Source organism: Euleptes europaea, chromosome 14 (genome assembly GCF_029931775.1).
Source record: "Euleptes europaea isolate rEulEur1 chromosome 14, rEulEur1.hap1, whole genome shotgun sequence".
NCBI lineage: Eukaryota > Metazoa > Chordata > Lepidosauria > Squamata > Sphaerodactylidae > Euleptes > Euleptes europaea.
Window position 1 is genome coordinate 2,501,217 of NC_079325.1, and position 257,775 is coordinate 2,758,991.

The 257,775-nt window shown below is 47.9% G+C and overlaps 3 protein-coding genes across 3 annotated transcripts; 2 read left to right on the plus strand and 1 right to left on the minus strand.

Annotated features, from left to right (window-relative positions):
* The first annotated feature begins 10,693 nt into the window (after positions 1-10,693).
* On the plus strand, positions 10,694-30,585 carry LOC130487347 (basic proline-rich protein-like). Its single transcript, XM_056860839.1, has 4 exons — positions 10,694-10,698; positions 17,063-17,405; positions 28,202-28,632; positions 30,546-30,585. The coding sequence occupies exons 1-4, from the start codon at positions 10,694-10,696 to the stop codon at positions 30,583-30,585; spliced, it is 819 nt and encodes a 272-aa protein (XP_056716817.1).
* On the plus strand, positions 30,572-187,141 carry ZBTB16 (zinc finger and BTB domain containing 16). Its single transcript, XM_056860246.1, has 6 exons — positions 30,572-31,856; positions 97,241-97,338; positions 126,198-126,284; positions 178,261-178,431; positions 184,875-185,042; positions 186,860-187,141. The coding sequence occupies exons 1-6, from the start codon at positions 30,607-30,609 to the stop codon at positions 187,087-187,089; spliced, it is 2,004 nt and encodes a 667-aa protein (XP_056716224.1). The 5' UTR covers positions 30,572-30,606; the 3' UTR covers positions 187,090-187,141.
* Positions 187,142-205,907: 18,766 nt separating this feature from the next.
* Positions 205,908-223,699, minus strand: LOC130487349 (5-hydroxytryptamine receptor 3A-like). The gene is given in 11 exon segments (XM_056860840.1): positions 205,908-206,197; positions 207,371-207,604; positions 208,616-208,826; positions 209,872-210,038; positions 211,584-211,753; positions 213,692-213,801; positions 215,024-215,068; positions 216,002-216,168; positions 222,941-223,025; positions 223,027-223,110; positions 223,664-223,699. Coding segments are annotated over 11 exon segments (1,599 nt in total).
* Positions 223,700-257,775: the final 34,076 nt, after the last annotated feature.

The window sequence follows — 257,775 nt, forward strand, 5'->3', positions numbered from 1 at the left end:
TGGATTGCTAACCTCCAAGTAACAGCTGGAGATTTCCTGCTATTACAACTGATCTCCAGCCGACAGAGATCAGTTCACCTGGAGAAAATTGGCACCTTGGACATTGGGGAGGGGAGGGGACTTTGAGTGGGAAAAAGCCCCTTGCAATGCTCCCCTCCCCAAACCCTGCCCTCCTCAGGCTCCACCCCCAAAACCTCCCTCCCATGGCAAAGAGGGGCCTGGCAACCCTACCTGTTTGCCTTCTGCCCCTGGGGGAGGGGGAGGGGGAGGAGAGGTCACTAATGAAATTGCAATTAGTTCTGAAGCCCAGCCTGGAAATGCAAAGCTTTCACTCTCCACCTTCGGTCTGCTAAACTGTTCAGATTAGAAGGAACTATCAAATCCGTTAGGCCGGGAAGTAAATCAGCACAGACATTCGCTTTCTCACACATTGTAACATCTTTGTTCCTTCTGCGTGCAGCAGCTATGTTCTAGGTTAAGCGCAGAACCCTCTGCACAACAGCGGCAGCTGCCTTTCCACCTCTTTGGTTTTATTTGCAAGTTTCAGCGCTGGGCTTTGTGGCAACTTTACAGAAGTTTTCCAAGCTGTGGTTTAGCAAAAGACCCTGTTTGCGGGAGCAGTCCTTTGCTGCAACCATCTCAAGGCCTCACATGTGAGCCAGGCCCAAAGACAGGCTGAATTGTTTTTGCTGCTGGACTGCATCTGCTGGTTTGCTAGCTCTGGGAGGGGAAACACTTGGAAATACGGGGGTGGAGCATGGAGAGGGTACGGTTTAGGGAGTGGAGAGACCCCAGTAGGGCAAAATGCCATAAAGTCCCGCCTTCAAAGCAGCCATTTTTTTCCAGGGGAACTGATCTCTGTAGGGTTGCCAATTTCCAGATTGGGGGGCTGGTGATCTGCTGGAATTACAACTGATCTCCAGATGACAGAGATCAGTTCCTCTGGACAAAATAGCTACTGTTGGGCGGTGGGGGTGGGAATCTATGGCATTATACCGCACTGAGTTCCCTCCCCTTTCCCAAGTCCTGTTCACCACAGGCTCCATCCCCAGATCTCCAGGTATTTCCCAAGCAGGAGTTGGCAACCCTAGATCTCTGTAGTCTGGAGATGAGCTGTAATTTCAGGAGATCTCCAGGGCCCACCTGGAGGTTGGCAACCTTAGCACCAGATTGTTTTGCTCTGAAATTTACGCTTAGGTTGTGCCCTCACTAAACCTTGTAAACTTGCATAGATTGTTTTGTTGCAGCTTGTATAGATCGTTTCGTTAGATAACTTGAATCATTTGTTGTAAATCACGTTTTTGAAATCACATAAACCATTATATTCAGTGCATCAGTGGTACTTTATGTATATGTGTGTAACCTCCAGGTGGTGGCTGGAGATGTCCCGCAATTATGACTGATCTCCAGGTAGGGTTGCCAACCTCCAGGTACTAGCTGGAGATCTCCTGCTATTGTTGTGCCGGAGTAATGACATTCAGACCTACATGCATAAGCCACTGACTTGCAAAAGCCATTAGCTGGCAGAAGCCGCTTCTCAGTGGCCCCCCTTTCCTCCAGCACGCATGCACACACATTCCCATGTCTGGTGAGGAATGCTCCCTCCATTCCCCCTTCGCTTCACCCTGCAAGGGAACACTAGGCTCCATTCATGAATGTAGCATTGCTCACGCAGGCGCTGTAGAAACTAATGACGTTGCACTGACAAGCTAACATCAGATGTTAAGTAAATGTATTAATGTTGTATTGGAATGTCAAATGCCTATAAAACTTCTTGCATTGCCCCTCCCTTGGTGTGACAGGATTGCAGAGCTGTTCGTCTGTATCCTGACTCACCCGGTTATGACTCTGAAGCAGCAGATCCGTAAGAGTCAAAAATTAAGAAATATTATTAAAACTCCAAACTCAGAGGGCCTCTGGAGAAATATGTTTAGAAGTTAGAAACAGACAAGAATTCAAGAAAAGATAACTATACAATAGTACTTGTTCTTCCAAGGTTGACAAACAGAGTAAAGCAGACAAGATGTCTGGGAACTATTAGGGAGGAAAAGATTAATTGTAACTAGATAGAAATGCCAGGTGGTAGAACAATGACTGTATACACAACTTTCTTTAACCAATCATGAGTATTGCGGCTTTATGATTCACCAATCAAATGTCTGTATAATTAAAACCAATGAAAGTTATTCTAATTTGTATGGATCATCCCCTAGACCTCTGAAACCAATAAAAAGCTATGATGTAATGTGTATAGTTAAAATATTATAATGAGCTAATTAAAAGGTTATATAAGTTTGAACCCAGTTTTATCTGGTGCTCCAGCTCTATCTTGAAAAGCCTCTGAAGGGCAGAGTCTGGAGACTCAAATAGCTATTTGAAATAATAAATCTGATTTTTCCAAAGTTGGTTTTGAGTCTTTGTGTTTGAAAATCTAACTCCTAAAGTCTGCTATAACAACTCCTTGGCCAATAAAGCAAGCCGTAAGCTCACACCAGCCTCCTTGCCCTCATTGCTCATTGGACTCTACGATAATGGGGGGGCACATCACTATTACAACTGATCTCCAGCTGATAAGAGATCAGTTCACCTGGAGAAAATGGCCACTTTGGCCATCGGAATCCATGGCACTGAAGCCCCTCCCCAAACCCCGCCCTCTTCAGGCTCTGCCCCAAAAAACCTTCCACCGGTGGCAAAGAGGAACCTAATAACCCTAGCTCCAGGTGATAGAGATCAGTGCCCCTGTAGAAAATGGCTGCTTTGGCCATTGGACTCTATGACATTGAAGTCCCTCCCCTCTCCAAACCCCACCCTCCTCAGACTCTACCCCCAAAATCTCCTGGTATTTCCCAACCTGGAGCTGGCAACCCTAACAGGGAGAGGGTGTGGTTCTGGCTCAGTGGAAGAGCCTCTGGTTTCCTTGAAGAAGGTCCCAGAAGGCTTTGGCTCCCTTCCTGGAATTTCTCCCTAGACAACATGAAATTGTGATATGTTACTCAATTCCACAAATGCACCTTTTTTGAATTCAAAATCCCATTTCAGACGTGAATTTTCCTTGTTTGAGATGAAACTGTAGCTGCCTTTCCCCTTAACCTTGCTCACAAAATGCACCCGAAACATTATTTAAATTGACGCCAGTTTTTGTGTCGATCTATAAATGGCATAAGAAGTCTCATCAGGACACCAGCAATGAACGTGAGTGGAACGGAAAACAGTTCACAATGGCCACGTATGAAAATGCAAAAGAAAGGGGCATTTGTTGCGATGCGGTCACTGCAAACGAACTGGCGGCAGCCTGCTATCCAGAAGCTCTTCTTGCATGGGAAACAAGCCGCTCTTTACCTGGAAATATTTCCCAGCTGTTTTCACTAGATGGCACTAAAGCATCAGGATTGTTCAGAGGGATTCTGGTTTATTGAGTTGTGCTGGAATAGCAGGAGCTTGGAGAACAGCCCAACTTACAGGTGAGCAGGGACAGGTGGGCTGGCAGACTGTGATGATAAAGCAGCCAAGCAGTTACTGACACCCGTGACTACCCTACTTCCTACAAGGAGAGATAAGTTTGACCTGCATCACACCCAGTTTCCCTTTGGTCTTCACCTGCATCTAAACTGGGGAAACCTGGAAAGTTCCTAATGCTTGTTTAGGGGTCCAGGGAAGAAAATCTGGAATCAAGGACACAAGAGAGCCATTGTGACTGGAAAGGACTGGGGATTACAAGTCCTTCCAAGAAACGGCAAAACAGATGAAAAGACCTCTGTTGCGATCCCACGTCCTCCCGATCAGGGTAGGGTTGCCAGGTCCCTCTTCGCCACAGGTGGGAGGTTTTCGAGGTAGAGCCTGAGGAGGGGATGGTTCGGGGAGGGGAGGGACTTCAATGCCTTAGAGTTCAATTGCCAAAGGGGCCATTTTTTCCAGGTGAACTGATCTCTATTGGCTGGAGATTAGTTGTAATAGCAGGAGATCTCCAGCTATTACGTGGAGGTTGGCAACCCTACTCTTCACCTGTATCTAAATTGGGGCAACCTAGGAAGTTTCTAATGCTTGTTTAGGGGTCCAGGGAAGAAAATCTGGAGTTGAAGATGCGAGAGAGCCATTGTGTCTGGAAAAGACTGGTGATTGCAAGTTCTTCCAAGAAACGGAAAAACAGCTGAAAAGGCCTCTGTCGGGATCCCCCGTCCTCCCATTCAGGGAGGTCACTGGGGGTGTGGGGGAGGAGGTAGTTGTGAATTTCCTGCATTGTGCCGGGAGTTGGACTAGATGACCCTGGTGGTCCCTTCCAACTCTGTGATTCTAACAAATGTCTAGCAACTGTGCCAAAGGTAGGCCCTCCTTCTGAAAGCCTCCTGTGTTTTCTTTTGTTTTGTTTCCATACGGGAAAAGCACCGCAAAGCAAGCCACTACCATAATGCCAAAGAAAACTAGAGTCGGAAGTCACAGACAACAACTGTCTTTAGCATTACAACAAGAACAACAAGACTGAATGTGGTCGGGAGTTATTAATCCTTATAAGTGCAGCTAAAAGTTTCTTAAAAGCAAATATTCCCACTAACTCTGTCTCTAGGGATGCAGAAGAGTAACATTCCTGTAGCGGAGAATTCACACCGCCTTGTTAAGAAATACACTGAGACAGCAGAGCTTTTAAGGGCTAAAACCCACTTTATTATCTCATTCTTGAATTGGTCCTCTGGGATTCAGCAAAAGCTTGTAGGTATCTCATAATATGATCTATTGAAAAGCCACATTTCCTTTCCACTTGTGGTAGGATGCCAAAAGCATATTTGCACCAGGCCGGCCTAACAGACAAAGCTTTTTGGTGATGGTCATCCTGATGGTGTGGAGCTCATGTCCCCATGAGGTCCGTCTGTCCCATTTGCTCGAGTCTGGCTGGAGGAAGGCCAAAGCTGGGTTTTCCCACTAAGCTTTTACGATGTGATTCTTCTTCGCTGCTCATCTTTGGGCTTTTGATGCTCATACTAGTGCGTTACTACTCAGTCTGTTTTCATGATGATTTTTGCTTTTTCTCCAGTTCACCTGGAGAAAATGGCTGCTATGGCAATTGGACTCTATGGCATTGAAGACACTCCCCTCCCCAAACCCCACCCTCCTCAGGCACCGCCCCCAAAAATCTCCCGCTGGTGGCGAAGAGGGACCTGGCAATGCTATTTTAATACCTGCTGTAAACTGCAATGAAAGTTATATAGTGGTATGCAAGTTATCTGCATATGTGTGTAATTTGCATACTATTATACACACACACACACACTAAAATAATATTGTTATAGGTGCCGATGAAACAGCATTACCTTGTGTAATCTGTCTTGAGTCTTAGTAAGAAAGGTGGCCTGTAAATAATAAATAAATAAAATAATAAATAATGATAACAAATAGCCTGAAAATTGTGTGCCAAAACCAAATATTTGAAAGTATTCTACGTTCCCCAGATATTTCCAGTTTCAAACTGAAGTTTCAAACTGGAAACTGGACTTTTTAATAGTTTTTTTTTCCCTTTAAAATGTTTGAGTCCTTAGATGTCTCTTATTAGCCTTTGTGTTGGAAATAGTCAAATATGAAATCCAGCGTCTGGTCACATACGAAAGGCACTCCATGGTAGCTGTTCAAAACCAACCTCCCCTAAATGCTACTGCATGTCAGGCAGTCTGGAGACCAGCTGTAATTATGGAAGATCTTCAGGCCCCACCTGAAGGTTGGCAACCCCAAGCTGGGGCCTGGAGACATCCCAATAGTTATTGATTAATTTTAGATTTCTATTTGTTGCCTTTCTATAAAACTCTGCCCAAGGTTTCTTCCAGCATGCATAATAAACATACACCAAATAATAAATTAAAACAATAAAAAAATCACCAGCAGCCCAAGCAAAAACCACAACACCCATTAGGCTAAAGGGAAAAGATGCCGCACAGGAGGTGGCGTGCACCACTGCCCAGGTCTAAGCCTAGGATTGCCAACCTCCAGGTAGCACCAGGAGATCCCCCAGGATTACAGCTGATCTCCGGGCGACAGAAATCAGTTCCCCTGAAAAAAATCGCTAATTTGGAGGGTGGAATCTATGGCACAACACACCACTGGTGTCCCTCCTCTCCCCAAACCCCACATTCCCAAAGCCCCAAATTTTCAGGAATTTCAGAAGAAAAAGAAGAGTTGGTTTTTATATGCCAGTTTTCTTTACCTTTTAAGGAAAATCAAGCTGGCTTACAGGCTCCTACCCTTCCTCTTCGCACAACAGACACCTGGTGAGGTAGGTGAGTCTGAGAGAGCTCTAAGAGAGCTGTGACTGGCCCTAGGTCACCCAGCAGGCTTCATGTGGAGGAAGTGAGAACCAATCCAGTTCTCCAGATTAGAGTCCGCCGCTCATGTGGAGGAGTGAGGAATCAAACCTGGTTATCCAGATTAAAGTCCACCGCTCTCAACCACTACACCATGCTGGCTCCAAGCCTAGGGTTGCTAAACTCCAGGTAATAGCGGGATATCTCCCACTATTACAACTGATCTCCAGCTGATAGAGATCAGATCACCTGGAGAAAATGGCTGCTTTGGCAATTGGACTCTATGGCATTGAAGTCCCTCCCCTCCCCAAACCCCACCCTCCTCAGGCTCTGCCCCACAAACCTCCTGCCGATGGTGAAGAGGGACCTGGCAACCATATCTAAGCCAGAGTGGGCAACCATAGCCAAGCCACCTGGGGCATTGCCATCTGCAGCAGGAGCCCAGGATGGGATAGGTTTACCATGCTTGGGGGTGACAGCGTATCTTCAACCTGCAGAGTATATTTTGCATCCCTCCTCCTCTGTTTCTCCCTCAGAGGCGTTAAGAGGGTCCTACTCTGCTTTTGTTCCTCAGATTCATCTCCACCACAATGAGAAACCAGCAATTAACTCTTTGCAAGAGAGCAGAGAAGCCCCCTTTTTATCCACTTTGTTTAAAACGGTGATATCTTTTATTCCCAGCTTTCAGGAATATAAAACTTTACTGCGCTTGCTGCCAACCTTCATACTTTGCTTTGCCTTTTTACGGCTCCCTCCACAGATATTTCTTACACATAAATAAGGCTGAGCTTGCCTAAGAACCCGCTGCAACTCGGAGCAGTTTCATTAATGGGTCTTTGCCTATAAATCTTCCTGTCATTCATATCAAGATCTGAGATGGGCTTGGCTCTGCGGCATCCGCGAAACTCCCCAGCAGAAGCGGGGGTCACTCTTGGGGAGGGGCATGCAGCATAGCAGTGAAGAGAGTGAGCTATGATCCCAATCCATGAGGGCTTCGGTTCACTCCTCCTCTCTGCTACAAGATCTGGGGGTGGCCCTTTCTGTCAGCCTCAGGGTCATATCAACAGCACGAGGAAGGTTGCACTGTTGTAAGGATTATGACAGAATAATGCATGTGACAAGCACTTTGAGCCCTGGAAGCAACATATAAAATTATTCTTAATTTTAGGTGACAGCTGGGGTGGTCTGGACCAAACAGGGAGGGACCCTCCTAGGGTTGCCAACCTCCAGGTGGGACCTGAAGATCTCCCAAAATTACAACTGAACTCCACACTACAGAGATCTGTTCCCCTGGTAGGGTTGCCAGCCTCCAGCTGGTGGCTGGAGATCTCCCGCTGTTACAACTGATCTCCAGGCGACAGAGATCAGTTCCCCTGGAGAAAATGGCCGCTTTGGAGGGTGGAGTGTATGGCATTATGCCCTGACGAAGTCTCTCCCTGCCCGAAACCCCGCCCTCCTCAGGCTTCACCCCCAAAATCTCCAGGTATTTCCTGGAGAAAACGGCTGCTTTGGACGATGGATTCCATAGCATTATGTCCCACTGTAGTCCCTCCCCAGGCTCCACCCCCAAATCTCTAGGAATTTCCCAACCTGGAGTTGGCAACCCTACACACTCCACCTTCCATCACTACTGTGTCTGTTTCTCCATCTATGCTTTCTATTTCTACCACTTCATTCTGCTTCCTGGGTAGCCCAGGCCTAACCCACTAGCCTCTGCATCTTGAGCAGTTAGTTCTGCGAGCTCTTTTCTGTATCCTGAATCTGCTGTCCATTAACTTTATGTGATGAGTTCTAGTGTGATTAATGGGAGCAAAAAAAGTTCTCTCTCTCTCTTTCTCCACCCCATGCATAATTTTACAAACCTCTATAATGTCTACCATTGCTAATTTCTGCTCCTTTTCCTGATCTATAATGCCTTTCTGAGTAGGGGGCTGTCAAAACTGTATACAGTGGGCCAATGCAGCCATACTGTGCAGTTATAGGAAGGCACTGTACCATAAAAGCTCAAATTGCCTGACAGCGTCTCCCCCCTTTCTCCTATGACTCAAATGCTCCGAGAATCTCTTGGTGTTCAGGCCTTGTGCCAAGAAAGCCAATTCCTAGCGTTGCCAAATTCCAAGTGGTGGCTGGAGATCTCCTGGGATTAGAACTGAACTCCAGATGACAGAGATCAGTTCACCTGGTGAAAATGGGTGCTTTGGGAGGTGGACTGTATTATACCCCACTGAAATCCCTTCTCTCCCCAAACCCCGCCCTCCCCAGGCTCCACCCCAAAAATCTCCAGGTATTTCTCAACCCGGAGCTGGCAACCGTATAGGGTGCTGCATCAGCACATTGCTGTGTGCAGAGGTGTTTCTCCAGCCCTGCCAGGAGTTGGAACAAGTTGCGCACCTGCCCTTTTTTTACATAAGGCCTCGTGACCCAGCCCTGCCAAAGATGTTCCAACATGCTTTCGGCTTTGTTTACCGAGACGCAGCCTCACTTCTCTCTTGTTGGCGTGAGATCGCCGTTGGGATCCATAGGGCTGCCTGACTGCCGGAGAGAGCTGCGAGGCTCGGCACGGCAGGCTGCAGCCAGGAGTCTGGAGAGCTCTGAAGGGCAGGGGCACACGGAGGCCACTGTCAGGGGACAGGGAGAGGGGAAAGCCTGGCAGCGGCTTCCAGAAACATCCAAGCAGGTTCAGCCGGGCTTTGCGTTGTGGCTAAACCACATGTCTTTAGGGTCTGACCCTAGGCTTGCCAACCTCCTAATACTAGCTGGAGATCTCCTGCTATTACAACTGATCTCCAGCCGATAGACGTCCATTGGGGAGGGGCCATGGCTCAGTGGTAGAGCCTCTGCTTGGCATGCGAAAAGTCCCAGGTTCGATCCCCGGCATCTCCAGTTAAAGGAACCAGGCAAGTAGGTGATGTGAAAGACCTCTGCCTGAGACCCTGGAGAGCTGCTGCCAGTCTGAGTAGACTAGACAATACTGACTTTGATGGGCCAAGGGTCTGATTCAGCATAAGGCAGCTTCATGTGTTCATGTGTTCACCTGGGATCTTCTGCATGCCAAGCAGACGCTCTGCCGCTGAGCCACAGCCCCTCCCTAAAGGAAGTATCTGTGAAACGCGAGGGGCAATTTAAATATTAAATACTTTTCCCTTGCACCAATTGCTGTTTTTTGTCTTCATTTGGTTTGGTGCAGCCCTCTTTTCTTTTGTTACTATAATATGCTCCATGTGGTGTGATCTTGACAATCGGAGCTTCAGTTGGCACAAAATGCAGCCGCTTACCCCTTGACAGGTATTGGGCAGCATGCACAAATCCAGCTTGTCTGGAAGCAGGCCGTGCATACATTTAAAAATACAATAAATATATAGTAATGATGCGGGTGGGTGGAGAGGAAGAGGCCTGCTTTGTCTCGCCTAGTTCACTTAAGTTGAAAGTTCTTCATGCGGGCAACGTGTCAATTACGATGGCAGTCAGCTCCGATGGAACTCCAGACCTGGAGAGCAGGACCGCCTTGGCGATGCCGGGGGGGGGGGGGGAGAGGGGAGGCATCTTTGCAAAGGGCCTCGGTTCAGATCAGAAGCGAGTCGCAGAGCAGGCCTGTGAAATGAAACTTTCTCCGTGCAGGATGCCTGCCACCCGGCCAAATGATCCCACACAGATGGTGGAGAGATAAACGATGCCATCTTTTTACTGTAGCTCTTGGGCCGTAATTTGTACCAGACATTTATTAGATGCAGTCTTTCCTTTTTTTGTGGGCCTCGGAAGCTCCCGACAACTGCAGCAAGCGAGGCTGGAAGCGGAACCCGGCGTTAATAATGTGGCCGGCACTTCAGCCTCTCTCCATTTCTCTCCTCCAATTTTCTCCTGTGACAATTTATAGGTTAGTTTGATGCTTGAATGGCTGTGTCTCTCTAGTAATATGTATTCTCTGTAAGTATTCCCTGCTGTGGTGTATCCTAAGAGAACTCCATCAAATGATTATCTTCTCTTTTTTTATTCACAGCCTTTTCACTCGATCTGCATCACTATAAAATATTCCAATGGCTTTTTTCCTCTCTTAGCACACAGCCTTTCTGTGATTGTAAAGTGTATTTATGTACAATATTAAATCCACCCAATGCAGTTCTCTGTCTTGGCACTTTCCTCTTTTGACGCTCCAGCCAGCATGAGACCATCTCAGCCGCCTTCCGTCTTGGCAACAATACCCGGCATAATTAGCGAAGGGAGGAAATTGGCTCTGGCCACATCGAGATGGGTGGAAGCCACAGGCTTGGGTTTGTCTAAGGGCCTGATCCCATAGGCTACTCCTGTGCAAGGTGAAAAGTGGATAGATTCATAGGCCATGGTCTTTGCAGCAATGTCATAAACCCAGAACTTTGCACTGGTACAGTGACCCAACTGCACTGAGAGCCAGCATGGCGTAATGGTTAAGGGCGGTGGTCTCTGATCTGGAGAACTGGGGTTGATTCCCCACTCCTCCACATGCAGCCTGCTGGGTGACCTTGGGCCAGTCACAGTTCTCTCATAACTCTCTCAGCTCCACCTACCTCACAAGGTGACTGATGTGGAGAAAGGAAAGGAAGGCAATTGTAAGCTGGTTTGAGTCTCCTTAAACGGAGAGAAAATAGGGGTATAAAAAACAATTCTTCACCTCCTCCTCCTCCTCAGATCTGGTTCCGTCCAGATCATATTACACTTCGGTCGAACTCAAAATGGACTGGAGAGAAGGTTTTCTAAAACTCCTCAGTGGATCAGGGACATTCAGGAACAAACTCAAGCTCCTCTCGGACCCCTTCCAGTAACATGGGCTGGAAGGGGGCCTAGAGGGGGGAGGGGCAGTGGCTCAGTGGTAGAGCATCTGGTTGGCATGCAGAAGGTCCCAGGTTCAGTCCCTGGCATCTCCAGTTAAAGTGACTAGGCAAGTAGGTGATGTTTTCATGACCTGATCCTCTTAACTGGAGATGCCGGAGATTGAACCTGGGACCTTCTGCATGACCAAGCAGATCCTCTACCACTGAGCCACAGCCCCTCCCCTATAAACACGAACCTGCAATTCTAGGAATCCCATAAATCCAGGAGAAACATGGAGATGAGTGTGCAGTTTTATGGACCTGCCCAGCCACTGTGGTCATACTTTGGGTGCCCCCGCCTTTGGAGGTTAGGTGGGTGGCAACCTGGGAGAGGGCCGATTCGGTCAATGCACCAAAGCTGCGGAACTCTCTCCCCAGGGAGATCCGCCTGCCCCCCCCCTTCTGTGGCTGGAGTCTTCCGCCAGCAGGTGAAGCCTTTTTTGTTTGTTTGTTTGCTTCATTTGGCATTCTCTCAATGACACCTCCTTCCTAACCAATGTTTTTTTTATGTTATGTATGTATTTTAACACTGTTTTGTATGTTTTTTAACTCTGTTTTAAAAATTGTTTTAATGATGTGCGTTTGGGTGTGAGGTTGATTTTGATGGTTTTAAAATGCAGTTTCATCCTGTGTGTTTTAAATTGTTAGACACCTCGGTGGCCCTTGTAAGGGCAGAAAGGTGGGATACAAATATTGTCAATACAACTACTACCACCACCAATAATCTGTTTACTGATTGACCGAAAGCTTCTTGTTTTATCATACTTGCAATCTACTGCCTAGTGAGAAAGGCAGACTAGAAATGATTCATTGATTAGTGTAATAGTAAAATAATAATAGGGATGGCAGCAGACAAAATTTCCCCACAATGCAATGTGATATATCGGTGAACCGGCCCAGAGCACGCGAGCCCTCGAAACCTGGCATGGAGCACAACCCCGAACAGAAACAGATAGTGGGAGGATGAAAGGACAGTGTGGTAGGCTTCCTTTTGTGTAAGACCCAGACGTTTCTACTCATCACGTGCCCTCTTACTCCACGGATGCCTCTTGCTGCTGCTCCCAGTTGATTCTGATTTCTTAATTGCTGGGAAAGTCTTATCAATTGGAACTTGCTCGTATGTGCAGAAGAGGCTGCCTGCTAAGAAACCACCCCCAGAATCGGCAGCGACACACCCAGCCAGCCAATGCTCTCCGTGTTAGCCAGCTGTGCTGGACATCCCTGTGACCTAATTCCTACCGCTATTTATATAGTGCCATGGCACTAGATGGAGTTGCAATGAAGAGAGTGGTTCCTGCCCTGAGGAGTTTACAATATCCAGATCTTCAGGCCTTCTGAAGGCACCTCCCCCATAAATACAGATCACTTCAAGGTGTCCTCGCATAATACCCTTCACTGCTCCCACAATATTCAGGCTCCCTGGCATTTGGGCTCCAGCACCCAGGCTAAGGATTTCAGTGTTTCGTGGACTACTCTGTAAGGTAAGAAACCAGTCAAAGCAACACATCGCAGAATGGCTTCTACCTGGCCCAGCATCCCATCAGAGGGAGACCATCCTAAGAAAGCTAGATTCCAGTCCAGGGGCACTTTAGAGACCAACAACATTTTCAGGGTATGAGCTTTCGAGAGTCAACGCTTCCTTCATCAATATCCAATGAAGGGATGTTTGACTCTCAAATGCTCATACCCCAAAAATCATGTGGTTCTCGAAAGTGCTTTGGGACTGGAATCAAGCTCTTCTGCTGCGGACCAACATGGCTCTCCTCTGAAACATCCTAAGAGAAAATGTCTCAAGAACTTCAACTGGAGAGCATTGGGGAGACATTTAGGGTCAACATATTTGAACCCAGAAGACCTTGCTCATCTAATGGAAATTTACTGGTTTTACTGGGGAGGCTGTCTGGCCTCTGCATCCCATCCATATGTCTATTGGACTGCCTCAAAGGATACTGTGGCTCAGTGGTAAGGCATAACAGTGTTTACGATCGTTTATCTTGTGTGCTTTGGAGAGGGGCTGTGGTTTAGGTCTAGTGCATTCCCTTTGTATGCCGAAGGTCCCATGTTCAATCCCTGGCACCTCCAGTTAAAAGGACTAGATAGCAGGTAAAGTGAGACCCCAGAGAGTCACTGCCAATCAGAGCAGACAAGATTGACCTTGACAGATTGAGGGTCTGACAGTATATGGAAGCTCCGTGGGTTTGTATTCTTATATGTGTGGGTTCGTATGCTTCAAGAGATGAAGCAAGCCATTCTTAATCCTTCTCTTCCCATCAGGAAAAGAAAGACATGGCAAGCCTCCCGCCCACCTTTGGGAATGTTCCTAAACCTCTGCATGTTGTTTTGCTGTTTCCCATTCCAGGGCTTGGCCCTGCACCTAAGAGCCTCTTTCTATGAGCACCCTGAAGCTAGGTCAGAGTCACACCTCCGTATGTGCTGGAGCATGTTCCCAATACCAGGTGTGTCCACATGCAGCTTGCCAAGGAGGTCAGGAATTTGCTACACGTGAGAGACCTGTTGGCCTGGCGGAGCCTGCAGAGAGAGCCCTGCATCTGTTTGCTTGGCAGAGGGGCGGGATCCTAAGCTGTGCACAAATGCTACATGCTCCCATGCAGGGGAAGATGCAACCCCAAGGAGAGTCACTGCTCACCAGCCCATGAGTGCTGGAGCTCTTACCTTCAGTGGCAACTCAGCCCCAATCCAGCTGCCAGCCCCCAGGACATCACTTCTACTCTCCCCCCCCATTTGCCACAATGACACAATGACACTATTCTGGCAGTGGTCCCTGCCAAGCTCCCAGCGGCCTGGTTGGGGGCTCCATGCATCTGTGATTGTACCCCCTGGTCACCTGGTGTGAAGTCCCCCAGCTGTGCCAGCTGTCAATGAGACCGGGCCTTTGGTGGGTCTTGCCCAGGGATACCCTGGAATCTTGCTTTGCAGGAGAATGGAGGCACCAAAGGGCCATACCTGGGAGGGGAGGGAACTGGGGAAGGGCTCCCACCTGGTGCTTCTTTATTCCGCCTCTCCAAGGCTTGATTTGGAGTGGCTGAATCGCAGATCGCCCCGAGGAGAACGCCCTGGCAAGGGTTAACCGCGTGTATAAAATTGATTGCGATTTTTAGTAATTCCGTATAATCACAGTCTAGCAGCAGGTTGCTTTTCCAGCAGGAGGGTTTGGAATTATTTTCTGGAGTTTGCAATATAGAACTTAAATTAAGCCTCAGAAGTCAGGGGAGCTCCAACGCATCCCTAATGTGGTGCTAAATTCTCAGCAGCACAGGCTTGGTATTAAAGCCTTTGCTAGCAATTAGGTTCATTAACTATCACAATACCTTATTTATTACTCCGCGTGCCATATGGTTTCCCAGCTAAAGAATGGCACCCGCTCTAGCACAGACCATTTGGCATCATAAAAATGTTAACAAATAATGTTACGGCTCTCGGGGGCAAAAGGGCTGCCTGGGTTGGTGGGTCAGGAGTGGTGGGATAGAATAAGAAAACATTTTTCTTCTAGGGAGGAGGGAAAGAATTCCTCCAGACAAACGGGAGCCCCAGAAGGCCAAGCATGCAGAAGGATGCAGAAGAGAGCTTTCGCATACTCTTTGGGGTCTCTGTCCTGATTTGTGCTAGGCAATGCTCTCTGTCTTTGCCCCCTTCTCCTACTAACCCCCACATGCACATGATAGCATTCCTCCTGCTCTACAGCAAGCTGCACAAAATAAACAAAACCAGAGGATTTCCAGTGGAAGTAGCAGGAGGTGGAATGCAGAGATGCAATAGAGATCCACCGGAATTCAGACTCCTGCAAACATCTATGTTCCTCAGCTTCTCTCCAGCCTCTGACCATTTGGATCGGGCATTTTAGCTAGAAGAATAAAAAGAGTTGGATTTTATATGCTGACTTTCACTACCACTTAAGGAAGAATCAAACCAACTTACAATCACTTTCCCTTCCCCTCCCCACAACTGACACCCTGTGAGGTAGGTGCAGTTGAGAGAGTGTGATTAGACCAAATCACCCAGCTGGCTTCATGCATAGGAGTGGGGAAACCAACCTGGTTCACCAGATTAGCCTCCGCTGCTCATGTGGAGGAGTGGGGAATCAAACCCAGTTCTCCAGATTAGAGTCCACCACTCCTAACCACCACTCTTAACCACTACGCCACACTGGTTCTCTATCATTTCTAGGAAGCTCTTTGTCTTGTGGTTTTCATTAGGTGGAGCAGTCCACCTTGTGCTCTCCCACTGACAATCTCCTGGCTCAGCAGACCACTGAATTTGGTTCTGCCAGACTCAGACTCATTCAAGATCTTCTAACCTGCACCAGGCGGTTCAAGCCACACATGAACATGCATGAAGCTGCCTTCTACTGAATCATACCATTGGTCCACCAAGGTCAATATTGTTTACTCAGAATGGTGGTAGCTCTCCAGGGTCTCAGGCTGAGGTCCTTCACATCACCTACTGCCTGGTCCTTTTTAACTGGAGATGCTGGGGATTGAACAGGGGATTTTCTGCACGTTAAGCACTGAGCCACCAACCCTCCATTCTTGGCCCTGAAACTCCTTAGCTGACTCTGTGGACCGACAGCTGTTTCTCAACCTAGCCTACCACACAAGGTTTTTGTAGATCTCTGTGTGCGCACCAGCCTGAGTTCCTTGGTGAAAAGGGCAGGACACGGCGACAGAAACCCCTCCTGGCAGTAGTCACTGGAGAGCACAAGGAGAAAACTGAGTGGCTCTTCCTGTGCCAGTTCTGCAGAAGCTGAAATAGCCAACATTCTCCTGCAGCATCTCTGCACCCTGATAAAAGGTAAAGGGGAGCAACCACCCTCCTTCTAGTCAGATGGCTGACAGCCATTGGGTCCATTCCAGCTTGGAGGTTTGCCAACTCTGGGCTGGGAAATTCTGGAGATTTGGGGGGGCGGAACCTAAGGAGGGCAGGGAGGGATCTCGGAGGGGTACAATGCCCTAGAGTCCAAAGCAGTTTCTCCAGGTGAACTGATCTCTGTCGTCTGGACATCAGTTGTAATTCCAGGAAATCTCCAGGTCTGCCCTGGAGGCTGGCAGCCCTAATGTCCAAGGCATCCCACTAGAAGCAGGGCAGGGTTGCCAGCTCCGGGTTGGGCGATACCTGGCGATTTTGGGGGTGGAGCCTGAGGAGAGTGGGGTTTGGGGAGGGACTTCAATGGGGTGTCATGGCACAGAGCCCACCTTCCAAAGGGGCGGTTTTTCTCCAGGCGAACTGCTCGCCATCGGCCAGAGATCCGTTGTAATAGCAGGAGGTCGCCAGCCACCCCCTGGAGGTTGGCGACCCTCAAGCAGGGGCGGGGGCCAGGGCGAGGCTTGGGAAAGCGGCCGGAGCCGCTAGAGGTCAGCCGCCGCCAAGCGGGCGCGCACCGTCGCTGGGCGGCCAGGCAGCCCCCGCAGCCCTCGGAGCCCCGCTTGGCTGGGCGTCGGAGAACTGGTGGCCAAGAGCAAGCTGAGTTGGTTGCGCCACAGAGGGATGGATGCCAGCCTCTAGGTGGGGCCTGGGCAATGCCTGGAATCACAGCTTACCTCCAGACTGGGAAGATCAGCTCCCCTGGAGGAAATAGCTGATTTGGAGGGCAGACTCTGTGGCATTGTACCCCGTGGAGGTCCCTGTCCTCCTCAGGCTCGGCCCCCAAATCTCCAGGAGTTTCCCACTTCCTCTTGGGGCCACTTTGATATCCCCACCCACCTTGAAACACCAGCCCTGCCGCCAGCCAGAGGGCAGCGGGGGGTGTGTGTGTGCGCGCGCGCGGCGTTGCCTTGTTCTGGTGGGCTTCCAGGGTCTTTCTCAAGAAACAGCCCGTGCGCTGCGCTCCTTGGGGCGAAAACGCGCAGGAGGTTTTGCCTGGGATGTGCCGCTCTCTGGATGCGCGCACACGCACACGCCCCCCCTCTGAATCCTCAGACCCCTGCAGGGGGGCTCCTGGTTGAGCGCTGAGAATGTGGCTGGGGGGCATGTGCCTCGAGGGAGAGGCCAATCCCCGGGCAAACCGCCCCAGCAGGTGTGGGGCGACGGGCTCCGTCCCGCGGCAGGCAAAGCCCAGCGGGGCTCCCTCCGGCGGGCCCGTGGCGGGCTGGCGCGGCTCCCCCCCAGCGCAGGGGGAGCGCGACTCTGGGCCCCGGCCGAGGAGGAGGAGGAGGAGGAGCTGGCCTCTTTCTCTGGCCCCCCGCTCCGATCTGCTGCTTGCCAGCTGCAATGGGCGGCAGGAGTTGCCGCCGGCTTTCAGAGCTCCAAAACAGAAAAGGAAGTTTTTTGTTCTCACGAGGCGTAGTTCAGTTGTGGAACTCCCTGCCCCAGGATGTGATGGCTGCCCACTTGGAAGGCGTGAAGAGGGGAGTGGACATGTTCATGGAGCAGAGGGCTGACCATGGCTACTAGTCAAAATGGATATTAGTCATGATGCACACCTCTTCTCTCTAGTATCAGAGGAGCAGGCCTATTATTTTGGGTTCTTTGAAATACAGGCAGGATAAATGCTGCTGCGGTCGTCTTGTTTGTGGCTTCCTGGAGGCACCTGGTTGGCCACTGTGGGAACAGACTGCTGGACTTGATGGGCCTGGGTCTGATCCAGCAGGGCCGTTCTTATGTTCTTATGCTCAGGAAGGGAAACCAGGGGCTCAACAGCTGCAAAGCCTTTGCAGAGCGCTGGCGGCAGGGCTGGTGTTTCAAGGTGGGTGGGGATATCAAAGTGGCCCCAAGAGGAAGTGGGAAACTCCTGGAGATTTGGGGGCAGAGCCTGAGGAGGACAGGGACCTCCACGGGGTACAATGCCACAGAGTCTGCCCTCCAAATCAGCTATTTCCTCCAGGGGAGCTGATCTTCCCAGTCTGGAGGTAAGCTGTGATTCCAGGCATTCCCCAGGTCCCACCTAGAGGCTGGCATCCATCCTTCTGTGGTGCAACCAACTCGGCCACCAGAAGCCCCCCAGGACAGTGGGCCCCCAGCAACTCTCCTGGTAAGTTAAAGAGCCACTCTGCCCCTAGCCTGCCCCCCACCCCCAGGGTTTTGGGATGGCTCTTATGGAAGCCCCCCCCCACACACACACACACACACATACACATTTGCTGCAACAATTCAAGCAGCTTCTCACCTTGTGCAATTTGGGTTGCTATTTATTTATTTGTTCATTTATTGGCATAAATTATAATCTGCCTTTCTCAGTGAGGCTAGTCTTCCTGGAAATTCCAGTGCTGCTGGGGCTACTGATAATGTGAAAGCTGGCTGGGTGACCTTGGGCTAGTTACACTCTGTCAGCTTAACCAACCTCACAGGGTTGTTGTGGAGATAAAGTGGAGTAGAGCAGTGTAAGCTGTTTTGGGTTCCCATTGGGGAGAAAGGCGGGGTATAAGAGGAAGGAAAGAAGGAAATAATTCACAGAGAAGATGCACATTCGAATGCACTTCTCTTTCCAGTTGGGCCTACTTAAATACTTTCTTAAAGCCCAGCTGAAGTTGGTAAAGGCAAAAGAATTGGTCATCCAGCTTCTCAGAGAAGACCTGGGCCATAGCACTACTTGACTACAAAGCAAACGTTTCACAGTCCAAGAGGCCAGGAGCTTGATTGGGCTGAAAGGCTGCCATCATGAGGCAGCGACTTACTGGGCTTGGGGTGGGGTGAGTCAGAGATGTGATTAGTCATGTAAGTGGCCTTCCCCAAGGCTGCAGCCGAGCAACAGATTCACCTGAGCCCTAAAAAGGCAAATGAGGTGGTTTCAGTTCTAAAGCAGAGCAGCTCAGGCCCTGTCCAGACTCTGGAACCTGAACACAAGAACCACCCAGGTACACTTTCCGCACAGTCCGTTGTTCTCTTGAAAGCAACGGGAGATGTGTGAAGGGATTAAATTCCCCTCAGTTTCAAGGAGTCTCAAAGGGAGAGGGGCTGAAGGTCAGTGGTAGAGCCTCTGCTTGGCATGCAGAAGGTCCCAGGTTCACTCCGGCATCTCCAGTTAAAAAGTAACCAGTGATATGAAAGACCTCAGTCTGAGACCTGGGAGATCCTGCTGCCAGTCTGTGTAGACAATACTGACTTGGATGGACCGAGGCGAGGGTCTGACTCAGTAGAAGGCAGCTTCATGTGTTCAAAGTAGAAGAGCTTCCTGGGGGATGGCACCCTGTGCAGGCCTCTCCTCTTTCCTGGAGGGGCCATAATTCAGGAAAACCCAACATTTCTACCAGGTGGGTGAAGCCATGGAGAAAACTTTTACAATGCTTCTCTCAACCTGGAGGAGTTGTCCATAAATCTCTCTTTAAAAATAAAGTCTGGAGAATTTGCTCACCACCGTTATCAGTAGTCCCAGCAGCACTGGAATTTCCAGGAAGATAAGATACCGAGGGCTTGCTTGTATCTCCTGCAAATATGACAGAAATAAAATCAGTTAATAAATAACTTGGCAACCAGCCTGTACCTTCTGGGTGTGGTTTCTTAATCAGACTTACATTATCTCGGAGGGTCTTTGCTCTGCTTGTACCTCTCTGGGCAGAGGCTGGGGTCCTGTCCCCCGCTCATGTGAGATGACTTTATTTCAGCTGTGTGGAATGAGATCCTACGAAGGGATGGTGCGCATGTCCCTACCAGGAATGAATTTAAATTGAGTGAATTTGTTTCTTGAGGTCTGCTTAGCGGACCTCGATGGCCCAGGCTACCCCGATCTCATCAGATCTTGAAAGCTAAGCAGGGCCAGTCATGGTTTGTACTTTGATGGGAGACCACCAATGCAGAGGCAGGCAGTGGCAGACCACCACCCCTGAATGTCTCTTGCCTTGAAAACCCGACAGGGTCACCATAGGTCGGCTGCGACTTGACGGCATAGCTAGTGGTGACCCACAATTGGAACTTGAGTGGGAAGCTTCTTCCTATGCGGCTTCTGCTAGATCTCAGATCACTACTTGAATCCACCCACCCTCCTGAAAGTCATGAAGGTCTATATTTTTCTTGTATGCAAATAAACCTCTTCCAATCCGTCATGCAATTCTGCCCGTAAAATGGGACGTGTAGCTGGCTTTTTCCACTTGGGCAACCCAGTTTGCAGGATTTTATTTTTTTAGGGGCTGCAAACATGCCTCAAAGGGGTCTGTTGTCTAAGGAGATCTGGCTGATTTGTGTACTTTGTTGAATGTGTGTTTGAGGAGGTTTTGGTGATTAGGGGTGATCTGGACTGGGCTTTCTCTCTCTCTCTCTTTCAGAGCCATTTTTAATGTATCTATTATATTTTATCAATTTATAACATTTCTGTTTCCCAATTTCACATCAGAGGCATCTCCATTTTCAGAGGAGAGAAACGGTAGCCCCAAGAAATAACTATAAAGTGTAAAAATGGTTTGGCTCCCGTTCCTGCCCCATTTGTAAATTGCCGGGCATTATAGGCTGAAGAGATGAGAACAAAAATGTGGGAGGAGGCAGAAAAGAAATAATTATGCAGCAAAGGAAGCACCTTTCCGCCAACTATCTCTGTGTTTATTAAGACACTGAGAGTAGCGCTTGTTACTTCTGGCTTCGGTTCTCCAGAGTATAAAAGAGACTTTCTAAATATAGGCATCGTAGAGATGATTAGGTCATCGGCTGCTAGAGGAGACGTTTTAATGCAATTACAACCCAAACCGTGCATTGTCGGGGAGAGACACAAAAATAAACGTGACAGCTCAGAGCCCGGATGCCCGTTTCACAGGGCTGCGATGGCTGCCTGCCGTCTCTGAGTCACTTCGGATAACGTGCCCTTTTCCTTCTGAGCCGGAGGATCAGGCCTTGGCACGTGGGCTGCCTGGCCTTGGTTGTCAAACTGCTGCCTCACAGCAACTTATCCCTGGTCTTCGAGTGTTTGTGGGCTTAAGGCCATTGGCCACTAATGGCTCTGTTGTTGTTGTTGTGTATTCTTGTTCTTCTCCAGCGTGGTGTGGTGGTTAAGAGCAGTGGTTTGGAGCGGTGGACTCTAATCTGGAGAACCGGGTTTGATTCCCCACTCCTCCACATGAACGGCGGACTCTAATCTGGTGAACCAGGTTGGTTTCCCCACTCCTACACATGAAGCCAGCTGGGGGACCTTGGGCTAGTCTCAGTTCTCTCTGAATGCTCTCAGCCCCACCTACCTCTGTTGTGGGGAGGGGAAGGGAAGGTGACTGTAAGCTGGTTTGATTCTTCCCTAAGTGGTTGAGAAAGTCAGCATGTAAAAACCAACTCCTCTTCCTCCTCTTCCTCCTCTTCTTCCTCTTCTTCCTCTTCCTCCTCCTCCTCCTCTTCCTCCTCCTCCTCCTCCCCCCCCCCAACCCCTTGATTGGCTCGGTTCCCTTCTGTGATGATATGCTAAAATGAGACAAAATTAAAGAGTGTGACAGAGAGAAAGGATGGGCTGGGATGTACCTCGATGTCCCAGGAATTATGCATTCTACAAACATGCTGCTCTTTTTCTTAAAAAAACAAAAACAAAAAACCCAAACGCTATTCCCTAAGACATGGAGGATAACAAAAACAACCCTTTCAGGGTTCAAGGCTCAATCTTCATTTTTTTCCTTTTTTTGCTAGCTTTTCTCCTGTGTGTTTAAATGCAGAAATTCAGCATGTGAACCTTTTCCTGGCTGAGAGACAAAATACCGAGAGGAGCTCCATCCGCTGGATTTCTGCATGCCAAGGCCTGTGGCAGAAGCAGCCCTAAGCCCCCCTCCCCAAAATTCTCCTCACCTCATTGCCCCCCCAATCTGGTTGGGAGACTAGCTTGCAAGTAAATGGCAGAACATGAGAAAAAATGGCCTCAATCATTTGGAGTAATGGCATGTGCCACGTTCCTTGCACCTGGCCAGCTTGGCCTCATTTCCTGTGCCGGTTCATTCCTAATAAACATGTTACACTCCTAGGCAAGGATTAAGGTTTAAGAAAGCAAAGAAACAGCAGCAGTCAGGCTCCAAAACTGCTTTTATGAGGCATTACCGATAAAGGAGCCAGCAAGGTGTGGTGGTTAAGGTGTGGGACTATGACCAGGGAAACCCAGGTTCGAATCCCCACTCTTCCATGGAAACTTGCTGGGTGACCTTGGGCCGGTCACACACTCTCAGCTTTGTCCCTGGCAAGTAGTTGGATGGGAGACCTCCAAGGAATACCAGGGGTGTGACACGGAGGCAGGCAATGGCAAACCACCTCTGAACGTCTCTTGCCTTGAAAACCCTATGGGTTTGCCATAAGACAGCTGTGACTTGACAGAAAAAAGGGGGGGTCATCAAAACCAGTTTTTGCAAACAGAATTGACATCATGCCTACAGCTCATTGTTTCATTTGGGCATTCTCAGCCCCAAGCTGCATAGGAAGGAACAATGATCCCATAGTTCCAATAGTTTGCGTAGAACGAGCTGGTATGGAAGGGTGTTGTTTTGAAAAGGGCACTGTAGCCCAAGATGTCTGCTGGGAGACTGTGTAAGTAAATGCTGCTTGATCCCAGCTTCTGTTTCTTCAAGTTGGACTACTGCACAGTGGGGCTTACCCTTGGAGACAGCTTAGAAGCTTTAGCTGTGACAAACCAATGCTGCTAGACCAGCTCCTGATGGGAGCTTTGTAGTCATCTGGGCAAATAGAGTGGTTACATATTTGTCTCCAAGCACGATTCAGGCTTGTATTTATAATTTACTTCTGAATCTTGATTATTGCCTGATTTCTTGCTAGTCAGTTTGAACAATCAGGAAAGTGGCCTATGAATATTTTTAAAATCAAAGAAAGAGTTTTCCAACCCATCAGCCAGCTTCCTTTGTTACTTGCTCAAAAAGAAAGGAAACTAAACAACTATAGCGTTGTACTTTATGACAAAGGTTAAATGCACCAGCAAGTTAACTTTCCGCAGACTGCGCGGGGCTTTAGCGATGGGGTTTCCATTACTGCTAATGGGACTCACGCGGTTTAATTTCAAGCGTGCAGCCGTAAAAATGGCCCCCCTAGCACAAAATTTCAGCTCTGAGTTCCAGCCTTTTGAAAGTTAGAAGGTAAACAAAACTCCTCACCATGGTGTTACTTGCTTTCTTCAATAGACCGTCTTTTTCAAGTGATGGAATCTGCTGTCGGAGCTGCCAACGTGTCCAGGCCACTCTTACGCATGCTTACTTTGCAGTAAGTCCCCCTGAATTCAATGGGACTTGCTCCCAAGAAACATATACATAGGAGGCCAATTGTAGGCTAATGTTTAGCTTGCTATTATTTGTGAACCCTTTCTACTGGTTGAGTTTCTGTGATGTCATGGAAAGTTCACAAACATGCTAATGCTGCAAGAGAAAAAATAGCATCAACAGAATACTAACAAACAGTATCACTTCTGTAAGGCAAGTGAAAGGTTGACTTGGAGAATCTAAGGATGGGGGATACTGTTAGTAAGAAGAGTGTTGGGTAGTAACAGCCATACTGGACTTAATATTAACCATCAGGCAAGAACTGGTAGATGCAGTGAAGGTGGTAGGGACCCTAAGGTGAAGTGGCCAGTGTGGTGTAGTGGTTAAGAGCAGTGGTTAGGAGCGGTGGACTCTAATCTGGAGAACTGGGTTTGATTCCCCCCTCCTCCACATGAACGGCGGAGGATAATCTGGAGAACCGGGTTGGTTTCCCTACTCCTCGTGAAGTCTGCTGGGTGGCCTTGGGCTAGTCACAGCTCTTTTAGAGCTCTCTCAGCCCACCTACCTCACAGCGTGTCTGTTGTGGGGAGGGGAAGGGAAGGTGATTGTAAGCCGGTTTGATTCTTCCTTAAGTGGTAGAGAAAGTCTGCATATAAAAACCAACTCTTCTTTCTTTCTTTCTTTCTTTCTTTCTTTCTTTCTTTCTTTCTTTCTTTCTTTCTTTCTTTCTTTCTTTCTTTCTTTCTTTCTTTCTTTCTTTCTTTCTCTCTCTCTCTCTCTCTCTCTCTCTCTCTCTCTCTCTCTCTCTCTCTCTCTCTCACTCACTCACTCACTCACTCACTCACTCACTCACTCACACAGTGGGGAACCAAGGAATTTCATAGCCAGATGTGTATGTTAGATTTTAGTAGGGCAGACTTCAATGAGTTCAGAGGCAAGAATGCTGGAAGGGAAAGGAGGAAGTGAAGGGTGGGCTCTCCTAAAAGAAGAGCTCTTGCCAGCTCTTGGGGAACAGGTGGACTGTTAGCTGAATATGAGAGTGTGATGCAGCAGCAAAAAAAGGCTAATGCAGCTTTGGGGTGTATCAACAGGGGCATAACATCCCAATGGCAAAATGTCATAGTCCCACTATACACCACATTGGTCAGGCTGCACCTGGAGTGCAGTGTGCAGTTCTGGAGGCTATCTAGACAGCTAGCAGGTGCAAACATCCTGTGCTAAACTTCTGAGAGAGAGGCCAGGGCTCCCTGGAACCTGAACAGTCTTGTCAGTCAGCTTTGGGGCTGATAGTTTCTAGCAGCCCGATCCTTTGTGAGATTCCACTTGCTCTGTTAGGTTTCACTTCCAAGAAAGCATGTTGATGCTTTTGATTTTGCTTGAATTTGAAGTCAGCAGAGTTTACCTTCCTGCAAACAACAACTCACTTGGGATGCATTTATTTTATTTTTTATTTATCAATAGCTTGATAAAACACCCTTTGAAAGTGATCCCCAAAGCAGATTGCCTCATACATATACAATGACAATTACAATATAAAATGTGAGAAGACATGAAGCCGTCTTCTTCCCTGCCAGACTGGTGGTCTAACTCAGCAGAGCCAACGTGTTGTAGTGGTTAGAGTGTGGGATTAAGATCTGGGAAACCCAGGTTCGAATCTCCACTCTGCCAAGGAGGCTTGCTGGGTGACCTTGGGTCAGCCACACACTCTCAGTCTAATCTACTTCACAGGGTTGTTGTGAGGATAAAATGGAAGAGAGGAGAATGATGTAAGCCATTTTGGGTCCCCATTGAGGAGAAAGGTGGGGTATAAATTATATAAGATAAAATAGTATTGCCTGCTCTGGCTGGCAGGCAGTGCTATCTGTCTTTCATAGAATCATAAAGTTGGAAGGGACCACCAGGGTCATCTAGTCCAACCTCCTGCACATTGCAGGAAATTCACAACTGCCTCCCCCCACCACACACCCAGTGACCCCTACTCCATGCTCAGAAGATGGCAAAAAACCCCAAACCAGGTGCCTGAGACTTTTCAACAGAGGGCACCAGGGATTGAACCTGGGATCTTATGCCTGCAGAGGTGGTGTTCTACATGCCCATTCGGCTTATTTCTTATGGGAGAGAATTCCATAGTCGGGGCAGCTGCTGAGAAGGCCCTGCTAAGAGGGGTGACAAACCTCCCCTCTTAATGACCTCTGTAAAAAGGTCTCATTGATGAACTTGAAAGCCCGGTGAAGAAGATGCTCCCTGCAAGTACCCCAACTGGTACCATTTAGGACTTTGAAGGGTGACTCCAGCTTGGAAAATACCCGGTAAGCAGAAGAGCAGGAGGAAATGTGTTCTGTGCAGCTCATCCTGGCATCTGCTCAGCACTCGGATAGAGATCGCCCTCATCACCCGGCCCGCTGGCCGGAGGCCTTTAGCTCAAGCCGTTCTTGCTCCATGAGCATTATCATCATCTGCTCCCCGCATACATTAAATCCCATAATTATTGACACACTTTCTCTTCCTGTGCACATGGCATCAGCCGCACCATCAGGCTTGAGATGCCCTTAAGCCTGATGATGCGGCTGATGCCATGTGCACAGGAAGAGAAAGTGTGTCAATAATGCCATTCTTATTTTGCCATTTTAATGGTCATAATACCCGGTTATGGCCTATTTTGTAATTTGTAAAGAGAGGGAGAAAATGTGAGTGGTGTGAAATCAGGCAGTGCCGGCATGGTGTAGGGGTTAAGAGCAGCGGACTCTAATCTGGTGAACCGGGTTCGATTCCCCACTCCTCCACATGAAGCCTGTTGGGTGACCTTGGGCCAGTCACAGCTCTCTCTGAACTATCTCAGCCCCACCTGCCTCACAAGGTGCCTGTTGTGGGGAAGGTGACTGTAAGTTTCTTTGAGACTCCTTAAAAAAAAGTAGAGAAAGTCGGCATATACCAAACTTCTTCTTCTCTTTCATTTCTACGCATTCATTTCAGAATGCAAAAAAGAGGGCCACACCAATTTAAAATTAAGGCGTGTATATGGGGGGGGGAAGTGGTGTACTAGGAAAATAAAATTTATTTCACTGAAGGATCCCTTTTCCACTGCCCTGTGGTTTTTTCCTTCTCTGCTTTCTGTTTTCTGGCCATTGGTTTCTTTCTCTACCATGCCATGAACCTGCAATTCAAGGAAGTCCGTAAATCCAAGGGTGGAAAAACGTGGAGATCAGCGTGAAATCTGTTTACTGACGGACTGAAAAGGTTTTTTTTATCATCTTTGTTGGATTGACTCACCAACATCTTCTGAATCGGGGCCACCTTATGGGCTCTGAAGAAAGGCTGAAGCAGGCAAGGAGATTTGGGGGCTACCCCTACCCCCCACAGGAACACATGAAGCTGCCTTATACGGAATCAGAGCCATCAAAGTCAGTATTGTCTACGCAGACTGGCAGCCGCTCTCCAGGGTCTCAGGCAGATAAAGGTCTTTCTCATCACCTACTTGCCTAGTCCCTTTAACTGAAGATGCCGGGGATTAAACCTGGGACCTTCTGCATGCCAAGCAGATGCTCTACCTCTGAGCCACGGCCTTTCCCCATACCCTTCTTTCCCGTTCTAGCGTTTTCTCTCCCTCTGACTAATTGGAAATTAATTGCAGCGTCTCTTTTCCCGGGTTGGTGAGGCAGAATTGTTTCTGCACCAGGAGTGGAGGGGATCCAGCGAGGAAGCGCCGCAGGGGGGCGACAGAATCTCTGCACCCTCTGCCTCCTCTGGCTGCCTTTGCTGTTTTTCGCTTCTTACAACTTCTGGACAACGGGAAAAATTCTTTTCTCTCTCTCTCTCTCTCTTTTTAACATGCTTGCGGAGTCCAAGTGTGGCTGTGGCATGTTTTCTAGACTTCTGAAAGTCTGGGCGACCCCTCCCTTCCCCTGAGTGAAACCGGAGGCACCCTGTACTCTTACACCAGAGTAAGTAAGCACGCTGTACTCTTATACCAGTTTTGCTTTTAATATAGATCAGGGTAAAGAATGACTCAGCTTGTTAGGAAAACAGTCCCTGTGTCATGGTGCCACTTGCCGTTCGGAGCAGGAGTCATGACTGGAAGGAGTCCAGGCAGAGCAGGGACTCCTGCAGAGATGCAAGGGCAGCCTCCCCTGGAACACGGTCCCTTGAGCTTGCAGGAGCAATGGGTTTTGTTCGGGTTTTGTTTAAAGTATGAGCTTTAAACATCCAGTCTTGGGATGTCGGTTTTGACATTACAACGCACAGGGGATTTCTTTACTTTTCCTCTCCGGGGGGGGGGGTCCATTCATTACCTCCCCCCATGGCAAGAAGGAACAAGGAGAACAAGTAGACTTTATTCCCCCCCCCCCCCAGTTTTGTAGGGCATCAACTTTTCGGTCGCATTTTTGCACTTCGAAGCGCTGCCTGACCCGCCTCCAGGGAAGAGCGCAGGATGCGCGCTCGTGGGAAATCGGCGCAGACGCCGGAGACGAGGCGCAGGGCGGCGGCGGGGGGTCGAGCCCGGGGGTGTGTGTGTGTGTGCTTGCGTCCCGGGCCGTTCGTGCAGCAGGTGCCGAGAGGGGGCGGCGCGGCGGGGGGGGGGCGAGTGCCACCCCCTCCCTCCCTCCCTCCCTCCGCCAGCTGTCGCCGCCGCCTCCATGTTGGATGCGGGCAGAGGGAGCGCTGTCCAGCAGCGCCGGCAGCCCTGGGAGGCGCGCGCCTTGCGGGCTGCCCCCCCCCTCGGACCGGCTTCAGACCGGACACCGGAGAAAGGGGGGGGGGCGCAATCGTAGTCCGAAACCAGCTCCTTCTCCCCCCGCCCCCTCCCCCTGTCTACACTGGCAAATCTCTCTGACCCCCCCCCCACAAAGTGTGTATGTGGGTGTATATCTATATGGGGGGGGGTTACAAACGAAGTCCGGCGCGAAGGCTGAGCGGGGGGGGGGCTCTGCTATTTGCCTGTCCTTCTCGGGCCCCCCTCCCCCTGAAGCCCCCCTCCCCCCTTCCCCCCGGCTGGATCCGAATCCCCGGGGCGAGGCGGGCGCCGCTTCTCCCTCCCGCGGACGGGACCCCCTCCTCCTTCTCCTCCTCCTCCCCCGGGGGGGCGCGCGCTGCAAGGCGGGCGGGCGAGCGCGCCCCTGAGCACGTGCAGAGGGCCGGGCGCGTCGTGCCCTCGGTCGGCAGCCAGGGGTCAGGGCAGGCCCGCGGGGCGTGGGCGGCGGTGCCCGCAGTCAAGATGGAGGCGGGCCGGGGGCCGGCGGGGGGGGGGCGAGGGGGCGGCCCGCCGGCGCGACGTCAGGCGGCGGAGGGTGGTTTGCCCGCCCGCCCGCCCGTCCAGCCCCGCTCCGCCGCCGCCGCCAAGTGCCCGGCGGGCGATGCCGCTCCGACGCCGCCGCCGCCGCCCGGCCAGCAGCCCCCCCGGTGAGTGGAGGGGTCGCCACGCAGGGACGGGGCGGTGGGGGCTTGTTGGGGGGCGGCCGAGGCGAGCGGCGCTGGGGCGGCGTGGAGCGCGGGCACCCGCGCCCCCCGCGCCCCCCGCGCCCCCCGCCCGCCAACTCCAGCCCGACTTTGCAAAGCGCGCTCGGCCGGGCAGAGTTGGGGTCTGCCCCCCCGCCCCCCCCCCCCAGTTCTGGGCTCCGCTGCGGAGCGCCGTCGCTGCCCCGCCGAGTTCAGGCGCGCCCGCGGACTGCCGCGTAAGCGCGGGGGGCTTGCGCGGGCTGGAGGGAGCGTTGCGCGCGCGCGGGGGGGGTGCGTATTCCCTCCTCCCTCCCCTCCCCTCTTTTATTTGGGGGGAGGGCTTTGCTTCCCCTCCCCTCCCCTCCCCTCCCCTCCCCTCGGGGCCCCAGACGCGCGCTCGGCTCCGGCTCCGGCTCGCCCGCCTCCCGAGGCGCGCGATCCCCGCGCTCCGGCTCCTCCGCCCGGGCTCCGCGCCCCCCTCCCTCCCCGGCCGCCCCTCGCGCAACGAGCGCCCCCCGGCCCCGGCGCGACCCCCCCCCCGAAGAGCCGCCGCTTGCAGAAAGAGCCGAAACCCGGCCCGGGCGGGGGCGACGCCGAGAGAAGCCCCCCACCCCCTCTCCGGCCGGGGGGCTGCACGTGCTGGATCGGGACCTTCTCTTTCTCCAGGCAGGGCACGGGCCAGAGGGAAGGGGCCCTTTTCGCCATGCTTTGCTGGGGGGCGGGGGGCGGGGTGACAAGCGGGGAAACGCCAAGAGCCTGTTGGAGGGGTGGGGTGGGGTGTGGGGTTTGGGGAAAGATCCGAGGCAGCTTCAGATGGCCAGGAGAGCTCTGCAGATCGGGGCTTTGGTAGGAGAGTTTGGGGTGGGACGCGGACTCCTGTCCACAGCTGTTGCATCAGTGGCAAAAAGTGTGTGTGTGGGGTCCTTAAGAACTGGCAGGAAGGGATTGGGGACCGGAGGGGTGGGGGTCTAAGTCTTTGCCGTTTGCTAGCCTTCCTCCCTGGCCACCTTTTCCTGTCAGCCTTGCTGAAGCTGGGGGTGTGGGGGACCACTTTTATTTCCAGGAGTTGGGAAGAGCCAGTGCGCCCCTCCTGGAGCCAGGGGCAAGCTGCCCCCACATGGGGCCATTTGCCCGGTGGTGTTGTAGTCAGGGCATGCCAGGCAGGGAGGAGGTGGAGCCTGTTGATTTTGGAAGCTTGGGTGGCCAAATTGAGGCTATTTGGGTGTCTGAATCAGCTCTGCTCCTGCCCCCTCTCTGGCACACCAGATGTGTTCTGAGCGCCACTTGGCTGCACCCTTGGGAGGTGTGTGCAGGGAAAGGGAGACGATTGCAAGGCGTGAATCAGGACTGGGGCTCTTAGGAGGTGGTTCTTCTCAGGTGGATGTCCCGAGCCTCTCCCAGGGGGCAGTGGGAGGCTCTGGCTGCCCCTCCCCACCCCCTTCCCTCTTGAAAATTTCTCTGTCAAAGAGGGGTTTGTCGGGCAGAGGAGAAAGCCAAGCAAGAGCAGCCACGGATACCCCGCCTTTTTTGTTTTGGACACATGAAGCTGCCTTCTACTGAATCAGACTCTCAGTCCATCAAAGCCAGTATTGTCTACTCAGACCGGCAGCGGCTCTCCAGGGTCTCAGGCTGAGGTCTTTCACATCACCTACTTGCCTGGTCCCTTTAACTGGAGATGCTGGGGACTGAACCTGGGACCTTCTGCATGCCAAGCAGAGGCTCTACCAATGAGCCACGGCCCCTCCCCTTCTTTCTCTTTTAATTGTTGTGATTTTTTAATTTGGCTTTGGCTTTTTTAAAAAAACCTCTTTGCTCAGCTTTTCCCAAAGGTTAGATTTGTCTTTTGAGTTCTCTTTTCTCTTCTCCCTCTTGTGCAGATATTTGAGCCGCAAGGACCCCAGCGGCGAGACTCCCTGATGCCTAGATCCCGGGAGCATTATGGATTTGACTAAAATGGGTCTGATACAGCTCCAGAACCCCAGCCACGCCACGGGCCTCCTGCAGAAAGCCAACCAGATGCGCCTGGCGGGGACCTTGTGTGACGTGGTGATCCTGGTGGACAGCCAGGAGTTCCACGCTCACCGGACCGTGTTGGCTTGCACCAGCAAAATGTTTGAAATCCTGTTCCACCGCAACAGTCAGCATTACACCCTGGACTTTCTCTCGCCAAAGACTTTCCAGCAGATCCTGGAGTATGCCTACACGGCCACCTTGCAGGCAAAAGTGGAGGACTTGGACGACCTCCTGTACGCCGCCGAGATCCTCGAGATCGAGTACCTGGAGGAACAGTGCTTGAAAATCTTGGAGACCATCCAGGCTTCCGAAGACAACGACACCGAGGTCAACATGGCCGACGGAGGCGCTGAAGAGGAGGACGAACGGAAGTCGAAATTCGTGAAGAATATTCTCATCTCGAAGCATTCCAGTGAAGAGAGCGGCTACTCCAGTCTGGCCAGCCAGAGCTTGACAGGGACGCTGGTGGAGCAGAGCCCTTCTGTGTCCACCTCCTTCGGACTCTCCGCCATGAGTCCCACCAAGGCGGCGGTTGACAGCCTGATGTCCATTGGCCAGTCGCTGCTGCAGGGGGCTTTGCAGCAGCAGAACACCCCCGAGGGCTCACACGTGGCCAGCGGCCGCCGCCCCAGCCTGTCCGAAGTGAAAACCGAAGCCATGCAGGTGGAGGAGGCCTTGAGCCATGAGAGTCCCGGGTCGGCTGACTTGAGCGCTTCCGTCGGGGACAAGATAGATGACAAAGGCAAGCAGGGGCCCGGCACCCCCACGCGCAGCAGCGTGATCACCAGCGCCCGCGAACTGCATTACACCCGGGACGAAAATGCGGAGCAGCCCTCCGAGGGGGTCCTGGGCACGCCGGTCGGGCCAGAGCTGATGGTCTCTCACGGCGAGAAGCCGATGGGCCTCTACTCTGTGCTCCCGAACCACAAAAGTGACTCCATGCTGAGCATCCCTTCCTCCATGGCCCCTGCCTTGCACATGCAACCTGCCCTGGCTGTGTCCATGGACTTCAGTGCCTACGGGGGGCTTCTGCCCCAGGGCTTCATTCAGAGAGAGCTGTTCAGCAAGCTCGGGGAACTGGCCGTGGGTATAAAAACCGAGGCCCGGGCCCTGTCCGAGCAGTGCAGCGTCTGTGGGGCGGAGCTGCCGGACAACGAGACGGTGGAACAACACAGGTACGTGCGCGCTCCATTTGCTCGCAGCCCAACCTGATCTTTAATTTTTTTTTAACAGTGGTCCCACCCGTCTTTTGGAGGCTTTCTTCCTGGTCTGCTAGTCCTCAGTGGGCAAAAGCAGGTTTCCTTGTAATGGGCCTATTCATGCCTCAGATATTGGGTCAGGCTGTTAAATTGCGCTGCCTGTGTCTTGGGGAGCAGCTCTTTCGAGTGAAAGCAAAATAAAGACAGAGGCTAAAAGGATGAAGGCTGGGCTGGTGGCAGCAGAATTCCGGTTGGGTGGTGGCAGCAGAATTCCGGATTGAGTGGCATTGGATGCTCAAATTTGCCCTTGTGGCCTCCAATTGAGGCAGGGCAGCCAGATGAATTCTTCCCTGGGGTTCAGGACTCCGGTGCTGCCTAGAAAGCTGCTCCTTTTGGCCTCTTCCTTTTCTCTCAATCAGGCTGCAACTGTGCAGGGAGGGGGGGCTCTTTTGGGACCTGTCACAGTGTGCAGTGTGTGAGTGCCTGTTTCTTCTGTCCTGACGGCTTGCATGCAGGGATGTGGCTGCCGACCCAAGCCATGTTTGAGCCATGAATGTTGGCCAAGCAGACCCCTCTTATCTTCTTGATGGCTTTCTAATACACACCTCCCTATGAAAGCCTGGTTTCAGTGTGATGCAGGTCAGGCTCAAAAACTGGACCGTGGGGCTCTGCCCTCACATGGCGTCTCCCCAAGGCACGCCTAGCTGCGCTGTGTGGGCAGCAGCCCAGTTTCAGTCAAATGCCATCTGAGTACAGAGTCCCATGGGCAAGTTTGTCAGATGTTGAACACATGAAGCTGCCTTATATGGAATCAGTCCCTTGGTCCATCAAAGTCAGTACTGTCTACTCAGATCGGCAGTGGTTCTCCAGGGTCTCAGGCAGGGGTCTTTCCCATCACTTACTTGCCTGGTCTCTTTAACTGGAGAAGCCAGGGATTGAACCTGAGACCTTCTGCATGCCAACCAAATGCTCTACCACTTGGCCACAGCCCCTCCCCTATTGGTCTGGTATCTGTGATTCTTGCCCTCCCCCCCACACGTGTGCTTGCCCATTTCACAAGTTACAGTTACATTCAATCTCTGCGCAGTATACCCTTGAGGTCATTTTAAATAAGTGTGTTGAGTAATTCTCATAGTTAATCTGTAGCTAATCTGGAGTAGAACAGCTAGACTTGAGTCCTGTAGCACTTTAGAGATCAAGAAGATTTGGGGAGTATTTGGGGATCAAGAAGATTTGGGGAGAGCTCTGACTTTCAAAAGTTCATACCCTGAAAATATTGAGTAATATTGAGTACCGGACACAGACTGAGTAATTCCCATGTTACATTTGACGCCCGTATTACTGAGCAGCATTTATCTGGGCGCCAGTTCCCAGTTTCAGTGGTGAATTGCATGCGCATTGGCTCTTTCTGATAACAAGTGAACAGCGCTATTGTCTTGATAGGTTTCTCCCCGACATACAGGCATGTGTCATGTTTGGGCAGCTATTCTGTTTGGTATCGGGCTGTTCACGCTAACACGCTCTGTCTGCGGTGTCCTGGATACTCAGTTTGAATCTTCGTCTTTCAGACCTGTTGCTCTTAAGCTCACTCTGGAAAGTGATGCTACTATTCACTTGGGCAGTCTGCTGATATAGGGTCCTCCCCGCCCACTCCGATGAGTTAATTGAGATATTCAGTATTTCTGTAGTCAGGGGAGGGGTAGTGCATAGAATTCTGGTTATTTTCCCTGATGTGTCTGAGCGTCATTTTGAACTGTGCTGGTTTAATTGAGAGATGTATATAGATTTCTAAATTTTATTTTTTAACTGAAACGCAGTTGGCCATGGGCGCTTTTTAACGGAGGACGGCACTCTGAAATATTGAGATGAAAGGTCTCCACATCAGATTTCCAGGCCTGAATGAAACTGATCTCTTGTTTTTGTTTTTTGGGGTTTTTTTGAGCAAACGTCTGCTTGTACCTTTGGGGACAAACTTAGACTAATTCCAGAAAGGAATTGCGATAAATGTATCGTCTTTTTTAACGTGAGTGGTTGGTTTGGGCATCTGTTTCGGATGGCCTTGCTGGTCTGAGCTGGGAGGGGCTTGCCTTGTAAATGGATCTGGGGATCTTCAGTTTTATCTTGTAGGTGAAAAAGGCGTTTTTTCCGCCGCTCGGCTTGGGGCTCCCCATCCGGCTGCTTAGCTCTGCCTGCGAGAACAGAAAACCAAAACTACTTCTTGTGTCAGAGAGAGCGTCGGTTTATCCGTGTGCAAACATTTGCTTTGGATATATAGAGTTAAGAAATATTTCTTGTGTGTCTAACGCTGTGCAAACATATTATGAGGCAGGCTGCTCACAGGGATTCGAAGCGTCTGTGTCAGAGATGCTCTGAAGTGTTTTAATGAACCGACACGTTTAATTACGACGGTTCCATTGTGCATAATATATACAGGCAGCTTGCATGTGTGTGAGGGAGAATTGTATATTCTGTCAGAAGTCTCGTGGCCAGTTTTGACTGGCAGCTTCTAGAAACAATACGTGTGGCTGATGAACGATGTTCCTTCCGCCCGGATGTAGGCTGGTCCGTCTGACCACCCCCACCCCCGGTATTTTCTTTTTAAACACAATACCAATGTGTTACTCTGGTAGTTGGGTAAATTTTGCCACTGGTTTCAAAATGGAGAAGCTTGTTGGATTCTCTGGATTGTTCTGAATCTTGTTCGACAGAACAGCAAATGGGACGATGCGCCCTGATTCTGGCTCGAGCATCTTCAGACAAAGCAGCTGGAGCAGCTCACACAGTTGGATGTTCCTCTAGAATGAAAGCAGAAATCCCTGCTCATAGAAACCTAGCATGCCAGGGAGAAACGATCTGGCATAGCACTGTCCCTGACTCACTAGTTTTCTACATGCAAATGTCTAGTGGGCTTGGATAATGGAAAACAACGCTCCTGCTTCAGTTGAAAAAAGGCTTACTGCCTCTTTTGCTGTTTGTTAGAAAGAATGTGGCACACCGTCGTGGGAGGTGGGGGTCTCTGAATTGTTTTGGGGAAAGTTACCCAGTTTGCCTGGAAAGAGTTTAGGGAATATTGACCTCAATAAGTGCCACGAAAGATTTGCTGAACGCCAGCTGGGTGGCCGGGGTTGCGCCATCTAAAGAGGTGAGCTCACTCCTGAAATCTGCAAAGGCTGTAAGGATATACACAAGATCGTTCGGCCCTGCCTTGTGTTTGTGAATGTGGAAATTAATCTCACCGAGTGTGGTGTCATTTACTCCCCACTAAGTGTGCCTAGGTTGGTAGCTTTGAAAGAGCAACCCTACAGGTCTCTAGCCAGAATCCTACTCAAGTATATTCAGAGGGGCTTACTGTCAGAAAAGCGCTTTTAGGGTTGCACTTAAGTGAGATACTTTCAGAGTGTAGCCTTGTTGGTCTGCAGTAGGACACAGAGATTTTACATGGGCACCCATAAAAACGTGACCAAGGTCCCTGTTGCCTGGAGTGGTACGGCCCAATCTCTGACCGCATTGTTTTGTCCAAACAGCTAAACCTTTGATGCATTTTGCCCAATGTGATTAAGCCTCTCTCCCCAACACCACCACCACTGTGCTGTGTGCACATGCTCTTGACCCACAGATTACAATGGTCAGTGGACTCCTGGGTGAAACCAAAGGGTCTACATCCCAGATAGCAATTGTTTTAAAGATCGAAGCGTCCAAACGGTAGTTGCAGGACTGAATCCTCTGGCCATCTGATTTGAAAGAGTTCCTGGTAAGATGCCAAATGGTTAAGTATTTCTGTCATTGTAATCTGTATTCTAGTAAATGTTAGGAACTTGGCGAATGTTGACATTTACTGGTAATTCTCAGAAGCTAATGGAAAATAATTCTCATGACCGGATTTCATCTTCATTTGCCTGCAAATGTTGCCATTGACTAAAGAATATTGGTAAACATATCAAGCACATTGGGTGGATAAACGGTATGATGTTGCTTTTGTTTGAGGGCATTTTTGTGATGTTTATTAATAAATCTCAAGATTATCCCAATCCCTTCAATTAGTGGACCAGTGTTCTCCTCATTTCCATAACTTACTGGTAAATGTTGACCTTATTTCTCAAGGGCGGCTGAGAAATGCCAGGAATTGAGAAGAAATTAGGTGAAGACATGATGAGGATTTGATTTGCGCTTCAGCCAAAGGTGGATGATAGTTTTTGACACTTCACATTGGGCTCCAAAAATTACACTTAGAGGTATTGGCCAATGTCAGGACTAACTGGTATTTACTATACGCAAGGTGTGATTTCTAAGGCTGTGGTGGGCAAAGGAAAAGATTGGTGGGGTAAATTGAAGAGAGCGGGGGACTTGCTTTAGTTTCCAGAGCTGAAGGGAGAGATCCTCGGAGCAGAGGTCTTCGTCTTGTCAACCATTTTTGTCTTTTGAAACGAGAGCTGCTATTTTTGACCTTCCCCAAAGCAAAAAGCTCTCTATATTAATACAGGTTTAGCATTTCGTTTGAGCTGCTTTTTGATTAAGAATATCAAAACGTCTCAGGGAGTTCAGCTTTCCCCCCTCTTTTTAATTTTTAAAACGGTGCTTAAGTTTTTGACTAATTGAGCGTGCATTGAGTTTGCAACTGTACATTTGTTTAAAACAAAAGGTTTCCTTCGAGGTTCAGGAAAGTTCATACTTAATCTGATGTTGGTATTGATTTTAGCTTCTAATTGCACGTTGGGAGGAGGGTGGGAAGCCTTCAGTTCAAACACGCTTAAATACGGCAATATTAACAAGAGAGTTGCCCACCATCCAAGAAGTGAAGCACTTTTAATTCAGCATGTGCTTAGCTCTTCTGTTGAAATAAACGGTGCCTGATTCATGGCATCTCACTATTCGGGGAGTCAACAAACTAGGCACTTCTTTCTTTCTTTCTGCATGCATGCATGCAGGCTATCTTGCCATGTTGCCTGGATCTAGATTGTCATTCATTGCATGTGATGAGCATGTCTGTGGCCGACTTGTTGTTCTTTTGGTGGTGGTGGTTCCAGTAGATTTCTGGTTTCGGCTACTGCGTTAACCCTGCCGTGTTTTCTGTACCTTACAACCTGAAGTTCCCCATCTCTCTCTTCTTCCCCCCCCCCACTCCCCCCCCGATCTTGACAATGATTACTTCCAGAGCCGGTCGGCCAGCTCTCGGGTCTCTTGTTTCTTGCTGATGGACCTTATTAGTGGCACCTGGCATCATAACCCGTTAATGGAAACCAGGGTTCTCCCACTCCGCGATCACTGACAAGTCGCTCTGTCAGTCGGGCCTCGCCATGCGAGGAAGTTCTTATTAGCTTTATGGCCAAGAGGACTCGCCTCGTTCAGGAAATGAATGTTGCCGCTAAGGTCCCTCGCTCTGACCCCGATCATGTAACCTGGGAGCACCAGCAGAGACCCCTCCTCAGGAAGCTTGGCGGCCATGTGCGGGGGGGTTTCTCTGGTTCTTGTCACTGGGGAAAGAAGGAGTGCATTGTGGAGTGGAATGGCCCTGAACTCTTGATTTATCCTTAACGGTTACCATGCGTGGAATGTGGGGAGGGAGGGTGGGGATGCCTTGGGTCCCCTCCATCAGGCAACACTCCGGGGACATCGGTCCTGATTGAAGAGGTGCTTACTTCTGCTTGGTCTCTTTGCCACTTTCTTGAAATATCGCTTTTATCACCTCGGGGATTTCATCCCACTTCTTGTACCTGGAAGACTGACTGTGTGATCCACTATAGAGTTATTCCAGTCTGAGCCCACTGAAATCAGGGGGCATAGATTGGAGTAATTCTATTTAGAGTCGCGCTGTCAATCTACAGGTTTCTTATGCAACCTAAAACGATCTGAAAAAATTTGTACTGAACTCTGCCGGGTAATAAATTATATTTGAAGATTTCCCCCAAAGAGAAATCATAATCCTTCAGTGAGCTTGGTTGTCTGTGGATGTCACTGAGCAGGACTTCCATAAAAGTGGAGCCGCTATTGGAAAGGCCCTGCTCTCGCTGCTTCGGATTGAAACCACTTTCAAGGAATTGATTTGGATCAGGACCTTCCTATATGGAAGTCTCAAATGATGTTCAGATGATGCTGGAGGTCAGTTCAGGCTTTGTGGCCTTTAAGTTCAGCAATAGGGTTGCCAATCTCCAGGTATTAGCTGGCAATCTCCCGCTATTGCAACTGATCTCCAGCCGATAGAGATCAGTTCACCTGGAGAAAATGGCCGGTTTGGCAATTGGACTCTGGCATTGAGGTCCCTCCCCTCCCCAAACCCCGCCCTCCTCAGGCTCCACCCCCAAAACCTCCTGCCAGTTGCGAAGAGAGACCTGGCAACCCTACTGGAGGCACCTCTATAGGGTTGCCAACCTCCAGGTGGTGGCTGGAGATCTACTATTACAACTGATCTCCAGCCAATGGAGATCAGTTCACCTGGAGAAAATGGCCACCTTGGCAATTGGACTCTATGGCATTGAAGTCCCTCCCCTCCCCAAACTCTGCCCTCCTCAGGTTCCACCCCCAAAACTTCCCGCCAGTTGCAAAGCGAGATCTGGCAACCCTATTCAGCAAGGAACTGAGCAAATGTTAATACCAGCCCTCTTATTTCCCGAACAGTGATAGCTGAGTGGTTTTTATTTTGTCCTAATCCTACTGTCTTGTTCATTGAGAGCTTTGGATTCCGGATGGTTTGAGTTTCACCTCCCCTTCCTGAAGATGCTTTTAAAAAAATAATTCCAGCACTGACATTGTGAATGTGTCTGTTGAACTGAACTGAGAAAAATTAGAATGTGTGTTGCCATTTTAAAAAAGAAAACTCTCTTTGGACTTGAAGTTAACGTTCGGGAGCACGGGGCCCTCTTCTCAAACCACACTGAAATCAGGAGCCACATCTCAGGAATGGAGTTCATGTCATTTGTCCAAGCCATTTGAGGGGGGGGCGCATTTTAAAGTCCAGCCAGCGCTCAGTCACAAACATCCCACGAGTTTTGACAGAGCCTGCTTGGCAACGGAGAGCTACAGGGGACGGCCTTTGCAGCCCCCCCTCCCCAACAGGAAGACAGGCAACGATTGGCAAGAGGCCCTTTCTAAGAGTGCCTTCCCCACAGAACCTCACCGGATACAGAATTTAATTTTAGGTGCCAGGTGAGGATTTTTTAACCAGGTTTTGGATGTAGGGTTGCCAACCTCCAGGTAGTAGAGATCTCCTGCTATTACAACTGATGTCCAGCCGATAGAGTGATTTTGGGGGATCCCCGGGTCCCACCTGGAGACTGGCATCCCTAGATCTGGCTACCCTGCCCCATGTAGGGTTGCCAGCTGCCAGGTACTAGCTGGAGATCTCCTGCTATTACAACTGATCTCCAGCCGACAGAGATCAGTTCACCTGGAGAAAATGGCTGCCTTTGGCAATTGGACTCTATGGCATTGAAGCCCCTCCCCTCCCCAAACCCCACCCTCCTCAGGCTCCACCCCAAAAACCTCCCGCTGGTAGCGAAGAGGGACCTGGAAACCATATGTGGATGATCTGGTGGGTTGTCTCTCCCCCTTCTTTGCCCTTATCCCGTCTAGTTAGTATTTGATTCGATGGCCTTTCTGATTTAAAAGAAATTCTGGTTTTACTAAAATACTGAATTATAGTACAGTTACATTTGAGTCCCAGGAGCACCTTAGAGGCCGGCTACATTTTCGGCATACGAGCTTTCGAGAGTCCCTTGGAGTTTTGACTCTTGAAAGCTCGTACGCCGAAAATCGTGCCGGTCTCTGAGGTGCTCCTGGGACTTGAATCCAACTATTTTACTGGAGACCAACACGGCCACCCTCCTGAAACCATCTTTGTGGATTATAGTATGAATGAATGAATTTATTTTTACGACATTAGCCAGAACACAATTATAGTAGGTGGTTTAGATTAAATTTTAAGGTGCTATTGTTTGGGGGTGGGGCTTTTGCAAACCATCTCTGCAGCAATCTCCTCAGAGGCAGTTTGTGTGTGTGTGTGTGTACACACTTAAAAAAACCCTGTCCATTGCATTCATGTTCCCCATTTGATAGCTGCTGGTTTACTATGTACTGCTGTCTGTCCTGGCTTGGGGTGGGGAAATAAACCCAAGTCTGCTTGGGTGTAGGGAAATAAACAAATAAGCACAGGGCAGGCTGGGGAGGGGAGGGTTTAGACACCCTTTGACCATCCCTCTCGTGGCGGGGTGCCTGGGCTCTGTTCTCACCTTCTCTCCACAAATATGGCTTAACGATAAACGTGGCATGACCCTTTATTTTTTGCGGGCTCACCTGCCTCGCTAAGTCATTACGCACAAAGTGGGAGATGATGGCTGCAAGAGGGGAGAAATTGGTGCAGAGGTTTTTCCCCTTTGCGCCCAAAGATGCCGCAGAACAGCCTGTGATGCTGAACTTCTTAGAAGTCTGAGTAATCCTCCCCTCTCCTCTTCCTGTGAGCACCATAGGTTCATTTGTTCCTCCTCGGCAGCATGTGAGGGGCGGCTTTTCCTCACATCTGGCAAGACGAGCGACATTCTCTCTTTCATTCATGATCAGCGACCGTTTCACCCACCCTGACAGTTTCAAGGAATGACTTCTAAAAATGAGTAATTACTGAATATTTCCCATCAGTCAAACACGGGGGCTGTGGCGTGGCCTCTTGCCAAAGTGAAAAAAAAATATTTCTGTTTGCAGTTAATTTTAGTGGCAGGCCGATCATGTTAACTGGCTGTAATTGCTTCCAGAGATGGCCGAGGTTTTTGTGTGTTGGGATGAAGGGTCTGGTAAGTGCACACTTCCTGTGTAAATTAGCTTGTCCCATTCATACTGGCCAGACCTGGATTCTATCACTCTGGCAGACAACACTTCTCCCCCTGCCCCTGGTGTTCAGCAGCTCCCTGCATTGTGGAACACCCCCCCCCCCGGCACTACTCACCTCGCAGGCGCATTTAGAAATTTAGAAACACAGAGCTGGAAGAGTCCTCAAGGGTCATCTAGTCCAACCCCCTGCACGATGCAGGAAATTCATAACGATCTCCCCCCCCCCACTCCCCAGTGACTCCTGCCTTATGCCCAGAGGAAGGCAGAATACCTCCAGGATCCCTGGCCAATCTGCCCTGCAGGAAAATTCCTTCCTGACCCCAAAGTGGTGATTGGGATTACCCTGGGCATCGCTGCTCTCCCTCTCACGAGCTGCCTAAGTTCGCAGAATCAGTACTGCGATCAGATGGTCACCTAGCCTCTTGCTTAAAAAACGTCCGGGGGAAAAAGACAGCCCATCATCTCCTGAGGAAGCTTCTTTCACTGAGGAACCACTCGAACTGTCAGGAAGTTCTTCCTAATGTTTAGCCGGAAACTCTTTTGAATTAATTTCAACCTGTTGGTTCTGGTCAGACCTTCTGGAGAAACAGAAAACAATTTCTCTTTCTGGCTTTCTGGGCTGGTCCTGTGTATTTTTGTTAGCCCAGGCAAGGTATGTGCAACCCCTCAAGGGTCTGTAGGGCAGCTGGCTCAGACCAAGCCAAGCTCCCAGGGCCAAAGGGGCTGACTTTGGGCCCAGCTAGTGGCAATGTAAGTCTGAGTCCAGGAAGCAATGCCCATCTCTTCCACACCACTGATGGCTGGGAGTGACTGGAGACACCAGCACCCTCCTCCTTGTGCCACCTGGGGGGGGGGCATGGGCCATGACCCACCCTGCTTCCCTCTGTGGACAGGTTTGTCTAATTGCAGAGGTCTAATGGAAGGGCTATGGCAGGGGGTCGCAAGTCTTTTGAAAGCAGCCAGGAATGTTTAAGGAAGTATTTCTTCACACAACACATAGTTAAACTGTGGAACTGCCAATGGGGATGGCTGCCAACTTGGAAGGCTTGCAGAGGGGAGTGGACATGTTCATGGAGGAGAGGGGTATTCATGGCTACCAGCAAAATCGAATACTAGTCATGCTGCATCCCTATTCTCCCAGGATCAGAGGAGGTTGCCTATTATATTAGGTGCTGTGGAACACAGGCAGGACAATGATTCTGCAGCCTTCTTGCTTGTGGGCTTCCTAGAGCATCTGGTTGGCCACTGTGTGAACAAACTGCTGGACTTGATGGACCTTTGTCTGATCCAGCAGGGCCTTTCTTATGTTCTTACGTACCCTGCAGTAGAGCAGAGGCTGATGGCACTTAGCCATGCTAGCCAAATGGAGCCACCATGTTTGGAAGCAGCATACCTCTGAATACCAGCCACAGTGAACAAACTTCAGCGGAAGCTTGTTTTGCCTTCTTGTCCTGTTGTTGGGTTTCTCAGAGACACCTCAGGGAACTTCTGGTACCAGGATGCAGGACAGGACCGGCCCTTGGTCTGATCCAACAGGGCTCTTCATGTTAGCAGAATAGCGAGAGGATGCATTTGAAATAAAATGAGACCCAAAGATAGAAATTGTAGTTTGTAAATATAAGAAAATGTACCTTAGAAACCCACAAGATTTTCAAGGTATGAGCTTTTGGGAGTCAGAGCTCCCTTTGTCAGATACCCTGAAAATCTTGTTGGCCTCTAGGGTGCTACTGGACTTGAATCGAGCTATCCTAAGCAGAGTAACACCCTTGACTTCCACAGACTTAGAGGTGTAGAAGTCTATTTAAGATGGTACTGTTTTGATTTAATCCATTGGTTTTAGAGTAAAACAGTTCTGAACAAACAGGCATGCTTTGTTTTAAAAGTGGTTTATAAGATAGATATGCAATTTCAATAAGTATCTCGGAGTGTGTGTGTGAGAGATTTATATTGGCGTTGTATAGCGTATGTTGTAGCAGACGGTGGGAAATCTCTCCATCTCTCTCTCTATATGACAGTCTCTCTGTTTTTTAAAGATGTGTCTGCCACCAGCACAGTCTGTAAGTGCTTTTTTAAAAAAAGTTCACATTATTTTTTAAAGATCTGTTACCCAGTTAATCAGGGGCCTGTTTTTAATTGGTCAAAGGGCTTTTGAAATGAATCTAAACACTGTCCATCCTCCCCCCAAAAAAGTATTTGACCTCTTTCTGCCCCACGAGGCATTGGTGGTGGTTTTCAATCGATAAAAACAGAAGTGGTCTAAAAGCACGTTATACGAAAAGTCGATTAGTCAGCCTTGCAATGTGAATTGGAATGAAAGCTGGGAGGTAATCGTGGGGAAATTCAAGTGCCTCAAAAATCAATTTTTTAAAAAAACAATGTTTTTTGTATATGCATAACTTGCCTTGAGCCCTGACCTGGATGGCCCAGGCTAGCCTGATCTCGTCAGATCTCAGAAGCTAAGCAGGGTCAGCCCTGGTTAGTATTTGGATGGGAGACCACCAAGGAATACCAGGGTTGCTGTGCAGAGGAAGGCACTGGCAAGCCACCTCTGTTAGTCTCTTGCCATGAAAACCCCATAAAGGGGTCGCCATAAATTGGCTGCGACTTGAAGGCACTTTACACACACACAACTTGCCGGGTTGGTAATCTGTTAGGATCACAATCAGACATCTGAACCCAATGGTTGGTGGGTAAAGTGATATCCTTGGTCTGTGGAGAGGGGAATTGACAATCCTCACATAGCCCTGAAGTTATTGGGTGACTTTTGGCCAGTCAGTGTCTTCCATTCTAGCTTACCTCTTAGGGTTGTCATGAGGGTTAAATGACATGAGCCCTCAATGCTTTGAAGGAAGGCTAGGCTGTAACCACCTGCAAAGTGAAATCTGTTGGTTTTTGTTTTCTCTTTAGAGCAGTTGAATTATATTACATGTGGAAGCCACAACCTAGTCTTGGCATATCACAAAGCTTGTGTTGCGAAGATGTGAATTTTTTTACTATTATTGCAGTATCTTCCACTTACAAAGCTTCTGCTTGGCATGCAGAAGGTCCCAGGTTCAATCCCCAGCATCTCCAGTTAAAGGAACCAGGCAAGTAGGTGATGTGAAAGACCTCAGCCTGAGACCCTGGAGAGCCGCTGCCGGTCTGAGTAGACAATATTGACGTTGATGGACCAAGGGTCTGATTCAGGATAAGGCAGCTTCATTTGTTCATGGTGGCAGCTGCTGCCCAAATAATGTTTTTAAAAATCTGCAGAGCCAATCAGATCTCCAGTGGCCCATCAGAAGCCTTGCAGGGCAAAAAGCCCCACCTGGCCCCGCCTGCTTTCCAAATCACTTGGCAGGCACCAGGCAAGGTGCTGGTGGGCATGGTGCCCACTGGCCCATGTTACATAAGAACATAAGAAAGGCCCTGCAGGATCAGACCAAGGCCCATCAAGTCCAGCAGTCTGTTCACACTGTGGCCAACCAGGTGCCTCTAGAAAGCCCACAAACAAGACAATGTTGGTCATGCTTAAACATTGCCTTGGTCTCCCCAGGACTCTTTCCTAGTTTCTGTGCTCAAGAAGAAGTGATGAAACGTTTCTCTTGCAGCCGACAGGAAGGCATGAATGGCCGCTGGAGATGTGGCTGTTTCTGGACCTTGTCGGTACAGAAGGGTTGTCGTTTTTATCCAAGTACATATCAGCTGTGCTGATAACCCTTATAGTCTGCTTAGCTATGCATGAGAAGCCGATTGCCTGTTCAAATGCCATGTTTGGCCGATAAACAAAGGGAAGAATCAAGGCAGCAATAATTTCAGATTGACAGAAAGATTTAAGGAATGATGGACGGGTGACAATTGGGTGCCAAGCAGCGTGAATTATAAATAGCCCCAATTCTTATTTGCAAATGTGGTGGTGGTGAGGTGAGTGAAATTATATATGCACATGCAGGATGGTATGTCTGTGTTATACTCCCAAAAGGATTTTCTAATATATAATCTGGGATATTATGAGAATTTAATGCACTTAAACTGCTGCACATTTAATATATTTAAATTATTTAAATATGTTAAAGTTGCATAAAGTTGTATAGAGATAGAATATATCCATTTATCTGTACCTTTTTGTTAAAAAGTTGCAATATCTTTATCAGTATTGTCAGTTTTTGCCTGCTTTTTGATTTTTGTAAATCAGTTGATTCCCCCCCACCCCCAGAACTACAGAGGTGTCCAAAATGTGAGTTGGATGGCAGGAGAACGCCCCCCCACCTCCCCCCAGCTTCAGTTTCTTTTTTTTTTATATATATAAATTTTATTGGGTTTTATGATAGAAATTTTCCATTGCATTAAACAACATCTATAACAATAGTTTCATCGCCTGCCTTGCGAGACCCTTTCAATTAGGTGCCGCAGCGTGGCTTCACTGCCCAATGTTTGCAGAACCTTTTCCAACTATTTCAAGAACTCTGGTATCTCCTTGAAGAGTTTATTGTACCGGGAAGTAAACGAGAAACAATACAAAGTCCGCCGTCTTGCTGTTTGTCATCTTGTTGTGCAACTCCCACCCCCTACCCCCCAGCGCAACTCCGCATGTCTAACATTGTATGAGTTGTGGGCTTGAATTCTGGGACTTGCAGAGAAAAGGTCACCAAACTAGTTGCAAGGGTGGGTTTGGGTAGGTTACTGACAACAAAATTGTGTGCAGTGTGAAACTGCAGCTAGGTGAGAACCACACAGTGTCAGTCCATCTAGTGCTGAACTCTTTCTCTGGTGAGATTGTGTCAAAGACAAGTTGTATTACCATTTTTGTTGGAATTCAGCCAGCCGGTCGTGCCTCCTATTAATGAGTGGCTCCTCATGAATGGGTCTTCTAGTTCTCAACTCACCCCCCACCTCACCGTTTTTTTACACGCTGTAAGCCGTCCCCTCACACATCTGGCACCACTTTTAGGTCAGTGTAATTTTACTTAATGTGATGTTTTGTCCATTGTGTGGACCAAACAGCCCAGTTCTAAGAACTGGGAAGTATTTTAATCCAGAGACGTGTGCCAAAAATGTGCCTTGAAAACTAGAGCGGAGCAGATAGGGCTGCTGAATATCTTCAGAGCTGCCTCTCTTGAGCTTGGAATGTAATTGTTGGCCTTGAAGACGGCCCCACCTCCCAGGTTTGTAAGGGCCCCAGGTTAACACCAGCTTGCTACAGGGCTGTAGAAGTTATGAGCATTTGGCTTCCCCTTGGTTCTCTCTGTGTTAGCTTAGCTGCAGAATGAGAGTGACATGTTTTCATGTGCTGTACGCATGAACACATGAAGCTGTCTTCTACTGAATCAGACCCTTGGTCCATCAAAGTTAGTATCGTCTACTCAGACCTGCAGTGGCTCTCCAGGGTCTCAGGCGGAGGACTTTCACATCACCTACTGCCTGGCCCTTTTAACTGGAGATGCCAGGGATTGAACCTGGGACCTTCTGCATGCCAAGCAGATGCTCTACCACTAAGCTATGGTCCTTGTTGTGTTGATAGGGTTGCAAAAAAGACCTGGACATCTCCTGGAATTACAGCTGATCACCAGATGACAGAGATCAGCTCCCCTGGAGAAAATGGCTGCTTTGCACTCTATGACATTATATTCCACTGAGGTCCCTCCCCTCCCCAAACCCCACCATTCCTTCACTCAACCCCCAAATCCCCAGAAATCTTCCTACCCAGCCTTTGGCACCCCTGTTCTGTTCCTTGTGAGATGATAGTGACCTCGTTCCTAAACAAGGTTGCTGCGTCATTTCCGTCTTTGTGGCCGCTTGTCCACAGATTTTTCCAGCCTCCCAGTTGAAAAACTGTTTATAGCTAATCATAGAAGGAAGGAGTGTTGGAGAGGAAGCGTGATTCACCCCACCTTGTAACCACGGATGACATCAAGACCAGGCGCGTGCCTGAAACTCGTGCGTCTTTGTCTCAAACATGATTCTTTTTAAAGACGGGTTCTGCTAATCTGGGAGTGTGAAAGTTGAAACTTGTGAAATGGCAGGTATTAAGAGAACTGATTTAACCACTGGGCACGTTACGGTTTTAAAATGATTCACTCTCCTTCTCTCCACACTCCCCTTTGAAAGTGTGCACGAATGATAAAAATGGAAGTTTCACGCCGGTGCGGTTGCCAACTCCAGGTTGGGAAATCCCTGGAGATTTAGGGGTGGAGCCTGTAGAAGTCAGGTGTGGGGGAGGGGAGGGGCCTCAGCAGGGATGTAATGCCATAGAGGTCACCCCTTCCCCCCAAAGCAGGCAATTTCTCCAGGGAACTGATCTGTGTAGTCTGGAGATCAGTCATAATTCTGAGAGGTTGGCAGTCCTAACACCAGGTTGGGGGGGGGGGATTGGATTTAATTTTTTTGCTCCTTTTGTGAACACATGAAGCTGCCTTATCCTGAATCAGACCCTCGGTCCATCGAAGTTAGTATTGTCTACTCAGACCGGCAGCGGCTCTCCAGGGTTTCAGGCAGAGGTCTTTCACATCACCTACTTGCCTAGTCCCTTTCAACTGGAGATGCCGGGGATTGAACCTGGGACCTTCTGCATACCAAGCAGATGCTCTACCACTGAGCCACGACCCCTCCCCTATGACCACCCAGAGGGAGGGGGCATGTCTCTGTTTGTTTTGGTTAAAGATCTCTCATGTTCTGGGCCCACAGGCATCCACTGCTGACATTTACCTTTATTTACAGTGGATTCAGTGGAAAATGAGAAGAACGTCTTCTTATCAGCAGTAGGACCAACTGTCCTGTGTGAAAGGCAGCTCTTGTTCAGGTGAGGCTGCAGCGTCACACTGAGCAAGCGCTCTTGCTCGGCTGTGGTCTCTGCGGCTTCAGCACAGCAGAGGCGAAGGGGTGACAACCGTCAAGCGTCTCCAGTGATTAAAGAGGCTCTGCGCTTTGCCAACCACACCGCCCGCATCACACGTCCCGCAAACGAAAAGTTCATTCCGCTGCAGTTCTTTGTACCTGAGGAAGGTGATCACAAACAGAATGGATGATCCTATCTCGATGTTGTTTTCCCCCTTCGAGACCTGTTCGGGTTCCGAGTAGCTGTTGAGGTGGTTGCGAGACCTTCCTTCTCATTGCCTGGGGCACCAAAGGCTTGCGGTTGTGGTGCAGACTTAGGGATGCCAACCTCCAGGTTCAATTCTCAGCATCTCCAGTTTAAAGGGTCAGGTAGTAAGTGGTGGGAAGGGGCTGTACTGGGGACCCTGGAGAGCCGCTGCCAGTCAAGGGTATACAATACTGGCCTTGGCAGGCCGATGGTCCTATCCAGTGGAAGGCAGCTTTACGTGTCCACCCAGTCTTGGCCACTCTGGGTCATCACCATTCCACTTGCTCTTTAGAGAATGGCACCAGGTGGGCAAAGAGCTTGCCAACCGAGGAGTCTGTGAGAAGGATTGCCATAGCGATGGCGCTGATAGATTGGCGGCTCTTGCTGTGCCTTTCCTCCCTTTCCTCTTGCTGGAGGGAGAGTTTGGAAACAGGGCCTTCTGATTTAAAGGATTCTCAGCCCGTTGCTCATATTGATTTTTAGCTTATCTGACCCTTTAGCTAGAGGCTGCTCTTCTCTCAGTGTCTAACCAGATGTAACTTAAAGCAACGGAGAAATGTATATCATCCTTTTTCTCGCATTAATTAGGGCCTGAAAATGCATTATTTAGCGGGGTAAAAGCCGCAGCAGCCTCCCCTGGAGATAATTTAGAGACGGGCTGGTACGTGCCACTCGGATGGCAGGTATTGCGCAGCTGGGTTGCAGGCACGTGCCGTGGTGCAGACAGAAGAGACATGGGCTGTGGGAAGCAATGAGCGGCAAGGGAGCCAGAGGAGGGAGATGGCCTAGAAAGCCACTGGGAGTCAGAGATGAGGAGGAGAACACGGAGAACTTCTGAGATAGGGTTTAATTCCTGAATATGAAAGGTTCATGGCTCAAGGTAATCTGCATGCCACATCCACTGGGCTGGAATTGGGTCATCACGTGTGTGTGTGTGTGTATGTGTGTGTTAGAGAGCGAGAGAGTGCTGTTACTCAGCAGGGTTGTCAACCTCATAAGAACATAAGAAAGGCCCTGCTGGATCAGACCCAGGCCCATCAAGTCCAGCAGTCTGTTCACACTGTGGCCAACTAGGTGCCTCCAGGAAGCCCACAAACAAAACATTATCCTGCTTGTGTTCCACAGCACCTCATAGATCCTCTGATCCTGGAGAGAATAGGTATGCATCATGACTAGTATCCATTTTGACTAGTAGCCATGGATAGCCCTCTCCTCCATGAACATGGCCACTCCCCTCTTAAAGCCTTCCCAGTTGGCAGCCATCCCCACATCCTGGGGCAGGGAAGTCCACAATTTAACTATGAGTTGTATGAATAAATACTTCCTTTTCTCTGTTTTGATCTCCCAGAATAACAACTGATCTCCAACTGTCAGTTTCCCTGGAGAAAACAGCTGCTTTGGAGGGTGGGGTCTATGGCATTGTGTCCTGCTGAGCTCCCTCCCATCACCAAACCACACCTTCCCTGGGATCTTACATGCCCAGGGTAATGCTGGTCACCAGCTTGGGGTCAGGAAGGGATTTCCTTCCAGGCCAGGGATCCTGGAGGTTTTTTGCCTTCCTCTGGGCATAGAGCAGGAGTCACTGCGGGAGTGGCAGGGAGGTAGTTGTGAATTTCCTGCGTTGTCTGGGGGTTGGACTAGATGATCCTGGAGGTCCCTTCCAGCTCTGTGTTTCTATGCCCTCAACACTGTGTCTCCTGGTAGTGTGGCTTTTTCCCACGTGGGCGTTGCTCTCCATGGAGTCCCTGAAGGGGCCCTTTGTGCAGGGCTGGCCTCTTACAGTAGCCCGAATGCCCGGGGTCGGGCCGGGAGACAATGGGCAGGTCAGCGAGGCCCCTTTTATTTACAGTAGTCCCTTTCATGGGCCCAGGGAAAGGGGAGTCCCGAGAGGGCATCTTGAAAGGCAGCTGTGTCTGCTCAGTCAGGCCTGCCCGGCCGGAGAGGACGGGGCACAAAGGTTGGGGGGTGGGGGTGGGGAGACCGACACACATAACTGGAGACTAAAGGGGACTTTATTGTCAGTCACAGCCAGGCTTGACGGAGAAAAGGGAGGACGCGGCGTGAGACTTTTGCAAAGTTCGAGGGCTGCTTCAGAGGTTGCCCACTGCCCCCCTGAGCAAACGCAGGGTCCGGAGGTGGGCCTGCAGGATCCTTCTTGCCTTTTAAGTGCACCAGGCAGGGGTGGGGGTCTGACCCATTGCCTGCATCTCTCGCCATTTCTTCATTCGGAAAATGGGATCGCTGCTGTTCGCCAACCTCCCGTCTCTCTCTGTTTTCTACCTGTTATGATATTTTTTTTGTTTTTCATTTGTGGGTTTAAAAAAAATCCATTGTCTAAAACTGGATTTCTCCTTTGTCAAAGGCCCAACTGTGCCATTTTCTCATATCATTGCTCTCTCTCTTTTTTTAATGATCTCCTGAATCAATACCCCTGGCTCTCTGCTGAACTGAACCATTAATTTAATGGAAAGTTCTGCCAGGATGCCTGATCTTCCCTAGCTGTGGCAAGAGTTGATGCTGAAGAAAATGAAAAGTTAAACCAGTTTTGTTTTTTGTATAGAACAAAAGAAACTTTGGGGGCTCTCTGCCCTATGGGACCTCCATTTCCTCAGGGGAGCTCCTTGCAAGCTCCATCCCTTTGGGACCAAGTAGGGTTGCCACTCTCCAGCTGGGGCCTGGAGATCTCCTGGAATTACAGCTGATCTCCAGACTACAGAGATCTGTTCCCCTGGAGGAAATGGCAGCTTCAGAATCATCAGCCTGACCCAATTTATGGCCTGCAGGAGGTTGAAACTTAGCGAGGAAGGATGGCTTTTCTCCCCCACTTTCAACCTGTTCCCAGCCTGCTATTACTCACTTGCCTTCTCACCTGCGCTGGTAAAAATTGCCTCTGAGTGACCAGGCTGCAAATGAGGAAGAGTTATACACCGGCAGGCAGGCTTTTGAAAATGTGATATTTATTTACCTAGAGGTGAGTTTCCAACTCAGCCCCTTGCCTTGAGGGTGCCAAATTGATTTATTTTTAAATTTGCTTGTGTGTATTTTTATTTATTGCACTTTGAAATCCGGAGTTGCTGCTTGTCCTTTAGCTCTGAGATATTTCTGTTTGTTTCAGCTCCAAGAGCAACTCTGAGAAGATTAGGGTGGGAGCTGGGACTGCGTCAGGGGGTCACAGTCCTTGGCTGCCGCTGGACTCCCTCTTTGGGAGGGTCATGGCTGCTCCTGTTCAGCTCTCTGCCTCCCCGCCTCCCTTACGTCACTGCAGAGGGAATGTTTATTATTTTATGGGTACCATCATGTCCAAATAAAGTTTTGCCGGGGCGTTGGGCAGGCCTGCCCCCTGAAAACCGACAAAAGGAGACCAGTTTGGAAAGATGCGCGGAGGGCCTTTATTCCCCCCATTATTGCCCCGAACTGCTTCCCATGCTGCAAAGCAGTGCCTGCCAAGGACGCAGAAGTGGTCCACACTTCTGGTGCGCCATGTAAAGGGGAGACCCGCAGCAAGAGGTGGGAATTTCAGGTGCTTGGCAAAAGTGTACTGTTCACGGTGGAAGAGGTGCACACCAGCTCCCTCTCTGAATACTGGCTGGTAGGAGTCCGGTAGCATCTGACAGACCAACAAGGTTTTTTGGGATGTGGGTTTTTGAGAGGTATCCAACAAAGAGAGCTTTGACTGTCAGATGTTCGTACTCTCAAAAATCTTGTTGGTTTCTAAGGTGCCGCTGGACTCGAATCTAGCTCTTCTGCTGCAGACTGACACGGCAACAGTCTAAAACTAGCTGGCAGGAATGAGGCATGAATAAGGCATTGAATAAGGCAGTGTGCTGTAGTGGTTAAGAGCGGTGGTTTGGAGCAGTGGACTCTAATCTTCTCCTTCTCCTCCTCCTTCTCCTCCTCCTCCTCCTCCTCCTTCTTCTCCTTCTCCTTCTCCTCCTCCTCTCATTAATGTCTGAAGCTCGACTGATCATCCCAGGGACTCCAATTTCTTCCATGTCAACATGGTGATTCATTGAATATTGATCCCCCTTTCTTTCCACTTCATCTGGACCTCCAAAGCAGCTCGCCCCCAAAGTTGAAAGGAACAGCCTACAACAGCCTCTGTATAACAACCAAAAGCCGATGGAGAAGTTCCTTAAAACAGAATTCAAATGCTGCCCAAAGCCGGGGGGGGGGGGGAATTCTGATGTTTAGAATAACTCCCCATCAGCTGCTTGATAGCTGGAACCTAAAAGAGGACAACATTGGGGCCTGACAAAAACAGGGAGGGAGAGTTGTGTTCCAACCTTCGGGTGCTACCGAGGGAAACTCCTTTTTCCCCAGGAGCCATACACCACCTTTCTGAAGAAGGCAGCACTTTTTTCCTGGCGGTTGGGCTCCGTATTGGCCAGCTTCATCTAACTGCGGCCCAGCACCTGGCCCTCAGTCGAGACCAAGCCTTCCTTCCGATCTAGGCTTTTGTGAAATAGGTGAGCGAGCTCTTTGGTCAACCAGGCCAAGGTTCCATCTCGTCCAGATGGCTGACCAGATGCTTCTGGTGAGTTTACAAGCAAGATATGAAGGTACACAGCCTTTGCACATGGAGGCTCATTGTGGAAAAGAAGAAGAATAATGAAAAGGAGAAGAAGAATTTGGAGAAGTTGGGAAACAGCCTCCCATTCTGCTTGAGGGCAAAGGAAAGAATAAAATCCTCTCTAGAGCGTAAAGTTTGGATTAATCTCTTTCCCCTTTTCCTTATCCTTCTGTTGGGACAGCCGGAAAGAGTTCAGCAAGCTCAAATGTAGCACTCTCCATCCACCTGCCTCGGCAGCCCGGCGTGCCTTCCACGCTGCCTTGATAAGATTACCCGGTTGCACGTGTGAGAGAGCCGTGTTATGGGGCGCGGGGAATAATTTTCACTTAACAAATTACAGTCCTTACGAGGGTGGCTTTGAAATCTATTTAACTTTTCAGCATCTCCTACCCTTTTAAGTGTTCCAGGCGTACTTGCTCTGATAGGCTACCTTTTTCATTCCCCTGCAGGCTATAATTAGTGTCCCTTACACGGAATTGGCTTAGAATTGGATTTAAAGGAGATAAGAATCAAATTACCAGTATTTATCTTGTAAATTCCAAAAGATCTCCTTAAGATGCTGTATAAAAAAAGGTTTTTTTTAAAAAAAGAAAAGAAAAAAAGTTTATGCTATGAAAATGTAAACTCTTAATGGCTTTAAACGTCTAAAAGCTATTTTAACATCTCGCTTATATCACTGGTCACTAAAGAAGGCAGAACTGTCCCTGCATCTGGATTGTTAAACCCCTTCTCTCTGTGTCAGTTTCAGATGAGAAAGGGGCTGGTGCCATATTTGACACGCAAGCCTGGTTTTCATCGCTAAAGGTTTGAGGCTGCTTGTGCTCAGTGAGTCAGTGAGAAGGAAATGCTCTCTGCACATGCTCAGAGGATGTTTCTTCTGTCCTGACAGAAGGATTCTAGATCTGAGGTCTAGACACCAGTTCTCCCCCGACTTTCAAAAAAAAAAAAAAAGCTCCAAACTCTGAGGAAGGATTCTCATTTGGCAAATGGTATTTCTAAATCTCGAAGGCCATGCTGGGCAAACGTCTTGGTCATAAAGCTTAAAGATACTCAAGTCCTAGACAACTTGTTCTGAGTGGACAAGTTTTAGTTTTGTTTTAAAGTAAACAATAAAAAAAAAACTATAAGCTGTTGGGCTAATTTTTATTGGAAGAATAAATAATCTCTCAGTTTTGAATGGCCAGAGCAGCCAAAATGTAGTTTATCCTCTTCCACCTGTGTTTTTTTGGAGTGGCAGAATTTTAACTGTGCCCAAAGAGGCCTGTGTGTGTGTTAAGTGCCGTCAAGTCACTTCCAACTCATGGCGACCCTATGAATGAAAGTCCTCCAAAATGTCCTATCTTTGACAGCCTTGCTCAGATCTTGCAAATTGAAGGCTGTGGCTTCCTTGATTGAGTCAATCCATCTCTTGTTGGGTCTTCCTCTTTTCCTGCTGCCCTCAACTTTTCCTAGCATGACTGTCTTTTCCAGTGACTCTTGTCGTCTCATGACGTGACCAAAATATGACAGCATCAGTTTAGTCATTTTAGCTTCTAGGGTCAGTTCTGCCTTGATTTGATCTATTACCCACTGATTTGGTTTTTTTGGCAGTCCACGGTATCAGTAACACTCTCCTCCGACACCACATTTCAAAGGAATCTATTTTCTTCCTATCAGCTTTCTTCACTGTCTTCCAAAGAGGCCTATGTTGCCCAAACATCAGTGGCGCAGTCGTGCTCCGCTCTGGCCCCCTAAAGGGCTTGGCTTGGTTGAAACATTAATATCGCCGTTAAGCTGTTTGGCAAGATTTACCCTGCGCTACGAATCATTTATTACGGCACGCTTCTGATGTGGAACTCCGTTGACCTCTGGCTCCGGCGAGGGGCTTCCAGCTGCACCAGTGGCTGCTCGACACAAGTACTTTTGTGCCAGGCGCGTTTTCTCTGGCAGGCTGCAGCCTCCGCCAGCTTTATTTTCCTAACCTGATGAATGGCTGTGTATTTCCTCTTTTTTTTTTTTTTTTGGTTTTCTTTTCATTTGGGGTGACTGTGGTACAGATGGTGGTGGTTTGCAAAGCTAAGATGCAACAGCTAAAACGTTGGTTGCTCTCTCTTTCTTTTTGGCCTCGTTCAAGGATCTTGTGGATTTTCCACATCTGAGCACATGCAGTGGCATTACATGGAGTCAGTTAATGGCTTGTGTAGCATCACATGAACACATGAAGCTGCCTTACACTGAATCAGACCCTTGGTCCATCAAAATCAGTACTGTCTATTCTGACCAGCAGTGGTTCTCCAGGGTCTCAGGCAGAAGTCTTTCACCTCACCTACTTGCCTGGACCCTTTAACTGGAGATGCCGGGGATTGAACCTGGGACCTTCTGCATGCCAAGCAGATGCTCTACCACTGAGCCACAGCCCCTCCCCATGTGGCTTTGGCTCTCTGGGATCTCTCCTAGCCCTGGTAACCAAGATCCCTTTTCAATTGGAGATGCTTGTTTGTGGGCTTCCTGGTTGGCCACTGTATGAACAGACTGCTGGACTTGATGGGCCTGGGTCTGATCCAGTAGGGCTTTTCTGATGTTCTAATGTTCGGCTGGCGGTCCTCATCTCCTCTGTTCTCACTCAACCCTCAGATAACAGCTCTCAGAAGTGCAGAAATCAGGGGACGGGTGTTCTTTGTCTCTGGGAACCAGGCACTTGAGCTCTTTATTTAAATATTTGTTCCCCTCCCCAGTTGGGACTAAAAGTAGACAACCTCTCCATGGGGTTAGGTGTTAGCTCTTTCCAACTTTGACTCTGTGGGGCTTCTAGGAAAGATAAGGATGTCAGAGGAGCCCTGCTGGATCAGACCATTGGTCCATTTAGTCCAGCATCCTGTCTCACACAGCATCCAACCAGAGCCACTGCAGGATGGCGGGATAATTTCTATGTCCTCTGTTTTAGGCCAATATTGAATTCTGCAGTAAGATTTAGAGTTTTTGACTGATATTTCCTTAAAGGAAATGGTTACGGTTAGGGTGGCCAGCTATGGGCTGGGAAATACCTGGAGATTTTGGGGTTGGAACCTAAGTGGGGGGGGGGTCGGGTAGTGGAGGGACCTCACTGGGTTAAAATGCCATAGAGTCCACCTTTCAAAGCAGCCATTTTCTCCAGGGTAACTGATCTTTGTCACCTGGAGATCAGTTGCAATCCCAGGACATCTCCAGCTTCCACCTGGAGGTTGGCAACCCTATTTCCAGTGGGTGGATCATGTTGGCAACTCAGTGCAGAAGGGAAGCTGTTAATTCCCTTCTTTTCCCCACCTTCAGTCTTTGGAAGCACATACGGTGGGAAAGATCACCCTCCTTCCTCTTTGTCAGACGGTGTCGGGAGCCGAGCCCCCTCATGGAGAGAGGCAGCTCAGCCTTTCCCTGTCGGTTTCTACAGTAAATATTTCAGACACCCTCCGTCTTGTTCTCTCTCTTTGCAGTAAATTACATATTAAAGTAGCTTGGTAACTGAGCAGTGGTTGCCGTGCGATAAGGTGGAGGGAATCAATATGTTTGCCATGTGCCCGCTTGTTTATGACACTCGCCTCTCCAACGGTTGAGCAATGTTCTGTTTGTAAAGGCTACATTTCAGCAAGGCCTCCCCCTCCTAAAACAGAGTCGTGATCTTACCGGGAAAAGGTGTCACTGCGATCAATTTCCTCGCCTTCCTAAGTATGGTATTACGCTCTTTGAACACTGATGTCTCCCTGTCGGAGCAGGCTGATGCTTTCTCTCGCTCTCCACCTTGGAGCAGAACACAGACTGGGGAAAGGCAGGAGTAGGGAGATTTGATTGGGACTGCCAGCCGAGGTGGGTGGGAAGCGACTGGACCGAGGGCAGGAGATCCGTCACAGCCGGGGTTCATCTCTGTGTGGCTTTCTCTCCCACCCCCGTTTCTCTCTGGCTTTGATTTCTTCTCCAGCCACAAAACTTTCCCTTTCCTTCCCAAATAAGCATTTGACTTATTGTAGCACATTTCCCCGAAAGGGGTCCCATCCATTCTGTAAGTGGAGAGAGTCTTGGATGCAGATCCGCTTTTAGTTTGGGATGTGGTTTGTCCTGGCATGAAGTTGGCTTCTGGGGCAGTTAGCTTCAGTGAGTGGGTGGGGTGGGGACAGCCACAAGGAAAAGCTTCTTAGGAGCATACAAACTGTTCTGATGGGCTGGGCTAAATGTCCATGTTCAGCATAAGAGAGCCAGCATGGCATAGTGGTTAAGAGCAGCGGATTCTAATCTGGAGAACCGGGTTCAATTCCCCACTCCTCCACATGAAGCCTGCTGGGCGACTTTGGGCTAGTCACAGTTCTGTCTGAATTCTCTCAGCCCCATCTGCCTTGCAAGGTGCCTGTTGTGGGGAGAGGGAGGGAAGTCAATTGTAAGCCAGTTTGAGACTCCTTAAAGGTAGAGAAACTTGGGGTATAAAGGTACTGGCTGGATATTAGGGGACATTTTTTACAGTCCAAATTGTTTGACAGTGGAATCAGCTAGCTAGGGAGGTGATGAGCTCCCCCCGCCCACTTGCAGTCTTTAAGCAGAGGCTGGACAAGCACTTGTCAGGGATACTCTAGGCTGGTCCTGCATTAAGCAGGGGGTTGGACTCGATGGCCTGTATGGCACCTTCCCGCTCTATGATTCTTCTCCTCCTCCTACAACTACTTACTACTACTTACTACTACTACTATTGGCCAGAGGGAGATCACAAGCCAGTCTTCAGATAGGGTTGCCAACTGCCAGGTAGTAGCAGGAGATCTCCTGCTAATTCAACTGATCTCCAGCCGATAGAGGTCAGATCACCTGGAGAAAAATGGCCCCTTTGGCAATTGAACTCTATGGCATTGAAGTCCCTCCCCTCCCCAAACCCTGTCCTCCTAAGGCTCTGCCCCCAAAATCTCCCGCCGGTTGCGAAGAGGGACCTGGCAACCCTAGTCTTCAGAGCTCAATTCCACTGGAGAAAATGGCTGCTTTGGAGGGTGGACTCTATGACATTATACCCTGCTTAGGTCCAGCCTCAGGCTCCACCCCTATATTTCCAATAATTTCCCAACCCAGAGTTGGTAATCTAAAGCTTTGGCCTTTCCTGCTGGGCATCTAGCTCAGGCTTGTGCCCAAGGGAATATTCTACAAGGTTCTCATTAAGGTGATGATCTCGTGGGCTGTCTTGAAGGAATGGCCATTGCTGAAGGACCTTGCAGAGGGTTTGTCTGTAGGACTGTGTGTCCGCTGCCATTCCTACTTTCTGTGCTTTTCCCATCCATCTTTCTGCTCCATCTCGTGGATAGGAAAACCCCTTCTGCCTGTTCTACAACCCCCCCTTCCTCATTTGGAAGCCACAAAGAGAAAGAACTTGACAGGCTGATAATGTGTGTTTCTGATTTTGCTGAACTACAAGGTGCATCTGTTAGTAGTTGAGGCTCAGAGATCAGACCTGTTTGAAGGAAAGCTTCAACGACTAATATGTTGCATTTTCAGTAATTCAGGAAGTAGCCCTAGCAGACTGTGCCTAAAGAAGGGGAAAACCCCTCTGGATAAATTCTGTGAATCATATCAAAAGTTCCTTAAAAATTTTCTGCAGGCTATTCTGCCTGAACAGAACCCTCCATGTTTGCCTCGAGTTTCACTTTAGGCAAAATTCACTGTCAGTTCAGGCAGAGCCAGCATGCTTTTGTGGTTAACTGGGTGAGACAGAGACTTGAATACAGACCCTGACTGGCCATGGGCCTGCAAGGGCTGGGTTGGGCTTCTTAGCTTGCATTTGTCAAGTGGGAGCAGTAGAGATTTGCTCCTCAGAAGGAAATGCTTACCACTTTCCACAAACTCAGGTTTTCATAAGGCAGCATCTGAGTAGTAGGGATAGATCAACACAAATATTTTCTTTAGTTTTATCAGATTTTCCTTCTCTTCAAGGGACCCTGAAAATTATACTCTGAAGGATGAGGGATCTCCTCACCAAGAGGAAGACAAAGGGGTCTCTAACAGAGAAGGCTTGGCTTGCTTACTGAACTGCAATCCCCAAGATTATTTTGTGGAAACCGGGCCTGTTGGACTGTCTTCATCAGTTGGAAGTGTGGTTAGTCCTTGTCTGAGGACTGCAAAAAGTTCAGATTTTTAAGAGCCAGTGTCAGTATTTTGGGAGTCTGAATCCATTGATTTTTTTCCACCATTTTTATTTCTTTAGGATTTTTTGAGGATGGATGACTTCAGATTGTCTTCTAAAGGAGGACATTATGGCCTGCTGAAAGCCAAATATTTATACACGGCTGTCTTCTAGGTCCCCACCAAAAAAATCTCCTGGGAGAGCAAGGTGGCCATTTTGGTTCTTGCCAGTTTGACCATTACCATAAGAGCAGCTGTGGATCCCTTTTCGTTTGTGATTTTGCAGTTTGTGTCCAAAAATATAGTGGTATTGTGAGTGTGTGTGTGTGTGTAAACTTCTTCCCCTATGTACTTGAAAAATGAGATCAACCCTTCATGTGCATTGTTCTTTCTCAGCCTAGCCTACCACACAGGATTGTTGTGTTGCTAACATGGAGGCAGAAGAACCGTGCAGGTTGCACGGAGCTCTTTGGAGGGAGGATAACGCTCAGAGAGATAAATGCATATGTGCTGGAGAACTCCATTCTTTCTCTAAAACCAGACCATGTGTCATGATGTGGGAGTGATGAAATGAGAATAGAAAGAGGTCATTGAGGAAATCCTAAGATTAGATAAAAAGCTGTGTTGACTTGCCTTGAGACTTACGGATAGGAGCCTGCTGTAAATCCTAATCAAATATCAGGAAGCCCTCTGACAGTTTGAGAGGGCCACGCTTGGAGATCTTGGCCTTGCATTTTATGTGTGTTTGTGCAGGTAATCTGGACCAATAATTAACCCGGTTCATGCAAGGAACATCTCCATAGCTCTAAATCAGGGGCCAGCTGTGCTGTGCAGCTTCCCTGGTCCGCCCAGAGCCAGGTACTAGAGTTTGCTGGCCCACGGTGATGAGGGGTGCGATGGGGTGCGATGCCTCCCCTGTCATAGCAGGAATGGAGGAACTCAAAGTGTTGGTCCTACAAAGCAGGGAACCTTTTCTGGTTCTGTAAAGTTTGAGAGGATAGACTGAGGCTGGCTGACATCTCATGGTGAGAGGGTTCAGGGGTAGTGTTGCCAGCTACAGGATGAAAAACTCCTGGAGATTTGGGGGTACAGCCTAGGGAGGGCAGGATTTAGGGGAGAAAGGGAACTCAGCAGGGTATAAAGTTATACAGTATACTCTTCAGAGCAGCCATTTTCTCCAGGGAAACTGATCTCTAGAGATGTTGTAGGCCCCACCTGGAGATTGGCAACCCTGTTCAGAGGACACAGCCAAAAGCAAGCATGTCTACACAGAGTGGTTCTAAGGAAAACTCTGTGTTCCTCTCCTTCACCTTGTATCATCTTGGGGACTGAGAGGTAAAGCAAAATCAAATGTAATGGCGCTTAATTTCTCTCTCTTTTTAAGTACCCAATAAAATTAGCCATCCAAAGAGATTGACCTTTTAGCCCAGCAATGAAGTTGGCAGACAAATGGTGTGACTTGTGAGATTTCTGTAAAATTGTTGTGACCTCTGAACAAGATGAAGTTGGTGAGACAATATTAATTATACGCAGATTATTGGATGGCCAGTCAATACTGAACTTTACCTCTTTCCCAAACCAAAGGTCATGTTTTATTGTGTTAAGATAACCGGCACTCCTTCTGGTGCCCTTGTGAGAGGGGCCCGAATACTGCTTGAGGAATGTGGGCTGGGGTGGGGGGGAATGTTGCCCTCACAGGGTTTTATTGACTCCGAGGTGGGCTTCCATCTTCTTGTCATGGCCCAGATAAGGAGAGAAAACGGAGCTCTTGCAAAGGGCTGCAGTGGAATCTGGCTATTGGGACACTTTATTCCACCTAGAATCCCGATGGGCTGCTGGTGGTCGCAGCTGGAAACGGTCCAAAGAGTCTAACTCGGTATTGTCGAAGGCTTTCACTGTCAGAGTTCATTGGTTCTTGTAGGTTATCCGGGCTGTGTAACTGTGGTCTTGGAATTTTCTTTCCTGACGTTTCGCCAGCAGCTGTGGCAGGCATCTTCAGAGTAGTAACACTGAAGGAGAGACACTGTCCTTCAGTGTTACTCCTCTGAAGATGCCTGCCACAGTTGCTGGCGAAACGTCAGGAAAGAAAATTCCAAGACCACGGTTACACAGCCCGGATAACCTACAAGAACCAGTCTAACTAGGGTTGCCTGCTCTGGGCTGGGAAGTTGTGCTGAGGCTTGTTGCATCACAAGGGTGTTGTGCCCCACCTGCACAAAGAGTTATAGTGCCTACAGCCCTGGGCCTGCTCTGGACCTCAAAAGGACGTGGTCCTGTGCCCCTTGTGGCGTTGCCCTCTCTGCCACGCTCACCGACAGCTTGAGCTGAAATCCTGCTCCATGCCATCCTCTCTGTGTGTGCTTGTGTGCATGCACGCACACTGGTTCCAGGGGCATAGCCAATATCAAGGTGCAAGATGCAGGCTGGGTGTGAATGAGGAAAGGCTGAGGGACTTGGCAGTGAAGAGGTTGAGGGGGTTGAGGAGAAGAGGAGGTTGAGGGGGGGACATGATTGCTCTCTTGAAGTATCTGAAGGGCTGCCACTTAGAGGAGGGCAGGGAGCTGCTCCTCTTGTCAACAGAGGATAGAATGGGTATAAATTAGGGTGCAAAGGGTTGGCTGCACTTTAAGAATTTCTTTTACAGTAAGAGTAGTTCAGCAGTGGAATGGGCTTCCTAGGGAGGTGGTGAGCTCCCTCTGGAAGTCTTCAAGCAGTGGCTGGACGAACACTTGTCAGGGATGCTCTAGGCTGATCCTGCATTGAGCAGGGGGTTGGACTAGATGGCCCCTTCCAACTCTATGATTCTGTGATTCTATATATTGTGTCCTGAATGCCAAAGACATGGTGCTTGGTGCCAGCCAGTCGCTCTTGGCCACAAGGCATTGGTGGCAACTGTTGTTGTGCCTGTGGCCCCTTCTTGGATACCGTGATGTGCCATTGATCAGAGGCATCCGTAATCCATGTTTCCTTCCAGCTTGGTGTTGGTGTCCTGGGAGCTGTGCTGTACACGTGGCCTGGCCAGAGTGGTGTAGTGGTTAAGAGCGGTGGTTTGGAGTAGTGGACTCTGATCTGGAGAACTAGGTTCAATTCCCCACTCCTCCACATGATCAGCAGAGGCTAATCTGGTGAACCGGGTTGGTTTCCTCACTTCTACACATGAAGCCAGCTGGGTGACCTTGGGCTAGTCACAGTTCTATTAAGAGCTCTTTCAGCCCCACCTACCTCACAGGATGTCTGTTGTGGGGAGGGGGAGGGAAGGTGATTGTAAACCGGTTTGATTCTTCCTTAAGTGGTAGAGAAAGTCAGCATATAAAAACCAACTCTCCTTCTCCTTTTCCTTCTCCTTCTCCTTCTCCTTCTCCTTCTCCTTCTCCTTCTCCTTCTCCTTCTCCTTCTTCTTGCCTGGTTCCCTGGAATGGCACACAGTCTGTCCACCAATGTGCCCATCTTGTGCCTGAGCTTTGCCTTGCGCTCCCTGAACGGGGGTGTGGAAGCTGCTTTGTGGGAGTGCTGCATTTCTGTCTAAGCAAGGGGTTCTTTAGCTGCATAAAGTCTCCTAGGTAAACTTGGAAGGGAAATAAGAGCCGGCAGAACTGTCACCAAGGGTGCCGTTAAAAGTCACATTTGGACAGTACTAGTACCGCGGAGGCCTGCGTTTTGCAGGAAGCCATCGCAGAAGGATTGTGCGTGGCGGGGTAGAGCGCAGCGCACGGCAAAAGCATCTCTCTCTGTTTAGCTTTTAATTGCTTTCTTTCACTTTTTATGTGTAAAAGATTGTCCATTTAATTAACTCCAAGAATGCAATTTCAAAAACACTAACGTTTTTACACATGATGGCTTTTAAAATAAAAATAGCATTCTAATATTGCGAACTGCTTGCTTCATGTATTGCATTAACCTTTTAGTTGGCAATTTTGGAGAGAGAAAAACAGGGACAAACGTCTCCTGGTGAACACAGAAGGAAAGAGATTGTGGTTGTTGGCCCAACTAGTAGAATTTCAGTGCTTTTGCCGGTCTTTTGACTGGCATGAGGTTTAAAAACCCATCCTAATTGGTGCTACTCATTGTGGAGAGTTGAATTTGGTTCTTTCTGGACTTTCCTCTCTTCCCCTGTGATTAATATTGGTCCAGTGGTCTTTTTGTCATAGGCTTGCAACATGTTAAAAGTAGGCAGGGAATGGATGGCGAGTCTTCGAAATCTGGGTACTTCCATATGAAAGGTAATAGTGTACAGAAATGGGATATGAATCCTCTATTAGAATACTTGCCCTGGCCTGGATAGCCCAGGCTAGCCCGATGTTGGAAGCTAAGCAGGGTCAGACCTGGCCAGTATTTGGAAGGGAGACCACCAAGGAATACCAGAGTTGTGGCATGGAGGCAGGCAATAGCAAACCACCTCTGAACATCTCTTGCCTTGGTCACCATAGCTTCAGTTGCAGAGAGCTGATTACAGGCAGCTGGTCAGGACCCGAGACAGTTCCCAGCAAGAGCAGGAGTTGCTCCAGAGGAACCCCAAACCCAATAGAGTCAACTTTAAAGGGCCTTTAGTCTGGTTCAAAGGCTTCGGTTACCTCCCCATGTTTTAAAAACACATGTAGGGAATTGGCCATAACATAACTGTTGTGATACTTTTGTAATATCGGAAGAGACATCTTCAACCCACGTTACCACTCGGTTCCCAGTAATATCTGTGGTTTTTCAGTGCCTTGTAATTGAATTTGAACTTTCCTGCCTTTACAGAAGAATGGCACCTTTCTCTTGCTTTTCTGGCTCTGTGCTCCGTGTGCACTTTAAAAACAAGTGCCAGGCATGTGACGCAAAGGAAGGTAGCCAGGACTCCATGTGCATCATGGCAGAGGTGCTTCGGGTGAGGCATATCGGCAGCCAGACTGGTGTGATGAAATGTTGCGGTTGTATTTTTAAATGCAGACACTTGGGGTTCAAATGCCTTGGGAAAACGCAGCACGGATCTGCGCTAATTTTTCGGTTCCACGAGATGTGCAATCTTTGATTAACTGGCCATAAATCCAAGTGCAAAGCCCTGTCTTCTGGATTTCCTTGTGGGGTGGACGGCAGTCCTGAACTCTGGAGGGCAATTTTTTCAAATTTCACCTCTAATTTGGGATTGAAATGTGCCTTTCTCTGACTTACATTAAGAGGCTTAATCTTGTGGGAACTCTGCCACAAGTTGCTGTCTTTATTCTTTATGCGTGTGTGTTAAATCTCTCTCTCCCCCTCTTTCTGTCGCTCCCCCCCCTTTGTACCTTAGAAACCCTCTCATTGTAGTGGAAGGCTGGGAGGGGGGCTGAATACCACATGCGAGTATGTGCAGCTGAGTGGGACCATACGGCTTCGTCATTCATTAATTGCTGTGTTCATTCATCCTTCTATTTAAACTTCTCTGTAAAGACGGTGGCTACAGATGGTCTTTTGGTACACACTTTAGCTCGGAGACCCTGCCTCTGACAAAGGGGCTACAGAGGGAGCAGCAGAGTGTACAAAATATTGCCAGCCATTAGAAAACCGGGCCTTATTCACCAATCATTCCTGTCTTAGAGAAGGAGAAGGGGACCTTAGGATGATATTTCATGAAAGATGGGAAGGGGGCAAATTGATTTTGCAACGCCCTCGTCCTTTGTGCCTGAAGATCTCTGTGATGACCTCACACAGATAAAGGAAATACAAGTGTGGAATTTTATTGCAATGACTTGCGCTCATGTCTGCACCGTGCATGGAGTTGCACATTGCCTTAGAGGGGGTGTTTGGGTGCCTGATGGTGCTTCATTTGATCGAAGCCAAAATTCTTTGATGTTGGTGGGGAGTCTTCAAAATGCATACTGTACTTCCCATGCATTTCAGAGCAAGGGGTGGTTTCCCATGCACAGAAAAGAGGGATCTTGAAGCAGTTTATGCACACCAGAGCTTTGTGGGTTTGCTGAAGATGACGTGGGGCTATTGCGTCTAATTAAACAGTGTGTGTGTGTTTTAAAAACAGCCCCAGTTCTCCAGAGTTGATTTTTTAAATTGAGACTAAAAAAATTAGGAGATATAGGTAGAAACTGACACATATGTAGAAGAGGCCTCCATCTGAGATCAGGTGGGTTGAGATCACGGACCATGTCCCCCTGTAAGGCACAGAGAGAGCTTGTTGAATGTCTAGCAAAGTCCCTCTTTGGAGATGTACAGTCCAATTGTCACTGCTGAGGACATGACCTCATGGGGTTAGATTCAGCTTTGGGGGGCGACTTGAGTTAGAAATTATTTAAAGCCTAACTTGAATGAACAGACTTGCTGGAAGAGGTGTTTTTATGTTTGTGTGTGCATTAAAGCCTTCCAGTATCGGAATAAGGAGAACTGTATCCTTCTAGCAAAACACAACCACATATTTGAGCAACATCAGCCCTAATTCTGATTTCGCAGGCTACTTCTAAAGATATTTAGAAATATAATTCCAGAATGGGTTTCTGTATATTGCTCCCCAAAGTGGGCTTTTACCTTTAAGCACCTAATGTTTACTTGTTTTTAATAATCTTCCCTCACTTTCTACAATCCAGCTTCTTTCTGAATTTCAAAATTGTGTGCAGGAGAGCAGAACATACTCATTTACCGAATAAGAGAGGCAAAGTTCTCCCCCCATTTTCATAAGACAGACGGAGGGTGTGTTTCTTGGTAGACATACATAACTCGCAAATATACTCTTTGCAAAACAGGCACTAGCTTGTTATTTGGAATAATGTCTGAAAAAGTTCCTCCTGGATCTTTCTGAAACCTTTCCTTCCCTCTTTGCTATGACGCCTGTCTGTTCAAATGTCTCTGTCCCGTGGACAGGGTTGTATTCTGCCATATCATGCAACAGCTGGACTCAGAATTTCTTCACATGCATTCAGCTTGACTGGCAGGAACATTGCCTTAGAACATGAGCAGAGTGCCCACCCTTCCAGCCTGCTTCCCATGAGCTGAGCCTAATGGATAAGGGGTGGTGGTGGGCAGAACTTGGTGTTCAGACAGATAAGAGCCCCCCCCCCCAACACTACCTGTTCCCCAAAGTGACTGTGTGGCAAATTGTACCCGATTCTTGCTCTCCCCAAGGCCAGATGGCTCACATACCTCGTGTCCTGCCTTTGGTCAGGAATGTGCTCCCCTGGGATGGGTTACAGCCTGAAAATTAGGCTAACGTAAACATCCCCTTTTGCTTGGTTCCTGTTAATTGAATGCAAGTGGTGCTGGAGCAGGAGGGCAGCATCCCCCTCCCCAAACGGATCCTCTCCGAGGTCCTCTTCACACAAACATTCTTCCCCCAAGATGTCTTCCTAGAAGGGTTGTGTGCAGAACAACCTTGTTTCCCTGCTGGCTGAGCCCCTGGGCTGCGTAGCCTTGGCATAAGCTGACGGCACTCCATAGGCAATAAATAATAGTAATACTTTCCTTCTTGTGTATTTATTTCTGGGTCTCTGTGGAGTATTTTGTTCTGGATGCGTCAGACTTTTCAGCCTGTAGGCACGGCGTCCGTGTCGTTTTACCGGTACTTGCCAAGAGCGTCCTTTATTGAAACGCAAGGTGCTGGGAAGAATTAGCGGGTTTTGGTTTTGTGTCTGTGTTAATAAGGCCTCGAGTTCTAGCTGGTGCCAAGCATCAGCCGCAGAGAGAGGCTTGTGTGGGGGTATGTGGGGGTGTGTATGTGTGTGGGGTATTTTTTAAAAACATAAATCCATTGCAATATTTGCTCAAATGCAAGAGTATGTTTTTTCATGGCTATGCCATAAAAAAAGCATGGGTCCTCTAATATTTGCATAAAAGTCCACTAATAATTTGTGTTTGTGGGTGTATGACATTTTTAAAGGCCAGTGCCTTACTTTCAGATTCATCTTCCTTTTGAGTAAATACGATAGTGTAGTGAAATTCTCTTGTGAGCATTAGGCAACCGTGTGTGTGTGTGTGCGTGCGTGCGTGTGTGTTTAGGGATAGCTTTGCTCTATTTTGTGCCTGCTGCATAGTTTTATGACCTTTCATCCCCACCAAAGATTTGTAATGTTCTCTCACTTAACAGTCTCTCCTCCTGTGAGGACTTTGGCTGCTCCCATGACTTCTGTGATCTTGGATCCAGTTGCCCTTCTGAATCCCAGCAGAACAGTGGGCAATTGGGATTGGGGGTTGCACCAGGCATTGGGGCCCCCAAAAGCCGTGGTCAGCCACCTGACCTTGCCAGATGCCAGCATCGGCTGTGAACATAAACAAATTTACTGAATGTGATCATACCCAAAAGGCAGCAGTGTGGGACAGGAAGAATTCACCTCAACTTCAAGAGGCTTCTTCTTTGAGAAGAATTCATTCTAATTTCAGTTTAGGAAAGAGACAACTAAGGGGTACTTGATAGAGGTGGAGAGAGTTGACAATGAGGACTTTTTCTCCCTCTCCCAAAATAGTAAAACTCAAGGGCATCTAATGAAGCTGATGGGCAATAGGTTTCTGGACAGACAAAAGGAAATACTTCTTCACACAGCAAGTGACTGCCAGAGGATGTAGTGATGGCCACAGGCGTAGATGGCTTTTAAAGGGTATTAGACAACTTAATAGAGAAGTGGTTTATCAGTGGCTAAGGGAACCTCCATGTTCAGAGGCAGTCAACCTCTGAATGCCAGTGCTAGGAGGCAACATCAGAGGAAATCCTCAGCCTCTCTGCCCTGTTGTTGGACCTCCAGAGGAACTGGTTGGCTGCTGTGTGAGATGGGATGCTGGACTAGATGGTCCCTCACTGGTCTGATCCAGCAGGGCTGTTTTTATGTTCTTGTGTTCTTCTTAGACTGGAATTGGTGCGCCAGACAAGTTAGACCAAAAAACCCCAAAAACCATAAGTATGAATCTGTAATAAGAAGGTAAGAAGGAGAAAAGTTGCTTTCAGACTAAGCAGATGCCTTTTAATATTTTTAAAAAAACCTCTCCCAGAAACAGTGGAATAATATCCTAATGTTTTTACTGTACTTCTTAGCCAAATTTATTCAAAACTCTTATATTGGGTTTTTTTTTTTTTTGACATGATGTTTTGTACATGAAGTTCAACTTCACAGTGATGGTGGTTGTGTTGTAGGTGGGTCAGATACATTGATTTGAGTACCACCACCATGCAATTGATAGCTCAGTGTTGGCAAGAGAGCCGAACCACCCCGCCTCGTGGTTGGTTGGTATGTCCACAGGTGGGTAGATAGGAGGAAGGAGAGCCCAGAGTCCAAGAACAGAAAAGGGGGAATAGGAAAAGAACAAAAACAAAGTTTGGCCAACATGGTGGAAAGCTGAAAAGGTGCTCAACTGCTCCACCCACGTGGTTTCTGGAGGTTTTGAGGGCTCCAGCTTTCCTTGCCACAATCTAAGAGAGAAGTAGAATCGCCAACCTCTAGGTAGGGCCTGGAGATCATCTGGAATTAGAAGCGATCTCCAGACTACAGAGATCAGTTCCCCTTAGGGTTCCCAGGTCCCTCTTTGCCACCGGTGGGAGATTTTTGGGGCAGAGCCTGAGGAGGGCGGGATTTGGGGAGGGGAGGGACTTCAATGCCATAGAGTTCAATTGCCAAAGCGGCCATTTTTCTCTAGGTGATCTGATCTCTATCGGCTGGAGATCAGTTGAATTAGCAGGTGATCTCCTGCTACTACCTGGCAGTTGGCAACCCTAGTTCCCCTGTAGAAAATGGCTGCTTTGGAGGATGGATTCTATGGCATGGTACCCTGCTGAGGTCCCAAATCCTGCCCTCCCCAGGGCCCATTCCCAAAATATCCAGGAATTTGCCAACCCTGAGCTGGCAACCCAAGAAAGAAGCCATGGGCGGAGGCGGCCATCAGCATCTCTGGGCCCTCCAGTGGGATGGTTGCGCTTCCCAGGAAGGATGAAGGATCCCATTTGCTTTGCCTCCAGGAAGTGGCGTCTGAACATGATTAAACTGATTTTTGTTTTATACGTTGTGATTTCTATGTGATAGAAACAGATGAGGTTAATGTGAGAAAATGCAGTTTAATAAAAAGCCTCATTACCTGATGGTGAGGGAGAGGGGGAAACACACGCACACAACTCCAAACACACTTGATACATATATTTTTATTCTAAGCCGGGGCTACAAGTTTTTACTTGGGGGAGAGGGGAAATCTCCCTGAATTCTGCGATCTTGTCTTTGCACATGCTGTGCTTAAATATTAACACCAATTGAGCAAATTACCTTTTAACTGCCTTTATTTGCTTTCATTAACAGTATAATTTAAAAGCTCCAGAATCTGCATGGAACCTGTTGTGCGGGGCAAGGGGAGTGCTGGGGTGCGTTTGTGCATGCACATGGGGAGATTAAAAAAATTAATTGCAGGGAAACAGGCCTTCAAAAGGAGGCCGCCGAGCAAGCAGGCAATGAAAGGTGCTCTAGTTGTGTGTATTGTGCCCCCCCCATCCCCCGCACTGGAGTTCACGTCTGGGATATTGGAAAGTTTCACAAAAAACCCACAACTGCTGAGTGGGAAAGGGCAGGTGAAGAATGTGGCGATTTGGTGCTGTATTTGTGAGGAAAGTGGAAATTTAATCGGGCTGGAGGCAAAACCTCAAGGAGGATCTAGAGCAGCAAGACTTAGGGTAGTCAAATCCTGATAACTGGGCCGGTAGGTAGGGTTGCCAGCTCTGGGTTGGAAAATACCTGGAGTTTTTTGGGGCGGAGCCTGAGGAGGGCGGGGTTTGGGGAGGGGCGGGACTTCAATGCCATGGAGTCCAATTGCCAAAGCGGCTATTTTCTCCAGGTGAACTGATCTCTATTGGCTGGAGATCACTTGTAATAGCGGGAGATCTCCAGCTAATACCTGTAGGCTCCTGGAGATTTGGGGGCGGTGTCAGGAGAGGGGATGGAGCTTGAGAAGATAATTTAGCAGGGGAGGGGTGCTACCAGAGCATCCAGACTTTGGTGCTTCTGTGTCCTCCAGGGGAACTGGTCTCTGTAGCCTGGAGAACAGTTGTAATCCCAACAGAACTCCAGGCCCCACCTGGAGGTTGGTAACTCTCCTGGGCTCTTGAGCCCCGTGACGGAAGGTTTGGGAGTGGAGGAGGATGAGCCCCATATAAAGCCAAGGGATGGGAGAGGCTATGTAAGATGTGTGGGGATATGAAAGCATCTGAGTTTCCTGTAGCTGATCTGAAGTAGGAAGCCAAAGCTTTCATTTCAGGTTTCTAATCAAATACTCGAATGGGTTTAAAGCCCCTGTTTGCTGTTTGCACAATGTTCTTCATTTCAGAACTGGGAAATATTTCAAACCCCTGATAAGCAACACAAATGTTTAAGGCCTGGGAAGCCCTTCAAACAAAGAGAGTCATGCGAGAGCATAGTAGAGCGCTTGCGCACCACCCTTTCGTTTAAAATGTTCCTTATGCTGGATTGCTTCTCTGCCAGTCGGGCCTTTAGCATCCCAGTTTCTTTCCAGTCATTACTGAGGGAGAGTCCCCCAGGATTTTGCCTGTCCTGCCCTGGTGCCCTGCCAGAAAATGCACATGTGGTGTGGAATTTGCCCCCTCCTGCGGTTGCCACATCGCACAGCCTCTTGTTGGTTAATGTGCGCAGTGCCTAATAATTGTGCCCCTTCCTTCCGTTCCCTGCTGCTTCCTCTTGTTTTTAGCACTCACACACTCACACACACACACAAAACGCCTGAAATGGAGAGCGCCTGCTTGTTCAGAGTAGATTTTTGTGGGCAACGTTGGTAGCCTTTAAAACGCCTGCTTCTAAAAATTCAAGGGATCCTAGAGCAATTGGCTGGGCTTCTCAGATGCTTTCCTCTCCTCCCCGCTCCCCCTATGAAAGGCTTTGGCACACCTGCCTAACCGCGGTGTCCTTCCAGGCAGTAACATTAACTGTATTGTTCAGATCCTGAGATTACTCTCGATTAACATTTTAAAAGTTTCCAGAATGATTTTGCTTGAGCCTGTTGATTCTTTCCATTCAGGTTTTTTTTTTTTAATGTGGTTTTGGAACTGGAGCCAAATCAAACATTATGAATGAGCTTTACAGAGACCACCGTGTAATATTGAAAACTCCTGCGGGAATGAGTCTACACAAGCTAGTTTGACACCTCATCATTTGACAGCTTTTAGCCCTGAAACCATGTTTTTGTGGAGGGGGCGGATAAGCTTCATTTTATCCCCTGACTTTGTAGTGGAGTTCGGCATCAGCGGGGGTAAGCAGATGCCCCCCCCCCAACTGCACCAGTCACATTTTAACAAGAAAGTGTTTTGAGTGATGAATCAGAAGCAATTTGTTTCTCTCCTATTGTAATCCAAGAACTTGTTTGGAAAGAGGGAGAGAGAGCAACTTGCGGAATCAACCTCAGTATGGCCAACCTCTTCTGATTGTGGCCCTGATGATTAAGAACATAGGAAAGGCCCTGCTGGATCAGACCAAGGTCCTTCAAGTCCAGCAGTCTGCTCACACAGTGGCCAACCAGGTGCCTCTAGGAAGCCCCCAAACAAGGCGACTGCAGCAGCACCATCCTGCCTGTGTTCCACAGCACCTCGTATAATAGGCCATTTTCTCCAGGTGAACTGATCTCTGTCGGCTGGAGATCAGTTGTAATAGCAGGAGATCTCCAGCTACTACCCAGAGGTTGGCAATCCTACGCATGAAGTACCCTCTTGGCGCCTGGAGAACCATTGCATGGCTTGGTTAGAGCGCCAAGGAGACCCTGTTCAGATCCACATTCTGCCTTAAAGTTTGTAGGGCGACCTTGGGCTGGTTGTGCGCTTGGCCTGACCTACATTACAGGGTTGTTGCAAAGATCAAATGGGAGAAGGAAGACCTATGGAATAGAAGGAAGCCAGCATGGCTTCTAGGAAGACATCTTGGGGGAAGAATTTAAGGGTTGCCACCTTTTTTTTGCCAAAAAAGGTTCAGTGCAAAGAGTGGTCTCTTTCTGCTCTTGAAGGAATTTGGTTTCTGTTGCCACCAAGCCCCCTCCTCCCCCCCTCCCCGCCTATCTTGTTAACTCCCTTCTGTTTGACTAGAATCCTGGGAAATCTTGACCAGTTTTTAAAGGCTGTTTGCCTGGAAGGGATCTATCTTCTGTGGCCTGTCTGGGAAAAGGCCCTCTAACGACCAAGTATTAAGGTTTCATTAATCAAAGACACTTCCACTGCCCCTTTACAGAAACACAACCGCTTGGGCTGTCTTCTGCTGACAGCTTGTTAATTTATCTTCCCAGGGAGGAGAGGGAGAAGCTGAGTCTGTCTCTTGACCACTCACACTAGGCAAACTTCAGCAGGCCTCTCTCCTGGGCTGGTGCGTGCCTCGCTCCGAGAGCTTTCCCTTCAGGGACTTTAACTGTCCTGCTCATGAGGATAGTTTTGAAGCAAGGCCCTCTTGCCCCCTTCATCTTTTCCCCACCCCATCCAGCATAAAAACGATGTTCTACTGAATCTCTCTTGGTTGTTGAGCTCAGTTCTGTCCCCGCTCTTTGGCTCACAGCACAACTGGTTGCAAAGGAGCTTCCTTTCTTCGGCTCTATCTTGCCTGGGTGTGGGAATCGTGGGTGGGAGAGGGTCCTGAGAGCTCCCAAGCCTCCTTCCTCGCAGACCTGTGGACCCTGAGAAGGAAACTAGTTGAGTTGCATCCTAAGAAGAGGAAGAAGAGTTGGTGTTTATATGCTGACTTTCTCTACCACTTAAGGAAGAATCAAAGCGGCTTACAATAACCTTCCCTTCCCCTCCCCACAACAGATACCCTGTGAGGTAGGTAGGGGAGAGAGAGGTCTAAGAGAGTTGTGACTAGCCCAAGGTCACCCAGCTGGCTTCATGTGTAGGAGAGGGAAAACCAACCTACTTCACCAGATTAGAGTCCACCGCTCATGTGGAGGAACGGGGAATCAAACTCCCCCATAGGAGCATGCCTATTATATTAGGTGCTTTGGAACACAGGCAGGATAATGCTGCTGCAGCCGTCTTGTTTGTGGGCTTCTTAGAGGCATGTGGTTGGTCATTGTGTGAACAGACTGCTGGACTTGATGGACCTTGGTCTGATCCAGCACGGCCTTTCTTATGTTCTTATGTCTTATGATGTCCTGTATTATTATTATTTTTAAAAAGATGTCCCATGGAAGGAAGTTTTATCACATTCACAAAACCTTCCTGAAAGCATTTTTGGAGGAATTGGATCTGAGCGTTTTCTTTGAGCAGGGGGCAAGGCCTTGTGAGGCCTCTGAACAAGACGTCTTTAAAAATTAGCTGCAGAAACAATATACATTTGAACCTCTAATGGTACGGGGAGGGCTGTATTCTCATTAAAGCCCCCTTCCCCTTGGTGAGCACTGACATCTGGAGAGCAAAGATAGATTTATTTTTCTTATAAGACTTTACTTTCAACACATGAGTTCTTCCCTTCCTGTTAATTAATCCTTTGTAGTTTAGTGGCTGATGAAATCATAGTTCTGTGAAATTTTAATCCAGGGGCGGTGGAGACGTAACTGACGTTATCAGAAGCCCCCAGGTGTTGACTCAACATAAGTTTGTGGAATGCATATTTGATTACCTTATTAAAAATGAAACGAAACCAGCCCCCCACCCCGATCTGGCCCCTGGATGCTTCCTTCTGGATTCTATGTTAGGCGTTTGCTTAACATTTAAAGGTGTCTGCTAGGCGACAACAGTGGAGAGGAAGCTGTGTTTGTGTGTGCAGAAGAAAATGTTGAGAATCTGTGTGCCACTGGAGCAAATGACATTGCCAGGGAAGAGGGGCTAGGGATAGTTTGGGGTGGGGAGAAGAGGGGGAACCAAAGGAACTTCTTTTGGCAGAGTCACTCAAGCTGGATTGATTTGATGTGGACCAGTATAATAGTTCCAAGTTGGACTGGGAGGAATGAGCAACTTTTTTTCAGGGGGAGTTTCTCTGCATTAATATATGACTCCCCCTCCAAATCTCCAGGTATTTCCAGGTATTTCCTAACTAGCGCTAGTCAAAGGAGTGGCTAGCATTCAGACATGCATGCAGGCTGACTTGTTGTATTGAACACATGAAGCTGCCTTATTCTGAATCAGACCCTTGGTCCATCAAAGTCAGTATTGTCTACTCAGACTGGCAGCAGCTCTCCAGTGTCTCAGGCAGAGGTCTTTCACATCACCTACTTGCCTTTAACAGGAGATGCCAGGGATTGAACCTGGGACCTTCTGCATGCCAAGCAGGTGCTCTACCACTGAGCCACGGTCCCTCCCATTTATTGCATAGTGTCGAGAGAGGATTAGTACTACTCCCCCCCCCCAGTACTTCTGTTCTCTTGGTGTTCATATGCTTTCTTACACCCGTCCACAACTTCCACGTTCAGAGGCAGTCAACCTCTGAATCCCAATGCCAGGAGGCAACATCAGGGGAATTCCTTGGGCTCTATGTCTTGTTGTTGGGCCTGCAAAGGAACTGGTCGGGCACTGTGTGAGGCAGGATGCTGGACTAGATGGACCCTCACTGGTCTGATCCAGCAGGGCTCTTCTTATGTTTATGCTCACCCCACAAGTTTGAGATGTGTCAGAAGTTCCCACAAAGGGATGGGGTGCATCTCTTACGACTCTTTCAAGTTTTGTTCGAGACAATCGGAATTTCAATCTAGTTATGTTTTGAAAACTTGTTGCCGGAGAAAGCAGTGGAGCCCCTGGACTGGGGTGTTGTGTGGCAGGAAGGCGACAATTAAATCCACCGCTGAAACACTTTCTAAAATCTGCAGTTTAGATGGATTAGCGCCAGTGGGATTGGTTCATGTTTTTTGACCTTCCTGAGAAGCAAGGGACATCAATATTCAGTGGAGGTTTGTATGAATGACCACCAGGGTTCCCTCCTCAGCATGAACACACTTGAAGCTGCCTTATGCTGAACCAGACCATAGGTCCACCAAGGTCAGTCTTGTCTACTCTGACTGGCAGCAGCTCTCCAGGGTCTCAGGCAGAGATTGTTCACATCACATCATTAGAAGGAGTGCAGGAAGGGATAAGTCCATGCTTGACTCTTGTGTCCCTTTCTTTCATGCCTGGGGTTATGCTGATTGTCACATTGGGGTCAGGAAGGAATTTTCTTCCAGGCCAGATTGGGCAAAGTTCCTGGAGGTTTTTTGCCTGCCTCTGGGCATAGAACAAAGGGTCACTGGAGGAGTGGGGCTGGAGGAAGCTATGAATTTCCTGCATTGTGCAGGGGATTGGACTAGATGACCCTTGGGGTGCATTCCAGCTCTGTTTCTATCACTTACTGCCTGGTCCTTTTTAATTGGAGATGCCGGGGATTGATCTGGGTCCTTCTGTGTGCAAAGCAGAGGCTCCTCTGGTAAGCTGCAGCCTTCCTCCTTAACAACAGTCTCAAGGGGAAATCTCCTGGTTGAAGTCTTGGGAGAGCCAGTACCTCCCAGAGCAGAGAATAAATGGGCTAGAAGGGCCCGTGATCTCCAGTGCTGTAAGACATCTTGCGGCCAGACTGCTCACCATCAGATGTGAGAACTAAAGGGGATCTCCATGTCTGGAAGCAGTCGGGGCCAGAGTCTGAGAGCAAATTGGGGAGGTGGACCTCTTGCCTTCTCGGCTCTCCCCGTATGATGGGCCTTGGTTCTGATCCAGCAGAGCTGCTCTCCTTTTTCACTGTCAGATGAGCTGCTCCCAAATTTCTCTTATTTATGGCTAAATCGATTAGGGCAATGATGCAGTTCCTCGCTTTGCAAAACATGGAAAATGTTGACTAGCTAGTGGGGTAAAGTACTGCTAAGATGTACTGTCCTAAAACGTTGGGTATATTTTAAAACTTGGAACGGGTGAACCGCTTATTATTTCTGAATTGGGAATCATTGTGTCATGCCCCCGGCAAGAAAGGATCTGTGTTTGAGGTCAGTTTTTGCCCTTTTAAAATAGCTTCTTTTTCTATTTAATTCTTTTTTTGTCCTTGATTTTTTTAGATCCTGTTGCTTGTATGCAATATTTATTGTATTTTATTTGCTTCACTTATATCCTGCCTTTCTCCCCATTGGGGGCCAAAGGCAGCTTACATCGTTCTTCTCTCCTTCGTTTTATCCTCACAACAACAACCACGTGAGGTAGGCTAGGCCGAGAGTGTGTGACTGGCCCCAGGTGTCCCTGCAAGCTTCCATGGCAGAGTGGGGATTCGAACTGGGGTCTCCCAGATCTTGTTGGACACTCTAACCACTATGCTCCGTATTAAGTCTGCTGAATTTGCCTGTCAAAGCAATTATCGGCCATCTGGAGTCAGCTTGTAAAATATTTACATTGTGTGTGTGTAAAATTATATAATATATCTGTGTTGCAAGATGTCCAAAGAACCTCAGAGAGCTTCCGTAGGCCATTGAATAAGCATTGGATTGCCCTAGACTCAGCCGAGACACAAGGGCGATACAATAAAATTACTGCAGAAGAACAAAAATGCCCATTTTGTCCGGATCAAATAGACTCCCCAGCCCACATTGTTTTAGCACGTCCACAAAATAATATTGCACAAAATAAAAATATCACTCCCTGGATAAATATATCACTCCCTGGATAAAACAGCTAAAGACACTTTCTGAGAAGCTGATACTGCATTGTCAGCTGTCGAATATATCGGTTAATTCCATGAGAGATGTGGCAACTTTTCTCTTTATAATGTCAAGGAAAAATTAAATTTCATTTTCCCTTTTTTAAAGTGTGAAGTGGTTGATGGATAGCCAGTGGCTGTTAAATCTAGGGAAAGGAATTAGCACCGGCTGCTCCAAGCAAGATGCTATCTGGTCTCTGCAGATCCTGGGATCTATGAAACCATTGCTGTTTTCGCTTGCAGAGCTCCAGCTAAAATGCATTGAGCTCTTAAGCACCGCTGAGTCCCCCCACTTCCACAGCTCAGGACTCTTGTTAAGGTCCCCTGGCCACAGGCAAATTCACGGCTCTATGAGTGAACCCTTTAGTGACTGCCTCCTAGCAGCAAATCCATCCAACGAGCAGAGGTGAAAGGAAGCCTTAGAGGAGATGGCTAGATTCAAGTCCAGTAGTGCCTTAGAGACCAACAAGATTTTTTGGGTATAGGTTTTTGAGAGTCAAAGCTCCTTTGACAGATACAAGTAGGAGTGGTAATCCCTGAGTTCTTATATCCCAGCCTGAAGGTGGGAGGGGTGCTGGGAAAAAAGGAGTCAGTATGCAGAGGTGCAACGAAAAAGTAATCAGCTTCAAAGGGTGGGAAGCAGGCAGTTACCTGCTGAAGCCCACTGGTGTCGTTTTGGCTTTTCAGAGCTTCCTAAATGCATCTTGAGAATGTGTGTGTTAAGTGCTGTCAAGTCGCTTCCGACTCATAGCGACCTTATAAATCAAAGTCCTCCAAAATGTCCTATCTTTGACAGCCTTGCTCAGGTCTTGCAAATTAAGGGGCATGGCTTCCTTTACAGAGTCAATCCATCTCTTGTTGGGTCTTCCTCTTTTCCTGCTGCCTTCAACTTTTCCTAGCATGATTGTCTTTTCCAGTGACTCTTGTCTTCTCATAATGTGACCAAAGTTCGACAGCCTCAGTTTAGTCATTTTAGCTTCTTGGGTCAGTTCCGGGTTGATTTGATCTATAACCCACTGATTTGTTTTTTGGCAGTCCACGGTATCCATAACACTTTCCTCCAACACCACATTTCAAAGGAATCTACTTTCTTCCTATCAGCTTCCTTCATTGTCCAGCTTTCACACCCATAATCTTAAGAACGGTTACTGAGAAATCTGACTCTGGACTTGGAAAGGAAAAAAGGACTGTTTTTTTGCCTGGGTCCTGGCACCTATGTAGGGGGTGGTCCCTCTGGCAGTGCTTGGGGAGGTGGCATGGCACATTGGTCACTTGAATCAGGGAAGGAGAAGAACATATAGGAATGACAAAGGTGTTCCTCGAGTGCCAGAATGCCAGGTTCCCTTTCAGTTGGCATTGTTCCTTGGGGATGGCTGCTTGCTCCTATCATGTCTCTTGGTCTCCAGAGAACTTTAGACTACTCCCCACTCCTCTTGCACCTCAGTTTTCGGGAAAAGGCTGTGGCTGGCCCAGAACGGGGCATACTCTCTCAAATTGGCAGCTGCTGGCCCTCTTATGTGGGCTTTTGTGTACTCTTGCAAGACTCTGTCGCGTCCTGGAATAAAAATGCATGCAAGGTGTTTGTGTATAAGACTAAAAATGGCATGAGAGATACCTTTTGAGTCCCTTCAGGATCACAAAGATTTTCAGTCCCCCACAAATTCAACCCATAATGGGCTCCTGCGACCTCTTAAAAATTCTCATTTCAAGGCGAGTGAGCAATTAATGAATATTGAACAAAGAAATTTGTTTTGGAACTGGGACATTAGAATACATTAGGAGTCGAGAAATCCGGGCAGCCCTATCTATTCCTGCCAATTGTCTCTGTCTTGGTGAATGACGTTACACTCCACAGGGCTAAGCTTCTTCTGGCAGGTGGGGTTTTAAACAGCTGCCATTCGCTTGGTGCTGGCCGCGTGTCGAATATGGCATCCACCACCCAGCACCAAATTCTGGCTGTTCCCAGGCTTATGCAAAATTGCAGAATCCACTCATCCTGTCCTAAGATACAAGATTCAGCTTTCAGCTTTTTTCCTTGTCTGTTTGGAAGGCACTCCATGCATGTCGACAGGTCAGGCGAGCAGCATGGATCGGCTCTCTTCCACAGACCAAAACTGGATGGGGTTACCAGTGAGGAGCAAACGATGATGGCTTTTAACCGCATGAACACAGTGATGCAATTAATTAAGTTCCTCTATGATGATTAAAGCTAATATAAACTGTTGAGGGTTTAGAGTAGGGGTCTTTAACGTGGTGACCACCGACACATTTTCTGGTGCCCGCCAAGTGTTTTTAGGAAATGGGTAGGGCCGGGTAGGGCTTTTGCATAGCAAGGTTTCTGACTGGCCATTGAAGATTTGATTGGCTAAGCATATTTTTTGAAAATGTTGCTTTATCACAGCTCAGGGGTCTTCACTGTGTGACTGAAGATAAGATGCAGCAGCTGTTCTGTGGTAGCCAGAGAGCTAGTGTGGTGTAGTGTTTAAGAGCGGTGGTTTGGAGCAGTGGACTCTGATCTGGAGAACCGGGCTTGATTCCCCACTCCTCCACATGAGCGGCGGAGGCTAATCTCGTGAACTGGATTTGTTTCCCCACTCCTACATGAAGCCAGCTGGGTGACCTTGGGCTAGTCACAGCTCTCTTGGAGCTTTCTCAGCCCCACCTGCCTCACAGGGTGTAAACCGGTTTGATTCTCCCTTGTGGTAGAGAAAGTTGACATATTAAAACTTCTTCTTCTCCTTCTCCTTCTCCTCCTTCTCCTTCTCCTCCTCCTCCCGCCACTATGCTGTGCCAAAATTCCAAAGGTGCCCACAGGCTCAAAAAGGTTGGGGACCGCTGGTTGAGAGGTCTCTACTGACCAAGCAAAGGAGATGGGAAAGTCTCTGGAGGTATTCCTCACTCTTGTGGAGGTTTCAGTGATGGTAGATTAATACACGCTTGCTAGCCTAACATCTCTACTCATGAGCTAGATAGGAACAGGGTCACCAGCCCCCTGAAACTTTGGGCCAGCAATAGTAATGTACCAGTCAAGTTGGAAAGTATTGTAATTAGTCTCCTAATTTGAAATGTGGTGGGCACACAACTGAGAGCCAGTTCTGTCTAACACAGGATACCACTTTCACAGGACCTGTGATGGTGGCCTAGTCTTGAGTACTGGAGCCCATTCCACGTCTGGTCCTGGATCTAGAAAAAAGACTGCTGAGGAGAGACATGATAGAGGTTTATAAAACTATTAGGGGTGCCAGCTCCAGGTTTGAAAATACCTGGAGACTTTGGGAGTGGAGCCTGAAGAAGGTAGCATTTGGAGAGGGGAGGGACTTCAATGCCATAGAGTCCACCTTCCAAAGTGGCCATTTCTCCAGGGGAACTGATCTCTGTTGCCTGGAGATCAGTTGCAATAGTGGGAGATCTCCTAAGGCCACCTGGAGGTTGGCATCCCTAAAAATTATGCATGCGGTGGGAAAAGTAGATAGAGTTCCATTGTGGTGTAGTGGTTGGACCAGTATCTGGAAGACCCAGATTCGAATTCCCACTCGTGACATGGAAGCCCACTGGGTGACCTTGGGCCAGTCATATCCTCTCAGCCTAACTTACCTCACAGGGTTGTTATGAGGATAAAAAGGAGAGGAGAATGATGAAAGCTGCTTTGGGTCTACTGGGGAGAAAGGATAAATGAATCAAATAAATACATAATGAAATAAAGGCAGCTTTTCCTCCCTCTCCCGTAATAGTAGAATGACATGGTTGGGGAAAGAGGTTCAGGACAGACAAAAGGAGGTCTTTATTTGCTCAAAGGTTGTTTAAACTGTGGAATTCGCTGCCAGTGGAGGTAAGGGGTATTCATGGCTATCAGTTAGAATGGACACTAGTCATGCTGCATACCTATTCTCTCTAGTATCAGAGGAGCATGCCTATTATTTTGGGTGCGGTGGAACACAGGCAGGATAAATGCTGCTGAAGCCGTCTTAGCTGTGGGCTTCCTAGAGGCACCTGGTTGGCCACTGTGTGAACAGACTGCTGGACTTCATGGGCCTTGGTCTGATCCAGCAGGGCCTTTCTTATGTTCTTAGTGATGGCCACAAGCATTGATAGCTTTAAAAGAAAGTTAGACAGATTCATGGAGGAGTGGTCTAACGGTGGCTACTAGCCATGGTGACTAAAAAGAACCTCCGTGTTCAGAGGCAGTCAGCCTCTGAACCCCAGTGCCAAGTGGCAACATCTGGGGAAGGCCTCGGCCTCTGTGTTCTGCTATTAGCCCTCCAAAGGAATTGATTGGCCACTGTGTGAGACAGGATGCTTGACTAGATGGACCACTGATCCGATCCAGCAGTGTTCTTCTTATACTCTTACATTCTTATAACTATGCAAACGTATCCTGTGGTATGTCTTTTCCTTGAGAAGGTGAGCTTCTCTTTCTTGAGATGCCTTCTTTGCAAGAGAATGGCTGTGGCCCGTTCCAGATGATGGGATAACAGACATGAATAATGACAGAACATCTATTTTGTATGCAGAGGTTGGTGGGTTCAGTCCCTGGCATCTCCAGATAGTAGGGGATGTGAAAGACCTTTCTCTGCTCAAGATCCTGGAAAGCTGTTGCCAGTCAGAGAAGATAGTTCTGACTTTGATAGACCAGTGATCTGACTTGCTATAAGGCAGCTTCATGTGCTCTTTTGTCTTCGTGAAACAGATGTGCTAAAATTGTAGAGCCAGTTTGCGTACCTGCATGTGCATGCATACGCCTCCTATTGAAAACACGTCAGGAAAACCAACACACCCTAATATCCCTTCTTTGACTTAGCTGAGTCAAAAATTTAAATATTTAAAGCCTTCAAGAATAAGAACATAAGAAGGCCCTGCTGGATCAGACCCAGGCCCATCAAGTCCAGCAGTTTGTTCACATAGTGGCCAATCAGGTGCTTCTAGGAAACCCCCCCCCCCCAAAAAAATGAAAAGGTCTTAAACTGGTCTTATCTAGATGCTGCTAGATAAGTCCCTAACTGTGGTGCCACCCGTGAGAAGGCCCAGCCAGGAGCATTTGTAGAGCTTACCTCTCTGATCAGTATCACCCAGAGTAAACCCTCCCCAGTGGATCTGACAAGGGGGGGAGGACACCTGTGAGGATAGAACAAGCCCAATTGTTCAGAAAGGTCTCAGGTTGCCGTTTTTAAGGACAAATCGTATCTTGTCGGTGTGGTGGTCTTTGTTATGGTGAGGGCACTTTAACTGGCAGTCACGATCCCTGGATAGAAAATGGAACCATCAGCAAACTTATTTTTTGGGTTTTGCTGTCTTTTTCTCCCTCCTCCTTTTTTGCAACCTGCAGCTGACTCGGTCCTGTCAGAAACTCTATTTTAATCATCTATGTTTAGAAGTGAGAAGCCAACGGTGACGGTGCAGTTAGAAATTACATCTGATACGTAGCCATGCCTGGTGAAGCTATTTGAGGCTCATGATAGCTGATGTCACTATTTTGTAGTAAATAAGTGTTTTCGAGTTCATTGGAAGGAGGAGGGAGAAATCACTGCCTTGGAAGCTGTTATTTAAAGAGGTCTGATCTGGGTAATGAACAAGCAGAGCTCCCTTGAGCATGTTTTTGTTTTCCAGGCCCAGCGCAAACCTGTGACATATGCCCCCTGCTCCATGTATACCATCATCCCATACATACATACATACATACATACATACATACATACATACATACATACATACGTATTGGGGTTGTCAATTCTGGGTTGGGAATTTTTTTAAGATTTGGGGATGGAGCCCAGGGAAGGCGGGCTCTGGGGAGGGATGAAACTAGGGACTAGGGTTGCCAGGTCTCCCCTGGCCACTGACAGGGGATGGGGGGTAGGGTTGCCTGATCCAGGTTGGGAAACTCCTGGAGATTTGGACCTCAGTGGGGTACAATGCCATAGAGTCCACCCTCCCAAGCATTCATTTTCTCCAGGGAAATTGATCTCTGTAGTCTGGAGATGGGTTGTAATTCCAGGAGATCTCCAGGCCCCACCTGAAGGCTGGCATTGTTAGAAGAGGCAAAACCTCAGTGGAGTGCAATGCCATAGAGTTCACCCTCCAAAGCAGCCGTTTGCTCCAGGGGCACTCGTCATCTCTGCAGTCTGGAGATCAGTTGCAATTCTGGGAGATTTCCAGGTCACACCTGAAGTTTGGCAACCCTAGTCTACTCCCAGAATCTACCAGACTCTTCCTTGGCTCTGCCTCAGAATGCACCCAGCTCCACCCTTCACCTTCCAGGATCCTAGAATCATAAGAGTTGGAAGGGACCACCAGGGTCATCTAGTCCAACCCATTGCATAATGCAGGAAATTTGCAACAACCCTTTCCCCCCCACACACACACAGAGTTACCACTACTCCATGCCCAGAAAATGGCCAGGATGCCCTCCCTCTCATGATCTGCCTAAGATCATAGAATCAGCATTGCTGACAGGTGACCATCTAGCCTCTGCTTAAAAACCTCCAGGGAAGGAGAGCTCACCACCTTCCGAGGAAGCCTGTTCCACTGAGGAACTGCTCTAACTGTTAGAAAGTTGTTCCTAATGTCTAGATGGAAACTCTTTTGATTTAATTTCAACCTGTTGGTTCTGGTCTGACCTTCTGGGGCAACAGAAAACAACTTGGTACCATCCTCTGTATATTGTCTATATATATCCTCTATGTATCCAGTAGGCTCTTTGCTTGTGGCTTATTCCACCTTCTCCCCCTGGCCATGTCCAGGGTACTTGTGGTTTTACAGTTGATCTGCCCTTGCATCTAGTATGTGAAGGTGAGAAATGTCCAGGATCCTTCACCGGGGTTGCTGTCCGAATCCTGGTCTTAAAATTTCACCTTCTCCGAAACGTCTCCCAATGAGGCTCCTTGGGGGATGCTGATGTGGTCTACATTGGGAAAGCATTCTCGATTTGGAGCGTTCCCGTTTTTTCACATTTCAGATGAGCATATCAAGGAGGGGGCCTCCCCCTCCCTTCCTCCCTCGGCCAGTCCAGTAATTGCTGCCTCCCCAGACTCGTTTTCACTCCTGGCTCCCGATTCCATTCGCTTTTTTGATTTGCAAGCAATCTATAAGATGGGATTTCTTTTTCGTCAGACTGTTTTTCTGTCTGATGACCTTGGGCTTCCACAACATCTGCACTGTAAATGAGATGTGGCATCGCCGCATGTATCTTGATAAAATATATCAGTGGATGAATTGATTTTCATATTGATTTGCCAGGGCGCGAAAGAGTGTTTGTGGGGAAGAGGGAGTGAGAAGAAAACCAGGCCTTTGGCTTCTTAATGGCATGTCTTGAAGGTGCCTCAGTATTGGAGGCAGTTGACTGTATGACTGGTGGAGTGATGGCGGCTTCCGTTTCATGGAGTTTGCTCTGGGTTTTGGCCACAGGCGGAACAAGGGGGGGGGGAAGAGGAACGTGGGCAAAATTCATGCCAAGGGCACAAGTGTTTTCCAAAGGTGAACAAAACCTTAGTGTAGTATGTCTCTGAGAAGCACCATTAAGTGACGCAATTTCATTTCTGTACCAATCAGCACTAAAATGTGGGGCTCAAACATCATCCTGTGAAAATCTTAGTCATTGTGGATCTGTTTCTGAGCCCTGTCATGTCTCCAAACATTAGTTAAAGGAACATTGGGGAGGGGCTGTGGCTCAGTGGCAGAGCATCTGCTTGGCATGCAGAAGGTCCCAGGTTCAGTCCCCGGCATCTCCAGTTAAAGGGACCAGGCAAGTAGGTGATGTGAAAGACCTTTATCTGCCTGAGATCTTGGAAAGCCGCTGCCAGTCTGAGTAGACAATAGTACTGACTTTGATGGACCAAGGGTCTGATTCAGTATAGGGCAGCTTCATGTTTTAATGTGTGAACATGTAAAACATCTGGCTTTTCTCCCCCCTCAGCCTTTTCTGTCCCAGAATATAGAAATCCATTATCTATACCTCTGAAATAATGTAGATAATTTGGCTCAGATGGTAATATAAGTTTACTGCTTTTGAAGCCAGGTTTTTATTCTTCTAAAAACTGTGACTTGAAATGTGGGTGAAGCTGTTGCTATTATGTGCTCTTATTCAAAATGTTGGTTTATGGGAGTCTTTGGCCACAAAGGTTACTTGGTTCCAAGAGCTCCAGGTGGATTTCGGATCTCAGTATCCTCATTTTGGATTATGGCCCGGGCACAAAATCACAATCACAGGAGGTCACAGTTTCTGTTGGGAAGGAGGGAGTTAACTCTTTCTTCTAGACCATTTCCCCAATCTCAGATGACCCTCTAGCCCTGCAGTTCACCCCCATAGGGGACATATCGGCACTATTAAGGTACCATGTATATTTCAGGGGTGGAGAGCAAAGACCACCCCAGCAGCCTGTCTGAGGACACCAACATGACAAAAGAGAAAGTGGGGTTTTTTTTATGTGTGTGTGTGGGGGACCCTCTGGCTTGTACTGCAGTAGCAGCAATTTTTAAAGGAAGAACATGTCCCAGGTCTGGAAGTGTTTGGTGTCATTTGGCTTTTAGTTCTGGTTGTTGTAGGAGAAATTTAATTCTGTCCTTCAGAAGTGTGGTGTCTCTAATACTTCTGCCTGGGACCAAGAAGTGCCTCCGGAGGTCACGGTGACTTGTTCTGTCGCCACAGGCTCTGTGAGAGACACCACCTATCAAATCATGAACGTGCCGCATCGATTTTAGTGTGACTTTTACCAATGACTCCAAGTCCCTGGCCCCATGGGCGTAGCATCGGTTTTTCGGTGCCCATCTCTAGCAAAACCACTATTGAATTATCAGAATGAAACGTGGAACGTTTTGCAGTACCATTGCCTTTAAGTTGTCTTTTTAAAAAACCCTTCTGGGACCTTGGGACACATATTGGGCAGTACCTGGGGTGTAGAGGGGGGGGCACTGGCATACACTGGTTATCTGAAGAAGTGAACTATGCCTTACGAAAGCTCATTCCCTACCAGGAATTGTGTTAGTCTTTAAGATGCAACTGGACTCTTGCTCTTTTCTACAGCATACACTGTGTTGTGCTCTCCTCATGCTTAAACATGCCTTGCTTAAGTTATCCTTAAGAAATTGTTTCTTCACACAATGCATAGTTAAATAGTGGAACTCCCTGCCCCAGGATGTGGTGATGGCTGCCAACTTGAAAGGCTTTAAGAGGTGAGTGGACATGTTCATGGAGGAGAGGGCTATCCATGACTACTAGTCAAAATGGATACTAGTCATGATGCATAACTGTTATCTCCAAGATCAGAGGAGCAGGCCTGTATTATTAGGTCCCGTGGAACACGGGCAGGAAAATGCTGCTGCAGCCGTCTTGTTTGTGGGCTTCCTAGAGGCATTTGGTTGGCCACTGTGTGAACAGACTGCTGGACTTGATGGACCTTGGTCTGATCCAGCAGGGCCTTCCTTATGTTCTTATGTTCTTATTTCCGACCATCAGAGGAGGGCTCGCTCTCCCCCTGCGTTTTCCTATGTTTTGCCTGCAAAACATGTTTCCTGTTCCATTCAAGACCCAGACTCAGACTTATCCCCCAAAACCCAGGAGCCAGTGGCACCAGGAAACACACTGGCAGGTGCCGTGGTGCCCCCATATGCCATGTTGGGGGGGGGGGTCACTGTTCTAATCTGTTCCTTTCTGTTTGCCCATCTGTGTCATTGAGAACAGTTCATGCAGAACTGAGACAGCCACATTTGGGGCGGGGGGAGGGTGGTGGCCGTAATCTCCTTATTCTGGCCAGTTTGTAAACTTGGCATTTCCTCCCTGGGTCTCATAAGCAATAGACATATTTTTAAGTGTCTGCTCAGCACAAGATCTTGGCTGACAGTTTATTTCCTTTTATTAAGATAAGTGAGCCTAAATTTTAGAATCTCTTCATATTCCATGTTTGTACAAATCATCGTAAAGGATCAATGACGGGTGTTTTGTGCCTATTTTTTAATGTATCAGGGGATTTTTTTTCTTTCTCTCAGATTATTTTATCCATTTTTCATTTTTAAAATGCAAGCCTGGAGCCAGCGTGCATAATGTTGCTGGTTTTCCAGTGTTACGCTCGTGCCCTACCAAACCTCTGATAGAGCAACGTATTTATAGCCCGATATAAATAAAATCAGAAGGTTCCTATAAAACTCTGTTATTACTGCAGTACCAAGTTAGCCAAAGCTTGAGGTTTCAGCTCCCTGGCACTCGCATGCCGCAATGAATATTTTATAGGGAAGGAAATACTTAGCGTCCGACTCTTTTTATAGTGCTGCTGTTTGTATGGTTGGTAACCTTCCAGATCACATGTAGCACCATCACTCTCCTTTTCTAGTTCTGCATCAGGGCCCCCCAAACAGGGGGCCCATGGGCAACATGGTGCCTGCCAGTACTTATTCTGGCACCCACCAAGTGTTTTTAGAAGTGGGTAGGGCCACTTAGGGTTGGGTAATAGATATTTTGGGGGTGGAGCCGGAAGAGGGCAGGGTTCTGGGAGGGGAGGAGGGGAACTTCAGTGGGGTATGCCATGGAGTCCACCTTCCAAAGTAGCCATTTTCTGCAGGTAAACTGATCTCTGTCACCTAGAGGTCAGTTGTAATAGTGGGAGATCTCCAGCCACCACATGAAGATTGGCAACCCTAGTGCGGCTTCGCCTCCCACGGCGAACCACCTCCCACGGTGGTTCTGCCCACCACCCCATGCCAGAATTCCAAACGTGCCCACCGGGGCAAAAAGGTTGGGGATCCGTGCCTTATATCGACACACCCCAGGCAACCACCGCCCTGCCCTGCTAGGCTGGCTTTTAGCAAACGTTGAGGGCAAAGCTAGCGAGCTCCATTTCTCCCCCTCCTCCTCCTCCATTAGCAGCGAATGCTGGAAAGGATTAGTGAGCTGGCTGTAAAATTAACTGGTCCAACAGGTATTTAGCAAATCTGTAGAGCCCCAAATCTGTCATTGGCCAAATAAACTTTTTCTTCTCCCCCCTCTCCCCCTCCCCCCATCCTTCTCCCAGTAGCAGCCTGTATCTTGCCAAGTCTGTGAGCAAACCTTGAAATGACAAAGCACCCTTTAGTTAATTGCCCGACGGATCGCCCAGAGTTAAAAGTTCTGATTTATATGACTGTAGCTCTAACTGCTCAATAACCCAGGCCTGTAATCTACTTTCATTTCAAACAGAACGGTGATTTATGGGGCAGCAGGCCGTTTTAGCTCAGAAATGAGGTGTTCAACATATGCTCTGTTGACATAAATTTGAAATTTATTGCTCTTGTCAAAACTGCCTGTTGGACAAAGGTGCGTATTAAGGCAATAAATGACTGGGAATCGTTTTCTGTCAAATTTCCTAACCATTGTATTCAGTCTGTTTAGCTGGGGAGGGGGGACGTGTGCACATACGTGCGCGCGCACACACGTTTTTAAAAGAATAATAATCAAAGGCCCCCAAAAGCTGTGTGCTCCTTTTGGGCTTTGCGCCTGTCGAGAGGAAGAAGATCTTGTGCAAAGTTAGAGGCCGTTTTTTCCTGCCTCCCCCTTTTTGTTCTCATTAAATGCGAAAAAGGGAGCACGGCGGGGGAGGGGTTGGAATGAGAGCTCATTAAATAAATATAGAAGGCATTTTTATGTGCCGTTTTAAGTACGGGACTTAGAACATCGGGCTGCGAGCAAATGCAGCTAGTTTACAATGGGGCGAAACTTGTGGGCCCCCCTCATTTTGTTGTGGGATGGGGAGAAGAGTAACTTAAATGGGACAAAGCTGTGGCCAGCGAGCCATGATCAAAGAGCCGGGTTTAAGGACCCCAAGTCCATAAATGTCTCTCTTAGGTTCTGAGAAGTCAGCACCATCCTTTCCAGCTCTCCGTGGTACTGAAAAATAATTATACATTTCGAGAAGCTAACGTACAATCTCTAGCTCCGGTGTGACCAGGTAGCCTGGATTTGTTCCATTCTTGCAAGAAAATTATTGTTATAATTTTACTAAGGCCACCTAGAAGAAACAACAACAATCCATGGTTCTAGATGTGGACTTCATGAAGAATAAAAATAATTCACGAAGGAAAAACGAACACAATCCTGGGTTGCTAATGTTTCCTAATTGGTGGGGTAAGCCAGGAAACAAGAACTGGAACAACACCCGTTTCCTGTGTGACACCCAAAGATGGCCTTCCAACTCTCCTAACCCATAAAAGTAACCTCCAAGTCAATCACATCAGCCTATGCAAGTGGCCTATGAATTAACTTTACAGCATTCTGAACAAGATGCACATCGCATCCTTCCCTTCCCTTCCCTTCCCTTCCCTTCCCTTCCCTTCCCTTCCCTTCCCTTCCCTTCCCTTCCCTTCCCTTCCCTTCCCTTCCCTTTCCTTTCCTTTCCTTTCCTTTCCTTTCCTTCCCTTCCCTTCCCTTCCCTTCCCTTCCCTTCCCTTCCCTTTCCTTGAGAGCCAGCATGGTGCAGTGGTTAAGATCGGTGGTTTGGAGCAGTGGACTCTAATCTGGTGAACCGGGTTTGATTCCCCACTCCTCCACATGATTGGCGGAGGCTAATCTGGTGACCTGGGGTTGGTGTCCCCACTCCTACACATGAAGCCTGCTGGGTGACCTTGGGCTAGTCACAGCTGTCTTAGAGCTCTCTCAGCCCCCTTGCCTCACAGAGTGTCTGTTGTGGGGAGGGGAAGGGAAGGTGCTTGTAAACCAATTTGATTCTTCCTTAAGTGATAGAGAAAGTCGGCATATAAACAACTCTTCTTCTTCGTTCCTTTCCTTTCCAATTTATAGTCCGCCTTTTTCACAGAGAGTCAAGATGGATTACACAATGTCAGTCAATGCAATCAATACAATGAGATCTCTAATCAGCAGTGTAATAGGACTGGCATTGCAGAAATCCTAACAAATCATAAGTAGTAAACATGACATGTTAAACAAACAATAAATAGCAACTGGCTGGGAATGGAGGGGATTTACTGGGAACAAAGAGAGGCCTTGGCCAGCGACTCTGGTGATATCACTTCTGGCATGCACCGGAAATGATGTTTTCACATCACCGTCAATGCAGGGACGCTCTGGTATTTTTCGCCCAAATACCAGAGCGTCCCTGTGTTCCTGGCAATGTGATGTTGTCATCGGGTTGCTGGCAATACAGGCCTAGGCCTCCTTTTGTTGCCAACCCCCGCCAACTAGTTGATAGGTGCTGGGGGGGGGGGAACGGCCCTGGAGCAGGAGATTCCCCTATCCCCTGGCAAGCCTAAGTAAATGGTATTTACATAAGTAGAAATACAATGCATGGAGAAAAGATATGCAACAGATAGCACATGCTATGTGTGTGTGTAAAGTGCCTTCAAGTCGCAGTCGATTTATGGCGATCCCTTTTGGGGTTTTCATGGCAAGAGACTAACCGTGCCTTCCTCTGCACAGCAACCCTGGTATTCCTTGGTGGTCTCCCATCCAAATACTAACCAGGGCTGACCCTGCTTAGCTTCTGAGATCTGACGAGATCAGGCTAGCCTGGGCCATCCAGGTCAGGGGCAGCACACGCTATAGACAGTAGCAAAGTCCACAGTCTTCTTCCATTCATTAAAACATCTCCTGAACGGTTCCCTAGTAATGTGTCCCTCTCATCTTTATAAAAATGCCCTCCTGAACAAATCTGTTTTACATAATTTGTGGAATGCCAGAAGCAATTGGGTTTTCCTCCTGCATTTTGAACTCTCAGACAAAAATGCAGAAACTTTGGAGCCTGGCTTGTAAATAAACTGGAATCGGGGATAGCCTTCGAAAACTGTTTTATACGTTTGCATTTAGTGCAGGCTGACAAACTTTATACGCATATCCACAAATGAAGCATGAAACTATGATAGAATTAATAGATGTTAACAAGAAAATGAAACCTGTAAAGCCGTCTACATTTGTAATATATCGCTCAAATTAAACCTAAGCTTATCCGCCACAACATCCACCTCATGCTAAGTCCTGGAAATTTGATTGAAATGTTTCAGGGGGTAGCCAGCTCTTCTCCCCCCCCCCCCAATTTGAAATTCAGTCCGGACCATAATCTAACGCCTACCATTCGCTGCACATGGCGTCAATGTCTTGATAGCCCATGACGGATTTTTTAATATGATTCCCAAGCTGAAGAATTCGCTAACTTTCTGTGCAAAGGCCACTTTTATTTCCATTGAAATGGTATGGTAAGCGTTGGCCAAAATTTCATCCCTCTCTTTCGAACGCTGCAGCTCTGCATCGTTCAGTGACTAACAGGATCCAGATGGACAAAAGAAAGGACTTTTTCATGCTCTGGGTAGTGTGCAGTGGCTGCTAATTTTGTTGGTTTCGATAGGATTCGACAGATTAACTTCACATTTCTTTAATTTTATTTATTTATTTTGAACATTCTGTTCTGCCTTTCCACCCAAATCGGGGCCCCAAGGTGGCGAACACCCAACCAATAAAACATTTAAATCATTAGAATTGCCTTAAAAATATTTATGCAATTCAGTGAAAACTTGCAAGCGTACAAACACAACACAACCGGGGAGGAGGGCCAATGAATTCATGTCGGAGAGGCCTATCAGTCGTTATTTGCTGAGCTTGCTCAGTGGAACTTCCATACGCAAGGTGCTACACCTCAAAGTGCCAGATGCTTGGCATCGTGGCCCTTTCTTACATGCCCAGGGTAATGCCAGTCACCACTTTGGGGTCAGGAAGGAATTTTACTCCAGGCCAGATTGGCCAGGGATCTTGGACGTTTTTGGCTTTCCTCTGGGCATGGAGCAGGGGTCACTGGGGGAGCAGGGGAGAAGGTAGTTGTGAATTTCCTGTGTTGTGGAGGGGGTTGGACTATATGACCCTTGAGGTCCCTTCCAGCTCTATGTTTCTAACTAGAGGAGCAGACTGTTCCCTTCATGCCTCACTTTCAGACTTTCCCAGAGGCACCTCTGCAGCCCCTGTTGCAAACATGAATCGAGAGTACATGGGCCTTTGCTCTGACCCGGCAGGGCAGTGCTTGTGTTCAATACCTCTCTTGTCCTGGGTCAGCTTCGCTGGCTGGTACCTCCACCTTCTTGCAGGGCCAGCGCAGTGTCCAAGGAGCCATGATTTCTCCGGCTTGCTTGGAACAAAGACCCCAGTGAGAGGGGGCCGTGCGTGTCGTGCTTTCTCCTCTTTCCCCCCCTACTGTTCCTGTGTACGGGTGGATTCGGTCTGCGTTGATAAATGCCTGCGCACACCCATTGTGTATGCACAAACATAAAAATCTCCCAAATGGTGCCGAATCACTTGCCACCAATCCAGCCTCTCTTTCACACAAAGCACCCCGTCGGGAAAACTCATAATTTTTACACCACACCGTCTTGACTGGTCAGTGCTGGAATTACTGTCTCTTTGAAGTGCTTTTTGCAGGAGATTTTACAGGCCTTTTTAATTACCTACAGCTTGCGAGAGGCCCTCCTTCCAGTCCGGCTTTTGATGGCTTGTTCTTTCCAGCCGCCTGTTCAGAAGTGCTGCCGTTCTTCCCCCCTTCCACCCTACCCCGGCCATCCCCAGAGTCTCGGGGGTCCTGAGTCCTGCTCAATGCTTTTTGCTTACAAAGAGCATCTTTAGTGCCTTTGCTGTGGTGCCCCCAGAAATTCCTGGAATTCTGGACTGTGAGAAGATATTTGCAGGACTGGAGAATCGTAGAATCATAGAGTTGGAAGGGGCCACCCAGGCCATCTAGTCCAACCCCCTGCTTAATGCAGGATCAGCTTAGAGCATCCCTGACAAGTGCTTGTCCAACCTCTGCTTAAAGATTGCCAGTGAGGGGGAGCTCACCACCTCCCTAGGGAACTGATTCCACTGTCAAAACAACTCTTACTGTAAAAACATTTTTCCTAATACCCAGCCGGTACCTTTCTGCCCGCAATTTAAACCTGTTATTGCAAGTCCTTTCCTCTGCTGCCAACAGGAACAGCTCCCTGCCCTCCTCTAAGGGACAGCCCTTCAAATACTTAAAGGGAGCAATCCTGTCCCCCCTCAACCTCCTCTTCTCCAGACTAAACATTCCCAACTCCCTCTGCCTTTCCTCATAGGGCTCGGTCTCCAGGCCCCTGATCATCCTCGTCGCTCCCTTCCGCACCCGTTCGATTCTGCCCATATCCTTTTTGAAGTGACTCCTCCAGAACTGCACACAATACTTCAGCTTGATCCATGAATCCCTTTCTAATGTTAAAAAAATGAGGGTATGCTTAATGCAGAATCATTGGTCTGATTGTCAGGAACAGGCATAAGTTCTCCGTGGTGTCGGACCTTCCCCCTCGAGACTTTCCTGGTGCCTCCTTTTTCTGGGTTTTTGGTGCCAGGCCAAAAACACTCTTCCTTTACCCAGGCCGTTGACCGAATCTTGACATCTTCTCTTCTGCTTTGGTGCTTCTCCTTTTGGGCTGATTTTGTTGGCTGCTGTTTTAAAACTCTTCTGAGTATTACATCTGTTTTAATTGGCTAAGTTTTCATTAATTTTGTTGCTACACACATACATCTAATATAATTTCTTTTTTTCATTTTTTGTTAACTTCATGAGGCAGGCTCTGGAGACCGCGGGAAAGAAATCTTTTAAATAAATAAATGTTCAGAGCTTTTTTGAAGACATAAAAAAGAGGAAAAAATCACAAATTAAAAAGGGGCTAGGAGACTATTTTGAATTGCTAGACTTCAGCATGCCTCTTCTGGGAGTCTGACTGGCCAGAACCCAGGATGTCCAGTCCTGGTTATATTTTGGCTTGGATTTGTACCAAACTCATTTTATTTGGTCAACAGAGCAAATAATACCTTCATGTTCACTGATGGCACATATGTATTCGGAAATGTGGCTCGTGTCTTTTATGGAGAAAAGTGCGTCTCTCTCTAATCCGTCAACATCATTTTTTGTTGCTTTAATTTGCTTACAGACACATTTTAAAAAAGGACTGTATGAAAGGTTTGAAATTTATTATGTCAGTCAAATGTTGAATATTAAAGTACAGTTCATCTTTCTGTACTTCTGCATTATGGGGAATATAATTGGGAATCAATAAATGTGGGCTTTTAACTTTTTTGTTGTTTTTCTTTTTAAAAGCACAACTTTTGTGAAAACTGCCGGCTTGTCTATTGATCTGTCTCTTTCAGATCTTAACAGCACGAGCAGCTATAAAACCTTGCTTACATCTGCTAGATTTTTTTTTTTTTGCAACATCGCCTTAATCCAGCAAGCATAAATAGAACATTTCAATCATATTTTGCTACCAGGAGCCTGGGAGATAAAGTGCTTTAAGACCTTGCTTGAAAGAGACTGTATGAGATTGGGCGCGATAACATCATCCTATAAGCAGCCGCCAAATGGAAAACTTTTGTCCCTGCTGAAATTTGTTGATAGAGATATTTCAAATAAATTACTTGCCGAAAGCCAGAGAGTTGTTATTTTTTAAAACAATGGGTCAGTTATGTAACCGCTGGCGGTGTTGAGGTTTGAGATTTGATTGCCATGTAGATCTCTGGGTGAGGTGTTTGGTATAGTAAGATTAATGTGTTCCTTTGTCATTTCTGACACCCTGTTGAGATGCCTCATTTGGGGCAATGGGGGGCGGGAGGAAGGCAGAGGAGGAAGGAGGTGTCTTATCTGGAGATGCTTGGCTGAGGCAGAGGCTAGCCTCCTATATTCGTGAGTGTCCATAGTTATCAGGACCAGAATGAACGAGTGCATTTCAGAAAGCAAACACAGGGATGCTGTTTGTTTGCAAATGAACCTGATTTTTCAGAAGTTTTGAAGCCAGAGTGTGCTTATGTCACTGGCAAGATCCCTCATTGGGTGCTGCTGGCAGAACAACTCACGTTGGTAAAAATATCTCCAGATTACAACATCAAGTGTCTATGGGGAGAAAGGCAGGTTATCAACACATACTTTTTAAAAAAATGGCCATAAAATGCAGGATCCATAGCTAATTTAGGAATGGAGCAGTTTTTTAAAATTTGATTTTGCCGTCTTTGTATCTTGACCTGCCTTCCAAGAAGCTTAGAATTGGAAGTTGCCTCATTTTCTCCCTGTAGGCAGAGGAGCCATTGCTGGCCCAAGGCCACCCAGTTTGTTTCTCGATTGAGGCTTCTCTCGTCCCATGCTGTCCCCATGTACCACGTTGCTGTCCTTTGCCACAGTGGGCAGGGCAACCTGACCTGCGGCCTGGGGAGAGTTCTTTGCAGCTTATGACAGTTCTGTGCAACCTCTTCCCTGGTGGTGCTGTGTACTGTGCTCAGTTGGGTCACTGGGAATGAGGCACCCTCAAAACTAGGGAGGGAGTGGGAGAAAGTGCCATGCCAGCTGGGGCAGGAGAAGGTGCCAAGGGCCAGCTGGACTGTCTTGGTGCACTTGATCCGTGAGTGAAGTGTATGCTAGATGGCAGTAAATTATGCATGGCATGGTCTGTGTTTGCCCTCCTTGGGCCACCCTCTTTTGGGCAGGTCACATTAGGGTTGCCAGGTCCCTCTTTGCTGCTGGCGGGAGGTTTTTGGGGCGGAGCCTGAGGAGGGCGAGATTTGGGGAGGGGAGGGACTTCAATGCCATAGAGTCCAATGGCCAAAGAGGCCATTTTCTCCAAGTGAATTGATCTCTATCAGCTGGAGATCAGTTGTAATAGCAGGAGATCTCCAGCTACTACCTGGAAGTTGGCAACCTTAGGGTACATATCAAGTAGCACTGAGGGTACATATCAAGTGGCACTAGTAAAAATGGATACCAGTCATGATGCATCCCTATTCTCTCCAGGATCAGAGGAGCAGGCCTATTATATGAGGTGCTGTGGAACACAGGCAGGACAATGCTGCTGCGGTTGTCTTGTTTGTGGGCTTCCTAGAGGCACCTGGTTGGTCACTGTGTGAACAGACTGCTGGACTTGATGGGGTCTGATCCAGCATGGCCTTTTTTATGTTCTTATGAAAGGCCAAGCCAAGCAGTTCAGGTGTTTTGCTGCTGAAAGAGATATATGGGATTGTTCTTCCGCCAACCTCAAAGTCTTCCCCATTGCACAGTAAGGAACCACCACAGTTTGAGGCATCTTCATCTCCCCAAGGAGGGCCCCATTTCTTGAAGCCCTGCCCGTGGGCTTTTGGCCTCCATCCGGGGGGACTGGATTGTGTTTGTGTTTTATGATCTCTCTTCTTAGAAACTCTGGCAGACTTGGCTGGTGTGTGCGCCTTCGGTATTTTTGCCAGCTTCGGAGCCTGGGCTGTTCCCTCAGAAATGATAAATGTATCATCCTCTGACATTATGAAATAATCCAAGAAAAAGGAATACTTGTTTTTCTTGCTTAATGTTTTTCATAATTTTAGCTGGCCAAACAACTGCTCATGTGTGGTTTGGGTTTGCTTCTTTCTTTCTTTTTTTTAAACCAGCTTTTTATGGCTGTTCTCTCCATTTCTGGAGCGTACATCTCTGCTTATTTTCTAAAATAGCAACATTTGATGCCCTTTAGCAAGACTACTTTCGACCATTATGCGGGGACAGAATGTCTCTGGGGAGATGCAGACTTCTTTATAAAGAAACTGGGATCTCCTTATTAGAAATCTGGGTCTCGTAAGCAGGAACCTGGAAATTCGCACTGAAATTTCACTTTTAGGTGAAATTCTGTGGTGTCTAGAAATTCCTCTGTTACTGCTGGATTGGGGATAAGTGGGTTTCCGTGTCTCTTTTTCATGTTTAAACCCATCTTCCTTTGTGACAGCTGGTTGGAGGGTGGGTCATTGGGCAGGTGGAAGGAGCTTTGGAAACCTCATGGTGTCTTCACCATGGACTAAAATGTTGGACTAAAATTGGACTAAAAAAAACCTGAGTAATGTGCTAGTCTGGGTGGAACATCTCCCTCCCCTCCCCCCAGCCGAATTCCAAAGCCAATTCAGAACAGTTGAGCGCATCCCTAGGCGAGACCCCAGTGTGCTTCCAATGGTCTCCATCATTTTGAGGCTGGTTAATAAAAGACTGCATTTGAAGGGATACTTGGGTTGTGACTTTGCACGTGCTCTGAGGCTTAGCGAGGCTAGCGCGCCCGTTCATTTGTGATCCTTTGACATGGGAGGGGTGTGTTTGTGTGTGGAAGGCTGGCTGGTTGGATTTCACTGACAGGTATTAGGGAGGATAAAGTTGGATATTTCTTCCTCTTTCTAATTCAGGCAATTCTGCTGCCCATCTTGGTGTAGAGTTGAGTCTGCTAAATATTCTTTGGGCCTGACAAATGGTGCTGGGACTTGCCAATTCACTCTTGAGGGGGCAGCTGCTTCATAAGGGGGATGGCACACCATGCCAACCAGGAGGGCCTTGGATGGCCGCCTGTCATCACTTGGCTTGGGAAGTGTCTAGATTCACAGCCTGGGGGCGGGGGTGTTAGTTGCCGAAAAGGAAGCAGGGGAATCAATCGTTCGATGTCTTGATTCCCACCATTCGGTTGACATTCGTTACAAATGTGCACAAGCAATTCTGAGTTTGGCTCTCGGCTCTCCCTGCCAGCCGTCCAGAAAGGCAGGCCATCAACCATCTGGGAAATTCCAGCATCAGCCTGCCTGAGGGGGCCATGGCTCAGTGGTAGAGTATCTGCTTGGTATGCATAAGATCCCAGGTTCTATCCCTGGCATCTCCAGTTAAAAGGACCAGGTGATGGCTGAAGTGAAAGGCCTCTGCCTTACACTCTGGAGAGCCGCTGCCAGTCTGAGTAGACAACACTGACTTTGATGGACCAAGGGTCTGACTCAGTATATGGCAGCTTCATGTGTTCATGTGAGGTTTCTTCTGCTCTGGTGCTCAAGTTCCCATTTTACAGAGTTCAGCTATAAGCAAAGCTACAAATGCAAGCACGGGGGTAAGCAAGGATTTGAACTCAAGTCCAACCTCATCTGTTAGACCGTATCTCCAGAGTGGTGGGTTAAAGATCTTCCCTTGTTTTTTTAGATGCTTCTTCGGGAGCAGATGAGGTCAGTTAAAATCTCATTCCTGCCATCGCTTTCCTCTCCTTGCTGGTGAGATTTCCGATGCTGGCAATTGCTCCTCTGCAGCCCCCATAACAGAGCAGGGCAGGCCTATTTAAATAATGCACCCAATCCCCTTCATTGTTTGCTTTAAATGTTCACTTTTTCCCCTTTTTGGCATCTGCACTTCCACACAAGCTGGTGAGAAAATCTGAGAAAAAGTATTGCAAAGGACAAAGTATCTACATATTAACTCTGCCACATTTATGCCCACGTCGCTGCAGAAGGCTCACTTTTTCTCTTTCTTTGTCGTTTGTGTTTCTGTAGAAAACTGCACAGTGGAATGAAGACATACGGGTGCGAATTATGCGGGAAAAGGTTCCTGGACAGCCTGCGCCTCCGGATGCACTTATTGGCTCATTCAGGTAGGTTTGGAAAGGTTGGGGGGGGGGTCTCTTTTTGCTTCCATCCTCCCTGCTTCAGTGCTGTTTTAACTTGGCCGGAAATTGGAATCCACTGAAACCCTGGCCAAGGAGTGGTCCATAGGGGTGCCCATGGGCACACCAGAGCGTGAGGCATGAGGCTGGCCCAGCCAGGCCTTTCCCCAGGACACTCACGCAGTATCTTGCCCTGGACTGCTTTATACAGGTGACAGCTCAATTTCATTAAGGCTATGCCTGACTGCAGATCCCCTCCGGTGCGGGGAGTGCTTCTTGCCTTGGCCAGCATCCTCTTTAAAGGAGGCTCGGTAGAAATGAGCCCATTTAAAGATACCATCCTTGTAGGAACGAAATTGCTTTGCCTGTTTTGCATAGGTCTTTCTTCTTCAAATAGTCAAAATTTGGGTGGTCTGGGGTAGAGAATGAGGAGGGAAAAGTCTGGAAATGATGCTGATGCTTAGCTTTTACTTAAGGTATTTTAAGTGTGTCCAAAGCTGTTTGCATTGCTATGTTGCCATCTTTACAACAACCCTGCAAAGTAGGCCAATGGGGTTATTCCCATATTGCAAGTCAGGGCGAAGTCTGCAAGAGAGTCGCTTACCAAAGGACTTTCAGGGGATCCAAGGCCAAGGCAAGACTGGAACCAGAGTTGTTTTCTAGCTGTTAGGCTATAGTGGCTCTGGTACTGGAGAAGAGGCCGAAAAGGATCGTGGAACCGTTTCTGGAAGGAGAAGGGGTGATTCGGGACATGGAAGGTCCATCCTCTGCAGGTCTGTCCTGCCCAGCTGTGAGAGTTCTCCAGGAACTGTTCACACGTCATCAAACTCTGCTCACAATCATAAGGACTAGAAACATGGCTTTTAAAAACACGTTCCCATTCCCATAGTGCAAAACTGTGAGACACACTTCAGGCTTTGCAGTGCAGATGCCTGAATTTCTTTGCCTCTCCTCCCTTCCCCTTGTCTTGCAGGTATCAAACTAACTGGTTGCCCTTATTTTAGATGACCAGATAGCTTCAGAGTTTCCTCTTGGCATTTCTGGGGGTTGTTCTGAGCACCCGAATTGCAAAGGTGCTAAAGTCCAGCCCTGCATCGCAGACTTTGAATCCTCTGTGGCTGATTACCGTTCGAGCCCATTCTTCATCTTCCAGGGTGTTCAGGTGCCATCCCCCCACCCCCCGGTCGTCGTCTCCCACAACGTATTTTGCATTTTTCTCATGTATCCCAAATACAATGTTTTCCACCTTTGAGCATCCACTGAAGTTTCATTAGCAAAACTGTTGCAGAATTAGTAGCGCTCGCTACCTTTAATGAATCTCTCGATTGGGTCCAAATTATGCAGGGTCCTTTAATTAAATAGACATAGAGGGGGTAGGAATGCGAAGCTGGCGAGTGGGGTTGGTTACTCCTCTGCAAGTTAATTCAGTCTCAGACTTTTCTGGCACGTGAAGCTCCATGCACAATTAGTTTTGGGTTTGGGGGCTTCTCCCGCCTCCTAAAGAACTCATGGTAGAGCTGGCAGTCTCTGGATATCCTACAGAACTGAATGCTAATCAAAGTCTTTAGGAACACAGAATTAAGAAGCGCCCTGCTGGATTGGACCAAAGTTCCATGTAATCCAGTAACATGTTCCACACAGTGGCCAACCAGATGTCCCAGAAGGCCACCAACAGGGCACGGAGGCTCAGGTTTGCCTGTGTTGTGTAGCTCACCCTCCCCAGCACTGCCTCTGAACACAGAGGAGGCTGAGGCTCAATGGTAGAGCATCTGCTTGGCATGCAGAAAGTCCCTGGTTCAATCCCCAGCATCTCCAGTTTAAGGGACCATGCAAGTAGGTGATGTGTAGGGCTGTTGGAAAAAAAAAAATAGGTATAGTTCGGATTCGGCTGAATTCGGCCCGTCTGGATTCGGGTTAGGCCGAAGTCCGAACTCCCCCGTTTCGGGTCCGTGCAATTCAGCGCAAAAAAACACAAACTTGCCTTTCCATGGCTCCGGGGGAACATTTTTGGGGGTAGAGGTCCCAAATTTTCAGCGGAGCTTCAAAGGACCCTTCTTGCAAGACCCCCCAAGTTTTGTAAAGATTGGGTCAGGGGGGGCTGAGATATGGGCCCCGAAAGGGGTCCCCCCACCTTAATGTGCATCTCTGAGCAGAGCTTGCAGCCCACGCACAAAGCTCCCAGCCCCGACAAACAGCTGAGCTGCAGGGAGCAAGGGCGGGGCAGGTGCGAAGAAGTTTGCAAAGCAACACAACTGCAAAGCAACACGTTTGCAACCATGCAAAGCAACACCTGACACGCGGGAGACCGGGCACTGACACATTTACATGTGTGTATCTGTTGTCGTTGTTGTTGAGAGCCAGTGTGGTGTAGTGGTTAAGAGTGTCAGACTAGGATTTGGAAGACACAGATTCCAGTCCCCATTCTGCCATGGAAGCTCGCTGGGTGGCCTTGGGCCAGTCACATGAACACATGAAGCTGCCTCATACTGAATCAGACCTTTGGTCCATGAAGCTCAGTATTGCCTACTCAGACTGGCAGCAGCTCTCCAGGGTCTCAGGCTGAGATCTTTCGCATTACCTACTGCCTGGCCCTTTCAACTGGAGATGCCGGGGATTGAACCCAGGACCTTCTGCATGCCAAGGAGATGCTCTTCCTCTGAGCCACAGCTCCTCCCCAGTAGGTTAGGCTGAGAGTCAAACACTCTCAGCATATCCTACTTCACAGGGTCGTTGTGAGGATGAAAGGGAGGAGAGGAGAATGATGTCAGCCTCTTTGGGTTCCCATTGGGGAGAAAGGCGGGGTATAAGGGAGACAGTAAATAAATGAAATAAATATGGGGGGAGATGGTATCCCCTTAATTTTGTAACAGAGCAGTTCCTCAGTGGAACAGGCTTCCTCGGAAGGTGGTAAGCTCTCCTCCCCTGGCGGTATTTAAGCAGAGGCTAGATGGCCATCTGTCAGCAATGCTGATTCTAGGACCTTAGGCGGATCATGAGAGGGAGGGCATCTTGGCCATCTTCTGGGCATGGAGCAGGGGTCACTGGGTGTGTGTGGCAGGGAGGTGGTTGTGAATTTCTTTCATTGTGCAGGGGGTTGGACTAGATGACCCTGGCGGTCCCTTCCAACTCTATGATTCTGTGATTCTATTATTCTACCTCCAGCACTAGAAAAAACAAACCGGGCTGGACCCCAAGTGCCAGTGGTTTGGAAAGAAACCCTCAGCTGAGCCGTGCTTTTTGTCTTCTCGGAGGGCCGCCCGGCAGCAGGCCACTCGCCGTGGAGCGCTCTCTGCCTCTCAGCTGTGTTTTCTCTCCCCCCCCCCATTCTCTGGCGCACGCTGCTGCCTGTGTTTGTTGTAGTTGTCTTGGCCCCGTGCCAAGGCCTGGCTGGCTGCCCGCCTGCTTTGCGGGTACAGTATGTACAGTGAGCGTTGAGCCAAGTTTGTCATCATGAAAGATTAATTTTTTTTCTCTCTCTCTCTCTCTTCCTGCTCGGGTTGGAGGGAAGCAGGGAGGAGCGGCTGTGATGCTCGAAAACAGCCGAGTGAAATTCCAGCGCGCTTGTTTATGAAGGCTCTTCCCCCCCTAGTCCTTCCTTGCCCCCTCCTCTTGGCCTTCCCTGCGGGCCCATGAGACTATGTAGCCCTTCGCTGGCACAGAACGAGGGTCTCCACGCCATGCTGGGGTTTTTAAGAATTGGGGCTGGGGGCTGGGGTTGCCAACCTCCAGGTGGAGCCTGGAGATCTCCCAGAATTGCAACTGACCTCCAGAAGGTAGAGATCAGTTCCCCGGGAGAAAATGGCCGCTTTGGAGGGTGGGCTCTATGTAGGGTTCCCAACCTCCAGGTGGGGGCTGGAGATCTCTTGGAATTAGGAAGCATTTTCTAACAGTTAGAGCGGTTCCTCAGTGGAACAGGATTCCTCGGGAGGTGGTAAGCTCTCCTTCCCTGGAGGTTTTGAAGCAGAGACTAGATGGCCATCTGTCAGCAATGCTGATTCTATGACCTCAGGCAGATGATGAGAGGGAGGGCATCTTGGCCATCTTCTGGGCATGGAGCAGGGATCACTGGGTGTGTGTGGCAGGGAGGTGGTTGTGAATTTTCTGCATTGTGCAGGGGGTTGGACTAGATGACCCTGGTGGTCCCTTCCAACTCTATGATTCTATGAACTACAACTGATCTCCAAACTCTATAGATTGCTTTTTTATTTTTTTAATTTAAACTTTCATTCCACTTTTCCTGGAGAAAATGGCTGCTTTGGAAGGCAGACTGCATGGCCACATACCCTAGGAAGGTCCCTCTCATCCCTAAACCCTACTCTCCCAGGTTCCACCCTCAAATCTCTACTTTTCCAAGCCCAGAGCTGGCAACCCTAACTCTATGGTATCATACCCAGAAGAGGTCACTCCCCTCCCTAAACGACTCCCTTTCCAGGATGCACACTGAAATCTCCAGGAGTTTCTTGAGACAGAGCCGGCAGCCCCATAAAGTGTGCAAAAAGATTCCATCCAGGAGCGTCCCCACCCCGTGTGCCTCTCCCTTGCCCCATTTCTTCCTCCCATGTTTGGGTACTTCTGATGGTTGCTAAAAAAATGGAGCTTAATTGACAGTCTGTTTTTAGTTCCTTTTCATGCACATTAACTAATCAGGTGTTTAAAAGTGATAACCTGATGTAAGGATATATATTTTCAACTAAAGAAGGGTAAACCCACAAATTAAACAGCGTGATTGATTGGGGCCATCACAGTTGCCATGTACCCTATGGAGGTCACTACACTGTGAAAAGGAACTCGTGGGGTACACATGGGGGGAGAATTGAATCAACGCTTGGCTTTGTAACTGTTTGTGGGCAGAGCTGCCTGTTAGGCACAAGCCGGGCACAGAGCTTTGGATGAGCAGCATTGAGCACAGGCTACACAGCCTGCATAAGAAGACGACAAAGACGAAGATGAAGAAGAAGAATCAAACTGGCTTACAATCACCTTCCCTTTCCCTCCCCACAACAGACTCCCTGTGAGGTAGGTGGGGCTGAGACAGCTCTAAGAGAATTGTGACTAGTCCAAGGCCACCCAGCTGGATTCATGTGTCGGAGTTAGGAAACGAACCTGGTTCACCAGATTAGCACCCGCCACTCATGTGAAGGAGCAGGGAATCAAACCTGGTTCTCCAGATCAGACTACACTGCTCCAAACCACTGTTCTTAACCATTACACCATGCTGGCTCTCGGGAAAGCCGGCCCCCGATCTCCTTGCCCCCTAGGGAATGAGATCCCACCTTTGTGAGGATTGTGTGCCCAAGATGCTTTTCTCTTCAGCTTCTGAGCATTTTGAGGGTCCAGCAACGGCCCTGCGATTCTTGCTGCTCACCACAGCTGTGCCTTTGAGGCAGGGGTTTGGCTAGCCAGTGCCTTGCAAACTATGCGCTCTGCACATCGCACATGTGCCAGGCTGTGAGGCAAGCTGTAACAACATGTGTCGAGGCAGGGTTATGAAATTTGTTCCCATAGGAGGAGCAAGTGGAGAAATTCCTTGGAACAGGGCCTCTTGCCAATAAAATTGTTGCCTTTACATCTACAGTCTGCGTGGGTGTTTTCTCAAGGCGGTGTTTATGGTGACTCTTTCATCTGCGCATGGAATAATTATGGCTATCTGAAAAAGGGTACACACACCCCTGTTTGTTAACCTGGACACATGGGAGGTGGGGAAGGCTGTCCCAGAAAGACAGAACTCCCATGAGACTTTTTTAGGCAGCTATCCCTCTGGAGCGATACCCGGCCTTGCTCTTTGGCCCGCTAACCCAGGTGTGCATTTCTACTTGCCGTCTGTTAGCCTCTGTCTGCCTTCACGTGGCAGCCAAATTCAAGCGGGAGGAAGCTGCTTATTGAGAAGCAAAAATGCCCCTCGCTGCCCTTGAGCAGAAAAGTGCAATTTGGCCATCACCGACTAGAATTAAGGGGTTTGATTTGTTTTTGTTTGACGGTGAAATCTCTGCAGTCGAGCTGCAGATGACTGGCAGTGGCATTTGGCAATACAGGGCATGTGCACACATGCGCGCACACTGGCCTTATGCTGTGGTTGTCTCCCACAGTGTGTTGTGTTTCTAGTAAGAGAGCTGGGACTCAGCAGCAAAAGTTGCAGTTCAGCCTGAGTTAACAGCTTGCCACCCAAAGCGGGGGGCTGGACTTTTTAAACCCCTGGAATTATTCTGGTGGCCATTTTTTAGGGGATATGTCACCCTCAGTTTCTTCCCATTATGGATCATATCCATGGTGGAATCCAGGAGTCTGCATACCCCCTCGGGGTCTTGGGCTCAAGGTAGGGTTGCCAACCTCCAGGTACTTTTAGTTAAACAACAAATCACCTATGCTGAAACAGTAATTAAGCAAGCAACAAGCAGCAATAAGGCTCGCGTACAAAGATCATGAGTAGACTATAGAAACATTCGGATCAACCACGAGACAATTAAAAATCGTCTGAAGAAGCTTGAACCTTTGCGAAACGATCACTAATCTAGAAGTGTCGTCTCGTCCACTTACCTGTTCATTTTGGGGTGACGTAACCCAGGATTTTTTCCATACAACAGCTTTTGTTTGACCTTACCTTGCTTTGGATTACCACGACACAAAGGCGGTTGCGCCTATATTTAATTTGACCAGTGGACTTAGTTCTCATTGGGGTGATGCAACCCTGGACTTGTGTATTCTAATTTCGTGGGATTTACCTCGCATTCCATAACTTTTACCAGCGGAAGCGACTGCGCCCACATTGATTTGGACTTCAATCCGTAGTGGTCGTCGTGTTTCTTTTCACGGTGATATAACTTTCGTTACTTTCATTTGTTTATTGTGTTGTTATTCTTGTTTGCATGTAGTCATGAAATTGGTAATTTGAATGCTTCTATGGTCTACTCATGATCTTTGTACGCGAGCCTTATTGCTGCTTGTTGCTTGCTTAACCTCCAGGTACTAGCTGGAGATCTCCTCCTGTTACAAGTGATCTCCAGCCGATAGAGACCAGTCCCCCTGGAGAAAAGGGCCACTTTGGAAGTTGGACTCTAGGGCATTGAAGTCCCTCCCCAAACCCCACCCTCCTCAGGCTCTGTCCTAAAAACCTCCCGCTGGTGGCGAAGAAGGACCTGGAAACCCTAGCTCAAGGTGTGCTTTGGAAATGTGGGGCTTCTCCTGTGCTCTCCTTTTGACCTTCCGTTGCTGCTAAGGCATCAAAGGAGGGAGTCTGCTTCCTTGCCTCTGCCCTGTTTTCCTCCACCTGATGAGCGATCGGGATGGCAGGAAGGCACGGGGTCTCCAGCTCTCTGACTTCAGCTGTTGGTGTGACAAGAATAGAGAAGTGCCCTGCTAGTCAGGCGGTTGGATTCCGAGGCCTGGCACAGGCAAGAACACGAGGGGTAGCAAGCAGCGGCTATGCACCGCCTGCTAACAAAAGAAGAGCCAGATAGTCACCAGCAAGTCTCTTCAGCTGGCTCATTTGGATGCAAGACCCTTCCTCAAATCCCCTTGTGTCCTGGGATAATTGTGGGGGCTGCCTTCCTCCCATCTAGCAACAGGCACCTGCCTTTTTGAGGAAGAGTTAACAAAATATGCTTTGGAGATGGAGAGCGTTCATGCAGAGGAACGGGTCTCCCTTTTCCTCCACCTCACCCTCTCGCCCTCTCGCTGCTTCACCTCTCAGCACAGCCTCTGCACACAGGAGCAGGTCCTCTCGTCCTACGAGTCCCTTGAAAGATTTCTGCCCCATCCCCAGTCTGGCTGGCTGTTCACTTCACTCACAGAAGCTGCCCTGGATGTCTGCGTTCTGTTTTGTTTCTCAGCTCCCTGCCTGGAGCAGTAGGAATGTGTATGAATATTCCATGGCATCCACCTTGCTCCTTTTGAAAGGCTTCCTTTGCCATCTTTTGTGTTTGTTTGTTTTTTCTGTGCTCCTTCCTCTCCTGTTGTTCCCAAAATCTATTCTCAGTTAATCTGAAACGAACTTGCCAACCATAGAGAAACCCCTCCCTTCAAAATCTATTTCCCCCCCTCCAAGTCATTGGTTCCATCAAAGTTTTCAAGAGGAAAGGGAAGTGCTCGTATTATTTTGGGCGCTCCCTCCTGCCCTCCCCTTCTCGCCGCCTCGGATTTTGGCCGCTGTCCCGAATTTATTCCCAGAGTGATGTCATCGGCTTGCCGGCAGGTCTGGATGTTCTGCCAGCATTCCAGAGAGTTTATGATCACTCGCAGATGTGCATCCAAGAACACACTGTACCCAGAGCAGAAATTAATGCGGCTTGAGCGCCGTCCAATCCTCATACACAGGAGAGAGAAAGAGAGAAAGAAAACACAAACTGTTTAATACTGTTTATAAATTATACACTAGCTGATGAAAAATACATTTCTTTCCCCCTCCCCTCCCCCCCACACTCCCTTTCCTTTTTTCCCCCCCGCCTCGAGAGTTTAAGCTGACTGGAATAATATGGTTTTTCTTCTGAGCTCCTGTTCTGGCACAGATCTCAGCTCATCATGATGTCGTTGCTCAGCTGGCGTATTTCTTGTTCTGTCTCTCTTCTCTCTCTCCCCCCCCCCCCATCTTTACCTGATGAAATATATTTTATTTCACAGTGCTCCTGTTTGCCGCTAATTGTTCTTTTTAAAGCTCTTTTCCTTTTTTGGATGCTTTCTGCCCTTCTTGGCGTTAAGAGCGGAAGGCGAAGCCAAGGAAGCAAATAAATTGCAGGCCCATCTGTCTGGTGCCCACGGCTGCCGCTAAATGGATGGGCTCCCCACCCTCCTGACTGGGTCTGGTTTGAAGGTTCCAGCCCTTCATTCAAGAGAGAGGAAGTTACGCACAAACACACACAAAGCTGCCTCATCCTGAATCAGACCCTCGGGCCATCAAGGTCAGTATTGTCTGCTCAGACTGGCAGCGTCTCTGCAGGGTGTCAGCTAGAGGTCTTTCACACCACATTTTAACTGGAGATGTCGGGACTGGACCTGGGACCTTCTTATGCCAAGCAGATGCTCTACCACTGAGCCACAGCCCCTCCCCAGATCACATGAAGCTGCCTTATACTAAATCAGACTCTAGGTCTATCAACTTCAGTATTGTCTACTGAGACTAGCAGCATCTCTCCAGGGTCTCAGGCAGAGGTCTTTCACATCACCTACTGCCTGGTCCTATTAACTGGAGATGGTGGGGATTGAACCTAGGACCTTCTGCATGCCAAGCAGAGGCACTGAGCCACAGCCCCTCTCCAGAACACAGGAAGCTACCGTACACTAAATCAGACCCTTGGTCCATCAAGGTCAGTATTGTCTGCTCAGACTGGCAGCGTCTCTGCAGGGTGTCAGCTAGAGGTCTTTCACATCACATTTTAATTGGCGATGTCGGGACTGGACCTGGGACCTTCTTATGCCAAGCAGATGCTGTACCACTGAGCCACAGCCCCTCCCCAGATCACATGAAGCTACCTTATACTAAATCAGACTCTAGGTCTATCAACTTCAGTATTGTCTATGGAGACTGTCACTATCTCTCCAGGGTCTCAGGCAGAGGTCTTTCACGTCACTTACTGCCTGGTCCTTTTAACTGGAAATGGTGGGGATTGAACTTGGGACCTTCTGCATGCCAAGCTGAGTTTCTACCACTGAGCCACAGCCCCTCGGAGTTCTCAAAGTTCTGCAGAGGTCACTGTAAAACATTCCCCTCCACCCTCTTGTGACGGGGAGGGGAAGAGATGAGCATTCAGACATGTCTGTGGCTACCAGCTGTAGCTCCAGCGAGCTGATTTATCCCAAACCTCTGCCCTGTTTCCCCATGTGCCCTTTTGATGTACGCTATCCAAAATGCTCTCTCCATTCCTGCATGGCTTTTGTCAGGGTTTTTTTTTTAAATGCACAACACACACACACACACACACAAAACCTGCTAATGTTTATCATTTGCCCAACAGGCTCGACAGATTTCTGTTTCCTGTCGTGCATCTCGGCTTTAAAGCCCCCTGGTTGCTAAGTAGCAGCCTCCCCTGTACTGTAATGGGCTGATTGTGTATTCCGTTCAGCGCTGGATCTTATTTTTGTATGCAAGGCAAAGTGTTTTGATGGAGGACGATTGCAGAAGTGTCTGGAGGCTGTTTTGGAGTTTTATAGGCCGTACAGTACACTGTGTGCCTTCTGAAACAGAACACAGGCTGTTGGATTTTGGATTCAGTTTGTCATTTTTCCCCCCCTACGAGCACAAACTGTGGAATAGAACATCTCTTGGGGGGGGGCGGCAATTATGTAATCGCCCTTGATTTCTCTCTTCTCCCCCGCCCCGCTTTTGTGTGAATATGTGTTTTGATAAACCACAATGATAAATGGACCCTAAATAGAAATTCTCCCCTCCCCTCCCTTCCTTTCTCCCCCCACCCCACTTTGTCTGAGTCGACATACAGTGGTGACTTTCTGAAGCACCTATATTGTGTCCTTCCGTTGTGGAGTCTCTTATGCTAGGTGGGACCTCATCCTGTACTGTTTGCAGGGTTGCCAACTCTAGGTTGGGAAATTCCTGGAGATTTAGCATTGGAGCCTGGGGAGGGCAAGGTTTGGCAAGGGGGGGAATAATGCCATAGAATCCACGCTCCAAAGCAGCCATTTTCTCCAGGGGAACTGATCTCTGTTGTCTGGAGATCAAGTGCAATAGTGGGAGATCTCCAGGTGCCACCTGGAGGTTGGAAACCCTAGCTGTTGTACACTTGGAAACTACCTGTGACCTCCCTTTTTGTTTAGTTCCCCCCTTCTTTTGGATAGGATTTTTGTTTAAAGAGTGTGTGTGTGTGTGTGCGCACGCAAGCACGGTCTCTCATTTCTCTGAAAGGAATCAAGAGGCAGAATTGATGTCTGGGTCTTCTGCTGGAAAAGCTCTCGGTCTCCCCTGCAGTCTGCGCACGGAGAGCAGGGAAGATGAGAGGCAGAAGCCAGATTGCCCGTGACACCGGAGCGTTCATCTGTCTTTGGGCCCAGATTAGCATAGGGCTGGAAGCTCATCTCTGGAGCGCCCTGCGCATGGGTGGAAGAAGGGCCCGCCCAGGGAAGAGGTCCAGAACATGGCAGTAGACCATGGCCAAAAGTGTACTGCCCAGCCTAGAGAGGGTGAACAGCAAAGTCCCTGGTTCAAATTTTCCCCCACTGTGTATTCAGCACATCACTTGAACAATCTGCCTTTTCCCAATCTCTGCTTCCAGTGACTTCTGTGAGGAGGAGGATGGCCTACCTTATAGGGCTGTTGCAGAGGAGTCTGCGTATTCTGATGAACACATGAAGCTGCCTTATACTGAACCGGACCCTTGGTCCATCAAAGTCAATATTGTCTACTCAGACCGGCAGCAGCTCTCCAGGGTCTCAGCAGCTCACCAAGGTCTTTCACATCACCTACCTTTCTAGTCCCTTTAACTGGAGATGCTGGGGATTGAACCTGGGACCTTCTGCATGCCAAGCAGATGCTGTACCACTGAGCCACAGCCCCTGAGCCACAGCAGGATCCATAGGAGACCCAGGTTCGAATCCCCACTCTGCCATGGAAACTCACTGGATAACCATGAACCGGTCACACACTGTCAGTCTACCTTACCTCTCAGGGCTGTTGTGAGGATAAAATGGAGGAGAGGAGAACAATGTAAAGCTCCTTTTGATCCCCATATGACAGAAAAAGCAAGTATAAATGAAGTAAATTAAACAGTATAAGTGTATCCCTTGAAATCCTCCTGCTCCTGTTCTGTGGTATAAATAGGCTTCCTATAACAACATGGGGTTGTGTTTTGTTTAATGGCTATGTTCCTAAGCAGGTTTCCTTTTTGCAAGTGCAGATCCCCAACTCTTTCTAATGGGGCTCCTCTGGAGGATATCCTCGGTGGCTCATGCCCCATGTGCTTTGTGCGGCTGTTGAGCGGCAGTGACCTACCCTGAGAGGGGTGACTTGGGTGGGAGTGGAGGGGGGATAACATGGAAGTTGGGAGGGGCTGTAGCTCAGTAGTAGAGCATCAGCTTTGCACTAGAAGGTCCCAGGTTCAATCGCTGGCATCTCCAGTTAAAAGAACCAGGCAGTAGGTAATGCAAAAGACCCCAGCCTGAGACCCTGGACAGCATCCGAGTAGACAATATTGACCTTGATGGACGGAAGGTATGACTCAGTAGACGGCAGCTTCATGTGTTCATGAGGGTCTGTTAGTCCAGCTCAGGCCTTACAAGTTTTAAAATGAACTCAGAGAGCCAAAGAGGATGAGTCCATCCCAACATTAGGGTTGCCAACCTCCAGGTGAGGCCTGGAGATCTCCCAGAATCACTACTCATGTCCAGACAACAGAGATAAGTTCACCTGGAGAAAATGGCTACTCGGGATGGTAGAATCGATGGCAGAATACCTAGATGAGGTCCCGTCCCTGCCCAAACTCTGTCTTCCCCAGGCTCCACCCCCAAATCTCCAGGAATTTCCCACCCTGGAGCTGGCAACCCTACACGATGTCCAATAGGGTTGCCAGGTCCCTGTTTGCCACTGGCAGGTTTTTGGGGCAGAGCCTGACGAGGGCGGGGTTTGAGGAGGGGACTTCAATGCCATAGAGTCCGATTGCCAAAGCGGCCATTTTCTCCAGGTGAACTGATCTATCAGCTGGAGATCAGTTGTAATAGCAGGAGATCTCCTGCTAGTACCCGAAGGTTGGCAACCCTATGCCCACACCCCATATAGAAGTTGGTCTCTCATCTAATGTATACTTTCAATGGGAAGGGTTGTGCGTGGGTGACCTTTTACCTTCTATACATTAGATCGCGAGAGGGGTCAGTTCTTGTCTTGAGAAATGCAAAAACTGGGAGAGGAGAGATAATTTCCCAACGTTTTTTTTTTCTTTATAAAATGGGTTTTTAATAAGTTATCTCTTCTACTTTAGGTGAATTTAGAGGCGGGAAGGAGGGAGAAGAGACAGAGAGAAAGAAAACCTGACCAAACCCAGTGGCTTTTTGTGGGCAACAGAAGAAAACAAGGAATGGGGGGGGGGGGGAAGAACAGGCTAAATTTAAAATTGTAATTGGCTGGCTTCCACAAGCTTGCGGGTGTTTTAATGACTCATAATAACTTCATTTAAAACCAGCTGAGCAGAAAATAGATTGGAGAGGAGCCTCGGGCCATTATGGATTTCTGTGGGGTTTTTTTCCCCTCTCTCTCTCTCTCTCTCTCTCTCTTTTCTTCCCTCTTATTTTATTTTATTTTTTTTGACAAGCACCGTTTTTCGGCAGCCAGGAAGGGCGCTCAGAAGACTTGGCTGTTTGCTCTCTCCTGGGGTTGGTGGTCTGCCCATAAGAGATTGTACAGAATCCAGGGTTTTTGGTTTTGTTTTGTTTTTTAAAACTGATTAAAAATAGATGCCTTGAGGTATTATTTCGACATCAGTGTGCGGAGAGCGTAGTGGTTGTTTCTTCTTCTTCTTCTTTGCACTTTTTGATGTGGTAAATGGAACATAAATAAAATTGTTTTTGAAATTACTGAATTAATTAGGTAGTAAACTGACAGTGGTGCATAAATTATCCTTCTTGCTTTTTTATGGTTTTGCATATCTCTTTTCCTCCCCTCGCCCCCATTTGCATCACTTACAACACTCAAACCATAACGCCGAAGAGCAAATTTTGTTTTAATTAATCACACCCAGGCGGTCCACCGGCTAGTGGGGAAGGTGCTGGTGACATATCTGAGAATTGCAGCGTCAGAAATACGTGAGTTATGAGACTGCGCTTGGAAGGGAATGGGGTGGAGAGTCATGGCTGGCTGTAACTTGACAACCGGGGCGCTGCCAAAAACGTGACTGTTCGATTCAGGTCTCTCTTAATGTAAACAAGCGAAATATGTTGGAAGGCCGTGTGCCTGTGACAAAGAGAGAGCTTCTCCCCTGATCCATTTTATGGTGCAGGGGGCTCATATTTTATCCTAGCCAAATGGCCCACATCATACTGGGAAGCGTGTTGCAAATGAAAGGTTAGCATATTGCAGAGACCCCACCGTGGCCCAGAATGAGACCCAGCCCCCTAGCCCAGCCCCCTGTTCTGGGCAGAAGGCTCAAAACTTGAGGGTTCTTGACAGATTGCTTCTAGGGTTGCCAACCTCAAGGCGGGGTCTGGAGAGCTCCTGGAATCTCCAGACTACGGAGGTAATTTCCCTTGGAGAAAATGGCTGCTTTGGAGGGTGGACTCTATACCCCACTAAGGTCCCTCCACAACCCCCAGTCTCTACCCCCAAATCCCTATGAGTTGGCAAGCCTGATTGCTTCCTAGTCTGCTTGAAGACCTCCATTGATGGAGAGCCTCCCCCACCCCAGGGTAATTAGTTCCTTTGTTGAACAAGCCCCACTATTTGGAAGCGATCTTGGGGTGCATCAACAGAGACATAACATCCAAATCGCAAGATGTCATAGTTCCGCTGTACACCGCATTGGTCAGGCTGCACCTGGAGTATTGTGTACAGTCCTGGCCTCACTTCAAAAGGGATGTGGACAGAATTGAGCGGGTGCAGAGGAGAGCGAGGAGGATGATCAGGGGCCTGGAGACCAAGCCCTACAAGGAAAGGCTGAGGGAGTTGGGAATGTTCAGTCTGGAGAAGAGGAGGTTGCGGAGGGACATGATCACTCTCTTGAAGTTTTTGAGGGGTGTCACATAGAGGAGGGCAGGGAGCTGTTCCTGTTGGCAGCAGAGGATAGGACTCGTAATAATGGGTTTAAATTGCGGGAGGAAAGGTACTGGCTGAATATTAAGAAAACATTTTTTTACAGTAAGAGTTGTTTGACAGTGGAATCGGCTCCCTAGGGAGGTGGTGAGCTCCCCACACACACACACAAACACCCTGGCAGTCTTTATGCAGAGGCTGGACAAGCACTTGTCAGGGATGCTTTAGGCTGATCCTGCATTGAGCAGGGGGTTGGTCTAGAGGGCCTGTATGGCCCCTTCCAACTTTATGATTCTATGAAACTTTGCTAACTAAAGCCTAAACTCCTGTAACATAATCCCTTTAGATCTAGTCTTGCCCTCTGGAGCAGCAGATAACAAATCTTCGCCCTCTTCCATGTCAGCCCTCTGGGTATTTGAACAGCATGGTTATGCCGCCCCCGGTCTTCTTCTCTTCTCTTGGCTAAACATGCACAGTTCCTTCTACCATTCCTCGTAGGACTTGCCATCTAGACCCCCCACACCATCTTTCCTGCCCTCCTCAGAACCTGTTTGCTTACTTCTTTCTTAATGAGTGGGACCCAGTTCTGGGACACAGGACTCCAGGAGAGATCTTCCTGGTGTGGAGTGGAATTCTGTGCGTGTTTGTGTGCACATGTATTGTACCTGCTTTGGGATCATGGTTGGTGGAGGCCTGAATGACCTTCGTCAGTATTGAAGGCACCTCAGTAACAGTTTCCTTTCAATCCAGCGTGTTTGAGTTTTCTCCACTGGAGTGAATTGCAGCTGTTCTCTCATGGGACGTATAGAGAGGGAGTGAAGATATGCCCTGATGGCACCCGGTTACTTTGTTCATAGGGTTCATGGAAACCTCTGGATGAGTGATGGCATCCAGAAGCGGTCTTATCCTTTACTGCTGACCTCATGGCCAGGAGGTCACCATCTCTTTGGTCTTTTGGAAGAGGGGGAGGGGCCATGGCTCAGTGGCAGTGCTTTGCTTGCAGAAGTTCCCAGGTTCAATCCCCAGCATCTCCATTTCAAAGCACCAGGCAGTAGGTGTTGTTAAAGACCTCCTCCGGAAACCCTGGAAAGGCACTGCCAAGCTGAGTAGACAATACTGACCTTGGTGGACCAAGGGTCTGATTCACCATAAGGCAGCTTCGTGTGTTTATGGCTGTGTGTTCAAGAGATCTCAGTCAGTCCTCTGCCTGGGAGTTTTTCATTGAGGATGCAAGGATGGTCTTGAGAATACTGCTGGGCATTTCTGGGTGTGGCACAGGCTGGAAGTGGATTTGCTTAGTGGTTCTGTTTAATGCCAGTGTGTTTATAATGTTGTTGTTGATGCCTGTGGGCATTGTTTTGAAAGTCATCTTGGATCTTCTGGAGAAAGGCAAGATATAAATATTTTAAATCCATTATCCCATTCATTTAAAAGGGGTTGTTCTGGATCAACTATCTGGCAGGATGTGCCTGTAAGTTCCCAGCCAGAGCGAGCCGGGGTGGTCGGTGCTGGAGGTGCCTTCAGAAAAAAAAAATCACTTGAGCCAGGTGTCAAGCCCCACCTGGTATGAGGAAGCAATCCAAAGCTGAATACACATGAACACATGAAGCTGCCTCATACTGAATCAGACCCTCAGTCCATCACGGTCAGTATCATCTACTCAGAGTGGCAGCAGTTCTCCAAGAGCTCTGGCTGAGGCCTTTCACATCACCTGTTACCTGATCTTTTCAGCTGGAGATGCTGGGGATTGAACCTGGTGCTTTCTGCATGCCAAGCAGATGCTCTACCACTGAGCTGCAGCCCCTCCCCACATCCCAGAGAATATCAGATATCAGTCAGACCCACAGTGTGAAGGGTTGTCGCCCCCGATGCCTCCCAGAAGCTGACCACAAGCATTGTGCAGGGGGTTGGACTAGATGACCCTGGTGGTCCCTTCCAACTCTATGATTCTATGTATCACATCACTGTAGCCAATCAACTTGTTCAGCTCTTTTCTGAGAATCTGAGTTGGTTGTGTAATCGGTTGGTCCTGTGAGATGCTCCATCCACTCATAATTTACTCAGCATGCGATAGTAAAATAACTGGAAAAGGACTTTGGACCAGAACACATTTGCTGATCTGAGCACCAGATAGTAACCCATTGCAGGTGTCCATCAATGTTGGCTGTAACACAAAATGGCTGCACAGAATGGCCCCATTATAGGTTTGAGACTAACCCTGGCCCAGGCCAGAAGTGTATGGCTCCTCCTGACATTAGATGTTTGTGGGTCTTTGCTCTTGTGACTGACATGGACACCATCCTCTCCTTGTGGAGAGCTAGTGTGGTGTAGTGGTTAAGATCAGTGGTTTGGAGCAGTGGACTCTGATCTGGAGAACCGGGTTTGATTCCCCACTCCTCCACATGAGCAGCGGAGGCTAATCTGGTGAACTCGATTCATTTCCCCACCCCTACATATGAAGCCAGCTGGGTGACCTTGGGCAAGTCACTCTCTCTCAGTCCCACTTACCTCACAGGGTGTCTGTTGTGGGGAGGGGAAGGGAAGGTGATTGTAAGTCAATTTGATTCTGCCTTAAGTGGTAGAGAAAGTCAGCTCATAAAAACCAACTCCTCCTCCTCCGCCGCCGCCACCTCCTCCTCCTCCTCCTCCTCCTCCTCCTCCTCCTCCTCCTCCTCCTCCTCTTCTTCTTCTTCTTCTTCTTCTTCTTCTTCTTCTTCTTCTTCTTCTTCTTCTTCTTCTGTTTGTAGCATAAAAAAACTAATCTGCTCATGCAGGAAGAACCTTCTAGAAACATAAGCCACCCTGTATGCTTTTCTTTAGCTATCAGTCCAAGGGCTGAGATTTTTGCTCATGCTGGTTAGTTCCAGAAGGCTGAAGACCAACAGGTCACCCCTTGTTGGTGTTTATGGAAGACCCCAGAGTATGATAGAAATGCAGATCCTGTAACTTTTTCAAACATGTAGAAACTAGCAGGAGCAATAAATATTTATTTTCACAGAGATGTCTTGGTAAGATAGGTGTGAGATGGCCTAGCTTGTGTGTAGGAGGTGAGAGGCTTTGTATTTCTGTGTGTCGCTCTTAAGTCTTTGTTGCATATTATCCTTGCTATTAACGCCTCACCGTTGTTGCATCTGCTTGTCACTGGAATTGCATCGGATCAAATGCTTACGAAGTTTCTCCCGATTCTGTCAAAATTGACAACCTGTCAGGTGGGGAGGCTGTAACCTCCCTGCTTCTTCATCTCTTTCGGTGTCTCTGTCTCCTCACTCTCTGTTCTCCCTCATAAAAGTTTACCACAGTTAAGAACAGTAAAAGAGAAGTCCAAGAAAATGGTGTCTTAAAAAACTGTAAAATTGCTTTGGATAGTTAATGAGTCACTCTTTATCTGGCCTTGGAGGGGAACATAAGAAAGGCCCAGCTGGATCAGACCAAGGCCCATCGAGTCACACAGTGGACAACCAGGTGCCTCTAGGAAGCCCCCAAACAAGACGACTGCAGCAGTATCTTGCCTGTGTTCCACAGCACCCAAAATAATAGGCCTGCTCCTCTGACCTGGAGAGAATAGGCATGCATCATGATTAGTACCCATTTTTACTAGTAGCCATGGATAGCCCTCTCCTCCATGAACATGTCCACTCCCCTCTTCAAGCCTTCCAAGTTGGCAGCCATCACCACATCCTGGGGCAGGCAGTTCCACAATTTAGCTATGTGTTGTGTGAAGAAATACTTCCTTTTCTCTGTTTTGAATCTCTCACCCTCCAGCTTTAGCAGATGATCCTGCATTCTGCTATTATGAGAGAGAGAGAAAAGCTTCTCCCTGTCCACTCTCTCCATACCATGCATCCTTTTATAGACCTCTATCATGTCTCCCCTTCACTGTCTTCTTTCCAAGCTAAACAGCCCTAAGTGTTTTAACTGCTCCTCACAGGACAGTTGCTCTAAGTCCCCTGATCGATTTGGGAAAACCAGTTTATGGAAGGCAGTGGCACACCTAATCAGAGGGGGGGGGGGTGTATGTGTGCGGACCTTTTAGTGTTTGAACAGATGTTCTTCTTGATAACAATTATGGTAAATCGGGATTGCGGGGGGGGGGAGGTGTTTGGAGTTGAAGTAGTCTTTTGGCATTACCATGGAGCTGGTTTTGGTGTCAAGCAGAACGTGTCCAGAACATGGGACCCCATGCCACCGCAACCCCACCCCTACCCCCAGTCTTTTACCAGTGCTTATCACTCCCCCATAAAATTACCCGAATGGTGGTCAGAGAGTGGCGGGGCTTGGTGAATTGAGCCCCCTCTTTCCCCCTAAAGCTTTTGAATGGAAAGAGTTGTAAATCATCGGTTCTATTTTCTCTGTATTACCCGTTTCAGGTCCTCTATTATAGTCCAAACCTTTCCCCTTTCTCCGGCAGCAATTCAGATGTCATTTTAGTTGTCAGGTACACTTTAATAATGCTCAGGTAATAATACAGTAAAAGCCGTTTAGTACACAGCCGTCTTGTGTGGCCTAAAATGAAGCAGGAGGGAGGATTGCTGGCGGGTGTCAGGAGAATAAGGCTAAGACAAATAATGGATGCTGATCGGTAAAGTTTTCAGGGCGTGTGTGCGTGCCTGTGTGTGTATCTGTATGTGTAATAAGCTTCTCAGCTTCAAAAAAGAGGGGTGGGTGGGAGGGTCCCATCCCCTTCTCTCCCCCTTCTGAAATGTCAGCTGCAGTCCTGTGTAACAGAACACCTCAATTATGGAGAGAAGAAGGTAAAAATCAAAGCTATAGGAGGGGGTGGGGAGAAACCCCAGCTAGGATCTTTACATCCAGCAGCCAGAGTGACAATTAAAGTCATAGACACGCCAAAGGCAATTGGACAAGTGTCATTTTTAACCAGTTAGAACATCTTTACGACTTCCTAACATCAGAAGTGCTAAAAAGGAGAGAGCCTCAGTCCGTGTCCTCAATAAAGCCATTAAGCAGGATGGGTGTTGGGGAGTCTTCTTGGCCTGGCAGCGTCTAATAATAGTCAAGCTCTGTTTTCAGAAGGGTAGGAGTGTAACGGTGGCGGTTGGCTTTTCCTTTTGGTATCCCTTGGCCAGTTCGGGTATTTGTGACTCGGGGTGTTTCTCGGGAGGTGCAGGCAGCTATGAAAGGCTCGGCGACGGCCTTGCTTTATTCCAAGAAGTTGAAGCTGGCAGCTGGCAGCTGATCAATGGCCTCTGCATTTTTCAGCGTAGAAGCCCAGGGGAGGTGGAGAGAATCTATTTTTCCTGTTAAGCGAATGCAAAACAGAGAAGGATTTGTGGATGTCCAGGTGCTAACCTTTTCCTAGAAAGGTGTGGCAGATGGAGTGGGGAAGTTTGATGTTCAAGACCAGGACGGGGTTTCTCTCTGTTAGGCAGATGGTTCCAGATCAGAGGCAACGAGGAGGTTTCCTAACCCTTTTGTGCCATCTCTACAGGGCTCGATTGTATTCCTGGTTGTGCTGTGAAGTTAGAGTTGAACACACACACACACACCGATTTGGAGCGTCTGTTTCTGTGTGTACCCTTTTTCTAGGGTTGCCAACCTCCAGGTAGTAGCTGGAGATCTCCCACTATTACAACTGATCTCCAGCCAATAGAGATTGGTTCACCTGGAGAAAATGGCCGCTTTGGCTATCCGAGTCTATGGCATTGAAGTCCCTCTCCTCCCCAAACCCCACCCTCCTCAGGCTCCTCCCCAAAAACCTCCCACTGGTGGCGAAGAGGGACCTGACAACCCTATCCCCAAATCTTCAGGAGTGTCCCATCCATGATTCAATGAGCCATCTGTGTGTTTTCCCGTGTCTATCCTGTTCCAGTCAAAAGCAGGCTATTTCGAGGGTCCATTTTTGTTTGACCCACAGTGTGAGGTGGGCCTAGGGTTGCCAGCCTCCAGGTACATGATGTGAAAGACCTCTACCAGAGACTCTGGGGAGCCGAAGCCAGTCCGAGTAGACCATGCTGACCTTGATGGACCCAGGGTCTGATTCAGTAGAAGGCAGCTTCATAGGTTCATGCTTTCACGTGGCATCTAGCGCCAATCTTCCTGGCAAGATGCGAGGCAGGTGAGGTGGCAGGTGTTAACCAAGCCAGCCCACTAGCCGTGTGTGGGTGGTTATGGCAGAAGGGGAAATTTGGCTTTGAGAAGGCAAGGAGAGTGGCTTGGGTTTTTGATGAAGGGGTGCCAAAGGCCAAGAGGGGATGCTCGCCCTGCGTTTCAAAGAAGGGACTGCGACCTGGGAAGAGGTCCGGATGTGGGCAGCCTCTACTGCCATTCCAGAGGGCTGAAATGACTCCGCAGAATCCCGCTCGGAAGGAACAAGCGGGTCTGTTTTCCCCCAGCTGCCTCAAAGAAGTATCTTTATTAGGCTGGGAGGGGGCTATAAATTCGCTTGCACAAACAGCGGCGGAAGACCGGGCGGCCCAGGCTGCGGTGCCAGTGATGAGGCATGTTTTCGAACATGCGGCTGACACTTGGCAGCACATGGGGTCCCGTCCGTCCCTCCGGGGTTGGTCATCGGAAGATATCTTTATACTGTAGGCAAGCTGAGACGGCTTGCTAAAAATACTGCGGCTCGTCCTTCCTTCTGCCATCCCGTTTTTTCCCAGATTCCTGTTTACATTCAAGCTGTTGGCTTCAACGGGTAGATCCCCCCCCCCAAAAAAAGCCCTACATAACCACTCCTTGATGTCTTACTGTGCAGTGATGTCTTGCCCTGACATTCTGCTGAGTGGTTTTTTAAAATAAATAAATATCTCTCCTTGTTTTTCTGAAACCTTGGCTTATTAAGCCCTGATGCTGGCTGACATTTTCCTGGTGACTCACCTAGTAAAATTAACCTTGAACTATTTGCATATCCAATCGCTGCATTCCCTGCCTTGCCTTTGAAACACCCCCCCCCTCCCCGTTTATGCTTGTGTACATTGCAAGATTCCTGGCTCAGGATGACTTTTTGTTTTGCTGATTTGATGTAGAGGGGGGGGGGGAATCCGCCTGCCTGGAGTACGCATCTACTTGAGCGAAAGGAAGAACACCCAGTCCTAGCCTTTGAAAATTGGCAGGCCGCGCGCTGTTCCCTGTCTGATAAGAGGTACTGTAAATAAAACTGTACCGCGTAGCCTGTCGCAAGTAGCCTCGCGTCTGCACTGATTGTTCTGACAGGGTTGTGTTTTGCTTTTTTTTTTGCTTTTTCGGGTCGGCTGTTTTGGTACACTCTGTACTTCCCTTATGTAACCAATCATGCATATCTCATTGGAACATTCAAGATGTTTATTTTAAAATCACTACACTTCCCCCCCCCTTCCAAAAAACTCCCTCTCCATGATGGCAAAACTCTGCTTGTTTTTGTTAATCCTCAACATCCCCTCCCCAAAATTGGGCTGACTATTGTGGTTTTATAGATTCGGAAGGCCATCTAAGGGCCTTCCGATCAATTCTGCAAAGGGGAAGGGAGGGCCCGTGGCTCAGTGGTAGAGCCTCTGCTTGGCGTGCAGAAGGTCCCAGGTTCAATCCCCAGCATCTCCAGTTAAAGGGACCAGGCAAGTAGGTGATGTGAAAGACCTCTCTCTGCCCGAGACCCTGGAGAGCTGCTGCCAGTCTGAGTAGACAATACTGACTTTGATGGACCAAAGGTCTGATTCAGTATAAGGCAGCTTCATGTGTTCAAAGCAGAAGTCTCCACCTGTTGACTGAATGGCCTAATGCAACCTCTGCCCTCAGTGCGCCTGAGCAGTTCTTGCAGGAGAAGGGCACAGCAGTCTCATGGATGGAGGGTTTGGGAGACCCAGGTTCAAATCATGCATAAACAAATGTCACTGCCGTCTACTGAATCAGACCCTCCGTCCATCAAGGTCAGCATTGTCTACTCAGACTGGCAGGAGATCTCCAGGGTTGCACAAGCAGAGGTCCTTCACGTCACCTACAACCTGATCCATATTGCAGATGTCAGGGATTAAACCTGGGACCTTCTGCATGCCAAGCAGATGCTCTTCCACTCAGCCACAGCTCCTCTGTCACACAGCTATGAAGGTTGCTGGGTGACTCTGGGCGAGTCACTCTGTCTGTCACAGCATTGTTGGGAAGATAAAGTGGGGAAGGAAGAGGTGCCCCGATCTCCTTGAAGGATGGTTGGGATAAACAGGCACAAGATAGCTAATTGAAAAGTGAATCATTATTGACATGATATCCTGCTTCTGGTTTTCCAATGCAGCTCTCTTTTATAGTGGGAAATACATGCATGTGAGCAGATGATTGGGTGATTGTTGGGGCTGGGAAATTCCCTGGCACCTGGTCACCCAGGAGGCTAAAAATCTGGGTGGAGTTGCCTGAGGTTAGCGCTGATAAACTTGATGGTGACATGTGAGAATTGGGAATGTTTTCCACCATACTGCATGTCTTCTGAGTATTCTGGAGGGATGTATGTCTAATGATCTATGCAGGGATCCTCCCTCCACCTGAAAGCTAAGCTTAAAAAACTGCTTATGAGCTCTGAGCATGGACCTGTGCTTGGCCCCACATTTCCACACCCTGCTCCTACAGAGAGGCTTCGGTAGGGTTGCCTCTTTGCCACTGGTGGGAGGTTTTTGGGGCAGAGCCTGAGGAGAGCGGGGTTGGGGAGGGGAGGGACCTCAATGCCATAGAGTCCAATTGCCAAAGCAGCCATTTTCTCCAGGTGAACTGATCTCTATCAGCTGGCGATCAGTTGTAATAGCAGGAGATCTCCAGCTACTACCTGGAGGTTGGCAACCCTAGGCCTCAGGAATCAGTGGCTTGGAAGATCTCTGCCCTTCTTAGAGGTCGCTAGGCTCTCCCACCCCCGCACCTTCTCGGTCTCCACCGACACCGTCCGAGCCTTTTAGGTCAGTGATTCTGGAACAAAACATTCCTCGAACAGCCTGTGGCATGACGGGCTGTAATAGTTCTCAGATAGAACTGACCTTTCTAATTATGTTGGTCATAAAGCTGTGTTTATTATTTAAGCAGGGCCCAGTAGCAGGAGGCAGGGGGAAAGAGATGGGGGGGGGAATAATTTGGCATCTTCACCTCTGCTCGCTCGCTCTCTCTCTTTCCTCTCTTGAACTCTGTAGCTTTGGACGGGCTGCAAACCGGCCTGTCTTTGTTATGCTCGAGCCCTAGCTTTTACGAAACTGGCACTGGCAAAAATTAAAAGCCGAGGCGTCGATCAAATAAAATACAGTAAAATGCACGCGACGGAAGGCAGGCAAGGGTGTGCGGACTGTCCTCTCTAATATACGAGGGGCCATGTGATGCCTTTGTCCTGCCTTTTCTCCCAGCCCTCCGCTCTTTTTTCGGGACTGGCCATTTGGTTTAGGCACACTTGAGTTGTTTTGAATGCAAACTTGACGTCGCCCCGAAAGCAGCCGCGAGAACACCGTATGCACAGTAAACAGGCAGACTGTCTTATTGATTAACAGATGAGACCTCTATTATCGATCAAAGCTTGGCGAGAAAATTTATCACTTTTAATTTCACTGCTGCCAAATATTTCTGCCTGTGAGCCAGCCGTTACTGAGACAATTTAAAGGCGGAGAAATTCTTTTTAATGGGAAAAAAGGGGGGCCCTCTGTTCATTTTTGTGTTTCCTTTGGCCACGCCACCCGGTTTTTCAGGGTGCTGGTAATGAAATAAGGTTTGGAGGCTACTCTTCGGATGAACAACATAGGATGAAAAAATAACTGTGTGACACCTTGAAGACAATTGGTTTTTGTGTGGCCTGGGCTTTTTGTGGGCTGCAGCCACAAGACTTTGTTGTGTTGGCTGTACCAGAGTAATGTGGGGAGGGGCCGTGGCTCAGTGGTAGAGCATCTGCTTGGCATGCAGAAAGTCCCAGGTTCAATCCCTGGTATCTCCAGTTAAAGGGACTAGGCAGGTAGGTGATGTGAAAGACCCCTGCCTGAGACCCTGAAGAGCTGCTGGCATCTGAGAAGGCAATACTGACTTTGATGGGCCAAGGGTCAGATTCAGTATAAGGCAGCTTCATGTGTAATGTGCCCCCCTCCCTCTTGGAACAGGTCTGGAATGTTGAACCGACAACTGTTTTTTGATGTCTAATCAAAACATGGGCTTCTTTCCTTCTGGTCTGCAGAGTTTGCTTGCTTCTCTGCAGACCATGTTTGGGACCCTTCTTAGCAGCGACAGCTACAGGAAGGGACTCTGCGGTGGTGGTCTGAAGGAACAAATGTAAACCCTCCCCCCATTAGGGTTGCCAGATACTTCTTCACCACCGGTGGGAGGTTTTGGGGGCAGAGCTTGAACAGGGAGGGGGTTGGGGAGGGGAGGGACTTCAGTGCCATAGAGTCCAATTGCCAAAGCGGCCATTTTCTCTGGGTGAACTGATCTCTATCAGCTGGAGATCTGTTGTAACAGCAGGAGATCTCCAGCGAGGACCTGGAGGTTGGCAACCCTACTCCCCCATACACACACTCAATGTGCTTTTGGATCTTTTGGACCTGTTGAGAGCATCACCATCACCACCTGAGGTCCAGTGGGGAGTACCCAAGTCCAAGCCTTCTTTTGCAGGGGTGCCTCATTTGAACACATGAAGTTGTCTTACCCTGAATCAGACCATTGGTCTGTTAAGGTCAGGATTGTCTACTCAGACTGGCAGCAGCTCTCCAGGATTGCCTGGTCCTTTCAACTGGAGATGCTTATGGGGCTTGAACCTGGGACCTTCTGCATGCCAAGCAGATACTCTATCACTGACCCGGCCACAGACCCTCTCCTTCTGGATTCTAGGCCCAGGCAAGTTCCAGATGCTTTCTAACTTCTTGTGTCCTGGAAAGCCAGAGCTTTCCAAAAGGGTTTTTTCCTCTGGATGAGGGAGAAATTTGGCAAACTTGAGTGTGCACTGATTCTACTGTGGAGTTTTTAAATAGAGTTTAAACTATTTTATTCTTTGGAAGGTGCTTCAAGGCCTTTACCAAGAACCCCAATATATTTGCATTGGAATATTAGGGTCCCCCCGCTGGCCTGCTTTTCCAGGACTGTTGTGCTTTCTGGTGAAGCTTTGGGTGCCGATTATCTGGCAAGCAAAGCAAATTATACTTTTAAAAAAATGCCTACTCCTGGGGCTCTGCCAAACAGCATGAGCAGCCAGGTGCAAGGGGAAGGAGACGGGCTCAAAGGGATAGAATAATAGAATTGTAGAGTTGGAAGGGGGCATATAGGCCATCTAGTCCAACCCCCTGCTCAATGCAGGATCAGCCTAGAGCATCCCAGACAATTGCTTGTCCAGCCTCTGTTTAAAGACTGCCAGTGAGGGGAAGCTCACCACCTCCCTGGGTAGCTGATTCCACTGTCGAACAACTCTTACTGTAAAAAAATGTTTTCCTAATATCCAGCTGGTACCTTTCTGCCTGCAATTTAAACCCATTATTGCGAGTCCTATTTTCTGCTGCCAACAGGAACAGCTCCCTGCCCTCTTCGAAGTGACAGACTTTCAGATACTTCAAAAGAGCAATATGCCCCCCCCCAACCTCCTCTTCTCCAGACTAACATTCCCAATTCCCTCAGCCTTTCCTCGTAGGGCTCGGTCTCTAGGCCCCCGGTCATCCTCCTCACTCTCCTCTGCACCCGCTTGATTCTGTTCACATCCTTTTTGAAGTGAGGCCTCCAGAACTGCACACACTACTCAGGAGGTATTCCTCCCAGGAATTCAACTGCTGTTTTCAGCGGTCCAAAGAAAGGAGCCCTTGGCAGAATAGTGAAGTATTTCCACCCAGGCTTTCTTAAAGGGGTGCATTATTTCCCAGTAAGATTGCCAATTCCAGTAGGATTGGGAAATTCCTTGGGGCGGCGCCCGGGGAAGGTGGGGTTTGAGGAGAGGAGGACTCTCAGCTAGGTATAACACCATGGAGTCTAGCCTTCCAAATCAGCCATTTTCTCCAGTGGAACCAATACCTGTAGTCTGGAGATCAGTTGTAATTCTGAGAGCCCTCCAGCCCGCATCAGGAGGCTGGCAACTCTATATCCCAAGATGAATAAAGCGGCTCTACAAATACACTTTTAAAATGTTAACGAGGAACATTGCTTGGTTTTCTTTTCTTTCCCTTTCCTTTCTTTTCCGTTCTCTTCCTTCTTTCTAAACCTGTGTTCAGGGTTGCTAGTTGGCAGCCAGATCCTGGCTTGCCTTTCTTGGAGCAGATGAATCAGCCCTCCCGATCTAACAATTGTGTTCACAGCTTTGGCCTAACGGCATATGCTTCGAAGGCTGTGTCTACATCGTGGGCTCTATTTTTATCTGTAAGTTACTTATCTGTTCTTCTGCATCCTGTGCCGGCTTCCCTCCCCTCTCCGTTGTAGCGAGAGCCTGTGACCCAACCGAGGCCGTGTGTGTTGGTAACCATTTTCTAAGAAAGCCCACAAACACCACACCTGACTGATAGTTGTGGAAATATCTGCAGCTCTCAAGATGCTCTGTCGTTGCTGCCCCTTTCCTTATCTGATCAAGTCATAGGCTTTTCTTTCTCTGATGCGCAGACGGTATGTATGACAATTAGGGAATGTGGTGTGGGGAGGGGTGGGAGGCAATTAAAATGAGATTAGTTACCACTCTGATAAGGTGCTGACGGTTGTAATGATCTTTCACCAAACATCCGATTTCTCTAGTCATGATGCCTACCTATTCTCTCCAGGATCAGAGGAGCATGCCCATATTGGGTGCTTTGGAACGCAGGCAGGACAATGCTGCTGCAGTCACCTTGCTTGTGGGCTTCCTGGAGGCACCTGGTTGGCCACTGTGTGAACAGCCTCCGGACACCTACCAGTAGGGTTGCCAACTTCCAGATGGTGGCTGGAAAGCTGGGATTACAACTGCTCTTCAGTTGACAGAGATTGGTTCCCCTGGAGAAAATGGCTGCTTTGGAAGGTGGCGTCTATTGCATTATACCCCATTGAAGTCCCTCCCCTCCCCAAACCCTGCCCTCCCCAGGCTCCTCCCCCCAAATCTCCAGGAATTGCCACACCCAGAGCTGGCAACCCTACCTACAAGGAGAGTCTTAGTTTCTCTTTGGGCACTTCCATACATCTTGAATAAAGTGTCACTTGGGCAGTTGTCGTAGGATTTCCTGGGTCCTGGGGAGGAGGCATGGCTCGGTGGTAGAGTATCTGCTTGGCATGCAGAAGGTCCCAGGTTCAGTACCCAGCATCTCCAGTTAAAGGGACTAGGCAAATAGGTGATGTAAAAGACCCCTGCCTGAGACCTTGGAGAGCCACTGCTGGTCTGAGTAGACGATACTGACTTTGATGGACCAAGGGTTTGATTCAGTAGAAGGCAGCTTCACGTGTTCTTGTGTTCATGTGATTGATTCGCTGTAGGAAGGATGTTGAGAATGGAGCTGCTTTCTGTTTTTGTCTGTTTGTGTCTAAAATCTAGATGGTGGTCTGATGCGGAGCACCCCAGCCTTACCCACTGGAGGATTTGACAGTTTTCTTGGTGTTGAAACCCGCCAGGTCTGGCCGAGTCACTGCACTTGTGTAACATTGAGCACAGTCATTGAGAGTCTTGGCAGATCAGGGCCAGGACAGGCTGCCTCCTGTCGATGAGATTACAGTGGAGTTTTTGCAGAATGGTTAGACATTGGCGAGTGTGCTGGTACAGTGTGGCAGCAGTGTGCATGAGCTCTGAAGTCCCTGGTTCAAATCCTGCCTTTGCCTTCAGCTAGCCATTCTCTGCTTTTGTTCACCCTCACCCATTGGCTATGTGAACGTAACAGTACTGAACTACCTTCCAGGGTTGTTGTAAAATGACTGAAATTATTGAACTGTTTGAATATTCTGATGTGTCTGTCATTTGGTTGCTAATGATAGTTATTGTGATGGATAACCGACAGAAGGAATTTTGTCACTTTGTCACTTGCGTCACCCTTATTTTTTAAATGCTGCTGTGCTCTTCCACAGCTCTTGTGCATTACAAATGTGTTAATTTATCTTGAGGGCACATGTGAAATGATCTTGGGACCGAGTTATGCGTTGATCTCCTTTGGCTGTGTATTTCAGTCTTTTCTTTCAGAGCGGCCATCAGGATCAGGTTCATGCCAGAGATGTTAAAATCCAAACTGTTCTTGCAAGTAGCTTTTTATAACGCGCGCTCTCTCTCTCTCTCTCCCTCTCTCCCTCTCTCTCTCTCTCTCTCTTTTTATAGCGGGTGCCAAAGCCTTTGTCTGCGATCACTGTGGTGCACAGTTCTCTAAAGAAGATGCCCTGGAGAGTCACCGGCAAACACACACCGGTAGGTTTCGGTTGCTCCCCTCCACCCCATCTCCTGTAATGAAAGCAGAGCTGCAGAGTTCTCCCAGGATTGCTGGAAAGGCCCTGTTGTTAAGGAGATAACTTCATGATGGTTCCTCTTGGCATGGGCTCTGACCTTGCCCTGGTAATGGCCAAACCACTTGTATTCACTGACTCGGCGTCAGTCTCTGAAGTCCATGAGTGGGCTAGTGAGAGGAGCTGAGCGTGCTTCTCTGAAGTCCTCTTCAGGCCTTCAACACAGTGTCTGGGCTTAGCCAGGGTTGGAGCTGGAAGTTCTAGATAGACAATGGAGAACAAAATGTGGAGTAGGATGAGCTGTGGCCCAGAGAGGTATGCTTCTACACCAAGCACCAGTAAACGCCAGCTGCAAACATTTAGGCCCTGGTGATGACACAGGAATATCACCTCCAAGTGTTTGCACTGTACAAATCTAGGGTGAGACCACACTTGGAATACTGTGTACAGTTCTGGTCACCACACCTCAAAAAGAACATTGCAGAGCTTGAGAAGGTGCAGAAAAGAGCAACCAAATGATCAGGGGACTAGAGCAGCTGCCCTATGAGGAGCGGTTAAAACACTGAGGGCTGTTTAGCTTGGAAGGAAGGTGGTTAAGGGGAGACATGATAGAGGTCTCTAAAATTATGCATGGTATGGAGAGAGTGGACAGGGAGAAGCTTTTTCTCCTCTCTCATAATAGTAGAATGTGGGCTCATCTGCTGAAGCTGGAGGATGAGAGATTCAAAACTGATAAAAGGAAGTATTTCTTCACACAACGCATAATTACATTGTGGAACTCCCTGCCCCAGAATGTGGTGATGGCTTCCAACTTGGAAGGCTTTAAGAGGGGAGTGGACATGTTCATGGGGGAGAGGGCTATCCATGGCTACTAGTAAAAATGGATCCTAGTCATGATGCATACCTATTCTCTCCAGGATCAGATGAGCATGCCTATTATATTAAGTGTTGTGGAAAATAGGCAGGATAATGCTACTGCAGCCATCTTGTTTGTGGGCGTCCTGGAGGCACCTGTCTGGCCACTGTGTGAACAGACTGCTGGACTTGATGGACCTTGGTCTGATCCAGCTTTTCTTATATTCTTAGGAGGGAAGGGTTGGGTCAGGTTCCCATTCCTCCCCCGCTCCAAAAGGCACTGAATAATTATGATTCCTTCTATTTCCTTACTTTAAATTTGAGAGTTCAGCCTGGAAGGTGACTGCTTCCAAACATCCATGTATCTCCATCCCATGTGAGGTGCAGGCAGTACTTTCTATCAGCACACTGGTGGCAGCTCCACTGGGGAGGTTCTCTCATCTGCATTGGCCCTGTGTGGCACATGGAGCGTTCTCACCAGCTCTCAAAACTGGAGTGGGAAGTATGTGGGCCATTGGCATGCTAATGACACACGCACACACAGAGTATCAATCTTTTTCTTATTGGATGATAGCTGCTGGCCCGTTGATCATCCAGGTGGAGGAGAAAACCCTTTTGATAAACAGTTTGCTCAACACCCGGTTGTGCCACCTCACTTGCTCAATTGCTGGTTTCAGTCTTTGATCAGTGTCTTCAATTGTACTCACCTGACCTGAGATGTGTGAGATCCAGAAATTTTCCCACCACAAGGAGACATCAGGATATCTGCTTCACATCAGATACCCAAACGGAGCCTTGTCTTGCCCCCTCATATGCCCCAGCCCCCATGTTCAGTGAAACCTGCTTTAAAGAAGAAAAAGAGTGGTGGGGAGGGCATGATCATGCTGTTAAAATACCAGAAGGGCAGTCACATAGGTCAAAGACTTGTTCTAGACAGCAAGACTAGATCTGTGTGTATGTTAAGTGCCATCAAGTTGCTTCCGACTCATGGCGACCCTATGAATGAAAGTCCTCCAAAACATCCTATCCTTAACATCTTTGCTCAGATCTTGCAAATTGAGGGCCATGGCTTCCTTTATAGAGTCAGTCCATCTCTTGTTGGGTCTTCCTCTTTTTCTGCTTCCTTCAACTTTTTCCAGATTAGAGTCCACCACTCCAAACCACTGCTCTTAACCACTACACCATGCTTGAGGTCTGAACTGGTGGTTGAAGAGTTTGGAAGGGATACATAGGGAAATAGTGGTTGGCTTTTTCTGCCTTGCTTTGTGTAGTGTTTTTCGGTGTAAGGGCTGGTGCAGGGAGAGGAATTGTGGAATATTGCAAGAATCTCCTCTGTTTTGCCGAATGGTTCATTCAAATGATTGAGCAGCCTGGCAAACCCGGTGGAGACACGAGCATTATTCACACTTTGTGTACAGCCGGGCAGTTCCACAAAGTGAAACTGAAGCGGGAGATTCTTTCTTCCCTCCTGGACTGCATTAGACAAGCAAACCTTTTTAGTACTGATAAAGAGATAAACGTCCTTAAGGGTGAAACGTGTAAAGCGCTGGACTCTCTTTCGGTTTTCAACTGTGGGGTCTTTAGTCAGAACAGAGGATTTATGCCCACGCAGGATGGATGATGGGTGGTTATTTGATCCGGAAACGTTATTGGTGAAGTATCAGCTGATAGATTTTGGAATAATGCTGCTCTGCCTTCAAAGGCCAAGTAGTTGAGTTTTGCAAACAATACTGTCATTTGTTACAAATGCAACTGATCACTTTGGACCTGGGAGGTGGAGATCAGCTACAATGCCAAGAGATCAAGCTGCAGTGGTTGTATATGCACTCTCAGTTGTGTTAATTCCCCCTCCCCCCAAAAAAATAAACTCTGAGTGAGAATCGTATTTTTATTTTTTTAGTGGCATTATTGCCCTGGAAGTGATACACACCCTTTACTAGTTATCCAGCTAGATTGTGGTCATATTTATCCAACAGCTCATTGAAGAGTCATCCACTCTCCCCAGAGAACACCAAAAACTTTAAATCTGGGGCTAAGCAGCTGTAAGGAAAGCCAGAGCAGCTTTTCCAAATTGCCATTCTTCCTTGGCGGAAACATTGCACTGATAGATAGCAGCTGTGCATTTGTATAAGTTTTGATCTTTTAAACAGGCATCCCTTATGGCCTGGGATTGGGTGGGCCATAAACCAAAGCTTTAATAGCTTTGGTTTTCTTTGGGGCAGAAGACCGTGGCCCTGGCTTACAAGCCTGCCGGGGCCCCCAAAAGTGGGAAGTAGCTCTGCATTGGAAGTATACATTAGCACCTAAAGCTCCTCTCACCAAGACCACGAAGTCCAGAATCTAAAATGACTGAACTGCACCATAGAGCTTCAGAATTCATGGTGGAGTCCTTGTTATGGGAAGGGAAGGAACTGGGCCCTGAAGTGGGTGGGTGGGTGGGCCACTGATATGAAGTCTAGGGTTGCCAACCTCCAGGTACTAACAGGAGATCTCCTGCTATTACAATTGATCTCCAGCCGACAGAGAGCAGTTCCCCTGGAGAAAATGGCCACTTTGGCAATTGGGCTCTATGGCATTGAAGCCCCTCCCCTTCCCAAACCCCGCCCTATTCAGTCTCCGCCCCCAAAACCTCCCACCAGTGGTGAAGAGGGACCTGGCAACCCCAGGAAAATTGCATTGTACCCCCATTACTGGTCAACATGCAGAGCCCTGGTCACAACAACACAGCATCACGTGAGAATGAGACATAAGGGAATGGCTTCGGGTGTGCATAAAGATATGAAGACCTTGAGGGGGGAGGGGGGCTTCTCCCTCCCCACAAGACTTCCCCCTCATTTTTCCAATAGAAAAACTGGAAAATGTGGGAAGCAGTTTTAAAAAAAACCTCTTATGAAATATTTTCTCTTAGAATACTTGAAATACTTCTTAAGAAAAGGGTTTTCCCTCTCAAAATGCATAGCATGAAAAAGTCTGAGGATATTTTCCATGTTTCCAATTGACAATTTGGAGAACACTTAAAAACAAAACAAAAAAACCTGTAATTTCCCCCTCTCCTTTTGGAATCAATCAAGGTTTTGCTCAAAAAGTCAACATTTTGCTGAAAATGTGTAGTATGAAAGGTTTTTTTTATGTAAGACAATCTGCAGCATTAGATGACAATTTGCATGTATACTGTAGACATGTGCAACGGTTTCAAGATTTGTTTGTGTTCAAATGGGAATATTTTGGCAGAAATCCTTATACAATAATGTGTTTAATGATAGTACATTGTTAAAAAGTTTCATGTTTTCAATGTTATGAAGTTTAACTTAAAAGCTAACTCTGCTGGCAGTCCTCTGTATTTGTTTCTGTCCAAATAATACACTTTCTTTTGTTTACCAAGGAATTTGTTTTCTATCTTCAGTTTTTATTTATTTTTTCCCCTCTCAGATGGCTAAAATCAAGATACATGTCTTATGGTTGCAGAGGGTGCAGCAATTTGCAATTCTTTCTCAAGTAACTTACAATTTTTGTTATAGAAAATGAAGACATTTATACTTCTAAATTCCATAAATATGTCACTTAAGTATGATGTGTATATTATACATTGACTAGATTACAAGTTTGGTTTGATAGGAAAGTAAGTATTCTTGGCTCTGCTGGGGGAAAAAGTGGGGTATAAATTGAATATATTTATTCGTTTCTCCAAAATTCTCCCCTTCCCCAAGAATGGGACAGAAATATGACAAAAATTGCCAAACATTTTACATCTGTTATGTGTCCAAAGGTAACATGAAGGGCAGTTGTTCCTGAGGACCAGTACCTGGGTTGCCAATCGGTCATGGATGCATGACTTCGAGTAATATATTGATACTTGTAGGTTATCCGGGCTGTGTGACCGTGGTCTTGGTATTTTCTTTCCTGACGTTTCGCCAGCAGCTGTGGCAGGCATCTTCAGAGATTCCTGAAGATGCCTGCCACAGCTGCTGGCAAAACGTCAGGAAAGAAAATACCAAGACCACGGTCACACAGCCCGGATAACCTACAAGAACCAATGAACTCTGACCGTGAAAGCCTTCGACAATAATATATTGATAGTTTCCTGACTCTTCCATCATGTAGATGTGCTCTGAAGATGGCACTAGGCATAAGCACAACCTGACAGTAACAAGAACTACAAGTCAAAGGAAGCAAACAGCAACCTCCACTCCTGAGCCACTTAGAAGCAAGCATGTTGGAAGATTTTGGCTTTAAAGAGCCTCCCAAATTTGTTTAGCTTTCGGGCTTTCCTCACCTCCTTGGAAGGCCCGTTCCACAGCATAGGTCTGGCCACCAAGGAAGTGGGAGCTCGAGCAGAGGAAGACAAGAGGAACTATTAATTTCCCCTGGGTGGAAGATCGGAGCTGTCCTGTGGGCAGCGTAATTTGGGGACTGGACCGAAATCAGATGTGTCCAACATCTTTTAAGCTTTGATGGAGCATCAGGTAGCAGTGTTGTTAATGAATTCTTCCCGAATGACATTTCTTTTTGGTCTTTTGTACCCCTCAGATTCTCCCCTCCCTCCCACAAACCCTCTGCCTGCTGCTGATGGATAGCAAGAGCAATTCAGAGAGGGGGACTTGTGTTTTCCAAGGTGGTTGTTGGTGAAGGCTGTACCTGGCCCTTGGAAATAAAAGAGAATAGAGTTGCCAGTTACCAGGTTTCACTGATGACCTTGGGGTGGGGTGGGGGGGATTCCTCCAGGAACAGATTAAGCATGTTTTGATTTAAAGCCTTGGGCCAAGAACATCCCTGCCTGCCAAGAAGAGCTGTGTTCATGCCAGAGCTCAGATGGTGACATGAAAATGCAGAATGGAAGAACACAAATAGGCAGCTCTGGGTCAGCACGACCTGAGCGGAGTGGGTTTTTCATCACCTCCTGCAGCTGTAAACAAGTGCTTCTCAGTTACATGGCAGAAGCAGGCTTTATGGCCAAAGAGGGCCCCCTCTTGCCAAGAAACTGATAGCTTCCTCTCGTTGAGTATCATTGCCTGGAGGATGGAAATCTTCCCTTCTAGAGTGAATGCTCCTAGCATCTTGCAATCCTGCTGGTCTTCTAAGTGGACTAGCAAACTTTCAGTCAGGGATCCAGCTAAGCTGCTGTATTTCTTGGGCTCTGTTTTCATGGAATCAGGGGAGGAGCTGTGGCTCAGTGGAAAAGTCTCTGCTCTGCATGAAAAAGGTCCCCGGTTCATAAGAACATAAGAAAAGCCATGCTGGATCAGACAAAGGCCCATCAAGTCCAGCAGTCTGCTCACACAGTAGCCAACCAGGTGCCTCTAGGAAGCCCCCAAAGAAGACGACTGCAGCAGCACCATCCTGCCTGTGTTCCACAGCACCCAAGATAATAGGCATGCTCTTCTGATCCTGGATAGAATAGGTATGCATCATGACCAGTATTCATTTTAACTAGTAGCCATTTTAACGAGAGCAACCAGGTTTGAATCCATCTGCACATGATGCCAATCCCATGGAGGCTGGCAGAAACAACCTCTGCATGCTTACTCTCCCGTATCTCAGCATAGTGTCAGAGCAATTTGCCACTTGCGTTCCTCCCATCACACAATGCATCTCCTCCACCTGTGGCTGGATGTGTCTTGCAGCTGCTGGTGGTGATGTGAAGACTCCCTCTTTTGGTCTTTAGTTAGCTGGTCACGGTCCACAGCTGGTCATACCCTGACCCCGACAGGTTGAAACTAAGTCATTGTTTCATGGACCCCTGGAACTGGAAGGAGCCTTCTGGTCCAGCCCTCAGCTGTGCACAGGAAATACAAACTAGAACATAACTGGCAGATGGCTGTGCAACCTTGGCTTGAAGACCCCTAGGAAGTCAGGAAGGAATTTTCCTCTAGGCCAGATTGGCCAGGGATCCTGGACGTTTTCTGGCTTCCTCTGGGCATAGAGCAGGGGAAATTAGGAGAATTGGGGGGAAGGTAGTTGTGAATTTCCTGTGTTGTGCAAAGGGTTGGACTAGATGACATAAGAACATAAGAAAGGCCATGCTGGATCAGACCAAGGCCCATCAAGTCCATCAGTCTGTTCACACAGTGGCCAACCAACTGCCTCTAGGAAGCCACAAGCAAGACGACTGCAGCACCACCATCCTGCCTGTGTTCCACCGCACCCAAAATAATAGGCACGCTCCTCTGATGACCCTGGAGGTCCCTTCCAGCTTTATGTTTCTAAAGGAAATTTTTAGAGCATTGGTTACACTGGTAAACTGCTCTCACCATTAGGAACTTTTTCCTAATTTTCAACCAAAGTGTATCCTACTGTAATTTAAACTTGTTGGGTTTTGTCTTGCTCTCTGGAGCAGCAGAGAACAAATCTTTGCCCTCTTCCAAGCGACAGTCCTTTGGGAACTTGAAGAGTGTAATGTCTCCTACCACCCATCCCTGTCTTCTCCAGGGTAAACATACGCAGTTTGACCAACCTTTCCACACAGGACTTGTTTTCCAGACCTCTGCCCATATCCATTGACCTTCTTTCTGTCTGTTCTCCCTTCATGAATGGAAAGAGGAAGAAAAACATACAGTCTTAGTCTGAAATTAAAAATGGCAGCCAGTATTTGGATCTTGCAAGATGCTTTGGTAGTATGACCACTTTAAAACCCTTGGCTTATTGCATGGTGGTTTAGACATAGAGGTGGTTACCTCTAGGGTAGATTATCTTCTTTATAAAAACCTCTTTTTCAACTTTTTTTAAGCACCCGTGTTTCACCAAATAGAGACAAACCCTCTCTTATTTTCATGACAAATCATATTTCTGCACAGATGTGACAAACCACATTTTTCTCCTTAAAAAAAAGAAGTGTCTACAAATGTTTCGGAGGAATTTCAGCTCTGTGAGTTTCTTGTTAGGTGATCACAAGTAAGTCAGTAAGAAAAAGGTTTTGGCATCCTTTCAAACCTGGGGGAGAAAGTGAAAAAAACCTTTTTATTTCAGTTTTTTTAAAAAGAATTATATCACTGCCAGCCACGTGTACCTTGTCCCTGGAATTCAGGTTGCACGGGGTTTGTGTAAGCCGGCTCTTTCCTTTTAAAAAAAAACTGTAATCGCTGTTGACTTTTATAAATATCAGAGGTGATTCGTATAGCATTTCCAAGACCCTGCCAAAGTATTTCACATGAGTGAACGGCTGATTGCAAAGTGCTGCGTAACGTCATCCCCATTTGGGAGACAGCGCCATGTGCTTGTGTTTCTACAGTCAATGCTCTGGCATGGATTTACTCCTGACCTAATTTCACTCTCGGCCACTACAGGGGCATGTTTAGTACCTAATATAGAGTGGATTTTCATAGCGTTTGGGCTTCTTTATCCTGACAGCAAGTTGTTGTTGTTGTTCTTTTTCTTCTTCTTCTTCTGATTCGTGAGTCAGGTGGTACTCCTTACTCGAGAAGGGACCAGTTCCCGGACACTGTTTTGTTTTCTAAGGGGTGAATGCTACTTCTGGGCACAGTAATCCTGTGCTAACTTTGCCTGACTGCCCTAAGCCCTGCCTTTATTTCTTCTTGGGAAAAGAAACAAGAAAAGGTTCTGTCAAAATCAAAGCTCCAAATCTGTTGCCTGAGGCAGAGATTGTGCTGTAGAGTTACATTCTGCTTTTTTCTTGGCAGAATGGGCGTGCTCAGTCAGATGTCCAAAGTGTGGTGTGTTGTGTCTGATAGTGAAAAATCTTTGGCAAGTGGGTAGCACCCAGGGACAGATTGGCCATTATTGCCACCGGAATTTCTCCTGGCGGGCCACTGACCTGCTCCCCTTGGCCGAGCCAACCCAGTACAGCCCTCAAAAAAGGACAGAAGACTCAGATTAAAAGTTGGCCCAGTCCTGACCTGAATAGACTTACTGTTGTCCTGTACATGTCAGTGTACTGGGAAACCATGACTTGTTTCTTTCAATTGGTACAAAGTCCTCCTTCAGTAAATCTTGTGTTCATGTACAGCATCCAAACTGGGGGGGGGGGTCTTTCAAGGGATCCTGCTTCCAAGACAAGATGATCTATCGGGTTGCCAACCTCAGGTGCTAACTGGTGAACTGATCTCTGTCGGCTGAAGATCAGTTGTAATGGCGGGAGATCTCCAGCTAGTAACTGGAGGTTGGCAACCCTACCAGGCCCTTGATCATCCTCATCGCATGGTGTAGTGGTTAAGAATGGTAGTTTGGAGTGGTGGACTCTGGAGAACCGGGTTGGATTCCCCACTCCTCCGCATGAGCGGTGGACACTAATCTGATGAACTGGATTGGTTTCCCACTCCTACACCCGAAGCCAGCTGGGTGACCTTGGGCCAGTCACACTCTCTCGGCCCCACCTATCTCACAGGGAGGGGAAGGTGACTGTAAGCTGGTTTGAGTCTTCCTTAAGTGGTAGAGAAAGTCGGCATATAAAAACCAACTCTTCTTTTTCTTCTTCTTCTCTGCTCAGCTCAGCTCATTGTCTTCACCATAGGTTTTCCGTGGTGGGAATCAGATCTGCCTTCCATTCCGCCCACTGGAGAGAGAGCTGGTCTTCTCTCATTTGGTTTTCCTAACTTGCAAATACCGTCTCCCCTTCTCCACCCAGATGATCAGAAAGTGTGTTAGAACATCGTTGTTGCTGGCGGAAGATGTGTTTGCTCCTCTCGCTGTTGCTCTACGTTTTGCTCTCCTCTCCTCTCGCTGTTGCTCTACTGGCCTCCATCTGGCAAAAGCCAGGAGCCCTCGCAGGGCCACCACTGCAATCTGTACCCCTCCCCAAAAAAATTCTCTGAAAAACTGCCCAGCCGCACCCAACCCACACAGGGGAGTCAACAAAACCGTTGTGCGACTGAAACATGAAAAGCTATAAATTCCCTCGTTCCCTCTCCCCTTCCTTCTGTAGGATGTTGGTAGCATTTTGATTTAATAGTTGGACAAACACAAGGGTCTATTTTATTCAGCGTTTACAGGCCTCGGGGCTGTTATTCCTCCAAATTTAATAGCATTGAAATTGCAGGGTTTGTGATAATTTGCCCATCACTTTCTGCGCTCCCACTGATGTTTATTGTCAGCGGGATGAAATCTCGATCCGATTCACTTAGATAACATGTCTGTTAAACATTTAGATAATTGTGCCATCATTAAGTTGTCACATTATTTTAGAGATTCAAAACAGTATTGTGGTAAGTGGAGGTACAAGGAGGAGGAAGGAGGGAGTCTTCCTGGAGCGCAGCAGTCGCAGCTGATGAGGAAAGGTTGGCCGCGATGCTAGCTTTCCACCTGCGGGGTTGGTATCGTCTCGAACCCGTTTGCCTGTGATTGGAAGCAAACGAAAAAGGCCAGTGGGCGTCTTTTGATGAAGGGAGCCTTGAGTATGGAAAGCTCGTGCCTCGAAAATCTTGTTGGTGTTTGAGTTGCTGCCGGACTCAAATCAAACTGCTTTACTGCAGCCCAACATGGCTACCCTCTGGAACTATCCTAATCGGGTAGAACTGCAAAGTGTGGGGGAGCACTTGGCTTGCTTCAGGGTCCCCCCCCCCCAAATTTTCCAAACATCTTCAAATGTGGGAAAATCAAGTTTCCTTTTTACTCTGCAGGCACTGAAAGCCACTTTGTAGGACTGCATTGAAGATTCGGGCTGGGGTGGATACCCATTCACACTGGGTTTTTCTGTAATTAGAAGTGGCCTGTTTCCATGCTGCAGTCTCCCCGCGTGAGGTCCATCTGCAGTGGAAGGGGATGCAGACAGTTTCTCTTCATAGAGAGTGTTCCTTCCTTTTAATTTTTGAGTCAGAAGTTGTGCTTTCAAAGAGACAGGAATTTGTCTGTCCCTCTTTTTTGTTCCCTGCTGCTGCCTCTCCTATCTGCTTCTTCCCTGGTGTCATTTTTCCCTTTTGATCACACTGCCGTCTTCCTAGATGGGCTGGGATGGCTGACACGGCCAATCAGCGATCCTGTCGTAAACAGGAGGACACTGCAGCGCTATTTAGCCAGTGGGATTTGGATACATGCTGATGTCATGGAGGGGACTCAAAGTGAGGGCAACGCTTCTTGAATAGACGGTCCTTTTCAAAACGACGATTGGAAACATCTCCCAAGGGCAAGGGGTGATGTTCATTGCTGCTGGAAACGTTCACAAAAAAACATTTTGAGAGCAACTTTGTGCAGCATAGCAAGCGGGTTGGTCACATCACCCTCAAGAGGGAGGAACCATGAGGTTGAGAGAAAGAATGGATCCACGAAAAATGGATCTTAGGAAGACGGGGCATTGGGATGGATTTTTAAATGTTAAGCAAAGAGCCATGAGTCGGAAGCGACTTGACAGCACTTAACACACACACACACGCAAAGAGCCTGGGGGCATTCCTGGGGGCAACCAGCAGCACATTTAGTGCACTTTTCATCTGTAACCTGCCCTGAGAAGTTTTCGTTCAGAATGCAGTCTACAAACAGGTAAAGTCTGGGTCTTGCTGGTTGCATCTCCAGTTCAATGAACACGAAGACATGGATGTTAACTGCCCAGGTGAAATTAAATGGGTTGAGTCGTTTATGCCTTTTTACTTTCGGAAGAAAATGCTGGCAACAATCCAGGGAAAAGATTGGGGAGGCACATGGGACAATGTTGAGGCTTTCATGTTTCAGCCACATGTTAGCTTCATGTCCTTTGTGCATCTTGCAGTCCTCTTTGCTGGATGGTTTCTAAGGGAATCTGAAACGAATTAAAACAGTTACGCTCGCTTTCTCTAAAGGTTGTGCCCCAAATTGAGTATATACTGGTTCTTGTAGGTTATCCGGGCTGTGTAACCGTGGTCTTGGTATTTTCACGGTTACACAGCCCGGATAACCTACAAGAACCAATGAACTCTGACCGTGAAAGCCTTCGACAATATTTTGAGTATATACTATTTGATTGGGACAGGCTGGCAGGGTTTCAGGCTGTAGAATGAGAGTGTTCTGCAGAAGACAGTTGAAAGGGTGTGGACAGTAGGAGAACCGGTGTGGTCCAGCAGCAGATCTTATTGAACATGGACATGGGTGCCAATTCCATCTTAGCTGTAAATGGCGCATACCAGCTGGCTTGAATCGAAAACAAACATCTTGTAAAATGTAGTGGTGAAGGACATGTGGGTACAATCTTTAAAGTTATTTGAAACTCCCACGGCTATAAAGGGCTCCTGTTAATGGATGATATTTGTTTCTGGAGGTTTCAACCTCAGTGTGCCCTTACCCTAATAGAGGCAGGGAGGAAGGTGTGGAAGCTTCATTTAGATGTCTTGACTTCCCTTGATACTTCCTCTTTTGACACCAGCGCAACTATCTTCAGTACAACTGGCCTTCACCTGTGCACAGACCAAATCCTATTTTTGTAAATATTAAAGGGGACACACATAATGGGCGTGTGTAAAGTGCCTCAAGTCGCAGCCGACTTATGTCAACCCCAGCAAGGGACTTTCGAGGCAAGTGAGAAACAGAGATGATTTGTCGTTGCCTTCTTCTTCACAGTCTTCCTTGGAGGTCTCCCTTCCCAAGTACTGACCCTGCTTATCTTCTGAGATCCAATGAGATTAGGGTACACCACACCACCTTCCCTTCCCAAAAACATAATTTGTGGGAACATTCTTCACAAGTTTGCTTTGGGGTTGTGTTCTGCCTCCTCGTGTTTCCTTGCCAGCAGGTAACCCATCTAGACCTGGTTCCATTGCAGGGGCACCCATTATATGAGACAGTCACCCCCCTTTGAGACTTGGTGCTCAAACAACCGGTGTGGGGTTTCTTTCTTCTTCCTCTCCCCCCTCCCCCACCAAAACAAATGAAAATTTCTTCCTCAAATAGCCTACGACTTCCTATTACTGTTTCACGGTACTCTGGAGAGTTTTAAGATAGCAGCTTGATTAAGCTTGTGGGGAAAATACTATCAGCATGCCTCTCCACAGATAGAGATAATGTACTGTTGGCATTAAGTATGTTTAAGGGTAATTATCTTCCCCCCCTATACATATTGGTTTCATGAAAAGCAGGGAGCGCAGGAGAGCAGGTGTTGCGCTAGACTGGTCCCAAGACAAAGAGGGCGATGCTTTTATGCAATGTGGTGGAACGTTGTCGTCCTTTGCTAGAGTTTGTTCGGACAGTCCAAGGGAATGCTTGTTCAGTAGTGTGAAACGAGGGGTTGAAATTTTCCTTTGAGTTTTGTGATAGAGATCTCTCTCAAGTTTTTGTTCGGAAGGACCTTTCAGTCACATTGTGTCTCCCTGTTTTCTCACTGTCCACTTTGTTTCTGAAACCTGTTGGTTGCCTTGATGCCAAACTGAGGAACAATTTCAAGGCCGGCAATTGGACCGTTGATGGTGGTGTTTGGTATGGAAGGGTGGTTTTTTAATTGGTGTTAATTGTTTTAATTGTATCTTTGGAAATTGCCTTGAGTCCGGCACAGGAGAAAGTGGGCTAAAATGTTACAAAAAAATCTCTGGCCAAAATTCACACAGTGGTTAAAACACAAGGGTTGATGACTACACACATTAAAGTCAGTAACGAAAGCAGCAGCGTGTCGCATTGGCTTTTAAAAGGCTCAAGAAAATGAGGTCTTCACCTGTACTCGGTGAAAACAAACTGCAGGGAAGGACCAGATTCTGCCATGGTGGTATAGTTAAGGAAAGAGCTCAGGCTGGTGCAAGCCCCATAGAATTTTGCCCCAGCAGTGAAGGAATCTAGAGTCAGGTGTCTCCAGCCATCTTCAAGAACCAGGAGGTTCTTACAGGTGGAGATGCTCCTACAGGTATGTTGGGCCTGGGTCTTGAACGACCACATCCAATACCAGAACTGAGCTTGGTAGTAGAAAAGAGCAAGAGTCCAGTAGCACCTTAAAGACTAATAGCATTTCTGGCACAGCTCACTTCTTCAGATACAGCTAGAATGTAATTCCATCTATCCTTAAGTAGAGATGAGTGAATTAGACACCCAATGGCAATGTAAATGTCAAATGACATTAGCAGGCATGATTGAATTAGGTGTGATATGCAGAGGGGTAGTAGGTGTGGAGAAATTAGCATTGGTAATGAGTCAGGAATCTCAGATCTCTATTAAGTCCAGGAGAATGCATAGTCTTGAGCTTCATTATTAGTTGTAATTCAGCAGTCTCTCTAATCTCCCTTTGAAATCCCTTTGTAAGAGAACTGCTATTCTTAAATCATCAACTGAATGTCCTGGAAGGTTAAAATGTTCTCCCACTGGTTTCTGAATGTTGCGGTGTCTGATGTCAGACTTATGTCCATTCAATCTTTGTCACAGGCACTGGCCTGTTTATCCATTGTAGAGGGTGGGAGGGCATTGCTGGCATGTGGTGGCATAAATCACGTTAGAAGATGAACAGGAGTATGAACCTGAGATAGAACCTGAGCTTGGTAGACTATAGATAGCCAGGGTGGTAGTGGTAGAAACTGTTGCCAAGTCACAGCCGACTTATGGTGAACCCTCATGGGGTTTTCAAGGCAAGAGACGTACAGAGGTGGTTTACCATTGCCTGGCTATGCACTGTGACCCTGGACTTCCTTCATGGTCTCCCATCTAAGTACTAATCAGAGCTGACCCTGCTTAGCTTCTGAGATCTGATGAAATCAGGCTAGCCTGGGCCATTCAGGACAGGGAAAGATAACCAGTAGGCACCTTATATTCCTGGTTTACTGCTTCCGTTACCATAACAGCATGCCAGTTAATGTACAAACAGTGAAGTATTGAAGATAATTCACAGTGGGTAGCTGTGTTAGTCTGTCTGCAGTAGTAGAAAAGAGCAAGAGTATCTGAAGAAGTGAGCTGTGGCTCACGAAAGCTCATACCCTGCCAGAAAATATTTTTGTTAGTCTTTAAGGTGTTACTGGACTCTCGCTCTTTTCTACTACTGAAGTATTGAAGGCTTTAAAAAAAAATCCTTGTGGTCTTCTACAATTTAGCCCTCAAGTTACTCCCATTTCATGTGGAAACATGGTCAAAAGAACAATAATCATCCTTGTTTCGAGGGCCAGCCCAAGGGCTTTTGTCACCCTTGCTTGTTTTTCATGAAGAGAGCTTTCCTCCAGATGTGGCAGCAGTGTTCACCACCAGGCAGACAGTGTACCTATGGCTTTGCTGCTTCACCTTTCCTATCATCTTCTTTTGGTTTACTCTCAAGCATTCTAACTCTGGAAGTTGGTCCCAGCCCATTGATTGACCAGGAAATTGATTGACTGAGGGACTCCCGAATGAGGGAGGCAGGGGAATTACATCTGGCCAGAGGGCATAGTCCTGTGTTGACAAAACAAGAAGTGCCTCCATCTTGAATTTATAGATTGTTCAGGCAGAGATCCATGCACAGTGAAGGGACTGATCATTTAAGTCTGGAAAGTTGCCCTTTGGCTTCAGCCTAGTCGCCTGCAGTTTTCTACAAGTTGTCTTCCTTCAGTGTTGCAAGGAAGCATGGGCAGAATTTCAGCGTTTCCCTTGGGTGTGTTATGAGATATATTGACAAGGATTTCCCCCCTTCACAATTTGGCAGCTAAAACAGCTTAGAATTAGTGTTTTGGTGACAAAAGTCTCAATACATTAGGACAAGAGGCTCCCTGTTTCTTCAGTTCCACAGGCCAATATCATCATCTTTAGCACATGCATTGCATAGTGGTTTTGGTTTCTTGTGTGCGTGTTAAGTGCCGTCAAGTCGCTTCCGACTCATGGCGACCCTGTGAATGAAAGTCCTCCAAAATGTCCTATCTTTGACAGCCTTGCTCAGATCTTGCAAATCTTGCTGTGGCTTCCTTTATTGAGTCCATCCATCTCTTGTGGGTCTTCCTCTTTTCCTGCTGCCCTCAACTTTTCCTAGCATGACTGTCTTTTCCAGTGACTCTTGTCGTCTCATGACGTGACCAAAATACGATAGCCTCAGTTTAGTCATTTTAGCTTCTAGGGTCAGTTCAGGCTTGATTTGATCTAGAACCCACTGATTTGTTTTTTTGGGCAGTCCACGGAATCCGTAACACTCTCCTCCGACACCACATTTCAAAGGAATCTATTTTCTTCCTATCAGCTTTCTTTTTTGTTTCTTGCAGGGTGCTAATGTTGATTAGAAAGACTGGACCAACTTGGGCTGAGAAATGCATAGAATGGGAAGGCCACGTTAGGTTGTTCAGGAATTTTTTGCTGGATTACAAAAATATACATTGGACTTGGAATAAAAGGAGCTACTAAAATAGACATTTGCCTCCATGGGATGCTTCTTTCAGTATCAGAGGCTGCCTCTGAGAGTCGGAGATGCCAGTTGTAACAGTTAACAGTAATGAAATAAGTAGCCTTCGCTGTTGCCGTGTTCAAGTGACTCTTCTGTGTCTCTTAGCCCTAGAATTACATTGGGGAGGGCTCGCTGTCCCCTTACATACCTACACATTTTTAAATATTTTTAACAGTTTGAGACTATATACACACTGTCTCAAAAGGAAAGAATCAAGGCAACATTTTTACTTCGGAAAGCCAGACTGATGTAGTTCTGGCTCTTTGGTGGAAAAAAGGATCTCTGCCATTTTGTTAGCCTCTTGAAAGATGTTGCTCAACACAAATACAGAACAGATATTGTCGAAGGCTTTCACGGTCAGAGTTCATTGGTTCTTGTAGGTTATCCGGGCTGTGTAGCCGTGGTCAGGAAAGAAAATACCAAGACCACAGTTACACAGCCCGGATAACCTACAAGAACCACAGAACAGATAGTTGGATGGGGGGCTTGCTGTCTCAAGGCAATGAAATTTGCCACCATTAGCACCATGGAAAGTTTGTATAAATTTTGGAAATGTCAGTTATCTGCTGATGATTTGTCATTGCAAAGAAGAGACAGAAGAATTATGATGGGGAGAACAAAGTTATTTACCTCTTTTACACCTGGCCTTTGTGGTGGTCAGAATAATCCAAATGATAAGGAGTGGGAGATATTAGCAGAAGCCTCATGATCCATGCAATACGTTAAAATTAGACTTTGCTACTGAGTCCAGTGGCTCTTACCTGGATGGCCCAGGCTAGCCCTATCTCATCAGATCTCGGAAGCTAAGCAGGGTCAGCCCTGGTTAGTATTTTGATTTGAGCTCACCAAGCAAGTCCAGAGTCGCTACACAGAGGCAGGCAATGGCAAACCACCTCTGTATGTCTCTTGCCTTTAAAACCCTATAACACTTTTTTGCAGCAAGGAGTCCAGATGTTTTTGCATTAAAGCATCACCTGTTCTTGGATGATGGGTGGCATTTCATGAGTAACCTTTCCATCAGAGAACATATATGAACACATGAAGCTGCCTTATACTGCATCAGACCCTTGGTCCATCAAAGCCAGTATTGTCTACTCAGATCAGCAGCGGCTCTCTAGGGTCTTAGGCAGAGGTCTTTCACATCATCTACTTGCCTAGTCCCCCTTTAACTGGAGATGCCAGGGATTGAACCTGGGACCTTCTGCATGCCAAGCAGATGCTCTACCACTGAGCCACAGAGCAGCTGGGGACAGCCATGACTCTTGTGCAGGCTTCATCAGGGAAAGAACAGAAAGCTGGGCCGACAGCTCAAGTATGCCCTGGGGGGCACTGCATTCAAGTTCCCACCTGTACTTAGGCAGGGGATGTGAGTCTCAACAAGAGGCAGTGACATCTGAATGAGGCACCATCCGTTTCAAGGGTCCCTCGTTAATTGTGGTGGCAGGGAAAGAGATGAACTCCAGTGGGTAAAGCATACCAGTTTATTTATTTATTTGCTTCATTTACACCCCACCTTTCTTCCCAGTGGGTACTCAAAGTAACTTTCATTATTCTGTTCTTCTCCATGTTATCCTTGTAACAGCTCTGTGTGGTAGGTCAGGCTGTGAGCGTCTGACTGGCCAAGGTCACCCAGCAAGCTTTCATGGCAGAGTGGGGATTCGAACCTGAGTCTGCCACATCCCACTCCAACACTCTGACTGCTACACCACATTCACTTTCAAGGTGGTTGTTTTCCCCAATGGGCATTTAAGTTTGGGAAGGAGTTACTCTTGCCTTCTTGCACCTTTCAGCCAAGTGATAAGCTTTTGACCTCAACCCCACATTTGACTGTGGAAGCTGCTTTGGGAAATCAGCACTTTGCAAAAGTCACACCACTTATTTATGGTGCCTCAATATGGATTTAGGAGCCTAAGTTTAGTCATTTATTCTCGTCAGAGTTGGCTCCCGGCCATCCTTCAGTGTTGTTTTTGAAACGAGTTGCCTTGCCATGCAAGCCTGGCCTCCTTGTAACAGAATCTTCCGGGCGTTCTTGAAAAAGGGCCATCAATGTGTTTACAGAGGAACAGAAAGTACAGAGCTGGTGTCTCTTTTTGGAAAGGCTCTGTTCCATAATCGGAGCCTTATGACTTGCAGCTGAAATATTTTGCTGTGTGTCTTGGCTCACGATTTGAAAACGAAATGCCTAGCGCGTCTTCTCCTCACAAAAACAACTCTCTCTCTCTCTCTCTCTCTCTCTCTCTCTCTCTCTCTCTCTCTCTCTCTCTCTCTCTCTCTCTCTCTCTCTCTCTCTCTCTTCCTGAGGCTCTTAGCCAGCCGAGCTTCAGATAAAGCGTATATTAAAAGGGAGCAGGTGGAAGTCCATCAGGCTCAGGGCTGTGTTCCAGATCTTTTCATTGCAGGCTGTACAGAAGGATAAAGAACACAAACTCTACACCCGGAGTTAAAGTTGACTCTTGAGAAAGTCCTCTAGCTCATCAAAATCTAGCTCTCACACATTCTCTTTAGATCTCTATCTCCCACATACATGGCCTTCCCTCCCTCCCTCCAAGTATCCAACATGGCTCTCCAGGTCTCTAAACCATAGGTAGTGAAATTTGTTTATCTCTTCCCCACACACACACCCAAGTTCAGGAGTAGGATGCCAGCAGACTTTCACGGTCCCCAGCTAGATTCTGTCTGGATAGGATTAAATTTAACAGTTCCCAGCACCACAACTTGAATGCCAGTCCCTCCAAGGTACTGCCAATGGATACCCTCCTTTCTTGTTGTCTCTGTTAGGGCAGGGGTCTCAAAACTGCGGCTCCAGAGCCACATGCGGCTCTTTGGCCCATTGAGTGCGGCTCTCCGAACTTGGTTCGGAGCCCCTGCTCTTGCGCCCGCTCATGCTGGCAGCCGGGCTGCGGAGCCGGCACGCCTGGGAGAGAGAGCGGGCGCGCTGTCTCCCCCCCCACACATCGTGGAGAATGGCCGGGTCCCCCTTTCCCTTGCCCTCAATGGTTGGGAGGCTAAAGCCTCCCCTCCCCTCTAGCCGCACGATTGCTGGGCGGGCGGCTCGGCGGTTCCTGGGGCCCCCCCGCCTATCAGCTGTTGGGCGGGGCGGGCTTCCTTTGGTAGACCTGGCCTCCGGCTGAGTCCCATTGGGAGGCCATGTCTACCCACTGGCTCTCTTGGCAGTACACCTGGACTCCGAGGAGGGGGAAAAGTCCCCCTTCAGAGGCCAGGTCTACCAATTGGCTTCTATGGACCTCCGGAGGCCAGGTCTACTGCCAAGAAAGCCAATGGGTAGACCTGGCCTCCCAATGGGACTCAACCGGAGGCCAGGTCTACCAATAGGCTTTTATGGCGGTAGACCAGGCCTCCAGACGAGGACTCCGGACGGGGAGGGGGAAATGGCAGGGACTTACAATTTAATTTTTATCAATAAATAAGATCACTATTCAGTATGATATCAAGTTTTATTCAGTGTACCTATAATTTAATTAAGACTTAAAACTTTAATTAAAGTTTATTAAGTTAATAAACAGTGTACCTACCTATATAGTTTAAGTTTAAGAAATTTGGCTCTCAAAAGAAATCTCAATCGTTGTACTGTTGATATTTGGCTCTTTTGACTAATGAGTTTGCCGACCCCTGTGTTAGGGCAACCCCAGAAGAAAACACTTGTTGGTGATTATTGTAAGCTGAAGGTATATAAAGTTGTGCAGAGTGATGTAAGTTTCAAACAAGTCTGCCTGAGTGGGAAAGGCCTTAGTGCAGTTTTCTTCTTCTTCTTCTTCTTCTTCTTCTTCTTCTTCTTCTTCTTCTTCTTCTGCTGCTGCTGCTGCTGCTGCTGCTGCTGCTGCTGCTGCTTCTGCTGCTGCTGCTGCTGCTGCTGCTGCTTCTGCTGCTTCTTCCTCCTCCTCCCACTCTGGGTCTTCTCATTCCAAGGGGAGATGGGCAATCCCCAGAGATAAGACCTTCTTGGTGATGGCCCCTCCTTTGTACACTCCCTCCCAGGTCTATACTTCTTGCTCCTGTCTTGATGAATTTCAGGCACAAAATTTAAAAAAAATCTTGTTCATCTGATTAGCATGTGAATTGATTGATCAAGCTGTACTGCAGTTGTCATTAGGGGATCATGTTGCATCACATTTGAGTATCGATTACCTGTTTCACCAAGCCTGACATATGTTGCAAGTCATTTGGCAAACTACAGTTAGGCAGGGGAATACGCATGTCATTATTGAAAACATTCCAACCCTGCCTTCCAAGCACTGGTTCTCGAGAGAGCGTGTAGCATGTTTAAAACAACAAAATGGGGAACAACCCCAGAACTAAAAAACCAAATAGGTAGCAGAGTTAAAAGGACATAACTGTTTCTTAAGTCATCAGAAGCTCAGGTGCATAAGTTGCTGCGCTGCCCCCTTGGCCTCTGGACTACGGAGTCCTGCAAGGTTCTATCTTGTCGACATGTGCATAAAGCCACTGGGAAAGGTCATCCAGAGATTTGGGCTGTTCTTGCCACCAAGATACAGACAATACTCTGCTCTATCTCGTGCTTCCAACACATCCCAGGGAGGCTGTGGAAACTGAGAACAGGCACCTGGAGGCAGTTTTGGAATGGATGAGGGCTTACAAACAAACTTAATCCAGAGCAAATGATCTTGAGAACCAGCGTGGTTAAGAATGCTGGTTTGGAGTGGTGGACTCTGATCTGGAGAACTGGGTTTTTCCCCTCTCCTCCACATGAGCGGTGGAGGCTAATCTAGTGAACTGGATGTATTTCCTTGCTCCTACACATGAAGCCAGCTGGGTGACCTTGGGCTAGTCACACTCTTTCAGCCCCACCTATCTCACAGGGAGTATGTTGTGGGGAGGGGAAGGGAAGGTGGTTGTAAGCCAGTTTGATTCTCCCTTAAGTGGTAGAGAAAGTCGGTGTATAAAAAAGCAAATAGGTTAAATAGTGATGAATGAATACAGAGGCCTTTGCTGTTGAGCTTCATTGTCTTTGGGGAATGGCTGAGGTGAAGCCCAAGGTTCTATGGGAATGGTAGATTTAGGGTAGGGATTTGAAGGAAGTAGAAAATGCATGTCTTCCACGAAGGAATGAGGAGGAAGCTAGATTTATACGAATGAGCCAGTGTTCCCTCTTTTTATTAGTTTTGGTTCTCTGCTTTCCACTGTTGTTTTTATAGGTCTGTTTGTATTGTGTATGCACATTGTATCATTTTATGCACAATTTATACATATGCCATCTATAAGTATGCTATCCATAAAACGTTTTATTGATGTGCAAATAATGTTGGGAAATGGGTATATTTTAGAAGAAGAGTTGGTTTTTATATGCTGACTTTCTCTCCCGCTTAAGGGAGAATCAAACTGGCTTACGATCTCCTTCCCTTCCCCTCCCCACAACAGACACCCTGTGAGGTAGGTGGGGCTGAGAGTGTGTGACTAGCCCAAGGTCCACCAGCTGGCTTCATGTGAAGGAGTGGGGAAATAAATCCAGTTCACCAGATTAGTGTCTACTGCTCATGTGGAGGAGTGGGGAATCAAACCTGGTTCTCCAGATCAGAATTCACCACTCCAAACCACCGCTCTTAACCACTACACCACGCTGGCTCTCTAAGCAGGGTTGACCCTAGTTAGTACTTAAATGGGAGACCACTAAGGAAGTCCAGGGTTGCTACGCATAGCCAGGCAACGACAAGACAACTCTGAACATCTGTTACCTTGAAACCCCTACAGGGTCAACATAAGTTGGCTGTTACTTGATTTCACTTACCTCCACCACCAGGTATTAGCATAGTTGATGAACCGAGGGTTAAGCTTTTCAGAGCGGTGCTTTGGGTTTTATCCTTTAACCTTTGTGATATTATCAAAATATAAATTTTGCTAACTCCACACACACACACCCCGAAGTTCTTGTACCTGGCGATCTACCACCTCATGGCTAGAGTAGGAAATGCCGACGGATTGTCTAAGGTGGAAATCTTTAAAGTTATTTTGGAATTAATCCATCTCTCGATGCTTCTAGCATGTTTTGACCATGTGGTATATCGAAGAGCAGAACCACAGAAGTTGCATACCTCAGCTGTATTTGCATGGCCCTGGGGTTAGTTAAGGTTACCTGTGTATCCCTTTTGAATGTCTTGGCTCTTGTGGGTTCCAAGTGTTTCCCCCCCCTCCCCAATTCTGGGATATATAAACACAGACTCTCTTTGTGTGACTGTAATGTTGTGTGACAGCATTTGAAATTTGAGTCTGTGCACACATTCCAAAAAAACTGGGGACTCTCCCTGGCTTAAGGCACAGAGAGGAAGAGAGAAAAGAACAGCCTTAAACATTGTTTGTAAGTTAGTGGCAAAACAATACTTGCATCCCTTAACTTCTGTGGGACTGCAACAAGAATGGAATTCCTCTATAATGGCACATTTCCCCCAAACACAATTCAGAAAGATGTGCAAAATCTTTGAATCTATATTTAAAAATGAACAGCCGACCGCCTGATTCAATTTTCCCCTCTGCAAATACTATTTAGACAGTGATGAGAAAAGCCCTCTTGCTAAGCTAGAGAAACCCTTCCCTGTCCTTTAATTCTAGATGAAGGGGATTAGTGTGAACATATTTAGCCTCTGACCTTCAGACAAAAGCATTATCAAATTTAGTGGCCAAGTGGATCTCCATTGAACTCCTGGCTCAGTTTCTTGGCAAAGTTTTTTTGTAAAGTAGGAGAGAGAGAGAGAGTTCAAAAATCTATTGTTCTGTTGGATGCCTCCACAGTTCTCTTTTTCACATTTAGGTTTGAAATGGCTGTTAGGATGTAGACAGGGAAAGAGGAGCAAACCTCGACACTATTTAAGGAGCAGGGAAGTGCCAGAAGACTGTGGAAAATAAACAGAAAAACACACCAAAACAAACAATCCCACGGTGGCCTTGCGAGAGCCGACTCTTGTGTTTTGCCTTGCCTTTCCCCCGCTCGAGGTAGATGTTTGAAATGGTTTGTCCTGATTGCTTCTCCTCCCCCCTTCTCTTTGCCATCACGCTTCACTTTTCCGCTGGTGGCAAAACTCCTTTTTGTCATCTTGATTTCTACCGCCTGGGGAAAGCGAGTGATCCGCGGTACTGATATCGTAAGCGCACGATTTGCGCATTGGCTCTGCCAGAGGACTGACGTGCCAAGTTGGGCCATCCACATTCGGACATCCCGTCTTTCGATGACTTTGTTCGCCTCGCTCTCTTTCTTTAACTTTTCTGTTTATGAAGGCTGGGGAAAGAGGGGGAGGGGGATCGACAGAGTGGAGGGGTCGTTGCATGCTGGAGTTTCCAGAGCCAGCTCCACCTCGCTATAAATTAGCACTGAAATGTGTAAAACTAGATGGTCAAGAGGCTCTCTCTCTCTCTCCCCCCCCCTTCTGCGCGCCATAAAATATTCCGGCCTGCCCGTGGAATGCCAGAAGGGGCCTCCCTTAAGCCGGTGTCCATTTACAGTTCATCTCTCATAAACGCGGCCATTGGGCTAAGGGCAGGGTGACCAGGCCTCCTGGTATGTGATTGATTATCTGGTATTTATGCCATTGAAGAGTTTTCAGCGGCTGGGGGTCAAAGGGTCATCTCGTGTGTCCTGCCGCAAATCCGTTTCCTTTTGTACAGTGAGGGCTGGTTGAACAGGCGCACAAAAACCACCTTTTTCTTTTCCTTGGGAAAAGGGGGAGGGGGACGGGGCGAGTGTCAATGAATTTTTTTCCCCCAGCCATCCCTGAATAGTGTCCTTTTTAATTCTAAAGAACTTTAATTAAAGTAGCAAGGGAAAAAAAGTTCATCCTGACAAGGTTTCGCTTACCTTAACAGTTACTTGCGTGTCCTGAGAACCGTTGGAACCCACGTTGGGGAAGGGCTCGGGTTTTTCTTTTTCCTCTCCCCCGCCGATAATTCATTAGTGTGTGTCTGTTTTTTTAATCTCAGAGAAATAAAATTATGCATCTGGAAATTCAAAACAAAAAAAGGAAAGCAAACGATGCATTCTCAAACAGCGGCCCACCCGTTCTCTCGCCGAAGTAGCTCATTTGTGACCAAAACAAAATTTCAGTCGGTTTTCAAAACTGAATTCTCGCTAGCAGTCGGTGGAACCTCTCTGGTTCTGGTTACTGTAGCCAGATGACAGTCCATGGTGAGTGGAATTTAATAGTTCTTTTGCCTGCCGACCGCATTATAAAGTTGGCGATTTATGTACAACTGCACACCGCCCTGTTTGTATGACCAAATGACACTGTTTCTTTGCATGTTACTTAGATTTTGACGCTAAGATTAAAGGCAGAACGATGTGTTTCTCTGTGTGTAATACAAGGGTGTGGATAGATAGATAGAGAGATAGAGAGAGATATATCTCTTTTGAACAACTGTTGAAGTGTGGCTTGTGGATGTGGCCATTCACAGAGCCAGTTCCCAAATAGTTATCATGGAAAGGCTTCCTTCTCTGGTGAGGAATGCATCGCCTGTTTATCAGCTTGAGGGAGTTGGCAGGTCACCCTCCTGCTTCCAGTGAAAATAGTCCTGGAATGGGGCACTGGTCAGAATGCAGGTTGGGGAAGCAAAAACAACTCCTCTAAAAAGCTCCAGATGGTGACAGTGGTGTTTCCCCTCCTTTTTTTCGTTTTAATTGTGTTTATTCTGGCACCCTCATTGCATAAGACATGAGTTGTGCCTGTAAGATGGGCTGAGTGATTATGTTGTTGTATGCCTTGATGGAAGCGGAACTCAAGAACTTTTCCAAGGGGTTAGTCTCTCTGAATTTTCCAGAAAATGGACTCTGCCGCCTTTAGAACTTTATTTTTTTTAAAAGGAGCATCATTGCCTGGTTGCCAAGAAAACACCAGTGTGCAGAACTCCTCTGCTGTAGACTCTGAGATCCAAGAGGTAACAGGGTGCCTGCGTAGAGTCAAATCTTCTGTGAACTTCCTGCCACTTCCTGTGTCTTACCTCTCTGGTTCTTTAAGAGACAGCTGACAAGCCATGTCAGGTTTGCACAAAGTGCAACCTCTCTAACTGCCATCACTCTGTCTGCTTCCTCTGCTTCTCCCAGAGATCACCGGAGTCTCAGAGGTAGTGCTCACATGATGCAGAAGGAGGCGCAAGATTTCAGGGCTCAGCCTGGTCTACACATAGATAGACAGCAGTTGCAGAAGGAAGGAACCAGGTCAGCAAGCAGCATGGGGGAACAAGTTAAACCCCTCACATTTATTTATGTGTTTGTTTGTGTATTAAAACATTTATATCCCGCCTTTCCGCGTGATTCAAGGTTGCTCACAATAACAGCTAAGAACATTTTCAGTTAAAACCAAAAATAAAGTGGCAAATCCCAAATCTCCCCCCTCCCCCCTTAAAAGATACCTGACATTAAAATCCCCTCAAGAGCCCTGGCAAACAGGCAGGCCTTGCAGCGCCTTCTGAAGATCTCCAAGCAGAGGGCCCCCCTCACCTCTTCAGAGAGCCCATTCCAAAGAGTCATGATGGAAAAGGCCTGGGCTCTGGTCTATGCTGGATGGATAGAGTTGCCAACCTCCAGGTACTAGCTGGAGATCTCCTGCTGTTACAACTGATCTCCAGCCGATAGAGACCAGTTCACCTGGAGAAAAGGGCCACTTTGGCAATTGGACTCTATGGCATTGAAGTCCCTCTCCTCCCCAAACCCTGCCCTCCTCAGGCTCCACCCCAAAAATCTCCCTCTGATGTCAAAGAGGGACCTGGCAACCCTATAGATGGGCCATACAAAGCAGTGGGAGAGCCAACAGAGCGCTGCCTGGTTACTGTAGTCAGTGAACAGGGACATAAGAAAAGAGGCAGTCCTTCAAATGTTATTTGGTCCTGATCCATATTGGAGGGGCACTCCTGCTGGTATTTACCAATGAAAAACTGTTCTGGAGATCCATTTGCAGGTTCCGATTATCTGTCTCGTTTGGCTTTGCCTCCTGATCTGTATGTTCCCTTGTCGTTCTTTGGCTTGGATGCGTGCACGGGGTAATAAAATTAAAATCAGGCTGATGCTCATCCCTTCATTTATCAGCCCAGTATTTCTGTTCCATTTCCTTGTGTCACCTTCTTTTTTTTTTTGCTTTCTTCCCCTCCCCCCACCTTTGTTGAAATGGTTTACTTCTTGAAAAAAAATCATTTGTAATTCTGGAAGTGGGGAACGGTGCCGTAATTGAATCTGGCCTTTTCAGCAACATGAGGGCAGATTTTTATGAATGGGCCTTTAGTTTACGGAGGGGGTGAAGGGCTAGGGAGGCACTGGCAATGTGTTAAGTTTTTTTATTATTATTAAACCAGAGTCTAGACCAGGATCTGATAAAGAAGGTGATAAGACCCCTTTGGTTTACATTAGTTCCCACCTCACATTTGGTTTTATCTAGACTGGGAAACTGGAAATTTACGGGGAAGATTCATCATGATACACCTAACTTGTAGACACGCTGGCCGGGATGCAGGGGTCTGTTTGATTGTCGGCTCTGCCTGGAAAATCGCCCAAAGAAATGGTCATTCCAAGGGGAGAAAAATAAAATAAGAATCATTTTCTGCTGCTGTTGTGTTGTTAACTCGACTGAGTGTCTCCGCTTCCTTCTTTGGAGATAATAGCTTCTTTCGACACAAGCTCTCTTGGCCTTCTCCATCTTTCATATCGGTTTAAAGATTGAAATATCAGAGCTGTCTCTTTGTACATCTAAATATAGGCTTGTTTGTGATTATGGTGTAGTATCGCTAAGCTTTTCCTATTCAGCTGTTTGGCCAGATGGGACTCTTTGTTCCCGTTTTACTCCTGGTACGAATGATTTAAGTCAACTTTTCAGAGGATTTAAAAAAAAAACTGAATAGCTGGTTTATTCATAACTGTGTGGCTGGCTGAGATACAGAAAGACAAAAATATGTTAAAATATATATGATCACAAAAGGGTTGCAGTCCCGGATCTTTCTGTCCCAATTTCCTCTTTGGTACCTGTGGCCCAGGACCACTGTTGGAGACCCAAAGGTCATTACTCCAGGCAGACCAAGTGCAAAGTTGTAAGTAGGGTTGCCAACCTCCAGGTACTAGCTGGAGATCTCCTGCTATTTCGTCTGATCTCCAGCTGACAGAGATCAGTTCCCCTGGAGAAAATGGCCGCTTTGGCAACTGGACTCTATGGCATTGAAGTCCCTCCCCTCCCCAAACCCCACCCTCCTCAGGCTCCGCCCCAAAAACCTCCCTCTGGTGGTGAAGAGGCACCTGGCAACCCTAGTTGTAAGAGACACCTCCCCCCAACACAGAGATGCACACAACTACCCCATGCATACAATCTCATGAGTCATGAGAGACAAATGTATATATTTTTTCCTGAACCCATGAAGCTGCCTTGTACTGAATCAGACCCATGGTTCATCAAAGTCAGTATTGTCTACTCAGACTGACAGGAGCTGTCCAGGGTCTTTGCCATCTCCTTCCGCTTGATCCTTTTAGCTGGATATGCCAGGGATTGATCCTAGGATAGGGTTGCCAGGTCCCTCTTCTCCACCAGCGGGAGGTTTAGGGGGCGGAACCTGAGGAGGGCAGGGTTTGGGGAGGGGAGGGACTTCAATGCCATAGAGTCCAATTGGCAAAGCGGCCATTGCTCTGCTCTTTTGCCCCTCCCCAAATTTCTGAAATTACCTAAATAGAGCATATCGGGCATTCTTTCACTACAGGAGAGGTTGGATCTTGATACTTTTTTTTGTGCATCGGCACCCCCTGACAGTTTCCAGGGCTGCTGACCATATCTTTAAAATCATTCACTTTGAACACACATGAATATTCCCACAGGCCTGGAGGATGCACCTTCCTATGGAAGACCCAGTGCATCTTCCCTTCCCTAACTATGGTCTCTCTTGTTTTGTCCCACCAGCCACATTTTACAGGCATGAAACTGTCTAAACACAAGTAGCATCATTGATGTCTGGGGGAGAATCTTATGAAATGCATTCGTTTGCCAGCCTGGCTTCATTCATGCCCATTGTCCCCTTTCTCAGTTCCCCTCATGAGGGTGCCCAGAAGACATGCACATTTGGTCCTCATTCAGAATTTATCTCCCCACACCTCCTTCTCCTGTTTCCCTCAACCCCCAAATTTAACCAGACATTAACAACAAATCCCCGCCCCTCCCCCCCATCTAGGGACTTTCACCCTGTCCAGCTGCCATGGTGATTGACACAAAGCCAATATCTAAATAAAGTCTCTCTCTCTTTTTGCCTTCTCCCCTCTCATAAAGACTTCGTGTTTCATTTTCCCTTCAAGGTCAAGATCAGACCTTTTTAAATAAACACATATCAAAGGATCATTAGTGGAGCAGCACTGTTAAATTGAGATATTAACTTCTGTCAAGCCGGCTTTTCAGGGCTGGGTGCGCGGATCTTTTTTTTGTTTTTTGTTCTGTAACTCATGATTGCAGTAGCCGGCTTTATTATTTTGGCCCAAGGCGGTAGCATCTGGCTGCTGTAGAGACTGTAAAAATTAAAAAGCAACACAAATCACTGGGAGAGAAAAGCAGTAAATTCAATGATAAGAATTTAAAATTAAAATGTTTCGGGGCTTTTATATTCCACTGAACATGAAAGGAACGAGCTGGCATGCCTGTTGCAATAAAGTGACTGCCACTAATAGCCTCTTGATTCTTTCCTCGCTCTGCTCCTTCCTTGGCATAATCGCTCTTCCTTCCTTGGGCAATTGCCGCAAAAAGTGTAATAAAGTATGAATAAACTGATGATGGCAGTGGATGATGACGGAAAGGAGGGGAAGAGTTTGCGCAGAGATTTCCGAAGGCACGTTGCAACCAGAATGGCCCTGCATCACAGGGAGAAACAATTAAAATTTAGACCCTCTGAAGCACTTTTTGAACAGAACATAAGAACATAAGAAAGGCCCTGCTGGATCAGAACAAGGTCCTCAAGTCCATCAGTCTGTTCACACAGTGGCCAACCAGGTGCCTCTAGGAAGCCCACAAGCAAGACGACTGCAGCAGCATTTATCCTGCCTGTGCTCCACAGCACCTCATAGAATAGGCATGCTCCTCTGATCTTGGAGAGAAAAGCTTCTCTCTGTCCACTCTCTCCATACCATGCATAATTGTATAGACCTCTATCATGTCTCCCCTTAACAGCCTTCGTTCCAAACTAAACATCCCTAAGCATTTTTACCGCTCCTCATAGGGCATTTTTGAGGGTGCATGATCTAGTTCTTATCTTGACAGACTAGGTTAAGGACATCTTCCCCGTAAGAAAACAGAGAATGAAAAATTTCCATCCAAGTCTCATTTTGCATCATGGCACAAACAGGCTGGGCCTTCTCTGAGATATCCACATTGGAGATTCCCTGCTGAAAAATCAGCACTGCCAAAACTTTGCCTAAAACAAAACCCAAAGTGAATTCATGGTTTACTCCCCGAGGGATGTTGGAGAATTTTGCGGCAAGCCAAAGGAGTCTCAGTAAGATTTGTGGGGTTTTTTTCTGGGGATTGGAGGGATTGTTCTGTAATACCCCTCAACTGCCTCTGGGTGGTGCCCCAAATGAAATTCAGGATGGGCATTTCTTCCTCAGGCAATCAGATCAGAGGCATTTCCAGGGGGGGCCAAAGAAGTTTTGATATCTTCCAAAATGTCTTGGGCAGAAGTATGTGTGTGTGTGTGTGGGGGGGGGGGTTTCCATGGATCCTGGACTTCTGTGAGAGGTAGGCAGGCTAACTCTTATGACTTCAGATAGGAAGAGGAGGGCTTTTTCTGGGAACTTGGCAGGTTCACTCCAGGCAATTGGGGGGTGGGGGGTAACCACATATGTCATTTTTATGCTGACTGTCGCACTGATGTGTGGAGCGGCAGGGCCTTTTGTCTCCTCTGAACTTCGGCAGCCAAAGGAGAGGTGAGAAACGGATCTGGTCATTTTGCCTTGCTCAAAGGGTCGGAGAGAGTGTGAAGATTAGGGATGCAGAGGTCGAGGGAAGGGGGTGTGACTAACGTGGCCGGTCATTCAGATATGGGACCACATTGTTCCCAAGGTCCAGATGGCCTTTGGAATAAATCAGAGGAGGCAGAAACACGCTTCTCGTAAGAGAGAATGTTTGTTCAGCTTCTCAGGATAATTCCAGAGGGGTAGCCGCATTAGTCTGTTGCATCAAACTAAAACCAAAAGTCCAACGGCATCGTAAAGACAAGCAGCACAACTGTTTTTGGTCTCTAAGGTGCTGATGGACTTCTGTTTTCTTTTGTTGGGCCTCTCGTTTAGGGTAACACAGTGACACAACCCGGTCACCGGCCCTGAGTAGTGACCATTCAGATGCAGAGTACTTTTCTGTGAAAGGGTGAGTTCAAAACACACCACCCTCCCCATCTTTGTGGTGACTTCTAAGCCATTCTATGTTCACTGCAATGCAACTCACAAATGCTTTTTCATCCTGTGCCATCACTATCCCAATATAGGTTGAGGTGAAAGCATGCAACCTTTTGAGATTCACAGGACTCTTCATCAGAGATACTCACATTTCAAGCATATGGCGGCATCTTTGGCCGTTGCGCCATCATTTGCACTATAGCGGTCAATTGCAACTGAGTTTTCCTGTGGAGGCAAGCCAAGCCAGTTGCGAGTGATCGTCGTAGTGTACAACAATAGTGAGCTCTCCAACACTGTCCAGAAAGCATGCTTGCAAGTGACTGAGAACATTCAAACTGCTGGGGTGGATGGTTTGCCAAGCTCAGACTGCTTCCTCACCCCACTGGATATCCTATTGGCATTGCACAACGGCAGTCTTGTGCTCACGATCATCTGGCCCATACAGAGAGACCCCATTGCAAATGATTGTTCTAGTCCATGGACAGCTCAGCATCCAACAATGTGGGGATGCAGCCTAAGTTGTACTGGGCAGGAGAATAATCTGTGCTGGGAGCTTCCATGCCACACAGTGACAGCTTTGCAAATTATTTGGGACCTCCCCTGCTGCATCAGGAATCTTTATTAAAAAGACTGTCGCGGGGCATTCTGAGTGAAGCAGCTCTCACATCAGGTCACTTTCATGTAGTTGCTGCTGATGTTACTTGTTCCTTCCCCTCCCCCACCTCCCAAATCAATGCCAAGGTGCCCGTTTCAATATATTCTCAGGAGATTTTCAGTGTCTTCTAAGGAGGGTCTTCCATCCTCCTTTCGAGAGGAGGGAAATCTTGCTCCCGTAAAATGTCCCCCGTCTCCTGTCTTGTTAGGCTTGCTTTGAACTGTGAAGCTGATGGAGGCGAAAGCGCTCTCTGGAGGGGCTTTTTGATCACAAGCCGTCTCCTCGAAACTGTTTTGCACGGCTAGCTGCCCCGTTTCAGCAAAACGTGGGGCGAATGCAGTGCCCCACAGGGAGGCTGTGGGCCGGCACACCGTCTTTGCATTGATGGCGGCCCATTTTAAATGTCCCGTGGAAATTGCTTGGTGTGGATAGCCATTTAAACGAGAAGTGTTTCCACCAGTGAGTGACTTTGCCTCAGCCAGTTCCACATTTAAATCAAGCCTGAGGGAGAAGGGAAGAGGGCTGTGGATGGGGGGGGGGGTGCCCTTCCCTTGCTTAAGGAGCCCTGCCTTGGTTTTCAGTGGACCCCCACCCCACTCCCACCACTGCTGTTTTTACTTACAGATGGCTGCGAAAGCAGAGTCAAGCAACATGGTAGATTTCCGGCCTGGAACCCCCAAATTTAGTTTAGAAATGTGGATGCAGTGTGGGTGGAAGCTTACACAACTTGGTACAATGGTACCAGAACTGCTAATGGGGAATGGTTTTAAAAGGTATATGCTCCAACTAGGGCTGTGCATATCAATAATGCTGAATTCGTGTGTGTGTGTGTGTGTTTACTGGCATTAAAAAGGAGGCAAAAAATGGGGCCCAAGAAAAGCAGACTCGAATAATGCCAAATGTATTTGGAATTATTCAGGTCACTTCAACCATTTTTCACCCCCTTCCCTCCCCCCTTACTTACCTGAGGAGGAAGGCAGGTGCGTTCCTTTCACTGCCACCTGCCGCATGCAGGCTGCGTTGAAAGAAACGTCCCTGCCTTCCTATCCGAGCCAATTTTTTTCAGCATTTTTCGGGTTTATTAGCCCGAAAATTTTCAATAAATCCAGGGTTTCTGGATTTATTGAAGATTTTCAGGTTTAATAAATCCAAACCTGAAAAATACTGGAAACTCCAAGCTCCAACCCTTTTGACTTCACCCACAGGATGCTGCTTAATGCATTAAAAAAAAACTTGGGAGGGGCCTTGTGCTCCCTTTCAGTGGAAGCTGAGCATTTCTGAGTAAACACTAACAAGCCAAGACCCCCCTTGGGAGAATCGGCACTCTCTACAGATGTTAATTATTCCCCAGCACTGATGAGGCAGCCCTTCAAGATAGTGGGGAGAGATGAGCATGTCCACCACAAGACAAATATGGTGTTGTGGGTTTTGTATGCACCTGCTTAATTTATCCCAGTTTTCTCCCCTCTACTGTCTACTCCTCCTTAAATAAAGTCATAAGTGTTTAATGCTTTTCCTTGACAGTGGCCTTTGGGAAAGGGTGTTTCTGGTGTTCTTACTGCAACTAATGGGGTATCAGCATTTCAAACAAGAGTCTGTGTGGTATAGTGGTTAGCATGTTGGACTAGGATCTGGAAGACCCAGGTTCAAATCCCCATTATGCCAATTATTTGCAATTTTTTGCTTTGCTGTTAAATACAGTATTTTAAATAATGTTTCTTTATTTACTTCATTTATACTCTGCCCTTTTGCCCAAAGGGGACCCCAATGAGGTTTACATTGTTCTTCTCTCCTCCATTTTATTTGTTTGTTTGTTAGATTTTTATCCTGCCCCTCCCCAACCAGGGTTGGGCTCAGGGCAGCTCACATTCCATATAACATAAAGAATATTACAATTTAAAACAATAACATCATACTGCACAATAAATTATCATTAAAATCTGTAATAAATCTGTAAAATCTGTACAGATTAACCAGAAGTCTATATAGTGCCTTTTATAAGAGTACTGGTACCCACACAGCCAGGAGAAGAAGGTGGAGTGGCCAGAGATGGAACAGAGAATGGAACAAGGAGACCAGTTGTGATGGAACCATTGCTGCCCTCCACCATAGGCCTGGTGGAACATCTTCATCTCACAGGCCCTGGAGAACTGAGCTAGGTCCCACAGGGCCCTGGTCTCATTCGACAGAGAGTTCCACCAGGCCTGGCTGAGGATAGCCGGATACTTCTCGGGCTGGAGACCACCAGCAGGTTGTTACTGGATGAGCATAATGCTCTCTGAGGGGTGTATTGGAAGAGGTGTTCCCTCAGGTATGATGGTCCCAGACCATTTAGGGCTCCAAAAGTTAATACCACAACTTTTAACCTGATCCAGTACTCAGTCTGGAGCCAGTGCATTTTATCCTCACAACAGCCCTCTGAGGTAGGTTTGGCTGACAGTGTGTGACTGACTCATGGTCATCTAGTGAGCTTCTATGGCAGAACAGGGATTTGAACCTGGGCCTCCTAGTTCCCGGCCCGACACTCTAACCACTGCTCTACACCGTCTCTTTTCAAAAACTGCCAGGGTTCTCTCATCTGAGGCTCAGTTGGGTAAGTCAGACGCTTCCCAAGTTATAGTAACATCCCCAAAATAGGTTGGTAGCAGAAAGTACCTGGTCTGCATTGAAGGCTAATGGCAGCAGGCAGAAGAGAGAGCTGAGAAGAGAGAGGGGGGATACAAATTTGTTTGACATCTGGGAAGGGCTGTTTTACTTGGATCCCCTCCCCATCTGTGGCTGTAGCTCAGTGGCAGAGATCCTGCCTTGAATGCAGAAGGTCTCAGGTTCAATCCCTGGCATTTCCAGCTAAAAGGATTAGGTATCAGGTGAGATGAAAAAGGCCCTGATTGAAAAACCTGAAATCCCGGCGAGCCGCTGCCAGTCTGAGTAGGCAATATTGACCCTCATATAATCATAGAGTTGGAAGGGACCTCCAGGGTCACCTAGTCCAACTGCTCTGAGCCTGGCTTGTCCAGGAAAGGGTGGCCTATAAATCTAATCAATCAATCACCCCCTGCACAATGCAGGAAATTCACAACTACCTCCCCCCACACCCCTAGTGACCCCTGCTCCATGCACAGAAGATGGCAAAAAAAAAAACCCTCCAGGTTCCCTGGCCAATCTGGCCTGGAGAAAAATTGTTTCCTGACCCCAACGTGGCGATTGGCATTACCCTGGGCATGTAAGAAAGGGCCATGAGAGCCAAGCACTGGCACAACCCTTCCTGCCCTCCCTCTCATGATCTGCCCAAGTTCACAGAATCAGACTGGCGGACAGATGGCCATCTAGCCTCTGCTTCAAAACCTCCAAAGGAGGAAAGCCTGCCACCTCCCGAGGAAGCCTGTTTCACTGAGGAACCGCTCCAAATGACTGGACCCTGATGGACCAATGGTCTGATAAAGTATAAAGCAGCTTCATGTATTCATGAATCCAGGTGCACTCTGTTTCTACCATAGCTACCTTACCGGCAAACCTGTTCCTGTAAACCTTCTCACTTTTTCTGCTGCTGGATAGCCAAGGCGTGGCCACGGGAACTTTTCCCCCTTTAACGGTTTATTGCACAACCCACCATAGGATAGATTTGTGGGTGCCTATTTCCCTTTGAAAAGGGGCTTTAAATACAGTATCCTTTTTAAAAAAATTGTGCTTTTAGCATTCCGAGGCTGCCGTATTAGCGGCAAGCAGCAATCATCTCTCAATGGCAGTATTGTCTTGTGCAGCCGTGTGGCAGCCGACTGACATGTGATGGGAGGAAATGTAAAAAGGATGGGTTTTGCACGAGCCGGGGGACAGACGCACCATGTGTATATATGCTGGGTGTGCCTGAAAGGGCCTTCAAAAACAGCAGGGCTAAAAGGTTTTCTTTTGTGTGTTTCGGAGGGACAAGCTTGAGAGGGGAGGTTGCCATACAAGGGACGAGTTGTTTTTTCAGCCCGTGTTGTCAGAGTTGATGTGGTTGCGGCTATTGCTAGGTTCATCTGCTTGTGGGAGGACACATGGACATGTGGAGCTGCCTTATACTGAATCAGACCCTTGGTCCATGAAAGTCAGTATTGTCTACTCAGACTAGCAGTGGTGCCCCAAGGTCTTTGGTAGGTCTTCTCACTTGACCTGTTACCTGGTCCTTTCAACAAGGGATGCAGGGATTGAACCTGGGACCTTCTGCGTGCTAAGTAGAAGCTCTACCACTGAGCCACATTCCCTCCCAGCAGAACTGCCCTTGTGGCACAACCTGCAGTGCCCACCCAGTGGCTTCCAAGTGCACCAAGCTCGAGGGAGCATCTTGTTGAAATGATGCAAGCCCCACTTCTGGCTGCATCTTCTTGTTCGCCTTACAGATCAGCTCCTCCTCTTCTACGCATGTTGGGCAGATCTGAAGGCAACTGTAGCATTTCTCTTTGCTAAATCCCCACCTCTGTTTTCTGTTGTCTTAAATAATTGATGGTTGTCAGGAAGCCAGTGTGAGAAACTAGGTAGCTGAGAGCCACGTATGATCCTGTGGACTAGTGATGGCTTCTGGGTTCAATGCACACAATGGGCCGATGTATATCATAAGAACATCATTACATAAGGAGAGCCCTGCGGGACTACCTTTGACTCTTGAAATTTCATACCCCCAAACCTTGTTGGTCTCTACGGTGCAACTGGACTCAAATCTAGATGTTGCACTATGTTACTGCACAATATCTCCTTCATGGATCCATTCATTTCTAGGCAAAGAGTAAAATATTTGCTTCAAGGAAGAAGAAGACAAAGAGGAAGAAGAAGAGTTGGTGATTATATGCTGACTTTCTCTGCCACTTAGGAAGAATCAAACCGGCTTACAATCACCATCCCTTCCCCTCCCCACAACAGACACCCTGTGAGGTAGGTGGGGCTGAGAGCGTTCGGAGAGAACTGTGACTAGCCCAAGGTCACCCAACTAGCTTCATGTGTATGAGTGGGGAATTAAACCCGATTCTCCAGATTAGCCTTCACCGCTCACGTGGAGGAGTGGGGAACCAAGCCTGGTTCTTCAGATCAGAGTCCCCCGCTCCAAACCACTGCTCTTAGCCACTACACCACACTTGGCATTTTGGATCCCTCCCAATAAAACCCTCTATGACCCCTGTCGCCTTTACCAACGGGACATGCCTAACTGTCAACTGTAGTGGCCTCCATCACACTGATCTACCGCACTGCCCTCTATGAGCTCTCCAGCATTTGCAAGAATGCCTGCGACAATTCGTTTTACATTTTATGCCCTTTCTGGGAAAGAAGCAAGACTGAAACATTGAGGAATCAGATGCTTAAGCCTCATAATCTCCAACTGCTATTGTTAATTTGGTGGAGCATTTTCCATGTTAATTTGTTCTGCATTGTACCATTAAGAGCCACCCGTCCCGTGCCTGCTGCTTCATCAGCCTCCTTCAAGCCTCCCATGTACTGAATGAGAAGCCATCAACAAAACCCCAGAAGTGCCTGGAACCACACAGGAATCTGCTCAAGGGGGCGCTCAGTTAGTCTGGGGCATCTGACACCCAGGAGAGGGCTTTGCTTCGAAGCCCCAATTGCACAACATCCTTTCAAGCTGAGTACAAAAGCTGCAGATATTTTAGCACCACAACCTCTTCCTTGAAAGGATGTTGTGCAATTGGGGCTTCGACAGGAGCCACAGGAGGCACAACCACATACACACAGGAAGCCTAAGTGCAGGTGGGAAGAAGGATGATTTTAAAAAACACACTGGGGAAGAGAAGGGAAAGAGAACACAACCAACTCTGAGGGTGGCAGCTGCTGCTGAAATAGTGTTACTTCAATCTGCCCAGCTAGTTGGATCTCCAGTGGCCAGTCAAAATCCCTGCTGGGCAAGTGCCCTACCTGCTCCCGCCAACTTTCTAAAAATACTTGGTTGGCACCTGGAAAGGTGCTGGTGGGCACCAGGTTGGGAACCTCTGCTCTGCACTATTTTTGTTCCTGGTTCAGGGATGTACTAGGACTTCATGACACCAAAGGTCAGGGACAATTAAGTAGGCCATCTAGGACCCAATGAAGGACATTCAACAAGTTTGCAGTTGTCAGCAATGACTTCCTAGGAGTTGGGGTGACATAGCAGCTGTCACAACATGGCAGTTCTGGTTTTCTCCAGGTCTCCTGGTTAGCCATCAGTGGCTGGAATCTGGAAGCATAACAAGAGAATGAACAGCTTGTCTCAACGACTATCCCTGGAGCAGCAGTTTGGCCTGGAGGTGTTTAATTATTTATTTATTAAATTTACTGTATATCCCACCCTCCCCAGCAAAAGCCAACAGCCATCCGTGCTAATTTAAAGCACTCTGCAACTTTAGAATGCCACAAGCTCTTGTTGAGGTTGCCCCTCATCTCATGAATACACATGAAGCTGCCTTATGCGGAATCAGACCCTTGGTCCATTCAAGTCAGTATTGTCTACTCAGACAGGCAGTGGCTCTCCAGGGTCTCAGGCAGAGGTCTTTCACATCACCTACTTGCTTAGTCCCTTTAACTGGAGATGCCGGGGATTGAACCTGGGACCTTCTGCATGCCAAGCAGATGCTCTGGCACTGAGCCACGGCCCTTCTCAGAACTTGTAAGACCTTCATGGGAATATATCATCCTTGTACTGCTTTTTGTTCTCTTGCCTCAACGACTCTGCGGCTTCATTTCCTTATTGGCTATCCTAGTTTTCTTTAAACCCATCCTGAAGGAAGGAAATGAGAAGGACTGGTACATAGAGACATGGTGGGGAATGGCAACTGCAAATTAATCTTTCATGGAGGGTGCCAGTGTGACTACTCTATCATAGGACTGGCACTCATCATATGTGTCTACCAGTTGTCCTCCCATGTGTGATGTCACGCCTTTGGGTTTCCCACCAGACTGTGAGCCCAGACAAGCCGCAAGCATGTTAGTGATGGTCTCAAAACTGGTAGACAAGCCTGCAAAGTCAATGACAGGTGGCTTTATAACCACCCCATCAAATCAGGTGCATGAGAGAGAGACGGAGACCTAGCACTTAGAGCAGGAGACCACTGAGCAAGCAATGAATGCTTTGTAATTTCTAGGACTTCTCATGGAAGTGAGTAGCTGGAGGGAAAAGAATTCAGAAGAACTGGATCCTCTTTGAGAATTGTGTACCCCTGCAGTTGACTTTCTTGGTCATGTTATTGGAATTGGGCTGACTTCACCCCTTCCAGGGTGCCCACAGAGAGGCAAACCACATCCTCTCCGGAAACTACAACATGGGAGGTACAGTTACTGAATAGGACCATCATGGGTCTTTTATGCACGGCTCTGTCACTTGTCGTCATCCCTCCAATGACTTCAGGTGTTTGTGTCGATTAAGCGAGCTGTTTCTGGCCATCAGAGGTCGCCTCGCTCTCCACCTTGCCAGCCCAGATTGAGGGGGGGCCTTCCTTGTCTGACTCACGAGCTGGATAAGAGCTCTCAAGGGGCCGGATCCGGCCCTTGGGCCTTATGTTTGACACCCCTGACATAGAGAGTGGAGAAATGCGGAGTATGAGGGTTTCAGTCGATGCTCATGGGTGGGTGGAGTGGCATCCACTTGTCCTGGTTAGCCCAATCGTGTCAAGTCTCAGAAGCTAAGCAGGGTCAGCCCTGGTTAGCACTTGGGTGGGAGACCACCAAGGAAGTCCAGGGTTACCATGCAGAGGCAGACCATGGCAAATCACCTCTGAACGTCTCTTGCCTTGAAGAAGAAGAAAAAGAAGAAGAGTTGGTTTTTATATGCCGACTTTCTCTACCACTTAAGGAAGAATCAAACCGGCTTACAATCACCTTCCCTTCCCCTCCTCACAACAGACACCCTGTGAGGTAGGTGGGACTGAGAGTGTGTGACTAGCCCAAGGTCACCCAGCTGCCTTCATGTGTAAGAGTGGGGAAACCAATCTAGTTCACCAGATTAGCCTCTGCCGCCCATGTGGAGGGGTGGGGAATCAAACCCAGTTCTCCAGATCAGAGTCTGCCGCTCCAAACCACCGCTCTTAACCACTACACCATGCTGGCTCTCAGCCGTTGGGTCACCATAAGTTGGCTATGACTTGACAGCACTTCCCACCACCCGGTTAGCTCTTTGTCCCCATTGAAGATGAGGATTGATCACATTGAGTCAAAGATTTTGGGGAGAAGGGGGGAAAGAGAGGTGGTCACCATGGAGGTGTTCTGGAAGGGAGTTCCAAACTTGGACAGAGTTGTTTAAGGCTCTTCCAAGCCTGGACACATCTTCATATCCTACTAGGACAGACATGGGAAATAGTTTCCTGACCATGAGGGAGTTTTAGAGGCTAACCATGTTCTTCTGTGGTAGAAGAGATAAATTCAAGTCCAGTAGAACATTAAAGGCCAAGAAGATGTTGGAGGTATAAGCCTTTGAGAGTCTAAGCCAGGGGTATAAAACATAAGGCTTGTGGGCCAGATCCGGCCCCTTGAGAGCTCATATACGGCCTGCAAGCCAGCTGAGGGAGCATCACACCCCCTCTTGACCTGGGCTGGTGAGGCATGGGGCCCGGCCCAACCAAGGAACATTTCTGTCATTTCCGGCTCTCGTAACAATTGAGTTCAACACCCCTGGTTTAAGCTCTGATGAAGGGAGCTTTGATTCTCAAAAGCCCGTCCAAATCTGGTTGGTCTCTAAGGTGCTACTGGACTTGAATCCAGCTGACCATAAAGGAGTGATCTATGGCCTCACTTTCTTGTGAATGCAGCTCTGGGTTGAGTCAGGGACTAGTGCGTGAACCCAGAACCCCCAAATGTGCGTACATACACTATAGAGCGTATGTGTGTTTTTTGGAGGGTAAGGGGGCGGAGGGGGGAGAAAAGACTTGAAGTCAAATGTCTCAAAGTCAGATCCCTTTTTAGTATGAATTTGCTGTATCTCATTCCGAGCACTAATTCCAATTTAATTGCAAGTGGCCCGAAGCCTCTTCAATAGGAGTAACAAATGGTTTGATTTTGTAAACTTCATCAGACTGCATTTTAAATGCGACACAGTCGCCCGGCTCGAATGCCAATGAAGCGCTGAAGTAGCTCTCTGTTTACTAATTATCCGTTTTTACTTCAAGCCACGCTGGCTGGCTTGTCTGATTAAATCGGATTTGTGGGATACAGAGCAGCTAGCCGCGTTTTCTCTATAGTAAACGAGATTGAAACTATGGAGCGGCTGGCTGCACACTGTAAATTATATTTCCTTTTAAAGGGGACGTGTCTCTTTTATTTCTTTGGCCTGCCTTCTGCATATTAAACATGACGCCGTGGCAGAGAACGCTCATGGCTTAACTTTTAATGGGATGAGGGTCCCCAGACGCATTTATTCCCCCCTACATACATCCCCCGCGCACACGCACACACCAGTGTAGCTTTCTCCGCACATTTAGGAACAACGTTGCTTGCTTGCCCCTTAACTTTTTCTTGTTGTACAGACGAGGAAGGGAAAGGGCAATTGAAAATGCCCCCATCTTTCACGAAAGTCTGTCTACCCCCCCCCCCAATCTCAAAAGAGGGGAAGGGAGAAGCCATTTAGACAGCCTCGTTTGTCTTTTAAAAGTCCAACGGCCGAGGAACAGATCTGTCATTTGTAAGAGAGGTCACGGAGGAATTTGGACAGTCAAAGCTCTCCCGTATTGTTTTAAAACACTTTCCCCACCTTCTTTGGATTGTGCATCAAGGCAGTCAAAATTGCTTTTCCAAATCACCTGTTATTTAAAGCAGTCGTGCATGAATCAGGCAGAGCGGTGGTTTTAACTCTCCCTCCCTCCCTCTCTCTCTCACACACACAAACACACAAATCCCAGGGCCCAGCGGTGGCTTTTATCCATGGGACCCTTCCTGGTGGACATGCTGTATTAATTGTTTTCTCCTGCCGGCTTTAAGAAAACACCCCAGAGTGTGTGTGTGTGTGTCCCTCCTCCTCTTTTTTCCTGTTTGTCATCTCCATGCCATATCCCCCCCCCTTACCACCACCCAAAAAAGGGAGGCCTGGAAGATGAGAAAGCGCTCCTTTTGAAAGCGCCGTCAGAAGGCTGTGCTTAAACCTCGACTGCTGTTAAGACTTTAATTCCACAAGCTTGACCTGTCCTGCCCCCTCTCTCTCTATCTATCTTTGTGCCGCGAGCTTTTTATATTTTAATTTGCTTTTGAATGTCCTACAAAATTAATGGTGTACTTTCCTCCCTCTTTGGGCCATTGTGTGGCGTACAGTACAGGCAGGGCCCCCTTGGCATTCTCCGATAGCACCGTTACCGTGGAAATGAATTGGCCGCTGCACTCGCCCGTTCCATATTCTCCCTTTTTAATTGTTGACAGTAAAAAGCATTTAAATGCTGCTTAATTTGTAATCATCTTCTGGAGGGGAAGGGGGGGGAAACCACGGAAAATGTCAGCAAAATGCAGGAATCCGCCTCTTGGGCTCATTGTTTGTTCCTTCTCCACCCCACCCCCGTTCGGTATTAATGGCTGTTTGTTGATCTGGGGCAATTTTCTTTCGCCCCCCCCCTCCCCATGACATTCAGATATTTAAGTGCTTCTTAAAACAATGCCAACGTGCTTTGTGTTTCCAAGAGGGGCTTCTTCTTTCAACTCGGGTTGCTGGGGAAGTGCAAAGAGAAGAAAGTGTGTGGCCGGGGGGGGGGGGCATATTTAAAACCAGGATTGTACAAAAGGCATAATCCAAGACGGAGCGTTAACATTTGGACAGGAGCAGAATTAGATACCAAACAGTGCAGACAAAGTACAGTGTTCAATCTCCGTTCCAGAAATTCTGTTCCATGCATTTTAGGGAGAACAGCTGGTGAAAATTTCCACTGTGTCAATCGAAGTTTTCCAAACGGAATTAATTAAACAACTTAAAAAGTACAGGAGGCCTGTTCGCATTAATTTCCCCACCCCCACCCCCATATTTGGCCTTTTAGCGTTGCAAGGAGAATCTCAACATGTTTAAGTGAAATCCAATAGATTTCAAATTACCAAATCTAAATTTGGCAGTGCTGACAATTTGTTACTTTGGCAGTTATTTTGGAAGATGTGCCTTTTTTGTGCCAGTAACATCTCCCCCCACCCTCAAAAAAATGTTTTTTCTGGTGTTCCAGTACAATGAACTTAAAAAAAAACAAAAAAAACACCCAGGTGCATTAAAATTGCATAAATGAGGTAAAAATTGCTTCAGCCTCATTGTGCTACAGGAATTCTCAAAAATAATTAAAAATTGTACTTTCAAATTTGGGGAATAGTTTAAAAAATAATAATTCTGCATCCTCTGTTCCTTGGGTAACTCTTGCTGTACTGACTGTATCTGTGGCCATTGTTCAGTGGTAGAGCATCAGCTTGGCATGCAGAAGGTCCCGGGTTCAGTCCCCGGCATCTCCAGTTAAAAGGACCAGGCAGGAGGTGATGGGAAAGACCCCTGCCTGAGTCCCTGGAGAGCTCCTACCAGTCTGAGTAGATAGTACTCACCTTGATGGGTCTGATTCAGTAAAAGTCATTTTCATGACCCTGAGATTCCTCCAATCTGGGAAGGATATTGAGGAGTCTTCCAAATGTCGTCTATGCATCTTTAAACTTCTTGTCTGGCTTACACAGAGCTCCTTTTCTTTTTTAAAACTCTTCAGGCTGCTACAGGGATGGGTCTCTCCTGTCTGCCACGTGGCAGTTCTAGCGTTGGCCTTGGAGGATGCAGCCGTGAAGGGCATCATGCCAGCAGTTGGCAAGATGGAGAGAGTCTAGACAAACAGTCTTGGCAGTCACCATAAATTGGGTCAAGTCCCCCATGTCACCTCCACATGGCTTTGGCTTACAAAAAAGCTTTTTATTTCTTGGAGCAATGCCAGCCACCCCCTTCAGTCTCTCTCTCTCTCTCTCTCTCTCTCTCTCTCTCTCTCTCTCTCTCTCTCTCTCTCTGCTGAACATCTGCCAAAGTTGGGCAAGGGTAGCCAGGAGAAGCTGTTCCCAAATGATGTCGCCTTTTGTCCTTTTCACACCACTCAGTCTTCTGGAAAGCCCACCTCTCCAGGCTCCCAGGCTTCTTCCCATTCCAGGAGGCCTAGAAACTGTAGCTTTTTCTCCTAGTGAAACAAAGCATGTGTCCCCCCACATCTGACAATAGGACATCTGCAGAAGTTCCCAGGATTTGAGAAGAATTCAGGTGCTTTTCCGAACACCAGTCCCTGCATCCAGGCAAGATTATGTCTTCAGCAGGGCCTCACCTGCCAGTCTTAGAGAATGGGAAGGTGCAGGCTGGAACAGACATTCCTGTAGGTACCTTGAGTCCAAACTGCTGAGGACTTTTAAGGTAAAAACCACATCTTAAATTGTGTCTGGAAGAAAACATGTAGTCAGTGAAGTCCACAGAGCATGGGTATCACACGCTCCCTCCAATTTGTGCTTGATGATGAATGAGCAGTGGCCTGTTGGACTGAGTAATGTTTCTAGGTTGTCTTCAAGGGCAGTCCCATTTAAAATGCATTGGGGTAGTCTAATGTAGAGGTCACCAAAACATGAATGATTGTGGCAGTGAGTAGTACACGGAGGCCCAAGAGTTCATCATCGACTTCAAGCAAAAAAGCCCCCAAATATTTCTTTGCTTGGGAGTATAATGGAATTTTACCAGCAAAACTATGGTCTGTGGTCAGCCACTTCTGCCGTTTTTTTGCTTCTCTGTTTGCTACTTTCGTTCCTGAGTAGATACTTTTCACCTCTAGGGCCCAAACTGGGGTGGGGGCATCCAAATCAGGCAATGGTTGCTTGCGTGTAGCACCTGGGCTGCTACTAGAAGGAGAAACATGTATAGGTAGTTCATGCTTGGATGCTATTACCGCAGCCCAGGATACTACTGGTTCTGAGAATAGGGTTGCCAGCCTCCAGGTGGGACCTGGACATCTCCTGGAATTATAACTTATCTCCAGGCAACAGAGATCAGTTCACCTATCGGCTGGAGATCAGTTGTAATAGCAGGAGATCTCCAGCTAGTACCTGGAGGTTGGCAACCCTACCCAGCTGGCCTTATGTGGAGGAGTGGGGAAACCAACCCGGTTCTCCAGATCAGAGTCCACTGCTCCAAACCACCACTCTTAACCACTACACCATGCTGGCTCTCCAGCACTTCTGGCCACTGCGCCGAGTCTAGGCCATTTTTTTTTAGTTGGGGGGGCCAATTAGTTTCACAAATGAGGACCCTGCGGTGCCACCAAGGATTTGTTCCGGGCCTGCGCGCTGGCCTGGGGGCTTTGTCCTGCCTCCCACTCCCGCTGGCGACCTTTATTCTCGGCCTCAGCGGGGGCTACTTACGGGCGACTTCTCCGGGCAGGCGTCCTGCTGGCCCGGGGCCTCCACGCCACAGCTGGCCAAGGGGCTGAGGGCTCAGACCCCCTGACCTTTGCCCCCCATCCTGCTGTCATTTTGAAAGTTACAGACTGGAGGGCTGCATACCTCGTGGGATTTACTCCTTTTGTGGGTGCGGACACTTTTGTTTCAGGGCGCGGGGGTGGGATTGGGGAGCAATGCTGTGGCTCGCCATTGGTTGTGTGTGGTGGGGCTTTCTTCCCCCTCCTGACTGGCAAGCCAATGGGGGGGGGTTCAGCTTGACACTAAGAGCCCCTCTTAATGTGTGTTTTTAATTCTTTGCCTCTTTCTTCCCCAAATGCTGCCTTTGCCTGCCATTCAGGTTTGGGGTCCATCAGAGAGAGGATCGTGTGGCGTTCCCCTTTCTTGGATATTTGGGTCTCTACAGAGCCGGCATTATGGACTCTCCTATTTCAGTTGGGGGGTGGGGGTGGGGAGGAAGAGCCAGAATCATTTGGGAACCAGTTCCATTGCGGTTTGAATATTCTGCTTGCGGTCCAAAACCTTGGGAACTTTGCTTTTTCTTCCCCGCCACCCACCCCCCATCCCTTGAAGTGATTGACAAAATTAGTAACTCAATTCATGTTACTTTTACGGTCCAAGTACCAATAAATCCTTCCTGGAGGGGGGGAGGGGGGAGAGAAAACGCAGCTTAATGTGCGCGCGAGCTGACAAATGTGTTTACTGTAGGTGGAGGTGTCGTCTAATGAAATGCATTTGTGTCTGCTCCTTCCTAAGCCACCCGAAGGCTTTTTTGAAGCCTGTGGTGGGATATAAATTGAAAGGAGGAGGAGAGGCAGCAAAGTTGTATTTCTCTTCTTAAGCAAAGGAACACTCTGAGATTATCTTTACCTTTAAACAAAACACATAATCTGTTCGTCTCTTCCCTTTGGAATCAAAGGAGGCAACTTTGGGGAGAGAGAGAGAGAAAGGACTTGCCGGGTTTCACGGGACCAGTCGAAGGCTTCCTGGCTGTTTGAGTTTCACGGGTCTCCTCTGCAGATAAAAATCTTGCATTGCTTTTCTGACTTTGCAAAGGGTTTCCAATTCTGGGTTGGGAAATTCTTGGAGATTTGAGAGGTGGAGCCTGAGGAAGGTGGGGTTTGGGGAGGGACCTTAGTGGGGTCGGACCAGAAGGTCTTACCAGAACCAGCGAGTTGAAATTAAATCAAAAGTGTTTCCATCTTTAGGAAGAGTTTTCTAATAGAGCAGTTTTTCAGTGGAACAGGCTTCCTCAGGAGGTGGTGGGCTCTCCTTCCCTGGAGGTTTTAAAGCAGAGGCTAGATGGCCATCTGTCAGCAATGCTGATTCTATGACCTTAGGCAGTTCATGAGAGGGAGGGCATCTTGGGTATTTTCTAGGCATGGAGTAGGGGGCACTGGGTGTGTGTGGGGGAGGTAGTTGTGAATTTCCTGCACTGTGCAGGGGGTTAGACTAGATGACCCTGGTGGTCCCTTCCAACTCTATGATTCTATGTATCATGCCATACAGTCCACCCTCCAAAGTAGCCATTTTCTTCAGGGAAACTGATCTCTGTCATCTGGAGATCAGTTGTAAATCCAGGAGATCTCTAGGCCCCACCTGGAGACTGGCAACTCTACATCACCCGTCTTCCAGGACCAACAGTGGCTCCTGATAGAACTCTCTCTGTGTCTCTAATGTGAGGCCTTTTTTGCATCCTGGAACACAAATGGCACATATAATGTGATCTTCCGTGTGTCTCTTTGAGAAAGTCAGGCTATAAAGGAAGTTAATAATAACAACAACAATGTATGCATACTGGAACATGAGTGCATCAACACAAGGCGAAAAGCAGCCGGGCTTAGGTCCAAAGTGAGCCACTTGGCAGGGGCGTTGCAGGGCCGCCCAAAGAGGCAGGGATGAGAGAGTGCCAGCGACGAATCAGGGAGATAAAGCGAATGTCGGAAGCAGGGGCTGTACTGTGCGCGCTGCTGTCAACTCAACTTCTTTTGCATCCTCTTAAGATGCAGACAGAAACCCGTCTCCCACGGAGCTGGCGTGCTGCAGGGTTTTATATTGGAGAGCAGGCAGGCGCATTCTTGAATGAAAAAGGAGCTTTGAGCAAATGCACCCACGGCTGCCTGGGTGCAGGGAAGTCGTTTGCATTAATGAAAACTCTTCCTAAGAACAGAACAGCAGTGTTGGGGGTGTCTCAGAGCCTCAGTGTTCGTGGTTTGGACATACTTAGGGTTGCCAGCTCCAGCCTAGGAAATACCTGGAGGTTTTTGGGGTGTAGTTTGAGGAGGGTGGGGTTTGGGGAGGGGAGGGATTTCATCGGGGTATAATGCCATAGAGCCCACCTCTCACAACGGCCATTTTCTCCTAGTGAAGTGATCTCTGTCGCCTGGAGATCAGTTGTAATAGCGGGAGATCTCCAGCTACCACCTGGAGGTTGGCAACCTTAGACTTAATGCATTCATTGGGATGGGGTGAGGAGAAGGGGGCAGGGCCGGATCTTGGAAGGGTCTGGCAGGGGCACTTGCCCCGGTTGCAAGGAGAGGGAGGGCACCAGTGCGGGCATGGGGAGCATGGGCTTTGGGAGAAAGAGCGCTGCCATGCCACAGCATGGGCGCAGCTGCCCGCCCACAGCCCAGCTGGTGCACGTGCCACCCACCTGTGCTCAGCTTGTACTAAGATGCTTGATACAAAAATCAAAATCTGGTCCGGCCTTCCTTTTAACCAGTGCCATACCTCACAGTTCAGTTGCTTGCAAAGTAAATGAGTATCACTAGTAGGATCTTACATAGGGTTTCCAGGTCCCTCTTCACCTCCGGTGGGAGGTTTTGGGGGCAGAGCCTGAGGAGGGTGGGGTTTGGGAAGGGGAGGGACTTCAATGCCATAGAGTCCAGATTCCAAAGTGGCCATTTTCTCCAGAGGAATTGATCTCTATCGGCTGGAGATCAGTTGTAATAGCAGGAGATATCCAGCTAGTACCTGGAGGTTGGCAACCCTAGTCCTACAGCTAGATTCGAATCCAAGAGCAACTTCGAAAGCAACAAGATTTGAAGGCGTATAATCCTTTGAGAATCAAAGCTCCCTTCATTAGATACGAGCTTTGACTCTCAAAAGCTGATTCCCCGAAAATCTTGCCGGTCTCTAAGGTGCTCCTAGACTCCAATCTGGCTGTTCTCCTGCGGTCCAACACGACCTGCCCTCTGAAATCAGTAGGGTCTTGAATCCTTCCTTGCATTTCCCCCTGCCTTTGAGAGGAAGGGAGACAAAAGGCAACCTCGCTCTTGGAAACGTTCGGGGCTTACTAACTTCTCTGTGATTCTCCAGCTTCTTCCTGTCACTGAGATGTTCCTGTTTAGCAATTTGTTACCCAAAAAAGCCTGTGTATATTTAGAGGTCCATCTCTTTGATTAAGTCGGCGTTTGGAATGCAGGGTAATAACAGCCTTCCTCCTGGAAGGTACGGCACCTGCAACGTTCTCCAGCTGCGAGCTCTGCTCCTGCTGCACTCCCTGGTTCCTCTTAAAGATCTCATTTGTAGGCAAGCAAGCACAGGTGTAAACAGGGAGGGGGCTTTGTAACTTCCTCAAGTGCACGAATCTGTCTCTTCCTTGGCACAGAGATGAGAGGGATCTCTGGCTTAATTCTGGTGGTGTTTGTACATCTGTATGCAATTATTGCATTGTTAAACATTTTGCATATACACTTTATATGCTACTTTAATGTATTAAATGTTTTAAAGCCCCATACTCGCCACCTTGGGGGACCCTATTTGGGTGGAAAGGTGGTATTAAAATGTTTTAAATAAATACATTCTTGGCTCTACTGCAAAAAATCTGCAAGTGGGAACAACCAATTATATGTTGCAAACAGTTTCTCCTCTGTTGTAATCAAGCTGATCACAATCTGCATTGTACCTATGCATCCTGAGTCCCTTTTTTGCAACATCCCCCAACCTTCTGACTGCCAGGTGGGACCTGGAGATCGCCTGGAATTACAGCTGATCTCCAGATGACAGAAATCAGTTCCCCTGGAGAAAATGGCTGCTTTAGAAGGTGGAGTCTATGGCCCTAGACCCTGCTCAGGTACCTCCTCTCTCCAAACCCTGCTGTCCCCAGGCTCCACCCACAAATCTCCAGGAATTCCCCAACCCAGAGCTGGCAACCCTACTGGGATATAAGGACTCAAGTATCCCTTTGTGACTTGTATCTGATGAAGGGGGCTTTGACTCTTGAAAGCTCATACCCTGGAAATATTGTTGGTCTTTAAAGTGCTGCTGGACTCAAATTAAGCTCGCCAGCCTCCAGGTGGGGCCTGGAGATCTCCTGGGATTACAACTGATCTCAAAATAATAGCGGTCAGTTCCCCTGAAGTAAATGGCTGCTCTGGAGGGTAGAATCTATAACATTATACCCCGTCAAGGCTCCTCCCCTACTCAAATCCCACCCTCCCCAAGGTTCCCCCCCTAACTCAGAGTTGGCAACCTTAACTCGAATCTAAGTTGCAAGCAGAAAATATCATGCATAAGTGCCATCAGATTCACAGCACAATTATTTGTAATCTTACTTGAAACCTTTGACTACTCTCAAAATCCTTCTTGAGCACAAAACCCCAATTTTTTTCTCAAAATTCAGTGGCAACCCCAGCTTCAGTGCTTTCTGTCCGCCAGGGCCACAGCCCACAAAACCAGCTGTGGTTTGGCCATTTGCACTCCTTCTTTTGGCCAAGGGTAGGATATTCTTTTCCCAGCTGTGAGAGAGTGTGTTCAGGCCTTGCTGGCACTGTCAATGTGTAAGGTGTCGGAAGTCATCTTTGCCTGCCAATGAGCATGGAGAACACTTCCTGTTCAGACTGAAAGGTGTACTTTGGGTTAGGAACAGGGACACAATTGGGCATTCAGATGAACCCTTGGTATAAAAAGCAGCTGCGCATAATTCCCAGTTGTGAGAACTTCTGCAGTTGAGTCTGGATTGTTAGACAAGGAGGGGAGCTTTCTAAGACCACATGTAAAGCCACAAGAGTTTACTTGAGTTAGGCAAATGTCAGCACTTGCCCTATTCAGAACCAATAACCACGACAGGAGACACACTGGTCCAAGGAGGATGGTTTACTGGCAGCATAGGTAAGCAGAGCATACAGGATCTAAGAAGCAATGGAGGGCACTGGGATACACTTGACTATATAAAAGCATAGAAAAAAGCATTCAGCATTCAGCAGCCCAGGACAGGCTCATGAGATTACTATTTCAAAACAGTCTAGAGATGCCTCCGTTCTCACGGAGTACTGTCTACTTCAAAGAGTCCAAGAATGCAAAACAATCCTTGGGAGCAAGTTGGTGGAAAAGCGAAACTGAGACACAGGCCTGACATCAAGGGGCAGGTGTACCTTAAACCAAAGCTTGTTCTGGGCTCCAGGTACAACATTAGGGTTGCCAAATCCAGGTTGGGAAATTCTAGGATATTTGGTGGTGGAGTCTGGAGAAGGCAAAGTGTGGGGAGAACAGAGGCCTCCGAAGGAATGTGATGCCATAGAGTCCACCTTCCAAAGTAGCCATTTTATCCCATGGAACTGATCTCTGCAATCTGGGGGTCAGTTGTAATTCCGGAAGATCTCCAGGCCCCACCAGGAGCTTATTGTTAATAAAGGAAAGTTTCAGGCAAGTGGTGAAGCAGACGGTGGTTTTGAATCTCTATGGCTGTGGGAACCTCCTCTGGAGGTTCTCCAAAAGTCTGTTTCAGAGCAGTGTGACTGTGATTTTATTGTACACCTCAGGCCCTCTGGTCGAAGGAGCTTATTGTTAATAAAGGAAAGTTTCAGGGGAATGGTGAAGCAGAAGGGGTTTTGACCTTTTTGGGAGGAAAGAGCTTTGGAGTCCATGGTTGCTGGGGGCCCAAGCATCTTCCACCTCCGTAATCGTGTCTTTAAAAAGTAGCCCCTGCCTAGAACCAAACTCTCCTCTTGTGAGGCTGTTTCTGAAAGTTCCAACATTTCCAGCTCACTGTTATAATACGAAATGCTTAGCAGTTATTGCTGGCCATCAGATAAAATGGGAGCCTTTCTCTGCAACCTGCAATAAGGCAGTTTTTAGAGCGATCGTTAATATTTTTAATTTTATTCCTTCAAAATTACCTCTCGCAGATGGATATTGCAAAAACGCATTAGGGAAAGCATTCTCTTCCCAATTTCAACTGATGAAATGTCAACGTTGCTGCAGACACGTCCTATCGCTGCTTCCCCTCTCTTTTTAATCTGCCTTTTTATTTTATTATTTTATTTTAATTTGCTTCCTAACTAGTTTAATCAGGTTTCATTAGAGAAGATGTTTTTGCTAATATGCACTTTGATAACAGCTTTTGATGTAACTGTCTCAATGTTGCTGCATGAACGAATGGTATGAAGGAAGGTGTCCTTCCAATTGTGAGGCTACCTTGCCCTAGGCAAACCTGAATAGGCTTTGCAAAAATCCAGATCCTATGATCCAAATATTTGTAATTTATATGGGTTTTTTTTAAAAAAAACTTCTGATAGACAGAGGGAGGGCCACAGTACTATGCAGGACTGTTCTTGTGTTCAATATTCTGTAAGAGGGCAGAAAATCCAAAAAAGGAAGGAAGGAAGGAAGGAAGGAAGGAAGGAAGGAAGGAAGGAAGGAAGGAAGGAAGGAAGGAAGGAAAGAGAAAGAAAGAAAGAAAGAAAGAAAGAAAGAAAGAAAGAAAGAAAGAAAGAAAGAAAGAAAGAAAGAAAGAAAGAAAAAGAAAAAACACCCACCCTTGATTCATTTCTTTTCTTTATCTTTATTTTCTTTTGTTTTGATCTAAGTAGGTTTCTTGTCGTCTAGACTGCAAAAATATCCCTCAGAGTGCCAGTGTGATGTAGTGGTTAAAGTGTTGAACTAGAATCTGGGAAACTCAGGTTTGAATGTTGTTGTGTTGTGAGGATAAAATGGAAGAGAGGAGATTGATCTAAGCTGCTGGCTAAGGTTGGCTGTGATCAGAGGGGTGTAGCTAGTCTCTCTGTGTGTGTGAGTGCTGTCAAGACATTTCCAACTTACAGCGACCCTATGAATCAATGTCCTCCAAAACGTCCTATCCTTAACAGCCTTGCTCAGGTCTTGCAAACTGAGGGCCGTGGCTTCCTTTATAGAGACAATCCATCTCTTGTTTTCCTGCTGCCTTCCACTTTTCCTAGCAGGATTGTCTTTTCCAGTGACTCTTGTCTTCTCATAATGCGACCAAAGTACAATAGCCTCAGTTCAGTCATTGTAGCTTCTAGGGACAATTCAGTCTTGATTTGATCTAGTACCCACTGATTTGGTTTTTTTTTGGTGGTCCACAGTATCACAGAAAGCAGGGGGAGGTTTTGAGGAATGCAATCCTGGCAACCAGACTGGAGCAGACTGGCTTGTTGCGGGGTGGGAAGCGTGTCCCAGAAATGGTGATCCAGATTGTTGATGAGCACTTTCCTTCCTCCTTGTCCTCTTCCCAGGCTCTGACATGGCCGTCTTCTGCCTCCTCTGCGGGAAACGGTTCCAGACTCAAACTGCTCTCCAGCAGCACATGGAAGTCCATGCAGGGGTGCGCAGCTACATCTGCAGCGAGTGCAACCGCACCTTCCCCAGCCACACGGCACTCAAGAGGCACCTGCGCTCCCATACGGGTAAGTTGCGGCAGAGAGACAGAGGGGGCTTACCCGAAGGGGCTTCTGTGCCCCACAGAGAGTAAGTAGGGCTACTTGCATTCTGGGGGAATCCTGGGGTTGCCCGCTTTTAAACGATATCACGTATGCACTTCTGAGAATTTGGGCCAGAATGAGAGGGTTCCCTGTGTGGTGTACATATGGGCTCATGGTGGTGGAAAGTGCTGTTAGGTCACAGCAGGCCCTGGTTAGTATGTGGATGGGAGAAGGAGGAGGAGGAGGAGGAGGCTTTGTGTGGAGGAGTGGGGAATCAAACCCGGTTCTCCAGATCAGACTCCACCACTCCAAACCACCGCTCTTAACCACTACACCACACTACTTGGAGGCAGGCAACGGCAAACCACCTCTGTTCATCTCTTGCATAGAACACCCCGTAGTTGGGGTCACCATGAGCCAGTTGTGACTTGAGGGCAAACAAACAAACAAAGATGGAAGCAAAACATGTGGCTCAGCCTGCAGCAGCAAAAAAACCCAAGATGTCTTGTGAGATATGGGGCTTTTACTTAACTTGCTGCTGCTTCCAGAGAGACCCACAAGGGTGTCGGCAAGCCAGCCCCTCTCTCTTCAGCAGCCCTCCAGCCTTGGTGGGGCTCTATGCTCTTGCATGGCGCACTCTCTCCGCCTCGCCTCATTAATATTCCATCCTCTCCGGCTCCGTTTGCCTCCAGCGCTGCGTGTTTAGCATCCGCAGCTGCGTTTGGTAAATGGGCCAGCCGAGCTCCCAGCAGTGACAGATCCCTGATTTACTCGGCCGGCTAGAGAAGAAAGCCTGAAGCTGTGCCGGCCGGCCAGGCGGTTTACGGGGGCCCCCGATTGGCCAGCCCGCCTGCTAAGGAACAAACAGGTAACAATACGGTGGCTGGGTCACAGGTGCAGCCGATTGGCCAGAGGGGGCTCTAATTAGTCCCGTTAGTCCCAGACTTAATGTCAACCTCATTAAGACGCTCCACAACGTTAATCAACATGCGATAAATTGGATTGTATGCGTGTGTGTGTGTGTGTGAGTGATGTCTGGCGTCCGTCTTAGCATGCGGGGCACTGCGATATCGCTACAGTTTGCTCCCTCTGTACAGATTATAAAGCCGGCATCATTGACCGGACTTTCTAACGATCTAGATTTTGGCTCATTCGACGTGATCAGGTTGATCGTTAACTTTGCCAAGATATTGTGCGAAAGGCTTCCGGGTTTCAAACTCACGTTTTCTAGACAACAAGAAAGGAGCTAAATAACATTTTTTTAAAAAAAACCCACAGAGAGTCACGGGGAAAACTGACACCTGGGGACGCGCATGATGAAGCTGATCCCTGCTAAGATTCATGTTTCGTTTGTTCTCAAAAAATTCGCTAAAATACTAAAATTTGCTAAAATACTAAAACAGCAGAAGGCAGTGTGGGGTTGGGTACCGGAGGGTACCCATGTGTTTTAGTATGTTTTTTAAAAAAATTGTAAGCCACCTTGAGCAGGACTCCGAAGAGGCAGGAAAGAAAGAAAGAAAGAAAGAAAGAAAGAAAGAAAGAAAGAAAGAAAGAAAGAAAGAAAGAAAGAAAGAAAGAAAGAAAGAAAGAAAGAAAGAAAGAAAGAAAGAAAGAAAGAAAGAAAGAAAGAAAGAAAGAAATAGATGGGGCATGGGTGGGTGGGAGTGTGTTGCTGGCATTTTGAAACATGTCGGTTTACAACCCCGGTTGCTGGTACTGCTAACTGGGTCTCAGCTGCCCTCATTGAATAGAGTCATAGAATCATAGAGTTGGAAGGGGCCATACAGGCCATCTAGACCAACCCCCTACTCAAGGCAGGGGGAGCTTACCACATCCCTGGGCAGCTGATTCCACTGCTGAACAACTCTTACTGTAAAAAGAAAAAAATTCAAATATACAGCTGGTACCTTTCCACCTGCAATTTAAACCCATTCTTGCGAGTCCTATCCTCTGCTGCCAACAGGAACAGCTCCCTGTCCTCCTCTAGGTGACAGCCCTTCAGATACTTAAAGAGAGCAAGCCTGTCCCCCCTCAGCCTCCTCTTCTCCAGATTGAACATCCCGAAGTCCCTCAGCATCTCAAAGGCCCTCATTCTTTAGTGGGTGCTCTGGAGAGCTGCTTCTGGTCTCAGGAGATAAGACTGAGCCGTCAGACCAATGGCGTAACACAGCACATGGCACCTTCATCTTGAGAAGGGCTGTGGCTCCGTGGAAGAGCATCTGCTTGGCATGCAGCAGGTCCCAGGTTCAGTCCCCAGCAGCTCCAGTTCAGGGATTTGGGTGAACATGAACACATGAAGCTGCCTTATACTGGATCAGACCCTTGGTCCATCAAAGTCAGTATTGTCTACTCAGACTGGCAGCAGCTCTCCAAGGTCTCATGCAGAGGTCTTTCACATCACCTGCTGCCAGATCCTTTAACCAGAGATGCTGGGGATTGAACCTGGGACTTTTGCACCCCAGGCAGATGCTCTACTACTGAATCACAGTTCCCTATTTAAGATCAGGCTTGTGTGCGTGTAAAGTGCCATCAAGTCATGCAGCCACCTTATGGCGACCCCCGGGTCTCAGTTGGAGGTTTTTCACTTATTACCTAGAGTTGCTGGGGATTGAACCTGGGACCTTCTGCATGTCGAGCAGATGCTCTGCCACTGAGCCACGGCCTCTCCACACAGGAGATTATGGAGGAAGCGCTTGTCTGCTTGAGGCCCTGGGGAGCTGCTGGACCAATGTCCTGCCTTGAAATGAGATAGCTGCACATGTCCCTGAGTTCCAAAAATGCCGCACTGGGTCTTGTTGCGTGCACGGCTTTTAAAAAACAACTCAGCGACGCAGGCAGAACTCTGCTGCAGCATCGGAATTGATGAGGTGAGGGTCCTAATTTAGGAGAGGAGGGTGCTATGAGGTTGGGGGGGGGCAGGGGGAGACAAATAAGCCAGAGAGAGTAAAATATCATTGTAAAGAGGAAGTGGAGGCGGCAGCCGGCGAGTCTATAACGAGGAGGACAATTTATGCTCAGGCACGAGTTGGGTTTGACATGGAGATAATGAAAAAGCGTAGGTCATTGTGGATGACTTAAGCCTTCAGCAGCTGAGGAAAATGTATGAAATGCGAGGAGCATTACACGCTTGGTGGCTCCGCACATCTGCAACGGGGCAAGTGAAATACGGTGGCCCATTCTTTACCATAAACTTGTGGTCGGCGGATACGCAGGCCCAGAGAAAATTGTAATTACACTGACAAGACAAATCAGCGATATTTAAATATTCATGAACAAAGTCTGGGGCGATCAATCTATCTTTATTGTCCTTGCGCTGGCTTCTGTAATAAATAAGGAGGAGTGGGGGGGGGGCTCACCTATTCCCTTCCTTAGGAAGGAAGGAATCCTGAGGGTTTGGAGCCGGGAGGGCAAAACGATTCATTTACCCCCCCCCGGGGGGGATCAAGGTGGAGCTTTTTAGTGACTGACCCCTCTGCTCCTCCCCCTCCCCCCCAGAAGAGGAAAAGGGGTATAATGCACCAGGAAGTTCTGCAGCATAGTTCCCATTGAAGTAAAGAGAAGGTACAGGTGAATGCCGTTCCCTTTCATATCAATGAGAATTCCTCAGTGGATCTGGCCCCCAGCCTGCCAAAGTACTTAATTTCCAAATGGAGGCAGTAGAGACTTCAGTCAGAACAAGCCACGGTGCTGCAAAATTTATTACCTTGATTATGTACAAAAATAAAAATCTGTGCTACCTTTCCGCCACCACGGGATCCAAAGCAGCCGACAATCGAAAGAACAAAATCCTGGGAAAGAATAAAAACTTAAAATGTGGACATAGAACTAAAGAGCCACGCCATTTTGCCAATGGATGGGGGAGACCAGGAAAGGGGGAATGCGAGGGGACTTGCTTTGTGCAACTGTACAGGTGCCAAGGAGGATTTCCCTTGGGAGTGGGGTTCCCTGAATGGGGTGCCACAATAGAAGAGGCCCCGTCATTTTTTTCCATCCCACACTTCATTTGGGCCCTAGATAATTTATGGGGATAATAAGAGGGGATAAAATGACAGCTGTTATTGAACATGCTTTGAATGTGTCACTTTCCTTATGTTCTTATGGAGGAGAGGGCTATTCATGGCTACTAGTCAAAATGGCTACTAGTCATGATGTAGACCTATCCTCTCTAGTATCAGAGGAGCATGCCTATTATTTTGGGTGTGGTGGAACACAGGCAGGATGGTGCTGCTGCAGTTGTCTTGTTTGGGGGCTTCCTAGAGGCACCTGGTTGGCAATTGTGTGAACAGACTGTTGGACTTGATGGGCCTGGGTCTGATCCAGCAGGGCTTTTCTTATGTTCTTATGTTTAGTGAGTATCCAACGTTCTTTCTTCTTAGTAGGTGAATTTCTACCACCCATATCTCTTTTCCCTAAATCCCACGTGGCCAGCAGGAGGTCACAAGAACACGATGCATGCATTTCCAGTACTGGATATCCTTTTCCATAATGGCTTATGGTTTCAGTAATGAAAATAAATGTGACAGAACCCTGTGTCCTTGCATAAGCTGTTTCCTAATTAACTCAGTTATTTAACCCACAAGCAGAGAGTGGTAAGTTGCACCAGTCAAAGAGGATTACAGAGCAGAAAAGCTTCTGAAAGCTTGAGAAAATGAGTCAAGCTGTACACTGGCACAGGGAAACGTAACCTATCCAAGTTGGGGGGGGGGGCATTAGCCTGGGAGGAAATCCTTTCTAATCATGGGTCATTTACACAGAGGTTGTTGCCCTGCCTTGGATGCTTTAGGAAGTGGGGGGTTCACCTCTCAGGTTCTCTTCATCTTTCCTGTGGTCTTTCCCAAATCTGATTTGTTGTGATGTTTTGGGAAAGATCCCTGCAAAGTCAGGGTGGCGCCCTTATGGACAGGAAAGTCCTGATCTTTGTGACTCACCCAAATTGGCACTATTTTTCCTGCCCCAACCCTCCACAGCAGCCATTTTCCCATCACCACCAGAGGCCTTTTAAAAATGGAAGTTGACATGTCATTATAGTATTATAACATTATAGTGAACGGTATGCTAGGTTCTCCGACCTCTCAGCTTTCATTTACAAAAGAAAGTATGTCTCTTTGTGGAGTGGTTAAGAGTGGCGTACTGAACCGGGTTCAGTTTCCCACTCCTCCTTATGAAGCCTGCTGGGCGACCTTGGGCTAGTCACAGTTCTCTCCGAACTCTCTCAGTCCCACCTACCTCACAAGGTTTCTGTTGTGGGGAGAGGAAGGGAAGGCGACTGTAAGCCGCTTTGAGAATCCTTAAAGATAGAGAAAATTGGGGTATAAAAATCAACTCTTCTTCTTAATGTTATATTCACAATAACCCTGTGAAGTAGAAGAGACAGAGAGAAAGTGCCTGACCCAAGGTCACCCAGAGGGCTTCATGGTCACAGAGTGAGTAGAACCTGGTTTTCCCCAGTTGTACTCCAACACTAACCAGTGCAGCATCCTGAATGCCGGTACATCTCTCTCCACCCCTTCCAGTCATCTGAAGCAGGCTTACTTTGACCATCTTAGAACTTGAGGGATGACAAAGTGAGTTCCTCAGCTCAGGGCTGTGTGGCTTTCTCTGTTGTCTTGACAGTGAGGAGAATATGATATGGAATTTATGCACAGGGACATCCACATTTCTTTTCCTTTTTCACTTACAGTAGTCCCGTACAAAGAAGGGCCATGCTGCCCTTAGTGAGAAACTAAGAGACACATTGGAGAAGGATGACGGGTCTCTCCCCTGTCACCTTCATGGGCCTCACTCTTGTTAGCAGCATGCTGGGGATGACCTTCCTGTAATAGGGTCCCCTACCTGTCTCCGCCCTGACCTGGATGGCCCAGGCTAGCCTGATCTCGCCAGATCTCAGAAGCTAAGCAGGGTCACCCCTGGTTAGTATTTGGATGGGAGACCACCAAGGAAGACCAGGGTTGCTGTGCAGAGGAAGGCACTGGCAAAACACCTCTGTTAGTCTCTTGCCATTAAAACCTCAAAAGGGGTCGCCATAAGTCGGCTGCGACTTGACGGCACTTTATACACACACCCCTGTCTCCACCACAGCAGCTGTTGCCGTCAGCCACGCCTCACTCTGCTGAGCGTCCCACGACCCTTTTCCTGCAGCCTTCATTACATCCTCTGGCAGCAAATTCCACATTTTAATCACTCAATGTTTAAAGAAGTATTTCCTTTTGTCCATTCTGCTGGTCAAATGACTATAAAGAAATGAACTGAACTGAACCTTTTGTCCATTCTGAATCTACTGCTCATCCTGAATCAACTTTCACTGGATGCCCTTGACTTCTAGTATTTTGGGAGAGGGAGAAAAGGTTGTCCATGTCCACTTTCTCCACCCCTTGCACCATTCTGTAAGCCACCTGCCTGTCCACTCTAACTTCCCCTCTTGGTTGCAGGAGACCACCCATACGAGTGCGAATTCTGTGGCAGCTGCTTCCGGGACGAGAGCACTTTGAAAGGCCACAAACGTATCCACACTGGAGAGAAGCCCTACGAATGCAACGGCTGCGGGAAGAAGTTCAGCCTCAAGCATCAGCTGGAGACCCACTACCGGGTCCACACAGGTACCAGCCCTCCCCCGAACCTCCAGCCACCAGCCCTGGCAAAGTTCAAAGCAGCAGCAGCAGCCTTTGGACGAGATATAGACCCTTGAGTGCCCACATGCTCAGCTCACACACATCCCTTTTGCTGGCTCAAGCCGTACCACCTCCCCTTCAGGTTGGGGGTGCCAAGGGGGAAGAGCTGCTAAAAGCAACAATAAGTGATGGCTGTTTGAAAACCTGGGGGCAAACTGGGGTTGCCAGCCTCTAGGTGGAACCTGGAGATCTCCCGGAATTGCAACTCATCTCCAGACTACAGACATCCGGTCCCCTTGAGAAAATGGCTGCTTTGGAGGGTGGACTGAATGGCAATATACCCAGCTAAGGTCCCTCCCCAAACTTGGGTTGCTAACTGCTCGGGCAATTGCTTGCCAATCAACCGGGCTGCCTGCTGACCAGCTGATGGTCCGTGGGCAGAAGCAGGAAGGGGAGTGCTGTCCCCTCCCCCTGAGTGCGCATTCCCAGCACGATATTGCCCCTTCTGGAAGGGGCAATATCGCTCCAGGAGCGCACGCATGCAAATCAGTCCCCCCAGCCCCGCCTGGAGAAGCCTCCTGCCGGAGGTAAGAGGGGACCTGGCAACCCTGCCCAGGCCCCACCCCCAAATCTCCAAGAATTTCCCAACTCACATTTGGCAACCCTAGTGTCAGCTTTTCTGACAGGGAGGCTCCTTGGGCTGGTCTCAGTAGCAGATCTCCAGTCCACAACCATTTCTGATGTGTGGAGGCACTTCTTCAGGCACGGCCTTTGGTCCAAAGCGGTGTGGGGTTTAATGCCCCAACCCTAATACCGCCGTTGAGATCCCCCACGCCGCCGAGAGGAATCAGCTTGTTTTTGTGAGCGAGTGACAGCACCTTCGTGGCACTCCTGGTTTCTTGCTGGCAGCCGGCGAACCACACAAGTATTGTAAATAGCCGGTCGATATTAAGATCACTTTTGCTGTTCATTACTTCATTATTCGCTCTGTCTGTGCAGAGAGTGGGTCTCAATATTGAGAAGGCCAAGGGAGTTAATTACGGCGCTGGAATGAGCCCTGAGGCTTCGAACCGTGGCTGCCACGTACAGTAGCAAACATAATACTCAGAAGAGACTAGAGAGGGAGGTGGGAAAGAGCTGGCAGAGGGCGGAGGCAGAAGAAGGGCCAGAATGGATTGGCCCACCACAGAGTACAGGGGAGGGATTGCATTGTCTGAATTCCCTCTTAACAATCATAGAATCATAGAGTTGGAAGGGACCACCAGGGTCATCTAGTCCAACCCCCTGCACAATGCAGGAAATTCACAACTACAACAGTTCCCTGCAAACTGAAAATCAGCACAGCATCTGAAGGGGAGTCTAGATAGGGTTGCCCAGTGCCTCTTTGCCAGCAGAAGGAGGTTTGGGGGATGGAACCTGAGGAGGGCAGGGTTTGGGGAGAGGAGGGACTTCAATGCCATAGAGTTCAATTGCCAAAGTGGCCATTTTCTCCAGATCTGATCTCTATCGGCTGGTGTGTGTGTGTGTGCGTGTGTGTGTGTGTGCATGTGTGTACATATATAAACTCAGACAAGTGGAGTAAAGCTCTTTCAAAAAAATTTTTAAAACCCAAACTAATAAAGATTAGTGGCCCAAGGCAATCTCCTCCTTGTTCACATTCTAGGATGCTCCTGTTCCTTTTTTATGGGAAGGCACCCACGTAGAGCCCACCCACCCCTCCGCCGCCTGGTTCTCCATAACGCTTGCTGCTACCCTCCGCCCCCACCCCAGTGACTCTCTTTTGCTCCTCCCTTCCCCCCCCCCAGGCGAGAAGCCCTTTGAGTGCAAGCTGTGCCACCAGCGGTCCCGAGATTACTCCGCCATGATCAAGCACCTCAGGACCCACAACGGAGCATCGCCGTACCAGTGCACCATCTGCCTGGAGTACTGCCCCAGCCTTTCCGCCATGCAGAAACACATGAAGGGCCACAAGCCGGAGGAGATCCCCACCGACTGGAGGATAGAGAAGACCTATCTGTACCTTTGCTATGTCTAAAGGAAGGGACAAGAGGAGGGACGGAGGGATGACGGACTGGGCAAAACCCTGAATCGACCTTGCCCCGCCACCTCTCTGCTTTCCCTTTTCTCTTCTCCTTTTCCCTGTCTGCTTTCTGTCCCCCTAGGGTTTAGTAGTCTTCTTTCTGGCTTGCTGGTGCAGTGGGGAGAAGGGAAGGGAAGGTGGAGAAACCCGAGTCCAGCCTTGGCCCGTGGCTTAAGCGGCCCCACTTGATTTTTGTGTCCCCTTGTGTGGGAGGGTCTGTGATGCTTCCCAGGAGGGTTGTCGGATGTCACTCAAGGTTCCACCTGTGGGGCTAGTTTTCCATCCTGTCTCATTGTCATGCCCAACCAAGAAATGATGAGGAATGTTGTGTTGTGAAGGTGTTGAAGGTCCTCTTTTAGAGAGGGCAAGGAAAGGAGTGCTCCATTTTACAGGGGAAGCCGTCTCCGGAAGTGGCTGTCCACAGGCATTCCTTTTGGGTGTCGGGCATGTCCATTTTGGTGCCCCCCATACCCGTTAGTCACCCAGTGCCTGAGCACCTCGGCTTCCCCACCTGTCCTCTTAGGCTGGTCCCAAGCTTGGCTAGCTGCCCCATTTAGGCAGTGGGACTGCCGTTGAGCAGAGAGGAGTGGGTTGGCAGATGTTGTCGTGCCATGGAGGATGCTAGGGCAGAATTTTCAGGTTGCTTACAGAACACACAACCCTGGTGGGCTACAGCTTTGCAGTGGTCTTGAGCTGTGCTTCCAGGGCCGTAGTGCAGCCAGTAGGAGTGGGAGGGAGAAGCACAAAATATCTTTGAGCTGTCCTTGGCCAGGCATAGGGACTGCACACACCCTCAGTGTGGGGGGAGCCTGCTTTGGCCCGTAGATGTCACTTCCCATGCTTCTGGGTTTGGGCTAAAGCTTGCACTGCAGTTGCCTGACTGAGGGGAAAATTGGTCCCCCACTTGCCCAAGAGCAGGAAAAAGGGCAACCTGTGCTTACAAGAACATGCAACTCACCTGTAGACATTCCTTCTAGGTGTCAACCTTTTCTCCCAACCAAAGACCCTTCTATGCATTTTTTTTAATAGCAAAGGTGGGAACAGGACGTGTGTGAGAGAAACCAGTTAGGGACGGTGTCACTTTGCACATTTGTTCGTAGTATTGGTCAGCTATCTCGGAAAAGGGGTTTCAAATCAGAGCAGCTGTGCAGGGCTTCCCAGCAGGTATAGCAAGGGGTGAGGTTTTTAGACCTGTGGGCCCTGTCCGGTGGTCCGCTATACATGGGGCCTCCACCCACTGCTGGAGAACCCCACTTGCAAAAGCTTCCCCGTTTATTTCCCTGGGAGGGTGAGATTCCTGCTCACATTCCTTTCTGGGTGCCAAACTCCCCCAACAAGAGGAGGGCAGTGCAATCCTGACCGGGCAACTGAATCTGGATCAGGGTGACTGACGGCCACTGACTCACGAAGACGGTTTGAATGTCCTGGCCTGTGGCTACAGGACACGTTTTTGTGGTTACAATAACAAGGGACCGGCTGTGTGTTGAGATGTGCTGAGCTGAGGTGGTGGCATGCTGCAATGCGCAGGACTATTTGCATTCTGAACACACTGGCACACATGTGTGAGGCATCCATCCTAGGGCTGAAGGTGCATTACACGCACACGCATGCACTGCCCTGCAGAGGTCCACAGTGCATCTCCTCTTGGCCCCCAAGGCCAGACCCCAAACCATATCACATGCGGGTAGCAGTCAAGGTGCCAAGACAGGCAGCTCTGGCCCACCCAGGCCAGAGACCAGGAAGTGCTGGGTTCTCCTTCCGTTTGTGTTGTTTCCGTGGCTGCTCAGGAGTCAGCAACTAGATTTCTCTGCTTCAACAGGCCAGGCGAAAAGTACTTGTTAATTGGAGGAATTTGGCCCACTGCTTCATCCGGGAGTGGGAAAGAGACCAGAGACTGCACCGTGTATGCATTTTTCTAACAGTCTCCTCCTTCTCTTCTGGAGCCAGTGTGGAGGGATCTCTCTTTCTCTCTCTCTTTCTCTCTCTCTCCCCCACCCCAAAATCTTCCAGCTCATCCTGGACACTAGTCCAAGCCACATGTATTCCTCCTTGTCCCTCTAGTCCTGACAGTTGGCCAACTCTTCCCTACGCGTGTGTTGCTTCCTCCCCCCAGGTTTGTGAAGCACGCGAGCTGCCTGGTCGTTCTGCCCAGTCCTCTGCTTGTGGAGGGGTGCACCGTCAAGATGGCTTTCCTTTGTCTCAGTGTTCTGAATGTTTTTTTGTTTTTAATGATGATTTCCGCATTTAGCACATTGTACTTGAAATTACCTCGGTTTCTTGTGACCTCATGAGCTTATTTGTTTTTGCTTTTGGGGGAACATGTTTTGGGTTGATTGTTGAAAAGGCTGCATTGAGGAGCCCGAGGAGAGAGTGTTTGGATGAAGCGCCAAAGTGCCGCAGAGCAGCCGCAAAAGCGCCGTCGACTCTGGTTTCCGTGTCAGCCTTATTATTATTATTTTTGTGCATTATTGTTACCAAAATTGGTATTTTGTTTTTAATGACCCGCTTGGTGTAAAGGGGGTTGTATTATTCTGAAAGCTACCTCTTTTGTGGTTTTTTGTTTTGTTTTGTTTCGCAGTTACAAAGCACATATTGCAATATTTGTGTTCTTTCCCCCCCTTTTTTGTTTTGTGATGTTCATTTCAATCTTCATCTCATGCTTTATATTTGCAAATGTATATTTTATTTTGTAATTGAGCTGCATTTATATATGGGGGAAAACGTTTTTAGGGAAGCATTGTGTAGATGCGAGAAAAGGGAAATGGTTAGGGGGTGTCTGTGTACTGCTGTCCTTCCCCTCTCCCCGTCTCCGTCCCCCAAAACTGTCTCAACTACTGACAGACATTGAAGGCCTTAAATCGTGGGAGTGGAGAGAGAGCCCCGCTTCATTGTAACAGTTCAGAGAGTTGAAACAGTTTAGTCAAAAAATAGTGATTTGGAAAATAAATTTAAAAAAAAAACACTTAAACTTGAATATGTGAATAGTTTTAAGTAGAGCTTTGTTTATAATGTGAAAAGCAAATGGTGGCATCTCTTGAAGCAGATGATGTTAAAGCAAAATATGCAGTAAATTGACCAATGTCACATGTCTGCCAGAGATGGCCACCAGCTTCTCTCTGTGCGTCCCTGACGTTCCCCCAAGCCTTTCCATCTCCTCTTTCACTCACCACTCACCAAGCTGAAAGTGTTGGACGGATAAATTATTTGCAAAGTGTAATATTTTTGTAACGTTTGTTAGTCCTCTTTGTGTCAGTTTTTGGCAAGATATGCCCCCCTTCCTTTTGTAATGTGAACAGGAATTGGTGTGGGTATGTGTGTGGGTGTGTGTGGGAGTGAGTGGGTGTGACCTAGTATTAAATAAATCATGCAGTATTGTTGTTGTCCAGTGTTGCCAGATAGGATGGTACTGAATCAGGGTGAAATCGCAGCTTCCAAAGCACACTTGGTGAAATGCATTTGATTGAGCCTTCCAGTTGGCCGCTGTGGGTCTTCTCACATCCAGGAGTAAGGATTGGAGGTCAGGGGAAGGCGCTTGTTGCAGTTGTGCAGTTGTGTGTCCGTACTGCAACCATCGTCCCTGTGTCTGGTGGGTCTGTGGGAAGATGCAATTTTCCTCTGCATTTTGTTCTTTTTTTTCTTTCTATCTTTGGGGGGGGGGGTTTGACAAGAATATCTGCTCCTCCCACATGGTGAATGTTGATGGAACACGAGTGAAGTTGTGTTTGAACAGCAGAGAACAAAGTTAATTGCAGAAGAGGAAGCGACTGGTTGGACATGGTGGTTGGGATTGCGTGCAGTGGGTTTGAATTCAAGGGGAATGCTTCCGTCCCCCACTTCAAAGGACAGTCAGTTTTATGAGGCCAACCTTTGGGGTTTAAGTTTTACTTGGCGTCACTGGACACATGAGTAACTCCCACATGTAGCCACTTTGTTTAGTACTGCTTATGGTATTGAGTTACAAATGCCTTACAGATTTACAGATTTTTAATTCAGATTTTGCCCACCTGCCAATCCAGAAACCTGGCTTGTCTACCATATACACCTTTTATGTTCTGCACAGAATCCCTTTGCAAGTAAATATCTATTTCTGGCTGGCTGTGCTTGCTGCTTTGGGAATAAACTTCAGACATGAAAGCATTAAGAAGTATTGTATACATACATGCGTGAGTGTGTGTTGGTGCATGTCTGTGTGAGAGAAATGTAACTCTTTGCTGCTTTGTGGTGGGAAGTGAGGCAGGCTTTGACCGAGTGCCATCCTCCATACAGCTTTTGGAAAATTGCTTGTTTGATCTTTGTGCCTAAAACAGGTGTGTGTTTTTTTCCACAATGAAAAGAGGGGAAATGCTGTGACGTTTCACCATTGTTTGGGTTGGACTTTCCTAGCTAAGGGATGTCATGGTATACTAGAGGATCCTGAACTGTGCCAGGGGACATTTTTGTCTCCCCCCTGCCCTCCAGTTCCAATCTCCCAGCTTCCTGTTAGTTTCCAATCTCACATGCCTGAAAGTTTACCTTTTGTGCGGAGCTCCTGCAGGTTGAAAAAGGAGCTTGCCAAGTTGTAGAGAATCTTGTCGCGTGACGGATTGTCAGGCAAGTGTTCCATTCATTTTCACTCTACTTGCCCCGCAATTAATCTGCCATATCCACCCCCAATCCCACCCCTCTCTTCCCAAACCTCCTCTTGTGTTTTACTGTGAGTGAGTTTTGCTCAGTTGCCCAACAGCACAAGGGAGGCCTGTGCGTATGGGAGGGAAGACCCCCTGGAAATTTCCCTCGGCCCATAACCTTCTGTGTCGTGAACAAGTGCTCACCAGCTACCATGACATCCTTCGGCACTCGGGTGCCAGTTTCTTGGCGTGCATCTTAGTATATGTTCTGCCTAGTGTTGATGTGTGCATGATCTTTGGAGGCTAAGAAGCCAGGGTAAGTCTCCATGGCGTTTATGTTAATGTCTGTTATAGCACTGAGGACCAAGTCTGTCCTTTCGGACCAAGCAAAATGTAAGGCTTCTTCTTAATATTTTTTCCGCTTGTCTCTTGACGTTGTGACAGCACAAGTGCCCGTGTGATTGCTTCGTATTACACAGAAAGAGTGTTTTTAATTGCTGACCTGGCTCTGTCTACCTCAGCACCTCCTCTTAGCCTAATTTTAGAAGGTGCCCAATATTTTTTTTTTGTTCTTTGTGGGTTTTTTTTCCAGATTCTTGGTTATGTATTTTTTTCCTGTACAAAATTTTCTTCTGTTTGTTTTTGCAGTACCGCTTGTGAGTCTGTTATGTGTTACTCTAGAATCACAGATGCAGTTAGCTAAAAGAAAAAGAAAAGAAATCCACGTGACATAATTCAGATTTTCCCCCATCCCAAGGAACGTTGTGCCGTCTTCTCCTAGTTGCTGTTCTCCACCTTCGCGTCTGTTCTGTGTAGGGGGCAGGTGCGGCTCTTTGTAAAACTTCAGTGTTTCTGGCAGAGGGAAAAAAAAGAGAAAAAGGTTTAAAAAAAGAATTTGACTGCTGCAGGTTTTTTTTCTCTCCATTTGTCACTAAGTGAAGTTTGTGCCTTCTATAGCAAAGAGAATATTTTTTACATCCTACTAACGGTAGATTTTTTTGTAGTGGACATTTTTTGTATTTTTATTTATAAGTCTCATAAGGAAAATAGCAAATGTTCAGTTGTATACCTTGAATCTGCAGTTAGAAAAAGAAATAATAAAGTTAATTCAGTCGTTGATGCTTCATGTCCCATTATTTTCTTTCCTCTTTCTTGACAGTAAAATGACAAATAGTAATTGGCCAGATGCAATAAATGAACCGGCCCTGATCCCGAGACCATCTGTGGCAGTGAGTGGGGACTAGGTGGTTGAACAAATCATCTTAGGGATCAAACCGATGAGAATCCCCTCTCTGCTCAAAGCATTTGAAAGGAGAAAACATGCATTTCCTCCTTTAAAATGCTTATAGGAGAGCAGATTGCAGATAATAAAACCAAGTGGAGGTTGAGGAGTTAAACCCTTTCTTGTGCTGCCCTGAGGCAAATTGAAGCTGCAGAAATCTGCAGTTTTCATATGACAGATATCCAGTCTTTGTCTCACGTGTTTGCACCCTTAGACTCCAGAATATTTTGAAGTCACTGATACTCCACCAAAACCTGGGAGCAGTTTATAGAACCTGGAGGGGACTCCACTGTCTGCTCCAGGCATGAGCAGACACCAAGGGCCACCTCAGCATTGAGAGGATTCTTAACACTTGCTGGTGGATGTTGACAATCTCCAATGTCTAACTTTCACCTTGATTTTAAAATCAATGATGTGGTGATTTTTATTTTATTTTTAAACTTTTTAAACTGCATCTTTCCCATATAGATAAATCCTAAAAGGAGAGCCATGACATACTTAGAATGATTTCCTTGAGCCTAAATAAATAAGGATGCCTGAACTTCTTGATGCATTAAAGCCAGAGATAAAACATCCACACCGCTAGAGGGGACTGCCCTTCAAAAACCTAAGTTACACAGATGTGCAAGAAGCAAAGGAGAATCTTTCCAACTGGCTGCTGATATTCTAAGAGACAGAAGGAAGTAGATATTTGAAAAATTGGGGACTCCAGTCTAAAAATAGTTCAATGGAATCTGCCACCCTCTCCAGTCCCCTCATGTTCTCAGGTACTTGGAAGTGGTCTTTTTGCCTCTTTGACTGCAATCCCTATGCACTTGGAATTTACTTGGAAATAAATTCCATAGAAACTTAGAGGAGCCTGCGTCCAAGGAAACATACCTGATGAGATTGTTTCCTTGTTGTTCCAAGCACTGGAGAGCCTCAGGTATCTACAAGCACCACTTTCTTTGCAAATCAAACATCATTGCGAACAAACTGGTCCCAATCTCTGTGTGAAGTCCTGGAGTTCCCTGGGTGTCCTTTCGTTCCTCACCCCACCAACCAACCTTCCATCTTCACATGAACACATGAAGCTGCCTTATACTGAATCAGACTCTTAGTCCACCAAAGTCAGTATTGTCTACTCAGACTGCCAGCAGCTCTCCAGGGTCTCAGGCAGAGGTTTTTTCACATCACCTACTTGCCTAGTTCCTTTAACTGGAGATGCTGGGGGTTGAACCTGGGACCTTCTGCATGCCAAGCAGATGCTCTACCACTGAGCCACCCTCCTTTGGTGCCTTCTCCTTCCTCCTATGGCTTCCATCTGAGCCTACTCCCAGGCATCCTCTTGAAAACATGTAAGTGCTGTTTTCTGCTACTCGACATCAAAAGGTACAGGCTTAGGCCTGGGCATAGGGGCAAGGGGAGAGGTCATGTGTTCCTGGCCGTGGGGTGGGTGGGGTTAAGATGTGAGTGAAAAGCAGCTGGGCTTGAATAGACATTGTGTTGTGGGGGAGGGATTCCCTCCTTGTGTGCTCTTTGACCCAGATATGATCTAATGGCTAGAAAGGGGGCCCGGACAATGTGAGCTTGCTTGGAACAGCATTGAGCCGGCTTCAGAGCCTCCATCGGTTCAGCTGCCGATTCAAGAAGTGAGTTGTGTTGAGGGCTGCCAAGAGTGAGGAAGGCTTTTTGAGCCAGGTTTCTGTAACGAGGGGAGAGCTGTGAATTTACCAATGTGGCATTCTCAGCTGTCCAGAGAATGGCCATTTTTTAATGGCCATCTTAACACCATTATAGCCCCCCGGGCAAAGCAGTGCACTGGGACCCCTTACCTACACAACCACTCACAGGAAAATTTAAAAATTCTGCTTCATAATTGGGGAGGAGCCGTGGCTGAGTGGTAGAGCATTTGCTTGGCATGCAGAAGGTCCCAGGTTCAATCCCCAGCCTCCCCCGTTAAAGGGGAACTAGGCAAGTAGGTGATGTGAAAGACCTCTTCCTGAGACCCTGGAGAGCCGCTGCTGGTCTGAGTAGACCAATACTGACTTTGATGGACCAAGGGTCTGATTCAGTATAAGGCAGCTTCATGCATAAATGAACAAGTCCTGCCTTACATTATACTTCAGTATTTATTCTTATTCCAGACCCAAATTAACATTAATATTGTTGGTTGTCTTTAGCGAAGCATAAGCTAAATATGCATTTTCCAATAACAAATATTTATAGTTTACTATATTATTTATTTATTCATTGACAGCAAGACACAACATACATAGATTAGCACGGGGGCCCTATGCTCATGGGGCCCCCGGGCAAGTGCCCAGCATGCCCAATGCGTTAAGATGGCCCTGGGCCAACATGTCTGAAACTGACTTTCCCTGTCAGCAGGCTGCCTGCACAAAGAAGCCCTGCCCATGCGAAACTTACTGGGATCTGTTTAATCTAGCCTTAGAACAAATGGATTCTTTAAATTGGATACCCACAACCATAACCTTCTTTGACATACAAGCCCAGCCGTTTCCCAGTTGTGAAGCCCTCCTCAACCATCGGCGGTGCTGCCTGGGCATTACAGGACTGTTTCCAGGCATTGTTACTCCTGGGAGGTGGAAGGCTCAGTCATGTAATGTGGACCAACAGAATCATAGTGTTGGAAGGTACCACCAGGGTCATCTAGTCCAACCCCCTGCACAATGCATGAAAATCACAACTACCTCCCCCACACACCCCCAGTGACCCCTACTACATGCCCAGAAGAAGGCCAAGATGCCCTCATAGCAGCTGATGTGATAGGAGAAGGCTGGTTTGGCGGGGAGGGGGGTATCAGAATTCGATTTGTGAGGAAAGAGCGTAGAGAACAGAACTGGGTCTCATGAGCTGTAGAGAACAAGTCTCATGAGCTGCTTTGAATGCGGCTAGTTTAAGGAGGAGGGGAGAGAGCCCTTCTGGGTTTGGGAGGTGAGGGGGGCCATCTGGGGGGAGGGTCCTGCCGCGTGCCCAGTGCGTGCCTCCGCTCGGTGCCTTTTCCCAACTCTTCTTGGCATCTCTTTATCCTCCCCAGGGAGCCGAGCAAGTTTGCCTCAATGAAAGTGAACTCGTTCATTTAAACCTGACTATATGCTGCTCCAGCCCCCTGCTGGGTTAATTATCCTGTAGTTCTAAACTGATTGCTGTACACTACGCTTAAGCCCTCCTTTATTTATTTACTGACTACATTAACCACAGCGCTTCTGCTCCTTTTATTTAGAGGCAAACTGTACAGCCCACTGCTGGGCAGTGGGGGATTTCGTGCCGGGGCTCGGGGGGCCTCTCCGGTGGGTCGAAAGAAAGCTGTTGGGGTCCTTGCAAGGCCCCGATTCATTGTGACGAGGCTGAGGAGGTATATTGGGGGCTTGTGTGGAAGGGAAACTTCCCACGGGTTGTGCCCCCATGTCAGTCAGCGGACAAGGAAGGTGCATCCTGGGTTGCCCACGGCCTGGCTATTTTGGGGGGACAAGCTGAACGTGAGTGAAAACCAGGCCTGTCCTGGAATGGCCATCCTGAAGGCTGTTTCTGCCAGACACAAGAGTGACTCCAGGAGAGGGATTCTGCCCCCCCCTTCCAAGATGCTCCTCGTGGAAAACGTGAACCCAGGGAGTGTTATGAGGGGTTTTACCACGCTGGGCTGCATAATGCCATAAAAATCAAAAAGGTAGTTAAAACGTGTAATTACGTGGCGTCTACGGCAGTAATTAGTGTCACTTAATGTAAAGTGTTGTTTATACTTGACATTATTGATGAACTATGGAGATGCTGCCACTTGCTCCATCCAGCAAAAATTGCTCCGCACTTGGGATCCCCCAGAGATCCTTCTGAAGCGACGCAGGATGCAAAGCTGCTATTCAAGGGGGTGAGAGAGCCCCCTCCTTGGCAACGTTTCTCCAAGGAGAAAATGTGCAAGGATGCAAGCTTGTGCCCACCCAGTCGTAAGCACTCCTTGAGTCCTTGCCTGGCACCATGGATGGACTGCTGATCCTCATATGGCCTTCCCTGCACATTAACATTTCCCTCCAAGGCCCTTCTCTATATGCCCCGTTGTGTGGGTAGGTGGCCACCATGTAAGTTAGGACCCTTTTTACAGCGGCACTGAGAGTGGGAGGGGCCATGGCTCAGTGGTAGAGCATCTGCTTGGCATGCAGAAGGTCCCAGGTTCAATCCCCAGCATCTCCAGATAAAGGGACTAGGCAAGTAGGTGATGTGAAAGACCTCTGCCTGAGACCCTGGAGAGCCGCTGCTGGTCTGAGTAGACAATACTGACCTTTATGGACCGAGGGGGGTCTGATTCAATATGAGGCAGCTTCATGTGTTCATGCATTATGCAACACTGGCCATGGGCAACCTTGCCTTTGTTGCTTCCTGATGGCTTTGAGATGCCATCTCAAAGCTGTGCTCTAGGAGAGCTGGGGAGGGGGGCAGAGCTAGGCTTCCTTGCTGTAAATCTGTGTGTGTTTTTGCAATGATCTTTATTTCATCTGGCTGGTTCCTTCTGTGGCTTTTTCCACTGATGTTTGCTTTACCTTTTTCATGTACATGAGATGCATTTGGCAATAATGCATTTGCATTAACCACCTTGTAAAACCTACTAGCTAAAAGGCGGGATGGAAACATTGCAATAAAACAATAAACAAGCCATGCCCCCAAATTTTGCAGGGTTCAGTGAGCCAGCGTGGTGTAGTGGTTAAGAGCAGTGGGTGGACTCTGATCTGGAGAACCGGGTTGGATTCCCCACTCCTCCACATGAGCAGCAGACACTAATCTGGTGAACTGGATTTGTTTCCCCACTCCTGCACATGAAGCCAGCTGGGTGACCTTGGGCTAGTCACAGCTCTCTCTCAACTCTCTCAGTCCCATCTACGTCACAATTTGCCTGTTGTGAGGGGGAGGGAAGATGATTATAAGCCACTTTGAGTCTCTTTTAAAAGGTAGAGAAAATTGGGATATAAAAACCAATTCTTCTTCTATTTACCAGGAGGAAATGAACTCAATAGTATTCATAAAGACTTCCTTCAGAATAAACATAGGATTAATTTAAACTGGTCGTCCTCTTATTTTATTTTTTTAAATGATAATGCATATAACTACAACTTTGGACCAACCAAGGAGTGTCTGGCAGACTTTTAAACTGCAGCATAGATCCTGCCGACACCCATTCCTACATGTTCTCGTCCCAAAACCCATTTCTGTTCAGCTTCACTGCTGACCTTCTCAGGCTCCCATCAGTTCGATTCCCCTCTATGTGATACGGGTGGGGTGAGATGGGGAAATGTTACCAACCAACTCTTCCCCACAAGTCGGGCGCCACACAAGCACTGGGCTACGCTGCCATCGTGTGGACAGCCTGAGAAATGGTCTCTGTTTGCTCTGTCTTGTCGCCTCACCTGCCCCCAGGTTTAGCAAAGGTTTGCGTAGAATCTGACGGGCCGCTTCACACATATGAAATCTCCTGAAGGTGATGCAGAAACAGATTTTGCCCACGCAGCTCATATTGGCCACTGACATCCGGCAGTGATTTTTGCAACATCTACAAATATGGGAATTTTGGCTGGAAATATGCCAAGTCACGCCTTCCATCCACCACACGCATGCATTCCCAACGACAGCCAGGGTGCATCCCGTCCAGGAGAATTGGAGCATGTAAAGAGAGCCACAAAAGGGACCCATCAGACCACCTGCTCAGGGCATGTGTACATGGACATGAACGGAGGGCCAAAGGGGAGCTTCAGGAACACTAATTCCAGGACCGCAGGTGTGGCTGGGCAGAGCCTGCCTCTTCCTTCCAAAGCCACGAGAGGCTTGGCCTGCTGCTTCCTGGCCACCTTCTTGTTCCACAGGCCCTTCATCCACCTTCCTTTCTCCTGCACTGCTGGATGTAATATGGGGAAGGGCTGTGACTCAGTGGTAGAGCATCTGCTTGGCATGCAGAAGGTCCCAGGTTCGATCCCCGGCATCTCCAGTTAAAGGGACTAGGCAAGTAGGTGATGGGAAAGACCTCTACCTGAGACCCTGGAGAGCCGCTGCTGGTCTGAGTAGACAATACTGACTTTGATGGACCAAGGGTCTGATTCATTATGAGGCAGCTTCATGTGTTCATGTATTCAATATGGCTTCATCTTTGTTTTCTGCCCGCACCCACACCCTGAGGCAGGATAAGAGGATCGGCAAAGAGACAATGTGGATGTGGGAGGATTTGTTCGAAGACACCGTGATTATTTCCTCTCCTTCTGCTCAAAGCTTTTATGGGCCAAGTTGACAGTGGACCACTCAAACTGCAGAAGGCAAAAGATGCCCATCGTCCCGGACCATTCTGTCATAGGAGGGAATTTCTCCAGGCCCCACATCCACAGAGTCAATCACTCCATGCCCCTCACACCCTTTCTCGCTAAGGGTCAGGCTTTAATGGGTTTATGACAAACACAGTATCTAGCAAGATCCCCATTTTCAAACATTGATCCAAAATCCTGAACTTTGGTTATTCTCACATTTCAGTTGAAGGAGATTCTTCACTTAAAGTCACCTTATCATATGAATGCTGCAATTTTAATAACCCAACAAAAGTAATAGTCTTTTGCTTGAAAGGGGATAATTTACCCACCCTTTCCATATTTACTTCTGTTCCAGTTCTGACCCAGCATTCCAAACTTCTTAATGCTTTGTGTCCGAGCTTCACCCACAGCCCGGCGACCACTAGCATCTTTGAACAACAGCCCCGCCAAATTGGATAGCTTTTGGCAATATACTCCTCAACAAGTGGCCCCAGTCCAGAGCCAAACCCAGCAGCAGGCTGGCACACAACATAGCACTGGACTGGCTGCCCAGTCAAGGTCCTAGCGGCCCCGGATCTGACCCTCCTGCCCACATGTAGAAGGAGATCTACATGGTTATCTTGGGTAGAGTTCCCACATTGACATTTGCCTTAAGAAAATGTAAACTGATGAATAAAAGAGACGCAGTAAGGCCAAGACTTGACTTTTCACCCCAAATCAGAAACTGAATTGAGGAAAGCTGACAAGTTAAATATCCTGCTTTAACCCTCTGCCATCGTACACCCATGGAAGATCCTGTTTCAACCAGTCATGGTTGAGACCCACAGATGGGATGGGACTCAGTGCTTCTTGTGCACAAGGTGTACACGCCTTATTGCTCGTGCACATGCTTCCTGCATGCACACGCAGAGCACGAGCATGCTACCCTTGTTGTGGCACCAGGAAGGGCCCGATCGAAGGTGCCGATTGGATTTGTCTGTTGAAGCATTTGATGTTACATGAAGGCAGCTCATTCCAGCGGTTGTTAATTGCCCATTGCAGTGATCAGGTCTGTAGCACCATCGATCTCTCCGGGATCAATGGGGCTGATTTAGTGTCTTACTAAGTCTTTAGCTGGACACCTCATCAATAGCCAGCCACTTACTGATCATCAGCGCTTTGCTGCTGGCCCTGATGCCAGGGTCCCACATGGGTCCCAGCCCAGGGCCCACCTGCCAGTCACCCCAGAGTTTTCCTGCAAGTGAAGCCTCTGGTGAGATGGTCGCCACTGTTGCTCGAGCCTTCTTGTGACGGGCTTTGATTTAGAGGACTGCCGTCTAAATCCATCCCCAGGCCCATCCCAGGCCCATCGATGCCCAGTGAAAATGAAGATAGTCTCAGAGCTTAGCCGTGTTGGTCTGCAGCAGAACAGCTAGATTCCAGTGAGAGCCAGTGTGGTGTAGTGGTTAAGAGCAGTGGTTTGAAGCGGTGGACTCTGATCTGGGGAACCGGGTTTGATTCCCCACTCCTCCACATGAGCGACGGAGGCTAATCTGGTGAACTGGATTTGTTTCCCCACCCTTAGACACGAAGTCAGTTAGGTGACCTTGGGCTAGTTACAGTTCTCTCCAAACTCTCTCAGCCCCACCTACCTCACAGGGTGTCTGTTGTGGGGAGGGGAAGGGAAGGTTATTGTAAGCTGGTTTGATTCTTCCTTAAGTGGTAAAGAAAGTCACCATATAAAAACCAACTCTTCTTCTTCTCCGACAAGATTTGAGGGGGTATGAGCTTTGACTTTCGAAAGCTCATACCCCCCCCCCATCTTGTCGGTCTCTAAGGTGCTACTCAACTGGAATCTAGCAGTTAAAATGAGTCAGTCTCAAGGGGATCCTACCCATGTATCCTTTGTTTCACAAATCCTCTAGCAGGAAACTGAGCTTATTTGGTTTATGTCATCTGTGGACTCCTTCAGACTTGATGGTCAGTTCCACTTACACATACACAACATACATTATACAAAATAAAACACACATCCTACACCACATACACACTATATAACACATTACAAAACATGCCTTGCTTGGACATAAATAGCCAATTTTTATTTCTACCATCTAATCAACATTACATCTTGTTTCTCTGTTAGACACTTACAATTACTCATTATTTATCTGTTTGAATTTCTATTAAAATATGAAATATCCTTGCTTTAACGTTCCTAACTTCCTTTAACATCTATATTAAACTTTTAATATTACTTCTCCAAGAAATGATCATCTAGATAGTCTTACCTATTATACTAGTTGTCTGATATTTGACTTATCTATTAGCATACTAAGTATATATTTCCAAATCCATATACTTAGTTGTTATAAGACAAAGCAAGATAACTACATAACTACATATTCACGTACCATATATACTCGAGTATAAGCCAAGTTTTTTAGCCATGATTTTTGGCTTAAAAAACTCACCTCGGCTTATACTCGGGTCAATACGGTAATTCGCCTGCCGGGCCCTCTCCTAGCGCGCTCCCGCCGGCCAGCTGATGGGTGGGCTGTCCTGCCTTCTCCCCCCCACCCCACCCGATCACGACTTCTGCGCAGCAGTGGCGGTTTCTTTCCCCACCCCACCCGATTGCGCCTTTTGCGCGATCGCCGCGCCTTTTGCACAATCACCACGCCTTCTGCGCGGTGGCGGCGGTTTCTTCACCCCCCACCCCACCTCACCTGGGCCAGTCCTCCCGCTTGCCAGCTGACCCTGCGGGGCCTCCTGCGCGCAGGGATTTTATCCTTATAACCCTCCAGTCGAGTAAATCAGGCAGAGACAGTGTGAGCCAGTGAACTTTATGGCAGTGTGTGGATTCAAACTCAGTTCTTAGTTTGACCCTCTTGCTAGTAACTTCACAATTTTGTCAGAGTCACACCATGTCTACATACAGAGGCTGATGTTTTCTCCCTACAAGGATTCTTAGCCACTGGTAGACTCATCTACGGTCATCTGTGTTTGTGTTAAGTGCCTTCAAGTTGCTTCCAACTTATGGTGACCCTATGAATTAACGACCTCCCAAGCTCCCTATAGTTAACAGCATTGCTCATGTCATCTAGACCCTTTAAAAAAATGTAAGTAAACTTTCCATGCTGCAACAAACAAAATCCATGTAAAGAACTATTCTGCAGGTAACCCAGGAGCAGCAGACCCTTGTGGTAATGGCTTCTTGGGTTTTGTTCAGAGTTTGTCTGTGTGGGGGGGGGGACTGATCTTGCTCTTGGCAGTTCAGATAAACGTGACTGCACTTGACTTTCCAGGTGATTCTGGGGTAGTCGTGTGCTGACAGTCCACAAGCAGGAGAGACTGTCAAAGGTCGACTGTGATCCCCCGGAAACAGATGGGGGCTTGGACACCTGATTTTGTAAGGCATTAATTAGCCTTCTGGGAGTTATTTGGTTTATTGTGTGTGTGTGTGTGTGTTACATTGTACAAGATAATTAATCAACATCTCTAGGAATATTCCCCCTCCCAATATATTTTCCCAGCTCTTCCTTGGTCACAATACCAGTACACTGCTTTCTTTGGGTATTCTAAATAAGTGACCATATGTGTGGTCCTTTGCTGCCCAGGATTTAGGGAGCTGGATGGATGTTCTGTCCCACTCCTATTTCTTCTTTATTCTTTTCCCAGATTTAACAGCCATTGGGTATTCGTTGGCCTATTTCTTCTGAATGGGTGGTTCAAAGGTGTGTTTTATTTTGCAGCCATAGGAAGAGATAGAGAAGTTTGAGTGGGGTAGAAGAAGTAGAGTTGGTTTTTATATGCCGACTTTCTCTACCACTTAACGAAGAATCAAACCAGCTTACAATCACCTTCCCTTCCCCTCCCCACAACAGACACCCTGTGAGGTAGGTGGGACTGAGAGAGTGTAACTAGCCTAAGGTCACCCAGCCGGCTTCATGTGGAGGAGTGGGGAAACAAATCCAGTTCACCAGATTAGCCTCCACCGCTCATGTGGAGGAGTGGGGAATCAAACCTGGTTCTCCAGATCAGAGTCCACCACTCCAAACCACCACCCTTAACCAGTACACCACACTGGCCATAAAGGATTCTTGCCAGAGGACAGATGGCCAGGAAGGTAGGTGGTTGTTGTACTGTTCACAGCAGCTATGTTTCAGCATTTTTTACCCCAATGCGAATTAATTTCTTGCTGTGTTTCGTTCCTGTGGGCTTTGCTGTGGCCTGAAGCACCCCAACTGCCAGTACGCCCTCGCTCAGCAACTGATAAAAGTGCTTTGGGAACTCCTCTTAACTCCCCTGGTCTAGTGGATACAAGGGGAAGAGCAGAGAAGCCTCTCTCTGCTCTGTCCATGGTGCTGAACATCCCCTTGAAACAAGGTTTTCTCCAGCTTTCTAGGTCAGTGGGAAAAGCATGTTGATATTTTTGGCCGAGTCAGCCTGTGCCCATGTAAAAATATGGAAGTTGTCTGGTTATTCAGACGGCTTTGGCAGAAAGGTTAACTGATTTTCAGATTTGTGCAGAAAGAAATTGCTGTAATGACCAGGGAAACGAAAAGATCTGTGTTCTGATAAAGCTGCTCTTTAGATTCAATCCATGACTTCGTTTCAACTCCCAAGAATTAATGCAGAACCAGAACTCTTTGAGATGGAGCTGTACACATTGCTTGTTTGTGCCTAGAATGCTGCTGTTGATATATAATTATTAATAGTTTTGAGTGTACAACAAACAAAGGGTATAGAAATACCTTACATAAATAGATTTCTTTTAAGGACAAGAGAAAAAAATGAAGTCAGAAGAAGAAAGGTCTTAAGTTAAGTCAAAGCCAAAGCAAATTTAGAAAAAGTCTTCTAAAAATCTCACTGAAAAAAATGGCAGTTATCTGTCACTAACTTCTTCCATTAATTTCTATGGAGCTGAAGGGCAACCACCTTTCTCAAGATTGGGGCCAAAACGTGCACATTTCTGCATCAGCAGGAGTTGGCCAAATGGAAGATACCATCTTATCTCCTTTAAAAGAGTATTTTCTTCCCAACTGAATCAATTTTTTCTTTTAAAAAAATCTGGTCTAAGTATTGTAGCTGCTTCAGATACCTTACCAGCTTTCAACTCCTCCTCTCTACATAGAGGTATTCCAGCATGGTCAGTTTAACTAGAGTAGCATCCAGTTAATTGCACAACAAGGGATGGACAGAATCGAGTGGGTGCAGAGGAGAGCAACGAGGATGATCAAGGGGCCTGGAGACCGAGCCCTGCAAGGAAAGGCTGAGGGAGCTGGGAATGTTTAGCCTGGAGAAGAGGAGGCTGAGTGGGGACATGATTGCTCTCCTTAAGTATTTGAAGGGCTGTCACTTAGAGGAGGGCAGGGAGCTGTTCCTGTTGGCAGCAGAGGATAGGACTCGCAATAATGGGTTTCAATTGTGGGAGGAAAGGTCCCGGCTGGATATTTGGGAAACGTTTTGTACAACAAGAGTTGTTCGACAGTGAAATCAGCTACCTAGGGAGGTGGTGAGCTCCCCCTCACTGGCAGTCTTTAAGCAGAGGCTGGACAATCACTTGCCTGGGATGCTCTAGGCTGATCCTGCATTAAGCAGGGGATTGGACTAGATGGCCTGTATGGCCCCTTCCAACTCTATGATTCTATGATCGAGAGAAAAATAGTTTGCTTGACAAGATGGTGCAGGGGCAAGATTAGCGCCAGTCACCACCCACTGTACAGGTGGCATAGAATGCTATTTACAAAAATGGGTAAACAGTCTCAGTATTATCCAGTCTGGAGAATGAATGACGGAAATATTTCTAGATGGCTGAAAAGTACAGTCCCGAACAAGAAAAGACTTGAAGGGCAAGGAAGAGAGAAAGAAGTTTGGTGGAACATGAGCTGCTGGAATGCCAAGCACAAATTAAAGAAAGCGAAACATCTATCAGGGGAGAGGTGGCGTCAGTTTATAGATATGAGCCCACCACCACCACCGTCATTGAGTCTGCACAGAGGAACCTTCTTTTCCTGGTACCTAGAAACTGGACTTCCTCAGCTGGAGAGACTTGCAATAGGTATTGACGGGGCAAAATGGCTGAGGTGCCAGGATATGGCCAAGCTGGGACTTGGTGGCTCAGAGATGGAGCTGGGAAAGGTTCTGCTCCAAAAGGGAACATTGTCAAGGAAGGAGCATGGCTGGAAAGGCCAAACAAGGGGTTAATTGGCCCCTCCTTTTGGAGAAAGTTTACTCTTCCTCTGCTTTGCCCACCTGGTCTGGATCCCTGAAACAGAGATCACCCTTGAAGGTTTTTCCTGGCAGTTTTTTGACTGGCATGCATCGTAAGACGTATATTTTAAGATGTCATTTAGGAGCAATGGTAGGTCTTTCCATGTTTTTGGACAACTGTGAGTGGGGGACACGGCCCAGCTTGAGGAACATTGCAACGTGAGCATTGAAACAGATACACATTGACTGGTTTTAAGAGTCAATGGAGGCCCCGAATCTTAAGAGAAGAAGAACCTCAAAGCTTGGGTTTTCATTGTTAAATAGATACTGGGGAGCCAGAGCATCTCCAAAAGACTCATTGAGCGTGAGACTCATCTGCAGATGGCCTACATGGTGGGAGGGGGTGTCTCAGGCATACTGCCAGATGGACCACAGAGTACCCAGGGTGACGCTGTAGGCCAGCACTGCGACCAGGTAGGCCCGGAAGAGCAGTACATCCAGGACGTAGCCCACCTGCAGCCATTCACGGGCAATGTCGCGGAATTCGTCCCGCTTCTCCAGGAACTGGCGGATGGCAGCAATCTCCTGAAAGATGTTTTCAAACACGTGTGAGCCCTCTCCCGGTGCGTGGGGCACTGTCCCGCTTGCTGCGCCATCATAGTCACGCATGGTTTCACCACTGTAGTGGTTCAGTTTGGCTGCAGGAGTGGATGAAGACAGAGAAGAAGAAGAAGAGTTGGTTTTTATATGCCAACTTTCTCTACCACAAGGCATAATCAAACCAGCTTACAATCACCTTCCCTTCCCCTCCCCACAACAAGCACCCTGTGAGCTGGGTGGGACTGAGAGAACTCTAAGAGAGCTGTGACTGGCCCAAGTCACCAAGCTGGCTTTATGTGGAGGAGTGGGGAAACCAACCTGGTTCACCAGATTAGCGTCCACCACTCATGTGGAGGAGTGGGGAATCAAACCTAGTTCTCCAGATCAGAGTCCACCATTCCAAACCACCGCTGTTAACCACTACACCACGCTGGCTTCTCAGTAAAGCTGGAATCCAAGTAAGGGAACCCAGTTTGGGAACTGTGTTCGAGCTGAGTGCTGGAATTGAGGGCCAATTGATGTCAGTACTCAGCTTTGCTCATTACAAGCAGTTCTTGATAAGGTTTCCCTCCATGATATTAGTTAGATCTGAAATGAGAAAGAACCATCCACCTCCTCTCATATGAACCTTCCCATATCAACCTACCCATATAGTCATCTTGGGAGGCCCTGATTTGGTTCCCCCACCATCTGAAGTTAGATGGACAGCAACCCAAGAAAGGGCCTTTTGGGTTGTGGCACCAAAAAAACTCCAGTCTTATTCCATCTACACTGGCTTCTAGTTTGCTTGTGGGGTCAATTCAAGGTGCTGGCATTGACCTTTAAAGCCTTGTATGGCCTGGGACCAACATACCTTAAGGACAACTTTCTCCCATATGAACCTACCAGTTCACTCTGATCATCTTCAAAAGCCCTGCTCTGGTTGCCCCTGCCATCTGAGGCCAGACAGGTGGCAACCTGAGAAAGGGACTTCTCAGGCATGACACCAAAATTTTGGAACTCCCTCCCCTGGGAGGTTCATCTGTTTCTCTCTCTTGGTGTCTTTTCCCAGCAGATAACAACTTTTCTGTTTCATCTAGCGTATTCCCAATAACAGTTACGGGCCCTCCTTCTAGCGCTGTTTATTTATGCATTTAACTGGATTATGTTATCATTTTAACTGCATTTTAATTGCTCAAATGTTTTAATGTTTTTTATGTTCACCACCTCATGGAACAAATAATAATCGCGGGTGTGTGCCCTGATGATTGGGGCTTCGGTTTGCCACTCACCTGTGCTGTCGTTGTTCTCCACGTTCCGGGAGATGTCCGAACTGCGAGTGCGGACAGGGCAGAAGGTATTTCTGCCTCTGATGCAGAGCAGGACGGCAGCTCGCTCCAATACCCAGTGCTTCACCCAGTCGGGGACGTGAGGCTGCAGATCCTGCTTGTGAACCAGCCGCACAATGAGGATGGTCTCTGTCAAGCTGATGACCAGCAGGGCCATGCAGACCACAAAATAGACCCCTGGAGGAGGGAAATCAATCAAGGCCCTTTCTTAGCTGACTCAAGACAGGGGAGAACACAGATAGTCCTGTTCTTCATTCCCCTGCCCCAGCTCCTTCAGGTCTCACCAAAGATCAGAACTCCCAATTGCTCCTGCCCAATGGACTCTTCTAAAGCTCTTCAGCTGAAGCTCCCCTGTGTTGGAATTTCGCCCTACTTTGGCACACCTTGAAGGGCCTTCAGGTTGCTTTTATTGTCATCCTACTTGTGCCTAAATTGTGGTGGCTCCAGCTGCCATCCAAACAGCGCTTCCAAAACCAAGTCATCAACTGCTCTTAGCTCTCTCTCTCTCTCTCTCTCTCTCTCTCTCTCTCTCTCTCTCTCTCTCTCTCTCTCTCACACACACACACACACACACACACACAAACACACATGAAGCTGCCTTCTACTTAATCAGACCATTGGTCCATCAAGGTCAGTATTGTCTACTTGGACTGGCAGCAGGTCTCCAGTCCCTCAGCAGAGGTCTTTCATGTCACCTAATATCTGATCTTTTTAACTGGAGATGCCAGGGATTGAACCTGAGACCTTCTGCTTATCAAGCGCATGCTCTACCACTGAGCCATGACCCCTCCCCAGAACACATGAAACTGCCTTATACTGAATCAGACCATCGATCCATCAAGGTCAGCATTGTCTACCCAGACTGGCAGCCACTCTCCAGGGTCTCAGGTCAAGGTCTTTTACATCACCTACTGACTGGTCCTTTTTAACTAGAGATGTCAGGGACTGAACCAGGGACCTTCTGTATGCCAAGCAGAGGCTCTTCCACTGAGCCACGCCCCCTCCCTCCTCAGCAGGCTGGTCCCCAGCCCCCTTGAGGTGTGCCTGATCTCACAAAGCCAGCTGAGATGATGGGCTAATCTCCTGCATCTGTCCAGGGATGACATCCCACCTATTTTCTTGACATCTTTATATCCATTTGCACCTTCACACCAGCAACAGACCTTGCTGGCGGGCCCCTGCTCTTACCGATCAGTGGGGTCCCAATGGCAGTGGCTGGCAAGGTGTCAGACACGATGATCAGGAAGACCGAGTAACCCAGCAGCAGGGTGATCTTGAAGGAGACCCTTTCCCCACTGTCAGGGGGCAGGTAGAAGCCCACAATGTCCATCACCATCAGGAAGATGCTGGGGAGGAGCAGGCTGACGGCGTAGAAGAGCGGGCGTCTCCTGATGACCACCTGCCGGCACAGAGAAAGGGGGAGGCTGTGGGCTGGGGCAGGAGCAAGGCCCAACTTGGGACAAAGGCTAATGGTTAGCTGGCTCTCCCCCAAACCCATTAGAGCTCATTTAACGCTGTTTGTGCCAGTCCAAACTGTGACATGAGCCAAAAGCTGCACAGCGCCTGGCGCCTGACTAAGCAGGGAGGAGGCAGAGCTGATCCCACCGGGACAGGCATTGGTGCCCACATCTCTCTCCCTGCTGAAATATTTGTCCCTTTTGTTTGCTGGGGGGGGGGAGGGGAACACTGCAGTCGGGCAAGATTAACCCTTTCTCCCCTGAAAGGGGTCCTTCCTGCATCCAGCGTGACATTTCCCTGTTTACATTCTAGCACCACAAAAATGGGCAGGAAAGGGAAAGGGGCATCTCCCTTCGTATTGCCAGAAAGAGGCATGTACAAGATGCTGGATCCATGCACCTCAAGCAAGAGTCCTGGCTTTTTGCATTTCTCCTTGCCCAGAGAAAAATCTCCAGCTGTTGATGGCTGGATGTTGGTGTAATGGTTAAGAGGGATGGTTTGGAGTGGTGGACTCTGATCTGGAGAACCGGGTTTGATTCCCCACTCCCCCAAATGAGCAGTGGAGGCTAATCTGGTGAACTGGATTTGTTTCCCCACTCCTACACACGAAGCCAGCTGGGTGACCCTGGGCAAGTTACAGCTCTGTTAGAGCTCTCTCAGCCCCAACTACCCCACAGGGTGTCTGTTGTGGGGAGGGGAAGGGAAGGTGATTGTAAGCCGGTTTGGTAGAGAAAGTCGGCATATAAAAACCAACTCTTCTTCTAAACATTGAAAAGGGATGTATATCTACTTTCCTTTGGACTTGCATTTAGTGAGGCTGCTATTGGAGGTAATTTGGGGGAGCAGCTCCATGACGCACGGCCATGCCACCTTTGGAATGTCCCCCGTCAAAACCTAACCCACTGCCATTGCCTCCGAAGTTCTGCCCCTCCCTCCCGACCCCTCCGGCTCCTTCCACTGAGACCAGGCCCACCACACTTCCTTACGAAGAACTTCATCTCTGCGTAACTCTCACTGGAGGTGTCCTCCACTCTAAACTCCCGGAAATGGCTCAGCACGTGCAGAAGCTCCCATTCTCCCTGGTTCATGAAGACGCTCTTGTCGGTTTTCACAGCCTCTGGGGACCGCCACAGAGAGATGTTGATGTCTCGGACTGGGGGACAGCGGAGAAGAAGGAAAGAGGTCACCCACCTTCTCCTGGAAATCCCTCCCCTCTTCATGCCATGCCTATTTCCTTATGATTGGTTGATGGGCACCTTTGCATCATTGCTGGCCCTCACTAAATGTCAGTGGGAGGGGGGGTGCAAATCCAGCCAGAATTTGATTTTCTTAAGCCTGGGGATTTCCTAGATATCCTAGCCTAGCCTGATCTTGCCAGAGCTCAGACCCTAGGCAAGGTCAGCCATGGTTAGTATTTGGATGGGAGACCACCAAGGGTTGGGCTTGCCACGCAGAGGCAGGCAGTGGCCAACCACCTCTGTCAGTCTCTGGCTTTGAAAACCCCATAAATCGACTGCAACTTGGCATCTCTCTTTACCTTTGGTGATTATTATGGGCCTGTGAACATGAATCTCAAGATCGCTGCAAGAGTAATGAGAACCACAAAAACTATCTCTGCAGGCTTCCTCGGGAGGTGGTAAGCTCTCCTTCCCTGGAGGTTTTTAAGCAGAAGCTAGATGGCCAACTGTCAGCAATGCTGATTCTATGACCTCAGGCAGATGATGAGAGGGAGGGCATCTTGGCCATCTTCTGGGCATGGAGTAGGGGTCACTGGGGGTGTGGGGGAGGTATTTGTGAATTTTCTGCATTGTGCAGGGGGTTGGACTAGATGACCCTGGTGGCACCTTCATACCTAGCTCTCCCTGTCTCCGGCAGTGGCCCCAGTTGTCCCTTACAATCAGAACGAGGTGGAGATTGCCACCGAAGATGGAACTTGCATTTAGGGCTGTCGATTCAGTTCAATCCGACAAGAAAAACAGCCGAATTTTCCCTGATTCAGCGGTTTCTACTTCGGGTAGAACCAAAGTCAAAAAAAGACGGGAAAACGACGAACCGAACTCGGATAAATTCATACAAGTTCAGCGCCCCCAAAGCAGCATTCTCCTGCGGCCAATCGGTGGCCAAGCTGGGTCTTCTTCTGGCCAATCAGTCGTGGATGAGTGCATGACCCCAGCCACTGCACAGCCCGGGGAGAGAAAGAGAGACTGGGAGTGTCTGTTTGTGTGTGAGAGAGATCCCTGTGGTTGGGGGGGAGTGCGTGTGCACATTCGCAGCTTTCCACAACTCGGGGGGGGGGCATTTTTGGAGGTAGAGGTACCAAACTTTCAGTGTAGCTTGAGGGGACCTCAATGGCCGAATTTATTCGCGAACTCCGAATTGAGTGCCGAATTCCACGGATCCGAATCGGGGGAGTTTGGACTTTGGCATTTCCCGAATAAAAATGGGCTGAATTTTGCCGGATCCGAATTTTTCCCAAAAAATTTTTCAACAGATTTACTTGCATTTAGTTTTTGATGCAAGTAGCCAGCGATAGACCTAACCCATGAGCAGCGAGGGAGTGCTGAAACAATAAAGGGCATCCTTGCAATAAGACAGGGGTGTGGCACCCTCCCCATTTAGTTATCTCTCAATTGTTCTCCCCACGATGACCAACATGCAAGACACCTCCAGGCTGAAACCCACACAGTCCACCACCTACTGTTATGCAGCCAGCTGGTGAAGGTCAGGGAGCAGTTCTGCAAGTCGAAGGGGAAGTTGTAGATGTCCAGGCTGCAGGCGGTAACCACCTGGACCGGCTTGAGGTTCTGCACCTCTCCAGTGTGGAGAATGTAGACATAGGGAATGTTGGGGGACTTCCCCACATCCACACTGCCAGACAAAGGAAAATGCTCAGACACAACAAGCTGATCTGCTACAGGATTTTGGCTACAGGTCTCTTGGTTGCCACCCAAGGAAGCCGGTGATGGAAGATGGCAGTTCTGAATTCCACATCTCAAAATGCGAGAACTTTTTGGCAGTTTGCAAAAGCTTCCCAGCAATGGAAACTGTGGCATCTTTTTGCAACCAAACAGCAACCCTTCACATTTGGCATTTTAATTCTTGATATTTCTGTGGCCAAAAACCTCTTTTCTAAACTATGATTTTTTTCATGGGAACAATAATTGCATTGCAAAATGGCCCTGGGTGTGCACTGCAAAAAAGAAGAAGTCATAATCCCATTAGACAATTGCTTTTGCCAGCTTCGCCAAACTGATAGACCTCTTGCTCAGTGGCTGCTGCTGCCCCTGATTGGTTGCCATGGCTATTGAACCACCCCTCAGCTGAAAGAAGAGAGCTGTTTATACAGGAAGCATCCATCCTGCAGATTGGGCAGACCCCTGCTCAGTCTGCAAGGGACAGCTTTCATTCTCAGTGCTTGGACCTTGAAGGCCTCGGTTCTTGTCCAATAGGCTAACAGGGACAAGGACTGTAAATGCAACCCCCCCCCCATGCACACAGAGAGTTATGTGAGAGAGCAGGCTTCAGAGTGGTGGGGTATGCCATGGAAGGGGACCCCCAAGAACAACAGGTGGGAGCACTGATCTGCAGTGAGAAGGGGAATAAATCAATATCACACACACACCTTTGGTCCCCCAAAATCCTCTGTGGGGCCCGAGCCAATGGCAGCAGCTTCTAGTGCATTGTATAGAAAGCTCCTATAATATATTTAATTTCGCTGCAAACAGTTTAACTGTTGGACAATTGTCCATGTGCTCATCTTTGAAATCCTAGGTGCAGAACTTCCCCATTTCTGTAGCTTCATGCAGACTCCTGTGAATTCTTTGCTGAATGCAAGCAATGATGCTTCCAGGACAAGACAGACTTCCTCCCATCACTCTGGTCCACCCTAATGGTGTGGACAGTCCCTAGACTGGCTTTCTTCTCCACCATCTCCCTCTCCCTGAACCTCATAGCCCTGATATTTTCTTTCTTTCTTCTTCTAGACATTAGGAAGAATTTTCTAACGGTCAGAGCTGTTCCTCAGTGGAACAGGCTTCCTCAGGAGGTGGTGAGCTCTCCTTCCCTGGAGGTTTTTAAGAGGAGGTTAGATGGCCATCTGTCAGCAATGCTGATTCTGTGACCTTAGGCAGATGATGAGAGGGAGGGCATCTTGGCCATCTTCTGGTCACTGGGGATGGGGGGGGAGGAGGTAGTTGTGAGTTTCCTGCATTGTGCAGGGGGTTGGACTAGATGACCCTGGTGGTCCCTTCCAACTCTATGATTCTATGATTCTACGAAGCAGCAGCTCTCTTCTGATGCATTCCAGAGAGCCCACTGTGAGGTTTGGTTTCAGAAAAGGAATCTGAAAAGGGGTTTCCTTCCCTGCAACAAGGACTTTCTCCTCATGGTAGCAACAGAAGGGTGGTTGTAACAATAGCTCTTGTTCCCCCTTCTCTCTTTTCTCTCTCCCGAGTACGGGTTGACGGTTCTGCAGCTGCCCTGCATTGTTCCTCTCTCCTCGACAAAGACTTCCTCGGAATATCTGAATCCCACGCCCAAACCGGCAAGGGTAATTATGAGTGTTTATCATTTTCTACAACTGGAACCGGCCCAATAGCTCAGCCTTCTCCCCATCTGCAATATACAGTACACAGAAGAGGGTGCCAGCTTGGAGCCAACCGGGGAGCGTGGCCAAGAATACAAAGCAGAAAGCGGTGAAGGGGAAATGGGGTGGGGGGATAAGCCCTCCAGCCTAACTCCAGCCTGTTGACACCCCCAAAAAAACAGTGGAAATGGAGAGGTCCCAGGATGTTTTGCTCCACTTACAATTCATTGATCAGAATGTCAGGGACCCAAATGGCTTCCGTGGGAATGGACATCTGGGTGACGTTGTCGAAATCCTCTGGGTTCCACTTCAGAAACTCATCAGTCCAACACTGCAGAGTGGGAAGGGGGGAAAGAGGGTTTGACCTGTGGGCAGGTTGAAAGACTTGGGGTGGGGAGGGGCTATTCTGGACCATTTGGGAGCAAAGGACATCCTGGCTCCATCCTTTGCATCTGTTAAAGGTAAAGGTAGTCCCCTGTGCAAGTACCGGGTCATTACTGACCCATGGGGTGACGTCACATCCCAACGTTTACTAGGCAGACTTTGTTTATGGGGTGGTTTGCCAGTGCCTTCCCCAGTCATCTACCCTTTACCCCCAGCAAGCTGGGTACTCATTTTACCGACCTCGGAAGGTTGGAAGGCTGAGTCAACCTTGAGCCGGCTACCTGAAACCAACTTCCGTTGGGATCGAACACAGGTTGTGAGCAGAGCTTTTGACTGCAGTACTGCAGCTGACCACTCTGCGCCACGGGGTTCTTTTACATCTGTTGGCCATAAAAAAAAACATAGTTCCCATCCTCCAACCCTCTTTCACACCCTCCCACCCAGTTTTCCTCAGTGACTCAAATAATCAAGTGCAAACCTATTTTCCCCCAGTTGTCTACACCATCCACTCTCTGAGTTACTCTTAAGCTGGACACGGGCACATGGTAGCTGCTGCCCTCTGCCCCCTCCCCCCATGTCTGTCTTCCAAGAAAAGTTTAAAGAAGTTCCAAACTTAAACAGCAGATGTTCATACATCTGATATTTCAAATCATTGGATTATTGAATCCTTGCACTGTAGCGTACTACGCTTGGCAGCGACTTCAGTCCTGCAGACGTATAGAACCCAGACATTTTCTAGATAGGTGGACCAAGCAGAATCACCTAATATGAGCCACAGAACATTAAACAAAGACCCACATGAGCTGGGTGACTTTGGGCTAGTCACAGTTTTCTCTGAATTCTCTCAGCCCCACCTACCTCACAAGGTGTCTTGGGGAGGTAGTTGTGGGGAGAGGAAGGGAAGGAGATTGTAAGCCGATTGTTTTACAGCAAGAGTTGTTCGACAGTGGAATCAGCTACCTAGGGAGGTGGTGAGCTCCCCCTCCCTGGCAGTCTTTAAGCAGAGTCTGGGCAAGCACTTGTCAGGGATGCTCTAGGCGGATCCTGCATTGAACAGGGGGTTGGACTAGATGGTCTGTATGGCCCCTTCCAACTCTATGATTTTATGATTTGAGCCTCCTTAAAAGGTAGAGAAAAATGGGGTATGAAAAACCTCTTCTTCTTCTTACCTGTCTGTACCAGATGTATGTTGTCAGAACTTGGTTTTTCTCATCCTGTTCAAAGCAGAGAAGAGGTTAGTGATGCAGAAGGTATCTACCTTGCTTGCCCACCTAGCTGAAAGGAAGTGAGGGGCTGTGTCTCAGTGGTGGAGCATCTGCTTGGCATGCAGAAAGTCCCAGGTTCAATCCCTGGCATCAGTAGTAGGTGATGTGAAAGTCTGAGATCCTAGAGAGCTGCTGCCAGTCTGAGTAGACAATACTGGCCTTGATGGACCAAAAGCCTGATTCTGTATAAGGCAGTTTCATGTGTGCGACCTGGTCTACATGTCCCATGACAGGGCTCCATCATGGACATCTACTGGAGCAGCAGGGCTAGGAAAGGTAATTCTCTGCCTGATGCCTTGGAGAGTTGCTGCCGGCAAGAGTGGGCAACATTGGGCCAGATGGACAAGGGGCTGACTCCCCTCAAGGAGGCATGTGTTCAAAATTACACAGCGACAACCTCAAGTTTCCCATTGGGTTTGCTCACCAGGAAAGCAACTGGCCAGCCCAGCTTTCCAGCAAGTGCGTCTATAAAATGGTCGCCAGCAGGCTTCATGTGGAGGAGAGGGGAATCAAACCATGCTGTAGTATAAGCTTTTGAAAGTCAAAGCTCCCTTCATCAGATATCTGATGAAGGGAGTTTTCACTCTCGAAAGCTTATACCTTGGAAATCTTGTTGGTCTCTAAGGTACTACTGGACTTGAATCTAGCTCTTCGACTGCAGATCAACACGGCTACCCTCTCAAACAGTAAACCAAATTCAGATTCTGATATGACACTCACTAAACATTGGTGACAAACTTCTTTAATACCTCCAAATATTTCTCTGTTGACTGAAAACATTTTCCAAATCTTGATGGATTGTGTTAGTGGTCTCACTCCCACTAAACCAGAGTGACGGGAGAGCTAGGCCCACATGCCTTGGAGCAGGGCCCAGGAACATACCACACTGAGGATGGCGTAGACCATGACGTCTATGGCCACGTTGGTGGTCCTCCTCCAGTCCTTCACGGGCCGGACACCTTTCTTGTAGTTGGTCAGCAGGTAATTGGACAGCTGGTGAAAGGTGGCCTCACTGGAGCCAGCCGTTCTGTTGGTGATTTTCTGAGACGCTGGAAAACAAAATGTGGCATATTGTTGGGCATGTTTTCTTGGCATTAACTCTCTTCCTCGGAGAACTCAGATTTTATGTTTTCCCAAACTGACCTTTCAAAGGGAAAAATGGAGGAGGAGGAGAAGAAGGAGAAGGAGAAGGAGAAGGAGAAGAAAGAGGAGGAGAAGGAGAAGAAGAAGGGCTTACAAAGACCTTCCCTTCCTCTCTCCCCACAACAGAAACCCTGGGAGGTAAGTGGGGCTGAGAGAGTTTGGAGAGAGCTGTGACTAGGCCAAGTTCACCCAGCTGGCTTCATGTGTAGGAGTGGGGAAACCAACCCGGTTCACCAGATTAGAGTCCAGCACTCATGTGAAGGAGTGGGGAATCAAACCAAGTTCTCCAGATCAGAGTCCATCGCTCTTAACCACTACGCCACGCTGGTTCAGGATGATGGTTAAGGTTTTTAGTCTTTTAAAAATGGATATGTTTAGGCCCCAACGCTGTTGAGAGCTCATAGTTTGAACAGGCTACACACCTGTGCTTTCCACAACTGCCGAATGTGAGAATATCAGGCAAGGGAAGTTTGCCTAGGCTTGTCAACTCCTGGTGGAGAAATTCCTGGAGATTTGGGGGATGGAGTCTGGGGACGGAGGGGTTTGGGGAGGGGAGAGACCTCAGCAGGGTTCAATACTATAGAGTCCATCCTCCAACACAGCCATTTTCTCAGGGAAAATATCTCTATTGTCTGGACATCTGTTGTAATAGCGGGAGATCTGGAGTTTGGCAACACTAAAAGAGCCCCCACATGGTAAATAGTTGTCTTCATCCATCACACCAGGAAAAGATGGTTCAAATGGTGTAAGCAGAAAGAAACCGCTCCAAGTCAGACCAACTTGGCGCAACCAGTCGCAGCAGCTTTTCTGGGGGAACTGGATCCTCCTCCTTCCCTATTCTGCTCCATGTAGACACGTGGGCTCCCTCCTTGCCCTGCCTTGGTGACAAACAACCGTGTGTGTGAAATCAAGCAAAGTGCAACACATCTCTGCAGAGCCCGCTGCTGTCTGTTGTCTGTAGGAACTGTGGGAGTGGAGGAGATGGGAGGATTTGGTTTACTCCTGGGGGCCATAGACTTTGGGGGGGGGCTCTGAAAAAAAACAGCCTTGGAGAGCTGCAGCCTCTTCCCAGACTGACACTTCCCAAGGGTCTCTGGACTGGAGTTTCAGCCTCCCTATCACCACACATCAAGTGTGTTGTCTGCTGGGCAGACATAAAATCCAGGTTCTTTGATAAGCCATCCTTCGGGGACACAAACGATCGCCCTGGGCTGGTGGGGGGCAAAATAGTCTGGGGTCATCCTCCTGCACCCCCTCCCCAAATGCTGCCAGTAGACATCACAGGATTGGATCCAAAGAAATGTTTTGCAAGCATAAAGATTTTTTAGCCACGGAGCACAATTCTTTCCTCCTATGGCAGACCCAATCCCCCCCCCCCAAAATCCTGTTCTTCCCTCTTCCACAATAACAGGATTTCAGGGGCATTTTGGGCTGCCGTGTTTGTGTGTGTGTGTGTGTGTGTGTGTGTGTGTGTGTGTGTGTGTGTGTAGGGGAATTGTGCTTCATGGGCATAAATCCCTGTGCCTATTGAGACACCTAGTCTGGATGCAAGCCATAATGTATTTAAGTTTATGGAACAGCGACATAATAAATGCATGATATCTCTTATTGTGTAGTGGTTAATTATGATAAATTCATTAAGAACCACAAACCCCGGTTCACTCGATCGGCAAGAAGACTTCCTCATAGACTCCATGAACCTCTGCCCTGAAGATCAGTACTTGGGTGGGAACAGCCTCTTTGTCTCCTAACCTTAGGCAACATGAATCAATATGCAGGGACCCCCAGCCTTGTGGGGCCCTCGGGCAATTCCCCACCTTTGCTCCCCTCTCCTCTCCCATTCTCAAGAACCTTTTAAGAACGTTAGAATGCCGGGTGCATCTGCCCTAGAATCATGTTTCCCATTGCGGTCAACCAGATCCCTCCAGGAAACCATCAAGCAGAGAGAAGACAATAGCCTCCCTCCAGTGCTAACCCCCCCCCCAGCAACTGGAACTCACAGGTACACTGCCTCTGAGCATGGAGGTTTTACAGAGCTGCCTCAGACCATGGAGGTTTAAAAGCTTCTGGCCTTGTGATTGCAGAAGTCCTCTCAAAAGAGAGTCATAGCATGGCAACTAAGGTTGCCACCTCTGGGGTGGAAAATTCCTGGAGATTTGGGTGGTGGATCCTGGGGAGGTTGGGGTTTAGGGAGATGAAGGATCTCAGTGGGGTATCATGCCATAGAGTCCACCCTCCAAAGCAGCCATTTTCTCCTGGGAAACTTATCTCTGTTGCCTGGAGATCAGCCGTAATTCAGGGAGAACCCCAGGCCTCACCTGGAGGTTGGCAACCCAGCTCAAGTGCTCTCTATCTTTGTCACCAGAGAGAGCAACGCTCTTGGAGAGGTGAACCATCCATGAGCCAGCCGATCCTGGCCAGCTGTGGATCTCGCCAGTTGCCAGTTGGCTCTTTAAGGGTCATTTGGAAGAGACAAAGGGAGATTGCTTGGCCGGGCTGCTTGTGGCTGACTCCCCTAATTTGTTTTCCTCTCTCTCCTCTTCTTTCCCTGTGCTCTTCCTCCAGCTGCCTGTGGCTCGTGAGCCTTGCTAGCTGGGAGGAATTATAGTCAGTGTGAAAAGGCAGAGGGGTTGCTTGAAAAGCCACCTCCAAGGCTGCTTCCCCCCAAGTACCTGCAGATCTATTCCAATTAGCTGCCGCATCGGAAAGTGTGAATTGGGCCCCAGTGTTAGGAAGTCATGTTCAGGGAGGCAAATTGCAGGCGGCAGATCGGGTGTTTTGACTGGGCTTTCTTTCTTTCTTTCTTTCTTTCTTTCTTTCTTTCTTTCTTTCTTTCTTTCTTTCTTTCTTTCTTTCTTTCTTTCTTTCTTTTTTCCTCCTGAGTTGCCGTGCGAGAAAAGGTTGCTTTGAAGGCAAAGTTGCCCTGCAACTAAGGCTGGCTGGAGCTTGCTGTTGCTGAAGACAGTGAGGGATGCAGGATTGCAACATAGATGCCATGCTGGTGGTGCCCACCGAAACCACTGTGTGTTTAGGGACAGGTTCTACCCTGTGCAGTTCAGGAAGATTCAGTGTAGATGCTAAATTATCAATGTTTACAGATGTTCTTGAAAGGCATGATCTGGCCACAGCTATAAATGCTCTGGACACATCTTGGATAGACTGCTGCAGTGTACTCTATGTGGGGCAACCCTTAAAGGCTGCTCAGAAATTGAAGTATGTTCAGCACCAGAATTTCTGGCTGGGCTACAGAGACTGCTGCTTTGCCTGTGCTGAAAGAATGGCCCATTTCTTTCTAAGAACAATTCATGCATGTGGTCAAGAGCTGGGTTATCTCAAGGACTGCCCACCTCATGTGATCCCATCCGCTGAGGTCTTCCACTGAGCCCCTGTTCTGTGGGCCTTCGCTGCATCTCCTGCACCGCTGTGTTGTTACAAACGCCGCAGCATGGCATTCTGAATGCACAGCATGGTCGGCTGCTGTTGTGGTCTCTTCTGAAGCACACGGGGTTCCAGCAATTTTGAAGGCAGAGTTTGGCCCTCGGGGGGAGGGCTTGTGGCTCAGTGGTGGAGCACAGGCTTTGCATGGCGCAGATCTCTGGTTCAGTCTCCAGTCTCTCAGGTAGCAGGTGTTCAGGAAGACTTTTATCTCCCTGAGACCTCAGAGAGCCAGTTGGAGTTGAGGATGCCAAGCTAGCTGTCCCAGTGGCCTGACTCAGCATAAGGCAGGGTCATTTGTTCCAACTTTACGTACCCCATGCATTTTAGTTTAAGAAGAAGAAGAGTTGGTCTTTATATGCCAACTTTCTCTACCACTTAACGAAGAATCAAACCAGCTTACAATCACCTTCCCTTCCCCTCCCCACAACAGACACCCTGTGAGGTAGGTGGGGCTGAGAGACTGTGACTAGCCCAAGGTCACCCAGCTGGCTTCATGTGTAGGAGTGGGGAAACCAACCCAGTTAACCAGATTAGAGTCTGCCACTCATGTGGAGGAGTGGGGAATCAAACCCAGTTCTCCAGATCAGAGTCCACCGCTCCAAACCACCACTCTTAACCACTACACCACGCTGGCTTTAAATCGCTTGCATCCTTCTCTCCTGAGTTTTGCAGAGGTTGTGGCTCAGTGGCAGAGTGTAGAGTTTGCACACAGAAGCTCCCATGATCATTCTCTAGCATCTCCATTTAAAGGATGTCGATGCCGGGAAAGACCCGAGCCCCTGGAGAACCACTGCTATTCAGAGAAGACTCTACTGAGCTAGATGGACTAACTCAGAATATGGCAGGTTTGTATGTTGATGCAAAATTTAAGTGAGTCTCTGAAAGGATGTGGATAGTGAAAGGAGCCGTGGATATTTAGATGGGGAAAATCCAGGTCAGGCCAATGTATCTGGAGTGAAACTGACCCATCCCTACCTACCATGGATGCCTTTGAGAGGGCTCAGTGCCCGGTCAGGATTGTAACCCCTGCATCATAACACAGCCTTGCTTTCTGTTAATGCAACCTTCTCTTGGCCCTAGTGGGCCGATGTCATGCCAAGGGTCTTAGAAGATTGAGGGGAGGCCCAACCCTCAGAGAAAGCCTGGGGTTGTTTTGTTCCTCGTAATTGTGCGCACGATGTCACTGGATGCCCAATCCCCATGGAAACGCACATGTTGCCTGCCCCAAGCCTTCTCTTCCATGGGGTTCACATTAGGGGGGAAGAGAACCCTGCAACGTTCTCTGAATGAAAGAAAATCTCAGACCTGAATTGAGATGGCGACAGAACCACAACAGATGCCCACCTGTCAACATTTTCCAGTGACTCAAAATTCTGCTCCCACCACTTAGCAAACCAAATGACTCCTAATTAGCAGATGATCATTAGTTTGCCCAGAGTGTTGTGCTGTCAGGAACAGGAAGTGTGAACATCAACAAATTCATCTGTTCTCGGCACCATTGCTGCCGTTCAAGAATTTCAGCCCCCGTCACTCTCCGCCATCGAGACCTCGGCACAAGCGTTCGTTCCAAGTTGGTACAGCTCAAGGAAGGGGGTGCCCAAGTTGGATTTTAAAACTGGGGTTTATTGATTTATTGCTTTCTTTCTACAAACAATAGTCACTTTTCCAAGTCTGCAATCTTTTTTCCTAGTTGGTTTGAATGATAAGAAGCCAGAAGATTTGAGTCCAGGAGCACCTTAGAGACCAACAAGATTTTGGGGAATGAGCTTTCGAGAGTCAAAGTTCCCTTTGTCAGATGCCAGATCTGCTACTGGACTTAGGTGCTACTGGTCTCAGATCTAACATTAAATGCTTCTGGAATCAGACCTGCTAGCCTTTTTATCAAAGAATTGGGTTCCCCACCTGCTGAATGTCTTTAGTCATATAAACAGCCCTGCAAGGTCAGACCAGGAGTGCAATGGGACCAGCATTTGGTTTCCAGCAGCAACCAGCCAACTGCCCCGGAGAAATTCAGAAACACAGCACACTCCTTTTGCTGTTTGTACTCTGCATCTGATACTCACAAGTACACTGTGCCCAAACCTGGAGGTTCTATGTAGCTACTAGCCACTAAAAGCCCTTTCTGTCATGAATGAGTCTAGAATCCACTTAAAGCCTTCTATGAAGAAGAAGAAAAGTTGGTTTTTATATGCCGACTGTCTCTACCACTTAAGGAAGAATCAAACTGGCTTACAATCACCTTCCCTACCCCTCCCCACAAAAGTCATCCTGTGAGATAGGTGGGGCTGAGAGAACTTTAAGGGAGCTGTGACTAGTCCAAGGTCACCCAGCTGGTTTCGTGTGTAGGCGTGGGGAAACAAGTCCAGTTCACCAGATTAGCGTCTGTCACTCATGTGGAAGAGTGGGGGAATCAAACCCGGTTCTCGAGATCAGAGTCCACAGCTCCAAACCACCACTCTTAACCACTACACCACACAGGCTCTCTTGGTGGCCACCACCATGGTATGTGGTTGCAAATTCTAGGGTCACCTTCACCAATGGGGCTCCTGTTCTTTCATCTCAACTTTTCCAACCCTCCTAAGTACATTCCATTTAACCCACCATGAACACATGAAGCTGCCTTATACTGAATCAGTCCATCAAAGTCAGTATTGTCTACTCAGACCGGCGACAGTGGCTCTCCAGGGTCTCAGGCAGAGGTCTTTCACATCACCTACATGCCTAGTCCCTTTAACTGGAGATGCTGGGGATTGAACCTGGGACCTTCTGCATGCCAAGCAGATGCTCTACCACTGAGACACAGCCCCTCCCCTATATGAAGTTGCATTATACTGAATCAGACCCTTGGTCCATCACAGTCAGTATTCTCTACTCAGACTGGCAGTGGCTCTCCAACGGTTTTAGGCGGAGGTCATTCTCATCACCTACCACCAGATCCTTTTAGCTGGAGATGCCGGGGATTGAACCTGGGACTTTCTGCATGCCCAGCAGATGCTCTACCACTAAGCCACAGCCCCTCCAACAGCTACCTATCTGGGCTCTTCCATAATCGACACACAGGCATTTTTACAATGGACGAAATGGTACCGGAAGCAGCAGTGGTCTCAGGCTTCCTGCTGCCTTGAAAAGAGAGTTACCCCTCTCTCCCAGTTCAACCCACAGAAGATTTTCTTGCAAGGTCTTGACACAAACATGCACGGTGAACACAGTTCTGTAAAACTTTTGCTCAAGTTGCCTTACCTGTGCTTGGCAGCATGAAGGTGAACGGGAGCCAGAGAAGACAGAGCAGCAGAGCCGAGGGAGCCATGGGTGCCTTTGGACGGGGGGCAGGAGTCGTCGCAGCAGCCGGATGCAAAGGAGGGCGTCTTGCGCTCCTCTCTCACACCCTTTCCCCTTCCCTGTTCTTGCCTCTGCGGAGAAATTAAATGCAATTAAGGAGTCCGAGCGCACTTCCCTCCGCTTCTTGTTTCCTTCCCCTGAACTGTCGGGATTTTTAAAAATGCATAATTAATGTTGCAATCAGCCTCTCTCTCTCTCTCTCTCTGCTGCCTCAAGTTTCAGGAGGAGAGGATTCCAAGAGATTCGCCCACCCACCCAAGCTGATGTCACTCAAAATGATCAGGGAGGGTGGCTCGTCCCTTATCCCCATCCTGCAGGGAAGGCCACGGCTGAGCCATCTGCCTGAGGTTGCACCGGGGGGACGGCTAGGTGCCGGCTGAGACCTCCTGGAACACGGTCCTGGGAAATCGAGGAGGACGTGGGAGCGATAATTTTTGCATTAACGTATCAAGTGTCATGATGGGATCTGGCCGGAACCAGACAGTGTTTGCTTCACCCCTCCCAAGGCTGAAACATTGGGAGCCTGGGCTGCATTTTATGGGACCAGGAATGGATTTGGGGTCCAGCAAAGAAGCACGAGAGAAGTAGTACCACACTCCAAGATGGCAGCTCCTCACAATTTACAGCAGGGCCCCCCAACATGGTGGCCATGGATGCCATGGTGCCTGCCAACACCATTCCTGGCACCCACCAAGAGGTTTTTTTTAGGAAGTGGGTGGGACCAAGTGGGGCTTTTGCAGGTTTTTCAAAATGTTGTTTTGGCAGCAGCTACTACAACAGCATCAGGATCATCACTGTGTGACTGAAGGTAAGCTGTGGCAGCCATTTTGTGGCAAGCCATTTTGTGGCTGTGCCCACCACTAAGGTTGCCAGGTTCCTCTTTGCCACCGATGGGAGATTTTTGGGGCGGAGCCTGAGGTGGGCAGGGTTTGCGGAGGGGAGGGACTTCAATGCCGTAGAGTCCAATTGCCAATGCGGCCATTTTCTCCTGGTGAACTGATCTCTATCAGCTGGTGATCAGTTGTAATAGCAGGAGATCTCCAGCTAGTACCTGGAGGTTGGCAACGCTACCCACCACCCTGTGCCAAAATTCCAAAGGTGCTTGCAGGCTGAAAAGGTTGAGGACCCCTGATTTCCTGGCTACTGGTTGCACAGTTTGACCCCCCCCCCACCCCTAGATAAGTAGGATTTGCAGGCCACCAACAAGAGCCAGCCAGAGGGCAACATCCAGGCAGTGTGTGCTGTTCTGCGTGTAGGGTTGCCAACCTCCAGGTGGGGCCCAGAGATCTCCTGGAATTACAACTGATCTCCAGGCAACAGAGATCAGTTCCCCTGGAGAAAATGGCTCCTTTTGTGCAGGGTTGCCAACCTCTAGGTGGTTACAATTTTTAAATTCATTTTTAACCATATATTGTAATCAACTTCAAAAATAAATGTATATTGCAATTTTGCAAATTTTCACATATGATTACTGCCATTCAGTGTTTGAAAGCCATTATACATATCAATTTGTTCTACAAAAAGAATTCAATAAAAACAGTCCATGTAAATTACAGCGCTTGTTCTATTACTGTTACCTTAGATACATAGAATTGCTTTATTAATTTCTGTTAGCCATAATAGCTGTTTTTTTTAATAACTAGAACTCTGCAGCTTAGCTTCTTTTTTGGGTTTGTGACAACCTTTAGGTGATGGCTGGAGATCTCATGGGATTACAACTGGTCTCCAGGCGACAGAGATCAGTTCACCTGGAAAAAATAGCCACTTTGGAAGTTGGACTCTATGGCATTATACCCCATTGATATCTCTCCCATAACCAAGCTCCTCCCTCCTCAGGCTCCACCCCCCCAAATCTCCAGGTATTTCCTAACCCAGAGCTGGCAACCCTAACTCTATGACATTATACTCTACTGAGGTCCCTCCCCAAGCTTCACCTCCAAATTTCCAGGAACTTCCTAACCTGGAGTTGGCAACCCTATCTGACTGCCTGATAAAGCTGCCCATCAGTTACATTCTTTGCAGGCACCTCCAAGTTCTGAGGCCAGGCAGGGGGCTCCTGGGCGAAGGAGTCTTACCTCTTGAGGTACCCCAAAGATAGACCTCCTTCTCTGCACAGATTGGCCCAGCGCCCTCTGGATTAGCTTTTAGAGGTCAGGCTACGCCTGTCCTGTTTGCCCAGGATTTTAAGAGCATTTCATTTTAATTGGCTGTAATCGGCTTCTGATGAATTATTTATCAAGGTTTCTTCTTTTTTAATTGCCTTTGTTTTTTTGCCTTTGCGCTGAGTTTATTGTTGTATATTGTTTTAACGTTTGAAAGCTGCCTTGGGGGTCATTGTAGCAGAAAGGCAGGATAACCAAACCTCTTAAATAAATGAATCTGGTTTTGCCTGCTCCCTCTCCCTTTCACATAGGGTTGCCAATTGCCAGGTGGGGCCTGGAGTTCTCCCAAAATTATAATGGATCTCCAGACTATAGAGGTCAGCTCCCCTGGAGAAAATGGCAACTTTGGAAGGAGGACGCTATGGTGTCATATCCCTGCTGAGGGCCCTCCTCTCTCCAAACTCCACCCTCCCCTGAAGTTGGCAATACTACACAAGGGGAGACTGTGGGGAAGGGGGGTGGTTCCCAATCTTACGCAGGATGGGCTTTTCTTGTTGCAGCTCAACCTATGGAGAAAGGCAGCTTAGAGACAAATATAAATATTGATATACCCCAGACATCCTTGGTGGTGGAAAGAGCTGTTAAGTCGCAGTCGACTTATGGTGACCTCTCATGGGGTTTTCAGGGTAAGAGACATTCAGAGGTGGCTTAACATTGCCTGCCTTTTGGTAGCAACCCCAGACTTCCTTGGTGATCTCCCATCCAAGTACAAACCAGGACTGACCCTGCTTACCTTCATGAGCTATGATGAGATCAGAAGAACCTGGAACACCCAGGTCAGGGCCCAGACATCCTTACCTAGAAATAAGAGGCAGTTGGAAGGTCATATTTTTATGCCCCCTATGCTGGACTTGATAGGCCTTGGTCTGACTCTGATCCGGCAAGACTTTTCTTATGGTTCTTATGTTCTCTGCCTGAGACCCTGGAGAGCTGCTGCCCATCTGAGTGGACAATGCTGACCTTGGTGGAACAAGGGTCTGATTCAGTGTAAGGCCATTTCAGGTGTTCATGTGAAGGGTTGATAGCATTTCCGTGGCCTCTTGCTGAAGCTTCAGTAGCCACCGCCCAACTCCAGGATGGGTCCCACAAGAAATAGGTTCTTTGTGCTGGAAGCCTGCCTAAGACTTTAAGCAGAGGCTGGACAAACACTTGTCAGGGATGCTCTAGGCCAGTGGTTCCCAAAGTGGGCAGTACCACCCCCTGGGGGGAGGTAGGATTACCTAGGGGGGCACTAAGAGACAAGGGGGCAGCAGGGGGTGCTAGAGGTGGGCCCCTTCAACTGTGCTATTCATTAATTTACAACGCACCAAACAATGGCACCATGCCGGCAAATTTGGGGAAAACAATCAGAATTTATTCCCAGACTTTGAAGAGCTGGTACCACTGGATCAAGTTCATCAGTTTTGTTGAATAAATTTCAACTAAAACGTTTTAATTTGATTTTGAATAGATGTGCAATTAATTGTTACTGTTTTGAAATTTTATTGTTATTACCTTGTTTAGTGAGTCATGCAAAAAACCCCTATTTTGAAAAATGCTTTTTATAGGATTAGGGTAGGGGGCGCTGGGGTTGAGTTTGTGGAACCAAGGGGGCGGTGGCCCAAAATGTTTGGGAACCACTGCTCTAGGCTGATCCTGCATTGAGCAGGGGGTTGGACTAGATGGCCTGTACATCCCCTTCCAACTCTATGATCCTATGACCCATGTCTAACATGCAGACTTCTTCCTGTGCTGTAAGACCTGTCAGACAGAGGTTCGTCATTCAGAAATAATCCAGGAGGGACGAAGTTGGAGGCCTGTCGCTGACTGTGGCCCTCTCTGCTCTCAGACACAGCAGCAATCAAAGTTCTTTCTCCCTCCCAGGAACTTCTTGTTAATGGGACCACCGGTGGGACTGGCAGGACTTGGAGCCTTTGGCCACAGAGCAGGGGCAAATTGCATCAGATGACTGCCCAGAGTCACTTAAACAAGACAAGAAATTAGTGCCAAACCCTGATGAACTCACCTCTGACTGCCGATAGTGGTGTTGCGGAGAAAGCGAGCGGAATGGCTGAACTAATTTGATTTCTTGATTCTGTTAGCAGATGGGGAAGCCTCCTCACGGGGAAAAAGAAGCGGCTCGGAGCTGTTTGCTCTTATTGAATCCCGATAATAAAAAGCGGGGAGTGGCTGAGCGAAGGACAAGCCAGACGAGGCCATGTGCCCCTTTGTGGGGGAACTGCTGTGGGCCCTGAAAAGAGTGTGACTCCACTAATGCTTGTAGTAGCTACTCTGCGCAGGTTCTGGGTCTTCAACTTGTTTCCAGGAGGCTGGGATTTGTGTAGTGGTTTCACGGGAGCAGCTTTCCACCTGCAAATCGACTGCGCTCTATGATGCTGATGGTTTTTTATTTTGAGGGAAGCACAGCATGGGGGGGGGGGGAATGGAATCGGGACCACACGCATGGCTTGATGTTGTGGCATTGTGAGTTTTCTCAGATGACAAATGGCAGTCAGTGGCATGAGGTGGAGATGGAGAAAGGAGCAATGCACTGAGGTCCCTGTGGGTCTCTCGCTCTTATGGAATGTCATGAGAAGATAGGCTTGCCAATCTCCAGGAGATCTCCTGCTATTACAAGTGATCTCCAGCCAATAGAGATCAGTTCACATGGAGAAAAATGGCCGCTTTGGCTATTGTACTCTATGGCATTGAAGTCCCTCCCCAAACCCCGCCCTCCTCAGGCTCCACCCCAAAAATCTCTAGATATTTCCCAACCTGGAGCTGGCAACCCTATGGGAAAAGAGTAGGGTTGACAAATCTGGGTTGTGAAATTTCTGCAGATTTGTGGGTGGAGCCTTGGGAGGGTGGGGTTTAGGGAGGGAAGGTAACTTAAATGGGGTATAATGCCATAGAGTTCACCCTTCAAAGCGGTAGGGTTGCCAAATCTGGGTTGGGACATTCCTGGAGATTTGGGGGTGGAACCTAGGCAGGGTGAGGTTTAGGAAGGGACCTCAGCAGGGATGTGATGCCATACAGTTCACCCTCCAAAGTGGACATTTTCTCCAGGGGAGCTGATGTCTCCTATCTGGAGACCAGTTATAAAGCTGGAAGATTTCCAGGCCCTGCTTGGAGGTTGGCAACCCTACAAAGCAGCCATTTTCTCCAGCAGAACCTATCTGTATAGCCTTCAGATCAATTGTAATTCCAAGATATTTCCAGGCTCCACCTGGAGGTTGGCAAATCTAGGAGATAGGAAATGGTGGCTTTGGAATTGCAGTTTGCGGGCCTAGAAATCCTGCCTTAGGTTAAGAGACATCTTGAATGCTGATCAGGTGATTTGCAATTCTTAAAATGAGTTTTATATTTTTTCCCCCAGCCCTGCCTGCTTGTTTTGGATATCTAATTAGTCCGGTGGATTGTGATTTTGCATTACCCTCGCGTCCGGGCTTCTGCCCCATCCATCTAGAGCTGTTAACAGGACGCCCACAGGAATGGATGCATTCTTTGTGGGTCATCAAAGATAAATTGGCAGCATCCCAATCAGATTTACTTTCTGAAAATGGTATAATGGGATTTTATTAGCTCTGTAATCTGCTGTTCAGTAATTGGTTTTCTGAGAAATCAAAGGAACTCAGTATCTAGAGGCTTCCCGGCTTAGAAAAAGGAGTCCTCTTTGGGGCCACCAAGCAGCCCCGCTCTCTTACTGCCAGTGCCAACAACCAGCCCCCCAAGCATCCCATCTCAGTGCAAGGTTTGCATGGCTCCATTTCTTGTTTTGTGTAAGAAGAATGACTCCCAACATTTAGGGTTGCCAGCTCTGGGTGGGAAATACCTGGAGATTTGAGGGTGGAGCCTGGGGTTTGGGAAGGGGAAGGACTTCGCAGCGGGTAATGCTGTAAAGTCCACCCTTCGTGACAGCCATTTTCTCCAGAAGAAGAAGAAGAGTTGGTTTTTATATGCTGACTTTCTCTACCATTTAAGGAAGAATCAAACCCGCTTACAATCACCTTCCCTTCCCCTTCCCACAACAGACACCCTGTGAGGTAGGTGAGGCTGAGAGACCTCGAAGAGAGCTGTGACTGGCCCAAGGTCACCCAGCTGGCTTCATGTGGAGGAGTGGGGAAACCTGGTTCACAAACTCATGAGGTGCTGCCATGAAGGAAGGCAGGTGCTTGGAATATTTCTGCTTGGAATATTTCTGAACAGACCCTCCTGATTTTTTAAAAAACATTTATTTTCCTAGTGGAAATTCAGGGCCTAATTCGTGCTTCTGAGAGACAAAAAAAATGCACTTGAGGAGTATCAGAAGTACTTGCCAAATCTGCTTCTTGTCATCCTCACTTTGCAAATTTCTTGGTCTTGCGGCCAAAACAAGGTTCAGTGTAGGGTTGCCAGGTCCCTCTTCACCACTGGTGGAAGGTTTTTGGGGCGGAGCCTGAGGAGGGCAGGGTTTGGGGAGGGGAGGGACTTCAATGCCATAGAGTCCAATGGCCAAAGCAGCCATTTTCTCCAGGGGAACTGATCTCTATTACCTGGAGATAAGTTGTAATAGCAGGAGATCTCCAGCTAATACCTGGAGGTAGGCAACCCTAGTTTAGTGGCATCTACTCCCTGGCAAAATGTGGGGGGGGGACCAGTCCCACAGGGTCACCATAGAAGGGCCAGGTTGCTGGCAGTGCGTGTTGCCAACCTCCAGGTGGACCTGGAGATCTCTCATAATTATAACTAATCTACCAACCACAGACAACAGTTTCCCTGCTTTGGAGGGTAGATTCGTTACCCTGCTGAGGTCACACACACACCCCGCTGCCCAAACCTCTCCCTCCCCAGGCTCAATCCCCAAACATTCTTGAATTCACAACCTGGCGTTGGCAACGATAGGCAGGGCCATCTGTGGGCCAGCCCAGCCAGGCCTTTTGTGTCACGTCTTCCCATCTGTTACGTGTCTGACGTGCAACGGAAGTTTGTAAATGGCAGCACAGTGAGCAATTTCTCTCTTTGATTGAGACAAGCTCCCCATAAAGGCTAATGGGTTTTTGAAGAATATCGGGTAAAGCAGGATATGTTGGGCTGGAAGGCCTTTAATTCTGTGTGATTTCTCAAGGGCTTGGCTCCACTCACCCAGCCCACAGAGGTTCCGCCGCTGCTGGAAGCAGAATAGCCTCGGACTGCAGGCCTAACCTGCAGTGGTGTCGCTAAGGTTGCCAGCTCTGGGTTGGGAAATTCCTGGAGAGTTTGGGGATGGAGTTTGGGGAGGGCAGGGTTGGGGGAAGGGGGGGACCTCAGCAGGTCCCTCTTCGCTACTGGTGGAATGTTTTTGGAATTTTCTATGGGAGGGCTGATTTCTGTCATCTGGAGATCAGGTGTAGTTCCAGGAGATCTCCAGGCCCTACCTGGAAGTTGGCAACTCTAGGGGTGGCAGTATCCTTCGTAGGACAGAGCTATAGCTATGGGGCACTGTCAATGAGTGGCAAAGGGGCAGAGGTGCTTGTCCCACTCTCTCTTACCTGTTTTCCCAAACAAAATCATCCTTACAAAGCTGCTGCCCTCCCCCAGGAGGGAGGGAGGGAGGGGAATATGAGAGCCTGTGCCTTTCCCCAGCAAGGGAGACAAGGACCTGCAGAAGGAGAATTAGGCAAACTTCCTGGAGATTTGGGGGTGGAGCCTGGGTAGAGGAAGGTTTGGGAAGGGAAAGGTCCTCAGTGGGGTACAATACCATAGAGTCCAGCCTCTAAAGCAGCCTTTTTCTCCAGGGGAACAACCCTCTATTGTCTGGAGATCAGTTGTAATAGAGAGAGATCTCCAGGCCCCATCTGGAGGTTGGCAACCCTATTTTGGGCCTACATGCTATGTGAGAGCATGGGCAAATGCAGCTTCCCTTACCTGGGTGTAAATAGTCACATCCCCCCCCCCTTAACCCAGCTGACTTTTGAGCAAGATCAAGCAACGGTTAGGATTTGCTTCCAAAAGTGGTGCCGGAAGTTGATCCTGGGAGGGGCTTTGCACCGCAGGTCCTGAAGTCCCTTGCGCGGATGCCACAGGTGCTCCGAGAAAACGGCACAATTGGCCGCACTTCTCCCTGCTCCCGTGCGTCTTAATTCTTTGCGGCCTCCTTCCCACCGCAGCGCGTTCTTTAATGCGCTTCATTCTGGGAGGCAGAAGAGAGCAGCTCTCAGTGGGCTATTAATGCGGCGCCACATCGCTGGGCAATGGAGGGGGAGAGCTCCCCCTCGCTGGTCCCACGCCCCCTGGGCACGCTGCCATTCACTTTTACAGGGCTGCCAAATGAAGCACGAATTTAAGTGCCTCCCCCCTCCCTGATCCGATCAGCAGAAAGCCGGGAGCCCTTTGCCAGCGGGAGGCTGAGCCGGGCAGCTCCGCCACGCATCCCGCTAATCGAACGGCTGTCATGGGTCATTTCCAACACTGATGGGTTTTTGCTGCTCCCTGGCGAAGAGGCAGGCCGTGGCGGGCTTCTCGGGCACTGCATTGTCTGGCTAATTATGAAGCCATAAATGTCTCTTTAGGTAAATAACTCACCGTAAGTAGAGGGGGAGAGAAGGAGAGGCCTGGGGCAAGGCCTGCCCTGGTCGCAGCCCCGGAGAGGAACCTCCCTGGCACCCAAAGGAGCAGCCTCGAACGCCCGGAGGATTCGGGGTGGTCGCAGGTTGGATCCTGGAGGCCTTTGCTCTGTGTTGCAACAGGGGAATGTGCCTGACCTTGGAGCAAGCCAAGCTGAGAGGACGCCAGCCACTTCGGCAGGGGCCACCCGGACAACGGGCGTGTAGGAGTGGGGAAACTCCTACACATGGTTTCGTGTGTAGGAGTGGGGAAACAAATCCAGTTCATCAGATTAGCCTCCACCGCTCATGTGGAGGAGTGGGGTATCAAATCCGATTCTCCAGATCAGACTCCACAGCTCCAAACCACCGCTCTTAACAACTACACCACACTGGTTGGCCACAGTAGAGGAAGGTAGTTGTGAATTTCCTGCATTGTGCGGGTTGTTGGACTAGATCAAACCTTCTTAAACTGTGAGTTGCAACCCCTTATGGGGTCGCATAACTGAATGTGGGGGTCTCAAAGAATACCAAAGAATTGTTTGAAAATAAATTTTGTCATGATTTATTATCAGTAAATGTTTTTTTAACAAGTTTTATTAATTTTACGTATAAATGGTGATATAAAGAAAAGGAAAAACAAAAGGAAAGGGGGAAGGGGTACCCCCACTTTTTCTAACATCCTAATTGAGTTACAAATATATTCCCTTTTTCTGAGTGGGTAGCCGTGTTAGTCTGTCTGCAGTAGTAGAAAAGGGCAAGAGTCCAGTAGCACCTTAAAGACTAACAAAAATATTTTCTGGCAGGGTATGAGCTTTCGTGAGCCACAGCTCACTTCTTCAGATACAGCTAGAATGTGAATCCATCGGTCTTTAAGTAGACAGATGGATTACCTTTTTCTGGTCATAGTCAATCTAAATACATTTATGCATACATATTTGCTTGAGTTTAAAGTTAACCTCCATCAAACATTGGTTTAATTAACATTTGTTCCCTATTAAACCAGTTTTGTGTTGTTCAAGAACTTTTTTCCCTGCCCTATAGTTACTTATGAGTTATTCTTACTCTTTTTTATTCCCTTGTTCTCCCTTATCCTCTCTGGTTTCTAAGTAATTTTATACATCAAGGGTTTATAGTTTCATCGCTCACAACCTTTCAGAAAAATATAAAAGGGTTCCCAATGTTTTTGATGGTATTCGTATGTTCTGTACTCTACAACATGTCCACCAACAATGATAAAATGTGCCCGTATTATTGTGACATTTCCAGCACATTCCTGATGTTGATTTGTCTATATTTTGAATATCATTAGGGGTGATGTACCAGGGGTATAACATTTTAAACTAGTTCTCTCTGATGTTTTGACTAACCGTGAATTTCATCCCTTACTTCCATAAATTTTTCCAATTTTCCAGTGGGATACTTTCTTTAAAATTTTCCGTCCACTTGATTACACAAGTTTTTATCTGTTCTGCTTCCTTGTCATATTTTAGAAGTAGTATGTATATTTTACCCAACAGGTGCTCTTCAGATTTTATTATTATTTTCTCAAATTCTGTTTCTTCTTTCCACTTCCCTGCTATCATGCAATCACTTTTAAGTCTTGATATCAGTTGGTAATGAGCAAACCAGCTAAGTTTATGATTCAATATTGCTACTTGTTGCCATGTTTTTATCTTTCCGTTTTTGTGCAATGAATCTTGGTACCTGATATGTCCAAATTCTTGTCTTTCATTGTTATTTCCATAAGCATTGTAAGGAGCCGTTAATAAAGAAGAAGTGGGACTGAGTCTGTGTTTGTTCTTATTCCATATCCGAATTAAGCTTTCACGAATAGGATGTGGAAGATATTGTTTCATTTCCTTTGTTACATTTTTAATCCATAATAACTGATGGAGTCCACAATTAAGCTCAGCTTGTTCCACTTTCAGATTCCTAATATCTGGGGTTACAATCCAATCCCTGATCCAGACTAACCCTGCTGCATAATAGTAAAGTGTTACATTCGGGACCGCCAGTCCTCCTCTGTTTTTTTCATCCTGCATGCATTCTGGATTCTGTTTCCATGAACAACTGACCCATCCACCAACTCTCTCTTCTTTGTCTGGGTGAGCTTCAATGTATTAGTCATCACCAATCCATTACTGATTCCAGGCACCTGCTCAGGAGACAGAGTGGGGCCTCACCTTCATATTGACGGTGGTGGTGGTGGTGGAAAGTGCCGTCAAGTTGCGGCCAATTTAAAGTGATCCTGTAGGGTTTTCAAGACAAGAGACATACAGAGGTGGTTGGGCCACTGCCTGCCTCTGTGTAGTGACCCTGGACTTCCTTCGTGGTCTCCCATCCAAGCACTAACCAGGGCTGACCCTGCTTAGCTTCAGAGATCGAGCTACCCTGAGCCATCCAAGTTAGGGAAGAGACAATCAGGGGAGGGGGCATGGCTCAGTGGTAGAGCATCTGCTTGGCATGCACAAGGTCCCAGGTTCAATCCCCAGCATCTCCAGTTAAAGGGACTAGGCATGTAGGTGATGTGAAAGACCTCTGCCTGAGACCCTGGAGAGCCGCTGCCGGTCTGAGTAGACAATACTGACTTTGATGGACTGATTCAGTATAAGGCAGCTTCATGTGTTCATGTAGGTGATGTTAATCAGAGGTGGCTTGACATTGTCTGACTCTACCCTGGACTTTCTTGGTGGTCTCTCATCCAAATAATATCCAGGGCTGACCCTGCTTAACTTCTGAGATCAGGCTAGCCTGGGCCATCCAGATCAGGGCCATATTGATTGTACCTCAACCAAAATCCTGAGGCCACCTCATCCAGCTGTTGTATGTAGATGTTACATAGTATGGAGGACATGATAAACCCCATGGCACAAATGTAATTGGGTTGAGTAGATACATATATGGTCTCCCATTGACTTTTCAAAGAGCCCAGCTGGATCAGTCTAAGAGTCCATTCAATCCAACATCCTGGGGCAGGGAGTCCCACAATTTAACTATGTATTGTGTTCAGAAATACTTCCCCTTTTTTAATCCCTCACCCTCCAGCTTCAGCAGATGACCCCGCGTTCCAGTATTATGAGAGAGGGAGAAAAGATTCTCCCTGTCCACTCTCTCCAGACCATGCATAGTTGTATTGGGTGGGGGACCGCCTTCTTCTTCTGCTCCTCTTTCTCCATGGCAGTAGTGTCTGGAAGGAGGAAGGACGCATGGTTGCTTCCCACAGACCCTTTTCTGTATTCACAGGATTCAACCATCCAGGCTTTTTGTCCCAGTCTGTAATTTCTCAAGATTTCTTAGGCTTTACGAGTGAGCATGATTAAGAAGAGAGGTGCATAATGGCCTCCAAATTTGTTTCTGTGCCACTCTGGAAATCAGAATTTATTAGTGCGATAAGAAAACTTTCCCCAAGTTGTGTCTGCACACTTAATAATAAAAGTTAGCAAGGCTAATAAATAACAGGCTGGGGGATGAATGGCTGCAAGACAGCAGGCGGGGAGGATCAGACTGTATTTCATTGTTTAATTGTCAATTTCAGCAGAGCCAAGACCAGGGCAATGTGTTGAAGCCCTCCTCCATAAAAAGTGTTCCAGAGTGATGAGCATAATGATGAGCAACATCACGTCAAACCGGACACCATGCTGGAAGGACCAGGAATAGACCTCCTGAATATCTCTTATTGCAAAATAGCAACTGGAGGATCTCTGACTGGATTAGGGTGTGTGTGTGTGTGTGTGTGTGTGTGTGTGTATAGAGGTAATTCCCCTTATGCTGTTTTCCTTCATTCTAACTCTCCCAAATGCAGTTATTTTCCCCACTGAGGTAAGCTCACATTGCTGTGTTGCCCAGGCGGCAGCAGCAGAATCAAACCGGCTTACAATCACCTTCCCTTCCCCTCCCCACAACAGACACCCTGTGAGGTAGGTGGGGCAGAGAGAACTGTGACTAGCCCAAGGTCACATAGCTGGCTTCATGCATAGGAGCAGGGAAACAAATCCAGTTCACCAGATTAGCCTCTGCTGCTCATGAACACATTAAGCTGCCTCATACTGAATCAGACCTTGGTCCATCAAAGTCAGCATTGTCTACTCAGACTGGCTGCGGATTTCCAGGGTCTCAGGCAGGGGTCTTTCACATCACCTACCTGCCTAGTCCCTTTAACTGGAGATGCCAGGGATTGAACCTGGGATCTTCTGCTGATGCTCTACCACTGAGCCACAGCCCCTCCCCCACTGTGGATTCCCGAGTAGGAGCTCAGGTAGAGCAATAAGCTTGAATGTCCAGCATAGTTGATTAACCAGGAACCCCCATTTCCCCATGAGTGTCAGATAGCAAGGCTTTTACCATAATAAGTTTATAGTAAGCTCACTAGTTTGAAATCAATGAAACTTTGGTTGTTCAGGACTAATTTTCCTCTTCCAGTTGTGTGTGCGGGGGACTTAAGTGTGATGAATATTCTCTGGATTGGGGCTAGTTTCCATCTTTTATTCAGAACCTGATGTCTTATTATGGCGAAAGGTGGAGAAGGCAGGAGGCAGGCAGCTGAAGTGGGCCTGGGGGATGTTAGGTAGAGAGACGAAGCACTTGTGGCAGGAGTCATCTATGAATTAAGCAAGGAATGCAAAAACTGCACTCTTTTAACACTAAAAGCATTTAAATGGGGAAAGGAGAGCCATGCGTACCACCCTGCACACCTTGCAGGAAGGGTGGGATAAGTATGCATTAGGTAGGTAAATGGAAGAAGCTGCTTGCCTGCTTTTCAGACATATTTCAACCACAGTGTGGGGTAGAAACATGATTTTTTTAAAAATAAATAAATGCTGCATTTCTTAAGAATTTCATATTTTCATCCTGTATATTCTGATTCCACAGGGAATTCCCATGCAGAAGACTATTATCAAAGCCGTGTGTATTGCAAAGGGATGATAAGGAAAGTGCAATGTTGACTTGCCAAACAGCTGGGGGGTGTGCCCTGCAGTTCTGGGCATTGTGACTTCTACAAGGTGGAGCACCAGGAACAGTTGCTGCAGCATTGCCAGGTTGTGACAGGATGCAGAGCAAGAGGGAGGGTGCTTCAGCAAGGTCTCTTCCCCCATTTTCCTGAACTGGAGGAGGTCAAAAGGGAGGGAGGGAGGGATGGACTCAGTCGAGGAGGAGATTTGAAAACTGCCTGATGCTCTTCACTGCATTAGCTGCAGAAGGAGCATTTCATGGGCAATTAGGGCTAAGCACCCACAGAGGCAGTTGTTGCAGGTAAAAGGAGTCTCTCTGGATGGGTCATTTTGCAAACTGAATGAATTTAGCTGAGTTGAAGGAGGGGATTAGACAGGTTTGGGCACCAAACCTTCGAGAGGAAGAATGGTCAGAACCTTTGCCAGTCCTGAAGACAATTTCAGAGGGTGCTCGTGTTGGTCTGCAGTAACACAGCTAGATTCGAGTCCAGGTGCACCTTAGAGACCCACAAGATTTTCAGGGTTTAAGCTTTTTAGAGGACCAGCAAGGCCACACAGATGGTGAAGAAGACCCCTTGGGGAGAGAGAAGAGGAGGAGATACCGCTTATGGACCGCTGGCCTCCAGATGATGACACAGATAGTTTGATGATGGCCAAGAGCCAGGAGACTGAATCAACCCTCCAGATTTTCACTCTCCTCATGAGCCTTTTGAGAAGTTCCAGATTGCCTTAGGGTCACAGTGCACAGCTCCACACCAGAGCTGGACCCTTTAAATGCCTGCCCTAGTAAAGCATGTTTTCCCAGACTTTGAAGAACTGGATCAAGTTCATCAGTTCTGTTGAATAAATTTCAACTAAAACGTTTTAATTTGATTTTGAATAGATGTGCAATTAATTGTTACTGTTTTGAAATTTCATTGTTATTAACTTATTTAGTGAGTCATGCAAACCCCTATTTTGAATAATGCTTTTTATAGAATTAGGATAGGGGCACTGGGGTTGAGTCTGTGGAAACAAGGGGGCGGTGGCCCAAAAGATTTGGGAACCACAGCTCCAGATGTATCTCTGCATCTCCAAACCCTTCCTGGCTGGTTTCTCAGGGATCTGTCCCTGGTCCTGAAATGCCTCCTGCAACTCTTGCAAAAGCCAAATCTCCTCCCGACTAAGAAGAGCAAAAACTCATTGCTTTTAAATTTCCCAGCTAAAGGAAGCAAGCTTTCGATTTAGCCGCGTTTGCCATTAGACACCCTTCAGGTGTTAGCAATATTATGCCACCATTTCATTATCCATTAGCGCCAGGTAATAATAAGTACACAAAAGGTATTTGCAGCCCGTTGGTGCTAATGAAGGGAATTAATCTCGTTCTATGCCTGTTCAGTAGCTGTGTGCTGGAGGTGGAATGTTACCCAAGGTTAGGTGCCAATTGTCTCTTTCAGTGGAGGACCTCACCAGCACTCAATCTTACATGACACAAGGAGAGGCTAATCTTTGGGTGTGGGCTCATGGTGGCTTATGCCCCTGACCCACTTCTTTCATGGGTAAAAAGACTCTATACCACATGTTTTATATGCTGTTTCTCCCAGTCTCTTTAGGATAGGAGCCATGGCTCAGTGGTAGAGCATCTGCTTGGCATGCAGAAAGTCCCAGGTTCAATCCCTGGCATCTCCAGTTAAAGGAACTAGACAAGTAGGGGATGTGAAAGACCTCTGCCTGAGACCCTGGAGAGCCGCTGCCAGTCTGAGTAGACAATACGGACTTTGATGGACCAAGGGTGTGAGTCAGTATAAGGCACCTTCATGTGTTCATGTGTTCATCCAGTGAAACTGATGGGCAGTAGATTCAGGATGGTCAAAAGAAAACACTTCTTTACAATACAGATTCATGGAGGAGAGGTCTATCAGTGGCTGCTAGCCTTGGTGACTAAAGGGAACCTCCTTGTTCAGAGGCAGTCAACCTCTGAATCCCAGTGCCAGGAGGCAACATCAGGGGAAATACTCATCCTCAATGTCCTGTTGTTGGACCTCCAGAGGAATTAGTTGACCACTGTGTGAGACAGGAGATGGATTAGATCAGGGATGGGGAACCTCAGGCCCGGGGGCCATATGCGGCCCCCGAGGACATTTTTTGTGGCCCTCGGGAGCTCCGGGGCCCTACCGCAGAGGCGGGGCGCAGGGCAGCCCTCCCCAAGGGTGTTCCTGGGGTTGTGGCTTACAGGGGTGCTGCGGCGCCCTTTGGACCTCCTCTCGCTGACTGTCGGCTGTTGGTCGGCGAGAGGAGAGGGGAGGGATGCTTCCCCCAAGGCTGCCCCCTACAGCTGCAGCGTGCAGGAACGCTGCGGCACATTGTAAGCCCCTCTCACTGCCTGTCGGCTGTTGAGCAGCAAGGGAGGGAGAAAGAGGCTGGCGGCTCCCGGCGGCAGAGCATGCATGCGGGAGCCGATTGGGCTTCGGGGGGGCTTTTGTGGACTCTGGGGGGAGAGGGTAGGGAGACTGGGGCCCGGTCGCACGGGGTTCCGTGCGCTGCTGTGTATGGAAGGCCTGGTCACCCGGGGCCGGTGTGTGTGTGTGTGTCTTTTCTTCCTCTTTCTCCTTTCTCTCCCTCTTTTTCTGTCTCTTTCTTTGTCTCCCTCCGTCCTTTTCTTTCTTTCCCTCCATCATTTTCTTTCTCCCCCTCTCTCTATTTCTTTCTCCCTCCCTCCCTCTTTCTCCCTCCCTCCCTTTTCCTCTTTCTCTGTTTTCCTTCCTCCATTCCTCCCTTGCCGATCGTCTGTGGGCTGCACCCCCCCTGGCGCCTTGTTTGCTTGGGCCCACCACTGGCTGCCCTCCCACCTGGAAGGGGGGAGCGGGGGCGCCCTGCAGGACATCTCTGTGTGGCCTCCCCTGGGGTTGCCAACCTCCAGGTGGTGGCTGGAGACCTGGCAACCCTAGCCTCTCCCCCCCCACCAGGAGATCTACACCTGGTATGGCCCCTGAATGATGTCATAAATGTGCAAATGGCCCTTGGCAGGAAAAAGGTTCCCCACCCCTGGACTAGATGGACCACTGGTCTAATCCAGCAGAGGTCTTCTCAGACTTGTGAGGTGCCTTGCCTCACATAGCTGTATGGTCCCTTTCATAGCCTCCACAGATGTGCAAATATTACATGTCGATGTGTTATGTATATATCTGGCTCTTTGACAGATCTCTGAGTTGTTCAGGAATTCTGGCTTTAAATTCAATCCCATGTCAGGGAGCTGAGCATGTGTATTACTCATTCAGATGAGATATTTGCATGTACCAGCGGTACGCAAATGAATTTCAGGTTCTCCAAGGCCTGCAGCAACAGCAGGTCTTCTTTCTGCTTGCAAATTGAATATGCTAGGAGGAGGCTTGACATGCATCTGGTTAAGAATCTTCATTTTCTGAAGAAGTGAGCTGTGACTCATGAAAGCTCATACCCTGCCAGAAATTTTGTGCTACTCGATTCTTACATAAGAACATAAGAAAGGCCCTGCTGGATCAGACCAAGGTCCTTCAAGTCCAGCAGTCTGTTCACACAGTGGCCAACCGGCTGCCTTTAAGAAGCCCACAAACAAAACGACTGTAGCAGCATTATCCTGCCTGTGTTCCACAGCACCTCATATAACAGGCATGCTCCTCTGATCCTGGAGAGAATAGGTCTGCATCATGACTAGTATCCATTTTGACTAGTAGCCATGAATAGCCCTCTCCTCCATGAACATGTCCACTCCCCTCTTGAAGCCTTCCAAGCTGGCAGCCAGCACCACATCCTGGGGCATCTATCTTCATTTTCATACTTCACCTTTCTGTTCCTACCAAAGGCCAGAGACAAGAGCTGTCTTTGGCCTGCTGGGAAGCCCACTGCATCCTTGGGAAGGGAGAAGGAAGCAGTTGCTTCCCCACCTGGATGTCTGGAGTCCAGCTAAGCTCTGGAGGGGGACCAAAGGAGTCTCCAGAGTGGCCTGCAAGCCACGGGATTGTGGCTTGTTGCCTTCTCCGTGCGCACACTTCCTCTGCCTTGCATCCCACAGATGCTGCTTCTGGCAGACTTCCCGATAAGCACTCTTTGTTATTCGCTGTGGCATTAATAAAGTTTGAGGGCTGATATCTTTAAAATTAATGAGGTGTTTGCTCTCAGTCAAGAAGCTCATCAAAACAAAAAACACATTTCCCCCCCTCCCGTGAATGGTGTGGACAAATTAGCTCCCTCCCTTCCATGTGCCTCAAGAGAGACCTGATGAAGCTTTTTAAAGGTCTGCACAAGCTGTGTACAGTGGGAATGAATTTGTTTGCCTGCTTTGTTTCCAGCTCTTACCTGCCAAACAAATGAGTTTCCTCTACATTAACAAGCTGGATCTTGATCTACAGGGTGAGGTTTGAGGAAAGGATGAAAACAGCCCCTGTCAAGCCAACCCTGATCTTTTTATTAAGGTCCACTTCTGTGCTCATCCAAGGGCAATTTTAAATTGGCATGCATATAAATTAATTAAAAAATGAAGAATGGCTGGTTTCCTCCCTACTCCTGGAGGAGAATGCTAAAGCTGACTTTGACAAACTAGGCAACGGTTCTTTCAGGGATCAACAATAAGTGGATTTCATAAAAATTGTTATAGTAATATATAATGAAGTGAGGAATAGGTGCCTGTGGAGGCATATAAACACTTCTGAAACTCTCTTCTGCTACATCAGATGATTGGTCCATCAAGCTCAGTACTGCCCACCCTGACCGAGAACAGTCCTCCAGGTCTTTCCTGCTACCTGAGATGCTTTAACTCTCTTTTTGGAAGGGGCTTTGCTCTAGGAAAAAGCTGTTGGACTGCCTATCAAAAGTCTCTCCTTGTTTCATTTTGCAGAGACCTTTGGGAAATTGTTGCCATGGGAACCAAGCTGATCCCTATGTTGTCTTAGCTTTCCCCCATCAGTTGGCAGGACAGAAAAGTAACTCTGGGTCCTGGACGTTTGGCATTTCTTGGCTCTCTACAGAACAGAAATCAAACCCTGTGCTCCAGAGAGAGAGTTTTTCTCTCTCTCTCTCCCCCCTGCAGGGCCCATCTTAAGCTGAACAAGGACTCTGGAAACCGTGTTTGGTGGAGAGAGAGGTGGGTGATTCTCTGAGCAGCACTGGCAGAACCTGCTTCGTACTTATGATTGACCAGCGATAATATCTGGAGCCCAGATGGAGCTGATGGGCCAGGAGACTTCTTAGACCCCCATCATATGCAGTGGCATTCCGTGAGAAACTCATCCCCCCAAATCTGCAAAAACAGAAGCTGGGGTTGTCTCTGTATTAAAAAGCACATCTGGGATGTAGTGGTATTTGAAGGACCACCTCCTCCCATACTGTCTAGCCCACCAGCTAAGATCTCCTTCACAAGCTCGGACCTCTGTGCCCCAGCCTGCAGAGATGTGGGTGGGTGGAGGCCAGGAACGGGGCTTTTTCAGCAGTGGCCCCTTGCCTATGAAGTGCCCTTCCTCTTCAAGCTCACCTGGCACCAATGCTCCTCTTTTGAAAGCGCCAGGCCAAAAAGTTTCTATTACCCAGGCTTTTAATGAAGCAGTTGATGTTTAATGTGCTTGTTGTCGGATTCTAATTCTGGGCCTCCTTGAGGAGGAAAAATTAAGTGCACCTATCACAAGAGGAAGGAAGGAAGCAAGCAAAAGGGCTGTCAAAGGATGAAGACTACAGGTCTAGCTAGAGAGGCTGAATCACTAATGTTACACCTGCTATGTCAGGAGTCCGTCTAGAGCTACCTTTGTTCACTGCCCTTTGGAAGGGCCTGCTGCCAGTGTGCATGTGTTGAGAGCAAGGATGCTATGGCTCCTGATTCTTTTGTATGCATCCAGAGAACAGTAGGAGACAAAGTCACTCACTGGTGGAGGGGATTCCTCCATGGCTCTGGCCCTTGGCAGGTTCCCTACTACAATACACCTTCTGGTGCTCACTTTCTGTTTCCTGTCCCAGATCTCTTGGTCTGATAGCCACAATCCTAACCTCAACACCAGCAAGGTTATGGCTCTGGCTCCCATGAAGCCAGCATGGTATAGTGGTTAAGAGCAGTGGTTTGGAGCGGTGGACTCTGATCTGGAGAACCAGGTTTGATTCCCCACTCCTCCACAGGAGCGGCGGAGGCTCATCTGGTGAACTGGATTCATTTCCCCACTCCTCCACATGAAGCCAGCTGGGTGACCTTGCGCTGGTCACAGTTCTTAGAGCTCTCTCAGCCTCACCTACCTCACAGGGTGTCTGTTGTGGGGAGGGGAAGGGGAGGTGACTGTAAGCCGGTTTGATTCTTCCTTAAGTGGTAGAAAAAGTCGGCATATAAAAACCAACTCTTCTTCTTCTTCCTGTCACCTGACTCTGATGTCATATGCATGCTTCTCAGTGGGTCCCAAGTCTGGGACAGTCTAATCAAATTTGATGTCTACTCGAGCCTCATGAGGAGTTCCTGATCCAGAAGTTGAGCCCAACATCCAAGATGTTACGAAAGCGAGTTATATGAAACTGAAGGATCCCTGGCGTTCCTCTGTGCTATCGACCGCTCCCGCCCTGTGGTCTCCTGATCCTCAGCTCTCAGGGCTCCAACCCTGTCCAATGTTCCTTACAGTAAATGGCCTTTGATGAAATAGCTCTCTGCTGGCACTTGACACTCTAAACGAATCTCCTGTCTCTCTCTTCCAACCTAATTAGTTACTCTGACATTAATCAGGTTGCTAAGAATAATGCATATTCTTTGTAAATGCAGCTCTTGACTACAGGGTGGTGCAGCTGATGTTCCCCATTGGAATGAACAATTCAAAGAGAGTGAGCAACTAACTTGATATATGTATTTTGTACAAATATAATTTCTTTCTGCATAGAGCAAATTGTGGTTTGGGTTGAGAAAAATCTCCAGTGACTATTAATGGTTTTAGATTGATTTTTACTTAATGTTATTTTGCAGATTCGGTAGTTCAAAATGAATTTCATTAACCTCTTTGAGGGGTTATCTAGTTGAAAGAGATGTTTTTTAAATTCATAAAGAAAGTCATAATCTTGCTTCTTTCTTTTGCAGAAACATTTTTGTAGCAATTAGGAAAGCTGAGGGGCAAAGATTAGCATTAACACCCCAATTTTGTTGGGGAGGAAGGAATCATACCTCATTTTGCATATTCAGATTTGGTGCTAAATGTATGTACCCTGCTCATTTTGGCAAACATCCATTTTAAAATATGATTGCATGTCAAATTTCTGGTCACCCTGGATCTGTGCTTGCTGTCTGAAATACAGGTTAACATTGTATGGTCTTCATTGATTAGCTTTACATTCAGAACTCTTGACCTAACAGAAGATATCCTTGGCTGGCAAAGAGCTGCTTTGTGCTGACAGCATGCCAGTTACTGGAAGAGAGTGAGGGGACTGAAATTCCCTGGGGAAAGAAAACAGGAAGGAAAGATGGGACTGTGGCATTGGTTTTCCTTTTGTCCAAAAGTTTTCTCTGCTCATCTACAACCTCTTGCTGACTATATGTCCCACCATTTCCTGTCTGCCTGCATCCTTCAGCACTGTGGCTGTCCCTGAAGGCATGCTCCTTGCTTTTAAAAACCCTGAGTCTGTGGTAGGATCCTCTGTTCATGTTTGTATTCCTGATACCAGATGGTGGTGGGTGGAAGTCTCAGATCAGAGAGAGCCAGTGTGGTGTAGTGGTTAAGAACGGCAGACTCTAATCTGGAGAACAGGTTTTGATTCCCCACTATTTCACATGAGCGACTGACTCTAATTTGGTGAACCAGGTGACCTTGGGCTAGGTACAGTTCTCTCCAAACTCTCTCAGCTCCACTGACCTCACAAGGTGTCTGTTGTGGGGAGGGGGAGGGAAGGTGATTGTAAGCCAGTTTGAGACTCCTTAAAGGTAGAGAAAATCGTGTTATAAAAACCAACTCTTCTTCTTCTTCCTGTGTTTTTCTTTGTGCCAGCTGGCCAGAGTAATTGCTTCTCTGGTTGTGTTGTTCGTTGTTCACAACTCTTCCCATGCTCCTGTTTTTCCCCGTGCATGTGCAGATCCCTTCCATCTTGCTTGTTAAAAGCAAAGGGTATTTGGGAGAATTGGAATTCATTAGTCTTCCTAATATAGGGGGCCCACTTAGTCTTAAATTGGTGGTTAGCAAACATACAGATAATTCCTGCATGTTCTTATTTATCTCCCTCCAGTTCGGCATCCTGTTGGAACAGATGCCTTGGCGTCTGTTGGGGAGGCTCTAGTCAGTGGAGTGGAATACGAAGGTGCGTGGAATTCGGCATTGACGAAACTCCATCTAAACAAATTGTAGCTCTTTCTCCGTTGACTAGATTATCCGTCTAATCAGATTTCCCCAAGGCCCTCCTAATAACTGGAGATTCTCAGATTGCTCCTGCCTTTAATGTCTGCGGAACAGGAGGCAAAAGATCAACAAACAAGTCGCAGGCGGCGACGAAGATCGGGCAAGAGTTCGGCACGCACCGCAATGGCTGCTGAATGGTTCCTCTATTAGCGCATGCACCTGCCAAGCCCTTGGTACCATCAACTCTCTCTAGACTCTATGGCTTTTGACAATGGAGGCATACACAGCCAAATCTCTCTCCTGATTACTGTGTGGTACAAATATGTCTATTCTCAGTTTATGCTCATTATATTAGCGGAAATTAAAAAGGCACACATGCACACAAAATGAAAGAGAGAAATATAACAAAAAAAGTTCTCTTTCTCTTCTATCTGGGCTTTGTAGACCCACAATGCATCCATATACTTGCATGTTTTTGGTGGACAGAAGATGTTGGGCTAGAATCTTCCATCTGCCTGTATCTTTTCACACTAGAGTGTACACACAGAGTAAGCCTTGAATTGAAGCAGGGCATGGCACTCTTGCAAATGCCAGGACTCAGACATCTAGATTCGAGCCCAGTAGCATCTTAGTGACCAACAAGATTATTGGGGTATGAGTTTTTGAGAGTCAAAGCTCCCTTCATCAAATACCTGCCTTTCAAATGGCTAGCTTCAAGCCCAGTAGCACCTTACAGACTAACAAGCTTTTTGGGTATGAGGTTTTGAGAGTCAAAACTCTTTTTATCTGACCAAGGGCGATTTGACTCACGAAAGCTCATACCCCAAAAAATCGTGTTGGTGTCTAAGGTACTGCTGGACTCCAGTCTAGGTCGTCTTCTGCAGACCAACATAGATCTAAGGTGCTACTGGACTCCAGTCTAGGTCTTCTGCTGCAGACCAACATAGATCTAAAACAGGACTCCGACATGTAAAACAAGAATGGAAGTGAACATGTGCGCTGGGCCTTTTCCTCACCATCCATTGAAGGACTAAGGAACAAAAATGCCTTACTTTTAAGCAAATTTGCTTCCTTGGGCTTTGCTCAAGGCAGAAACCCTCCTGAAACTAAGCTATAACAAACTCCCTTTATCACATTTGAGACTGCATGAACAAAGAGGGCAAGATGGACAGTGTTGGCCCTAGCCCAGTTTCAGACCGGCCTCAGACCCTTGTGTAAGTTCTCCAGAAGATGTTGGGTCTGACAATGTAGATTCTGGGTCAATGCTTGACTGTAGCTGACAAGCAAACCAACTCGTGTTATTAGTCTTGACAGAAACATTAAGAAAATCTGCTCACCCTTTCTTGGCTGTTGCCCTTTTTCTTCCTAGATTGACTGGCTGAATAAGATAGGAATACAGAGCTTTACAGCTGCATGTCTGAAATCTAGGGTCACCAGCTCTGTGCTGGAAAATACCTGGAGATTGGGAGGGTGGAGCCTGGGGAAGGTGGGGTTTGGGGAGGGAGGGGATCTCAGCAGGACATAATGCCATAGATTCTACCCTCCCAAGCAATTTTCCCCAGGTGAACTGACCTTGGTTGTCTGGAGATCAAGTGTAATAGCAGATCTCCAGGTGTCACCTGGAGGTTGGCAACCCAAATTAAACTGTAGAGGGCACCCTGCCTTCCCTTGACCTATTGCCATAAAACTGTGTCCTTCTCCCAGTAGCTGTGGATGCTCAGTCTTGTTTCCTTGAGCTACTGACCATGAGTGGATGGCACCAGAATGTTCTCTGCGGTCTCCCACCCATCCCCAAGAAACTCCCTCTTTCATTTCCTCCCATTCCTACTGCTTGAAATGTCTTTCCCTATCAAGGAGTGGAGACAGTTGGGTGGGAGAGTTTGGACAGATTTGACTTGGAGGTTTTCCACTTGCTGACCCACAACTTGCAGGTAGCAGAGACAACAAAGATTTGCTACACTCCCTTCTCCAGCAGCACATGTCGCACAACAGCCAATCTGCTGTTTTTCACTAAGCTCCAAAGTCACTTTAATTTTGGGTAATAGACTCAGTTTGTTGTTAATGGGCTTCCCCTCCCATGTTTTGTGCATCTCATTCAAGAACCTAGACCAAGAAGCTGAATGTGGAGTAGGAATTAGTGAACCCAGAAATCCAGGTGGTTTGAGAGATAATGAGATTTTGTCTGATCTTTTATATAGATACTTCCATTCTGTCTCCTCTCTTCCATTTCTTTTTTATATGAACCAGAACTCAGAAAATCTCTTTGAGTTGTGGAAAGTCTAAGTGGGGGGAGGAGAACAGTTCACAGATAGATCCAGGGATGCTGAGTATTTGTGGAGGCAGAAGTAAAGAGATATGGAGATCCCAAATTGCAAGTGACATATTCCTGAATGCCCCCTCAGAGATGCAAAAAGATTCTCTTTTCTTGCTCACTATTTCAGGAGGCCCGTGGGGAGCTCAGCTTCGCCAAGTTATTGGACTGAAGCAAATTGCCAACGTGTGTGAACAAAATCTAATCTGCGGTGTCCGATGCCTGCGTTGGCTCCTTCTCGCAGCACCTCTGATAGCTATTTTGATGAGCTGCCGAAGGTACAAGAGTTCCAGCAGGAAACTGTAAATGAGATGTCCTCTCTCGGCATGCTAGGCCTGCTTATGCCCGTTTTTTTATGAAGGATGCCATGGAAGTGGCTGGGGTAGGAAGCAATTCCTATCTTTTATCAATGTCATGGCAACTAAAATGCTAAGGACGGTGCTGCAGGTGTTAGCCTGAGGAATAGCTAACTCTGATCTCATCTCAGCAAACAAACATTTTCCCTCCTTAACCACCATCAGAATAAGAAGAGGAGAGCACAGACAATATTCTGAGCAAAACTGAAACAGCTGCAGACCAAAGAATTTCAAACATGGACTAGAAATGTAGCTATTTGATTTTAAATGACATGACCTGGATGGTTCAGGCTGATCTCCGAAGCTAAGCAGGGTCAGGTGCTTGGATGGGAGACCACCAAGGAAGTCCAGGGCCACTATGCAGAGGCAGGCAATAGCAAACCACCTCTGTACGTCTCTTGCCTTGAAAAACCCCTGAAGGGTCACCATAGGTCAGCTGTGACTTGATGGCACTTTCTACCACCACCAATATTAAATGGTGAAATCTGTACTGTTCTAAATCTGTACTTTCTACCACCACCAATATTAAATGGTGAAATCTGTACTGTTCTAAATCTAGTGCTAATGGGTGATTCAGGATTAAATGCATTACATAAACATGTGCAAACCATTAACAGCCACCCTCCTAGATACTCCAAGAGGGATCACAAATGAAACTGCCTTATACTGAGTCAGACCCATTAGTCCATCAAGGTCAGTATTGTCTGCTCAGACTGGCAGCAGCTCTCCCGGGTCTCTGGTCAAGATCTTTCATGTTACCTACTGCATAGTCCTTGTAACTGCAGATGCTAGAGATTGAACCTGGGACCTTCTTTATTCCATGCAGATGCTCTACCACTGAGCCACAGCCTTTTCCCATATTACATCCAGTGGTGTGGTGTTACTCTGCCCTTTTCCAAGGGTATAGGGTCTTTTGATAGAGTTGGAAGGGGTCTTACAGGTCATCTAGTCCAACCCCCTGCGTAATGCAGGATCAACCTAAAGCACCCCTGACAAGTGTTTGTCCAAGTGGCCTCAGTCTTCCAGCAAGACATTGGGTCCAGGCAGAAATTCAACAGGTGCAGCTTCCCCAAACACGGAATCAGTTAAACAGCATTCACACCCAATGAGTGTCCATCTCAATTTAACTATGGCTTCCTAATAAGGGATTTATCTCCGTTGTAGGTTTCAATGCATTTGATCCTGATGGTATTCAGCATGCAGTCAGGTGTGCCACTGAAGTCAAAGTCTGATGGACTAGGCCCACAAAGACCTATCAAAAGACCCTATACCCTTGGAAAAGGGCAGAGTAACACCACAAGTAACTCAGAGACTTAACCTGCTGCACAGAATTGAGAGTCAAAACTGGACGTTTCCATGGGGACAGCAATGCTCAATGGAGTTAATGATGGTGCTAAAAATAGGCCTAATAATGATCAATTGTAGGCTGTGGTGCAATATGATTTCAGGCGCCCTGCCCACCTGTCCCTATTGTGGCGACCACGAAGGAAAGAGATGCTTCTGGGCTCCATTCCAACAAGAACTGTGGAAGCTAACAACGTGCTGGCTGATACTGGGGAGGACAGAGACGGAACTCATCAAGAGCAGCTGCATATCTTTCTTTCTGCCTTCTAGAATCTTCACAATCAAGAAAGACAGCTAACATCCAACTGTCATGGCACTAAATAGAGAGACTTTAAAATAGCAACAACATTGAAAATAATGCCCATCCCTGTTGACGCAGGAAAAGAGGATTGTGTTTCAAACCTGCAAGTCATTTTAAAGTATTGCATTTCTTAATCAAACATTCACATTCCTATCTGTATCATTTGAAGATTTTGAGAAACTTTCCAAATTTGGGGACCTTGTGCACTTTCCATTTGTTTCAATGGGGCTTCAGAATGCCACATAAAAGGGCCCCTAGAAGTGTGCCACATGGAAATGTGCCAGAGCATGTAGACCAGAGCCACATAGCTTGTAGCTCAGTGGGATAGAATCTGCTTAGCACACAGAAAGTCCCAGGTTCAATCTCCGGCATCTCCTGTTTAAAGGACCAGGCAGTAAAGCATGTGAAAGACCTCTGCCTGAGAACCTGGAGAGCTGCTACCCGCCAGAGGAGACAGTACCGACTTTGATAGACCAATGCTTTGATTCAGTATAAGGCAGCTTTGTGAGTAGGCAAGGGTCTTAGTAGGAGCTAGGATCATTAGAGACTTAACCCCCAGAACAAAGAGTCCCCTTCCATCAAGAATCAGGAGTATCCTTAGCCCTTTTCAGTCTTTTCACTTGATAATGCATGTGAGAAGAACAGATTACACACAATCCTCCTGTTATGTGCAATCACCACTTTGTTTGGAAGGGGCAACATGTATTTCCAGCTTTGGAATGTGCATGCATAAGAACATGAGAAGAGCCCTGCTGGATCAGACCAGTGGTCCATCTAGTCTAGCATCCTGTCTCACACAGTGGCTATCCTGGTCTTCTGGCGGTCCACCAACAGGGCATTGAGGCCAAGACCTTCATAAGAACATAAGAAGAGCCCTGCTGGATCAGACCAGTGGTCTATCTAGTCTAGCATCCTGTCTCACACAGTGGCTATCCTGGTCTTCTGGCGGTCCACCAACAGGGCATCGAGGCCAAGACCTACATAAGAACATAAGAAGAGCCCTGCTGGATCAAACCAATGGTTCATCTAGTCCATCATCCTATCTCACACAGCAGTCAGCCAGTTCCTCTGGAGGGCCAACAACAGGGCATCGAGGTCAAGGCCTTCCCCTTATGTTGCCTCCTGGCACTGGGATTCAGAGGTTTACTTCCTCTGACTGCAAACCATGCCTATCACCATGGCTAGGAGCCACTGACAGGCATTTTCTTTATGAGTCTGTCTAATCCCCTTTTAAAGCCTGTGGCCAACAAGACATCCTCTGGCAGTGAATTCCAGATATCAATCATGCCTTGTGTAGACAAGTATTTCCTTTTGTTCGTCCTGAATCTACTGCCCATTGGTTTCATTGGATGCCCTCAAATTCTAGAATTTTGGGAGAGGGAGAAAAAAATTCTCATTTTCCAAGGCTCTGGTATGCATGTACTGAGGTTGAACATTGCCCCCTTTTAGACAGAAAAAGGGGTGGCATCTGTTGCCTTCCATCCTTCCGAGGTCGGTAAAATGAGTACCCAGCTTGCTGGGGGTCAAGGGAAGATGACTGGGGAAGGCACTGGCAAACCACCCCGTAAACAAAGTATGCCTAGTAAATGTCGGGATGTGACATCACCCCATGGGTCAGGAATGACCCAGTGCTTGCACAGGGGACCTTTACCTTTTTATCTGTTGGGAGGGTGATATGCAGCTTGTTCTCCTCATATACAGGATTGCAAGCTTTTGGTACGTGTGGCCAAAAGGGCTTCTGTGTGTGTTCTGCTCCAGACAGGTTCTTGAATTCTGTGCCCAAGACTAGATGCTTCTGTTTCTTTGCACTTGCCCAGACTCACTGGTTACACATGCAGCCTATTACACCCACAGTGGGTATTCATTCTTAATGGTACGAACCATCTATACTCCATGCATAATATGATAATGTAAGATGCTGTGTAGATTTGTTCTAGCTAAAAGTCAGAGTGTGAATATTTAAAATAAATTAAATAATGTTCATGCTGCTTAAGAACAGAGTGTATTTATTTTGGGTACAACTAGACATGGTGATGGCGGGTCCAACCAGGGGTCTCTCACTGTAAACTGCAGTCAAGGAGAGGAGGCTGATTTGGACTGAGATGTAGGGGGGGGGGCTCCTTTCCTCCACAGCAGTTTCATAAGCACAATGCCCCTTCCCAACAACTGACACTGCAAAAATGGCATAAGGATCACATCAGCAGTGTGATGCGGTAGCTAAAAAGGCAAATGCGGTCTTGGGCTGCATCAACAGAAGAATAGTGTCCAGATCACGTGAAGTGATGGTATCGCTTTACTCTGCTCTGATTAGACCTCAACTTGAGTACTGTGTTCAGTTTTGGGTGCCACAATTTAAGAAAGATGTAGACAAGCTGGAACGTGTCCAGAGGAGGGCAACGAAGATGGTGAGGGGTCTGGAGACCAAGTCCTATGAGGAAAAGTTGAAGGAGCTGGGTATGTTTAGCCTGAAGAAGAGAAGACTGAGAGGGGATATGATAACCATGTTCAAGTATTTGAGGGGCTGTCATATAGAGGATGGTGCTGAGTTGTTTTCTGAGTTGCCCAAGAAGGCCGGACAGAACCAACGGATTGAAATCAAATCAAAAGAGTTTCAGTCGAGACATTAGGAAGAATTTTCTAACAGTTAGAGCGGTTCCTCAGAGGAACAGGCTTCCTCAGGAGGTGATAAGCTCTCCTTCCATGGAGGTTTTTAAGAAGTTAGATGGCCATCTGTCAGCAATGCTGATTCTGTGACCTTAGGCAGATGATGAGAGGGAGGGCATCTTGGCCATCTTCTGGTCACTAGGGGTGTGGGTGAGGGGAGGTAGTTGTGAATTTCCTGCATTGTGCAGGGGGTTAGACTTGATGACCCTGGTGGTCCCTTCCAACTCTATGATTCTATAAGGGAAAGGGTTAAAACTTCTGTGACGTGGCCCTGATTCAGACCAGAGGAGCCGACAGGCTCTCCCATCATCTAGTTTGCTCTTTAGTGACAGCAATATCAACTGCAAACAAACAGCCAATTTGACTACCACAGAGAAAGTTTTAAGATCAGCTGAAGCACCACACCTGGCAGTTCATGTTGAGCTGAACATCATCAAATGACAGTTATTGATGAGCATGTGTGAATCCATCCAACCATCTTACTTTTCCTTCTTTTCTCTTGGCTCTGACTTCTGTTGTTGAAATTCCATTGTAAATTCTCCAGGGAGGAGGAGAAGAAAGAGGAGGAGGAGAGTTGTTTTTTATATGCCGACTTTCTGTACCCCTTAAGGAAGAATCAAACCGGCTTACAATCTCCTTCCCTTCCTTTCCCCACAACAGACACCTTGTGAGGTAGGTGGGGCTGAGAGAGTTCAGAGAGAACTGTGACCAGCCCAAGGTCACCCAGCAGGCTTCATGTGGAGGAGTGGGGAACTGAACCCTGTTCGCCAGATTTGAATCTGCCGCTCATGTGGAGGAGTGGGGAATTAAACCTGGTTCACCAGATTAGAGTCCACCACTCTTAACCACTACACCATGCTGGCTCAGTCTCTTTCCCTATTTGCCTCTGCAAAGTGCCAGTAAATAGATGATACTGTGAAAATAATATTATCTGGCCTCTTACCTGAAATAAAAAATAAGGAGAAGTGACTTCTGCATAACTGCCACCTGATCACTCACAGAAATCTGACTCTGTCTGGAAAAGGATTAGTTATCATGCATCTGCTTGGACAAGGTAATTCTCCAGAGGGCAATCCTCCCTCCCTTCCTCCCAGTTTCTCCGCTACACATCCGTGTGACTCTCTTGAAATGTCCGGCCCTGTCCGCAGCCACCACTCTCTGAACACTGCTGAGCTCCCACGAGATCTAACATCAACTGATTGCAGATAGGATTTTAATTTCACTGATGTGTTAAATGGCTAATGGACTTCAAGGCAACGGCTCTGGAGACGGAAGGTTGTGTTGGTGGGCAGGATACTCTTCTTAATATGATTTCCTTTGGTGTTCTTACCTGCCAGGCCAGACCTCTTGCTCTCTTGCATTATGATATTGGCAATAATATTTACAACGCAAATGGCTACTCTCAAGCACTGGGAGACATTAACTGTGCTCACTCAAATTACCTTGGGTAATGGAAACTTTCAGTTGTCTAATGAAGAACAATCACTAGCATTACATGTCAGAGATGGGCTGTTGGAATATTCAGGCTGCCTGTCATCTTTCCGTCTCTACTCTCTTTAATTAAAAAGTATGTTGTGCTATGATTAATGGAAACAAAATGAAACAGGCCCTTTTCCAGTATGTCTATTCCAATGGATCTACCCATTACAAGACTGATGACATTGGCTTACAACGACATTTTCATGGGGACTGTGCTTTGACCTGAGCAAGGATTGATGGACTGAGCAAAAATTGACAGCTTTACCAACTAACACTCCCCCACGTGAAACAACATATAGGCAAAGGCTCAATAATTTCTTTCCACTTCTGTGAACAGCAACCAGAGAGTCCTTGAGAAAGAACCTGCGCTGCCCTGAATTCCCCTGACTGAGTTGAGCCACATGCAAAGGTGAATGGGTGACTGAGGAGTGTGAGGAGGGGAGAATTTTGTCTGGAGAACAGGGGCTTGCTAAAGAGCCTTTTGACAGGGGAAAGAGGCTAAGATGCATAAGAAAGAATGAGACATCCATGTTTGAGTCTGACGAATATGGGGGAAGGGGGCAGATAAGAAGCCCTGTGAATTATTTATTTTATTTATTTATTGTACAAAATGTACAGCCCACCTTTCTGTCCTCAGAAGGGCCACCAAGGGAACTGGACTGAAGCTGTAGCAGTTACCTAACCCTATACAGGTGTTTGCTGAACATCTGTGTCAAAAGTGGCCCAAAGGGAAGACCACCCAGCTACCAACATCCAACTGCATGATTGAGTTGAACCATAGGGTCCAGCTCCCTGAAGGAAGCTCAGCTTAGCAAGTGAAGAACCCATACATGTGCATGTGGGTCTGGGGAATTGAACCTTTCCCCCATATCTTCTTGGATTGTGTCTTGACTGCTCCCTTGAGAGATCTGTGGATACAGCCGGTGATGGTTTTCCAAAGTTCCCCTTGTTTTCTGTGTCTTCCCTGCTAGCTGATATTGATCCTGGTATTACTGTGGCTAGGGTTGCCACTTCTGGGTTGGGAAATTCCTGGAGATTTGGGGGTGTTACCTGGGGAGGGTGGTGTTTGGGGAGGAGTATAATGCCATCGAGTCCACCTTCCAAAGTGGACAGTTTCTCCAGGGCATCTGATCTCAGTAGTTTGGAAATTCTTGGAGATTTGGTGGTATAGCCTGGGGAAGGGAAGGACCTCAGCAGGGATGTGATGCCATAGATCCTACCCTCCAAAGCAGCCGTTTTCTCCAGGGCAATGGATCTTTGTCGTCTGGAGATCAGTTGTAATGCGAGGAGATCCCCAGGCCCCACCTGGAGGTTGGCAACAGTAGGCTGTGTTCTGAGATGAGAGGCCATGTTGCATGTAGGACTTGAACTCAGGTCTCCAAAATGCAAGTCTGACTTTTATTTTTCATCTGTTCAGCTGTCAAAAGTAATTGTAGGCAGATAAAGGCCTCATGTCAATCTTAGAAGTTGGTGCTAGTGGGAGCATGAGTGAATTTGGGATATTTCTTTCACTCTACTTCTAGAATCTTGTCAGTTCATGTCACTGGAACTGAATTTATGTATGGATAATATCCCTCCTTCCCATGTCTCCTACCTGAGCTCTTCAGCACCCCACATTTTGCTCAAGAGGGACGCCACAAATATACCCCTCCAGAATGGCCGTCTGAATTATTGAGATGGTGAAAGGTTTATTATGCAAACATAATAAACATAATAAGAGACGTGTTTATTATGCAAACAGCAACTGAGTTATGTGTCCTTTAAGACTACTAAATAGTTTTTAATTACTGCTATATCAGTAAATCCCATAAATATGCAAATGCAATTAGTTCACAAAATAGGCCCTAAATATCTTTATTCCTCGCCAACAAAGTTCTTTGAAGTTAATCGCCAGCTTCCTTTGTTCACTCCCTCAGCAGCAGAGCCGAAAATGATGGGAATTATGACAGATGTACAAATTCAGGGGGAGAAGTAGGATTTTTCCCCCTCATCCAAGCACCACATCTGGAGAGGCAAAGATGGGATGTGGAGGAAGGGAGAAGGAATCTCAAATGAAGTGCCACATCCTCCCAAATATCAAGCTACATTGTTTTGCCGGCAACAACTCCCGCATGCTCTGTAGCTGTACATGACAAACATATCAAGAGGTCTTCTTCTCAGGATTTATACCTTGGGTTCCGTGGACACTGTATTTACAAAGAAGTTCTTGGGGAAAGCTAGGGTCACCCACCTCCAGGGGGTAGCTGGAGATCTCCCGCTATTACAACTGATCTCCAGGCGACAGAAATCAGTTCCCCTGGAGAAAATGGCCGCTTTGGAAGGTGGACTCTATGGCATAATACCCCAATGAAGTCCATCCTCTCCCCAAACTCTGCCCTCCTCAGGCGCCACCCCCAAATTCTCCAGGTATTTCCAACCCGGAGCTGGCAACCCTAGAGACAGCACTTCACTACTCTGTTGGGACAGGATGAACAAAGACAAAATATACCCAGTGACTCAGGCCATGCTCCTCAGTACATTTTTTAAAAGCAGCACCATTCAAAAGACGGAGGGTGTCACCAGACTTTGCAGTCCCTCAAAGGAACCACTAGAAGGAGCTTCTTTGGAAATTTAATTCAGTCCAATCTGTGAAGACATGTTCTCTTTATCCCAGTGGTTCCCAACCTTTTTTTGACCAGGGACCACTAGGACTTTTTTGTTCGTTGCAGGGACCCCAAGATTCAAAATAAAAATTCTGATAATTTGAAAATAAACTTTAATCATAACTGTTAGTTAAACATTAAACTTAGAATAATATTTGAATATATATTTTTATAATAGAGAACTTTTAATTGAAAATATTAATTTATTATGGGTTTATAACTTTGTTTTGCGGACCTTAATTTAGTTCTCATGGACCCCTGGGGGTCCACGGACCCCCGGTTGGGAACCAGTGCTTTATCCCATCAGCATGAGAGAAATAAGGCTTATCACAACTCATAGGGTACAGGATATCTTGGAGAAATTCTACTGCACTAGCTGAAAGGGGATGCCTTGTTATTTCAAGACGCTACTAAGCCCATGTAATCTTAGTGCCATCAAGAGAGCTCCACTTGACTAGGAACAGGGAAGATGTTTTTCCATGAGAGAATGGGCCATGTCAGTGTTCTTTTAGACCACAAGCATCTTTCAGAGATGCTAGATGTTATGCAAAGGAAATTATACAAATTATATTGTTGGGGAGAAGGGCTAGGATGCAAAGCAGGCTCAGGAAATGGGCAGCCCAAGGGCTTACTACAGTCCCCGTGGGCTGGCAGTCTAGCTCCCAGTGTGACCCCTGCCCTGATTCCAATGGCCATCTCATAAGAACATAAGAAAGGCCATACTGGATCAGACCAAGGCCCATCAAGTCCAGCAGTCTGTTCACAAAGTGGCCAACCAGGTGCCTCTAGGAAGCCCACAAACAAGACGGCTGCAGCAGCATTATCCTGCCTGTGTTCCACAGCACCTAATATAATAGGCATGCTCCTCTGATCCCGGAGTGAATAGGTATGCATCTTGATTAGTAGCCATGGATACCCCTCTCCTCCATGAACAGGTCCACTCCCCTCTTAAAGCCTTCCAGGTTGGCAGCCATCACCACATCCTGGGGCAGGAAGTTCCACAATTTAACTATGCGTTGTGTGAAGAAATACTTCATTTTCTCTGTTTTCTCGCCCTCCAGCTTCAGCAGATGACCCCAAGTTCTAGTATTATGAGAGAGGGGGAAAGTTTCTCCCTGTCAACTCTCTCCATACCATGCATAATTTTATAGACCTCTATCTCTGCTTTTGCAGTGGGCTTTCTCCCATGTAAGCCCAAATGTAAGTGAAGGATAATTTGGCTCCAAAAGGCTCAGACAGAGCATTCCTATTTCTCTTCACAAGTTCATCCCTCCCTTCCATTAAAGAAGTTCCCTGTATATGGTTTTCCCCATTCCCATTTTATCCTCACAACTATCCAGTGAGGCAGGTGAGACAGAAAGAAGTGGCCTAAAGTCTAATCAGTCTAAGGTCAGCCAGCAACCTTGCTGGCAGAGGGAGAATTTGAACCCAGATCTCCTTGTTCCTAGTCCAATACTCTAACCACTGCCTGATCATGGAGACAGAGAATACACGTGTTCATGTCTTATGCACAGAACCTATTTGCTCATGAGCTGGTGACTGCAAATCATGTTGATTTCATCCCCAAGCCCTGTCCTTCCATAAAGCTGACTCGGTGACTTTAGACCGTTTGCTCTCTTTTAGCCTAACCTACCTCACAAGGTTGTTGTGAGGGTAATGTGGAGGAAGGAAGAAACAAGAATATTGTCC

Bases quoted from the DNA above. Each gene is read 5' to 3' on its own strand.
- ZBTB16 (XM_056860246.1), top strand. From the start codon at position 30,607: ATGGATTTGACTAAAATGGGTCTGATACAGCTCCAGAACCCCAGCCAC. The intron at 97,339-126,197 runs GTAGGTTTGGAA...CTCTTTTTATAG, and splicing joins GCACTTATTGGCTCATTCAG to CGGGTGCCAAAGCCTTTGTC. The intron at 185,043-186,859 runs GTACCAGCCCTC...CCCCCCCCCCAG, and splicing joins CCACTACCGGGTCCACACAG to GCGAGAAGCCCTTTGAGTGC.
- LOC130487347 (XM_056860839.1), top strand. The intron at 17,406-28,201 runs GTTTTTTGTTCT...CTCCCCCTGAAG, and splicing joins GCTCCAAAACAGAAAAGGAA to CCCCCCTCCCCCCTTCCCCC. The intron at 28,633-30,545 runs GTGAGTGGAGGG...CCTCTTGTGCAG, and splicing joins CCCGGCCAGCAGCCCCCCCG to ATATTTGAGCCGCAAGGACC.